The sequence below is a fragment of the Lissotriton helveticus genome, chromosome 12 (genome assembly GCF_964261635.1).
Source record: "Lissotriton helveticus chromosome 12, aLisHel1.1, whole genome shotgun sequence".
Lineage (NCBI taxonomy): Eukaryota > Metazoa > Chordata > Amphibia > Caudata > Salamandridae > Lissotriton > Lissotriton helveticus.
Window position 1 is genome coordinate 31,982,676 of NC_136073.1, and position 288,358 is coordinate 32,271,033.

Consider the following 288,358-nt stretch of genomic DNA (forward strand, 5'->3'; position numbering starts at 1 on the left):
TAAAGCCATAAAACTGTGTATAAGAGGCCAGGCCTCAGAGATGCGGTTAGAGCACCTCGAAACGATACCTCGTTGTCTGATCTGATGTGTTCTGCTCCGTCGGAAATAAACTCCTGTTTCCTGCCTTCCAGTCTCCAGCGCCTGCCTCTTTATTTGGTAACCGTGAGTTGGGTGAGAAGCGGCTAACGCCGGGCAAACCTTGAAAAGGGGTAATCATACCTGATCTGCCTGACCCCTTTTTCTACAATTGGCGTCCCAAACGTGGGGCCCATCAGCGACACGTGGATCCAGTGGGAGAGGTCCTGACGACGGAGTGAACGACTGCAACGATCGGGAAGTGCACCTGCCCGATAGACCCTCGTCTGACAGCCGATCATCCGAACTTCACTGGTTATAGCAGACCTCTCTCGAGTGATCTACGGTCCTGACTGGGAACCATCAGGAGTGCCACGACAGAAGATAGAGGACGATCGGGCGCTGGAATCGGAAGACAGGAAACTGTCCATGCGGTCCGGGTAAGGTCGTGTAACACGACAAACTGTGAAATATTTGATTGATTGATTGGAAAATACTAGTATTACCCTCCGAATTGTTGGTTCTCTTGGAGATTCTCTGTCTGCAAACGGAGAGGAATAGAAAGTATTCTCTCTTCCTTTGCAGGTAGTGAAGGGTAGGTAACGCAGGCCTTTGCCCCCGTTGTAATCCGTCGTGCCTATCTTTCTCCCCCACTGATTGATTGTTTGCCCGAACATTGTTTGTTCGAGGATTGTTTTCTCGAGAATTCTCTGTCTACAAACGGGGAAGGATAAAAGTATTCTGTCCTCCTTTGCAGATAGTGAAGAATAGGTAACGCAGGCTTTTGCCCCCGTTGTAACCCGTCGTGCCTATTTCTTTCTCGCCACTGATTGTTTGATTGAACGGACATTGATTGTTCGATATTGGTTCTTTGGAGGTATTCTCTGCTTACAAATAACGTGGAATAGAGATATTCTGTCTAGTCTTTCTAAGCAGTGAAAGGGTTGGTAGCGCAGGCTTTTGCCCCGGTTGTAACCCGTCGCGCCTATTTTATTCCTCATTTGATTGATTGATTGTTTGTCCGAACATTGACTGTTTGGAATTGGTTCTCTCTTTGGGTATTCCCTATTTGCGAATACTGTAGAATAGAAATATTCTGTCTAGTCTTCGCAAAGTAGTGAAGGATAGGTAGTGCAGACTTTTGTCCCCATTGTAACCCGTCATGCCTATCTTCTCCCCATTGTTCAGTAGTTGGTTCAGCCCGGACCGCTTATTAGAGGTGGATCATCTGGCTCCTCTGGAGGGCACCCCTAATAAGGATATGTTTTTAAAGTATGGACTAGTCGCCGTAGCTGATAGTAAGTTATGGCATAAATATACTAAAAAGGATCAGGAAAGTCAGTGGCCACTGATAGGATCCTTCGATGACGCAAAAATAAGCGTGCTGGAAACAGCCCTTTGTAACAATAAAACAACGCCCACTATGCTTGATAGTTTCGGCATGTGGCGCAAAGAAGCAGAGCAACGAAAGAAAAGAGAAGAAGCAAGAATAGGAAAAGAGTTACGAAAGGCAGCCCACCTGACCGCTAAGAAACTAGAAGAAAAAATAAAAGAAAGAGAGGAGGCCAGACAAAAGCAGGAATCTGAGTCGGCAGGCCAATGCCCTGTTAGGACCCCCTCTACGCTCTACCCTGAGCTGCCCTCCAAACAACGGGCGAACGATGAGTTGCTGCTAGGTCCTCCGATCATCTACATGCCCCCCCCATATGCCCCCTCCCAACCTCTAGTACAGCACCTGCCAGCTCCGAGTGCAAATGAGAATGACCTTGGAGCTAGTACCCCAGCCCTCACGGCCTCCGCACCGGCCGCATTAGTAACGACATCAGATGAACTCGAGACTAGCAAGCAGCCACCAGCCAGACTGAATAGATTGAGCAAAGATGAGCGGGATGGAATTGACAAGATAGTAAAGACACTGGTAGAACGGAAGGAGAGCGAAGAATACACGATAGATATGCACAATTCACATGCCGGTAGCCACAGACGGCATTTCATTTTACGGTTTAGCTACCACACCCTGAACGCATATGAGGATAGGTATCAGAATCAGGGTCCTGCTAAACTGACAGCTTTATATAGAAAAGTCAATGTTGGAGACGAGGCTGAGCACGACGTGACGGACCTCTTCCTGCAAACGCTTGAGGTCTTCCGCCACCTCACGGAACAGAAACCAGAAGTTAAGATTACAGTCCCTGAAACGACTGAGTCCTCAGTAGAAGTAGCCAACACTATGATGCCTATCAGAGAAGCCGCCCCTTACTGGGTTCCCCCGCGAGGTCAGGGAACAAGCGACGATATCAACCACGCAAATGCGAAGGGGAGGGTTGTGTACAACTGGGTTTATCAACCATGGGATCGGCAAGATATTTTAACTTTTAGGCAAACCCTGCCCGATTTAAGAAAGAACCCGACAGCATTTTATACCGAACTAGGTACAGCCTTGGGTTCAACAATAATGACTCTAGCGGACATTGACTTGTTTTTCGGTTTATGTCTGCCGGCTGACGTGTGGAAGCAAATCCGGAAAACCGACCACACAGATCTGTTCGGACATACCTGGAATCAACTCAGTGAACTAGATAGACAGCGAGAGCCCGGAAAGAAACCTGTAAAAGACATACTGGAACTCCCGGACAAAATAGTTCAGAAGCTAAAGACATTGATCCCAGAGAAGAAGGTAGACTGGTCGATAGTCACGGCTTGCCATCAGAAACCCCAGGAAGACGTATCAGAATACTTCTCCCGATTTGAGACGGTGTTCTCCGACTACAGTGGCCAAGACATGACCACTGCAACCGGACAACACCTATTCGTGAAAAACTACGTAAAGGGTCTATCGCAAGAGGTCTCCCAAAAGTTACAGACGAGCGAGAGTAGTTGGGGGGCCTCCAAACCTGCAGCTATCCTTCAGATGGCTCAGTACTACGAACACCAAAAGAACGAGAACGATAGGGCGACTGAGAAAAAGAAAAAGGACTTGAAAGAACGAGTGATGATTGCTCAATTGCAAGGAGTGACGACAGGAAGGGAACAGTATAGAGGAAACTACCAGTCGAATGCCCCTAGAAATCCACCCCCTAGAGACCGCAGACCCACACCCGGCGCTCCACGAACAGACCTCGATGAGAACCAGTGTGCGTTTTGCAAAGGATTTGGCCATTGGAAGTCTCAATGTCCGGTTCTTCTGGAAATGATTAAAAATAAAGAGACGAGGGACATGACGAATGGCCCCAGGACTAGAGGGCAGGGACGAGGGCACACCCACGACACCAACAATGACAGACCTGGCAGACCGAACACGTTTGACCGCCCCAGGCAGAATCAGTGCCAACAGTCTGACTGCGACAATGCCCACGACTTTGCATAGGACTGCCAAGGGCAAGGAAGGGATCCAGTCGAGCTCTATGTTGACCAGCAAGGTCCTTATGTCACCGCTAAGGTCCTAGGTACGAAGTCTCCATTTCTGGTAGACACTGGCGCGACACGTAGTGCGTTATCTAAACGACTGATTCCAAGGGCACCCTTGTCTGGCTCACACATAACATCAATAGGCTTTGATGGAACGCCCTCCACTAACCCCTTATCCGCACCGTTTTCCTTCGACTTGGACAGTAACCCCACTGACACGACGTTTCTGCTTTCCTCCAACTCCCCCGATGCCATTATGGGACTTGACTTACTGAAGCATTTCCGAGCTACTATCAGGTGTTCACAGGACGGAGTTCGAGTCATTCTGTACGATAACCCGACTCTGCTCAGACCTCATCCCGCACGACACATGTTCTCCATCTCTGACGCTGATGCATCCTTACTTGACTCTCTACCTCTGTATCTGTGGGCTAAAACTGACACTGACGTAGGACGAATGATGATCGACCCCGTGCGCATAACTGTTCGCCAAGATGTGATACTCCCAAAACTCCCACAGTATCGGATATCGCCCGAAGGTGAGAAGGCATTGGTAATGATAATCCAGTCCCTGGTAGAGGCAGGAGTGGTAGAGGAAGTAGTCAGCAATATTTGCAACAGCCCTATCCTACCCATTGTGAAGAAGCAGGGCGAGGGAGATGAGAAAGCGTACCGCTTCATCATCGACCTTCGAGAGGTCAACAAGGTAGTTGTACCTCAGTACCCCGTAGTCTCAGATATCGCCACCATTCTGACCCTGATTACTTCCACAGCCACCACCTTCACTGTAATAGACCTCAAGAACGCTTTCTTCTCCATCCCCATCCACCCAGACAGCCGCTACCTTTTCGGCTTCACGTTAAAATCCCGCTCATATAGATTTGGAGAGCTCCCCAAGGTTACACAGAAAGTCCCAGCATCTATAGCCAGGCCCTCAAGAGGCAGCTGGACGCCGTTCAGCTACCGGAGGGAGTGGTGTTGGTACAGTACGTCGATGACATCCTTTTGGCGGCCAACACCACTCCACTTGCAGTCACAGCCACCATCCAACTCTTGCACTTCCTTGCGGAAAATGGCCACAAGGTCTCCAAGAAGAAGTTGCAATTCTGCCAACCCCAGGTCACCTACCTAGGCCACCTCTTGTCCAAAGACGGGAGAAAACTTATACCCGATCGAATTCAGGCCATTCTAGAAACCCTGTCCCAAAGACCCAGAAACAAGTCCGCTCCCTGGTAGGCCTCGCCTCCTTCTGCCGGCAGTGGTTGCCAAATTTCAGCCTCATTGTAAAGCCACTACTTTCCCTACTAGCCAAAGATGTCCCCTTCCCACTCCCTTGGACCCCCGAATGCCAATCTTCCTTCAAAGAACTTCGAGACGCCCTTTGTTGTGCACCAGTCCTAGGAACCCCCGATTACACCAAGCCCTTCTCTCTCTACACTCACGAAAGGGAGGGGTGCGCTTTGTCTGTCCTGACTCAAACCATTGGCCCCAAGCAACGACCATGTGCCTATTTCTCTGCCACCCTTGACCACGTAGCGAGAGCCTTGCCTGCCTGCCTTCGAGCTGTAGCTGCCGCTGCTGTCTCTATCCGACAAAGTGAGGGGATCGTACTCTCGAATTCCCTCACGGTATTAGTGCCCCATGCTGTTGACACCCTCCTAAACCAGACTAAGACGCAACACCTGACTAGCGCACGACTGACCGGATACGAACTGACTCTGCTTGCACCCCACATCACGCTGAAAAGATGCACCACACTGAACCCAGCCACCTTGTTGCCTCTGCCCGAAAACGACCCAAATGTCCCCCCTATACATGACTGTGTGACCCTCACAGACGGACAGACTAGGAGTAGAGTTGACCTCCGAGACACCGCCTTCACAGACCCTGGCGGAGAGCTATGGGTAGACGGCTCTTGCATAAAACTCCCCGACGGCACCACCTCAGCTGCCTATGCAGTTACCACAGCCTGAACTGTAGTTGAAACCGCCCGCATCACGCAACGATCCGCACAGGCGGCAGAACTGATTGCCCTCACAGGAGCATGTATTATAGCGACAGGGACTACGGCAAACATTTACACGGACAGCCAGTACGCCTTCGGAGTGGTTCACCATTTTGGACTCTTGTGGAGAGAAAGGGGATTCCTGACGTCCCACGGCACGCCCATCCTCCACGGAGATCTAGTCTCCGCCCTGATTGAAGCAGTTCTCCTCCCCAAACGATTAGCTGTAATCAAATGCCAGGCACACAGGAAGGTGACAGACTTAGTCGGACAGGGAAACGAGCTGGCCGACATCACTGCCCGAACCACAGCTGAGAATAGGACGACGACACGCATGTATGTGACCAGGTCACAAGCAGAAAAATGGACTGACGCTAGGGAAACGATTAGGGACATCCAGATGGCCAGCTCACCACACGAATTGACTGAATGGACACGGGTGGGATTGAAAGACGATGAAGGCTGCTGGCGGACAAAGGACACTAACAAATGGTTGCTACCCAATTCATACCTGATCCCCATACTGACTATGGCTCACTCCCCTGCACACATAGGATCTGCCCCCATGATCGAACTCATCTCCAAGGTCTGGCACAACGACAAAATCCCCGACTCAGCCAGACGCCTGGTCCAGCAATGCCTTATCTGCCTGCAACACAACCCTGGGAAAGGAACTGTGGTACCCCGGGGAGGGTTTGGGGTCCCCGACCATCCTTTTGAGGTCCTCCAGATGGACTACATCCAACTAGAAAGATGCCAAAGCCTGAAGTATGTATTAGTCATTGTGTGTGCCTTCAGCAAATGGGTAGAAGCCTATCCAACCCGTGATAACACTGCCATGACCACTGCCAAGGTACTACTGAAAGAGGTTTTCCCTCGCTACGGTCTTTGTCGAATTCTATGGAGCGACAACGGCCCCCACTTCATAGCTGAAGTTATCCAACTAATCTTGAAAGGGTTGGGTGTAAAACAGAGGTTTCATGCAGTCTTTCACCCCCAATCTGCTGGCTTAGTTGAGCGACACAACGCCACACTGAAACTAAAACTGTCGAAGATAGTGGCCACCACAGGACTTAAATGGCCAGATGCCCTCCCACTGGCATTGCTATTGATGCGCTCCACTCCCACTAAGCACCATTTGACCCCCTACGAGGTTGTATTTGGGCGACCGATGAACCTCTGGACTGCCCCTAAACCGACCTCCATTCACGACGTCCCGGACGTCCTACTGTCTGATTACTTGTGCAAATTGACTAAAACGTTGTCTGTCATTCATCAGCAGGTGCAGCAGGCCATCCCCGATGCTTCCAGGGGTCCGGGTCACGATATCCAACCGGGGGATTAAGTGCTGATCCGAAATTTCCAACGGGCAAAGAGTCTGGAACCCCGGTGGACGGGCCCCTGGCAAGTACTGATCACCACCCGGACGGCTCTTCGAGTGGAGGGGAAACGACACTGGCTGCACGCACACCACTGTAAGAAGGTCTCCTCGACCCTGGCCACGACAGAAAACGTCAGCACCCAAGAAGAACTGCTGAACAAAGACCGGCCATCACTGAACTGTTATCCTGATACCGAGGCACTCGAACTTGCAAAATTCTCTGATCCCACTGTGCCATCCAGGGAAGGGTATTTCCTGCGTCGAAAGGAGGGAGCTTCGGCTAAGTAGACCACAGACTAAGTTGAATCTCAGAACGGTAGCCTAAACACAAACAAGGGTTACCCGGAGAGAAGCTAAACGAAGTCTGCGGTTCTGCCCACTACCGAGCACCTCGAAGATGATGGAAGCGCCAGATAAGAAGATGATGGAAGCAACCGGAAATACCCACTACCGGAACCCAAAGACTAACAGTATACACAAATCGAAGACAATTGCCCTTTTCATTGTCCTCCTCTTTTGCCTTCTCCTCATGACTTCCTTCTGGATCGTGGAAGAGAGCGCACCCGCTCATCAGATATTGCTGACCACTGCACAGCCAACCACTATGAAAGAGCATCACCTGATCTCCCTTTCGCCTCAGCTCCGAGAAAGGCGTAAGGAGTTCTGGAACAATTCCTTCGTGCAACTGTTGCACCAACACAACCTTGCCGCCAACGCCACAAACTGCTGGATCTGCGGGTTGCTCCCGCATGCCACCGGACACTCCATCCCTTTCATCCCTTCCCCTTTCTCAGTTCACGGCTCCTGCCTTGCCTGGTTGATCCTCTTGCAAGAGAGCTACAAGGACAACGCCACTTCTGGTCAAACAGTGTCACACTTCTACCATGGGTTCTGGCTGAACAAAACCGGAAGAACATCTGCTCCCTTTTGTCCTTTGACCTCTGGTTCCTCCTTCCATATGGACATCCCTGCCAAGGAACGAGTTGAAATGCAGGTGTTCCATAATCCAGCCAGACCCACCTTCTCCTACCTACGGAAACGAACTGCTGCCACTCTGACTGTGGCTCTGTCTGTTATCAATGTCACGGGCCTCGTGTGCCTCGAAGGCCTGGGAACACAGCTGGTGGGTCACAGTTCCTGCCACATCACCAGAACATTGGACTCAATTGATCCCCCCTCCTTTGTTGCTTCTCCGAATATGTACTTTGTTTGTGGCACCAAAGCTTACACTTGGCTTCCAAAAGGTTGGGGGGGTACTTGCTACATCGCCTTCATTCTCCCTCCAACGTACGTGGCCCCAGCAAACCATCACCGGCAGAAGCGCGCAAGAGACATTGAACAAGCCGACTCTACCGGAGCACAGTTCCTGGATGCAGTGAAGGGACTTGTTCCTCTGTGGGGCCCAATGGCAAACAGCCGCGCCATCCGGGGTGGAAAAAGCGGACCTTTCCTTAGCTCCCTCGTTGAGGGTGATCTGCCAGTATCCACTGGTCAGGTCGAATGTGCTAAGGAAGCGAGCAGCCCCGAGGCGATCGATAAGCTCGTCGGCTCGGGGGATGGGGTGCGCATCGGTTCTGGTGACTGCGTTGAGCCCGCGGTAGTCGACGCAGAACCTCAGCTCGGGAACAGCACCGGGGGCGGCTGCCTTCGGAACCAGGACCACGGGGCTAGCCCATGGGCTGTCAGAGGCTTCGACCACCCCGATAGCTAGCATCTTTGATACCTCGGCCTTGATGCAGGCCCAGACTCGGTCAGGGACGCGGTAGGCTCTGTGCCGTACTGGTGGACTATCCCCGGTGTCCACGTCGTGGACGCACCAGTTGGTGACGCCGGGGGTGAGGGAGAAGAGGTCCGAGAACTGTCCCAATAACTGGCGACAGTCCTCGCGCTGCTCGGGAGAGAGGGAGGAGGAGAGACTCACCCCCTCTACGGAGCCATCTTTTTCTTTCGTGGACAGGAGATCGGGGAGAGGCTCCGTTTCTTCTTCTTCCCCATCGTCCGTGGCGAGGAGTAAACTCAACTCGGACCGGGCGAAGTGGGGCTTGAGGCGGTTTACGTGAAGGACCCGCAAGGGGTTCCGGGGGGACTCAACATCGATGAGATAGGTCACCTGACTCTTGCGTTCAACCACCTTGAAGGGCCCTGTCCACTTGTCTTGCAGGGCACAGGGCTCTACGGGGGCCATCACCCAGACCCGCTGTCCGGGCTGAAACTCGACCAGAGTGGCATTCTGGTCATACCACCGTTTCATCTCTTCCTGGCTGGCCTCGAGGTTGACCTCGGCCAGTTCTCGGAACTTCCTCGTCTGGTTCCGGAGGGCCAGAATGTATCGAAACACATCGGGAGGGGGCGCTGGGGCCGCCGTCTCCCACCCTTCCTTGACCAGGGTGAGGGGTCCCCGGAAGGGGTGCCCGTAGAGCAGCTCGAAGGGGCTGAACCCCAGGGCCTTCTGGGGGACTTCGCGGTATGCGAAGAGGAGACAGGGAAGGAGGACGTCCCACTTACGCCTCAGGGGCTCTTCGAGACCCATGATCATTCCCTTGAGGGTCCGGTTGAATCGCTCCACCAGACCGTTACCCTGGGGGTGATATGGGGTGGTGAATTTGTACGTCACCCCACATTGTTGCCACAGGGACTTCATGTATTTTGAGATGAAGTTTGTCCCTCGGTCGCTGACGACTTCTCGGGGGAATCCCACCCGGGAGAAGATGGCCATGAGGGCCCGTCCCACTACGGGGGCGGTCACCGTTCGGAGGGGAATGGCTTCGGGGTATCGGGTGGCATGGTCCACCAGTACCAGGATAAAGCGGTGACCCAAGGAGGTCTGGGGGTCGAGAGGGCCCACGATGTCGATTCCCACCCTCTCAAAGGGGGTACTGACCACGGGGAAGGGTTGGAGAGGAGCCTTGCGCTTTCCTCCGCTCTTTCCGCTGGACTGACATGTGGGGCAGGACTTACAGTGGGCTTCCACATCGGAGCGCATGCCCGGCCAGTAGAAGTGGGTGACCAGGCGATGGTACGTTTTGTCTTGGCCCAAGTGTCCCGCCAGGGGCACATCATGGGCCAGGTTCAGGAGGAAGCCGCGGAAGCGTAGGGGGACCACCAGCACTCGGCCGGACCCTAGTTCGGCGGATTTTTGCTCGCTGTATAAGAGGCCGTTTTCCCAATATACCAAGTGGGAGCCGGACTGGTAACCGGCGGCCTGGGCGGCGGCCAGCTGCCGCGGTCCAACCAAGGAGGGACAGGAGGTCTGCTCTAGGCAGAATTCTTCTCGGGACGGTCCCCCTTCCTGGCGCCATTGGGCCAGCTCAGGAAGGTCGTCCAGGCTCGGGGTTGGTTCGACGCCAGGGCTGAGGGGGCCTGCGTTGGGGGGGAAGCTCTCTCCGGGGAACCGCTCAGGGGTCTCGGAGGGTTCAGCGACCTCGGGGTCCTCAGGGGTCGCCGGTGCTGCCTCTAAGGTCGCCCCTTCGGGGTGGCCCTTCGGGCGGTCATCGACCGGGTGCTCACACAGGCCCACTCGGGCAGGCCCACCATCTCCAGATGGGTCCTTTTCTCAACCCGCTGCCATGGGGAGCTCTCGAGATCGTTGCCGAGCAGGCAGTCCACAGGCATGTCTGAGCGGACTGCCACTCGTAACTCCCCAGAGACGCCCCCCCATTCGAACGGGACTTGAGCTATCCGGCAGGTGCGGACGGAGTTATCAGCTGCGATCACCCTGCAGGAGACGTGGGGAACAATCTGGGCCTCGGTGACGAGGTGCCGTTTGACGGCGGTGATGCTGGCCCCAGTGTTTCAGAGCGCCCCTATGTGATGGCCATTGACAGTCACCTGCTGTCGGTACTTCTCTGTATTGTCGGGTAGGGGAGCTCCGGGGACCATTTCCCTATCCCCCAGGGAGACTAACATCATAGCCGCGGGGTCTGCGCCCTCAAACTCCTCTTCTCCCTCCTCTTCTTCTAGGGCTACTGAGGTGATGTGGCGCGCTGGGGGGCCTGCAGCGGCAGGTTTCTTGAACAAAGGGCAGCGGGGGTCATTGGCATAGTGCCCGGGTTGCTGGCAATGGTAGCAGGCTTGGCTGACTCGGGCCCTGGCTTAGCTGGGGGAAACCCTGCGCGTGCTGTGGGAGGCGAGGTGCCGGGCTGGTTTCTGGGGGGACTACGCGGGGACCCTACCTGGGAACCCCTCTGTCTGTTCTGATTCCCCCCTCCCCTCTGGCGGGACGACCCCTGTTCATTTCGGCCAGAATCTCCCCCGGGCCCCCGGGGGACTCTGGTGCTCACCCAGCGATCGGCCTCGACGGCCAGTTTCCGGGGGTCAGCCAACTTGCTGTCCAGGAGGTGCTGTCGGAGTTCCACAAAGCAATTCAGGGACAAATGTTCATATGCAATGAGGTCGATGAGCCCCTGGAAGGTGGATACTTTGCTGCCCTTGATCCACCCTTCCAGGGCCCGGCTGTAGAAATTAACATATTCCACCCAGGTGGTGCCAGGGATCTTCTTACAGTCTCTGAAGCGTTGGCGGTACATTTCTGGGGTGAGCCCGTACCTTGTGAGGAGGGCCTCTTTCATGTGGCTGTAGGAGGTCTGTTCGGCAGATGGTAGGTCGAGTAGGGTGTCTCTCCCCTCACTCAGGAATCGACCCCACAGCCCGGCTCCCCAATCTTTCTGCGGAACTCGGTGGGAGGTCATGGCGACCTCGTAGGCCTTGAACCATTGCTGGATGTCATCGTTTTTATAATATTCCTTGACCACGTCCTTGGGGATGTGGACCTTTGGTTCCACCGGGGGGACGGCCTCTCGGGTCGCTGCTGTTTTGTTGCCTTCGTTCCGGGCCTTTAGTTCTATTTCCAATATGCTGCGCTCGTGCTCCAGCTGGAGCTTCTTTCCGTCGTGTTCTCGTTGGAGCTTCTTCTCCTCCAGTTCTCCTTGCAGCCGCAGCTGCTCGATGGCTAGCTTTTTCTCGGCCAGCTTGAGTTCTCCTTCCATTTTCAGACGGGCTAGTTCTAGTTCGTGGTTTCGGTTGCCTTCTCGAGACAGACCTCTCTCCGTGCTGGGAGTCCGCGTCGGGGACTCTGTTCTTTCTCGCTCGGGGGCGTGGGTTTCGATCAGGGGGGCTCCCCCTCCATCGGCTTCTGTCGGTGCTGGAGGTTGTGCTCCGGCCTCCACCCAGGCTGTTAGAGCTTGTTGGAAGTCCTCTTTGGTGTTTAATCCCGTTGACGGGATACGGAGATCTTTGCAGAATTGCTTGAGCTCTCGGTGCGAATAGTCTCCCAGAAGCTCCATCTGGAAGGTGGTCTTGTCGGTCGTGACGCTCATGGCTGCTTCTTCGTTCGGGTAGTGTGTCAATACTGTACGATCCCTAGACGTAGGTTCTTATCGCGACGCTGCCACCAATGTTAGAAGGGGCAATCTCAGAGGGCCAGGTTGTGCTCACCCGGACACCCCAAGACCCACCTCTCCCACGGAACTTGCCGAGTCTTGATTGTGAGGTCCTCACCGGGGAGGACTTCGGGTCTAGGATCGTACACACTGAGCTCACACCACACTACGAACAGACACCACACCGGTGGGTTTTAGTAACAAGATCTTTATATAAGCAAATAACGAAGGAAGCACTCTTATATACACAGTGGTCAAGGGACCACAAAGTCTTAGAGGATTCGGGAAGGGGGAAGCGGGACAGTCTTTTAGTCTCTGGGTCAGTACGAGGCGTACCCTACGCACAGCTCTCAATCCTCGAGCCGGGTGGCACGGGATGATGGTCGTTCTGACTGCCTCACCTCCGTCGAGTTGGCTCGGTCGTGATGGTGGTCTCGATGGTCCAGCTGGACCAGAGTACTCCTCGAGCCGCGACGGGGTCAGCTGGGCTCGGATGGCCTTAGAGGTCGAGCCGCGACAGCGTCAGCAGGGCTCCGATGGTGCAGGTTCAGCTCGAGCCGCGACAGCGTCAGCAGGGCTCCGATGGTCTTAGAGGTCGAGCCGCGACAGCGTCAGCAGGGCTCCGAGGGTTACCAGTTCAGCTTGAGCCGCGACAGCGTCAGCAGGGCTCCGATGGTTCAGTTCAGCTTGAGCCGCGACAGCGTCAGCAGGGCTCCGATGGTGCAGGTTCAGCTCGAGCCGCGACAGCGTCAGCAGGGCTCCGATGGTCTTAGAGGTCGAGCCGCGACAGCGTCAGCAGGGCTCCGATGGTTACAAGTTCAGCTTGAGCCGCGACAGCGTCAGCAGGGCTCAGAGGTTCAGGATGAGTCTTCTTAGGGTTAGCCGCGATCCGATCAGCAGGCTTCGGGTCCAAGATACAACTGCCCGCTAGTTGTCGGGCGGGGCCAGTTATAGTCCTTCTGCTCTTTGATCTCCGGACCCTCGCAGGCGGAGGTCTCAGGCCCTGGGGGCTGGTCGTTGGCGAGGTCCGGCGGTTGGCTCTTTGATCCTTTGATAAATGGGTCCGGGAATTCCCAGACGCCCAGCGGGTCTGGAGCCAGCCCTCGGGGAGGCCAGAGGGGTGATCGAAACTGGCCCACAGGGGAGGGCCAAAGGTGTGACAGACACCAGCCCCTCAGGGGAGGCCGGAGGTGCCATAGAAACTGCCTGGCTTATCACACTCGGGGAGCGCTTTACCCCCCATCCGGGACTGGCGCGCCTTTGGAGTCTGGGTTTCACTGGGGCCGGGGTCACGCTAGGCCCAGGGAGACAGGGATGTCGGGAAGGGAAGATGGCGTCCGGGCCTTGTGGGGCATGCAAGGCTAGGCGCTCGGAGCCGGGAGTGGCGCGGGGAAGGCAGGCCTGGTCGAGATTCCAGGGGGATCTAGGCTTCGCTGGGGTAGGGCGACCAGGCTCGGGGTGCAGGCTACACTAACGGGGAGGCTGCGCAGTGGACTCGGGGTACAGGCCTATGCTCACAGGGTGTGGAGGGACGGAGGCGAACCACGTCACGAGGCCGGGTCCAACACCAAGGATCAGAATGCACTCGCTCTAAGGGATTTAAATTGTCTCCGTCCGGTAATCCGAATCATATTCAAAATGGCTTGTATCTCCCCACATAACCATTGAGCGTGGCCTTGCCATTCATCTGAATGGGAAATATGCAGGTTGCAGGAGAAGAAAAAGTCACCAGGAGGAAATCACTCATATTTCTTGCAAAACTCTAAGACACTCCCCAAGCCTCCTCTTGGCAACCCCCAGGACTCTGGAACTTCTTACCTGGCGATGCCCAGCTCAACGCCAACCTTTGTCAAATTTTTAACATCTGCCTCGCCAGCTCAATCCACATGCCCTTCAAAATATCATATATGATCATTGAGAAAGATTTACTACATTTGGGCTATCAAAATATCTTAAATTATTAAATATGTACATATGTCAGTTGATGATTTAGCATTTTCCAATTGCACTCTTATTTCCAAGACGTGTGTGGTACTCTTTCAACTACTACATTTTTTGTTAGTAACAATACATCACTAAAAATAAATGTGTTATCTTCAATCTGTATAGAGTTGAAATTGTTATTAAAAGGTCAACTGGTTTCATTGAGCATTCCTTATTAAGCTTCTTGGAACAGACAGTACGTGTCCATGCAACTTTCCCAGTACCCCCACCCCCCTTCTGAGAGGGTTTCTAAGCTCCTGAACCGCAGGGGTCCGACCCTTGGGGTTTCCCACCGCGCTGTGTGTCATCCACTCTGCTTTTGAAAATGTGAATCAAAGTGTATTTCTTAATAAACACCTGTCCAGGCCCTTGTTACAGATGGCTTTTCTTGGGTTACATAGTATCTGAGCCCAAAGACGGACACATTCCCCCACAGGCGTCAGCCAGCCTTCTCCCAGAACAGAAATGTAAAATAGAGAATTGAAAACCAATTAAGGCGGATTAAACATAACACACATTTGCAGTCTCCTCTTTGAAGATGATATGTTGGCAAAAGCACAAAACGAAATTCAAGACGCACAGAAGTGGGTCACAGAGAGGGAGCCCCGTTAGAAGGAGAAAGAAGGTGGGTCTGTGTAATAACTGTAATACAAGGCCGCCTGCAGTCCCTGTCTCATTACACTTGTGCTCTAACGTAAGGGGCCGCGGCCAGAGCTGCAGACGGTGTGAACGGCCCCTCCCTTGGGCACAGCACCAACCGCCACTTAGGGAATGACAGGGGAAAGCGGCTTCGAAAATCCCTTTCGTTTTACTTGAACTGTAAATTCACAGTCATTAGCTGATAAGGAGACGTTTATGGCTGTGAGTTTATTTATTGCAGCGGCGGGGTTCAGAAGGGAAAGCGGGGCTCTGCCTGCGTGTGAGCACACACTGAGCGCTGCGAAGCCAGCTCGGAGGGCGGCTTTCACCAAAGTGCTTGAAATAAGTGGTTGCAACAAACGACATCGTGAAAACTGTTGTGATGGTTTTCAAAGCATGGGTACCACAATTCTTCTTTATGTATGTATGTATGCGTGTGTATATGTGTGTATGTATGTGTGTGTATCTGGTGACTTTGTGAACTAATGTGTCCACTGTAGGGGCCTTTGTTTGACTTCATAGTCACAGGTTCAAATCCCCGAGGGTCCACTCAGCCTTTCATCATTCCGAGGTCGATTAAATGAGTACCATTGAGTTAAATAACAATGAACATCTGTTATTCAGCGCTAAGATAGCCTTCATGTCGTTTTACAAATACACGTTATGTTATATGTGGGTATGTATGTGTGTATGCCTAGTTGCATGTGGGAGGCGTGGGGGGGGGCAGCTTTAGAGGAGGCAGGAGAGCTGATGCAGGCTGGACATGGGGGGAGGGGGCAAGTGTAGGAGGTAGGGGGAGATGTGACCTGAGAGCTCACACTGTGACCCTACATATTTACAACACCATTTTTATATCAGTAAGGCCAAGAGGCCAAGCATTTCAGAAGGAAACCGTCATCTTCAATCCATTTATTTGGAAAAGTTCCATAAAATCATACATAGAAACTGTAGCCTGACAATAATATCAGTAAGTTGTAGATAAAAAAAATAATAAAAAGAAACACTCCATGAATAAACACCACTCCCAGCCTTCCTCGGTACAATGGTTGCTTCAAAGCTGCAGTCAGACATCTGGCAGGCGGGTGAGTGGGTGTGTGTCTGACACAGGTAGCTCTCCAGCTTCCAAAGTACATTTTAACGGAACAAAAGGAGCAGCTACAGATCTTCCAACCAACAGAACAGCTCAACGTCAGGATTTCGCACAGTAGCGGGCGAGGGGAGTGCCCTAGCCGTTCCTTCAGTGGCCCTGGTAGGCCGGACAGTCTAGCAGGAAAAGAAGGGGTGTCTCAGAAGTGACACTGGAGGGGCAGCAGAGGTAGGTTCAGAGGTGCCCCTGGGGTTAGTCCCTCCAGCTGCAGACAAATCCCATAATGCAGTTTAATAAAGAGGGATTGAAGCTCACGGTCCTCACACCCCAACCCCCTGAGATACCCTTCAGCACTCCACTCATTTTTATCAGCACACAGTGTTGAGAAAGAGATGCACATTCATAACTGTGAGGCATCTGAAATCTAAGCCACCAACGATACTGCCCTTAAATTAGTGGAACGTGGCTCTTGATACATAAGGACATCTTGCCCACGGATGCAGGAGCCACAGGTTGGTGCATCCATGGGTGAACCATCACCTGCCACAGGTACTGAGGTCAGCAAGGAGTCGCTTACGCCTTGTGGATGTAGCTCCTGGGCTTGCGAGCTTCAGACTTCGATCCAGTGTATTAAAGTCTGAGCTCCTATCTTGAGATGAATAATGTTATGGCCTAGATCACTTGAAGACACAATGACGTAGTCTCCTGGGTAGTTTAATGGACATTTAAAAACAAGTGTTTCCTTGTTGGCTAATTCCATACAGTTTAAAAGGCCCCAAAGTTCAACCCCATAAATGGCCACAGTAGACGCATTACTAGTGCATACAAGCAATAATAATAATAATCCACATTTGTAAGGCGCGAACCATCACCCGTTAGGGTCTCTAGGCGCTGGGGGCCGTAGGGAAGATTAAGCAAGCTATTGCCCAGAGTCACATGTACTGGGCTAATCTGCTGCCGGTGCCAGGGATCGAAAAGTGATCCCAAGATTCCAACGTCAGTCACCTGGCCGTGGCGCCACACCTCTTCCCTGCAAGGCTGGCAATCTGGCATGTCCCCCTTATCTTGCGGAAGCTCTTCCAAGGGAACCCCCTCTGTGCACCAGCACCATCAACCTCATCTGAGAGTTTGTTAAGGAATTGTGCAGACTCCTTGGAGCTTTAGGGACGATGGCTGCACCATCAGCCAGAAGAGTGTGGTACCCTTCCCATCCTCTTCTCGAAGAACCTTTGCACGCCTGTGTAGACGACAGCAAGGAAAAGACTGTCTGTCTCTCTTTTGGCAAGAAGGGCTATAACCCTAGGGCTGTGGAGAAGAGACATGCTTCTGGGCTCTGCAGGAAGTAGACATCCTGGAGTCTTGCGCAACCAGATCCTGAGATATAGGGGCAGCACTGCTGTGAGGTGCTCATCCCTGTTGTGAGGTGCTCAGCCTTGCTGTTAGATGCTCACCCCTGCTGTGAGGTGCTCAGCCTTGCTGTGAGGTGCTCAGCACTGCTGTGAGGTGCTCAGCACTGCTGTGAGGTGGTCAGCCTTGCTGTGAGGTGCTCAGCACTGCTGTGAGGTGCTCAGCCTTGCTGTGAGGTGCTCAGCCTTGCTGTGAGGTGCTCAGTCTTGCTGTGAGGTGCTCAGTCTTGCTGTGAGGTGCTCAGCACTGCTGTGAGGTGCCCAGCCTTGCTGTGAGGTGCTCAGCGTTGCTGTGAGGTGCTCAGTCTTGCTGTGAGGTGCTCAGCCTTGCTGTGAGGGGCTCAGCCTTGCTGTGAGGTGCTCAGCCTTGCTGTGAGGTGCTCAGCCTTGCTCTGAGGTGCTCAGCACTGCTGTGAGGTGCTCAGCCTTGCTGTGAGGTGCTCAGCCTTGCTGTGAGGTGCTCATCCCTGCTGTGAGGTGCTCAGCACTGCTGTGAGGTGCTCATCCCTGCTGTGAGGTGCTCAGCACTGCTGTGAGGTGCTCAGCCCTGCCAAGCTAGTCTGAGGCGCCGCGCCGGAGCCTAACACAACTAGAATAGGCTGATAGAGTTGAGCAGCATGCTTGAGAAGCAAGCTTTGCACGTCTGAAGCAGACATGTTACTTCATCCCTGCACTCCAAAGGGCAGGCCATCAATGCTGTGGACCAAGAACAACCGAGCTGGTGACCACACACTGTCCTGAGCCCTGGACCCACAGCGGATGCTCCCGCACCCTGCATCGCTTGCCGACATGAGGCCCGTGAGACCTCACCATGGAGCTCATGGACCATAATCTCTGCAAGCCCCTCCCTCCATCCAGTGCCGCCGACCAAGAGCCGACAACAAGCCACGCCCACCACGTGGTACAGAGAAGATGTGGGGGCTGATTCACAGAACTAACAAGACAAAATCCTAAACTTACTACTTTTGGTATTCACAGAAGTTAGGATTTTGTCTTAAGTTTGTCTTAAGACAGACTTAAGACAAAATCCTAACTTAAGTCTGTCTTAAGTCTGTCTTAACACTAATTTAAGACAAAATCCTAACTTCTGTCAATACCAAAAGTAGTAAGTTTAGGATTTTGTCTTAAGTTAGTTCTGTGAATCGGGCCCATTGTGTCTCCAGGCACACCTACAGCCACCCCCATGGATAGAGCACCAGCAGAGAGGCTGCATTGCCAGTCTGCAAACTGTAGTTTCCACGGTTCAGTTCCAAACAGCTTGAACCATCTAGGCAGGGCCAGTGCTTAATTTGAGCTGGTGGTTGCCTTTGGGGGCCACCAGCAGTTTTTTGGGGGAATGGGATTTATTTTTCTACCATCAAGTATTTACAGAGAGTAAGAGAGTGAAAACACACATAGCAGGAACATGGAGGAAAAAAAGACAAAAAAGCATCACAAAGAGAGAAAGCAGGAACCTGCAAGAGTGAGGTAAAGGGGCAGGGAGTGTCTGGAAGTGGATTAAAGAGGCGTGAGGTGGATTCAAGGTTACACAGCTGGGTATTCGTAGCTCCGATGCGCCGATATTAAATAGCGCCAGCCGCCGGCTTCTGAGCAGAGCTTTGGGCTCCAGCACTCATTCATTTACAAATTAAGCACTGGGCAGGCCACTCTGACACCAACAGGCTCTTGTGTGGCCGCCGTTGGACAGTGCAATACAGATCACATTCCCCTGCCTCTACTGAACTGGTGGTCTACTTTTTGAGACCCTCAACACTTCTAATAGACCCGGAACACCCACACAAGACTCGTCGAGCGGTAAAATATACACACAGAACCAACACTCCACGAAGATACGCTAGGCTTGGCAGTTGTAGTTACCTACACGTGCGATTGTAACCCGCACTGCCACACCCCTCTCTGGCCACACCCACCACCCACTCCCGCCGGGCACATAAAGGTTGCTATGCTTTTATTGCAATAACACAAAGTAATATAAGAGCTGTAAAACTTGTTAAACTTTCTAAGCGTATTGACTAAATGGTAATAAAAGTGTTATCTTTTTATGAAGATTATCACTGCTTGTACGTTATTTTTATTGTGAGTGCTATATATCGGGCGTGAACTAACCGTTTTACACAGTATTATTGTGAGAAATTGGATTAATGTTTTGGGAGGGTGACCAACCACCTCAAGGAACAATCACAAACCTTGTCAGGGTGGACCCTCAAAGTCAATAAATGAACAATAAATTATAAATAAATACTGTCCCTGAATAAGCGATCATTCCTGTTTTTTACTCCTACTTGATGTCGATTTTGGATCTATGTCCTTCCTCCCATCCTATTGTAAAGCGCTCTGATATCCCTCGGGATCTTGTTCGCACTATATAAAACTTTATAAATAAATCAATAAAAATAAATAAACATGGGTTCACCCGCTGGTAGCTATGTCTCTGAGCAGACCAGCTTAACTGATGGCAATGTGTAAAGTATTTATGCAGTACCAAAAAAGTAATACAGTCAAAATGCCAAACAATAAACATCCTAAACTGAATTAGAAAAATAGAGTAAAATGTAACCTCATCGCTGCTGCCGACGGCCAACGGCAGTTGCGTGCACTACCTTTGGAGTGCTGCGCACGTCCGTTGGCCGTCGCTGCCCCGCCCGCGCAATAGAACGTTCCGCACTAGCGCGGAACGTTCGGCGCAGTTAAGGAGTTAATATATAAATGAAAATGGCACTAAAATGATAAAAAGCATTGGCAAAGCCAATAGTCTATTGCACGAACTGCTCTGCAACATGGTTTAAACTTATAAATAAAAAAAGCAGGATAATTGATAACATGCATGCTAAATACAAATAAAATGATAGAAAATGACCCTTAAACATGGTTCTCACAGAGTGTAAGGAGCGACCGTCTAGAAACTGGGGCGGCAGCCTAGGACTTCGCTGAACATTCTAGAGCAGTAACAAACAAAGGGGTAAAGGGAACACATGCTGGCCCCACAACAAAACAATAGAAGAAGACACGTGCTGGGAGAAACATGCGCAAAACTGAGTCCCAGAGTATTTAAAAATATACTAAACTGCAGTGAGAAACATCAGCAGCGCTGGACCAGACTTTGTTCACCAGTAGAGTACATTTTTCAGTGACGTCGAGTCACCAATATACAACACTACGGGTCAGATGTAGGAAATTCCGATTTACCTACTCTTAAATACCGAATCATACCAATTCGGTATTTAAGAGTAGGTAAATTGGAAGTAGGCAGATGTAGGTAATTTTTATTTTACAATTACTGATTCTGTAAGATTCGGTATTTACCGATTCGGTAAATACCTAATCGGTATTCCCCATTGATTCCTATGAGCCTTGAAGCCCATAGGAATCAATGGGAAATACTGAATCGGTATTTACCGAATCGGTAAATACCGAATCCTGGCAGGGGGAACGGGGTGTCACTTTGACACCCTGTAGCACCCCAATTGCAGGCTTGTGTGCCATGTGGCACACAGACATGCCCTAAGGGCATGTCTGTGTGTCACATGGCATAGGTGTACATGCACAGATGTGCATGTACACTGGAATTCGGTATTTTACCACCCAATAGGATTGGGTGGTAAATTAGGAATTCCTAAGGGCCTGTGGCACTGCAAACTGTGCCACCTACATATGGATTTACAGATTCGGTATATTTACCGATTCGGAAAAATACCGAGGCGGTAAACTTACCGAATCGGTAAATATACCGATTCTGTAAATTCCGAGCCACCTACCTGTCAAAAGCCAAATACCGGTCGGTAACGGCCGAAATCGGCCGTTACCGACCGGTATTCGGTGACCTACATCTGGCCCTTAGTCCCAGAATATTAAAAAATATACAAAGAAGCTGTGATAAACATTCAACTGTACCAGGCTTCCTTCAAAGACTGTTGCACATCAACTTAAACAAGGATGCGAGAAGGGGTGGGCGGGTTTAAGAGGGGTCGACAGAGCCTACAAAGACATGCGCTCTTAAGGAGCGTCAGATGTACAAGAATAGTACCTGTACAAGCTGCGGCCAGTGGAGGCACACTGGCTGCCGAGACCTCAGACCAGAACTGTACTTGGACAAGCTCCATGCACGACAGGAAGTCAGCAAGCAGTGACGAGAAAGTAGAAGCAGCAAGGGGCTCTGACCAATCAGAAGCAAGAAGATCAGAGTGACGTGGGAGCCAACCAATGGTAAGTAACAGTAAGCATGGGGTGTTTTTTGAGATTATTTTTTTACCAAAGTTTTCATTGACTGCGCATGTGCACTGTACAGGCAAAACCTAAAAATCGAATACGAGGAATCGGACCTTCACGTTCCAGAAACCACCAAAAGCAGAAGATTTCATCTGAAGGAACTTCCAAGCACCAGCCCTTCCATCCATAAACAGGACTTTAAATCCTCCGTCCTAGATTTGGTGCTCTACCAAAAAGCAATGTCCTGCTCTCTGGTCTGCCTGGACCAGTGCTTAATTTGACCCGGTGGTTTCCGGTGCTCAGCACGGGCACATAATTCTCAACACCAGAACTTGTGACAGTCAGCCACAGGGTGGCGCTGTTTGGCTAAGTGCAGAAGTACAATAATAAAGGTGATGGTGTTCATGCGTGTGGTTTAGAGTCAGGAGGTACGGTCAGTGTGCAGAAGTACAATACTAGAGGTGATGACACGCATGCAAGCAATCTGACCATGTAAAACTGTAGAAAGAAATAAGAGAGAGAGTAGAAGGAGAGAGAGGCTTTGAGAGAGAGAGAAAGGCAGAGAGTGAAAGAGGAGAAAGAGAGAGACAGTCTGAGAGAGAGAGACAGTACATTATGTAATGTTACTAGAAGTGCAGTGCATGCATGCATAAGTTACAAATGAGGGTGGGGTCGCACACTACTCACACACCGGCGGTGTCGCCCCTAAGAACTCTGGTCAATGTAGTAAAGTGTTCGCGATGCATCATCTTTCGATCTTCTGCTATCTCCGCTGTCTTCGCCATCCCTGGACACGTGTTTCGGGGTATTACCCCTCATCAGCAGGGATAGGCCGAAGTAATTGAGTATTTGTAGGTATGTTTGGACAGGGGATCCATGTTCAAGTATCGATATGTGAGTATGCATACATGCGCAATACATGCAAGGGTCTGTGTATCATCATGTACACTGATACACATAAGAGAACGTGAGAGAGAGTTACAAGAGAGAGAGGCCGAAGAGGAAGAAAGAGACTAGAGAGACAGAAAAAGACAGAGAAATACAATAGAAAGACAGAGTACAGAGTGAGAGAGAGAAACTGGAGAGGGAAAGACTGGAGAGGGAAAAGCTAGACAGGGACTGGATAGACTAAGACTAGAGAGAGAGAGAAGGACAGAGAGAGACTACTGAGCGAGAAAGACTAGCGAGAGAGGCTATGGAGACAGAGAAACTAACGAGGGACTAGAGAGAGACGAGAAGAGAGATGAGAGCGAGACTAAAGCGAGAATGACTAGAGGGGGAAGAGCTAGAGAGAGAGTGAAAGAGCGAGAGAGGGGAAGAGAAAGGGAGTGAGAGGGGGGAAAGAGAGAGAGAGAGAAAGAGAGAGACAGAGAGAGAGAAAGACAGAGAAATACAGAGAGAGGGGGTGAGAGAGATAGAGAGAGAGAAGAGAGAGGGAGGGAGAGAGAGGGATAGAGACAGAAAGAGAGAGAAGAGAGGGAGAGAGAGAGGGAGGGAGAGAGAGGGGGAGAAAGAGAGAGAGAAGGAGGGAGGGGGAGGGAGGGAGGGAGAAAGAGATATAGAGAAAGAGAGGGAGGGAGGGAGGGAAGGAGAGAGGGAGAGAGAAAGAGAGAGTGAGAGAGAGAGAGAGGGAGGGAAGGAGAGAGGGAGAGAGAAAGAGAGAGCGAGAGAGAGAGAGAGAGGGAGGGAGAGAGAGAGAGAGAGAGAGAGAAGAGAGATATAGGGAAAAGAGAGAGAGAGGGAGGAAGAGAGAGGGAGAGAAAAAGAGAGAGAGAAGAGAGGGAGAGAGGGAGGGAGGGGAGGGAGAGAGAAAGAGGGCATGTGAGAGAGAGATACAGTGGAGAGAGAGACAGTGGAGAGAGAGAGGAGAGGAGAGAGAGTGGAGAGAGAGAGAAAGAGAAAGAGAGAGAGAGGGAGAGCGAGAGGGAGAGAAAAAGAGAGAGAGGCGCTGGGACGGCTGCCCTGATGAGCCGTGACATGCCTTTTCCCCATCACTGGCCCTGCTGTCGCCAGTGTTTTCTCAGTCCCCAGCAGCAACAGCTGAGGGACTCTGTGAGGCGAGGTGAGGGGACCTTTCTAAAAGGAAAACAACCTCCCTGGTGACCTGCGACCCCGGGAGGGTGGAGGGGGGGACAGGCTTATTCTCAGACTCCTTCCTAAAGGATTTCACTGCTTCGTAAAGACTTACGTGAGCACGAAGGGCAGAGGTCAGAGGTCAGCAGGACTCAGAGAGGCCATGGGCACAGCCTTTCTCAAGGGACCCAAGTGAGCCTCACAATTAGACTGGCAGAGCGTCCCAGAGAGGGGGGTGGGACCCACACTCACCTCTACTCCTAACATAGTCCTTTGTCCTGTGAGCAGGTTTGGATTGGGATTAGAAATAGATCCGGGCACCCTAAAAATCAGGGGCCCACATTTGCAAATTGCCTTTCCTCAAAGCGCTGCTTCTATTTTTCTAGTTTTATAAAAAGAAAGAAAAAGTTTTATAAAAAGAAGAGAGTTGGGTTGGCATCTCTGACAGGAGCATGTTTTCTTAACTTTACTTAGATAAAAAAAAATGCATGAATTAGTTCACACACCTGAAAACAAGTGAGCCCACTTTTGCTGAAAAGCACCTGCTTAATATGCATACATTAATTGGCCGGCCTAGCCAGAAAAAATGAGTGACACCTCTGCCCCTTGATAAAAGGGAGGTAATGGGCACCCATCTGACTCCAGAAATGCCACTCAGGCACCCACAGGGCCCCTGGCGGCATCCGAACAACACTGACACGCCCAAATCGCCCCCCAGGCAGCCCAAAAAAGCAGCCCACAGCTGAAACCCGAATACTGCCCCGTCAGCCATTGCCCAAGTGCCCACCTTACCAATCGGACCCTGCCTGTGAGCCCTCTCAACATAGTTTACTGTTCAGCCCCGGGCCCTCAAAATCACCCAGTCACCCTACCACCTCCATCAGGGCCAGTTGCGACAGGTTGTGGTGTAACGGCCAGAGCTGCCGATTTTCAAACTGGGGAACCATGTTCGAATCTCGGCATCGATTGAACATCCTGTGATTCTCGGCAAATCACTCAATCTTCCCCGTGCCTCCAAATAAATTTAAATAATGTGTAATGTAACTGGTGCACATGTAAAGCTTTCTTACCCCTTCTTCTGTTGATGGATAAGCGACGGAGAGCAATGGTTTCTCGATGCTGAATCATGGGTGACAGCGGTCTCCATTATTTATTTATTTATTATATAGCTAGACCCGTGGGTATCAGAGCGCTTTGCATACATGCTGTAAAATAAAACAGACGGAAATTGCATTACATAGTAAGCAGGCAGTAAGGAAGTAAACCAGGGATAAAAAAAATAGAGCATGCAAATAAGGTGGTCGGCGTGCGGGATGAGTCACAACAGTTGACAGTGGTCGCCATGCCGGCTGCGTCACAACGGGTGACAACATGCCAGCCGTGTCACAGTGGATGACAGTGGTCTCCATGCCGGCCGTTGCACAGCTGGTGACAGTGGTCTGTGACAGTGGTCGCCATGCTTCCTGTGTCACAGGGGTGACAGTGGTCGCCATGCTTCCCGTGTCACAGCGGCGGGTGACAGTGGTCTCCATGCCGGCCGTTGCACAGCTGGTGACAGTGGTCTGTGACAGTGGTCGCCATGCTTCCTGTGTCACAGGGGTAACAGTGGTCGCCATGCTTCCCGTGTCACAGGGGTGACAGTGGTCGCCATGCTTCCCGTGTCACAGTGGCGGGTGACAGTGGTCTCCATGCCGGCCGTTGCACAGCTGGTGACAGTGGTCTGTGACAGTGGTCGCCATGCTTCCCGTGTCACAGGGGTGACAGTGGTCGCCATGCTTCCCGTGTCATAGGGGTGACAGTGGTCGCCATGCTTCCCGTGTCACAGGGGTGACAGTGGTCGCCATGCTTCCCGTGTCACAGGGGTGACAGTGGTCGCCATGCTTCCCGTGTCACCCCGTGTCACAGGGGTGACAGTGGTCGCCATGCTTCCTGTGTCACAGGGGTGACAGTGGTCGCCATGCTTCCCGTGTCACAGGGGTGACAGTGGTCACCATGCTTCCCGTGTCACAGCTGGTGACAGTGGTCGCCATGCTTCCCGTGTCACTGCTGGTGACAGTGGTCTGTGACAGTGGTCGCCATGCTTCCTGTGTCACAGGGGTGACAGTGGTCGCCATGCTTCCCGTGTCACAGGGGTGACAGTGGTCGCCATGCTTCCCGTGTCACGGGGGTGACAGTGGTCGCCATGCTTCCCGTGTCACAGGGGTGACAGTGGTCGCCATGCTTCCCGTGTCACAGGGGTGACAGTGGTCGCCATGCTTCCTGTGTCACAGGGGTGACAGTGGTCGCCATGCTTCCCGTGTCACAGGGGTGACAGTGGTCGCCATGCTTCCCGTGTCACAGGGGTGACAGTGGTCGCCATGCTTCCTGTGTCACAGGGGTGACAGTGGTCGCCATGCTTCCCGTGTCACAGGGGTGACAGTGGTCGCCATGCTTCCTGTGTCACAGGGGTGACAGTGGTCGCCATGCTTCCCGTGTCACAGGGGTGACAGTGGTCGCCATGCTTCCCGTGTCACAGCTGGTGACAGTGGTCGCCATGCTTCCCGTGTCACTGCTGGTGACAGTGGTCTGTGACAGTGGTCGCCATGCTTCCTGTGTCACAGGGGTGACAGCGGTCGCCATGCTTCCTGTGTCACAGGGGTGACAGTGGTCGCCATGCTTCCCGTGTCACAGGGGTGACAGTGGTCGCCATGCTTCCTGTGTCACAGGGGTGACAGTGGTCGCCATGCTTCCCGTGTCACAGGGGTGACAGTGGTCGCCATGCTTCCCGTGTCACAGGGGTGACAGTGGTCGCCATGCTTCCCGTGTCACAGGGGTGACAGTGGTCGCCATGCTTCCCGTGTCACAGGGGTGACAGTGGTCGCCATGCTTCCTGTGTCACAGGGGTGACAGTGGTCGCCATGCTTCCCGTGTCACAGCGGCGGGTGACATGCCGGGTGCGTCACAACGGGTGACAGTGGTCTCCATGCCGGCCGTTGCACAGCTGGTGACAGTGGTCTGTGACAGTGGTCGCCATGCCGGCCGCGTCACAGCTTGCGTACCCCCATACTATCTTCTGTTTCTGGATGAACCTTGGCTGTGGTTGTTTACTGTTTTTGGCCGAGGCTGTAAACAGATCCGACATCCGCTAAAGAAAGCTCTTTAGCGGATCAGCCTGTGTAATGAATTACCGCCCAAAAAAGCAGGTTTTGTGACATTAAAACAACAAAAAACGGAGCAGGATTTTCAAGGAATTCAGGCCCTAGACAAGGAGAAGAAGAGATAAGCTGTGCAAACAGGCAGGCATGTCTTGTAAGACGCAGGCCCCTTTAAAGTGCCCAAGAGCAAACATGCTGCGGGGATTGTGAAGACACAAAGCACACAGGGAGGCCGGCACTGCCTGAGCCCGGCGGCCATTAGTCACTGCGGGGGCCAGTGCTCGGAGCTGGGGGCCCCCCTGACAATGGCTTCTGCAGCTGAGGTCAGCCCTCGGGCCCCCTGTTTGTTCACCAGGGCAGGCCGAGCCGCGGGGAGGCTCATTTAACGCGTCCCCCCCAGGGTGAGACACAAAGCGCCTAGATTGGAGGGGAGGGGATGTGTGCAGGGCGTGGGGGCTGGGGTGGGGGCACTCACCTGGTTCTGCTGCTCTCTGACAATGTACCGGGGTCACCGTCTCAAAAGACGAGGTGAGGGCGGTGGCCCTGCCTGGGTGGCATACTTACAGTTACCCTCTAGCGCTTGTTAACACAGTATTTTTTTCCTGGCACTATAAATAGCTGATATTGTTTCTCTCCTTTTTAATGGCACTCGGGTTGCAAAAGCTTATTATATGGAAACCTGGGGTGAGAAACACGGCCCTTTTAATCGTCATTTATAGTGCCTGGAAAAAAATACTGAGGTTACAAGCGCTATAGTAACACAATTTATGTTTAGTATAGTTAGTAAAAATATTTTTTTATAACAACCTTTATTGTCATCATTAGCTGTAATCCTGGCGCACGTCTATTGGCCTGACTGGGCGGGAGCACCAGAACACACGGTTTGTGAGGGGAAAGCTCAGGAGTGGAGGGGCACGTGGGGTCTGGGGGGGCAAAGGATTCCGCTAGTAATCAAAGCACTAGGGTTTCAATAGAAGTCGATCCAGTCCAGTCCATACGATGAGAGATGGGGGCCTGGGGAGGAGAGAGAGGCAGATAAACAAAGAGGCCAAACAGTGAATGTGCATGAGATTGAACACTATTTTTACATTGAAAATGACCCCTCCACATAGGGGCAGGCAATAAAATGGGCAGGTGGGTAGTACTCTACTGCCCTCACGTCCAAGGGTAATCCTAGAAGGAAAAGGCCAAAGAAAGAAAGAGCACAGGCGACAAGCTCTCACCAAAAGGAGAGGCCAATATTTGAATGTGCATAGAGCACAACCACCCCCTGCAACTAACCATGCCCTGGGCACCTCTCTTGCTGGTCCAATGACAAAGCCTACAATTCCACACACAGTACACCTGCGCCCCTCTTTCTTAGACCTCAACACATTTGGCACAAGGGCATTGATTATGCCAGATATCTAAAGGGGGGGGGGCGACCTTTCACGGTAGACGCCTCAGCGTCCCGGTGGGGCTCGGTGCTCCGCCAGAGTCGGAGCTCCCATAAGTGCAGCAGGTGCAGTGGTACCGGTGCCGAGGTGTTTGCAGAACTCACTGCGCGGGCTTTAACTATCCTATATGGAGCAGGGGGGCAGGGGTGGGGGTGGGGGGGGGGTTGTGGCGTAACAACCAGAGCTTCCGACTAGGGAACTGGGACCGCAAAAACGGGTTTGAGTCTCGGCGTCGCTCAACTTCCAGTGATTCTCGGCAAATCCCTTAATCTCCCCGCACCTACCAAAAACAAGCATTTGCAATGCAATAGGTCTCGCAGTTGTTAGAGTTTGAGCCATTGCCATTGTAAATGGCAATGCCTTTTATTTATGTGTTGGTTTATAAAAACGTAAATAAAAGGCATTGCCAATTCCAATGCCAATGGCTCAAACACTAACAACTGCGAGACCTATTGCATTGCAAATGCTTGTTATTTTTGCAGGGATTTGCAAATCTTCATGGTTTTTGTAGCAAAAATCTGTAAAAAAGAAATGCTTTTTAACCCTGGCAGGTTGAGGGTATTCCTTCCCTGTCCCCTTCTCTTCTCTCTTTTTTTTATTTATTGGAAAGGTTCGTGAAGATTCCTCAAATGCGCCAAAGTTATGAGCAAAACTAAAAATGTTTTTTTCTATGGAAAATAGGTCCTAACTAGAACTACTTACTAGCACCCGCCAGTAGGATGGATATATATCAAATGCTCAGAGTATTTTACCACCACTGAGCGTGGCACGGGGTCATGAGAGGTGAAGCCTAAAATGAGTCATGCTGCCTCACTCCCCACAATGGCAATAAATGTAATATTAAAGCTTGTGGATCTTCTTTTTGTGCATTAGCGATTAAAACAAGCTTTTACGCAGGCCTATAGCGTAAGATCAAGGGGTTGAGAATCCGCAAGCACATTATCTGTACTGTGGTGAGAGCATGGGATCTGACTTATTTGCTGAAGCCATTTTCCCAGTCATTAAATAATTACAAACCAAAAACAAGAAACGTGGGAACAGTTTCGGCCTTGTTAGACCTCATCAGTGAGGTATAGCTTGGATCTTATGGCACAGTAAGCAAGGGAACCATGATTGGGCTTACCCCTGGCCACTTAGATTTACAGCAATCAAAACAAAAGGTGATGCAACTGTAAGGTGACATGAGGTGCTATATAAAACTTCTTAAGTAATTAAGAAATATTATTTGAACTTACAATTATTATCAAATCCATGTATACTCTAGTAAGGGACAGCAACTGCACTCTCCAATATGTAAACTAGATTTGTGCAGTTTCTCTAACGGACATCATATAATGTCAAATTCTGTAGCAATATAGTTTCGCCTACCACATATTTCTAGCCTGCAGTCGAAAAAAAAACAAAGCTGGACAAGCGGAAGAAGCAGGAGCTGACGGCAAGTAGGTCAGGGCAACTGGTACAACACCCGGAAGAGCAAAGGCAGATGAATCTGCGGGTGGCTTTCAAACTCTGCCATAGCAGACAAAAAACCAGTAGTGGCATTCCCGGCTTACCCCGCACTTCTCCCCGGAAGGCTTTGGCCCAGCTCCTCCTCTATATCCCGCTCTATGTTCAAACAACGGTGTCTTTGCCATGGAAACAGGGGATACGATACGCAGGTGACTATCACGCGTCTTCCTATCCTTGGACCAATGTGAAAAGGAGAGGAAACGAAACATGATTGAAAGAGAAGAAGGCCAAATATTGAAGAGACGTTAATGGCCGCCATCTAAGAACGGTAGACTGTCCATTTAACAAGAAATACATCGAAATGTTTCTGATTAAATGCGTCTGAAGGGAAGACTACCGTATAAATTTGAAGAAAGATACTTTGAATCATTAAACTTTCTGTCTGTGTCGCCGTCCAATGGAAAACAGTACAATGCGTGGACCCTAGTCCGGTAGACAAGGGAGCCCTGGACGAAAGTGAGGCCTGGAGCGCAAAGGGGGCGGGGCAAGAAGAAACAACGAGCACCCGCGAGAGCAGCAGCCGCAGCCGCAGCCATCTGAAGAGCCCCGGTAAGGATCGCCAAAGTCACTCTCTCTCGCTCATTGTGAGCCTGGGACTGCTGCGTGGGCCCCTGGGGGCGAGGAGAGCGAAATGCGCGTCGGGGGTGGGGGGGGGGGCTAAATAAGGAGGTAGGCCCAGCGCGCCTGTTAGAGGGAGGGGGGCGGGGGGGCGTAGAGGGCGGCGGCGTGTGTATGCGTGCGTGTCTGTGTATGTGCAGGGTGGTGGGGGCGGCAGCGTGTGTATGTGTGTGCGTGCATGCAGAGGGGTGGGGGCTGGCTGTGTCTGTCTGTGTATATGCGAGCGCATGTGCATGGTGCGGGAGGGAACGTGCGCGTTCGCGCACCCAAATCCAAGCTCGTAACACCCTTTTGTCCCTCATCCCCCCGAGTCAGGCAACTAAAAGGCTCCCAGCTGGACGCATCCTTCGGATGCAGTACCAGCGAGCCCTAATGAATGTTTCTTTATGTAGTGTAACTGGTGCTCATATAAAGTGATGAGTCAGCGCGATATAAAACTGCAAAAAAAGGCCCCATTTCCATTGCTTGCATTAGGACCCAGAAATCCATCCTAGCCAATGCGGCAGTGTGATAAACATTTTTATAAAACCGCCATTCTCCCCACAACCCGCCCTCAAATAGTCACAATCCACCAAAAATGATTTCTATCTACTGCCAAGCAAATCAGCAGGGGAGAAATACTGGAGCAGATTTACAAGCCACTTGTGATACTTTTGTGCCATTGTTGCATCACTTCTTGTGACGCAGCGACGGTGTAAACAATACGCCACGTTGCGGCCCATTTACAACGTGACGCATCTAGAGATATGTGTCACGTTGTAAAGCCGCGCGTCACATTATACCTATGTCAGGTATAATGTATGTAAGGTGGGCGTTCCCACGCAAAAAAGCATGATGCAGTGAAATCTTGTAGATTTCACTGTGTCACTTCTAGAACGCCACTGCGTCAAAACCTTACGACTGCTTGGAGCAGGCTTAAGGAGAGACGAAGTTTATGGAGTATAGGCCTCCTCCAATCGTTGCTGGAGTTGCATCGTGCTTGTGACTCCAGCAATGTGTGACTTTTGCGCTGACAGATATGTCAACATTTCTGATGCATCAGTCATTCTTTGCGCCATGGTGCGCCGTATTGTATATACGACACATCCAAGGTGGCGCAAGGTTTTCTTTGCCTGGCGCAGGGAAACTGACGCATCTCTGCTCTAACGCAGAGATGCGTCAGTTTCTTGTAAATAAGCCCCACTGTCCATAGTTGGCAGCTCCTGCCTCTCACCCCGGGGCACCGGGGCGGGGTGGTGCGGAGGGCTCTGAAGACCCCCCTCCGCTCCTCCTTTTATCCGTTCTGCAAACATTTGGGGAAGGGGCTCCAACACGGGACCCCTGACTGAGGTGCAGCTAATGGACACAGTACAGGCCTCGGGTCACCCCAAGGGGGCTGTCAACAGCCGGCAATACCTCCCGCCCATTGGTCAACAAGGCCGCAGAGATCTGAAGGGCACGGCCCACAGGAGCGTGCACAGGGGGCGTGGCCCAAAAGTTCATGTTTCTGCAGAAACAATAGGATTACCGGAGCGCGAGACTTCATTAGCCAGCCTGGGGTCAATTGACTCCGGCTGGGAGTGAGACGCTGCTCCATGGTGTAAAACTTGCACGCTACGTGCCCCGGGGAGGGTGCCCTCTTTTCAGATCAAAAAAAGCGCATGGCAGAGGTGCACACAATCTAACATTTCCTGCCAGAGTGGGGTGTTGTTGGCCTGCTGAAGAACTGGAAACATCAGCGCCATGAAGCGGCGTCTTAAATAAGCAGCGCTTTGCAGATCAAATAATTAAATACATTAGGCTGAGTTAAATCAAGTAGCTGGGATATGCTCTAGAGTAAAAGAGTTGAACAATTCTTCAGATGACAATTGCGGGTGTCAAATGTCTTCCCAGAATCTGAGGTTACCGGTTGTGAAAGGCCGCGCTCCCTTTATAGATTTAGAATAATGCAAGTTATCCCAGCAAATGTGTTGTGGTCTGAGTAACAGTGCCTGCGTGTGCTTTGTGGAATCGTGGGCTGTCTGACTAGAGCAACACGAGATGTAATGCATGAGTCACGAGATGTATTTACAGGAACCATTTTGTGCAGAGAGACCAAATAAACACGCTGAATTACTCTACTGAAAAAAGGCAACAATTGCAAAATGATTCAGTGGACGCGGCAGGCTGATGAAAATATAAAAAAAACGCACAAGAGTAAAATAACTCGCTTGTTTTTGTTTTACTCTACTGAAAAAAGCCAAAAGGAAACTGAGGTAAGTTATTTCAAATCAGGTAAGTAAAAATAAGTGAAATTATCAACTTAAACAATAATTACATATTTTGTATAGAAAATAAAACATTTTACAGTTAATGCACGCTGAGTGCAGCGTTACACTATAACTCTATGGGACAGATGTATCAAGAATTGCTTTCGCGATTCTATAATAGCGAATTTTGCTGATTCGCTGTTACAGAATCGCAAAACACAATGTATGCAGGTTTCGCTGAAAATTCTGTGAGTCCTACATATTCCTTATTTGCGACTCGCAAATTGTGAGCCGCAAATAAGGAATGGCTTCCCATTCCTATGGGCTTTGCATGCGCAATTTGCGAGTACCCAATAGGTACTCGCAAATTGCGCATACACTTTCAAGGGTGCCAAAAGGACACCCTGTTGCACCCCTGAAATATGCATGTGTGCACATGTGGCACACATACATGCCCTAAGGCACATGGCACATAGAAAAATGCAAAAATATGCATTTTTCTAGGAATTTGCAAATTACCACCAACTTTAAGTTGGTGGTAATTTGCGATTCCTAAAAAGCCAGGTCTCAATTTTTTATTGCTTCCTGCATTTCATTTAAGAAATCGCAAATTGTGATTCCTTAAATGCATTAGCAAATTAGAGAATTGCAAATTTTTGTGATTCCTTATTTTGCGAAGGTCTTTTGGGTTGATACAGCCCAAAAGGCTTTTTCCCATTCGCAAATGGGCCGATTCTGCGATTCGGTGTCTATATCTATTGACCTATATGCATCAGTACATGAATGTCTGTTGACCTGTGTGCATCGGCAGGAAAGAAGCCCTGCTCAAACCAGGGAGTCTAAACCTAAATGCGCATGTGTGTTTGGGCCGGCCGGCCAAACACATATGTGCACTTAGGGAGTGCACATAGCACTCTTCCTCCTCATGCCCCGCCCCTCCGTTCGCAAGCTGGCTCAGAGCTGGAAAATGAAAAATAAAACAATGAAATTGTTTTATTTTTCATTTACTGGTTCTGAGCCAGGCAGTAGGGCGATGCTCCTCCGCCATTGTGGAGCAGCCGCCACTGTTCGTTCTTTACATCAGTTCATTGATGCAGCTGCGGCCCGTGCAGGTAGGACCGGTGGGGCAGTGGGGCCGGCTGGGGGGTATTTCGACAGATGAGGGAAAATGAAATAAATAATTCCTTTCACCCCATCATCCGTCGAAATCCCCCCCACCCGGCCCCACTGATCTTACCTGCACGGGCGCTGCTGCATTGATGTCACTTCCTTTGCTGTCATCAATGTCAAAGGTCAAGTGACTTCACTTCCTGTGATTTCAAATATGCGAATTATTCCTAAGAATGTTCACAAGCAGATAGCTCTGCATTGATAACGCTGCGTCATGGGCGTAAGGGAGGCACCCGCGGTGTGTGGGGGTGGCAGGTTGTTTGTTTTGGCGGGGACACCGTCACCCTACGCCATGTCGTTGCATGCCTTGCAGAATGCTTGCACTGGCATGGAATAATATATAGTTGAACGCTCAGGAAAGTCACTCTGCATTACTGAGCAGGCCCATGAAATGTAGGGGGGCAACCTTTTAGGGGGACCCCATCGGACCCATCCTGCAGGGGGCCCCATCATTTTGCGTTATGCACTGTTCTGCGGATGTGTTCTCCCTAATTATACTCCTCGTGTTGTGGAGGTCAAAATAATTTGCCATCTGTGTAAAGTTGCGTCATCAGAGTGCGACGGGGGCATTCAACCACACCCTTGCAAATAAAAGAAACCCACCAGGGAAAAGCACTTTCCAGCATTGCTCGTGGAAGAGGAAACACTTCCGGAGTGAAAGGGGAGGGCAGACTCTGCCAGGAACCTAGCAGAAACCTGGAAGGGTAGGAAGGGCAAGCCGCCAAGAAGGACGAGGATGAAACGAGGCGCTCAAACCACAGCTCTGCCCACGAGACAGCTTGGAAAGTGCGCCGACCACAGTTGTTAGCTCTGCATTACTGGCTGTCCTCCGCCATGTTGTCTTTGGCACCACCTGTCTGACTGCTCTCGCCAAGAAAGTGTGCAGTGTTTACTGTCTCGCTGGGAGCCACGGGGCTGCAGGGAGAAGTCGCAAGAGAGTGCAGCTTCTGAAAGAGCAGGAGGGAGAGGAAGAGACATCCCACCTGGACCAGACACCCCCTACAGAGGCACAGCTCAGCCAAGACTGGCTCTCAGGTCCCTGCAGGACGGTCAATAGCAACTCTTGCCTCCAGGCCAGAGCGACATCTGTGCCGTGATAGGCACACGTTATGGTGGGCACAAACACTCCTTTTTAGGAACCTGGGGGCATATTATCAAGAACAGGCGATGAAATTATCGCCGCTTTTATCGGCAGGAAACTGCCGCTAAAGCGGCGATAATGGGCTTTATAATAGGCCCTTGTGAATTCCCATAGCAGCCCAGGTTAAAACCAGAACCTGGGCTGCTACGGGAATTCACAAGGACATATTATCAAGCCCATTATCGCCCCTTTAGCGGCAGTTTCCTGCTGATAAAAGCGGCGATAATTTTATCGCCTGTTCTTGATAATATGCCCCATGGATTTACTTTCCATCACCAGACCCAGAGCGAGAGAGAGAGAGAAAGAAAGACAAGTGAGAAAGGAGGAGTTCGAGGAAGAGAGGAAAACCGTGGCCTAGAGAGAAAGTAGGGATGAAAAGAACCTCGAAGGCAGAAACAGGAAGTGATGGGTGGCTGAAGAGAGAGGCAGTTGGCTGCACACATTTCGCAAATTAAACAAAAGTGACAGGTCCCGATGTTGACAACCAATAGGAGACAGATTTGGGAACTTTCTACTGATGGACGTCGATTCGCCAAAATAGCAGGCGTTACGGAAGTGGCATCATCACATGCCCTTTGACCTGTGACGACATTGTTTTATTTTTATTTTTTATTTGAAAAGTTTTATATAGCGCTAGCTTGATCCGTAGGTATCAGAGCGCTTTACATACACACTTAAAAAACAGAAGGACATTGCATTACATAGTAGGCCGGCAGTAAGGAAGCAAACCAGAGATAAAAAAAATACAGCATGACAAATAAATAATCGGAGGGGGAAAGAACAATAAAAAGAAAAAGGTGATTAACATAGTCTGGTCACCAACTATCCTTGAATGTCAAGAGAGAGAGGAGTCAACTCGGATATTGAAGTCTAAGTTAATTGACGTTGGTCAGGAAGGTATTTGTTTAGGAGATGGAGTTTTAGGTCCCTTTTGAAACAGGAGAAGGAGGGGTTGCATCTGAGGGTCCAGGGTAGTTTGTGACATCACATATGATCACACCTGGTAGCATTACAGGCAGTGATGTCATGTGACTTGTGATCCTGATGATGTCATTGCTAGCGACATCATCAAGGTAAAAAAAAAAGTTCAATAAGTGCAAAATTAAAACCAGGGATAGTAAAATAGCAAAATAGTGATACAGGACGCGCACACCTGTTTTGGTTATTATGCATATTTCAACATGGCTGCAACCAGTGTCAGGGATGAAGCCATCTCACACCCAGTGACAGCCGTCGTTTGCCAGATGGCCATCCCATACTGCCCAATTACAGTCCCAGCGTCCAATTACTGCCCACAGTGCCAGCCGCAGCGCCACATGAAACAGAACAACTGTGGCTGAGGGGCACAAAGATCAGGGGATCAGGAACTCCTCTGGCTGCAGGAGTGCAGGCTTAACTCATACTCATAGACCTCTGCTAGGAGGGCTCGGGGGCTTCTCCCCTGAGAAAATGTTGAAAACAATGGGGTCAAATTTCACAAAAATTGACTCAAAAGCCAATGGTGCGCCAAATCAACCGCAGCCTGACCCTACTCTGAAGATGTCTCCATTTCTTTTCAGATGTGCAGTGGTTGCCCCCTGAATGTCGATGGATAGACACTATATGAAATGGGGGTACCCCCTGAAGCCAAGAATCGCCTATAGTACGGCAGTGCCAGACGTTTGCCAAGAATGGCATACAATGTGCCAGTGACAGAATTGTCTTTTTTACTCACACATTTGCTCACATGCTCCCTCACACATACACACACACTCTCAAACACACACTCAAGCAGAGAACCAGAAATATGACATTTTGAAATGTTTACCTACAAACACTCCACATTTCAGCATTGCCTGCTCCATGCAGCTGTTTTGTTCCTAGTTGGTTTCAGTTCATTTGACACATTGTGTCCAGTGTCTTCCTCAATGGTTCCACTGCAGTGAAGCTTCGGTGCACCCTGGGGTTGGAAGGGGTCAATGTTCCTACTTCATAAACTGAAAGTGTAGAGAGCGGCGAAGAAGTGTGTGGAGTCCAGATAATGCAGAGGGTGAACAGAGGAGAAGGCACCAGAACATTGTTGATGTGATATCATCAGTGACGGCAGGGGGACCAGGTATCAACCAGGCTCTGGCTCCTAGACAGGGGCGTAGCTGTCATTGGTGCAGCAAGTGTAGTTGTACCAGGGCCTAGTGACCTGGTGGTCCCTAGACTGAACCCCGATTACTGCTGTATTTCACAAATCAAACGGTGGCCAGGACCAGGGGGTTCATGTCTTTCTTTGCAGTAGAGCCTATGATAGGCTAGCTAATTCATAGCCCCTACACTGACCATACAATCCCTTGTTACAGCAGTACCCCCCATCGGGACATGCAATGCACTATCCTGCAACAGAACACGTTAAAAACACTTCTTACACCCAACACAGCACATACATGGCTTTAATGGGCTTGTACGACACCCAACCGGGCCTGATATCACCAGTTATCTTACCTTTACACTCTGTCCGGCAAGGGTACACTCATCTTCCATCACCCATGCAACACCAAGAAGATTCTCCCACAAATTACTGAAGTGGACACATTCTCCTAACTTAGGAGCAGACCCAACCAACAGGGCCGGACTGGCTACCGGGCGTTTTGGCATGCTGCCGAGCTGGTGGCTGATGTCACTTGAGACCTTGATGGAGACCTGCGTGTGCTTCGAAATAAACAAATCAAAACAAATTTCATTCAGCACACGCAGGTCCCCATCAACAAAATCAGCCCCCAGCTCGGCAGCATGCCAAAACACCTGGTAGCCAGTCCGGCCCTGCCTACCAATGACAGCACACCTCCATGAGTCGAACCCGACCCTGGTTTGCGAAGGCAACCTCAGCGAATGCAGAATCACACAGTTATTTTAACCACTTAACCGCGGCGGCAATTCTGCTGCGGTGCGGTGGTTTAGCACAGTGGGCGGGGCCGTGTCGGCCAACGGACATGCGCAGCACTACGAAGGTAGTGCGCGCTACGGCCGTTGGCCGACGCCAGCAGCAAAGGGGTTAAAATAGGCCCTATTAAGTGGTTTGAACCATCAAATGTGGTTTTCCAGAATGCACTGGATGCCAACATAAGGTCTGCAGAATACCTGAGGAAATCATCTGTCCAAAGTGGTCTGCCTATCGGTAGGTTTGGTATACTTCCTACGTCCTCTTCTGTGTTGACTAATGGGTTTGGCTTACCTTGTACTCAACATGCTCCACACCTCCGCAGACCTTCACAGTTCCATGTCAACGCACCAGGCAGCATCTGACTCTGGGTTGAGTTGGTTCCAGTGCAGCATGCCTCTTACCCAGGTGGCGCGGCATCTACCGTCATCTGCCCAACTACCTGATGCCCACTGCCTACTGACCCCTGGCTGTTCTGAGCATTTTATTATTTATTTTTGTATATTTAAACATGAGCACGCAGATATATGGCATGTTGTATATATCTCTTTACAGCCCTGATGAAGTTCACCTGCGATGAACGAAACGTGGTGGCGGCCTCGTTTTCATCACCAAAGAAAATTAAAGACGTTTTGGAACACAAGCAATTTGGAACTGGACTTTTGTGGAATGGACTGAAACGTATCGGTGACACTACCATTTCTGAGATTTTATTCAAATTGGAATTGGGGTTGCAACTTTGGAGCAGCGGGTGCCTTGGCGTGGTACACATAGTCGGATCACATTGACTAGTAAGATCTTGGGACAAGCGGGAGGTGTGGTGTCTTGAGGGGCTCACAGCTCTGATCTATTGATTGACAACATTTTATTAGGCCTGGAAGAAATTGGAATTATGTCAGTGTAATTTATGTAATTTGGGGAATTTTGCCTTTTGCTTGTTGCAGTAAATTCCTAAAATTATGCCATTTCGTGTAATTACGCACCATTTACGATAAAAATGTTTTTACTGTGAATGTGCCATGCACTGCAAAAATATTCAGTGAATCCACAGGAACAACAGAAGACAAGCAGCTTTTGTGTGCAGTTTTCTTTTTTTTATGTTGCACTATTTTTTAGACCGAGATATATCCTAGTTCAGGGCCTTTAATAAGTGGTATACCCTTCAGCAGCGGGCTATAAGGCTATATTATATGGTGACTAGGCTTTGCCAGGATGGTCCCGGTTCCCCCCAGCTGTCCCGGCAGATTTCAAGAAATTTAGCTCACGTCCCGGTTTTTAAAGAGGGTCGACTGAAAACGGCGGGAGTTTTTTTTTATGTTTTACAAGGCGGGGATAGTTAGCACATGTTTCAAGAAAGCAATTTAATTATCAGGCAAGCTACTAGGTTACATTTTTTTATTTTATCTATGTTCTAACTGCCTGTTGTGTAATTCTCTGCTGAGGAGCGCTGTCATTCTGTGCGCAAACTTGAAGTAAAATTGTAGTCTTTCTTCTATTTTTGTGAAATGTCCATGTTTTTAGCTTTAAAATTCTGCTCACCCTACTATATATCATAACAATATTTATCTCACTGCTAGTTCACTTTTCAGGAAAAAATAGACTTCCATTCATAAAGGCATCTGTACAAAACCGCACATCTGCAGCTGCAGAGGAGGAAAGGCAGTGGAAGTGTGCATGCAGGTGACGCAAGCCCCCATCCTGCCAAGGCGCACACAACCTTGCCTGGATGCAGGCCCCATTTTCAGCCAGCCTCCTCGTGAGAAGAGAGGGCTGCAGGTGATGACAGGCGGATTCCTGCTTTATCTCACCCACAGAAAGTCCCCCTCAGGAAATGGAGGCTGAAGAAACACGCGCACACCAAAGAAAACAAAATGGCCGCCTGTAATTGAGGCCTGGCCTGGCTGGGCCCAGACAGGAAATGGAGTGCGTGCTGCCAGATGGGGGCCGTCCAGGAGATGAAAAGCCGAGGTGCAGGAAGTGTGTTCACTTCTGCCCATTCATCCCTCGCCTTATCTCCTGGGCCCATAAAACCCTCTTTTTTACAGTCCGAGATGAAACAGCCAGGTCTGTTGTTAAATGCTTGAGAGGGTGGCAAGGAAAATAAAATAAAAAGGGAGGCCTTTCAACAACCCAGATAGTCGAAAAAAAGGCAGAGATCTGTTTACTGATGAGGGCCCGAGGAATGCGGTTCCCCTTTGTCTCCACCTCGCAGTTGGCCTTTTAGCTCGACCTGCCTTCTCTATTCAGTGCAAATGTGTCCTCGTGTTGTTTGTTTCCCCGAAGGTTAATTAGCAACATCACAGACACAATACAAGCGCTGGAGTCACCGCCCTCCCCAATAAAACCAAATATACACCGACTCTTATCTCCACAGTTTACAATCTGGTGAGGCGGAGGAGAGGTGGGAAAGTTAGGGGTTGCATACCGGAAGTGTCCTTTGAAATGGTATCTGCGAGGCCTGGCAAGGCTCCTGGAGGCTGAAACGGAAAGATCGCAGCGCTAGTGTTTAATATATGTCACATGAGAGGAAGGAGGGACACACTGCGTGATGCAAGTGAATGAAGTGTGTGAGAATCGGCAGTGAAAGTGTGTGAGTGATACTCAATAGAAGCGTGTGATGTAAGCACGAATAAGAAGGGCTTTCAGTGGTATGAAAAAACTGGAGGGTCTCTCGAAGGGGCGTGGCCAGTGTAATTGAGGGCGTGGCTTAAAAACACGTAAGCTAAAAAATCGGTGCTTAGCATAGTGTGCCGCCCGACTTGTATTTTTCTGTTTCTGTCCTTGCATCTAGAAATATGGTACAAGTAACATCATACCTATAACAAGTCAGGACTATTGGCTTTGTCAATGGTTGTTAGTTGCTTAAGATGAATAAGCAGCAACTATGGCTTGTGTATAATATTGAAAAAGCTTTCACTTAAAGCCCTGGTGACACCACTAGGATGTGGCTTCTCCTGAATTTCAAAAACAGAAGGGAAATCCAGAGAGAATAGGACTCTCTTTAACCCCTTCGGCGCTCCTCGTCATGAGCGTAACGTGCCCTACGCTGATGACGAGCTGAGCTCGTCATGTAACGCGGGTTTTTTCAAATCGTAGCGCGCAGCGGGAAAATCGCTAGCGCACATGCGGTTAAAGGATTTCCCTCCACCACAATGCTCACTTGGCATGACGTCATGCTGTAACTTCTCCACTGGTGAGAAGTGAGCAGTGTGAGCAGCGCACATCGATGTGCCTGCTGCCACTGCAGGACCGCCTGTGCCAGGGCACAAAACAGAGCCCGATAGAGACCCGTTTCGAGGCCCCCTGAAAAAAAACTGCCGGTGCTCAGCGCCGGTGAGACCCGGCCCACTTAAAGCCCTGTCTCCTCCACACGTGTATCCCGCCAATGACGTGCGGAATCACTGAGGGAAACTGCTGCAGAGAAATGCACCCAGGGATGTGAGGGAGACATCTTCACAAGCACCACTGAGGCCGGCAACGTGAGACATGAGGGCGACTCCAAGGAAGTGACTGCGTGATACTAGTGACGTGAAGAGTGAGGGAGACCCTTAATGAGCGTGCAAATGAAGTGATGTGAGGGTTGAGGGAGCCACATAGAAGAGTGAGCGGGAGACCCCGCAGACGTCAATGACACCAGGGAAGTGGGAAGGACAGGCTGCATGACGTGTTTGAGGGAATCCATAGAAGTGTGTGACATAAGTGATGTAATTTATGGAATAAGGGAGACCCATGAGAAGCGAGTGACGTGAGAAGTGAAAGAGACCCCACTGAGATGCTACTCACCGAAAAAGCACCTCGACGCCTCGTCAGGGGTAGTAAGTGCTAAATAAATGCAATTACAATACAATATGTGATATGATGGACAAGTGATACGAGGAAGACGCCATGGAACTCATGCTCAGCGTTCCTCAAGTGAGGAATGAGGGAGACCCCTTCAGATGTGAGCGATACTAGTGATAAAATGAATGGGGGAGACACTGCAGGTATTTGGCCCCAGTGATGTGAGGTGTGAGGGAGACCCCATCAGTGGTGAGAGATACAATTGATATGAGGGAAGCCCCTTTAGAATGGTTGGTGATAGCAGGTATGATGAACGAGGGAGAACCAGTAGAAGTGTTATATGAAATAAAAAACAAACTAAGAGAGTTTCTGGGGAAGTGTCTGTTGGAGACACCACAAAGTGTGTGACACCGGTGACAAGCGAATGAGGGAGACCCTTTCAAAAGTGTGTGTGATACAAATGATGAGGGTGACTAACCGTGTGATATCAGTGAAGCGAGTAATGAGTGAGACCCTTTTAGAAGTCAGGGTTGGGAGTGATGTGAGTAATGTCAATAATACCTTGAGTTCTTTCCTAAAGCCCTTTAGACTGCACTTTTAAGGTGCTACAAAAACTAGTGCTGTATTTAACACTATATGAAAACAAGTCTAAAGCACTGTAAAATAATAGAGGCCAATTTACCAAACCCGGAAGGATGGAGGGCTGAGTCTGCCTGAGCAAGAATCAAACTTATGTCCACCAGATGTAAAGACTTGTCAGCAGCAAGGATTCACCTCACTGAGCAACTCCACCAACAGCGAATGAGGGAGACCTCTTTGAAAGTGAGCGACAAGTCCTGAGCGGAATGAGGGAGACCACTTCGAAAGTGAGTGACAAGTCCTGAGTGGAATGAGGGAGACCTCTTCGAAAGTGAGCGACAAGTCCTGAGAGGAATGAGGGAGACCACTTCGAAAGTGAGCGACAAGTCCTGAGTGGAATGAGGGAGACCACTTCGAAAGTGAGCGACAAGTCCTGAGCGGAATGAGGGAGACCTCTTCGAAAGTGAGCGACAAGTCCTGAGCGGAATGAGGGAGACCTCTTCGAAAGTGAGCGACAAGTCCTGAGCGGAATGAGGGAGACCACTTCGAAAGTGAGCGACAAGTCCTGAGAGGAATGAGGGAGACCTCTTCGAAAGTGAGCAACCAGTCCTGAGAGGAATGAGGGAGACCACTTCGAAAGTGAGCGACAAGTCCTGAGAGGAATGAGGGAGACCACTTTGAAAGTGAGCGACAAGTCCTGAGCGGAATGAGGAAGACCTCTTCAAAAGTGACCGACAAGTCCTGACCGGAATGAGGGAGACCACTTCGAAAGTGAGCGACAAGTCCTGAGCGGAATGAGGGAGACCTCTTCGAAAGTGAGCGACAAGTCCTGAGCGGAATGAGGGAGACCACTTCGAAAGTGAGCGACAAGTCCTGAGAGGAATGAGGGAGACCTCTTCGAAAGTGAGCAGCCAGTCCTGAGAGGAATGAGGGAGACCACTTCGAAAGTGAGCGACAAGTCCTGAGCGGAATGAGGGAGACCTCTTCGAAAGTGAGCGACAAGTCCTGAGCGGAATGAGGGAGACCACTTCGAAAGTGAGCGACAAGTAGACCTCTTCAAAAGTGAGTGACAAGTCTTCAGAGGAATGAGGGAGACCTCTTCGAAAGAGAGCGACAAGTCCTGAAAGGAATGAGGGAGACCTCTTCAAAAGTGAGCAACTAGTCCTGAGAGGAATGAGGGAGACCTCTTCAAAAGTGAGCGACAAGTCCTGACCGGAATGAGGGAGACCACTTCGAAAGTGAGCGACAAGTCCTGAGAGGAATGAGGGAGACCACTTCGAAAGTGAGCGACAAGTAGACCTCTTCAAAAGTGAGTGACAAGTCTTCAGAGGAATGAGGGAGACCTCTTCAAAAGTGAGCAACTAGTCCTGAGAGGAATGAGGGAGACCTCTTCAAAAGTGAGCGACAAGTCCTGACCGGAATGAGGGAGACCACTTCGAAAGTGAGCGACAAGTCCTGACCGGAATGAGGGAGACCACTTCGAAAGTGAGCGACAAGTCCTGAGAGGAATGAGGGAGACCACTTCGAAAGTGAGCGACAAGTCCTGAGAGGAATGAGGGAGACCTCTTCGAAAGAGAGCGACAAGTCCTGAAAGGAATGAGGGAGACGTCTTCAAAAGTGAGCAACTAGTCCTGAGAGGAATGAGGGAGACCTCTTCGAAAGTGAGCAGCTAGTCCTGAGAGGAATGAGGGAGACCACTTCGAAAGTGAGCGACAAGTCCTGAGCGGAATGAGGGAGACCTCTTCGAAAGTGAGCGACAAGTCCTGAGCGGAATGAGGGAGACCACTTCGAAAGTGAGCGACAAGTAGACCTCTTCAAAAGTGAGTGACAAGTCTTCAGAGGAATGAGGGAGACCTCTTCGAAAGAGAGCGACAAGTCCTGAAAGGAATGAGGGAGACCTCTTCAAAAGTGAGCAACTAGTCCTGAGAGGAATGAGGGAGACCTCTTCGAAAGTGAGCAGCTAGTCCTGAGAGGAATGAGGGAGACCTCTTCAAAAGTGAGCGACAAGTAGACCTCTTCAAAAGTGAACGACAAGTCCTGAGAGGAATGAGGGAGACCTCTTCGAAAGTGAGCAACCAGTCCTGAGAGGAATGAGGGAGACCTCTTCGAAAGTGAGCAGCTAGTCCTGAGAGGAATGAGGGAGACCTCTTCAAAAGTGAGCGACAAGTAGACCTCTTCAAAAGTGAGCGACAAGTCCTGAGAGGAATGAGGAAGACCTCTTCACAAGTCTGTAAGGAACACTAGATTGAAGCCACTAAAAACCGTGACGTAAAGACTGAGCGAGGCTGTTTCAGAAAAGAGGCGTCCCAGTGATGTAATGAAAGAGGGAGACCCCGTGAATGAAATGACTTATCCCTGAAACGTCATATGTGTCCTAAAGGATGATTATGCCTTAAAAGAACAGGGGCTTGAATGTCAATGGTGGAGAAGGTATTTGGGCCCAAGGCTTCTTACTAATCAGGGCTTCGAGAAACCCACGAATGGCTTGAAGAGGGTTAGATAGCCCACATGTGAAGTAGAATTGAGAAGGTCTCTACTCTCTACATCTTTTGTAGGGAAGCCATGGAAAGCGTTCAAGGCCGGTGTATGAACTGCTGCAGGATTGCAGACGGGTAAGACCCTGGCAAGAATTAGCAACATTTTCTGAGAACAGTGCCGCAACGGCAGCACCCTCTGAGCTGACGCAGAGGGTGGAATGCATTTTTGTATACCGTGTTAAACTGGTGGATATATTATAGCTCACTTCCAAAGAATGCTCATGTGTTGCAAATTTTTCCCACAAGGGAGGGAGGAGAGCTCAATTCTTCAGCCAAGATAAAGAGGAGGAAGAGATGAGAGAGGCCTGGAGATGAGTTTCATATGTATAAGGGTTGAAGAAAAACAGTTATTCTGCATCATGGAACCATGCGATACAGGTTATGCGTGGAGGTCGCCAAATTCACCATCAAGGTTACGGTAACACAGTGTTTCACTGGATCCATATATTAATGCATCTTATAGGAGTCCACATGGACAGGCAGGAGCAGTGCTTAATTTGAGCCGGTGCTTTCCGGTGCTCGGCACCGGCACTTAATTGTCAGCACCGGTGCTTGTGACAGACTGCCACAAGGTGGCGCTGTCAGGCCATATTAGAGATGCTCACAACAACAGTTAAGTATTTGTTTAAATATATTCAAAAAATTACTTTTACCTGCCGCCCAAGTCATTCTTATAACTTTGGGGGGCAGAGATAGTCCAAATTGTCATATTTGTAGAAGTGTGATGCTTAATAGTTGAGTTGTTACCATCAGTGGCAGTGCTAGCAGGGGCAACTAGTAGTGCAATCTGCAGTAGACTCCTGATGAGAACCCCGGCACTTAATTGTTTACAAATTAAGCACTGGGCAGGAGGCCGCACAGACCGACAGACAGCACACGTATTCAACTTCAGACATTTCTCTTTCGCTGGACTGCCTTATCTCTTTCTCCTCCTCAGGTCCCCTCTCGCCAATCTCAGCCTCCGACTCTACTCCCCCCACCTCTCTCTACCCCTTTTGATGTTTCATTTCTCCATTCACTCTGTAAATATGTAATATTTAATTGTCCAAGCCTATTCGCTGGTAAAATGTAACTATGAGTAAATTTACTATTTGTATATATATTTATGTATAAATCTAACCACTAATATATGTAGTAGGCCTTTATAGTCTCTGCCATTCCTATGAGTTTTGAGTTTATCCATTTGTATCTCTTTCTTGAGTGACTTTACAACGTGTACATTTGCAATTTTTTTCTGTGTGTATCTCTTCGTTTTGTGACTTTACAACTTGTACATTTGCAATTTTTTTCTGTTTGTATCTCTTATGTAACTCGTGTAATCCAAAATCCTTATGTAACGCAACTGGTTCTTTGGTAAAGCGCTCTGACACCTTCGGGTAATGTTTGCGCTATAGAAAATCGCATTAAATACATAAATAAATAATCTGATGCTGACTATTGTTGGAGAATGGGCCCAGTTTAACCCACTGGTACTGGTCACTGTTACCCAGTTTACGGCACTCAACTCACCCACCTCAGGCTTTGAGCCCATAACCTCCAAAACAACACATTTTGTCAGCAGAGAATGTTTTGCTCACTGAGCCATTCTCACAACAACCAATGACTACTTTCGATAGCAGTAACACTGCTCCTGGGTTGCTTCTAGTGATTGCGGGGTACCGGGGTTCCTGCTCGAGGGACCCACTCACGTCCGGACGCCTGCGGAGAATCGAGGCATGAAACATGTCGACCAATTGACCACTTTCACTTTTCCCCCCTCACTTTGAGCTGCAGCAGGTTTAATTTTCCTCGTCAGCCACGACTCTCCAAGCCAGTTTTAATCATAGCATCAGTATCCAGCGAATAAAGTATCTTCGGACACTCATAGACTCACTTTCACTCCCACTCTGCTCACCACACACCCGCTCCAACACCCCATCTTCTAGGGCCTGTCGGCAAACAACATAGAAAACCACAGGCAAATAAGACCTCTGGTAAAGAGCCCCCCCACCCCGCGGGGCCCGTTCGGCATTGCAGCGCCGGCCCAACGAGGAGCAGCCTTATGATGAAGCATGACACCTCTCGGGTGTGGGAGGGTCCTTGCTCCTTACTGGAGCTATCCCCTTCCACCTTCCTTCTCTTGTACAAGTTGAAGGGGTAACTAGGTCACCAACCCTTACTGACCAATTCAATGAGCTTCCAATCTGTTTGCGTTTCAGCCCACAGGAAGGGGTGCACCCCTTACCCCCTTGTTAACGTAGAGAGAAAAGGTTGTGCTGGGGCTTGAAGGTTTGAATATTAATTCTTAGGAATAATTCCAATAAATTTCAGTGTAAAACGTATTTATTGACACATCACAGTGAACAGCCAACACGTGTTTCACCCCTGAGCGGCCAGCAGGCCTGGGGCTTCTTCAGGGCGATATTGTTTGGTAAAATTGTTCGGCTTTTAGCATGTTCGTCAAAGGACGTTTAGTCTAGTAGTCACAGCGCAATGCTAAGTTCTTCCTGAATCGGGTCGGATAGCAAGTTGACGAACATACTTTTCGCACAACCGTTTCTCACCTTCCTTCTCTTACCTGGAACCTGCGCACCCCTTGACCTTCCAGACCCCCTCCGTAGGAACTGCATACCTCATTTTTTGACTGCTAGGTTTTGGGGCATGTATGCTGGACCTACTAAACACCCCTGTCCCTCCTTGTGTGTATACTCCTACAGTAGACATACTGACTGGGCCCTCTGATGTTGCATAGAGTGATTGCATACTCCTGTGGTAGGCGTACTGACCGGACGCTCTCATGTTTCATAGAGTGACTACAGTACTATAACACACCTAGAAACACTACATCATGCCAAACTACAGCTAACTGCAGTACACCATATCAAACCACATTACACCATACCACAGAAGCCAACATACAACATCACACCCTCCCACAGCCCACCTACCACACTTCACAGGATCCCTACAGAGCACACAACTCAAAGCAAGGCCTGAGTGAAATTTTTATTATGCAGGAGTAATCAGTGTAATTTCAGTCATTACACCACATAATAATAGAGATACTAGTGATGTAATTCAGCACCAAAGCACGGCATATGACGTTGCACCTGGGAGAGGATGAGGTCTTACGGCTAGACTGCCAACTTTGGAGCTGGGAAACCAAGGTTCGAGCCTCGGAGTCGATTCCACATCCTGTGATTCTGGGCAAATCACTTAATCTCCCCGTGCCTACCAAAAAACCCAAAAAAAAGCGCAATAAAAAAATGAATGTGTCCTTGTGTAATGTAACTGGTGCTCATGTAAAGCGCTCCAATACCTTTGTGTCGAGTTTGCGCTATATACATTTGCACACACAAAAAAAGGTAAAGACTTGCAACTTGGGTGTGCTGTTTGACAACAAACTTTCTTTCATTCCCCCCAAATAAATGCGGTCTTCATATGGGCTTCCATCATGTATGTTGGTTAAGATATATCCTGCCACCCGTCACACTCACAGAACATGTCATTAATCCTTGCAGTGGTGCCCTGCAGCCTGATTACTGCAACAGCTTCGACACTGGTGTTCCCCACAAATCCACCATCACTGATGCCAAAGTCACACTGCTTGTCACCTATTTGACCAAATCACCACGATCATGTCACACAGACGATGAAGTCCCTTAATTGGTTTCCCGTGAAGAAAAGAATTAACTTCAATCCCTCTGTGTACCTCACCTTTAGGACGAGGAACGGGGACCTCACTTGTGTCCAAGTGGGAGAGTCACTACTGTGGCCCAGACTGACTCCATATAAGGTACCCTTTTTCCCCTCATACCTCAAGTCATGATGATAACTGTGTGGAGTGGTGTGGCTCACTGGTTGGAGGCGGCAGACCCGGAGTCGGAAGCAGGAGTCGGCCCGGGACCAGGGTTCAATTCCCGACGCGGCAGGGTCGTGGACCAGGGTCAGCGGACTCAATAATTCTCGCCTCGGTGCCTACTCTAACCAGGGGTCCCACTCGGCAACTCTGGGCATTAGCTTGCCTCATCTCCACAACGGCTCCATTAAAGCCGGGGATGCCTGGCTTCACCTTGGGGACTCCCAGTAGGGACCATCCCACAGGGAAAGCCAGGACGGGTTCCCCAGCGGTATACTGCGCCAGGATACTCCGGTAGTAATTGAGCGCGTTACAAAACAGCTTATAACATAACGTAACATAACATAAAGAGTACCCCCTCCTTGATACCTCTATACCTCAAGTCATGATGATAAAGAGTACCCTTCATCCTTGACACTTCTATACCTCAAGTTGTGATGATAAAGAGTACCCTTCATCCTTGACACTTCTATACCTCAAGTCGTGATGATAAAGAGTACCCTTCATCCTTGACACTTCTATACCTCAAGTCGTGATGATAAAGAGTACCCTTCATCCTTGACACTTCTATACCTCAAGTCGTGATGGTAAAGAGTACCCTTGATCCTTTACACTCCTATACCTCAAGTCGCGATGGTAAAGAGTACCCTTCATCCTTGACACTTCTATGCCTCAAGTCGTGATGGTAAAGAGTACCCTTCATTCTTGACACTTCTATACCTCAAGTCGTGATGATAAAGAGTACCCTTCATTCTTGACACTTCTATGCCTCAAGTCGTGATGGTAAAGAGTACCCTTCATCCTTGACACTTCTATACCTCCAGTCGTGATGGTAAAGAGTACCCTTGATCCTTGACACCTCTATACCTCAAGTCGTGATGGTAAAGAGTATCCTTCATCCTTGACACTTCTATACCTCAAGGCGTGATGACAAAGAGTACCCTTCATCCGTAACACTTCTATACCTCAAGTCGTGATGGTAAAGAGTACCCTTCATCCTTGACACTTCTATACCTCAAGTCGTGATGGTAAAGAGTATCCTTCATCCTTAACACTTCTATACCTCAAGTCGTGATGATAAAGAGTACCCTTCATCCTTGACACTTCTATACCTCAAGTCGTGATGATAAAGAGTACCCTTCCTCCTTGACACTTCTATACCTCAAGTCGTGATGATAAAGAGTACCCTTCATCCTTGACACTTCTATACCTCAAGTCGTGATGATAAAGAGTACCCTTCATCCTTGACACTTCTATGCCTCAAGTCGTGATGATAAAGAGTACCCTTCATTCTTTACACTTCTATGCCTCAAGTCGTGATGATAAAGAGTACCCTTGATCCTTGACACTTCCATACCTCAAGTCGTGATGATAAAGAGTACCCTTCATCCTTGACACTTCTATGCCTCAAGTCGTGATGATAAAGAGTACCCTTCATCCTTGACACTTCTATACCTCAAGTCGTGATGATAAAGAGTACCCTTGATCCTTGACACTTCTATGCCTCAAGTCGTGATGATAAAGAGTACCCTTCATTCTTGACACTTCTATGCCTCAAGTCGTGATGATAAAGAGTACCCTTGATCCTTGACACTTCTATACCTCAAGTCGTGTTGATAAAGAGTACCCTTCATCCTTGACACTTCTATGCCTCAAGTCGTGATGATAAAGAGTACCCTTGATCCTTGACACTTCTATGCCTCAAGTCGTGATGATAAAGAGTACCCTTCATCCTTGACACTTCTATACCTCAAGTCGTGATGATAAAGAGTACCCTTCATCCTTGGCACTTCTATGCCTCAAGTCGTGATGATAAAGAGTACCCTTCATCCTTGACACTTCTATACCTCAAGTCGTGATAGTAAAGAGTACCCTACATCCTTGACACTTCTATACCTCAAGTCGTGTTGATAAAGAGTACCCTTCATCCTTGACACTTCTATACCTCAAGTCGTGATGATAAAGAGTACCCTTCATCCTTGACACTTCTATACCTCAAGTCGTGATGATAAAGAGTACCCTTCATCCTTGACACTTCTATACCTCAAGTCGTGATGATAAAGAGTACCCTTCATTCTTGACACTTCTATGCCTCAAGTCGTGATGATACAGAGTACCCTTGATCCTTGACACTTCTATACCTCAAGTCGTGATGATAAAGAGTACCCTTGATCCTTGACACTTCTATACCTCAAGTCGTGATGGTAAAGAGTACCCTTGATCCTTGACACTTCTATACCTCAAGTCGTGATGATAAAGAGTACCCTTCATCCTTGACACTTCTATACCTCAAGTCGTGATGATAAAGAGTACCCTTCATCCTTGACACTGCTATGCCTCAAGTTGTGATGATAAAGAGTACCCTTCATCCTTGACACTTCTATACCTCAAGTCGTGATGGTAAAGAGTACCCTTGATCCTTGACACCTCTATACCTCAAGTCGTGATGGTAAAGAGTATCCTTCCTCCTTGACACTTCTATACCTCAAGTCGTGATGACAAAGAGTACCCTTCATCCTTGACACTTCTATACCTCAAGTCGTGATGGTAAAGAGTACCCTTCATCCTTGACACTTCTATACCTCAAGTCGTGATGATAAAGAGTATCCTTCATCCTTGACACTTCTATATCTCAAGTCGTGATGGTAAAGAGTACCCTTCATCCTTGACACTTCTATACCTCAAGTCGTGATGGTAAAGAGTACCCTTCATCCTTGACACTTCTATACCTCAAGTCGTGATGGTAAAGAGTACCCTTCATCCTTGACACTTCTATACCTCAAGTCGTGATGATAAAGAGTATCCTTCATCCTTGACACTTCTATACCTCAAGTCGTGATGATAAAGAGTACCCTTCATCCTTGACACTTCTATACCTCAAGTCGTGATGATAAAGAGTACCCTTCATCCTTGACACTTCTATGCCTCAAGTCGTGATGATAAAGAGTACCCTTCATCCTTGACACTTCTATGCCTCAAGTCGTGATGATAAAGAGTACCCTTCCTTCTTGACACTTCTATGCCTCAAGTCGTGATGATAAAGAGTACCCTTCATCCTTGACACTTCTATACCTCAAGTCGTGTTGATAAAGAGTACCCTTGATCCTTGACACTTCTATACCTCAAGTCGTGATGATAAAGAGTACCCTTCATCCTTGACACTTCTATGCCTCAAGTCGTGATGATAAAGAGTACCCTTCATCCTTGACACTTCTATACCTCAAGTCGTGATGATAAAGAGTACCCTTCATCCTTGGCACTTCTATGCCTCAAGTCGTGATGATAAAGAGTACCCTTCATCCTTGACACTTCTATACCTCAAGTCGTGATGGTAAAGAGTACCCTTCATCCTTGACACTTCTATACCTCAAGTCGTGATGATAAAGAGTACCCTTCATCCTTGACACTTCTATACCTCAAGTCGTGATGATAAAGAGTACCCTTCATCCTTGACCCTTGACACTTCTATACCTCAAGTCGTGATGATAAAGAGTACCCTTCATCCTTGGCACTTCTATGCCTCAAGTCGTGATGATAAAGAGTACCCTTCATCCTTGACACTTCTATACCTCAAGTCGTGATGATAAAGAGTACCCTTGATCCTTGACACTTCTATACCTCAAGTCGTGATGATAAAGAGTACCCTTGATCCTTGACACTTCTATACCTCAAGTCGTGATGATAAAGAGTACCCTTCATCCTTGGCACTTCTATGCCTCAAGTGGTGATGATAAAGAGTACCCTTCATCCTTGACACTTCTATACCTCAAGTCGTGATGATAAAGAGTACCCTTCATCCTTGACACTTCTATACCTCAAGTCGTGATGATAAAGAATACCCTTCATCCTTGACACTTCTATACCTCAAGTCGTGATGATAAAGAGTACCCTTCATCCTTGACACTTCTATACCTCAAGTCGTGATGATAAAGAGTACTCTTCATCCTTGACACTTCTATGCCTCAAGTCGTGATGGTAAAGAGTACCCTTCATCCTTGACACTGCTATGCCTCAAGTCGTGATGATAAAGAGTACCCTTCATCCTTGACACTTCTATGCCTCAAGTCGTGATGATAAAGAGTACCCTTCATCCTTGACACTTCTATACCTCAAGTCGTGATGATAAAGAGTACCCTTCATCCTTGACACTTCTATGCCTCAAGTCGTGATGATAAAGAGTACCCTTCATCCTTGACACTTCTATACCTCAAGTCGTGATGATAAAGAGTACCCTTGATCCTTGACACTTCTATACCTCAAGTCGTGATGATAAAGAGTACCCTTCATTCTTGACCCTTGACACTTCTATACCTCAAGTCGTGATGATAAAGAGTACCCTTCATCCTTGGCACTTCTATGCCTCAAGTCGTGATGATAAAGAGTACCCTTCATCCTTGACACTTCTATACCTCAAGTCGTGATGATAAAGAGTACCCTTGATCCTTGACACTTCTATACCTCAAGTCGTGATGATAAAGAGTACCCTTCATCCTTGACACTTCTATGCCTCAAGTCGTGATGATAAAGAGTACCCTTCATCCTTGGCACTTCTATGCCTCAAGTCGTGATGATAAAGAGTACCCTTCATCCTTGACACTTCTATACCTCAAGTCGTGATGATAAAGAGTACCCTTCATCCTTGACACTTCTATACCTCAAGTCGTGATGATAAAGAGTACCCTTCATTCTTGACCCTTGACACTTCTATACCTCAAGTCGTGATGATAAAGAGTACCCTTCATCCTTGACACTTCTATACCTCAAGTCGTGATGATAAAGAGTACCCTTCATCCTTGACACTTCTATACCTCAAGTCGTGATGATAAAGAGTACCCTTCATCCTTGACACTTCTATGCCTCAAGTCGTGATGGTAAAGAGTACCCTTCATCCTTGACACTGCTATGCCTCAAGTCGTGATGATAAAGAGTACCCTTCATCCTTGACACTTCTATGCCTCAAGTCGTGATGATAAAGAGTACCCTTCATCCTTGGCACTTCTATGCCTCAAGTCGTGATGATAAAGAGTACCCTTCATCCTTGACACTTCTATACCTCAAGTCGTGATGGTAAAGAGTACCCTTCATCCTTGACACTTCTATACCTCAAGTCGTGATGATAAAGAGTACCCTTCATCCTTGACACTTCTATACCTCAAGTCGTGATGATAAAGAGTACCCTTCATCCTTGACCCTTGACACTTCTATACCTCAAGTCGTGATGATAAAGAGTACCCTTCATCCTTGGCACTTCTATGCCTCAAGTCGTGATGATAAAGAGTACCCTTCATCCTTGACACTTCTATACCTCAAGTCGTGATGATAAAGAGTACCCTTGATCCTTGACACTTCTATACCTCAAGTCGTGATGATAAAGAGTACCCTTGATCCTTGACACTTCTATACCTCAAGTCGTGATGATAAAGAGTACCCTTCATCCTTGGCACTTCTATGCCTCAAGTCGTGATGATAAAGAGTACCCTTCATCCTTGACACTTCTATACCTCAAGTCGTGATGATAAAGAGTACCCTTCATCCTTGACACTTCTATACCTCAAGTCGTGATGATAAAGAATACCCTTCATCCTTGACACTTCTATACCTCAAGTCGTGATGATAAAGAGTACCCTTCATCCTTGACACTTCTATACCTCAAGTCGTGATGATAAAGAGTACTCTTCATCCTTGACACTTCTATGCCTCAAGTCGTGATGGTAAAGAGTACCCTTCATCCTTGACACTGCTATGCCTCAAGTCGTGATGATAAAGAGTACCCTTCATCCTTGACACTTCTATGCCTCAAGTCGTGATGATAAAGAGTACCCTTCATCCTTGACACTTCTATACCTCAAGTCGTGATGATAAAGAGTACCCTTCATCCTTGACACTTCTATGCCTCAAGTCGTGATGATAAAGAGTACCCTTCATCCTTGACACTTCTATACCTCAAGTCGTGATGATAAAGAGTACCCTTGATCCTTGACACTTCTATACCTCAAGTCGTGATGATAAAGAGTACCCTTCATTCTTGACCCTTGACACTTCTATACCTCAAGTCGTGATGATAAAGAGTACCCTTCATCCTTGGCACTTCTATGCCTCAAGTCGTGATGATAAAGAGTACCCTTCATCCTTGACACTTCTATACCTCAAGTCGTGATGATAAAGAGTACCCTTGATCCTTGACACTTCTATACCTCAAGTCGTGATGATAAAGAGTACCCTTCATCCTTGACACTTCTATGCCTCAAGTCGTGATGATAAAGAGTACCCTTCATCCTTGGCACTTCTATGCCTCAAGTCGTGATGATAAAGAGTACCCTTCATCCTTGACACTTCTATACCTCAAGTCGTGATGATAAAGAGTACCCTTGATCCTTGACACTTCTATACCTCAAGTCGTGATGATAAAGAGTACCCTTCATTCTTGACCCTTGACACTTCTATACCTCAAGTCGTGATGATAAAGAGTACCCTTCATCCTTGACACTTCTATACCTCAAGTCGTGATGATAAAGAGTACCCTTCATCCTTGACACTTCTATACCTCAAGTCGTGATGATAAAGAGTACCCTTCATCCTTGACACTTCTATGCCTCAAGTCGTGATGGTAAAGAGTACCCTTCATCCTTGACACTGCTATGCCTCAAGTCGTGATGATAAAGAGTACCCTTCATCCTTGACACTTCTATGCCTCAAGTCGTGATGATAAAGAGTACCCTTCATCCTTGACACTTCTATACCTCAAGTCGTGATGATAAAGAGTACCCTTGATCCTTGACACTTCTATGCCTCAAGTCGTGATGATAAAGAGTACCCTTCATCCTTGACACTTCTATGCCTCAAGTCGTGATGATAAAGAGTACCCTTCATCCTTGACACTTCTATGCCTCAAGTCGTGATGATAAAGAGTACCCTTCATCCTTGACACTTCTATACCTCAAGTCGTGATGATAAAGAGTACCCTTCATCCTTGACACTTCTATACCTCAAGTCGTGATGATAAAGAGTACCCTTGATCCTTGACAGTTCTATACCTCAAGTCGTGATGATAAAGAGTACCCTTCATCCTTGACACTTCTATACCTCAAGTCGTGATGATAAAGAGTACCCTTGATCCTTGACACTTCTATACCTCAAGTCGTGTTGATAAAGAGTACCCTTGATCCTCGACACTTCTATACCTCAAGTCGTGATGATAAAGAGTACCCTTCATCCTCGACACTTCTATACCTCAAGTCGTGATGATAAAGAGTATCCTTCATCCTCGACACTTCTATACCTCAAGTCGTGATGGTAAAGAGTACCCTTGATCCTCGACACTTCAATACCTCAAGTCGTGATGATGAAGAGTATCCTTCATCCTCGACACTTCTATACCTCAAGTCATGATGATAAAGAGTACCCTTCATCCTCGACACTTCTATACCTCAAGTCGTGATGATAAAGAGTACCCTTCATCCTCGACACTTCTATACCTCAAGTCGTGTTGATAAAGAGTACCCTTGATCCTCGACACTTCTATACCTCAAGTCGTGATGATAAAGAGTACCCTTGATCCTCGACACTTCTATACCTCAAGTCGTGATGATAAAGAGTACCCTTCATCCTTGACACTTCTATACCTCAAGTCGTGATGATAAAGAGTACCCTTCATCCTCGACACTTCTATGCCTCAAGTCGTGCTGATAAAGAGTATCCTTCATCCTCGACACTTCTATACCTCAAGTCGTGATGATAAAGAGTACCCTTCATCCTTGACACTTCCATACCTCAAGTCGTGATGATAAAGAGTACCCTTCATCCTCGACACTTCTATACCTCAAGTCGTGTTGATAAAGAGTACCCTTGATCCTCGACACTACTATAACTCAAGTCGTGTTGATAAAGAGTACCCTTCATCCTTGACACTTCTATACCTCAAGTCGTGTTGATAAAGAGTACCCTTGATCCTCGACACTTCTATACCTCAAGTCGTGATGATAAAGAGTACCCTTCATCCTTGACACTTCTATACCTCAAGTCGTGATGATAAAGAGTACCCTTCATCCTTGACACTTCTATACCTCAAGTCATGGTCATAAATAAGGCTCCCAGTTTTCCATTTTTACTGATTTTTACAGATAAATACAGACAGAAAACAATAATACAGACAGAAAACAATGCATTTCTCGTCTGTTTTGATTTTTAAAAGTTTAAAAATACTGAAAATTGTGCTTCTTGTGAGAGACTCCATGCAGTCTTTGGTGAATTTCAGGGCAACAGTTGATCAGATAAACAACATGGGCAGTTAAAAAACAGGATGAAATTTCCTTAACCATGGGCATCTGTTAACATATATTTCCAGTATAATGCTAATATTTTTATTTGCCTGTTAGTATAGTGTTTTGATTTACTTTGCTGCTTAATTTGCTAGAACTCAGCAGGTATCAAAATTTGAGTGTGTTTATCAGCTAATAAATGTAGAAATATACAACTTTATGACTCCTTTTGTTTTAAAAACACAAAATATATATGGATAAATTCAGACGGAAATCAGAAGAAAAAAAAATACCATAAAACCGGAAGCCCAAATGAACCATCGCAGCTCACAAGCCAGAAGGTGTCCCAGAGACCCCAGGCCCACAGACCCTCTGAAGTGGCCTGTAAGTGCTATACTAACCCAACACAAATAAATACTGGTGATGATTACCATGGGCAAGCTGGGCCCAGGCCTGGCACGCCAACCTTTAGAGGGGCACAGGAGCAGCAGTCACCCTCCAACCTGGCTCTAAAGAAAACTGTTACTCATTGTTCTGAAGTATGTTTATGTCCTTTCTTTGGTTCCCATCACCTTCCACGTACCACTCCCATTTCCCCAACAAACTGATAATTAAAAATAACGGGCCTCATTTATGAGGCCTTGCGTCAGTTTTGCGCTTCCGATGCGTCACTCTTTGTGCCGCATCGGCAGCGTAAAACATGCCTCCTGTTGCGCACTATTTACAAAGTGACACATCTAAGCAGATGCATCACTTTGTAAACCCCTGCGCTACATTACATGATGTATGTGGGGGGCATTCCCCAGCAAAAAGCCTCGTAGAAGTTACGCAGTGGAACCTATGAGATTTCACTGCATCACTTCTAGGACGCCGTTGCGTCAAAATCTTGTGCCTTCCTCACAGCAGGCGTAAGACTGACGCAGGCCCTTTCACATGGGGCTTGCCACATGTGAAAGGACGCATTGCTGGAGTTGCGTCACTTTTGTGACACACTCCAGCAATGCGTCATTTTTGCGCTTACAGATACGTCAGAAATACTGAAACTCCTTGCGACATGATGCGTCATACAGTAAATATGATGCATCATTAGTGTCGCAAGGAGGGCGCACTGAGAAGTGACGCATCGCTGCTTTCACGCAGCGATGCGTCATTTCTCATAAATGTGGCCCAACAATTGGAAGTGGGTCGCCAAATTGCGCTTTACCCAGGGTGCTATTATCTGGGCAAAGGCAAGTTCTGCTGGTGATGGACGGAGCCAGTCTGAGGTACCTGAGCCCAGAGCTGTCCTGCATCCTGGCAGCCACTGCTATTCCCTTACTGAGCCTCTTGTCTGCCCTGTCCTGAAACAACATGGGCCTTGGCCTCCTACATTACTGATGTCTATGGCTGGTCCAGGTAGGCCAGCTCGGCTCCGGCCTCTTCCCTTCCTCTGATACTTCTGGACCGGCCAATGTGTATTGATAGATGTGGTACTTTCTTTTGGTTTATGTTTCAGTTGTTACCCCCTTTCTACATTCCCTGTCTCGCACTATGTTTATCTTTGTAAATGTTGACATTTGTTCAGGCTCACACTCAGCAATCCTTCTCCATGGCACCCAGCTACAGCAAAGTCAGTTGCGGCTTTGGTTCGTTGGAGGCAGAACATGGCGGGACGTGGGCTCCTGTATTTCAGATAATAAACTAACTCTCAACTACATTTGAAATCTCCTGTTTACCTGATTACCAATCAATCAATCAGGGAATTGTAAGCGCACTACTCACCCGCGCGGGTCTCAAGGCCCTGGGGGGTTGCGGAAACAGTTCCGTTCAGTCGAAAAGTCATGCCTTGAGGAGTTCAGGGAGGGGGCGCGTCTGATGTTGATAGGGAGCTCTTCCAGGTCTTGGTCGCGATGTAGGAGAAGGCTCTTCCCGCTGTTCTGGCTCTGCGCAATCTTTGGGTGTCAGGAGGGCAAGGTTGGTGGAGTCGAGGTTTCTTTTGGGTACGTGGAAGGTGATTCTCTTGTTGCAGTATTGGGGTCCTGTGTTGCGTAGGCATTTGTAGGCGTGGGAGAGTATCTTGTGCATGACTCTTTTCTCAACGGGGAGCCAGTGGAGGTTCCGTAGGTGTTGGCTGATGTGTTTGTGTCGGGGATGCCGTGGATGAGTCTGGCTACAGTATTCTGTATTGTGTGCAGCTTTCGGAGCAGAGACTTGTTGATAATAGAGGGCGTTTCCATAGTCCAGTCTGCTTGTTATGACTGCATAGGTGACTGTTTTCCCTGATTCGGAGGGGATCCATTTGAAGGTCTTTCGGAGTATGCGGAGGGTGTTGGAGCAACTGAAGGCGACTGCGTTGACCTGCTTATTCGTGGAGAGGGAAGAGTTGAGTATGAGGCCGAGGTTTCTGGCGTGGTCCATGGGGGTCGGAGGACTGCCGAGGGTGGTAGGCCACCAGTTGTTATTCTATGCTGACAGAGTGGTTCCGAGTACGAGGACTTCTGTCTTCTCCGCATTGAGCTTCAGGCATCTGTTGCTCACCCAGGATGCAATGTCCCTTCCTGGAAGTTGAGTCTGGTGGTGGTGGGGTCCTTGGTGAGGGAGAGGAAGAGCTGGGTGTCGTTAGCAGAGGATACTATGCTGAGACTGTGCTGTCTGACGATGGCGGCAAGGGGGGGCCATGTAGATGTTGAAGAGGGTTGGGCTGAGTGATGATCCCTGGGGTACTCTGCAGTTGATTTCCGTGTGTTCGGAGAGGAAAGGTGGCAGTCTGATTCTTTGGCTTTGGCCGGTGAGGAACTACCGGATCCAATTGAGGGCGGTTCATTGTATGCCAGCATCGTGCAGTCTGGCAGCGAGTGTGAGGTGGGAGACGGTGTTGAATGCTGCTGACAGGTCGAGTAGTTTCAGGGCTGTGGTGTGGCCTTGGTCAAGGAAGATGCGGATGTCATTTGTGGTGGCAAGTAGGAGTCGAGGATGGAGTTGTCTTCGATGAACTTTGTTAGCTGTGCGTTGACGGTCTTCTCCGTGACTTTTGTCGTGAAGGGGATGAGAGAGATGGGCCCGTAGTTCTTGAGGTCTGTGTGATCTGCTGAGGATTTCTTGAGCACGGGTCTGACTTCTGCGCATTTCCAGTCATCGGGGAAGGTGCCGGTCAAGAAGGTGGCGGTGATGGTGCGTCGCAATTCTGGTGCGATTGTGGCTTTGTGGTAGATGTACGGTGGGCAGGGGCCCGTGGGGGCCCCGAGTGGATGCCTTTCATGGTTGAGGCGGGCTCTTCGTGACTGGTGTCCAGGTGGTCATGGTGGGCTGACTGGTGTTGCCGGAGGGCGTGGCAGTTGCGGAGTCAGGTGTGTGGTCGTTGACATTTTCGTAGAGGTTCTTGATTTTCAGATGGAATTACAATCTGAGTTTGTCACAGAGGTCCTGGGGGGGTGATGTCTGTGGTTTCGATGGGGGGGCTTGGTGAATTCCTGTATGATGCTGAAAAGCTCCTTGGAGTTGCTGGTGTTGGCGAGGATTTTGTTGTGGATGAAGGTTCTTATGGTAGTTCTGATGTGTTGGTGGTATTCTGACATGGCGTTTTTGTCAGTGGTGTGGTTCACATGCATCTTGTTGTTTCTCCAGTTCTTCTCGAGGCGTCTGCAGGTGCGTCTGGCTTCTTGGAGGTCGGCGGTGAACCAGGTGGCTTTCCTGTGGCGATGTCTGTCAGCACCTGCCCATACGCATTTCTCACAAGAAATGCGCATGCGCGCACGCATATCACTGTGAAACATGAGGAAGAGGAGGACAGCAGCCCGAGAACGCATCAGTCAAGGTAAGTCTTTATTATTTTCCCTTTAATGTCTTTTTATTTAATTTGTTACTGAGGAGGGTGGAGGTGGGCGACAGAGCAGAGCAGAGTTCCACTGAGTTGGGTCCCAACTCTGTGGAACTACGCTTAGACCCGCACTGTTAACTCCGCCCAGGGTTAATCTGAACATTACTTCCAGTACTTACAATGACTAATATTCAGTCATTTGTGCGAATTCAGCCATTTATCCAGACACTTGGAAAACCTCCAATTTCATGAGAAAATTGGTTCAACTGCTTTGAAAATTTCTTGGTGGCTATTGGCGCTGAAAGAATTCCACCGAAAAGGAAAAAAGCTATTCTCTATAACACTTTAGGGTCTAATGGTAAACCGGTTTATTACAACTTACCTCCAGGGGATGGTGATGGATGAAATGAGTATTTGGAGGCGATTACAAAGCTGAAGAATACATACAGAGCACAGAGTGTACTGCTTGAAAGATTTGATTTTAACAACAGGAAGCAGACTCAGGAGGAGTCTATTGAAGGGTTTGCATCTGCTCTCAGGATTCTTGCAGCGAAATGTGACTTTGGAGCCACGTTAGACACCTTCATCAGGTATCAGTTTGTTTATGATTGTAACACCATAAGAGGGAGAGGAGTTGGCCTAACGGCTAGGGCGGTTGAAATCGAATCTGGGGAACTGGGTTCGAGTCCCGGCAATGACACTGAACATCCTGTGATTCCGGGCAAATCACTTAGGGCCATATGTAGGTGGGGTAATACTGGTTGGTAACAGTGAAATTCTGTAAATTTCATCGTTACCGACCGGTATTTAGGGATTTGAGATGTAGGAGGCTGCAAATAAGGAATTGATAATTTACCGATTCGTTATTTTAAGGAATCGGTAAAATAACGATTCCTTATATTAAGGAATCCTATGTAGGTAGCACTCAAGTGAGAGCATTTTAGCCTTAAGGATTCGTTATTTACTACCAACTATAAGTTGGTGGTAAATACCGAATACCTTTCAAAAAGCAATTTTTGCTTTTTTCGCAGTGCCATGTGGCAGACATACATGCCCTTCGGGCATGTATGTGCGCCACATGTGCACACATGCACGATTCAGGGGTGCAACATGGTGTCAATGTGACACCCTGCCACCCTTGAATATGTTCCCCCTATTACCGATTCAGTACTTACCGAATAGGTAATAGTGAATGGCTTCCCATTCATTCTTATGGAATGAATGAGAATTACTGAATCGGTAAATACCGATTCGGTAATACTGAAAATTACCGAATCGGTAACATTTACAGAATTTTTACCTACATACTATTTAACGATTCTCAGATACCGAATCGGTAAAATTCGGTATTTAAGCATCGGTAAATAGAGATTACCTACATATGGCCCTTAATCTCCCCGTGCCTAACAATAATGAACGTGTGTCCTCATGTAACGTAACTGGTGCTTTGTAAAGCACTCTGATACCCGATTTGGGTCTAGTCCACGCTATATAAAACTCTGCTAAAAAAAACACATAGAAATTCCAAGAACGTTTACTCGGTTTTTGTGATCTCACTTTAAATATAAGTATTGGATATGGCCAAAGCCATAGAAAGTTCAGCTATTTCTAGCAAATGTTGTGCAGTTGAACCTATTGTGCATGCGTTGAACTCTGTACAAACTCGTGAAAGATAAACGTATAATCTTATAGAGATAAAAACTGAAATTTAAGACATAAAAGGAGTCAATCAATCAATCAAGTCATTTATAGAGCGCACTACTCACCCGTAGGGTCTCAAGGCGCTGGGAAGGGGGGGGTGCCGTTACTGCTCGAACAGCCAGGTCTTGAGCTTCTTCCTGAAGGAGAGGTGGTCTTGGGTCAGGCGCAGGTCGGACGGGAGTGAGTTCCAGGTCTTGGCAGCCAGGTAGGAGAAGGACCTTCCTCCTGTTGTCGCTCTTCGGATGCGGGGGACGGCGGCGAGGGCGTGGCTGGTTGATCTGAGGAGGCGCGTGGGAGTGTAGAAGTTGATCCGGTTGTTGAGGTAGCTCGGGCCTTGGTCGTGTAGGGCTTTGTGCGCGTGGGTGAGGAGGCGGAAGGTGATTCTCTTGTTGACCGGGAGCCAGTGCAGGTCTCTCAGGTGTCCGGAGATGTGGCTGCGTCGGGGGATGTCGAGGATGAGTCTGGCCGCGGCGTTCTGGATCCGCTGGAGTCTCTTCTGGAGCTTGGCGGTGGTTCCGGCGTAGAGGGCGTTGCCGTAGTCCAGTCGGCTGGTGACGAGGGCCTGGGTGACTGTCTTCCTCGTCTCGGTGGGGATCCACCGGAAGATCTTCCGTAGCATGCGCAGGATGTTGAAGCATGACGAGGAGACGGCGTTGACTTGTCTGGTCATGGAGAGGGAGGAGTCCAGGATGAAGCCCAGGTTGCGTGCGTGGTCCGTCGGTTTGGGTGCGGTGCCCAGGGCGGGGGGCCACAAGGAGTCGTCCCAGGCGGAGGGCGAGGAGCCCAGGATGAGGACCTCCGTCTTGTCTGAGTTCAGTTTCAGGCGGCTGGTCGTCATCCATTCGGCTACCTCTCTCATCCCTTCGTGCAGGTTGGCTCTGGCGGCGGCGGGGTCGTTGGTCAGGGAGAGGATCAGCTGGGTGTCGTCGGCGTAGGAGATTATGTTGAGGTTGTGTTGGCGTGCGATGGCCGCGAGGGGGCTCATGTAGACGTTGAAGAGGGTGGGGCTCAGTGAGGATCCCTGGGGGACGCCGCAGATGACTTTGGTGGCCTCTGACTTGTACGGTGGTAGGCGGACTCTCTGTGTTCTTCCGTCGAGGAAGGAGGTGATCCATTCCAGTGCCTTGTCCTGGATTCCGATGTTGCCGAGGCGCTGTACTAGGGTGCGGTGGCAGACAGTGTCGAAAGCCGCGGAGAGGTCCAGGAGGATGAGGGCCGCTGTTTCTCCGTTGTCCATCAGAGTTCGTATGTCATCGGTGGCAGCGATGAGGGCGGTCTCGGTGCTGTGGTTCGCTCGGAAGCCAGACTGTGAGGGGTCGAGGGATCCATTCGTCTCGAGGAAGGCGGCCAGTTGTTTGTTGACGGTCTTCTCGATGACTTTGGCCGGGAACGGGAAGAGCGAGATGGGACGGTAGTTCTTGAGGTCGGTGGGGTCTGCTGTGGGTTTCTTGAGAAGGGCGCTGAGTTCGGCGTGCTTCCAGCTCTCAGGGAAGGTGGCGGTGTCGAAGGAGGTGTTGATGATGTCCCGCAGGTGGGGTGCGATGACAGCGTCGGCCTTGTTGAAGACGTGGTGAGGGCAGGGGTCGGTCGGAGATCCGGAGTGGATGGAGTTCATTGTGCGGATGGTGTCTTCGGTGCTGATCGGAGTCCAGGTGGGGAGGGTGGTGGTGGGTGGCGTTGTTGCGGTTGTGGCTTCCGTTGGTTGGTTGCTGAAGCTGTTGTGTATGTCCGCGATCTTGTTGTGGAAGTAGGACGCGAGGGAGTTGCAGAGGTCTTGCGACGGGGTGATGTCGTTGTTTCCGGCGTTGGGGTTGGAGAGCTCTTTCACGATGTTGAAGAGTTCCTTGCAGTTGTGTGCGTTGTTGTCCAGCCGGTCCTTGTATGTATTTTTCTTGGTGGCGCGGATCAGTTGGTGGTGTTTCCGGGTGGCGTGCTTGAGGGTGGTCATGTTGTCCGTAGTTGGTTCCCTTCTCCAGACTTTCTCGAGGGCTCGACAGTTCTTCTTGGAGCTCTTGAGTTCGTCGGTGAACCATGGTGTTTTTCTGCTGCAGGGTCCGCTGGGTGGGGTTCTCAGAGGGGCGAGTTCGTCTGCGCAGTTGTTGATCCACATCGTGAGGTTGTCGGCGGCCTGGCTGGGGTTCGCTGAGCTGGCGGGAGGGTGCTGGCTCAGGGAAGCGGTGAGCTGGTCGGCTGTGATCTTGTTCCAGCTTCTTCGGGCAACCTGTTGCTGGTGGTGGTGGATCGTCGTTCTTTTGAAGGTGAAGTGGACGCAGCTGTGGTCCGTCCAGTGGAGTCCTGTTGCGTGGCTGAAGGTGACGTCTTTGCTGGATGAGAAGACGGCGTCGAGTGTGTGCCCGGCGAGGTGGGTGGGGGAGGTCACCAGTTGCTTGAGTCCGAGGTTGGCGAGGTTGTCGAGCAGGCTGGTGGTGTTGCGGTCGCTGTTGTTCTCCAGGTGGAAGTTGAGGTCCCCCAGGAGGATGTAGTCGGCGGAGGGGAGGGCATGCGGGCTGACGAAGTCGGTGATGTCCTCGCTGAATCGTGTGCGTGGTCCCGGGGGTCGGTAGATCAGGGTGCCTCTGAGGGTGGTCTTCGGGTCGGTGTGGATCTGGAAGTGCAGGTGTTCAGCGGTGGTTAGGGTGTCGTCGGTGTTGGTCGTGATGCGGATGGTGTCCCTGTGGATGATGGCGATGCCTCCTCCCGTCTGGTTGGCGGTGCGGTCCCTCCGGATGATCTTGTAGCCCTCCGGGATGGCGATGGCGATGTCTGGGGCTGAGGAGGCGTTCATCCAGGTCTCGGTGAGGAAGGCAACGTCAGGGGCGGTGGTGTCGAGGAGGTTCCAGAGTTCTACGGCGTGTCTGTGGACGGAGCGGGTGTTGAGCAGGAAGCACTTGAGGTGGTTGCTGCTGATGTTAGGCTTGGCGAGGGCTGGTGCAGGGTGAGTGCGGATGCAGGTGAACTCGCAGGCGTGGCAGCTGAAGGGTCCGTGGGTGTGCTTCGGGGCGGCTTGATGACATCCTGGGGTGCGGCCGGTGTTGAGTGCGATGAGATCGGCGGCGTTGTAGGTTCGTCGGGTAGGTTTCCGTCGGTGGGGGCCAGGGGTCCTGGCACTGGGCGCGGTCCAGGCGCGGACGGGCGCAGACGGGCTTACCTTTGGCGCGCCTTCGGCGCACAATCGGCGCGCCCGCTGCGCGTCAACGCTGCGCGTTCGCACGGTCGCCATATAAGGCGAAGTGCGCGGGTGGGCGGAGCAGCTGGGAGGCGGGAGCGGGGAGGGAACAAAGAGAAAGGGGCGGGGCAACTGGCGGTGGCGGGAAGCGGGGAGGGAGAGCGGCGAGGACGGCGGGAAAAGGGGAAGGAGCTGAGTAGACAACAATAATAATACTACCGGCACAGATGGGGGGGGGAACAGATCGAAAACAGGAGGAGAAAGAACGTTAGCACAGAAAATAAAATGTCACAGAAAACAAGCACAAATTACGGCAAAACAAGCACAAATTACGGCAAAACAAGCACAATTTATGGCAAAACAAGCACAAATTACGGCAAAACAAGCACAAATTACGGCAAAACAGCTGGAGCAGAGCGCAAAGGGAGACGCAAGGCGGCCGCGAGGCCGGCGGCGAGGCAGTCAGGCACAGCGGGGCAGAGGGGCACACGCAGCAGCTGGTGGCCATGCGGCGCGGGGTTGTCCCACAAGTGGGTCACACTCACCTGCGTCGCACGGTCGCCATATGAGGCCAAGTGCGCGGGTGGGCGGAGCAGCTGGGAGGCGGGAGCGGGGAGGGAACAAAGAGAAAGGGGCGGGGCAACTGGCGGTGGCGGGAAGCGGGGAGGGAGAGCGGCGAGGACGGCGGGAAAAGGGGAAGGAGCTGAGTAGACAACAATAATAATACTACCGGCACAGATGGGGGGGGGAACAGATCGAAAACAGGAGGAGAAAGAACGTTAGCACAGAAAATAAAATGTCACAGAAAACAAGCACAAATTACGGCAAAACAAGCACAAATTACGGCAAAACAAGCACAATTTATGGCAAAACAAGCACAAATTACGGCAAAACAAGCACAAATTACGGCAAAACAGCTGGAGCAGAGCGCAAAGGGAGACGCAAGGCGGCTGCGAGGCCGGCGGCGAGGCAGTCAGGCACAGCGGGGCAGAGGGGCACACGCAGCAGCTGGTGGCCGTGCGGCGCGGGGGTGTCCCACAAGTGGGTCATATTGCTGTAGATGTGGTTCCGAAACATATCTTAGCAATCATGCCTCGTGTCCATCTTTGGGAAAAAGATGTAATAAAGATCATAAAATAGGACATTTCAAGTGGGTCTGCAGGAATGCTAAGGATGATTCTCAGGTGAGTTCTGAGGATGTCACCTCTGTTGTGGATGAATGTTCCCAGGATTTATCGAGAGTTGTCCTCACACTTGATGTAGATACAATGGAAGAAAAACCTGTGAAAGGACCCCGCTGTGACATGCACATTGGTTCAATCAAGCTCAACATGATGGCAGACCCAGGGGCATCCATTACGATTGTTTCAGATATATTCTATGATCAAACATTGGCTAAAACCAGACCTTTACTTTCTCTTGATGTCTCACCTAAGGCATACGGAGATCAGGATATTAACAGGACTGTTTTCTTTATGGGTGATTTAAAGTGCTTGGGCAGGCAGACATGGACAAAGATATATGTAGCTGAAAAGGGGAAACATATTGTAGGATGGAAGGTTTTAGCCACATTGGGTTTAATGCTTGTCCCTGGTATACCTAATCCCGTCATGGTGAATTATATGCTGGCAGTGTCAATTAGTGACAATAGTGATAGTGTATTGTTAGAGGTAGTTCAGACGTTTCCAGAAGTTTTTTCTACTAAAATTGGTAACATTCAAAAATTTGAACACAGATAAAACGTAAAAAGAATGCTATTCCAGTATCTCATAAGGTTATGTTGGTCCCCTTATTGGTGAGATCGGACCTCAAAATTCTACTTGACAAACTGGTTAAGGAAGGTGTTATTGCACACACAACTCCTCTGAGTGGGTAAGTCCCATTGTTGTTGTACAAAAGAAAGATGGGAACCTTAGGCTTTGTGCAGACTTGCGCACTTGAAACAAGAACGTGATTGTGGACTGTCACTCTTTACCAAATATAAATGAACTATTGGCAAACATAAGTGATGCCAAATGTTTCATACTGTTGGACTAACACTTTGCGTATCACCAGATTCTGCTTGCATCAGATGCAAAAGACTGTACCACTTTTGTCAGTCCCTCTGGAGCTTATACATTTTTAGGGTTGCCATTTGGTCTGGCATCTGCAGTGAACGTGTTCCAGAAGTTGATGGACTCCATTTTATCCAACATACCAGGGGGCATATTTACAAGGATTGATGCATGAGCATCAATGTGTCAGATTTCTTGCACCTGCCACAAATTCCCTAACAACATCATTGAACCACTATATTTACAATACAGTGCTCCATTGTGCAAGGATTCATGAATAAGTCAGAATGTCTTTCATCTTTTGGTGCTAAAGTGACGCATAGCTGGAGTTGGTCGTAAGACTGACGGAACTCCAGCAATCTACCAGAACACAGCGGCGAGTCTCATGTTAAAAGCCCTGCATCAACAGTTATGCCGGTTTGAGAAGGCATAGAGATTTTGACACAGTCAAGTTGTACAGTGACACAGTGAAAAGTTGAATATTTCCCTGTATCAGTTCTAAGTAGTTTTTAACGTGAGAAGGCCTACCCTGCATACATTATACCTGGCGTAGGTATAATGTGACGCAGGCATCTACAAACTGACGCATTGGGACCAATTGCGTCAGTTTGTAAATATGGAGCAGTGTGGAGCAATAATTGCGCTGCTGCTGCTTTAAAAAATGACAGTGCGGTGGCGCTAGTTCTACGCCCCCAGGTTGATGTATTAGTATTTTTCAACACAGTCACAAGACATAAGATCATTCTCAACAAAGTGTTTGAGTTATGTCAGGGCGTAGGTATCACCCTCATACCTGAGAAGTGTTGTGTCCTGAGCAGGAATTAGACTACTTGGAGCACTACATTTCTGACAGTGGCATAAAACCCAAATTGTCATTAGTACAAGCCATACAGGATGTAACCCATCAAAAGACAGACACCTTGTGGTCACTTCTTGGCATGAGTGGGTACTACTCATGGTTCACTCAGGGGCATGCCTTGGTTGTACAACCACTTTGAAAGTTATTGCAGAAAGGTGTACAGTTGATTTGGGATGATGAAGCCTTCTCTCGAGTCAAAACTTTGCTCATCAATGCACCAGCTTTGTCCTCTTTTTGACCAGAAAGCTAGTATGTGCTTACAGTGGATGCAAGCCAATTCAGCATAGGGGCAGTTCTCTCACAATTTTTTGACAACAGAAAACATACTGTAGCCTTTGCCTCCTGCTCATTGAAGACACCAGAGTCACACTACAGCACTATTGAGAGGGAGGCGTTGGCTTGCTCATTTGCTATCGGGAAATATAAATCTTTTCTTTGGGGCACGAGTTTTGATTTATTCACAGATCACAAACCTCTAATACATTTGCTTAAATGCAATGGCTCAAAAGAGACTTCTTTCTCGTTTGCAAGAATACCGTTTCAAAATTGATTACATCCGTTTGGGGGAGAATCCTAGAGCTGATTTCTGGTCTAGGATGCTAGCTCGGGGTGCTGAACAAACTGAAGATCTTGAGGTGGTTGAGTCTGTAGTGGTCGGCTTGGATGAAGTCTTAACCTCTTCTCGTTCGTTTTTTTTTTTTTTTTTAGTTTTATATAACACAAACTAGACAAGAGACATCGGGTATCAGAGCGCTTTACATGAGCACCAGTTTCATTACATCAGGACACATTCATTTTTGTTTGGCGCGGGGAGATTAAGTGATTTGCCCAGGATCACAGGATGTCGAGCGTCGTTGCCGAGACTCAATCCCGGTTCCCCAGCTTCAAGGTCGACAGCTCTAACCATAAGGCTACATCCTCTCCCCAATAGTTATTTTGTGATTAATGGCTGCCTGCTCTTAAAGATGACCATGGTTTATCTGCAGTAATGGACTTTGTCAAAAAAGGGTGGGCGAAGGAAAGGTCAGTTACCTGTTCCGCTAAGATCATTCTCACACCTGGAAAGTGAGCTATCCCTTGTAGATGCTATTCAGTTACGTAATGATGTCACTGTTCCTCCCTCTGCTGTTAGGACCAAACTTATTGAGACGGCTCACCAAGGCCATTTGGGGGTGGGAGCCGCCTGTAAAAATGTAAAACATTTTTGGGGTGGCCTTCTTTAGACTCACAAGGTGCAAGTTGGACCTCTTTTATTTATTTTTGTATTTTATTTTTAAAGTTTTATATAGCGCTACCTTGACCGTAAGTATCAGAGCGCTTTACATACACATAGTAAACAGCAGAAGGATAATACAATTACATAGTAGGCAAACCACAGACAAAAATACAGCATGGGAAGTAAATATACAGTGGAGCGGAGGGGAAGAAAGAGCAATAAAAGAAAAGGCGAGAGTGACATGGTCTGGTCACCCACTAATTCCTGAGAGTCCAGAGAGGGAGGAGACAACTCGGATAAAGAGGACTAGGTTGGTTGCAATGCTTGTTTACAGTCAGATAAGCACTGGGTTACTCACCAAACACTCTCACACACTGTTTTGCGTCCTGATGGAGTGTGGTCTAAAGTTGCCTCAGACTTTGCAGGAACATTTAAAGGTCTGCCCTCAGATAAAAGATTTGTACTGAAATAACCTCTGAGGTGGCCCAGACCACCACCTATCTGGAATCCGTCCGATTGCCCCGCCTCGCGGAGGAGGGTCGGGCACTTCTCGAGGGTGCAATATCCAAGGAAGAATTCACTCAGGCCATCTCGAGCTTGACCTGCCACAAAACTCCTGTTTACCTGGTTACCAGCTCAGCACCAGCCCAGCTCGGCCACTGACTCTTTCCTTACTCGCGTCTCGGGTCGGGCCAGGCCAGGCCAGCTCTGGCCCCGGCCTCTTCTCTTTCTGGGGCCCCTGCTGCGCCCGGACCAGCACTGGCCCCGGCCTCTTCTCCTCCTGGGGCCCCTGCTGCGCCCGGACAAGCTCTGGCCCCGGCCTTTTCTCTTTCTGGGGCCCCTGCTGGGCCAGGGCCAGCTCTGGCCCCGGCCTCTTCTTTTCCTGGGGCCCCTGCTGAGCCAGGGCCAGCTCTGGCCCCGGCTTCTTCTCTTCTTGGGGCCTCTGCTGAGCCAGGGCCAGCACTGGCCCCGGCCTCTTCTCTTCCCGGGGCCCCTGCTGCGCCCGGACCAGCACTGGCCCCGGCCTCTTCTCTTCCTGGGGCCCCTGCTGAGTCAGGGCCAGCTCTGGCCCCGGTCTCTTCTCTTCCTGGGGCCCTCCTGGGCCAGGCCAGCTCTGGCCCCCGGCCTCTTCTCTTCCTGGGGCCCCTGCTGCGCCCGGACCAGCACTGACCCCAGCCTCTTCTCTTCCTGGGGCCCCTGCTGGGGCAGGGCCAGCTCTGGCCCCGGCCTCTTCTCTTTCTGGGGCCCCTTCTGCGCCCGGACCAGCTCTGGCCCCGGCCTATTCTCTTTCTGGGGCCCCTGCCGGGCCAGGGCCAGCTCTGGCCCCGGCCTCTTCTCTTCCTGGGGCCCCTGCTGCGCCCGGACCAGCACTGGCCCGGCCTCTTCTCTTCCTGGGGCCCCTGCTGAGTCAGGGCCAGCTCTGGCCCCGGCCTCTTCTCTTCCTGGGGCCCCTGCTGCGCCCGGACCAGCTCTGGCCCCGGCCTCTTCTCTTCCTGGGGCCCTACTGGGCCAGGGCCAGCTCTGGCCCCGGCCTCTTCTCTTCCTGGGGCCCCTGCTGCGCCCGGACCAGCACTGGCTCCGGCCTCTTCTCTTCCTGGGGCCCCTGCTGCGCCCGGACCAGCACTGGCCCCGGCCTCTTCTCTTCCTGGGGCCCCTGCTGCGCCCGGACCAGCACTGGCCCCGGCCTCTTCTCTTCCCGGGGCCCCTGCTGAGCCAGGGCCAGCTCTGGCCCCGGCCTCTTCTCTTCCCGGGGCCCTACTGGGCCAGGGCCAGCTCTGGCCCCGGCCTCTCCTCTTCCTGGGGCCCCTCCTGGGCCAGGCCAGCTCTGGCCCCCGGCCTCTTCTCTTCCTGGGGCCCCTGCTGCGCCCGGACCAGCTCTGGCCCCGGCCTCTTCTCTTCCTGGGGCCCCTCCTGGGCCAGGCCAGCTCTGGCCCCCGGCCTCTTCTCTTCCTGGGGCCCCTGCTGCGCCCGGACCAGCTCTGGCCCCCGGCCTCTTCTCTTCCTGGGGCCCCTGCTGCGCCCGGACCAGCTCTGGCCCCGGCCTCTCCTCTTCCTGGGGCCCCTCCTGGGCCAGGCCAGCTCTGGCCCCCGGCCTCTTCTCTTCCTGGGGCCCCTGCTGCGCCCGGACCAGCTCTGGCCCTGGCCTCTTCTCTTCCTGGGGCCCCTGCTGGGCCCAGCCCGGGCCAGCTCTGGCCCCCGGCTTCTGACTCACGCGGCTCGTGCTCGCCCCCTGGCTCCGGGCCGGCGCTCTCCATCTGGAGCGCATCAAGATGCTATCGGGGCTCTGAGAGGCGTTAGGAGGGCCGGGGCCCCACGGAGAGCGGGCCCCTCTGCAGCCACGCGGCCCTGCTTAGACTCCCAGCGGGGTGCGGGGGGGGGGGGGGGGGGGGCGCCCACGGGGTCCCAGGCTCGGTGCCCCCTCAGGGCTGGGTCTGGTGCCAGGGAGCAGGGGCTGACTAGGGCGGCCAGGACAGACGAGCGCGTCCGGCTGCAGGAGGGAGTGAGGACTGAGGGAGAAGAGAGGGCGAGGGAGTGAGGGAGAAGAGGGAGCGAGGGAGAAGAGGGAGCGAGGGAGTGAGGGAGAAGAGGGAGCGAGGGAGTGAGTGACTGCCAGCGTCTGAGAGACGAGGAGAGGGCAGGAGGGCAGACTTTGGGAGACGGGCACACATCACCCTGCCAGGGCTACCCAATCCTCACCTTAGCACCGCTAATGTCCCATGACAGGACTACTGGAATCATTCGACTGTGCGGCAGCGCCGATTTTCGCAGCGATAGATTTACAGCACGTGCCACAGTTATTAGCACCATTTTAACGCACAAATATAGCAATAGGCAATAGAAACATAACCAGTCCAGCTTTGCTAAGGGCCTTCCGCTGCACAGCAACACTTGTTGCTGCGTTTTTAGTACGTTTTGAACCGTTTGAGCTAGTAGCAACGTTTTTTGGGGGTTAAAGTCCTCATAATATCCAGCAGACGGTGGGGTATGTCACATCTTCCTGTGTTCATCCCTCCCATGGAGCACAGTCTCTTTACAATCCTTTTGATTGGCTAATTTGTATGCTTCCACCGCTCAATGTCATGGACTATTTGTTTTTGGCTAAGCACTCAATAAGACTGCGTACATTTTCTCTTGCTAGTGTACTTCTGTGGAGAAGTGTGGCTCAATGGTAAGAGCGGCAGACCCTGATGCAGAGGTCTAGCCCGGGACCAAGGTTCAATTCCCGTCTCGGGCTCAATTTCCTCGGACCTTTTAATTCTCGCCTCGGTGCCTATTCTAATCATGGGTCACACTCTGCAACTCTGGGCAGTAGCTTGCTTAATCTCCACAACGGCCCCCACAACGCTAAGGATGCCTGGCTGCACCTTGGGGGTGCCCAGGAGTGGACACTTCACAGGGAAAAGCCAGGAAGGGTTCCACAGCGGTATATGTTACAGCACCAGGACACCCCAGTTGGGGTATAAGTGCACTTTACAAGGACAAATCTCAAATTCAAGTAATCTTTATTTCGATCGTAAAAGATCATAAAAGATACACAAACAATTTTCATCATTAAAACCATTATATAAAAAATATTATAAGAAAAATGGCCCCCGACTCATGATTACAATCAGATTACTAGCAAATGCATTTTAATTAGTTAAAAAAGGGGGAAATGTTCATAAAGCTTTTGAGTTCCTAAGAATTATTGCACGTAAACGCCACATTGCCGTCAGGAATTTCGCCATTGCGAACACAGTTGGAGCCGATAGGTCTGACTTTAGGACTCTGTAGGCCGGGGCATAGGTGCGAAAGCCCAAATTCCTCAAATAAGGGACCAACCAGTATCTTCTGATTCTGCTATAAGCTCTGCAGAACAGGACCACATGGAGATCGCTTTCCAGTTTGTACTTGCATGCTGGGCACTCCCCTGTTTCCAGGTTGCCAGCCCAGGATTTAGTAATAGACCTCAGGGGGAGAGAACCGTATCTCCATTGCATGAAAATCTTCCGAACAGACACAGGCATCATGGTGTCTAGTACATATTCAGGACTGTAAGAGTCTTTTATTTTAATGAATTTGTCCGTTAGGGATCCATCCCGTGTAGAGTTAATGGTTTTCTGGAGCATAGTGCTATGAAACAGATTGGAAAGTTCCTTCCTGGAGAGCCCTACAGCCGCTACTTCCGGGTTGGACCATAGCTCGGGTACTCCGAGAAACGTACACATGTCCCTAATGTACTTAATCCACGGAATTTTGGTGGCGTAAGTTGATCTCAATATTTCCTGGAGTTCATTTCTGTAATGCACCAATTCTTGGCTACTCCACAGGCGCCTCCAGTAAGTCAATGGGTTTAGACCCAATTCCTCTGTAATTGGTCGCAATGCCAGGTCCATTCTTAGGGGGAATAATGAAGTGCTCGGGGAAGTGCAGCCAATTGTCTTATGAAATTGTTTTCTGCAAACCTGTACAGTGTGCAATGGTATATGTCCCCATAGCTCGCCTCCATAAATTTCATTTCATTTCTTCTCCCCATAACCAAATAAACACCTCGTTCTCTGTGTTGCTCTCTCCCTTGTGTGTTACCGGCGCGCTCTCTCGCTCTCTTGTGCTTCCTCCCTGTGGCCCCTGGCTCTGCGTTCCTTCCTCCCTTGTGTGGTTCTCTCTTGATTCAACCTCATCCCTCTTTCATACACCACAGACTCTCCCTGCCTGTTTATTGCACTCTTTCATGCTTTTTCAACACTGCTTTCTGTCTTTGTCACGGTTTTTCCTTCTCTTCATCTCTTCATCTTTTCCTCCTTTTGTGTTTTTCTCTCTCTTGCTCTGGGTCAAAATCTGATGGGAAAAAAAGAGCTGGACCCAAAATAAATGTTGGTGTACCACACCTGCAAACTCCTGTTCAAATTAGGCACTGCTGGTGTTCTAGTTCCTGAACCAACACAGCCCTGCCAATGCACCCAAACTTGACCTGCTGCACCCCAATATTCCAGTACTAGGACCATGCAGAGTCTGATAGTGCAGCTGACCATCACCTGCAGCACACTCCATAGACCAGTACTGGGAGAATGCACAGCTCTGCCAGTGCACTCAAACTTACCTGCTGCACTCTAATATTCTAGTACTGGGCCCTGCAGAGCTCTCTCTGTGCACCTGAACCCTCACCTGCAGCACTCTCGTGTTCTAGTACTGAGGCCAGCACAGCTCTCTCTGTGCACCTGAACCCTACCTGCAGCACTCTCGTGTTCTAGTACTGAGCCCAGCACAGCTCTCTCTGTGCACCTGAACCCTACCTGCAGCACTCTCGTGTTCTAGTACTGGGGCAAGCACAGCTCTCTCTGTGCACCTGAACCCTGTCTGCAGCACTCTCGTGTTCTAGTACTGAGCCCAGCACAGCTCTCTCTGTGCACCTGAACCCTACCTGCAGCACTCTCTTGTTCTAGTACTGAGGCCAGCGCAGCTCTCTCTGTGCACCGGAACCCTACCTGCAGCACTCTCTTGTTCTAGTACTGAGGCCTGCACAGCTCTCTCTGTGTACCTGAACCCGACCTGCAGCACTCTCGTGTTCTAGTACTGGGGCAAGCACAGCTCTCTCTGTGCACCTGAACCCTGTCTGCAGCACTCTCGTGTTCTAGTACTGAGCCCAGCACAGCTCTCTCTGTGCACCTGAACCCTCCCTGCAGCACTCTCGTGTTCTAGTACTGAGCCCAGCACAGCTCTCTCTGTGCACCTGAACCCTACCTGCAGCACTCTCGTGTTCTAGTACTGGGGCAAGCACAGCTCTCTCTGTGCACCTGAACCCTCCCTGCAGCACTCTCGTGTTCTAGTACTGAGGCCAGCACAGCTCTCTCTGTGCACCTGAACCCTCCCTGCAGCACTCTCGTGTTCTAGTACTGAGGCCAGCACAGCTCTCTCTCTGCACCTGAACCCTACCTGCAGCACTCTCTTGTTCTGGTACTGGGCCCAGCACAGCGCTATCTGTGCACGTGAACCCCACCTGCAGCACTCTCTTGTTCTAGTACTGAGCCCAGCACAGCTCTCTCTGTGCACCTGAACCCTACCTGCAGCACTCTCGTGTTCTAGTACTGAGCCCAGCACAGCTCTCTCTGTGCACCTGAACCCTACCTGCAGCACTCTCGTGTTCTAGTACTGGGGCAAGCACAGCTCTCTCTGTGCACCTGAACCCTGTCTGCAGCACTCTCGTGTTCTAGTACTAAGCCCAGCACAGCTCTCTCTGTGCACCTGAACCCTACCTGCAGCACTCTCTTGTTCTAGTACTGAGGCCAGCGCAGCTCTCTCTGTGCACCGGAACCCTACCTGCAGCACTCTCTTGTTCTAGTACTGAGGCCTGCACAGCTCTCTCTGTGTACCTGAACCCGACCTGCAGCACTCTCGTGTTCTAGTACTGGGGCAAGCACAGCTCTCTCTGTGCACCTGAACCCTGTCTGCAGCACTCTCGTGTTCTAGTACTGAGCCCAGCACAGCTCTCTCTGTGCACCTGAACCCTACCTGCAGCACTCTCGTGTTCTAGTACTGGGGCAAGCACAGCTCTCTCTGTGCACCTGAACCCTCCCTGCAGCACTCTCGTGTTCTAGTACTGAGGTCAGCACAGCTCTCTCTGTGCACCTGAACCCTCCCTGCAGCACTCTCGTGTTCTAGTACTGAGGCCAGCACAGCTCTCTCTCTGCACCTGAACCCTACCTGCAGCACTCTCTTGTTCTGGTACTGGGCCCAGCACAGCGCTATCTGTGCACGTGAACCCCACCTGCAGCACTCTCTTGTTCTAGTACTGAGCCCAGCACAGCTCTCTCTGTGCACCTGAACCCTACCTGCAGCACTCTCGTGTTCTAGTACTGAGCCCAGCACAGCTCTCTCTGTGCACCTGAACCCAACCTGCAGCACTCTCGTGTTCTAGTACTGGGGCAAGCACAGCTCTCTCTGTGCACCTGAACCCTGTCTGCAGCACTCTCGTGTTCTAGTACTGAGCCCAGCACAGCTCTCTCTGTGCACCTGAACCCTACCTGCAGCACTCTCTTGTTCTAGTACTGAGGCCTGCACAGCTCTCTCTGTGTACCTGAACCCGACCTGCAGCACTCTCGTGTTCTAGTACTGGGGCAAGCACAGCTCTCTCTGTGCACCTGAACCCTGTCTGCAGCACTCTCGTGTTCTAGTACTGAGCCCAGCACAGCTCTCTCTGTGCACCTGAACCCTCCCTGCAGCACTCTCGTGTTCTAGTACTGAGGCCAGCACAGCTCTCTCTGTGCACCTGAACCCTCCCTGCAGCACTCTCGTGTTCTAGTACTAAGGCCAGCACAGCTCTCTCTCTGCACCTGAACCCTACCTGCAGCACTCTCTTGTTCTAGTACTGAGGCCTGCACAGCTCTCTCTGTGTACCTGAACCCGACCTGCAGCACTCTCGTGTTCTAGTACTGGGGCAAGCACAGCTCTCTCTGTGCACCTGAACCCTGTCTGCAGCACTCTCGTGTTCTAGTACTGAGCCCAGCACAGCTCTCTCTGTGCACCTGAACCCTCCCTGCAGCACTCTCGTGTTCTAGTACTGAGGCCAGCACAGCTCTCTCTGTGCACCTGAACCCTCCCTGCAGCACTCTCGTGTTCTAGTACTAAGGCCAGCACAGCTCTCTCTCTGCACCTGAACCCTACCTGCAGCACTCTCTTGTTCTGGTACTGGGCCCAGCACAGCGCTATCTGTGCACGTGAACCCTACCTGCAGCACTCTCGTGTTCTAGTACTGAGCCCAGCACAGCTCTCTCTGTGCACCTGAACCCTACCTGCAGCACTCTCGTGTTCTAGTACTGGGGCAAGCACAGCTCTCTCTGTGCACCTGAACCCTGTCTGCAGCACTCTCGTGTTCTAGTACTGAGCCCAGCACAGCTCTCTCTGTGCACCTGAACCCTACCTGCAGCACTCTCTTGTTCTAGTACTGAGGCCAGCGCAGCTCTCTCTGTGCACCGGAACCCTACCTGCAGCACTCTCTTGTTCTAGTACTGAGGCCGGCACAGCTCTCTCTGTGTACCTGAACCCGACCTGCAGCACTCTCGTGTTCTAGTACTGGGGCAAGCACAGCTCTCTCTGTGCACCTGAACCCTGTCTGCAGCACTCTCGTGTTCTAGTACTGAGCCCAGCACAGCTCTCTCTGTGCACCTGAACCCTACCTGCAGCACTCTCGTGTTCTAGTACTGGGGCAAGCACAGCTCTCTCTGTGCACCTGAACCCTCCCTGCAGCACTCTCGTGTTCTAGTACTGAGGTCAGCACAGCTCTCTCTGTGCACCTGAACCCTCCCTGCAGCACTCTCGTGTTCTAGTACTGAGGCCAGCACAGCTCTCTCTCTGCACCTGAACCCTACCTGCAGCACTCTCTTGTTCTGGTACTGGGCCCAGCACAGCGCTATCTGTGCACGTGAACCCCACCTGCAGCACTCTCTTGTTCTAGTACTGAGCCCAGCACAGCTCTCTCTGTGCACCTGAACCCTACCTGCAGCACTCTCGTGTTCTAGTACTGAGCCCAGCACAGCTCTCTCTGTGCACCTGAACCCAACCTGCAGCACTCTCGTGTTCTAGTACTGGGGCAAGCACAGCTCTCTCTGTGCACCTGAACCCTGTCTGCAGCACTCTCGTGTTCTAGTACTGAGCCCAGCACAGCTCTCTCTGTGCACCTGAACCCTACCTGCAGCACTCTCTTGTTCTAGTACTGAGGCCTGCACAGCTCTCTCTGTGTACCTGAACCCGACCTGCAGCACTCTCGTGTTCTAGTACTGGGGCAAGCACAGCTGTCTATGTGCACCTGAACCCTGTCTGCAGCACTCTCGTGTTCTAGTACTGAGCCCAGCACAGCTCTCTCTGTGCACCTGAACCCTCCCTGCAGCACTCTCGTGTTCTAGTACTGAGGCCAGCACAGCTCTCTCTGTGCACCTGAACCCTCCCTGCAGCACTGTCGTGTTCTAGTACTAAGGCCAGCACAGCTCTCTCTCTGCACCTGAACCCTACCTGCAGCACTCTCTTGTTCTAGTACTGAGGCCTGCACAGCTCTCTCTGTGTACCTGAACCCGACCTGCAGCACTCTCGTGTTCTAGTACTGGGGCAAGCACAGCTCTCTCTGTGCACCTGAACCCTGTCTGCAGCACTCTCGTGTTCTAGTACTGAGCCCAGCACAGCTCTCTCTGTGCACCTGAACCCTCCCTGCAGCACTCTCGTGTTCTAGTACTGAGGCCAGCACAGCTCTCTCTGTGCACCTGAACCCTCCCTGCAGCACTCTCGTGTTCTAGTACTAAGGCCAGCACAGCTCTCTCTCTGCACCTGAACCCTACCTGCAGCACTCTCTTGTTCTGGTACTGGGCCCAGCACAGCGCTATCTGTGCACGTGAACCCCACCTGCAGCACTCTCTTGTTCTAGTACTGGGGTCAGCACAGCTCTCTCTCTGTGCACCTGAATCCTACCTGCAGCACTCTCGTGTTCTAGTACTGAGGCCAGCACAGCTCTCTCTGTGCACCTGAACCCTACCTGCAGCACTCTCGTGTTCTAGTACTGGGGCCAGCTCAGCTCTCTCTGTGCACCTGAACCCTCCCTGCAGCACTCTCGTGTTCTAGTACTGAGGCCAGCACAGCTCCCTCTGTGCACCTTAACCCTCCCTGCAGCACTCTCGTGTTCTAGTACTGGGGCCAGCACAGCTCTCTCTGTGCACCTGAATCCTACCTGCAGCACTCTCGTGTTCTAGTACTGAGGCCAGCACAGCTCTCTCTGTGCACCTGAACCCTCCTGCAGCACTCTCGTGCTCTAGTACTGAGGTCAGCACAGCTCTCTCTGTGCACCTGAACCCTCCCTGCAGCACTCTCGTGTTCTAGTACTGAGGCCAGCACAGCTCCCTCTGTGCACCTTAACCCTCCCTGCAGCACTCTCGTGTTCTAGTACTGGGGCCAGCACAGCTCTCTCTGTGCACCTGAATCCTACCTGCAGCACTCTCGTGTTCTAGTACTGAGGTCAGCACAGCTCTCTCTGTGCACCTGAACCCTCCTGCAGCACTCTCGTGCTCTAGTACTGAGGTCAGCACAGCTCTCTCTGTGCACCTGAACCCTCCTGCAGCACTCTCGTGCTCTAGTACTGAGGTCAGCACAGCTCTCTCTGTGCACCTGAATCCTACCTGCAGCACTCTCGTGTTCTAGTACTGAGGCCAGCACAGCTCTCTCTGTGCACCTGAACCCTACCTGCAGCACTCTCGTGTTCTAGTACTGGGGCCAGCTCAGCTCTCTCTGTGCACCTGAACCCTCCCTGCAGCACTCTCGTGTTCTAGTACTGAGGCCAGCACAGCTCCCTCTGTGCACCTTAACCCTCCCTGCAGCACTCTCGTGTTCTAGTACTGGGGCCAGCACAGCTCTCTCTGTGCACCTGAACCCTCCTGCAGCACTCTCGTGCTCTAGTACTGAGGTCAGCACAGCTCTCTCTGTGCACCTGAACCCTACCTGCAGCACTCTCTTGTTCTGGTACTGGGCCCTGCACAGCTCTCTCTGTGCACGTGAACCCTACCTGCAGCACTCTCTTGTTCTAGTACTGAGCCCTGCACAGCTCTCTCTGTGCACGTGAACCCTACCTGCAGCGCTCTAATGTTCTAGTACTGGGCCCAGCACAGCTCTCTCTGTGCACCTGAACCCTCCCTGCAGCGCTCTGATGTTCTAGTACTGAGGCCAGCACAGCTCTCTCTGTGCACTCGGATGTTGTAGTACTGGGGCCAGCAGAGCTCTCTCTGTGCACGTGAACCCTACCTGCAGCACTCTGATGCTCTAGTACTGAGCCCAGCACAGCTCTCTCTGTGCACCTGGACCCTCACCTGCAGCACTCTCGTGTTCTAGTACTGAGCCCAGCACAGCTCTCTGTGCACTCTGATGCTCTAGTACTGAGCCCAGCACAGCTCTCTCTGTGCACTCTCTTGTTCTAGTACTGGGCCCTGCACAGCTCTCTCTGTGCACCTGAGCCCTCACCTTTGCAACCCTAGCACCGGCTGGAATCCCACACTGTCCGGGGCCGCCCCGGCCCCCGGCGCCTGAAGAAAGCCTTCTTTGTGCCCGTGTGCACTGGCGTACATCTGCCAGGACCTGAAACTCAAGCTGCAGGTACAGCCGGCCTGCCGAGCCGCCCGGGGGCTCTCCCAGGCGTGCTCCGTGAAACCGAGCCGGCCGCCAGGGGGTAGCGTTACTGCGAACACGCACCGGGCCGGCAGCTTCCATTACGGCCCTCGGGTGGGCGCCGAGGAGGAGGGGGGGCCTCGCCTCTGTGAGCACCGGGCACAATGCGGCCCCGGCCGGGGAGCGAGAGCGCCAGGCGGATCCCGTTTCAAGGAGGGACCGCCGGGGCCTGGTGGCGGAGAGGCCTTTAAAGGAATGGGCGCCGCCACCAGGAGACGCCAGGCCTCTGATCTCACCGCACCGGGTCTTGGGGGACCCCGGAAGCACAAGCATGAATGACTTCAAATGTTCTCCCGTTCGGCGTGCAGACAGACCTGCCCGGGCCGGGGGGAGGGAGGGGTGGGGGGTGGGGGTTGAATCAGGTGTTGGGATATCAAAGTGACTCACCTCAAAGGGACCTCTTTTCACAGGATAATAGCTCTGTCATGGTCGCACCTCCAAGTAAACCGCCTTAGGCACTTGATCGCACTTCACCTGTGGTTTACAGGTTGGTGAGAGGTGGCTAATTGGTAGCAGTGAAACCGGAAGTCGTCGAAGTGGGACCAATTTGTCACCAGGGGTCTGCAATCTTCTTTTTTTTGCAATTTACTCAAACTTCTATGGGAGGAATCATCACATTTTGCATAGATGTGTAAAATGTTTGACTTTGACACAATTGTGTTAAACATGGATTTTTTTAATTTGCAAACTATTATGTGGAATACAGTGTCTAAGTAGCTTGTTGCTGCCTTTGTGGGAACCCCATGCTAAGGGACACTTCTTAGCGGTTTAGTGGACTAGTGCACAGTTTTAAAGCAAGACACATGCACACGTTTCTTGAATTGTAGCTTTAGTTGTCTAATATTTGTAATCTCAAGTATATCCCCCGTTCCTACCGGCATTCTTGCTGCAGCCGTGAAAATCAAAGCGTGCTCTGAGGATTTCCACCATTCCATTGGAAACAATCCAAGAACTTTCTCCTATTTTACCTTCCCCTGCCTTGACCCTCTTTTCTTTTTAGTGTGTGCACTTCTTTGGCTAGACAGTTACCTTTGACCCTGGTGGGTCAGAGCACTGTGAAGGACAGGATATGGAAGATGGACAGAGACATGGATAGAGCAGTAAAGCATCAGGTGTGAGGAAGAAGGGGTGGAGACAGAGATGAGGCAGAAAGAAATGTGGGTTAGGGAGAGAAGTAAAATAATAGAAAGACAAGGTAGTCAGAAGGAAAGATAAGGAGATGTAGAAAGAGGACGATGTACGTTGAGAAATTGGTAAGAGTGCGGAACAGAAGTGTGCTAGGGAGAGATACAGAGAGGAAGATTTTAAAAGCCATTGTTAAAAGCCAAACTAACTGCACTCCCTCTCAAGAAATTGAAGCCACCAATGAGCGATGTGAAAAAATTCCCACCTTCTTCACCAATAAAGTCTCTAAAATTGATCAATCCTTCTTACAAATGCTAACCCCCCTTCCCCCTTAACCTGCCCCCTTCAACCTCCCTGGACCACTCAGAAAGAGCTCTTAACAAGGACAATCAGACTTACCTCCAGCTAAAAAACAATACACATTGGTCTGACTTTGAGCTAATGTCGGCAAACGAGGTCTTCAAGATAATTTCCAATCTAAAACCTTCCTCCCACACCATGGACCCCCTCCCTTCCACAATCATAAAAGAACTCAACCACACCATCTCTCCTTTCAGGACAAAAATCATCAACGCCTCTCTCACCTCAGGCTGTGTCCCCGACTCCCTCCAACTAGGACAAATCACACCCATTCTCAAGAAACCAGGGGCTGACCCTAATGATCTTAACAACCTCAGACGTATCTCTAACCTCCCATTCCTTGCAAAAACATTGGAGAAAAGTGTTCTCCTACAACCCAATAAGCACATTGATGAGTTCAACCTCTTTGATGCCTTTCAATCTGGTTTCAGAAAAGGCTGTATCACGGAAACAGCTATGCTCAACGTCACCGACGACATTCACAAGGCCCTAGACGAAGGTGATGCCTGCCTACTCATCCTTATTGACCTATCTGCGGCATTCGACACAGTAAACCATCCAGCCCTTTTGGAGACCCTGTCGAAATGGTCCAGCATTAATGGCACAGTACTAAAATGGTTCACCTCCTTCCTTCAACACCGCTCGCAACAAATTAAAATTAACTCCTGTCTCTCAAAGCCAACTAAAGTCACACTTGGGGTCCCACAAGGCTCGAACCTCTCCCCGTCCCTCTTCAATCTCTTCATGGAGCCCCTCACAATCATATTGAAACAAGCTGAAGTGAATTACCACCTTTATGCGGACGACACCCAAATCTATTTCAGGATCAAGTCTCCCAGCGACATCCAACTCCTCAACACCACCCTAACCGAGATCCAAACTTGGTTCTACGTTAACCACTTAAAGCTCAACCCAGACAAAACGGAACTAATCCTATTCTCTCCAAAAAGTAACCATCGTCCAATCCAAGAGTGGCTCAAAAATCTGGTAGCCCCAAACTGCCTCCTTATCCTCTTTGACTCAGTTAAGTCTCTAGGCATTACCCTTGACAAGAACTTATCAATGGAGGCTCACATCAAAAACTCTGCAAAAAGTGCTCTTGTCTCTCTAAAACACCTCAAGAAACAGAAACCTTTCCTATCCCATGATGACCTCAAGACAGTAGTCCAATCCCAAGTTCTCTCTAAAATCGACTACGGGAACGTCATCCTTACAGGGACTCCAAAAGCTCACCTAGCCCCTCTCAGAGCAGTGCTGAACATGTCCGCTCGACTCGTATCTGGAGTTAAAAGTTTTGAACACATCACTCCAGCTCTCAAGTGCCTCAATTGGCTTCCCCTGGAAGGGAGATGTATCTATAAATTGGCCTGCATCACACACAAAACCCTTCACTCTCCTGACCCCAACTACTGAAATAATAAACTGATTAGAGCAGATCAATCCAGAACACTAATAAGCTCCGACTCACTCCTTCTCATTCCTCCGAAATTGAAAAAGAAAACCACCCAATACCGATCGTTCTCAGGCAACGCTCCCAGGATATGGAACGCTCTCCCGGGAGTCCTCAGATGCAACCCCTCCTTCTCCTGTTTCAAAAGGGACCTAAAACTCCATCTGCTTAACAAATAACTTCATGACCAACGTCAACTAACCTAGACTTCAATATCCGAGTTGTCTCCTCTCTCTCTGGACATTCATGGATAGTGGGTGACCGGACTATGTCACTCTCGCCTTTTCTTTTATTGCTCTCTCCTCCTCCCCTGCACTGCATATTTTTTGCCCATGCTGTATTATTTTTTGGCAAGTTAGGCAGTGAGAGGAAGCGGTGGGTAGAGAGACGCAGGTAGTGAAGGAGATGTATCGTAGAGAGAGAAATAAGCTAGAAAGGTGAGGCGAGTTGTGAGGTAGAGAAAGGACTGATAGAAAGGTCAGGTAGTAGAGACATGGAGAGAGACAGAGAGAGAGAGAAAGAGAGAGAGGGAAGTGAGAGACAGTGGTAGGGAGAGGGAGAGAGACACAGAGAGACCAAGAAGGAGGGAGAGAGAGAGAGAGAGAGAGAGATGAGGTAAAGACAGAGAGGATGTGTGAGAAGTTAAGTAGATGGACAAGGAGGTCAGCTGGAAAAAGTGCAGTGAGGTCAGAGAAAGGGATGACAGAGATTTGAGGTAGAAAGACGGGACTGAGCGTGAGAGTTATAGATGCAGGTGTAGAGTGATAGAGAGATGTAGGCGCAGAGAGTGATAGCGGGGGGGCGAGGTCATGAGAGAGGGGTAGAGTGTGATGAATTTGAGTGAAGGAACTTGGAGGTGAGGAAGACAAAGTTGAGGTAGAGAATGAGGAAGGATGAGTGTACATAGAGCTACAGAGAGAGGTTACGAGAGTGGGTTAAGGTAGAATATGTGAGGTGAAGTAAGGAAAGAGAAATGACAAAGATTATTTTTGTTATGTTATGTTATGTTATGTTAATTTGGTCTTTTATAGTGTCCCGGCGCTTTTATTGAAAACCTGTAGCAGAAACACACAACACAGCAAAATAAAACAGACCAAGCAAAGGAATAAAAGCATACTAGAGGGCAAAAAGCCAAGTCTTAAGGCCCTTCCTAAAAGACAACAAATTGGAGGTGCTGCGTAATGCCAAAGGCAGAGTGTTCCAAAGCTGTGGCGCCAGCAGCCTAAAAGAGCGACCTCCAATGCGGGCCCTTTTTACTCGAGGGACCACTGCTAGAAACATTGATTCAGATTTCAGAGACCGGGCCGGATGGTAGAAGGCCAGCCTCCTTTGAAGATACTTTGCTCCAGAGGCATGAAGAGCCTTGTGGGCCAAGGTCAAGGCCTTAAAAACTATCCGCTTCCGGATAGGCAGCCAGTGGAGCGACTGCAAAAGGCCGGAAACTCTGGCGCGCCTGTAAAGGCCAAAAATGGCCCGCGCGGCCGAGTTCTGGACCACCTGCAACCGTTGCAGGAGATACTCCGGCAAGCCCAGATATAGGGCGTTGGAGTAGTCCAATCTTGAACCAATTAAGGCCTGCACCGTAGTCTTCCTATGATCTTCTGAGAGCAAGGGAAGGAACTTACGGAGCATCCTGAGAAGGCCAAAGCATGTTCCCGTTAGACCGAGGATCTGAGATCGTAGCGTCAGAACATTATCAATCTTGATCCCCAAATTCTTTGCTAGCTGGGACGAACGCGCTGGAGGGAACATATTAGCAGGCCACCATTCCTGCCAGTCCGGGTCGGATAGGCATCCGAAGAAGAGTACCTCAGATTTATCTGAGTTGCACTTGAGGCTGCTAAGCTGGAACCATTTAAAAACAGCCCCAAGGCACTCACGGATACTCTCTTTTTCAGTTTCATTGGACTCAACAGCCTGAATGTAAGCGCTGAGGCTGGCCAGCTCGAGTACACACACCCAGGGACAGAGTTATGATTTTTTTATTTTTTATTTGAGCAGGTTCAAACTTGTACAACAGTAGGGAGAAAAGAAACTCTTATGTAGCAGATAACATAGACGATTAACAACATAAAGATACATCACAACTTGGTTCAAAGTCGTGATCTCCAATTATATAGAGAGAAGATAATCAAATATACAATCACCCGTAGGGTATAAAGTTCATGATTCTATCATACAAAAATTTCAAGAACCCCTTTTATTCTCATACCAGAGGGTAATAGAAGCCCAAATATGTGCCCCAAGCATTCTAGATTTTTTTCCTCTTGTTTCATATATAGCTGTCTCTTGTTTATCAGTCCCCAAAAACCGGCTTAGCTACATTTGGAAGGTGGGTGCCTCTAGATATTTCCAGCGGGCAGAAAGTATAATTCGAAACACAGCCATGCCTAGGAATATAGACATTACTTCCTCTTTGCTATACCCTAAAGAGTCGTAATGGCCAAATACATACAGTGTCAATGATGTTCTTAATTTATGCCCAAAGATTTCTGTCCAGTAGTCAGAGATCATTCTTTTAATTAGATCTAATTTAGGGCAATCAGCAAACATGTGTATAAGGTTCGCTGGGGCTAAACCGCACCTTGGACATAGATCATTAGGCCTTTGGCCCCAGGTAAATAATTTTGCAGGTGTGTAGTAAAGGTCATATATTGTTTTATAATGTTGGGCTTTTAAGTTAGAAGCTAGGAACAATTTGGAAGATAACATCAGTGACATATCAACATCTACATTAGGATTATCTAATTGTGTTGCCCATCCTTTCTCAACACGCTCCATGTCATCACGATGACTCTTTGTTAGTAATTCATATATAGCCCCTATCCTGGTGGTTCGTCTAGCTATAATTTCAAAGAAGGGCATAGAGTCTGACTGGATTTTTGGTGAGAGTTGTCCAATGGTAGTATAAACTTGTATGTATTTTAAATAGTGAGAAGAAGGGATCGAAACATTTTGCTGTAGTTCCCCAAATGACATTATTGGGCCTCGGCCAAAAAGGTCACCTACAATAACAATCCCTAAGTTCTCCCATTTTTTAGAAATAGTATCATTAAGCCAAGATGATAAGATCGAGCTATGCCAGAGTGGGGTATACTTGGTGTATCTCGGGATTGCTAGATGTTTTGATGTACGTTTCCAGATCTTCCATGCGTCGATAATAACCTTAAATTAATTTTTTTTACAGTATGAGGGTTCTACTTGTCTTAGTAATAGCCCTCTGGCTTTATCCCCTAGTAGCAATTCATATATCGAGGGTATATTATGGTATGGTGCAGCATCTGTTATTGGCTTGATGTTAAACAGAGGGAGGGGCCATTTGTTGGAGGAGAGTCGCCCATAAATATAGAGTTAGATTTGGAACGGCTAACCCTCCCCTATGCTGTGGTGGTGTCAAATATGGCATTGCCCTACTAATTTTCCCATAATTCCATACGAATTTAGACATACAAGAGTCCATAACTTTAATGATATTATCCTCGACCATCAATGGAATTGCTCAAAAAAATATAATATTTTCGGAAAAATATTCATTTTAATGTAGTTTCCCCTACCTAAAATTGATAAATGGAGATTATTAACTCTTATGAGATCCTTTTTAATTTTCTCAATCAATGGGTCATAGTTAAGTTGATTGATTTCTTTTACCTTAGGAGATATACAAACTCCAAGATATATAGCTTGGTTCACTCTGTACGGGCTTTCAAATGAAATATTTTCTGTACATAGAACCATTGTCTTATCCCTATTCAGGGAATACCCTGAGTAGGAGCCAAAGGTCTGAGTAATCCGCTCGATCTCCTGGATTGCCTCAGTAGGGTTAGGTGTCAATACCGCCACATCATCGGCATAAGCTAGAATTTTGGTATGAAAAATACCAACTGTCACAGGCTCTATAAAGTTGGATATAAGCAGTTTTGAAATTAATGGATTGATATAAAGGGCAAATAAAATTGGGGAGCAAGGACACCCCTGTCTCGTGCCCCTTTGAATATTAATGACTTCCGATTCAGTGCTCCTTATGGTAGAGTGTTTTGATGGATTTAGCAAAGCCTGGTCCACAGTTGCTTAATTCCAAAACTCCCCATAGAAATTGCCAAGAGACTCGGTCGAAAGCTTTCTGGGCATCGAGCAGGATCATCGACAGAATATGTGAGGTGAAGTAAGGAAAGAGAAATGACATAAAGATTATTTTTCAGTTTCATTGGACTCAACAGCCTGAATGTAAGAGCTAAGGCTGGCCAGCCCGGGTATGCACACCCAGGGACAGAGTTATGATTTTTCTAATGCAACGCAGCACAGCTAGCAAACGTGCTGTGCTGTGCAAGGGGAAAGCAGCACAGAGACAGATTAAACATGTCCTGCAGCTACCTAGTACCCCTCAGCTGATGTATAAACTGTCAGTCCACTACCAAGCACGAGTTTTGCACCATGGTGCAGAGGTGTGTGTGTGCTGTCTAGAATAAGTTTTGAGAAGGAAGTATATCCTTCCAGTACAAAATCCTATGCCCAGACAAGTTCCGAAACTGTTCCACACATTCTGTGTGTGCTGTATAGGCCTGTGTGGAGTTTTACTCAGTGGAACTCCGCGAAGTGCTGGAAAAACTCTGCCATGCTCCGCTGAGTTACGCCAGAGGTGGAGTCTGGTAAGTCGCGCTGCTCGCACAGATTTTTAGCACCAGGAGTTTATCCCATGCTTGTAAAATCAGCGCAAACTGCACTACACGTCACACCTGAGGGCGCTGTTGCTTTCTGCTGCTTGAGTAGACAGCCTGAAAGCGAGCAGCAAATTTCTCAATGCGAGTGGTCGCGACCTGCCACAACTACCCATGTTAAGAAATCTCGCTGGGAGGCGGTCTAGTGTGTTTTTTTCTCGCAAGCACTCGCCAACACAAAGTTGGTGAGCTGTTCGAGAGAAAAACTCCACTCCGCATCACTTCGCGTAGTTTTTCAGAACTTGACGAAGCTTCGCGAACTCCGCCACCATAGCAGAATTCTTCGTCCACCGCTCATGCAGTACAGTGCAGCACACCTGCAATGTGTGAAATGTTTGGAGAAATTAAAGCATTTATTTTTGGTGCAAAGTTTGGTCAAGCTGTGGGTCAAAAATTATGGTGCTTGCGCTAATCCACCTACGTTACACTCTGTAACAATAATGTTTCACAATCAAATTACTATAACAAGTATTGGCAATGCCAATAGGTCTGGCTTTATAAGATGTTGTATGGATATGTATTTGGGTGGAAGTAAAGAACTGTAGAATAATATTGGTGTTGGTTAGAAGGTCAGGTGACAGTTGCACTATGAAGCCAGAACTAAACATCCATTTATATTAATGACTGGCCTCCTCCCATCTGTGCTGCTGCCAGAGAAAGCACCATATATTGCTTGGTTATGTAAGACACTTTATTAGCATTTCTATGACACGGGTGCGCCCCTGTGAAAGTTCAAGCTCGAGCAGCTGGAAAAAAAAATTAAATTATCACATATGTGTGGAGGGAAGCACTTTATTTGTGGAAACACAAACCTTTTGTGCCCCATCAAAACATGTACTTATGGCTGTCAACGTGTGGGCCAAGGTAAAGCCCCTCTATAGTGATGATCACATAATTTTTTGGCGACAACTGCGATGTCGAGACAGACCATATACATTGGTGTTTATCATTTTGTGAATAGTAGTACACTGACCAGTGGTGTGACCACACGCTACTACAGTGAAGAGAGACAACCATAAAAACATTATTAGCACACTCCCACCTATCTGTAAATGTAAGCATTTTTTCAGCGGTATTAATACTATTATAGATATAAACACCTCAAAAAGATAATGTTAAAAAAAATAATAATTTGGGAGTTTTATATAGCGCAAACTAGACTTGAAGATATCAGGTATCAGAGAGCTTTACATGAGCACCAGGTTTGTTACAGATGGACACATTCATTTTTTTTTTGTTAGGCACGGGGAGACTTGGTGATTTGCCTAGAATCACAGGATGTAGTGTGTCGTTGCTGAGACTCGAGCCCGGTTCCCCCGCTTCGAAGTCGATCACTCTAGCCGTAAAGCTACATCCTCTCCCCTATGTTAATTCTTTATGTTAATTTTCGAATTAATATTTTTGTAGACCTTCAAACAATTTCTGCAGAACTGTACTTTTTTCAGAATCAAACAATTGTTTACTTGGATTACCAGAGGCAAAAATATATATTTTTCCCCTGAGTATGTTTAAAATTATTTATTTCCACGTCAATTATAACATGTGTAAGGTACTTCTGATGGAAGCTTGATAGTAAAGGGGGCAAATTGTATATTATATTTAGAGTGATGTCAAAGTTGGAAAAGGTGCTAGACACTAAAAATGAGAGATTTACTATTCCCAGCTCCAGCCAGGAAAAACCAGATGAAGGTGCTAGGGATACTGAAAGATGGTGGGAAAGGGAGGGGGGGGGGGGGGTGGATTTACTATTCCCACCTCCACAAGGGCAAACTCACCCAGGGCGAAGGCAGGGAAGTTGCTGGACACTGGAATGAGGGACAGATATACTACTCCCAACTCCAGCAACGGCAAATCGGGGAAGGTGCTGGACACCGGAACAGGGCAGATTTACCAGTTTCAACTCCATACAGGGCAAAATCGGGGAAAGTGCTGAACACACCCAATAAAATATGCAACACTTTATGTTTTCCATCAATACCAGATCAAAAAAACATTCTTTTCAGAGGTTAAAGCATCAGATGTAAAATATCTAGAAAACATAAAAACAATACACCCACCATACATCCTTTCTTAGAGAGGCAATACATTCCTTAAATATAGCAGGTACCTTTTTTGTAAGGAAAGACTTACTGAGCCCAATAGTCGTTGGAGGTGTGTGCAGTACTCCTAAACCTGTTACAAAGGTCGAGATGTTTCACTTGGTGATAATGCTGAAAAAACTACTGAGCATACCCACTCTGCCTCTGCAATGGAGTTTGAAGTGAGAGAAATTGTCCAACACATTAAAACACTTGCCACCACCTCCAATGAACCCTGTGGGTCAATATTAAGAGACGTAGCACAGAACATCCCCAAGCATGCTGCTGCCCACAATCCCAAATTTAAGACGAAAGGTGCAATGTCAAAAACAAGTGAGTAATCTCCAACTAACAACCCCTTACCTATTCTGATATTAACATTCCCCCAGAACTAACTGAAACTTTCATCCATTAACCTTTCCTTCCGGAGGAGAAACAATCACCTTCAAAATTGTGTACTTTTCTTTGCTAGCCTTAATAACACTGTAACCCTTCAAAATAGTGAAATCTATGTGGTGGACAGCATCTTTAAATCTACGCCCCAGCCATTCACCCAAATTTACCGAATGCATGCTAACATTAATCACACTACTGTCCTGCTAATCTATCGTTTACTCCCTGACAAGCAATCTTTAATTTATACTGAGTTTATATAGGTTGTCAAATCAAAAACTATGAACAAAAGTCCTAGAAAATAATAATTGACTTTGAATTACAAATGCTAAACACTATTGTTAAACTTTCTCCAAATACTCCAATTCAAGAAATATTCTTCATTTTTCTCTGAGATATTGGGAAAAAACCTTCCTTAGCTAAAGATTACATGTACAATAGTAAACTACAATGAAAACAGCATCGTGTTTTGTACCTCTTGATTGAGTCAATGACTTCTACACATAAATTATACAATCAGATTTTTTTAAATACGCGAATAAAGAAAAATTGGCACTCCTTTGAAATTGTCTTGAAGATACATGGATTGGCCATCTAAGCAGGTTTTGTCATAGTAGGAAATAACTATTTACAATAAAATGGTGGGACTGATGCTCGACCTGCATGGCGGAAAGTGAAAGGACAAACAATGCCATTGAGGGTCAGCATAAATCTTATAAAAGTTCCATTGGTAAAAATCCCCCAAACTGTATCATTTCCTGGAAATTTTGAAAGAGGAACAAAGTATTCAGGAAATGAGAAAGGCACAATCTATTTTTTTTTTGTAACTTTTTATTATATAAAACATAAAGAAACAACACATCAAACATACAATCAAGGCAATACAGCAATAACACATCCATTAGGTCTGCGCTCAAGGAGGACGGGAGATACATGACAACAGGAGAGAAGATTCTTCGAATACAGATGAGGGGAGGGGGCCAAAGGCAAAATAGCATATTAACCGTACAATATATCACAGCTAGAAGGAAGGTGGGTCAGGGCGATAGGGAAGGACTAGGAGTCTCAGTGAGCGGGGGCGTACAGATATCTCCACGGTATGAGTTCCACTGGTCCCAAATTTTCCCCCATTTTTTGGGTCTGCCTCTTGCAATATACACAGTCTTCTCTCTGAACATGCACCAGTCCATACTCTCTTTCCAAGAAGTCACTGTAGGCGGCCTCGGAGACCCCCACAATTGTGCAATATCCCTTTTAGCAACCATATTGGCAAGAGTCACCCATCGAAGCTGCGACACGTCATAATCATTCGGCCCCCATACATTCAATAAACATTGCCGGGCTTCTGGTATCATCACCACACCCGTTACTTCATTCATCACCTCATGTATACGTTTCCAAAATCGCACCACCTCAGGGCATTCCCATATGATATGGAGATAGGTGCCAAGGAGACCACACCCACGCCTACACATGCCATCCGTGGAAAAGCCCATATGGATCAGACGGGGACCGGTGACATAGATTCTGTGGAGGATCTTGAGTTGGACCAGACGGAGGTGGGCCGGAATCGCCCCTCCCTGGGAGAGGAGATCGCGGACTGCCAATCCTCATCATCTAGTTCAATACCATCAGCAATCCAGGCTTCACAAAGGCGATCAAGCAAACTCGACCAGTCATTAATCATTTTTTCATAAAACAATGAGATAGTACTGTCCGGCACATGACCGTCTAATATACGATCTTCGAGGGGGGAGGATTCCGGAATATCACTACCCACCGGCAACACAGAATGCAGAGCATGGCGCACCTGGACATAACGAAATCTTTCCCTATTACTCAGCTTATACTCCGCTTGCAGATCCGTAAAGGTCTTCACCCCTCCTTTAACCCAAAGATCACGCACTTTTCTAATACCGATCGTGTCCCATTTATCAAATCCCTTCGTCTTCCATAAGCAACCCAATTTTGCAGAGGCATAAAGCGGCGTTGAGCCAGTTAGCTTATCACTCCAGCCCATAGCCGCCGTTGCGCTATGCCATACCCGCACGGCTATAGCGGTAGGTCCCGAGAGTTGTGAACGGGAGGATCCCGAGCAAAGCGCCCTGTAATAGTCACCACCCGGGAGCAGCCACTTATCCATTTCAAAAGCCGGATTCAACCCCGGACCATACATCCCGTGGTTGATGGCAGCAAGGTGGGAGGCCCAATAATACCTAAGAATATCCGGGAGCGCTATGCCGCCATCATACCAGGGAAGTGTCAGTTTTGGAAGAGCGATGCGTGAACATCCGTCCCATAGTAATTGCCTCTGCAACGATTCTACCTCCCAAAAACATTTCGACGGGATGACATCGAAACTATTCTGAAGTGCGTATAGGAACCGCGGTAAGGACATCATTTTAAAAAGGGCCGCACGCCCTAGGGGCGACAACGGTAATTTACGCCAACGCGCTACATCGGAGCGCAACCTTTGGAGTGGGGGGAGTAAGTTGCGTTCATAGCGAACCGCCGGATCCAGCGAGATAAACACACCCAAGTGTTTAAAACCAGACTGCGACAACTGGATGGGACAGCCCCGCGGTAAACGAGGGACATCACCCGCAAGTACATAAATGTAGGATTTCGACCAATTAATAATAAGGCCAGAGTTCTTCCCGAAGGAGTTAAGTACGTCAAAAAATACGTTAAGAGATTTTTGGGGAGATGTAAGGTACAATAAAATATCATCCGCGTATAAGGAGATACGATCTTCAAATTCCGGCGTCCAGCGTATGCCCTTCATCGAAGGTTCCCACCGTAGCCAAGCGGCGAGTGGCTCCAATGCCAGAGCAAAGAGAAGCGGGGATAACGGACAACCCTGCCGCGTGCCCCTTCCAAGAATAAAAGGCATGGAGACACGGCTATTAACCACCACCTGCGCCAGTGGCGTTTCATACAGGAGTTTGACCCAACCAATAAAGCCAGCGCCGAATCCAAACTTTGCGAGTACTGCCCAGAGATAAGACCATTCGATTGTGTCAAAGGCCATCGTGGCGTCTAAGGACGCCAAGATGGCCGGTTCACGCAACGTCGAGGCCCTCGCGAGAACACCATGCAAACGTCGCAAATTTAATGCCGTGTTACAGTGCGGGATAAAACCCGATTGATCCGGATGAATCAGGTCGCTAATTACCGTAATCAGACGATTAGCAAGTAGTTTGGCGAGGATCTTAGGCTCCGCATTCAAGAGCGAAATGGGTCTATAAGACGAGCAGCGATCCCGTGGCTTGCCCTCCTTGTGGATCACCACAATGGTCGCAAGACGCTGATCTCTGGGGAGGGAGCCACTGTCTCGCGCAGCCAAAAACATATCTCGGAGATAGGGAGCTAGAGTATCAGGGCGTAATTTATACAATTCTACGGGAAGGCCGTTGGGACCCAGAGCCTTGCCAGAACGAATGGAGCGCAGCGCAAGAGCCACCTCATCCACCGAGGGCGCGGCATCCAAACAGTCCCGATCTGATTCTGACAAACACGGCAGTGCTATATCTCGAAGCAACAACTGCGAATCCTCCTCGGGCCTGTCGGACACCGAGGTATAGACCTCCCAAAAATAGTCAGTAAAGCATTCAACAATTTCAACGGGGTCTGTTACACACACACCATCCAATGTCTCAATCACCGGAACCACACGACTCACTCTCTCCCTTCTGTCCAGCCAGGCAATCAATTTTCCCGCTTTATCACCCACATCATATAGCCGTCCCTGCTGTTCCCTACTCATCATCTTTGCAGCATCAGTAACCAAAGTTTTGTATTCTAACTGTTTAAGGCGGAGAACATGCAATGCTTCTCGAGACACCTCTTGTTCCAATGCAGTCTCTAAGTCTGTGATTTCAGTCTCGAGCTGAACAATTGCCTCATTCTTACATTTCTTGGCACACCCAATCAAAGACAATGCCTGTCCCCTGATAACAGTCTTGAAGGCTTCCCACAGCGAAACAGGCGAGGATACAGAACCAACATTTTCAGCAAAATACAGATCAAATGATTTAATCAATTCAGTGCGAGTCTTAGGGTTAAGAAGGTACCAGGGGTTAATCGGGGCCACCCTCCCTTCAGCGCCTATGTTAAGATTAAAATGAAACCAAATAGGGGAATGGTCCGATATACCCCGGGCCAAGTGTCTAATCTCTCCAATCGAAGGGGACAGGGCAGCCGGTATCAGGATATAATCCAATGTAGAAAGACTACCATGAAGACTACCATGGGCTCCCGAATGGAAAGTAAACTGAGTCTGCTCTGGATGCATTAGTCTCCAACAATCTATAAGCCCCAATGTTTCCAGGAAGTCACCCAACCAGGATTGCGCAGCAGGAAGGTCTCGGGGCGGATAGCGATCTGCTCTGCCAGAAATGACGGAGTTAAAATCACCACCCAATATCAAAACACCCTCCGGGAGACCCAAAACCATCCGCCCCAGGTCAGTGAATGTCGTGGATTGTAAGCCCGGAGGGACATATACCGACACCAACGAAATTGTTTTCCCCTCCCACCGCCCAACAAGTGCAACATATCGACCCCTGGCATCAAGGATCACATCATCAACCTCGAGGGGGGGGGAAGCCCTAAGCAAAATACCCACTCCTCTAGAACTAGATGTAAACCCAGAATGGGCAGCAAGATGATAACCCCGTCTATTAAGAGCGTGACAAGTATTCCCTATCAAGTGTGTCTCTTGTAGCAGAACGACGTCAGGCGAGAGGCGCCGTAAAAGCTGCATAACCACCCCTCTCTTTATCCGATCACCCAACCCATTCACATTCCAGCATAATACCCTCAACCCTCTACCCCATCCAGATCAACAATGAACTCCCATCGCAAAACGAGCGTCACACCAATGTCTATAATAGTGAAAGTACTTTGCCTTGAAAAAGAAAAAACAAACAATCCCAAAACATGTCCCTCCCTCCCCCCAAGGTTCCCAACACAACTCCCCCCCACCCTGCACCCCTGCACAGACTCGGAAGCCACCCCAATTTGCAGTGTGCCTGTCGCCCTAACATTTACAAACAAGGAACTAATCTACACAAAGAAAACCCCAGGGGAGGAAAGGGTCCCGCCATCCCGCTACTTCCCAGGATACGAAGGGAATGATCAAAGAAGTCAGTGAACCTCAGCTGTTCACTTTGAATAGTGTTCCGGACACAGGCGCCATAGTCATTCTTGGTCCATTAGTCCCCCCTCAGCACCACCAGCATGTTCCTGGCCAGCACGGCGAGCCGGCAAAGTGTCCAACCAATCACTCGCCTCCTCAGGCCTGACAAAGAAGAATGTTCGATTGTTGTATTCAACACGCAGTCGGGCCGGGAATAACATCGGGTATTTCAATTCCATGTCTCTTAGTCGCCGTTTCACCCCTTGAAATCCCATTCGTTGTTTCTGGACCGATTGGGAAAAGTCCAGATAAAAATTCACGGCAGCGTTCTCGAACTGCGTAGGGCCGCTTGTCCGTGCCACCTGCAGAATGGCGTCGCGATCTCTGAAGTTGAAGATCCGTGCAATAATCGGACGGGGGGTAAAACCGGGCTTTGCCTGTCCCTCTGGCACTCTGTGTGCACGTTCGATGGCAAAGAATTTGCTCAGGCCCTTGGGTGCAAGATGATTGAGAATGAGGTCCTCCACTCAAAGATCAGTGGAGAGTGAACTAGAATCTTCCGGGACCCCAATAATGCGCACGTTGTTGCGCCGCGCACGGCCTTAAAAATCCTCCAGGCGACGAGCAAAAAAGTCATTGGCAGTTCTAAGGTTGCGCACTTCAGTTTGCAAGTCTTATCTTATCTTATCTTATCTTATGCTGTATTTATAAAGCGCGCTGACACCGAAGTCGGACACATCCGTTGTAAGGCTGGATGTCTTTAGGTCCAGTGACTTCACCTTCTCGTTCGTCTTGGCCAAATCAGTTTGAATGAGGTTGACATCAATGGCCACCGTGTCCAGCTTCAGAGCCAGGGCTTCATATTGTTGGCCAGTGGAAGACTGAATGCCAGCAATGGCGCCCATCACGTCCTGTAGCGTTAAGTCCGCCGATACAGCAAGATCGTCGGCAGCCACCTCCCGGGCCTTAGGTGTACTACCAGGGGATCCTTTAGAAAGTGTGTAGCGATCCATGACATTCGTCTGGGTTGAGCCTCCGCGGATAGTGGTCTTGACTTTCCGTTTTTCACCCTCGGGCTTGCCTGTCATGGCGAGCCGGGTGCCCCGAAGGGAGGCTTGGGATGTAGTCCAAATGGCTGCTTAAAATTCACACACAAGAATACCGGAGGCAAAATTGGGTCAATTTGAGTCCACAGCCAAACTGTCGCTAGCTCAAAGCTCAATGAGCTAGCCTCGGAGCCAGCCGGATCAACAGTCACCTCGCAGATAGAGACAGTGCGCAGGAGAAACGAAACCGAAAGTGAAGTGAGGCTGTGAACTGATCTCCTCAAGCCGTTGTTGTTGAATTAAAGGCACAATCTTTAACAGGTAGTCTGAATCTTCGAGGTTCCAAAAAACAGTAAAGAAATGTCTGAAATATTATTGGCCTACAAAACAGTTTTCTATGTAGAGATGTTAAGACGACCTGGAAAACATTGCATACATTTTACACTATTAATCATTACTCTCCTCTTTGAACAAAATATTTTAAATAAATTGGCATTTTTTAAATTATCATTGAAAAGTATGAATATTTTTTCTTCTTTCCTTAACTTTTGATATTTTTTTTAATTAAACATTCATCAAAAGTCTCAAGTAATCCAATAGTCCATTATATGTAACTGCTATCCAAAACCAGAAATAAATAAAAAAGAATAAAAACAGAATACAAAATACTAAAGACCTTCTTCAATGGACCAAAAATATCTCCAAAGCCCAAAAATACCCCCAAAAAATGTCCTACTATTTTTAAAAAACAACATCCATGAGCCAAGAGAATAAAATTACTTCGTAAAATAAAGTCTTTTCTCTTTTTAATCATTGTCTTCTTCATACATAGAAAAGCACTGTTTAAAAAAGCGATCAGAACATTTTTACTTTTTATCTAGGTTTAGAAAAGAAGTATTGAAATTTGATTACATGTTTTTTAAAACCTGCAATTAAAATAAATACTAACCATCACGATGTGCGTATGTGAACACAAACTTTATGGGGAAGGAGAACTGGTTGAAAGAAACATTACATCCATGTACACATCATTTAATATCTAAATGCCTCCCTTCATCTCTCTCCTTACAATAAAAAAATGCCTAACATATATGATGTTTTAAAAAAATAAACTCAATCTTACCTAACCGCATATTCTCCCTGCTTCTTATCTTCATCCCCATGCTCCTCTGATTGTAGAAACAGGTGAACATTGAAGCACATCAACCTAAAAATTGAAAACTAAAAAAGGGCTATTTATCCTATTGAAATGAATGGAAAAACATGGTGAAAAGTTTTTTAATGCACTTTAGTTGTCCTGTAAAATAGTCAAAATGTATTATTACAACTAAATACAAATATTTGTTATCCATTAAGAAATTTTTTATACTTGTATTTTTCAAAATACATGTAATAAAATTATTTGAAATATTTACATATTGTTTTGGTTTGGTACTATTGTGTAATGTTGATTTTTGAAATAATGTTTGCAATAAATGTATTTTTTTTATTTAAATGTAGGTAAATACATTTTAACTTTTGAAAAAAGTAGATGTATATGTTTAAAACTTTTTTTATATTTTCTATTACAATCAACAATTAATACTCAAGTATTATAATTAATATGGGAGTATTTATAGACCTCCCCACCCCATATCCCTTACATCACAGCCCTAAAATGCATACTTTTTTTTTGGTGGTGGATGTGGTGGTGATGGTGGATGTGGTGGTGGATGTGGTGATGGTGGATGCGGTGGATGTGGTGATGGTGGATGCGGTGGTGGTGGTGGATGGAGTGGTGGTGGTGGTGGATGCAGTGGTGGTGGGTGTGGTTGATGTGGTGGTGGTGGGTGTGGTGGATGTGGCGGTGGATGTGGTGGTGGATGTGGTGGTGAATGTGGTGGTGGATGTGGTAGTGGATGTGGTGGTGGATGGAGTGGTGTGGCGGTGAATGTCATGGTGGATGTGGAGGTGATGGTGGATGTGGTGGTGGATGTGGTGGTGGATGCGGTGGATGGTGGATGCGGTGGATGTGGTGGATGCAGTGGTGGTTGAAGTGGTGGATGTGGTGGTGGATGTGGCGGTGGATGTCATGGTGGATGTGGAGGTGATGGTGGATGTGGTGGTGGATGTGGTGGTGGAGGTGGTGGATGTGGTGGTGGTGGATGCGGTGGATGTGGTGGATGTAGTGGTGGTGGTGGTGGTGGATGCGGTGGTGGTGGAAGTGGTGGTGGATGTGTTGGATGTGGTGGTGGATGTGGTGGTGGATGTGGTGGATGTGGTGGTGGTGGATGCGGTGGATGTGGTGGTGGATGTGGTGGTGGATGTGGTGGTGGATGTGGTGGTGGATGCGGCGGTGGTGCATGTGGTGGATGTAGTGGTGGTGCATGTGGTGGATGTGGTGGTGGTGGATGTGGCGGCAGTGGATGTCATGGTGGATGTGGAGGTGATGATGGATGTGGTGGTGGTGGATGTAGTGGTGGTGGGTGTGGTGGATGTGGTGGTGGTGGGTGTGGTGGATGTGGCGGTGGATGTGGTGGTGGATGTGGTGGTGGATGTGGTGGTGGATGTGGTGGTGGATGTGGTAGTGGATGTGGTGGTGGATGTGGTGGTGGATGCGATGGTGGTGGATGTGGTGGATGTGGTGGTGGATGTGGCGGTGAATGTCATGGTGGATGTGGAGGTGATGGTGGATCTGGTGGTGGATGTGGTGGTGGATGCGGTGGATGTGGTGGTGGTGGATGCGGTGGATGTGGTGGATGCGGTGGTGGTTTTAAGTGGTGGATGTGGTGGTGGATGTGGCGGTGGATGTCATGGTGGATGTGGAGGTGATGGTGGATGTGGTGGTGGATGTGGTGGTGGAGGCAGTGGATGTGGTGGTGGTGGATGCGATGGATGTGGTGGTGGTGGATGCAGTGGTGGTGGTGGTGGATGCGGTGGTGGGGGAAGTGGTGGTGGATGTGTTGGATGTGGTGGTGGATGTGGTGGATGTGGAGGTGGATGTGGTGGATGTGGTGGTGGTGGATGCGGTGGATGTGGTGGTGGTGGATGCGGTGCTGGTGGAATTGGTGGTGGATGTGTTGGATGTGGTGGTGGATGTGGTGGTGGATGTGGTGGATGTGGTGGATGTGGTGGTGGTGGATGTGGTGGTGGATGTGGTGGTGGATGTGGTGGTGGATGCGGTGGTGGTGCATGTGGTGGATGCGGTGGTGGTGCATGTGGTGGATGTGGTGGTGGTGGATGTGGCGGTGGATGTCATGGTGGATGTGGAGGTGATGGTGGATGTGGTGGTGGATGTGGTGGTGGATGTGGTGGTGATGGTGGATGCGGTGGTGGATGTGGTGGTGGATGCGGTGGATGTGGTGGTGGTGGATGCGGTGGATGTGGTGATGCTGGATGCGGTGGTGGTGGATGGGGTGGGGGTGGTGGATGGGGTGGTGGATGTAGTAGTGGTGGATGTGGTGGATGTAGTGGTGGTGGGTGTGGTGGATGTGGTGGTGGTGGTGGTGGTGGATGCGGTGGATGTGGTGGTGGTGGTGGTGGATGTGGTGGTGGAAGTGGTGGTGGATGTGGATGTGGTGTTGGATGTGGATGTGGATATAGCGCATACTTATGGCATGACTAAAAAAAAGCAAGCTGGTTCTGAGACGCTGCGGGCTCTTAACGACTGAGATGAAATCAGCAGCATTCCTGGATTTCTTAAAGTTTGTCGGAGGGGAATGGGGCCGTGGGCTTTGCAGCACTCATGAGGAGGTTTTATACATGTTGGTTATCCATTCGTTGTGGGCAAGAGATGGGGAGATTACCAGTGACGGAGGGCGCAGACCTTTGCAGCTGTGTGCGCATTCAATTAATGAAAAAATAAAAGGAGACACGGCCGGCTGGCCGTGAAACTGAAAGCACGGCCGGCCGGCCGTGAAAAAGCCTTAGATGCAGCAGGGGGTAATTAGGGGAGGAGAATGGCTGGGCTGAGGCAGAGCACAAAGCCTTTGATGCAGCAGGGGGCGGAGCGGGAAGAGCTGCTGGCGGCACCAAGCTGACGATTTGATGCTGTGCACGCACATTTTAACTAATTGCGCTTGCGCATTGAGTTAAAAGTGCACATGCACTGCATCAAATCGCCAGTCTAGGTAAGCTCTGTTTAAGCCCCTATAGTCTCGCTCTGCTCAATGCGCATTCGCATTGACAGGCGAGACCTAAAAAAGTATGGGAGTTTTATATAGCGCAAACTAGACCCGAAGATATCAGGTATCAGAGAGTTTTACATGAGCACCAGTTTCGTTACAGATGGACGCATTCATTTTTTTTTTTGTTAGGCACGAGGAGACTTGGTGATTTGCCTAGAATCACAGGATGTTGAGCGTCATTGCTGAGACTCGAACCCGGTTCCGCCGCTTCGAAGTCGATCGCTCTAGCCGTTAGGCTACATCCTCTCCCCATGTTAATTTTTTATGTTAATTTTCAAATTAATAATTTTGTAGACCTTCAAACAATTCCTGAAGAACTGTACTTTTTTCAGACACAAGCAATTGATTCCTTGGATTACAAGGGGCAAAAATATATATTTTTTCCTGAAGTATGTTTAAAATAATTTATTTCCACATTAATTATAAGATGTATAAGGTACTTCTGAGGGAAGCTTGATAGTGAAGGGGGCAGATTGGATATTATGACTAGAGTGATGTCAAAGTTGGGAAAGGTGCTGGACACTGAAAATGAGAGAAGATTTACTATTCCCAGCTCCAGCCAGGAAAAACACAATTAAGGTGCTGGGGATACTGAATGATGGGGGGAGGGAGGGTGGGGTGGATTTACCATTCCCAGCTCCAGCCAGGAAAAACACAATTAAGGTGCTGGGGATACTGAATGATGGGGGGAGGGAGGGTGGGGTGGATTTACCATTCCCAGCTCCAGCCAGGAAAAACACAATTAAGGCGCTGGGGATACTGAATGATGGGGGGAGGGAGGGTGGGGTGGATTTACCATTCCCAGCTCCAGCCAGGAAAAGCACAATTAAGGTGTTGGGGATACTGAATGATGGGGGGAGGGAGGGTGGGGTGGATTTACCATTCCCAGCTCCAGCCAGGAAAAACACAATTAAGGTGCTGGGGATACTGAATGATGGGGGGAGTGAGGGTGGGGTGGATTTACCATTCCCAGCTCCAGCCAGGAAAAACACAATTAAGGTGCTGGGGATACTGAATGATGGGGGGAGTGAGGGTGGGGTGGATTTACCATTCCCAGCTCCAGCCAGGAAAAACACAATTAAGGTGCTGGGGATACTGAATGATGGGGGGAGGGAGGGTGGGGTGGATATACCATTCCCAGCTCCAGCCAGGAAAAACACAATTAAGGTGCTTTGGATACTGAATGATGGGGGGAGGGAGGGTGGGGTGGATTTACCATTCCCAGCTCCAGCCAGGAAAAACACAATTAAGGCGCTGGGGATACTGAATGATGGGGGGAGGGTGGGGTGGGGTGGATTTACCATTCCCAGCTCCAGCCAGCAAAAGCACGATGAAGCTGCTGGACACTGAACCGGGAGGTGCAGATTTACTATTCTACACTCCAGCCAGGGCAAACTCCGGAAAGGTGCTGGACACTGGAAGGGAGCAGATTAATGCTACCCAACTCCAGCCACGGCAAACTCGGGGAAGGTGCTGGGCACTGAAGGGGGACAGATTACCATTCCCACCAACACCAGGGCGAACGCGGAGCAGTTGCTAGAATCTAGAAGGGGTGCAGATATACTATTCACAATTCCAGACAGAGCAAACTTGGGGAAGGTACGGAACTTTGAAGGGGGCAGATTTACTATTTCCACCTCCACCAAGGACAAATTTGGGTAATGGTCTGGACACTGACGGGGGCAGGTTTACTATTCCCACCTCCACGAGGGCGAACTCGGGGTATGTGCTGGACACTGGACGGGGGGCAAACATACTATTCCCAACTCCAGCCACGGCAAACTCTGGGAAGGTGCTGGACACTGGAACAAGACAGACTTACTATTCCCAACTCCATACAGGGCAAAATCAAGGAAGGTGCTGAACACAGCCAAGAAAATATGCAATACTTTATGTTTTCCATCCATACCAGATAAAAAATCATCTTTTCACAGGTTAACAGCATGCACGCTAGCGGTTTTCCCGCTGCGCGCTGCGTTTTTTCAAAAGCCGCATTACATGACGAGCTCGTCATGAGCGCGGAAGGGGTTAAAGCACCGGATGTAAAATATTTAGGAAACATAAAAACAATGTAGTTTTTTTCTTTCAGATCAGCAAACCAAGGAAACTGAAAGACAAGCACCATATATCCTTTCTAAGAGAGGCAATAAACTCCTTAAATATGGCAGGTGCCATTTTTGTAAGGAGAGACTTACTGACCCCAATAGTCGTTGAAGGTGTGTGCAGTACTTCTAAACCCGTTACAAAGGTCGGATGTTTCACTTGGTGATTTTGCTGAAAATAAATTCCTTAAAGATATAATGGCACTCCCCCAGAGCACCCCTACGATCCCATTGTTACTTGAATTGGGGTGTCATTCGATTAATGACCTGGCAAAAGTCCGACCGCTCTTACTATGGGCTCGGCTGTGGCGAGTGCCGGAGCTAGCAAAGTATGCGGAGGGCCTGTCGGAAGTAATGTCTATGATGGGTTGGCATAAAATCAAGTGGCTTAAAGATGTTAAATCCTTGCTTTGTGATTTGGGCCTCAATGATGCATGGGAAAATAGATCTGCCCCGCCAAAAGCAGTATTGAAGAAACTTTATTGGAGTTGGGTATCTAGTAAACACAACTCTGATCCCAAATTAGGCAGAATAACCGATGACTTCTTGAGGACCAAGGATGTTACTTTTTGTGAACCCTACCTTGACATTATTCAGAAGCCCTTCCATAGGGCTTTGTACTTCAAATTTAGGGTTGGCATATTACCAATACGTGAATTGACTGCCCGCTGGAAAGTCCCTTTTCAAACATCCCCTTTTTGCCCATACTGCAAGTCTAGAATAGAATCATTGGCACACATCCTGTTCGCATGTCTGGCATATAAATCACAGAGGAACTGTTGGCTCAAACCGTTATGTAGAGAAATGGGTACTAGACACCGTTCTGTAGCGCTGCGCATTTTTAAATCAGATTCTCGATTGTTGTATGTATGTGGTTTGTCAAAGTTTTTGAGGTGGGCCTGGTCCATCAGATCGAAAAGGCTAGCAGAAAATATTTAATCTGTGATTTTACTTTTATGTGAGAGCAGTTGTATTTTTCTACTCTGCGTTTTATCTGTGATGTAATATGTACTTTTAAGAAAAATTGTAAGAAGTTGGCACCTCGGTGTTCATGTTGACGAAAAATGGATTTCTTTTATGATGTTAAAGTATTGTTCTATGCTCATGCTTTTAAGATATGTTTTTATCGAAATAAAGCATTTTTCTAAATTCGACTGAGCATAACCGCTCTGCCTCTGCAATGGAGTTTGAAGCTAGAGAAATTGTCCAGCACATTAAAACACTTGCCAACACATCCACCACTTCCACCACCACATCCACCACCACCACATCCACCGCATCCACCACCATCACAACCACCACATCCACCATCACATCCACTATGAACCCTGTGGGTCAATATTAAGAGAGGCAGCCCGAGCATCCCCATGCATGCTGCTAGGAGTAGGCCCACTATCCCAGATTTAAAAAAGATGCTGCAACATCAAAACCAGGCGAGTAATATCCAACTAACAACCCACCTACCTACTCTATTAACAACCCCAGAACTAACTGAAACTTTCAACTATGAACCTTTCCTTCTCGATGACAGCAAAAAGCTTCAAAATTGTGCACTTTTCTTTGCTACCCTTCATAAAACTGTAACCCTTCAAAAGATTAAAATCTAGATGATGGACGGCAATCCTTAAATCCACACCCAAATTTACCTAATGCATGCTAACATTAATCACACTACAGTCCTGCTAATCTACAGTTTACTCCCTAACAAGCAATCCTAAACTTGCACTGAATTTTTGTAAGTTGTCAAATTGAAAACTATTAACAAACGTCCTAGAAAAATAATAATTGACTTTCAATTTTAAATGACACTGTTGTTAAACTTTATCCAAAAACCCCAATTCAAGGAATTTTCCTCATTTCTCTCAGGGATGTTGGAAAAACCAAAAAAACATCCTTAGCTAAAAACTGAATGTCAAATAGTAAATTACAATTCAAACAGCTTTGTGTTTTGTACCTCTTGATTGCGTGGATGACTTCTACACATAAATTATACAATCTGATTTTTTTTTATACACAAAATGACGGAAAATTGGCACCCCTTTGAAATTATCTTGAAGATACATGGATTGCTATCTAAGCAGGTTTTGTCACAGGAGGAAATAATTATTTGCGATAAAATGATGGGACAACTCCTCGACCTGCTTGGAAGAAGGTGCAAAGACAAGCAATGTCATCGAGGGTCAGCATAAATCTTTTAACAGTTCTATTGGTAAACATTCCCCTAAACTATATAATTTCCTGGAAATTTTGAAAAAGGAACTTGGGGTCTCATGATGGCGGGAGGACCACCACAGCCGAGCCAGTGATCCTCCTGCCATCACAATGAGATTTACCCACCTGTTGAATATTAGATTACGGAGCGAACATTACCAGCGCCATCTTGTCCCATGCGTATTCGCTCGGCATTCGTCAGGACCTAAAAGTAAAAAGAGAGGCCACCTGTGGTGTGTGCTCACTAAGGCGCACCCTCCCGTGAGGCTCTATATGTGAAAAATTAGAAAAGAATTCTTTGTTAACTCACGGTTCTTGTCCGTGCCAGGCGGGGAGTCGCGTTTGTCCGAATCTGACATCGCGTGAAGGTTTTCCCGCGCCGTCAGTTTCCAAGGAGTATTTATCTCCCGGTCATTACGATTTTTTCGCTCCTGTGATACTCAGTGAGCTGCCACGGACAAGAACCGTGAGTTAACAAATCATTTTTTTCTAATTTTTCACATATAGAGCCTCACGGGAGGGTGCGCCTTAGTGAGCACACACCACCGGTGGCCTCTCTTTCTACTTTTAGGTCCTGACGAATGCTGAGCGAATACGCATATAGAACAGCAGAAACATGTTGACCACTGATCAAAGGACACAGGTTTTCCTAAATTAGAACCTAGTCGGTCCGCCTTCACTGTTTTTAATAATACGGGTTGACCTATATTAAAATATTTTTGGGTTTCAACCTTGTATTTTTTAACTTACACTCACAGTTAATTCCACAATTCATTTAGAGCACTGTTGCACTCAACACATCCAGCTCCGCTGTAACACAGGTGTTGTAGCACGCTGGGGAGGCATTCGGCCACCCCAGCGGGGACCCAATGATGAAGCATGTCACCAACTAGTGGTGAGTGAGGGTCCTTTTACAAAGAAAGAATCTTTTCTTCCAATAGGCATCTTTGGTTCACGGGGGGTGTTATAATTTGTATTTTTTATGAAACTAGAGACTAGCTCAGTCACTCTAGTGTTTTCAAAGTCACTCCTTAGTTGTTTAGTAAATAAGTTGTGGGGTATAGGAGTGTCTACTCTAACCCTTCCTCTCTTGGTGTTTCTTGAACGAATGACATTAACCATCAGGACGCAAAGGGAAGGGTGGTTTATAACTGTGTATACCAACCCTGGGATCGACAGGACATCCTGACATTCCGAAAAACCTTACCGGACTTACGGAAGAACCCCACAGCCTTTTATACAGAACTAGGTACGGTCCTAGGTTCAGCAATCATGACCTTAGCAGACATCGACTTGTTTTTCGGGTTATGTCTACCAGCTGATGTGTGGAAGCAAATCCGGAAAGTCGACCACCTTGAGCTGTTCGGACATACCTGGATACAACTCGATGGCATAGATAAACAACGAGATCCTGGACAGAAACCCTTAAAAGCTATTTTAGAACTTCCAGACAAAATCGTTCAAAAACTAAAGACACGAATCCCTGGGAAAAAGGTAGACTGGTCGATCGTAACGGCTTGCCGTCAGAAACCCCAAGAAGATGTCTCCGAATACTTTTCTCGATTCAAGACGGTGTTTTCTGACTATAGTGGTTAGGACATGACCACTGCAACCGGACATCATCTGTTTGTCCAAAATTATGTTAAAGGTCTGTTACGGGAAGTCTCACAGAAACTGCAGACTAGCGAGAGTAGTTGGGCGGCCTCCAAACCCGCGGCTATCCTTCAGATGGCCCAGTACTATGAGCATCAAAAGAACGAAAATGATAGGGCATCAGAGAAAAAGAAGAAAGACCTCAAAGAGAGAGTTATGATTGCACAGTTGCAGGGAGTGACTATAGGAAAGGAACCCTACAAAGGAAATTACCAACCGAATGCCCCTAGAAACCCGCCTCCTAGAGATAATGCACCCACATCCTACGCTGGACGTAGAGATTTGAGTGAAAACCAGTGTGCGTTCTGTAAAGGACTCGGACATTGGAAATTCCAGTGCCCAATTCTGCTAGAAATGATCAGAAATAAGGAGACGAGGGACTCCACGAACGAACCAAGAAATAGAGGACGTGGGCGAGGGTACACGAATGACAATAGCGACGAAAGGCCCGGTAAAACGAACACATTTGACCGCCCCCAACAGAACCAGTGCCAACAGTCTGATTATGACAACAGGTACGACTTTGCATAGGACTGCCAAAGGCAAGGGAGGGATCCAGTTGAGCTCTATGTTGACCAGCAAGGCCCTTATGTCACCGCTAAGGTCCTAGGCACGAAGTCTCCATTTTTGGTAGACACCGGAGCAACACGTAGTGCTTTATCTAAACGACTGATTCCAAGGGCACCCTTGTCTGGCTCACACGTAACATCGATAGGTTTTGATGGAACGCCCTCCGCTTATCCCTTGTCCACACCAATCCCTTTTGCTTTGGAAAACAAGTTAACGCCACTGACATGACATTCCTACTCTGCTCCAACACCCCCGATGCCATTATGGGTCTTGACTTGTTGAAACATTTCCGAATGTCATTTTATACGACAACCCAAATCTGCTCAGACCTTGTCCAACACGACACATGTTCTTTGTGACTGACGCCGACATATCATTACTCAACACCTTACCCCCGTACTTATGGGCAAAGACCGACTCAGACGTAGGACGAATGATGACTGATCCTGTGCATATAACTGTACGACAGGACGCAACACTCCCAACACTCCCACAATATAGGATATCACCCGAAGGCGAGAAGGCATTGGTAGAGATTATTCAATCCTTAGTGGATGCAGGAGTGGTAGAAGAGGTGGTCAGCAACGTTTGTAACAGCCCTATCTTACCGATTATCAAGAAGCAAGGAGAGGGAGATGAGAAAGCGTACCGCTTCATCATCGACCTGCGGGAGGTTAATAAAGTAGTTGTGCCACAATACCCCGTGGTCTCCGACATCACCACCATTCTGACCTTGATCCCGTCCACTGCCACCATTTTCACTGTCATTGATCTCAAGAACGCCTTCTTCTCTATCCCTATCCACCCAGACAGCCGTTACCTTTTCGGATTTACCCTAAAATCCCGCTCGTACAGATTTTGTCGAGCACCCCAAGGCTACACTGAAAGTCCCAGCATTTATAGTCAGGCCCTCAAGAGACAGCTAGAACGCAGTCCAGTTGCCGGATGGAGTGGTGTTTATACAATATGTAGATGACATCCTCCTAGCAGCTTACACCGCTCCACTTGCAGTCACAGCCACCATCCAGCCACCATCCAGCTCCTACATTTCCTTCCAGAGAATGGTCACAAGGTTTCCAAGGAGAAATTACAGTTCTGCCAGCCCCAAGTAACATACCTAGGCCACCTCTTGTCTAAAGAAGGGAGGAAACTTACGCCCGACAGAATTCAGACCATTTTGGAAACTCCCGTCCCTAAGACCCAGAAGCAAGTCCGCTCTCTGGTAGGCCTCACCTCCTTCTGTCGACAGTGGTTGCCAAACTTCAGCCTCATTGTTAAGCCATTACTTTCCCTCCTGGCCAAAGATGTCCCCTTCCCACTCCCTTGGACCCCGGACTGCCAATCTTCCTTCAAAGAATTACGAGATTCCCTCTGTTCAGCTCCCGTTCTAGGAACCCCAGACTATTCCAAGCCTTTTTCCCTTTTTACTCACGAAAGGGAGGGATGCACTTTATCTGTCCTAACACAATCCATTGGCTTCAAACAATGCCCTTGTGCCTACTTCTCTGCCACTCTTGACCCTGTAGCCAGAGGTTTGCCTGCCTGCCTTCGAGCCGTAGCTGCCGCTGCGGTCTCCATACGACAGAGTGAAGGAATTGTACTCTCTAATTCCCTCACCGTGCTAGTACCTCACTCCGTTGACACCCTTCTGAACCAAACCAGAACACAACATCTGACTAGCGCACGACTGACTGGGTACGAACTGACTTTACTGGCACCCCACATAACTTTGAAAAGGTGCACCACTCTGAATCCAGCAACCTTGCTACCCTTACCCGAGAATGACCCCAATGTCACTCCCCTCCATGACTGTGTGAGGATGCCATGAATATGATCTATGAACTGAACTCGCCGGACAAATGTTTTTTTATTGCAACGCTTTTATGTAAGTCTATTCAACTCAGGAAGAGTATGATTTTTTAAATTCTTCATGTAATTTTTTAACTTATGTGTTTCTCTACTGTTAACATTTTGCTTGTTTGCTTTTATGGTCATTACTTGTGAATGCACCGAATAAAGCTTCATGAAATTGAAATTGAAATTGACTGTGTGACCCTCACTGACGAACAGACTAGGAGCAGAGTAGACCTTCGAGATACTGCTTTCCCAGAACCTGACGGTGAACTGTGGGTGGATGGTTCATGCATTAAACTCCCCGACGGTACCACTTCCGCTGCATACGCTGTTACCACGGCCCGAACTGTTGTTGAGACAGCTCGCATCACGCAGCGATCCGCACAAGCAGCAGAACTGATTGCCCTCACACGAGCATGCGTCCTAGCAGCAGGGACGACACGCTAACATATACACGGACAGCCAGTATGCCTTCGGGGTGGTTCATCACTTTGGGCTCCTTTGGAAGGAGAGGGGATTCCTGACCTCACATGACATACCGATCCTACATGGAGACCTAGTCTCTGCCCTGACCGAAGCAGTTCTCCTCCCCAAACAACTAGCGGTAATCAAGTGCCAGGCACACAAGAAAGTCACAGACATTGTAGGACAAGGAAATGCACTAGCTGACATCACTGCTCGACCTACAGCTGAGAATAGGACGACAACCAGCATATACGTAACTCGGTCTCAAGCAGAAAAATGGAAAGACGCTAGAGAGACCATAAAAGACATTCAAACGACTAGCACACCACAGGAACTGACTGAATGGGCACAGGTGGGACTAAAAGACGATGAAGGCTGCTGTCGGACGAAAGACACAAACAAATGGCTATTACCCAATTCCTATCTGATCCCTGTACTGACCATGGCACACTCCCCTGCACACATAGGATCTGCCCCCATGACTGAGCTTGTTTCTAAAATTTGGCATAATGACAAAATAGCTGACGCAGCGAAACGCCTGGTTCAACAATGCCTGATATGCCTACAACACAACCCGGGGAAAGGGACTGTAGTACCCCGGGGAGGGCTTGTGGTCCCTGACCATCCCTTCGAAGTCCTTCAAATGGACTACATTCAGCTAGAAAGGTGCCATGGTTTGAAATACGTGCTTGTCATCGTGTGTGCGTTCAGCAAATGGGTGGAAGCCTATCCCACTCGAGACAACACTGCCATCACTACTGCTAAAGTGTTGTTGAAGGAATTCTTCCCAAGCTACGGCCTTTGTCGGATTTTGTGGAGTGACAATGGCCCCCACTTTGTAGCCGAAGTTATCCAACTCATATTGAAAGGGTTGGGTGTAAAACAGAAATTCCACTCGGTCTTCCACCCCCAAGCTGTAGGCCTAGTGGAACGACATAACGCCACACTGAAACTCAAACTAGCAAAAATAGTTGCCACCACAGGGCTGAAATGGCCGGACACCCTCCCACTGGCATTACTGTCCATGCGCTCCACTCCTACCAAGCACCACCTAACCCCTTATGAAGTCATATTTGGCCGACCCATGAATATCTGGGCAGCGCCGAAACCAGCATCAATCCATGATGTCCCAGACATCCTAATGTCTGATTACCTACATAACTTGACAAAAACACTAACTGTTATTCACCAACAGGTGCAGCAAGCCACCCCAGACGCATCCATGGGCCCCGGACACGACATCCAGCCCTGCGAGTTTGTCCTAATCCGCAACTTTCAGAGGACGAAGAGTCTGGAACCCAGGTGGACGGGCCCCTGGCAAGTCTTGATCACCACCCGAACTGCACTCCGAGTGGAAGGAAAACGAAACTGGCTGCATGCACATCACTGCAAGAAAATATCACCGACTCTGACGACAAATGAAGATGTGGACACCCAAGAAGAGCTCCTGAGCAAAGACAGACCAGCCTTGAGTTGCTACCCTGACACAGAGACACTCGAATTGGCAAAGTTTCCCGATCCCACTGTGCCATCCAGGGAAGGGTACAACTTACGACGAAAGGAGAGGGCTCCGGCAAAGCAGGCCACTAACTGAGTCAACAGTCTCAGAGCGGTAGCTAACACTACAAAGGTTACCAGGAGAGACGTCAGACAAAGTGTGTGGTTCTGCCCGCTACCGGGCTCTCTTGAAGGTGATGGAAGCTCCCGGCATGAAGATGATGGAAGCAACCGAACGTCCGAAGATCCACTGTAAAAGTCCCAAGACTGAAACGCTGCATAAAACAATGACAATTGCCCTCTTCATTTCTTTTCTCTTATGCCTCCTCCTCATGGCCACCTTCTGGATCGTGGAAGAAAGTGTACCTGCCCATAAGACTTTGATACCCACTGTGCAACCCACCACCAAAAGAGAACACTATCTCATTTCACTTCCACCCCAGCTCCAAGAAAGACGCAAGGAGTTCTGGAACAATTCCTTTGTACAATTACTACACCAGCACAACCTCGCTGCCAACGCCACCAACTGCTGGATCTGTGGGCTGCTGCCACTTGCAACTGAACATTCTATCCCCTTCATCCTTTCGCCTTTCTCCGTTCATGGGTCCTGCCTTGCCTGGCTGATACTGTTGCAAGAGAGTTACAAGGACAATGCAACTTCTGGCGAACCATTTCACACTTCTAAGATGGGTTCTGGCTGGGCAAAATCGAAAAAACCTCCACTCCATTTTGCCCCCAGACCTCAATCACAACGCTCCAAATGGACATTCCGGAGAAAGAACGGCTCGAGATACAGGTATTCAACAATCCAGCCAGACCCACTTTTTCATACCTACGCAAACGGACTGCTGCAACTCTGACTGTGGCCCTGTCTGTGGTAAATGTCTCCGGCCTTGTTTGCATCGAGGGCCATGGGACAAAAATCGTGGGCCACAGCTCCTGCTCCATAAAAAGGAAGTTGAATACTGCTGACCCCCCTTCATTTGTGGCATCCCCAACATGTATTTCGTCTGCGGAACTAAAGCCTACACCTGGCTCCCTAAAGGATGGGGAGGCACTTGCTACATCTCCTTTGTCCTTCCCCCACCTATGTGGCACCGGCAGCATACCACAGGCAGAGGCGCTCATTGGACACAGAACAAGCGGATTCCACCTCTTCGCAGTTCCTCGATGCTGCGAAGGGACTCATTCCTTTCTGGGGCCCGATGTCAAACAGCCGAGCCATCCGTCATCTAACCCAAGCAGTCGAAACAGCATTGAACATCACGGCCGGCATCCTAACAATACAGCTGAGCTGCAGGCGGTCCGCCTCGTGGCTTTGCAGAACCGCCTTGTGCTCGACGTGGTACTGGCGGACCGCGGAGGAGCATGCCGCATCATCGGTGCCAGCTGTTGCACCTTTGTCCCGGACTATTCACCTTCTGTCTACAAAGCAATAGAACACCTCCACAGACTATCTTCGGAAATCCACAAGGAACAAGACGGCTGGACACTCGGAGGCTGGTTCTGGACTACTTTGAAAGACTGGGGCTGGAAATTATTGATAATAATATTGGTGCCAGTTTTTGTATTATGTGGGTGTTGCCTGGGGATACAATGCATACCGCCCTTGTGCTCTCTTTTTGCGAATACGATATGCCCTAAGACTTTGGACAATAAGTTTGAACATATGAAAGCATTGCACGAGACAGAGATCCACCACATAATGAACATTGACATAAACTAGCAAGATGTCGGGGAATGTTCAAAGGGCACACTGTTGAATATTAGATTGCGAAGTGAACATTACCGGCGCCATCTTGTCCCACTTAGGCCCTTTTGCAAGCGTGTAAACGGCAGCCATTTTGAGACTGTGGCCACTCTCGTAACATTGCCGCTTGCCTGCCCGTCTCCCCGACCTTGCGATCATCCCCCGCGCGCTGACAACCCCCAAGCACATGTTAGAGTCATGAAACATCCTCAGCGCGACCCAGCCCCGGAGCCACATCCCGTGCTGAACCCACATACCCTTTCATCCCTTTCACACAAACGGGCCCCTTTGATAACCCCCTTCCTCCATGCCCGATTGTCCGAGCTGATCCCAGGCCATCACCTAGCCCTGCGGATGCAGTTTATTGCCCCCTACAGTAGAAACTCACCTCTCTTCAAAGGGGGCTGAGATTAATCAATGTCTTCACACCACAAGATCCGACCGATCGCACATATTTCTGTTCCCAGCGGAATGTCCAGCTGCGCGATAGCCATCACCTGCTGAGATTGGGGTGGGGACTTCTACTGTAGATACTTGTGGGAACGGGTCTGAAGCGGGGATTCCGAGGATGTCTTTCCGAACATCAAAGTATTGCCAAGAATGTGTTGTATACAATAAAGCAATAAACCTGTGTATAAGAGGCCAGGCCACAGAGATGCGGTTAGAGCACCTCGAGACGATACCCTGTTTTGTCCGATCTGACGTGTTCTGCTCCGGAGAGAATTAAAACCTGTTTCCTGCTTTCCAATTTCCAGCGCCTGCCTCTTTATTTGATAATCATTGAATGGTTTAGAGGCGATTAACACCGTGCAGTGTTAGAAAAGGTCATCCAAAGAAACTGCTTATCAACAAGCTGATGTACACACTGTCGGTCCACTACCAAGCACAAGTTTTGCACCATGGTGCAGAGGTGTGTGTGTGCTATCTAGAATACGATTTGAGATGAATTATATCCTTCCAGTACAAAATCCTACACCTAGACATGTTCCGAAACAATTCCACACATTCTGTGTGTGCTGTATATGCCTGTGTGGAGTTCGTGGAGTTTTACTCAGTGGAACTCCGCGAGATGCTGGAAAAACTCTGCCATGCTCCGTTGAGGGACGCCAGAGGCGGAGTCTGGTAAGTCACGCAGCTCGCACAGATTTTTAGCACCAGGAGTTTATCCCATGCTGTAAAATCAGCACAAATGGCACTACACACCACGCCTGAGGGCGCTGTTGCTTTCTGCCGCTTGAGTAGACATCCTGAACGCAAGCAGCAGATTTCTCAATGCGAGTGGTTGCGACCTGCCGCAACTCCCCATGTTAACCCCTTCGGGGCTAATGACGAGCTGGGCTCGTCATCGCGCTTACCTGTCCTGCGCGGATGACAAGGCCAGCTCGTCATCAGCCCCACCCTCGGGGGAAGCGCTGGCGCTCCCCCGAGGCTCTCAGATCGTCATTGTTTTGCTGGGGGCGGCAGTGGAAGAGCTTCCGCTGCCGCCCCCGCCCCCCCCCATGGTAATCCCTGATGACGTCAGCGCGCACAGCGCGCGCTGACATCATCAGGGATTCCCAGCGCTCGGGAAGCCATTTGCTTCCTGCGCGCTTCAGAAGAAGGTAGGTTTTGGGACTCCGGCGGGGGTTTGGGGCAGCGAAGAGGCATCAGGGGAGAGGAAAGAGATTTTCCTTTCCCCTGATGTCTCTTTGCAGGGCATTTCTGCCTCACGATCGCGCACAGCGTCGCGATTGTGCGGCGGAAATGCCCCCACTAGACACCAGGGATATACTTTTAGTTTTTAGGAAGTGACCCCTTGGGCAAGGGTCACTTCCAGGCTGGCTGGCAATATGTTTTCGTTTTTCTGCCCCCCCTGGGGGGAAATCGGCCCGTTTTTTCGGCCGTTTTGCCCCCAGGGGGGGCAGAAATTCCCCACTAGCACCAGGGATATAGATTTGTACAAAGATGGCGGCCATTTATTTTGTTTACGTTTTTCTGTCCCCCCTGGGGGCAAATCGGCCCGTTTTTTTTTGCCGTTTTGCCCCCAGGGGGGACAGAAAATGCCCACTAGACACCAGGGATGTAATTTTAGTTTTTAGGAAGCGACCCCTTGGGCAAGGGTCGCTTCCAGGTGGGGTCTGAGTATGTTTTCGTTTTTCTGCCCCCCCTGGGGGGAAATCGGCCCGTTTTTCGGCCGTTTTGCCCCCAGGGGGGGCAGAAATTACCCACTAGAACCAGGGATTTTTGTTGGGGCAATGTGTTTGTTTTGGGAAGCGACCCCTTGGGTAAGGGTCGCTTCCAGGTGGACATGATTGTGTTTTTGTTTTTCTGTCCACCCTGGGGGCAAATCGGCCTGTTTTTTTTGCCGTTTTGCCCCCAGGGGGGGCGGAAAATGCCCACTAACACAAAGTTTTTAGGAAGCGACCCCTTGGGCATGTTTGCTGGTGGTGTGTGTGGGGAGTGGTACTTGGCTGGATGGTGTGCGTGGAGCGGTGCTTGGCTGGCGGTGTGTGTGGAGTGGTACTTGGCTGTCGGTGTGCGCTGAGTGGTGTTTGGCTGGCGGTGTGCGTGGAGGGGTACTTGGCTATCTATGCACAGAGTGGTGCTTGGCTGGCGGTGTGTGTGGAGTGGCGCTTGGCTGGTGGTGTGTGTAGAGTGGTACTTGGCTGTCTGTGCACGGAGTGGTGCTTGGCTGGCGGTGTGTGTGGAGTGGCGCTTGGCTGGTGGTGTGCGTGGAGTGCTACTTTGCTGTCTGTGCACGGAGTGCTGCTTGGCTGGTGGTGTGTGTGGAGTGGCGCTTGGCTGGTGGTGTGCGTGGAGTGCTACTTTGCTGTCTGTGCACGGAGTGCTGCTTGGCTGGTGGTGTGTGTGGAGTGGCGCTTGGCTGGTGTTGTGCGTGGAGTGCTACTTTGCTGTCTGTGCACGGAGTGCTGCTTGGCTGGCGGTGTGTGTGGAGTGGCGCTTGGCTGGTGGTGTGCGTGGAGTGCTACTTTGCTGTCTGTGCACGGAGTGCTGCTTGGCTGGCGGTGTGTGTGGAGTGGCGCTTGGCTGGTGGTGTGCGTGGAGTGCTACTTTGCTGTCTGTGCACGGAGTGCTGCTTGGCTGGCGGTGTGTGTGGAGTGGCGCTTGGCTGGCGGTGTGTGTGGAGTGGCGCTTGGCTGGATGGTGCTTGGCTGGCGGTGAGTGGTGCTTGGCTGGTGGTGCTTGTGGAGTGGCGCTTGGCAGGTGGTGTGCGTGGAGTGCTACTTTGCTGTCTGTGCACGGAGTGGTGCTTTGCTGGCGGTGTGTGTGGAGTGGCGCTTGGCTGTTAGTGTGCGTGGAGTGCTACTTTGCTGTCTGTGCACGGAGTGCTGCTTGGCTGGCGGTGTGTGTGGAGTGGCACTTGGCTGGTGGTGTGCGTGGAGTGCTACTTTGCTGTCTGTGCACGGAGTGCTGCTTGGCTGGCGGTGTGTGTGGAGTGGCGCTTGGCTGGTGGTGTGCGTGGAGTGCTACTTTGCTGTCTGTGCACGGAGTGCTGCTTGGCTGGCGGTGTGTGTGGAGTGGCGCTTGGCTGGATGGTGCTTGGCTGGCGGTGAGTGGTGCTTGGCTGGTGGTGCTTGTGGAGTGGCGCCTGGCAGGTGGTGTGCGTGGAGTGCTACTTTGCTGTCTGTGCACGGAGTGGTGCTTGGCTGGCGGTGTGTGTGGAGTGGCGCTTGGCTGTTAGTGTGCGTGGAGTGCTACTTTGCTGTCTGTGCACGGAGTGCTGCTTGGCTGGCGGTGTGTGTGGAGTGGCGCTTGGCTGGTGGTGTGCGTGGAGTGCTACTTTGCTGTCTGTGCACGGAGTGCTGCTTGGCTGGCGGTGTGTGTGGAGTGGCGCTTGGCTGGTGGTGTGCGTGGAGTGCTACTTTGCTGTCTGTGCACGGAGTGCTGCTTGGCTGGCGGTGTGTGTGGAGTGGCGCTTGGCTGGTGGTGTGCGTGGAGTGCTACTTTGCTGTCTGCACGGAGTGCTGCTTGGCTGGCGGTGTGTGTGGAGTGCTGCTTGGCTGGCGGTGTGTGTGGAGTGGCGCTTGGCTGGTGGTGTGCGTGGAGTGCTACTTTGCTGTCTGTGCACGGAGTGCTGCTTGGCTGGCGGTGTGTGTGGAGTGGCGCTTGGCTGGTGGTGTGCGTGGAGTGCTACTTTGCTGTCTGTGCACGGAGTGCTGCTTGGCTGGAGGTGTGTGTTGAGTGGCGCTTGGCTGGTGGTGTGCGTGGAGTGCTGCTTGGCTGGAGGTGTGTGTTGAGTGGCGCTTGGCTGGTGGCGTGCGTGGAGTGCTACTTTGCTGTCTGTGCACGGAGTGCTGCTTGGCTGGCGGTGTGTGTGGAGTGGCGCTTGGCTGGTGGTGTGCGTGGAGTGCTACTTTGCTGTCTGTGCACGGAGTGCTGCTTGGCTGGCGGTGTGTGTGGAGTGGCGCTTGGCTGGTGGTGTGCTGGAGTGCTACTTTGCTGTCTGTGCACGGAGTGCTGCTTGGCTGGCGGTGTGTGTGGAGTGGTGTTTGGCTGGCGGTGTGTGGGGAGTGGTGTTTGGCTGGCGGTGTGTGGGGAGTGGTACTTGGCTGGATGGTGTGCGTGGAGTGGTACTTGGCTGTCGGTGTGCGCTGAGTGGGGTTTGGCTGGCGGTGTGCATGGTCTGGTGCTTGGATGGTGGTGTGGGTGGACTGGAACTCTGCTGGCGGTGTGTGAGTAGTTACTTTCTGTTGGTCACTACACACACTGCTAGTTGAGTGACACTCTACGCAGTCCATCATTTTCTGTAGTTGCTATGTCAGATATGTGGGCGTGTGAAAGTGATGGGCGGCTGGCGGTGTGAATGTTTTGTATGTGTCACACGTACAAAAGGTGTATGAATGTCCTTACTGCCCCTGTGTGATATGGGTACTGGTAGTAGCAAAAGACTGACTGGCACCAAAGTGGTCAGGCACTTTACAAAAATTCAAAAAATTATCCAGTGTCTTGATGTTAAAACTCATCTAATCTCATTTGGTCTAAGCCCTAATTGATGGCCCATCTGGCCGAATTTTAATTTGGGGGGCAAATTTGTGTGTTGTTTTTTTAATTGTTATATTGTTTGTGAAATGTGGTAGTAATTTTTTTTTCTTCTCTATTTTTGTCTTGTTCCAGGCTTTTGCTGTTTGGATTGTTGTAGGTTGCGTGTCTGTTTGCAGCTTGTGTAGTTGCTTGTGCTTGGTAAGTGAATGTATTTTGTACTACTTCTCCTTGATGTTTGTCTTTTTGAAAAAGGTTGTACCTCTAGCAGTTTGTGTGGCTCTGTGTTTTTTTTTTCAGGATTAGTGTTTGATGTGCACTTTGTTTTCTAATGTCATTTCTTTTTTTCTTTCTAGTGGGATTTCATTTCTTTTCGCTGTGTCTCAACAGAGTAGGTGCTGGTGAGTGTAGCTATATTTTGTAAGAGTGAAATTGTTTTGGATTGTATTTATCTTTTAGTGAAAGCCTTACCTTGTTTACTTCTTACTTTGCACAGTGTAGGTTGTTGTTCACTTGTGTGTGCAGTCTTCTTGCTTTGTAAGGATAATGGCTAGTCGCAGGATTACTGCTCAGCAGGTTCTTGGTTTGCTTTTTGAGTCTTCCTCGGACCATGGTTCAGAGTCTGAGTCCGATTCGGACTCCCAGGAAGTGGCAGAAGATTCAGGCAGTGAGTTTTCTCTTCGCATGGAATCATCATCATCGGATGATGACTCTTCTTCTAGTGCTGATGAAGGGCCTATGGTACAGGAGGACATTGTGTTGCCGGTAGTGGGCCAAGAGGCACCTGTGCTGCTGCCTAGGGCCGCAAGGTTTCCTTTCTTTTTACGTCGGCAAGAGGCATGTGGGCTGGAGCCTGCACCCAAAAGGCTTCACATTGCTGTGGTGCGCAAAGGGGCATCTGGTGCTTTTCGTCTTCCTGCTCGTGTAGTGCAGCAAGAGGCATCTGGGGCTGTTAGGCTTCCCATTGGTGTAGAGCGGCAAGAGGCATCTGGGCCTGCTGGGTTTCCCGGTGGTGTAGTGCAGCAAGAAGCATCTCAGGCTGCTGGGCTTCCCGTTGGTGTAGTGCAGGAAGAGCCCTCTGGGGATGCTACGTCTTCTGTTGGTGTTGTGCAGCCAGAAGTATCTGTGGCTGTTAGGCTTCCCGTTGGAGAACAGCAGCAAGATGTTTCGGTGCTGCAGGCTGGGGTGGCTGCTCCCCCCGTTGATAGGGATGGCCTCTGGGTTCCCCCTGGCTTGGTGCAGCCGGCATTGCCAGAGTTCACTGGTGTTCCTGGGTGTAGAGTGAATACAGAGAATTTTCTGCCAATTAATTTTTTTCAGTTGTTTTTTGACGATGTGTTTTTGCAAAAGATTGTTGAGCAAACCAATTTATATGCAGAACAATATTTGAGGGCCAACAGTGCCAGCCTTAAGCCCTATTGTAGAGCAATCCGGTGGACTCCCACCAATGTTGAAGAGATGAAGAAGTTTCTGGGATTAACTTTTTTGATGGGCTTGATAAGGAAGTCATCAATTACTTCATATTGGTCCACTAGTCCCTTGATGGTAACAGCTGTATTTCCAGCAGTCATAAGTCGTGATCGGTATACGCTTCTTCTTCGGATGATGCATTTTGCTGATAATAGTTTAGCGTTGTCACGCGATCACCCTGATTGTGACCGTTTGTTTAAAATTCGGCCTGTCCTTGATCACTTTGTTGATCGTTTTTCTGAGATTTTTGTCCCTGGTAAAGAAATTGCAGTGGATGAGTCTTTGGTGTTGTTCAAGGGCCGCTTGGTTTTTAGGCAATACATTCCTAGTAAGAGGTCACGCTATGGAATCAAACTGTATATGCTGTGTGACAGTGAGACTGGATATGTCTACAATTTCAGGGTGTACACTGGTAAGGAGTCCCGCATTAACCCTCCCGGTTGTCCTTCTACTTTTGGAGTAACTGAGAAAATTGTGTGGGAACTAGGTAGAGGATTATTTAACAAAGGCCATCATTTATATGTAGATAACTTCTACACTGGTGTGCAGTTGTTCAAGGAGTTGGCCAAAGTGGGCACTGTTGCTTGTGGCACAATGCGCAGTAACCGTAAAGGTTTCCCAAAGGAACTTGTTTGCAAAAGGCTTGTGCGGGGACAGTCTACGGCATTGCGATGTGGGGAGCTTTTAGCTGTGAAGTATTCAGACAAGAGAGATGTGTACATGCTGACTACTATCCACGATGAAAGTACTGTACCTGTGCCTGTTTGGGGTCAGGGTGCTGAAGTGCGCAAACCTGTGTGCATTGTAGCTTACAATAAGTTCATGGGTGGTGTTGACAGAGTAGATCAGAGGTTGGAACCTTATGCTGCTCTTCGAAAGGCTTACGTTTGGTACAAGAAGTTGGCTATCCATCTGTTCCACTTGGCATCATTTAATGCTTTCGTTGTGTACCAGAAGTCTTGTCCTGGGACGAAGATGACTTTTCTTAAGTTTCAGGAGTCTATAATAGGCAGCCTTGTACTTGTGCAGCAGGCAAGTGTTCCTAGATTTGGAGTGGTGGAGGAAGTGGCTAGATTGCAAGATCGCCACTTTCCTGAATCTATTCCTTCCACTACTGCTAGAGACTTTCCGACTAGAAGATGCAGAGTCTGTTGGCGAAGAGGCGTGCGGAAGGAGTCTCGTATATACTGTCCTGACTGTCCTTCTAAGCCTGCATTGTGTATGTCAGCTTGTTTTAAATCGTACCACACGCAAAAGAACTATTGGGAGTTTGATTGAGCTGTAAAGTGAATTGCTTGGTCTGCATTCTGTAAAACATTTTTAGTTTGTTTCAAGGATTGGCATTAGTGCAAAGTTTTTATTTTAAGAATTTGTGTTACCTGATTTGTAGGTATTTCCATTTGTTTAGTGTCATTTTCAAAAAAAGAATTCTAAATGTGTTTGTGGTGTGTGCCGGCTGGTGCTTGGCTGGCGGTGTGTGTGGAGTTGCGCTTGGCTGTCTGTGCACGGAGTGGTGCTTTGCTGGCGGCGTGTGTGGAGTGGCGCTTGGCTGGTGGTGTTCGTGGAGTGGTACTTGGCGTGGTGTTCGTGGAGTGGTACTTGGCTGTCTGTGCATGGAGTGGTGTTTGGCTGATGGTGTGTGTGGAGTGGTGCTTGGCTGGCGGTGTGTGTGGACTGGTGCTTGGCTGGCGGTGTGTGTGGAATGGTGCTTGGCTGGCAGTGTGTGTGGAGTGGCGCTTGGCTGGTGGTGTTTGCGGAGTGGTACTTGGCTGGAGGGTGTGCGTGGAGCGGTGTTTAGCTGTCTGTGCACGGAGTGGTGCTTGGCTGGCGGTGTGCGTGGAGAGGCGCTTGGCTGGTGGTGTGCGCTGAGTGTTTGGCTGGCGGTGTGCATGGTCTGGTGCTTGGCTGGTGGTGTGGGTGGACTGGCGCTCGGCTGGCGGTGTGTGAGTAGTTACTTTCTGTTGGTCACTGCACACACTGCTTGTTGAGTGACACTCCACGCAGTCCATCAATTTGTGTAGTTCCAGTGTCAGAAATGTGGGCGTGTGAAAGTGATGGGCCCTTGAATGGCGCTGTTTGCTGGTGTGAGTGTTGAAATGTGATGGGTCCGCGGCTGGCGGTGTGAATGTTTTGAATGTGTCACACGTACGAAAGGTGTATGAATGGCCTGTAAAGAGGTTGGTGCCTTGACGTGGCTTTACAGCTCACGAGCTGTGAGTCAGTGGTTCAGTTTATCATACTTGCAATTATACACAGTGTATTTCATTTTTGTGAAATTACTTGCGTATACAATTGTATGTACTGAATCATCACTCACCCTCGTGCCAAATCCAACCAGTATGTGTGTGTGCTTGCGGATTAGATGGGTGTGCAGTAATAATTGTTTTTTTTCTCTTTCTGCATTAGGGTGTACCTTGTCCCTTATTGTGATTGTTGTAATGTGTTGCTTTTATTCCAGATGGTGTCAGTGGTCTTGTTTGTATCAGGTATGAAAGGTGCGTGAATGGCCTGTAAAACGGTTGGTGCCTTGTCGTGGCTTTACAGCTCACGAGTTGCGAGTCACTAGTTCGGTTTTTATGCATTTATTTATTGACAGAGCATTTCATTTTTTTGAAATATCTTGTTAATAAAATTTTATATACTGAACCATCACTCGCCCTCGTGCCAAATCCAACCTGTATGTGTGTGTCTTTGAGGAATAGATAGCCGTGCTTGAATGTTTGTCTTTTGAGTAACTCTGTTAAGGTGAGGTACCCTTTTACTCGGGAGAACAAGGGGAACGCTGGGTGGTAGGACATTTTTGCCGGCACGGCGATCCCACGGCAACATTTTTGTAAAAGTGCTATTTTTACCTAATTAAGGTTTGCAAGGAGTTCTGGGTAGGAAAACATTGGGGGACCCACGCATGCCATACCTCCCTGGACTCCCCCGGGTGTCTACTTTTCAGAAATGTGTGGGTTTGGTAGGTTTCCCTAGATGGCTGTCTCGCACGGGGCCAGAAACCCAGGTAACCCCTCTTGCAAAAGCTGGAGAATTCATGTCCACCAGCTTTTGCAAGAGGGGTTACCCGGGTTTTTGGCCCCGTGCGAGACAGCCATCTAGGGAAACCTACCAAACCCACACATTTCTGAAAAGTAGACACCCGGGGGCTTCCAAGGAGGTATGGCTTGCGTGGATCCTCCAACGTTCCTTTACCCAGAATCCCTTGCAAACCTCATTTTTTGCTTGGAAATAATCATTTTTTTTCACACGTTTTAGTGTGGGAAAGCGTGGCATCACTGGGCTCACACAAATTACCTCCCACCCAGCGTTCCCCAAGGTCTCCCGATAAAAATGGTACCTCACTTGCGTGGGTAGGCATAGCGGCTGCTTTAGGAAAAGGCCCAATTCATACTGTGGAGACAAAAACATTACCTTTAGCCAAATAATCTTATTTTTGAGGGGGTCACCTGAGCTTTTGGCCCGGGGCTTGGCAGGCATCTTTGGAAACTACCAAACCCAAACAGTTCTGAGAACTAGACACCCGGGGGAGTCCAGGGTGGTATGGCATGCGTGGGTCCCCCAATGTTTTCCTACCCAGAAACCCCTGCAAACCTGAAATTTTGGTCCAAAAACCAACTTTTCCATACTTTTTTGGGTGGGATCTCGCTGCCGGAACAAATGTCCTACCACCCAGCGTTTCCCTTGTTCTCCCGAGTAAAATGATACCTCACTTGTGTGGGTGGGCCAAAGGCAAGTGACTTAGGCTGGGGTGCTTAATTTGTAAAACGTAAATATGAGTAAAAACTACCTTTTTCAAAATTCATTTTTGGGGTGTTCTACTTTGGGGCACCCACACAAGTGAGGTATCCTTTTACTCGGGAGAACAAGGGGAACGCAGGGTGGTACGACTTTTTTGCCGGCACGGCGATCCCACGCCAAAAAGTTTGGAAAAGTGCAATTTTTACCTAATTTTAAGGTTTGCAGAGAGTTCTGGGTACGAAAACATTGGGGGACCCATGCATGCCATACCTCCCTGGACTCCCCCGGGTGTCTAGTTTTCAGAACTGTTTGTGTTTGCTACTTTGCAAAGAATACCACCGAGCCCCGGGCCACAAATTCAGATCCCCCCCCCCCCAAAATCAAGGTAGTTTTGCAAGGTGGTAATGTAAATTCACCACCGTACGATTTGAACCGTTTCCTGTTGCAGCCACTATGTCTACCCACGCAAGTGAGGTACCGTTTTTTTCGGGAGACCTGGGGGCACGCTGGGTGGGTGGAAATTTGTTGATCCACGCAGATTCCAGAACTTTCCACCACAGAAATGTGAGGAAAATGTGTTTTTTTGGTCACATTTTTATGTTTTCAAGGAGTTCTGGGTAGGAAAACATTGGGGGACCCACGCATGCCATACCTCCCTGGACTCCCCCGGGTGTCTACTTTTCAGAAATGTGTGGGTTTGGTAGGTTTCCCTAGATGGCTGTCTCGCACGGGGCCAGAAACCCAGGTAACCCCTCTTGCAAAAGCTGGAGAATTCATGTCCACCAGCTTTTGCAAGAGGGGTTACCCGGGTTTTTGGCCCCGTGCGAGACAGCCATCTAGGGAAACCTACCAAACCCACACATTTCTGAAAAGTAGACACCCGGGGGCTTCCAAGGAGGTATGGCTTGCGTGGATCCTCCAACGTTCCTTTACCCAGAATCCCTTGCAAACCTCATTTTTTGCTTGGAAAAAATCTTTTTTTTTCACACGTTTTAGTGTGGGAAAGCGTGGCATCACTGGGCTCACACAAATTACCTCCCACCCAGCGTTCCCCAAGGTCTCCCGATAAAAATGGTACCTCACTTGCGTGGGTAGGCATAGCGGCTGCTTTAGGAAAAGGCCCAATTCATACTGTGGAGACGAAAACATTACCTTTAGCCAAATAATCTTATTTTTTGAGAGGGTCACCTGAGCTTTTGGCCCGGGGCTTGGCAGGCATCTTTGGAAACTACCAAACCCAAACAGTTCTGAGAACTAGACACCCGGGGGAGTCCAGGGTGGTATGGCATGCGTGGGTCCCCCAATGTTTTCCTACCCAGAAACCCCTGCAAACCTGAAATTTTGGTCCAAAAACCAACTTTTCCATACTTTTTTGGGTGGGATCTCGCTGCCGGAACAAATGTCCTACCACCCAGCGTTTCCCTTGTTCTCCCGAGTAAAATGATACCTCACTTGTGTGGGTGGGCCAAAGGCAAGTGACTTAGGCTGGGGTGCTTAATTTGTAAAACGTAAATATGAGTAAAAACTACTTTTTTCAAAATTCATTTTTGGGGTGTTCTGCTTTGGGGCACCCACACAAGTGAGGTATCCTTTTACTCGGGAGAACAAGGGGAACGCAGGGTGGTACGACTTTTTTGCCGGCACGGCGATCCCACGCCAAAAAGTTTGGAAAAGTGCAATTTTTACCTAATTTTAAGGTTTGCAGAGAGTTCTGGGTAGGAAAACATTGGGGGACCCATGCATGCCATACCTCCCTGGACTCCCCCGGGTGTCTAGTTTTCAGAACTGTTTAGGTTTGCTACTTTGCAAAGAATACCACCGAGCCCCGGGCCACAAATTCAGATCCCCCCCCCCAAAATCAAGGTAGTTTTGCAATAAGGTAATGTAAATTCACCACCGTACAATTTGAACCGTTTCCTGTTTCAGCCACTATGTCTACCCACGCAAGTGAGGTACCGTTTTTTTCGGGAGACCTGGGGGCACGCTGGGTGAGTGGAAATTTGTTGATCCACGCAGATTCCAGAACTTTCCACCACAGAAATGTGAGGAAAATGTGTTTTTTTGGTCAAATATTTATGTTTTCAAGGGATTCTGGGTAACAAAACCTGGGGGTAGGCAGACGAGTCACCCCATCCTGAATTCCCCTGGGTGTCTAGTTTTCAAAAATGTATAGGTTTGCTAGGTTTCCTTAGGTGCTGGCAGAGCTACGGCGCAAAAACAAAAGGTAGTCTTTTTGTCCGAATCGTGCAAAATTTCACTGGGAAATTGAGGTGCGACCATGCTGCGTTTTGCGCTGTTTCATGTCGCAGCCACTATGCCTACCCACGCAAGTGAGGTACCATTTTTTTCGGGAGACCTGGGGGCACGCTGGGTGGGTGGAAATTTGTTGATCCACGCAGATTCCAGAACTTTCCACCACAGAAATGTGAGGAAAATGTGTTTTTTTGGTCACATTTTTATGTTTGTAAGGGATTCTGGGTAACAAAACCTGGGGGTAGGCAGACGAGTCACCCCATCCTGAATTGCCCTGGGTGTCTAGTTTTCAGAAATGTATAGGTTTGCTAGTTTTCCCTAGGTGCTGGCAGAGCTACGGCGCAAAAACAAAAGGTAGTCTTTTTGTCCGAATCGTGCTAAATTTCACTGGGAAATTGAGGTGCGACCATGCTGCGTTTTGCGCTGTTTTATGTCGCAGCCACTATGCCTACCCACGCAAGTGAGGTACCATTTTTTTCGGGAGACCTGGGGGCACGCTGGGTGAGTGGAAATTTGTTGATACACGCAGATTCCAGAACTTTCCACCACAGAAATGTGAGGAAAATGTGGTTTTTTTGGACAAATATTTATGTTTTCAAGGGATTCTGGGTAACAAAACCTGGGGGTAGGCAGACGAGTCACCCCATCCTGAATTGCCCTGGGTGTCTAGTTTTCAAAAATGTATAGGTTTGCTAGGTTTCCTTAGGTGCTGGCAGAGCTACGGCGCAAAAACAAAAGGTAGTCTTTTTGTCCGAATAGTGCAAAATTTCACTGGGAAATTGAGGTGCGACCATGCTGCGTTTTGCGCTGTTTCATGTCGCAGCCACTATGCCTACCCACGCAAGTGAGGTACCATTTTTTTCAGGAGACCTGGGGGCACGCTGGGTGGGTGGAAATTTGTTGATCCACGCAGATTCCAGAACTTTCCACCACAGAAATGTGAGGAAAATGTGTTTTTTTGGTCACATTTTTATGTTTGTAAGGGATTCTGGGTAACAAAACCTGGGGGTAGGCAGACGAGTCACCCCATCCTGAATTGCCCTGGGTGTCTAGTTTTCAGAAATGTATAGGTTTGCTAGTTTTCCCTAGGTGCTGGCAGAGCTACGGCGCAAAAACAAAAGGTAGTCTTTTTGTCAGAATCGTGCAAAATTTCACTGGGAAATTGAGGTGCGACCATGCTGCGTTTTGCGCTGTTTCATGTCGCAGCCACTATGCCTACCCACGCAAGTGAGGTACCATTTTTTTCGGGAGACCTGGGGGCACGCTGGGTGGGTGGAAATTTGTTGATCCACGCAGATTCCAGAACTTTCCACCACAGAAATGTGAGGAAAATGTGTTTTTTTGGTCAAATATTTATGTTTTCAAGGGATTCTGGGTAACAAAACCTGGGGGTAGGCAGACGAGTCACCCCATCCTGAATTGCCCTGGGTGTCTAGTTTTCAAAAATGTATAGGTTTGCTAGGTTTCCTTAGGTGCTGGCAGAGCTACGGCGCAAAAACAAAAGGTAGTCTTTTTGTCCGAATAGTGCAAAATTTCACTGGGAAATTGAGGTGCGACCATGCTGCGTTTTGCGCTGTTTCATGTCGCAGCCACTATGCCTACCCACGCAAGTGAGGTACCATTTTTTTCGGGAGACCTGGGGGCACGCTGGGTGGGTGGAAATTTGTTGATCCACGCAGATTCCAGAACTTTCCACCACAGAAATGTGAGGAAAATGTGTTTTTTTGGTCACATTTTTATGTTTGTAAGGGATTCTGGGTAACAAAACCTGGGGGTAGGCAGACGAGTCACCCCATCCTGAATTGCCCTGGGTGTCTAGTTTTCAGAAATGTATAGGTTTGCTAGTTTTCCCTAGGTGCTGGCAGAGCTACGGCGCAAAAACAAAAGGTAGTCTTTTTGTCAGAATTGTGCAAAATTTCACTGGGAAATTGAGGTGCGACCATGCTGCGTTTTGCGCTGTTTCATGTCGCAGCCACTATGCCTACCCACGCAAGTGAGGTATCATTTTTTTCGGGAGACCTGGGGGCACGCTGGGTGGGTGGAAATTTGTTGATCCACGCAGATTCCAGAACTTTCCACCACAGAAATGTGAGGAAAATGTGTTTTTTTGGTCAAATTTTTATGTTTGTAAGGGATTCTGGGTAACAAAACCTGGGGGTAGGCAGACGAGTCACCCCATCCTGAATTGCCCTGGGTGTCTAGTTTTCAGAAATTTATAGGTTTGCTAGTTTTCCCTAGGTGCTGGCAGAGCTATGGCGTAAAAACAAAAGGTAGTCTTTTTGTCCGAATCGTGCTAAATTTCACTGGGAAATTGAGGTGCGACCATGCTGCGTTTTGCGCGGTTTCATGTCGCAGCCACTATGCCTACCCACGCAAGTGAGGTACCATTTTTTTCGGGAGACCTGGGGGCACACTGGGTGGATGGAAATTTGTTGATCCACGCAGATTCCAGAACTTTCCACCACAGAAATGTGAGGAAAATGTGTTTTTTTGGTCAAATTTTTTTGTTTGAAAGGGATTCTGGGTAACAAAACCTGGGGGTAGGCAGACGAGTCACCCCATCCTGAATTGCCCTGGGTGTCTAGTTTTCAGAAATGTATAGGTTTGCTAGGTTTCCCTAGGTGCTGGCAGAGCTACGGCGTAAAAACAAAAGGTAGTCTTTTTGTCCGAATCGTGCTAAATTTCACTGGGAAATTGAGGTGCGACCATGCTGCGTTTTGCGCTGTTTCATGTCGCAGCCACTATGCCTACCCACGCAAGTGAGGTACCATTTTTTTCGGGAGACCTGGGGGCACACTGGGTGCATGGAAATTTGATGATCCACGCAGATTCCAGAACTTTCCACCACAGAAATGTGAGGAAAATGTGTTTTTTTGGTCAAGTTTTTTTGTTTGAAAGGGATTCTGGGTAACAAAACCTGGGGGTAGGCAGACGAGTCACCCCATCCTGAATTGCCCTGGGTGTCTAGTTTTCAGAAATGTATAGGTTTGCTAGGTTTCCCTAGGTGCTGGCAGAGCTACGGCGCAAAAACAAAAGGTAGTCTTTTTGTCCGAATCGTGCAAAATTTCACTGGGAAATTGAGGTGCGACCATGCTGCGTTTTGCGCTGTTTCATGTCGCAGCCACTATGCCTACCCACGCAAGTGAGGTACCATTTTTTTCGGGAGACCTGGGGGCACACTGGGTGGATGGAAATTTGTTGATCCACGCAGATTCCAGAACTTTCCCCCACAGAAATGTGAGGAAAATGTGTTTTTTTGGTCAAATTTTTTTGTTTGAAAGGGATTCTGGGTAACAAAACCTGGGGGTAGGCAGACGAGTCACCCCATCCTGAATTGCCCTGGGTGTCTAGTTTTCAGAAATGTATAGGTTTGCTAGGTTTCCCTAGGTGCTGGCAGAGCTACGGCGCAAAAACAAAAGGTAGTCTTTTTGTCCGAATCGTGCAAAATTTCACTGGGAAATTGAGGTGCGACCATGCTGCGTTTTGCGCTGTTTCATGTCGCAGCCACTATGCCTACCCACGCAAGTGAGGTACCATTTTTTTCGGGAGACCTGGGGGCACACTGGGTGGATGGAAATTTGTTGATCCACGCAGATTCCAGGACTTTCCACCACAGAAATGTGAGGAAAATGTGTTTTTTTGGTTAAATTGTTTTGTTTGAAAGGGATTCTGGGTAACAAAACCTGGGGGTAGGCAGACGAGTCACCCCATCCTGAATTGCCCTGGGTGTCTAGTTTTCAGAAATGTATAGGTTTGCTAGGTTTCCCTAGGTGCTGGCAGAGCTACGGCGCAAAAACAAAAGGTAGTCTTTTTGTCTGAATCGTGCTAAATTTCACTGGGAAATTGAGGTGCGACCATGCTGCGTTTTGCGCTGTTTCATGTCGCAGCCACTATGCCTACCCACGCAAGTGGGGTACCATTTTTTTCGGGAGACCTGGGGGCACGCTGGGTGGGTAGAAATTTGTTGATCCACGCAGATTCCAGAACTTTCCCCCACAGAAATGTGAGGAAAATGTGTTTTTTTGGTCAAATTTTTTTGTTTGAAAGGGATTCTGGGTAACAAAACCTGGGGGTAGGCAGACGAGTCACCCCATCCTGAATTGCCCAGGTTGTCTAGTTTTCAAAAATGTATAGGGTTGCTAGGTTTCCCTAGGTGCTGGCAGAGCTACGGCGCAAAAACAAAAGGTAGTCTTTTTGTCCGAATCGTGCTAAATTTCACTGGGAAATTGAGATGCGACCATGCTGCGTTTTGCGCGGTTTCATGTCGCAGCCACTATGCCTACCCACGCAAGTGAGGTACCATTTTTTTCGGGAGACCTAGGGGCACGCTGGGTGGGTGCAAATTCGTTGATCCACGCAGATTCCAGAACTTTCAACCACAGAAATGTGAGGAAAATGTGTTTTTTGGTCAAATATTTATGTTTGCAAGGGATTCTGGGTAACAAAACCTGGGGGTAGGCAGACGAGTCACCCCATCCTGAATTGCCCTGGGTGTCTAGTTTTCAAAAATGTATAGGTTTGCTAGGTTTCCCTAGGTGCTGGTTGAGCTACGGCTCAAAAACAAAAGGTAGTCTCTTTGTCCAAAGAGCTTAAGATTTCACTGGGAAATTGAGGAGCGACCACGTTGCATTTTGTGCCGTTTCCCGTGGTAGGCACAAGGCCGACCCACACAAGTGAGGTACCATTTTTTTCGGGAGACCTGGGGGCACGCTGGGTGGGTGGAAATTTGTTGATCCACGCAGATTCCAGAACTTTCCACCACAGAAATGTGAGGAAAATGTGTTTTTTTTTTCAAAATCTGAGCTTTGCAAGGGATTCTGGGTAACAAAACCTGGTGGTAGGCAGTCGAGTCATCCCATCCTGAATTCCCCTGGGTGTCTACTTTTCAAAAATGTATAGGTTTGCTAGGTTTCCCTAGGTGCCGGAAGAACTAGGGTGCAAAAACTACAGGTAGGCACTTTGCCAAAAAAGGGTCAATTTGTAACTGCAAAATTTAGGTGTGACCACGTTGCATTTTGCGCCGTTTCCTGTCGCAGGCACAAGGCCGACCCACACAAGTGAGGTACCGTTTTTATCGGGACACTTGGGGTAATTCAGATTTGTAAATCAACTGTTATTACCAATTGAGCTTTCTTGCATTTCTCCCTTTGAATGAAAGATATTGTGTAGAAAAAAAAACTTTATGAAAAATGACCAATAATTCTCATGCTAGTATGAGTATTCCCAACTTTGAAAATGTGCAATTATATACTGTTTCTGAACTCTATAATTTGTACCCAATTCATACATACATAGGTGTCTTTCATGCAGATTATTCCATGTGTACATTTTCCAAGACAAAGTGCACTATACCCAGTAAATGAAAAAATACCATTGCAAGTTGCTGCTCAGTTTTTGGATCTGGGTTCGTCGGGTTCTTGGTGAAACTACAAGTCCCATATATCCCCACAACCAGGAAGGTCTAACGGATGTAACGGTATATTGCTTTCCAAGAGCTGTCAAAATTAGAGAAAGTTATAGGTGAAAACGTTGAGACAAAAGGCCGTTGTTTTCAACAAATTTTCAAATATTCCAATATCTAACTGTTAGTTTCTATAACGAACCCTTCATGGATTTAGACAAATGACCCCTTTCTGAATTCAGAATTTTGTCTATTTTTCGGAAATGTAAAGCTTTCCAGGATCCATTATTGCTTTCAAACTCATTTCTACCATTAACTGGAAGGAGGTGGAAAGCTCTAAAAATAGCAAAAATAGGCTATGTCCCAGAAAAATGCCAAAACTGAGTGAAAAATTTCGGTTCTCTGACAAAACACTGTCATTCCCTAAAAGCTGAGAAAATGGAGAATTCAGCCCCACAAACCCTTTTTTGATACCATATTCAGGGAAAAAGCCAGAGGCTTTCATTTGCAGCCCGTTTTTCCCATTTTTCTGAAAAAACCAAAAAAAACACTATATTTTGGTTAATTTCTGGGACCCCTCCAAGGGAATCCACAAACCCTGGGCGCCTTTAGAATCCCCATGATGTTGGAAGAAAAGGACGCAAATTTGGCGCGGATCCCTTATGTGGTCAAAAAGTTACAAGGGCCTAAGCGCGCACTACCCCAAAACACCAAAAAAAGCCTTAGCACAGGAGGGGGAAAAGGCCTAGCAGCGAAGGGGTTAAGAAATCTCGCTGGGAGGCGGTCTAGTGTGTTTTCTTCTCGCAAGCACTCGCCAACTCAAAGTTGGGGAGCTGTTCGAGAGAAAAACTCTGCTCCGCATCACTTTGTGTAGTTTTTTAGAACTTGGCGAAGCTCCGCGAACTCCGCCGCCATAGCAGAATTCTTCGTCCACCGCTCATGCAGTACAGTGCAGCACACCTGCAATGTGTGAAATGTTTGGAGAAATTAAAGCATTTATTTTTGGTGCAAGGTTTGGTCAAGCTGTGGGTCAAAAACGATGGTGCTTGCGCTAATCCAACTAAGTTACACTCAATTAACAACTGAGAAAAGGGCAGTGTTCCAGAAGGATGTACAACACTACAACACATGCCTTTACCATGCGCATTTTTACCATGCTTGCCTTCACCACACATTTTCATTCAAAATAATTAAAACTACCTTTACTTCGCATACCTTAATAACTCACACCTTTACGACGGACGACTTTCCAATGTATTTTTTTAAATTAAAGGGACATTTTTAAATACTAATTTAATAACAGGAGTACATTAAATCACTTATGCAAATGACAATTTTACATAATGCACAATAATAACACTTTTTTTTAAACAATATTGAAAAATGCCTCTAGCAAGATGGTAGATCACTGTATCTGAGAACGTCACAAGAAAATCGTAGAAAATCAATCTGCACTTAAATTATAGGTTCAGTCATGTTTTAAATGTGAAATTTTTAAAAATCACAACACGCTTTGTTTAAAAATAATGTTTCACAATCAAACTACTTTAACAAGTATTGGCAATGCCAATAGGCCTGGCTTTATGAGATGTTGTATGGATATGTATTTGGGTGGAAGTAAAGAACTGTAGAATAATATTGGTGTAGGTTAGAAGGTCAGGTGACAGTTGCACTATGAAGCCAGAACTAAACATCCATTTATATTAATGACTGGCCTCCTCCCATCTGTGCTGATGCCAGAGAAAGCACTATATATTGCTTGTTTATGTAGGAAACTTTATTAGCATTGAAATGACACGGGTGTGCCCATGTGAAAGTTCAAGCTCAAGCAGCTGGATAAAAAAATAATATGATCACATATGTGTGGAGGGAACCACTTTATTTGTGGAAACACACCTTTTTTGCCCCATCAAAACATGTACTTATGGCTGTCAACGTGTGGGCCAAGGTAAAGCCCCTCTATAGTGATGATCACATAATTGTCTGGCGACAACTGCGATGTCGAGACAGACCATATACATTGGTGTTTATCATTTTGTGAATAGTGGTACACTGACCAGTGATGTGACCACACGCTACTACAGTGAAGAGAGACAACCATAAAAACATTATTAGCACACTCCCACCTATCTGTAAATGTAAGCATTTTTTCAGCTGTATTAATAATATTATAGATATAAACTCCTCAAAAAGATAATGTTTGGGAGTTTTATATAGCGAAAACTAGACCCGAAGATATCAGAACGCTTTACATGAGCACCAGTTTCGTTACAGATGAACACATTCGGTTTTTTTTCTTGTTAGGCAATGGGAGATTTTGTGATTTGTTAAACACAACAAGAGCTGCTCCTAGTGTAGTGACCACTGTGGAGTTATGGTTATATTTTGAGTGAGGGCATCTCAAAAAATGTAACGGACTGGTCTCACACACCGCCTGGTGTCATGCTTCATCGTCGGCCAGTCCTCGCCCTCTAAAACCTTGGTTTGATAGAGGGCGGGCATACCATAGGCATACCATAGGCAAAAAGACTACCTGCCCCAAATCTTCAAACTAGGCCCCAGAACGGGGTCCTAGGATAGGAACACTATCACCGGAGCAGATCAAGTGCAAAGATAGTCAATCACATCGGGTTTTACAACATTTATAATGATTTTATTAATTTTTTAACAAACATTTCAGCTATAAATAAATACTCTGAATTGTATTAACTAACATATCAGAATTCAATAGCACAAAACTCCAATGCATCAAGTCCCACACTCATGTTTCATACATCGCATTCATAACTTCAGATATTCCCAAAATTCATCGAGCAAACCCATACCTCAATCACACAATTCCCAACACACTCAATATGAAAAACTGTACAAAAACGCCACAAGATGGTCAGGTGACAGAATGGAACAAATCGTCATGTAGTGGGGGTAGGGGTTGATACAATCCAGCTGCTCCCTTACGAACAACGCCAACGCGCGTTTCGGTGTGTTGCCCCAGCCGGGGCTACACCTTCATCAGGGCGGAAATGAACAATAAGGGGTGGGACAAGACACGTGCAGGTATAAAAAGAGAAAGGGAATACACATTTCAGGATAATAGCTCGAGTTTTGTCAAATGATTTCTTTAATACCCAATAAAAAAATGCAGACTTGATAGGCTGCGGGGACACAATGAATAATTAATGCATAAACAGTCACAACTGGAATAGCATGCTAAGGCTGACCCCATTAGCAGTAACACAAAGCACCACATTCCAGTTTTTATCCAGATTACTCGTAGAGCGAGTCATTTCAAACAATTCCACTCAATGCGATACAAGAAAAGAGGGGAAAAATAATGGAAAGGAGAAGTTTTTAGAAAAGTACAGCACATGTGTCAGTGTCAGAAAACAGGGTTTAAGGACTAGGGACCAGTGACAAGCGATAGATCATATACCAGCACCAATCCCATTTGTGCTCAATAAGATTGAATGTATGATCTCAGATCGCCTACCCATAAAGGGAAGAGCGAAAGACGCCACAGCTAGGTGACAACAGGGATGCACTTCTAAACTAAGTGGGGGCCCGTGAAAAAGTGAGTGAGAGTAAAAATTATTATAGTTATCAAATTGTGTTTTTAATGTGATTGGTAACTATATAATATTAAAATCAATGGACGGTGTATGGGTAAATTACTGTCCCCTAATCGTAGTGTAAGCAGTCGACATGTTTCTGCTATGTTGGCCCAGGTGGGTCCAGGGCATTCATCAGGACCTTAGTGTAAAGAATAGGAGGCTCCGTTCTTACCAACTGGTGACAAGAAGCTGCCACTGTGAGGAGGTGACCTGTGTCATTCTCCACTATAGGAATGGCTTCCAAGTTCAAGCCCTAAATACCCAAGCTACTTCCCCATGGGAGGAGGAGAGGGGACACCCCTGTTGTCAAACCTGCCTCAAGGAAAGTTTGCCGCTTTGCTCCTAGGTGACAGCTTCTGATCGGTGTGTCTGGGGGTAAATTAATTTCCAGAGATGAGTTGGGTGCTATTTTGTTCCATTTCTGGGACAATCGACGTTTGGATCCCAACAGCTTTTTGTCGATGATACTGGGGTGCAATACGTCAAACCTACTGTGGTGGCTGTTCCCCCCCCCAATATGAAAGATGCTATGTTCAGGGTTGGAAGGAGCTGGATCAGTTTCAAATTCCGACAAAAATCCTATGTTTCCGAGGAGGTGGATGTTCTCTCTCCATCCATTGAAGTGGACTCATTCTTGGCTCCTGTGATTGACAGGTCATCCTTGAACCCTGATGATTTTTCTCCTGCAGATCCTGTGGATATAAAAAGTGGACTCTGGCTTGATGCAATATTTTGGGGCTACAAATCTGGTGTTGAGGGCAGTGTCCCACACGGCTCTTGCCTCTCTGGAGCGGACTGATGCGTAGGAAGTTTTGGCTCAGATGGAGCAGCAAACAAAACTACTGACTGAAGTTTCTTTGGGTTTCATCAAAGCTGCATATGTAACCTCCAGCTCTGGGGTGACTTCCTGAAGCTTCCATTTGAGGGTCACAAACACTTTGGGGATTGGTGGATGAGATGATGAAGAAATCGTTCAAGGATAAGAAGCATTTCTGGTCCTATCGATCGTCATCTGGTATGAATTGCAGATCCTGGACTCTGAAGACCAGGGACTATCCCTAGAAGGACTCTCTCATTCTACATGCCGTTGCAGGTGCCAGATGGGTCGAGCACGAAAGGACCATCCAACCATCGTACTTCAGCCCTCCGGCTTTGGACAAAGTGGGAGGAAGGCTCATGGATTTTGTCCACATTTGGGAATCCTTGGTCACAGATCAATGGTTTCTGGACATTGTTCAAAACGCGTACTCTATAGACTTAGGGGTCCATTAGGATGGCGGGCGGACTACAGTCCGCCTGCCATCCTAGCGGTGCTGGAACCAGCCGCCAGTGGTGCAGCGGTCCCGCACTGGCAATTCATCCCGCATATATTACATTGTGGTGGGCGGTGCTGTAAGCAGCACCCACCACAATGCAATATATGCATGTTGTGCATTGGCATGCACAACGTGACAGGCACCGTGCGGTGCCTCCCACCTTGTGCATGCCAATGTTGGGGGGTACCATGAGAACCCCCCCAAGTGCAGCCCCCCCATCCCCCTGTGTGTAATGTGTTTGTATTTATATAGCGCACTTCTACCCAGAGGTCTCGTAGCGCTGTATTCATACCGCTGTGGAACCCATCCTGGCTTTCCTGTGAAATGTCCACTCCTGGGTACCCCCAAGGTGAAGCCAGGCATGGGCATCCGAGCGCTGCTGGGGCCGTTGTGGAGATTAAGCAAGCTATTGCCCAGAGTCACAGAGTGGGACCCATGATTAGACTAGACACCGAGGTGATGTTGAAATCTAGATTGCGGCGTAAACATAATCGGCGCCATCTTGTCCCTTTTCAGGCTCATATGTGCACGTAAGTAGCAGCCATTTTGAATGCCATGGCCTCTCTGCCCACTGCCGATAGCCAGCGCGTCTCTCGCTCTCCCTCTCTGACCTCGCAAGCATCCCCCGCGCACTGACAGCCCCCGCTCTCACATGCTTGGGCCATAAACCACCCCTTCAGCGCGGCCCTGCCTCGGAGCCAGATCCCGTACCCGGCTAACACCTCCCTCCGTCCCTTTCATGATCACACATCCTTTGATGAACCCCCTTCCTCTGTGCCCGATTGTTCGGCCCGATCCCAGGCCATCACCTGGCCCTGCGGATGCAGTTTATTGCCCCTACAGTAGGAAGCTGTCCCTCTTCAAAGGATCTACGACTGATCAAAGCCCCCACCCCATGAGATCCGATCAGCCGCACACATTCCGGGAATCGGCGGAATGTCCAGCTGCGCGACAGTCATCACCTACTGAGATCGGGGTGGGGATTTCTACTGTAAATGTGTGTGGGAACGGGCTTGAAGCGGGGATTCCAAGGATATCTTTCCGTACATCAAAGTGTTGACAAGAATGTGTTTCATGCAATAAAGCTATAAACCAGTGTATAAGAGGCCAGGCCTCAGAGATGTTGTTAGAGCACCTCGAGAAGATACCCTGTTGTCTGATTTGACGTGTTCTGCTCCGTCTGAATAAACTTCTGTTTCCTGCCTTCCAGTCTCCAGCGCCTGCCTCTTTGTTTGATAATTGTGAGTGGTATAAGAGGCGACTAGCGCCGGGCAATATTTAAAGGTTATCGATCGAAATCTGCCTACCCTTTTACAATTGGCGCCCAGCGTGGGGCCCATCAGCGACACGTGGATCCGGTGGGAGAGGTCCTGACGATAGAGTGAACGACTGCAACGATCGGGAGTGCACCTGCCCGATAGACCCTCGTCTGGCAGCCGATCATCCGAACGTCACCGATTCCGAACAGACCTCTCTCGAGTGATCTACGGTCCTGACTGGGAACCATCAGGAGTGCCGCAGCAAATTACGGAGAATAGAGGACGATCAGGCGCTGGAAGCGGAAGACGAGAAACTGTCCATGCGGTCCGGGTAAGGTGGTGTAACACGACAAATTGCGAAGTGATCGTTTGATTGTTTGAGAAATACTAGTATTGCTCATTGATTGTTTTTGAGATATTCTCTGTCTGCAAACGGGGAAGAATAGGAATATTCCCTCTCCCTTTGCAGATAGTGAAGAGTAGGTAACGCGAACCTTTGTCCCCCTTTGTAATCTGTTGTGCCTATTTTTCTCCCCACTGATTGATTGATTGTCCGAACATTGATTGTTCGAAGTTGGTTTTTTTGAGATATTCTCTGTTTGCAAATAACGTAGAATAGAAATATTCTGTCTAGTCTTTGCAAGTAGTGAAAGGATAGGTAGTGCGGACCTTTGTCCCCCGTTGTAATCTGTCATGCCTATCTTCTCCCCACTGATTGGTAGTTGGTTCAGCCCGGACCGCTTATTAGAGATGAACCATCCAGCTCCACTGGAAGGCACCCCTAATAAGGACATGTTCACTAAATATGGATTAGTCGCCGTGGCTTATAGTAAGCTATGGCACAAATACACAAGAAAGGATCGGGAAAGTCAGTGGCCACTGATAGGATCCTTTGATGACGATAAAATAAATGTGCTGGAAACAGCCCTTCGTAACAATAAGACAACGCCCACTATGCTTGATAGTCTCGGCATGTGGCGCAGAGCAACGGAAAAAGAGAAACGAAGTTAGGTTAGAAAAAGAACTACGAAAAGCAGCTCACCTAGCCGCTAAAAGGTTAGAGGAAGAGATAAAGGAGAGAGAGGAAGTCAAGCAGAAGCAGGAGTCTGAAACATCGGGCCAGTGTCCCGTTAGAACACCCTCTATGATCTACCCTGAGTTACCCTCGAAACAACGAGTGAACGATGATTTATTACTAGGTCCCCCAATTATCTACATGCCCCCTCCATATGCCCCTTCCCAACCCTTAGTACAGCACCCACGGCCCCCAAGTACAGGTGAGACTAGTGCCAGAACCTCGGTCCTCACGGCCTCAGCGCCGGCCGACCCCCTTGTACTCAGCACAGCGCAAACAGTAACATTAGACGATTCTGAAGCTAGAAAGACAGACTCCACTAGAATGAACCGATTAAGCAAAGATGAACGAGCAGGGATCGATAAGATTGTAAAGACACTGGTGGAGCGAAAAGAGAGTGAAGAATACATAACGGACATGTGCAATTCATACGCCAACAGCCACAGACGGCACTTTGTCGTGCGATTTTGTTATCATACCCTCAATGCCTATGAGGACCGATACCAAGACAAAGGCCCTGAGGGCCTAACGACTCTGTATAGGAAAGTTGATATTGGAGATGAAGGCGAGTGTGATGTGATGGACCTCTTCACGCGTACGCTTGAAGTTTTCCGCCACCACACGGAACAAAGACTAGGAACTAACACTACGACTCCTGTGGAGACCGAACCCCGAACAGAGAAAACTGACACGATGATGCCTATAAAGGAGGCCGCTCCCTATTGGGTTCCCCCACGAGGACAGGGAACACATGATGACATTAACCACCAAGATGCAAGAGGGAGGGTAGTTTATAACTGGGTCTACCAACTATGGGATCGGCAAGACATCCTGACTTTCCGAAAGTCCTTGCCTGATTTACGAAAGAACCCCACTGCCTTTTACACGGAGTTAGGCACAGCCTTAGGTTCGACGATTATGACCCTAGCGGACATCGATTTGTTTTTCGGGCTATGTCTGCCTGCTGATGTGTGGAAGCAAATCCGGAAAGTCGACCACCTTGAGCTGTTCGGACATACCTGGTCACAACTCGATGGCATAGATAAACAACGAGAGCCTGGACAGAAACCTTTGGAATCCATTTTAGACCTCCCAGACAAGATCGTGCAGACATTGAAAACCCTGATCCCAGAGAAGAAGGTGGATTGGTCGATAGTAACGGCCTGCCGTCAGAAACCCCAGGAAGACGTATTGGAATACTTCTCCCGGTTTGAGACGGTGTTTTCCGATTACAGTGGCCAGGACATGACCACTGCGACCGGACATCACCTGTTTGTCCAAAATTATGTCAAAGGTCTGTCACAAGAAGTCTCACAGAAGCTGCAGACTAGCGAGAGTAGCTGGGCGGCCTCCAAACCTGCGGCTATCCTTCAGATGGCCCAGTACTATGAGCATCAAAAGAATGAGAACGATAGGGCGACTGAGAAAAAGAAAAAGGACCTGAAAGAAAGGGTGATGATTGCTCAGTTACAAGGGGTGACTATAGGAAGGGAACAGTACAAGGGAAGCTACCAATCGAATGCTCCTAGAAATCCACCCCCTAGAGACCGTACATCCACACCCTATGCTGGACGTAAGGACATCGACGAGAACCAGTGTGCGTTTTGCAAAGGATTTGGTCATTGGAAATCCCAGTGTCCGGTTCTGCAAGAAGCAAACAATAATAGGGACGTAGCGGGTGGGCAAAGAAATAGAGGACAGGGACGAGGGTACACAAACGACACTAACAATGATAGGTCAGGCAGACCGAACACGTTTGACCGTCCCCGACATAACCAGTGCCAACAGTCTGACTACGACAATGCCCACGACTTTGCATAGGACTGCCAAGGGCAAGGGAGGGATCTAGTCGAGCTCTATGTTGACCAGCAAGGTCCTTATGTCACCGCTAAGGTCCTGGGTACGAAGTCTCCATTTTTGGTAGACACTGGCGCAACACGTAGTGCGTTATCTAAACGACTGATTCCAGGGGCACCCTTGTCTGGCTCGCACGTAACATCAATAGGTTTTGATGGAACACCCTCCACTAATCCCTTGTCCACATCGATCTCCTTTGACTTGGATAATAACATCACTGACACGACGTTTTTACTTTTATCCAACACCCCCGATGCCATTATGGGACTCGACTTACTAAAACATTTCCGAGCTACTATTAGATGTTCACAAGACGGAGTTCGAGTCATTCTGTATGACAACCCGACTCTGCTCAGACCTTGTCCCACACGACGCATGTTCTCCATCACTGATGCTGACTCGTCCCTCCTCGACACTCTCCCTCTGTATCTATGGGCCAAAACTGACTCGGACGTAGGACGCATGATGATCGACCCAGTGCACATAACTGTTCGCCAGGACGCAATACTCCCAAAACTTCCACAATATCGGATATCGCCCGAGGGCGAAAAGGCATTGGTAAAGATCATCCAATCTCTGATAGATGCAGGAGTGGTAGAAGAAGTAGTTAGCAATGTTTGCAACAGCCCTATCCTGCCCATTGTAAAGAAGCAGGGTGAGGGAGATGAGAAAGCGTACCGCTTCATCATCGACCTACGAGAAGTCAACAAAGTAGTGGTACCTCAGTACCCCGTAGTCTCAGACATCACCACCATTCTGACTCTGATCCCTTCCACTGCCACCACCTTCCCTGTAATTGACCTCAAGAATGCATTCTTCTCCATACCCATCCACCCAGACAGCCGCTACCTTTTCGGTTTCACCTTAAAAGCCCGCTCATATAGATTTTGTAGAGCACCCCAAGGCTACACTGAAAGCCCCAGCATCTATAGCCAGGCCCTCAAGAGGCAACTGGACGCAGTCCAGTTACCAGATGGGGTGGTGTTGATACAGTACGTCGATGATATCCTTTTGGCGCCGACACCACTCCACTTGCAGTCACAGCTACCATCCAACTCCTGCACTTCCTCGCGGAAAATGGCCACAAGGTCTCCAAGAAGAAGTTGCAATTCTGCCAACCCCAGGTCACTTACCTAGGCCATCTCTTGTCCAAAGATGGAAGAAAGCTTACACCCGATCGAATTCAGGCCATTCTAGAAACCCCTGTCCCTAAAACCCAGAAGCAAGTCCGCTCCCTGGTAGGCCTCACCTCCTTCTGTCGACAATGGTTGCCAAATTTCAGCCTCATTGTAAAACCACTACTTTCCCTGCTGGCTAAAGATGTCCCCTTCACGCTCCCTTGGACCCCTGAATGCCAATCCTCCTTCAAAGAACTACGAGACGCCCTTTGTTCCGCACCAGTCCTAGGAACCCCCGATTACACGAAGCCCTTCTCCCTCTACACACACGAAAGGGGGGGTTGCGCTTTGTCTGTCCTGACTCAATCCATCGGCCCCAAGCAACGCCCATGTGCCTACTTCTCTGCCACTCTTGACCCCGTAGCCAGAGCTTTGCCTGCTTGCCTTCGAGCTGTAGCTGCCGCTGCTGTCTCTATCCGACAAAGTGAGGGGATTGTGCTCTCGAACCCCCTTACGGTGTCAGTGCCCCATGCGGTTGACACCCTCCTGAACCAGACTAAGACGCAGCATCTGACTAGTGCACGACTGACTGGGTACGAACTGACTCTGCGTGCACCCCACATCACACTGAAAAGAGGCACCACGCTGAATCCAGCCACTTTGTTACCCCTACCTGAGAACGACCCCAATGTGCCCCCCATACATGACTGTGTGACCCTCACGGACGAACAGACTAGGAGTAGGGTTGACCTTCGAGACACAGCTTTTCCAGATCCCGACGGAGAGCTATGGGTGGATGGCTCCTGTATTAAACTCCCCGATGGCACCACCTCAGCCGCTTATGCAGTTACCACAGCCCGAACTGTAGTTGAAACCGCCCGCATCACACAACGATCTGCACAGGCAGCAGAGCTGATTGCCCTCACACGAGCATGTATCCTAGCAACAGGGACGACAGCAAATGTTTACACAGACAGCCAGTATGCCTTCGTGGTGGTTCATCATTTCGGACTCCTGTGGAAGGAGAGGGGATTCCTGACCTCACACGGCACACCCATCCTGCACGGAGATCTAGTCTCCGCTCTGACTGAAGCGGTCCTCCTTCCCAAACAACTTGCTGTAATCAAATGCCAGGCACACAAAAAGGTGACGGACATCATTGGGCAGGGGAATGCACTGGCCGACATCACTGCCCGGACGACAGCCGAGAATAGGACAACGACACGCATATACGTGACCAGGTCACAAGCAGAAAAATGGAAAGACGCTAGGGAGACTATTAGGGACATCCAGATGTCCAGCTCACCACACGAATTGACTGAATGGGCACGGGTGGGATTGAAAGATGATGAAGGCTGCTGGCGGACAAAAGACACGAACAAATGGTTGCTACCCAACTCATACTTGATCCCTATACTGACCATGGCTCACTCCCCTGCACACATAGGAGCAGCCCCTATGACCGAACTTGTCTCCAAAGTTTGGCACAATGACAAAATCACAGACTCAGATAAACGTCTGGTCCAACAATGTCTAATATGCCTGCAACACAACCCGGGGAAAGGAACTGTCGTACCCCGGGGAGGGTTTGGGGTCCCCAATCTTCCATTTGAAGTCCTACAGATGGACTACATCCAACTAGAAAGATGCCAAGGTCTGAAGTATGTACTTGTTGTCGTGTGCGCATTTAGCAAGTGGGTGGAAGCCTATCCAACTCGCGACAACACTGCCATTGCTACTGCAAAGGTATTACTGAAGGAATTCTTCCCTCGCTACGGCCTTTGTCGAATTTTGTGGAGCGACAATGGCCCCCACTTCGTAGCCGAAGTTATCCAACTAATCTTGAAGGGGTTGGGTGTAAAACAAAAATTTCCCACAGTCTTCCACCCCCAATCTGCTGGACTGGTTGAACGACATAATGCCACACTGAAGCTCAAACTAGCAAAGATAGTGGCTACCACAGGACTGAAATGGCCAGACGCCCTCCCACTGGCATTGCTGTCAATGCGTTCCACCCCCACCAAACACCACTTGACCCCTTACAAGGTCGTTTTTGGCCGGCCCATGAGCATCTGGTCTGCACCAAAACCGACATCCATTCACGACGTCCCGGACGTCCTTATGTCTGACTATTTGTACAATTTGACCAAAACACTGTCTATTATCCATCAACAGGTGCTGCAGGCCATCCCCGATGCTTCCAGGGGCCCCGGGCACGACATCCAACCCAGTGACTACATATTAGTCCGGAACTTCCAGCGTGCAAAGAGTCTGGAACCCCGGTGGACGGGCCCCTGGCAAGTCTTGATCACCACCCGAACAGCTCTTCGAGTGGAAGGCAAGCGGAATTGGCTGCATGCACATCACTGTAAGAAAATCTCCTCAACCCTGACGACGACCGAAGACGTGGCCACCCAAGAAGAGCTCCTGAACAAAGACCGACCATCCCTGAGCTGTTACCCTGATACAGAGACACTTGAACTGGCAGAATTCCCCGATCCCACTGTGCCATCCAGAGAAGGGTATAACCTGCGACGAAAGGAGGGAGCTTCGGCTAAGTAGACCACTGACTAAGTTACAATTCTCAGAGCGGCGGCCTAACACTACTAAGGCTGCTAGGAGAGAAGCCAAACGGAGTTTGTGGTTCTGCCCGCTACCGAGCCCCTTGAAAATGATGGAAGCGCCCGATACGAAGATGATGGAAGCACCCGACCCGAAGATGATGGAAGCAACCGGACATCCGAAGACCCACTACAGAAACCCAAAGACCGACAAGATACACAGCTCAAAGACTATTGCCCTCTTTATCGCCCTTCTCTTTTGCCTCCTCCTCATGACCACCCTCTGGATCACGGAAGAGAGTGCACCAGCTCATAAGACATTTCTAACTACTGCACAGCCTACCACCATGAAAGAACACTACCTGATCTCTCTTTCTCCTCAACTCCGAGAAAGACGTAAGGAGTTCTGGAACAACTCCTTCGTGCAGTTGCTATACCAACACAACCTTGCCAACAATGCCACGAATTGCTGGATCTGTGGGTTGTTACCACATGCCACTGGACATTCCATCCCCTTCATCCCTTCACCTTTCTCCGTTCATGGTTCCTGCCTTGCTTGGCTGATCCTCCTGCAAGAGAGTTACAGGGATAATGCCACTTCCAGCGAAACTATGTCGCACTTTTATCATGGGGTCTGGCTGAACAAAACAAGAGGAACTGCTGCTCCCTTTTGCCCTCTGACATCCAACGCCTCTATTCACATGGGCATCCCCGCCAAAGAACGGGTTGAAATGCAGGTGTTCAACAACCCAGCCAGACCCACCTTCTCCTACCTCCGGAAACAAACAGCTGCCACCCTGACTGTAGCCCTATCTGTCGTCAATGTCTCGGGCCTTGTATGCATCAAAGGCCTTGGAACACAGTTGGTTGGCCACAGCGCTTGCCACATCACCAGAACATTGGACTCAACTGATCCACCCTCTTTTGTCACCTCTCCGAACATGTATTTTATCTGTGGTACGAAAGCCTACACCTGGCTCCCAAAGGGCTGGGGAGGTACCTGCTACATTGCCTTCATCCTTCCACCAACCTATGTGGCTCCAGCAAACCATCACCGACAAAAGCGAGCAAGAGACATGAGCAAGCCGACTCTGCCGGAGCACAATTCATGGACGCAATGAAGGGACTTGTCCCGCTCTGGGGTCCGATGGCGAACAGCCGTGCCATCCGACATTTGACCCAGGCAGTTGAAACGACAATGAACATTACAGCTGGCATCCTCACAAACAATACAGCCGAGCTTCAGGCGGTCCGCCTGGTGGCCCTTCAGAACCGCCTTGTTCTAGATGTGGTTCTGGCAGATCGTGGAGGAGCATGCCGTATCATTGGGTCCAGCTGCTGCACCTACATACCGGACAATTCGCCCTCAGTTTACAAAGCCATTGAACACCTCCACAGACTTTCCTCAGAGGTTCATCAGGAATAAGAAGAATGGTCGCTTGGGAGTTGGTTCTGGAGTGCTGTAAAGGACTGGGGGCGGAGGTTGTTTATGATCATATTGATACCGATTGTCGTAATATGTGGATTCTGCCTGGGTATTCAATGCTTGCCACCCCTGTGCTCACTTTTTGCTAACTGTATCTGCCCTAAGACTCTGGACTTCGAGGCCGAACGCATGAAAGCTTTGTATGAAGTGGAAATCCGTAATATGATGGGGATAGACAGAGATTGACAAGCTGGCTAGATATGTTGAAAAGGGAGGACTGTTGAAATCTAGATTGCGGCGTAAACATAATCGGCGCCATCTTGTCCCTTTTCAGGCTCATATGTGCGCGTAAGTAGCAGCCATTTTGAATGCCATGGCCTCTCTGCCCACTGCCGATAGCCAGCGCGTCTCTCTCTCCCTCTCTGACCTCGCAAGCATCCCCCGCGCACTGACAGCCCCTGCTCTCACATGCTTGGGCCATAAACCACCCCTTCAGCGCGGCCCTGCCTCGGAGCCACATCCCGTACCCGGCTAACACCTCCCTCCGTCCCTTTCATGATCACACATCCTTTGATGAACCCCCTTCCTCTGTGCCCGATTGTCCGGCCCGATCCCAGGCCATCACCTGGCCCTGCGGATGCAGTTTATTGCCCCCTACAGTAGGAAGCTGTCCCTCTTCAAAGGATCTATGACTCATCAAAGCCCCCACCCCATGAGATCCGATCAGCCGCACACATTCCGGGAATCGGCGGAATGTCCAGCTGCGCGACAGTCATCACCTACTGAGATCGGGGTGGGGATTTCTACTGTAAATGTGTGTGGGAACGGGCTTGAAGCGGGGATTCCGAGGATATCTTTCCATACATCAAAGTGTTGACAAGAATGTGTTTCATGCAATAAAGCTATAAACCAGTATATAAGAGGCCAGGCCTCAGAGATGTTGTTAGAGCACCTCGAGAAGATACCCTGTTTTCTGATTTGACGTGTTCTGCTCCGTCGGAATAAACTTCTGTTTCCTGCCTTCCAGTCTCCAGCGCCTGCCTCTTTGTTTGATAATCGTGAGTGGTATAAGAGGCGACTAGCGCCGGGCAATATTTAAAGGTTATCGATCGAAATCTGCCTACCCTTTTACAGTGAGAATTATCAGGTCCGGGGAAATTGAATCCAAGAGGCGCCGAGGCGGGAATTGAACCCTGGTCCCAGGCCAGACCTCGGGATCAGGGTCTGCCGCACTAACCATTGAGCCACGCTTCTCCACTGGGGGCCCGCAATGAGCCGCCAAAGGAAACACTGCATGCCTTTCCATGGCGGAGTCTCCGCCATGGAAAGGCATTACATAGCCACCATCGTAATATGGATGGCAGTGCTTGCAAGGCACCGCCACCATATTGCAGGCCTTTACTGCCCGGTAGGCAATCGTGTGGATTGCCTACCGGCGTAAAAGCAGCGGACGGTCTTTCCATCAATGTGGTGGGGGTAAAAGGCTGTCCGGAGGGGTGTTTTGGTGGATGGACTGCCACCGCCGGTAGGGCAGTGGCGATCCCCCTGCCATCATAATAGACCCCTTAGTCTCTCTGCCTTCACACTTGGGTGCATCCCTACTCCCGTCCCCAATTACCCCTTGCAGAGGAAGTCCTTGTGTGATGAGGTCATGGCCTCACTGTTCAAAACTACAATTATTCCCGTCCCTCCAGATGAAAGGGGGCTAGGGTTTACTTCATCCTCTTTTTGGTCCACAAGTTGTCTGGAGTCTATCAGCCAGTGCTCGTTCTCAAGAAGCTCAATCAATGGATCAGAACAATTAAATTTCGGACACTTACACTGCAAAGCATCATTCCCCTAGCCTCTGTCCAGGACTTTCTGATAACCATCGATTTGCAGGATGTATACTTGCACGTGCCTATCCAGCAAGACCATCAGCGCTTTCTTCGATTCGAGGTGGGAGGTTCCCACTGCCAGTTCTGTGTCCTTCCATTCGGGTGAAATCCGTTGCACAGGTTGTCTGTCACAAAGGTTGTAGTTTCATTGATGGCACTTCCACGTCAGCAGGCTATATGTGTTCAGCCCTATCTCAACAACTGTCTTGTGGTTGCAAACTCTGCCCCTCAAGCGACAGCACATGTTAATCAGGTGGTCCACACATTGGCATCTCATGATTCCTCATAAACTCTGCAAAATCTTTTTTGCTGCAAACACAGGATTGGGTCGTTATTGGGGCCAGATTCCACACAGACCTGGGAGTGGTAGGCCTTCTAGACAGAACATTTATGGGGGTCATTAGGATGGCGGCGGCGGGAAACGGGAACGCTTGCCATAAGGGCGGGGGTCCCATGTGGGCAATTAGGATGCACCCGCCACAGTGGCGGGCACATCCTGCATTCCTGTCATTGTGGCGGGTGGTGCACTCAGCACCGCCTGCCACAATGCCAGGAAGGCATGTTGTGCAGTTCAATGCACAACATGGCAGGCACAGCGCGGTGCCTGCCATGTTGTGCATGGAACTGCTGGGGGGTACCATAGGTACCCCCCATGTGCACCCCCTATCCCCCAGAGTCCCTGGGGGCCCACAACGGCCCCCCAATGTCAACCACTGCATGCCTTTCCGTGGCAGCAACACATGTCTACGCCTGCATAGTAATATGGATGGCGGTGTCTAACAGACACCACCACCAAATAAAACCCTTTTCCGCCCGGTCAACTCGTTGACCGGGCGGAAAAGCGTCAGACGGTCTTTCCGTCCGCCGTAGTCCCCCTCGCCATAGTAATTTGGCGGGGGGAATTGGGTGCGGGCGGGGTCGGATCACGGGCGGATCGCCACCGCCATACGGGCGGTAGCGATCCGCCCGTGATCCTAATGGGCCCCTGTAGGAAGTTCCAAGAATGATGACAAGACTCCAGTATAGACAAGACTTGTTTATTGACCATAATCTCACGTCCTGCTTCACCCAATGACTTCCTCTCCCAGAGTTTCAGATTCGATGAGAATTCAAGGGGACTTGGCCACCACTGTGTTTTTGATTCCATGAGCTTGGCGCCACTTAAACAGGTGGTTTGCTTCCTCGTTTAGCACCAGGATCCTGCCTCACAGGATATGACTCTCCCTCAGCTGGTGTCAGAGACCATGAGACAGGAACTGGCTTGGTGGTTGGACAGCTTCTGTAGTAAATGTCCTCTCCACTGTTCTTCTCTGGATAGACTGTACTATGATATCTGTGACATCATAGAATGCCTGGGCGTCCCTCTGGCTCACAGTGCCTCTCTCTAACTTACTGTGGCAGTTGGTCATCTCAGGCTGAGCTGCTAATAGCTGGCTCCTGGTGTGGTTTACTTCTAATCTTGACTTGTCTACCTGTCATGGATGGAACTTGCAATAAAGGATCTTAACTTACACAGTGGACTGTGCATCATTCATTTACCACAGCTTCCATCTCTTGAAGGGGGTCTCTTAGTGTCCTTCCAGATTCAAGTGAGAAGCGGTGCCGTGCCTCAATGTCTTCCCATCAGGTCCAGGGTCTTTGGACATCTGCTCAGAGCATTCGGACAACCAACTGGAGGGATCTTCAGGCCTTGAATATGGCTATTTTGGCCTTTTCTCCTTTGATTCTGCACCAGGGAGCCTTCATTTGGACTGATAATACCACAACGAAATCGCATATACTCCGTCAGGAGAGGGGTAAAGAGGGCCTTGTTCCTGTCAGCCATTTCGGATCAGATCTTTTCTCTGTGCCAGACCTGTATCCTTTCTCTGATGGCGATTTATATTTCGGGTCTCCGGAGCACTTGTGCGGACATGTTGAGCAGGGTGATCCCCTCCTCCCACAACTTTTATCTCTTTCCCCTGTTGTTCAATCAGATCTTTTATAAGGAGGGGTGTCCGGTGGTGGACATTTTTGCATCTTCCCTCAATTCTCTTCTACCCCGCTTTTGCTCCAGGATGAGAGAGGCTACAGCTTCGGGGATAAATGCTCTGTCCTGTCCTTGGCCGGAGAGGCTTCTTTTTTCTTTCCCTCTTTTTCCTTTAATCCAGAGGTTTCTGATCAGGGTGAGGATGGAGGATGATTCTGGTCGCTCTTGCATGGTTCCCCTCCTCCTGGTTTCCACTTCTAGTGACAATGAAGAGGTCCCGGGAGTGGCTGTTACCCAGTAACGTCTCCTCTGGTGTTCCCCATTCTCCAGGAGGAGTCCCTTGTTCATCTCAAATTGATGGTTTGCAGACTGAGCGAGCAGGCTTGATGTCTCAGGGTTGCTTGGTCACTGCCTCCTCATCCATTCAGGCTTCTGGGAGGCATCCACTAGGGCTTCCTATGCCCGTCATTGGGTGTCCTTTGGGAAATGGTGTGAAAAATATCAGTTGTTGCCTCTTTCGGCTTCTCTTCCTCAGGTGTTGCAATTTCTGCAAGATGGCTTTTCTTTGAACCTTCGACCTTGTAGTTGAAACGGGATAGCTATTTGGGCATTTCCATCTCCCTGGGGCACTTGGAAAGAACCTCAGGGTGCCTGAGCTATTCAAGGGATTTTCTAATCTTTGCCCTAGAGTGTCTTTGCTTTGTCCGGTGTGGGATCTTCCTATGGTTCTGCAGGCCTTGCGTTATCCCCCTTTTGAGCCTCTCTATTCCATTACTGTACGGATTCTCGTATTGGAGGTGTTCTTTCTGGTGGTCATTACCTGGGCAAGGAGGCTGGGGGAACTGGGTTCACTGTCTTGTAGGACTCTGCTCCTGAGGGTCTTTGAGGATCAGGTGGTTTTGCGCCTAGGGCCTGGTCTTCCCAATGTGAACACTTCCTTTCATGCTCGACGGGAGGTTATTTTGCCTATTTTCAGTCCAGATCCATAGTCTCCTGAGGAAGTTGCATTTCCTGAACGCTGCTCTGGTTGATTTGGATTCATGCAGGGCTCCTCTTTATTTGTTAATTGCCCAAAAAACGAAAACCTGACACCCAAATTTTGAGCAGATGGATTCGATCTCTGATTTCCTTGGCCTATCCCTAGTTTGGTGTTCCATTCCTTTGGGGTTTCAGGGTTGGTCAACACAGGTTTATCGACTTCCCTTGATGAGTGTCAGGGGTGTCTTTTTCTGAAATTTCCAGGTCGGCCATTTGGGTGCTTCCCGCGACCTTTATCAAAGATTACCGGATCATTCAGGGTCTTGCTGTTTGGGTCCAGGGTTCTATCCGCGGTGCACTAACTAGTTAGTTTTTTGTAATAAAGTGTGTTGTTTCTGCAATCTGCTCAGTTGTCCTGGCTTTTCCTTAGCTTGGATACGAATAGCATGCGTTACTTAGCATGCTTTTAGTACGCATGCCATTACAACGCGGTTGTTAGTACGACCACATTGTTAGTTTGCATACCTTTACCACGCAATTCGGAACAACGAATTGCATTAGGGGGCGCTGGATGTTGGAACAGTATAATTTACTATTTCAACTCCAGTCTGTGTGGACACTAGGGAAAGTGTTGAATTTTAAATCCAACACCTTCTCCCCCCTAACGCAATTTGTTGTTCTGACTTGCGTAGTAAAGGTATGCAAACTAACAACGCAGTCGTTATAACGACAGTGTTGTAATGGCATGTGAAGTATCGCATGCGAAGTAAACGCTGTTCACCTTGGATACATCTCATATGGTGAGGAATTTAAGCAAGAGGGACGAAGAGGTAATGCTTCCATTACTCACCATTATTCCAAGGTCTTCTCTTGCCTAGATTCCTACCTCCCTCCCCTCCTGCTCCCAGCCCTGTGAGTTCAGGCCAACTGTGTTTTCAGGGGCTTGTTGAAGAAACAGGAAATAAGGCGGGGGCTTTGTGCTTTGGGAAAGGGTCAGGAGAGGCACGGAGGCCTCATATGGTGAGGAATCTACACGAGAGAAGGACTTGGAGTAATGTAGTTACCGGTAAGTAATCGAAGGACTACTGGCGTTGGTAAACGATGTAAATACAAGGTGCACTATTATTTAATAATCCTCAATTAAGGGCACTCAGACGGACAAAAAGCTGAGCTGGCATTGCAAGGATTCGACCAGCAACCTGTATATCACAGCAGATGTCAACCGGGAGCATTTAAATCAGCGAGCCATAGTTTAACACTCAGAGGGGCATATTATCAATGCTGGCATTATGCTATTTTCGCCGCTGCTAAGCAGCGATAATACAATCGCCATATTAGCAAGCTGTCGCTAACTGATGTTAGCGACAGCTTTGAAGCGATAGCGAGCAGTTTGGGGCCCGCTTTGCATGTTAGCGATAATTATCGCTAATGACATGAAAGTGGGCATTCCCAACCCGTTAGCGACTGAAAGCAGTCGCTAACGTCGCTAACGCCTATTAGCAAGGCAGGCTTAGCGATGGCAATATTCGCGCTAAGCGTGAATATCACCAAAAACTAACACCTGCCCAGACCAGTTCTTAGCCATGTTATCCAATGGGAGGTGGATAACATGGCTAAGAGCATTTAGTCGCTAATGCGTGAAATCGCTTTATTCTCAGCAATATTCACGCTATCGCCGGAAAAATTATCGCTTTGGAGATAAACGTAGCTAAAAGCACGTTATCTCAGCGATAATTTTCGGCGGTGCTTAGCGATAAAAAAATCGTTGCTAAACCTAGTTAGCGATAAATATCGCTAATCGTTGGTAATATGCCCCAGAGTGTCCCCCACCTCACCCGTCAGTCGCTCCTAGGACTCCTGCTGCACCCCACCTGCTCCAATAACAAGCTCTACCCCCGAGGGGGAGGGGGGCTGCTCCCACCCTGGCTAAGAGGGGCACCGCTCTTGATGTGCACTTCATGCCTGCTCTTAGACACACGTCAAGACAGACAGGTCACCGCTGAGGCCTGGAGGGACAGACGTCTCCCGCATGACTCTCTCCCGTCTCCGGCGGGGCAGAGGCTTGAATTACGAATACATTTTTCTTGGTACATTCTAGAACAGGAATGGGCCCCGACTCTGAGTTGTGACACGTTCCTGGGCCCTCAGCTAAATCCAGTTTACATTCCCTTTGCTGCCCAGCTGGAAGGAATGGCATGGGGTTTCTGCTTTTTTTAGGGCAAATTAAAGATTGATTGTTTAACATAATTAAAAAGACCATTAGTCAGCAAGCTGATAAGGTTACTTTCAAAACTTGGTGGAATGCTGTTTGTTTTCATCATAGATTAGATACCAACAATGTTACTCCTATTTCTTTAGCTATTAAAAGAGATTTTTTATGGCTCCCCTTATCCTCCTATTTAACACACATTGCTTCCCCTTTGACCAGGTTATCTCCTAACTCGGATGAATTTTGGAAACCTCCATGAATTCTTTGTTGCCTTCACATCTTTCATTTATTTATTTATTTCAAATGTACTCCTTGTTCCTACTCCTTTTATCTTTCTCATTATTGTACATTTTTGAACTTTTTGTCTTATAGTTTTACTTATAATTGTTTCTTGTTGAGGTATTAAGATTTATGATTCAGGTATGTTTTCTTATTTGAACTGTTTTATTTAGATACCCCCCCTTTTCCCCCTTTAGCAGTTATCAGACTGCTGTATAATGTTATTTTTCTATGTATATTATACCATTTCTCTCAATAAACTTTAAACTTTAAAAAAAAGACCGTTATTCGGGCCTTTTCTTGCACTTTCATGCACCTCGCGTTGACCTCACAGGGCTGATGCTTTGCCTCTGAAGGACAATCCAGCCTCTCAACTGACCTACCCCGGCCCCTCCGTCCCTGGTGGGGGTCGCGCCGTGCTACAGCTGTTTCAGGACAATGACCGAGGGTGCGCCGTCATTTGCGGTTGGGAGACAGGTTTGCTGTCAAGCGCCTCAGCTCCCCCCTTCCTCCCCCAAAAAAGCTGACGTCATTTGAAATGGAGGGAGGCGCCATGTTGGGGTTTGCAAATGAATGTTTTCCAAAGGCAGGACCAGCAGCCTGCGAGGCGAACAGGATTGTGTCAAAGACGGGCCAGCCTCTGAACGGCCAGTGTGGGTCACAGTGACGTTTTAAGACATGGGCAAAGTGGACTCTCTGGCCCAGGGCCCCAGCCTTTTTAGGGGGCCCCTTTCAGTGCCAGTTTTGTTCCGTGTTACCCTGATGACCTCGAGTAATTCTTAAACACATTTTTAAATACCGTTTTAACCTTTAATTTATTTTGAATGTGGTCGATTACAGACATTTTGCAGAGAAATGCTCTGTGTATGTTTCATGCAACATCCCGAAAAAAAGTTTCTTTTAGATCTAAACAGGACCTCACGTATGAGAAATGGGAGGGTGTCACAGAGATTATTTGCAGTAATATTAATGAGCAGCTGCTGTTTTAAATATTGAAAACACAAGTCACTATCCCTGAATAAATACATATAAACACATTTAAAATGTGTAAGAGTTTGCCTGTGCATTGTCAGTGATTTGGCCAAAGAGGTCATAATAAGCCTGGAATTGGATCTTTTAAATTGAAAGATGTCCTGAACAGGGGTTCCAACATACATTTAGACCAGGGCCCCCAAAATCCTTAAGATGTCTGTCATGTCCTACCACCCAGGAACTCACACAGGACACAATGGGCATCTTGCAGGTATTCCTTTATTTGTTGATTCACATCATGCTTGCCTCATGACCTCCTGCCTCGAGGTCCAGTATCAGAGTGCCGTTCCTCTCCACCCCCTGACCGGATGTGGTGTCCGGTGTCCCCTCGCCCTCGCGCTGTCCCAGGGTCCTAGTGCCCATGTCCTGGACACGATATCTCCCCCCTTGTTGCAAAACAAACGAAGAAAGAAAGAAAGAAAGAGAGAAAACGAGAGAGGGAGAGAGAGAGAGAGTACTTGTCATTCTACATTTCTTCATGAATCTAGTGTCTCTATCTCTTCCTTATCCTCTATCTTCCACCGTCCATGTGGCTGCCGTTGTCGCTGCCATTTCTTCTTCCTCCGCCTTCTTTGTCCTTGAAATTATATCTTTTTCTTGTTATTCGTTGTTGTTCGTGGGCAGGCATTATCATCGATCCTTTCACTTTCGTCACCGCCAGTGACTCTTTGGAAAACTTGTTGTCTTATCATCTATATTCAACCTTTCGTCCTGGCCCTATGCTCAACACCTTTGGTCCTGCCCTGAGGTGCCTCTTGCCTTTATTTCCTTTGTGTCGCTTGTCCGCTCTGCTCATTGCATGTCTTTTGTCCTTTCTCTTTTTTCTTTTTTCTTTTTTGCTGCTCTTTCTCCTGCGGTATGTCTTTTCGTGTTGCTCCTTTTTACCCCTTTTTCTAGGCTCTCCTTGTCCTTTTAGCCTTTCTAGGCTCTCCGTGTCCTTTTCTCTTGTGTCCCTTTTGTGTCCTTTTTTCCTTCTTCTTCTTCTGTTATTCTCCTTTTCTTTTAGCCTTTTCTAGGCTCTCCGTGTCCTTTTCTCTTGTGTCCCTTTTGTGTCCTTTTTCTTCTTCTTCTTCTGTTATTCTCCTTGTCCTTTTAGCCTTTTCTAGGCTCTCCTTGCCCTTTTAGCCTTTTCTGGGCTCTCCTTGTCCTTTTCTCTTGTGTCCCTTTTGTGTCCTTTTTTTTCTTTCTTCTGTTATTCTCCTTGTCCTTTTAGCCTTTTCTAGGCTCTCCTTGTCCTTTTAGCCTTTTCTAGGCTCTCCTTGTCCTTTTCCTTTGTGTCCCTTTGTGTCCTTTTTTTTTTTTCTTCTTTTTCTGTTATTCTCCTTGTCCTTTTAGCCTTTTCTAGGCTCTCCTTGCCCTTTTAGCCTTTTCTAGGCTCTCCTTGTCCTTTTTTCTTTTGTCCCTTCTTTCCTCGTTATTTTACTCCTCTTCGTTATTTTACTCCTCTTTCTTCTTTCTTCTTTTCTCTACTTCCTTGTACCTTCTCCTTTGCTCTTTCTTTGTCCTTGTGCAATCTTTGTCCTTTTCTTTCTCGTTGTTGTTCTGCTCTCTTTCCTTTACTTTTCTTTTTCTTTTCCTTGTTGTGTCTCTTTTTCTGTCTTTTATTTAGCCTTGTCTGTCTTCTTCCACTCTCTTGTTCTTCTTTCTTATATGTGTATATATTCTTTCCTTCTTTCTCTTTCTCTATTTGTCCTTTTGTTGTCCTCTGGTAATCTCTTTTCTTATTGCATCATCATCTTCCTTTGCCTTATTGCTCTTTGCCTTTTTATTTATCCTTCTTTTTCCTTGTATTCACTTGCATTATTTCTTTGTCTCTTTCTTTTATTTCTTTGTCTTCTCCTTTTCTCTTTATTTCTCTCCGACCTCCTTCTCCGAGGTCCTAATCCTTATTTTCTTCCTTTTTTTTTTTTCTTATCCTTTAAGGTCACTTCTGTCACTTATTTCCCTTTAACATCACTTTAAATTACCCTTTTTGACACTCCTTTTTGCACTCTTCTTTTATCACTACTTGTTGTTCTTGTGTTCTTTCTTTTCCACTTCTTTTGTCCCTTTAAGTTACTACTCCTTCTTGTTTTCCTTTAATTTTCTTTAAGTCACCCTTTTTGTCACTTATTTTCACTTTTCGTCCTTTCTCGCGCTTTGCCTGGCCACAAAATGGCCGCCGCGCTGTTCCTCGCTTCCTATTGGCTCCCGCGCCTGACTTACAAATGGCCGCCGTTGCTCTCGCGTTCTTTCCCATCCAATCGGGACTCTGCCTGGCTTTAAAATGGCCCCCCGTCTGTTCTCTGTTCCTATTGGCTCTCCTGCCTGTTTCTAAGATGGCCGCCGAGACTCTCGCGAGAGCTCGCGCCAATTCTTTCAAGTCTTCGCGCTTTGCCTCGGCGCTTACCGCTTCACTTGGTCTTGTTTCTGCAGCGCTTGGGGTGGGCTCCCACGTCGCTGCACGTCTTCTTCCAGCACTTCCTTCTTCTTCTTCTTCGCTGTACTGTGATCCAGGGTGGGCTCCTTCTTTAGATTACGATCTTTTCCACGTCGCTGCTGGCCTCCTGATGATGCCTCGCCTCTACACGTCTTCTTCCAGCACTTCCTTCTTCTTCTTTTTCGCTGTACTGTGATCCTGGGTGGGCTCCTTCTTTAGATTACGATCTTTTCCACGTCGCTGCTGGCCTCCTGATGATGCCTCGCCTCTACCTCTTCTTGCGCTGGATACCGCATCCCACTCCTCGTCGCCAGTTGTCATGTCCTACCACCCAGGAACTCACACAGGACACAATGGGCATCTTGCAGGTATTCCTTTATTTGTTGATTCACATCATGCTTGCCTCATGACCTCCTGCCTCGAGGTCCAGTATCAGAGTGCCGTTCCTCTCCACCCCCTGACCGGATGTGGTGTCCGGTGTCCCCTCGCCCTCGCGCTGTCCCAGGGTCCTAGTGCCCATGTCCTGGACACGATAATGTCCCTAAGTGGGGACCCACCGGGAGGGCGGCCTGGGTGTTACTGACTTGGCCCCAGCCCTCCCCGCCTGTCGGATGGTGGTCCCTCCTTGTTCGGGCTGTCTGTCTGCTCAGAATCCCACCACGGCGGGGCCCTTCCTGCTGCTCGCGTCTGCTGGCTGCGCAGAGACCCTCTGAGCACATCACCGACCGCCCCAAGCCGACAGGGTCAGCAGGAGGTGGGGGGCTGTCAGCAGCCATGTCTGGGACACCCCGTTACAGCCGCCTGGAGCTGACAGGCGCAGCGTGGGGCGTCCACAGCCAAGGTCATAGGATCGGGGACCCGCCTCCCGCTTCACACCTGACAGGAATTAGCCACCCACCCGCTGGGTTGTAGCTAGGAAAGGGATTTATACATACGTGCTCGGCCGGAAGGAGGGGTTACGAGGGGGCTTAAGAGGATGCTGGAACATTTCAGAGTGAAATGCTTCAGCCAGCTCAAAAAACAAATTCAAACACATACAGGCCCACAAAAAAAAAATGGCTGCCCCCGTGGATGTACTTTCCCTAGTTCAACAATATGGCTGCCACAGTGACCAGACACCTTCACCCACACCAACACCATCATTATGGCTGCCACTGTGGCCGCGCATTTCTCCAGATCAACAACATGGCTGCCACGGTGGCCGCACATTTCTCCAGATCAACAACATGGCTGTCACTGTGGCCGCACATTTCTCCAGAACAACAACATGGCTGCCACTGTGGCCCACATTGCTCCAGATCAACAACATGGCTGCCACTGTGGCCGCACATTTATCCAGATCAACAATATGGCTGCCACTGTGGCTGCACATTTCTCAGATCAACAACATGGCTGCCACTGTAGCCGCACATTTCTCCAGATCAACAACATGGCTGCCACGGTGGCCGCACATTTCTCAAGATCAACAACATGGCTGCCACTGTGGCCAGACACCTTACCCCCACAATCATTAATATGGCTGCCACTGTGGCCCACATTGCTCCAGATCAACAACATGGCTGCCACTGTGGCCGCACATTTATCCAGATCAACAATATGGCTGCCACTGTGGCTGCACATTTCTCAGATCAACAACATGGCTTCCACTGTGGCCGCACATTTCTCCAGATCAACAACATGGCTGTCACTGTGGCCGCACATTTCTCCAGAACAACAACATGGCTGCCACTGTGGCCACACATTTATCCAGATCAACAATATGGCTGCCACTGTGGCCGCACATTTCTCCAGATCAACAACATGTCTGCCACTGTGGCCGCACATTTATCCAGATCAACAACATGGCTGCCACTGTGGCCCACATTGCTCCAGATCAACAACATGGCTGCCACTGTGGCCGCACATTTATCCAGATCAACAATATGGCTGCCACTGTGGCTGCACATTTCTCAGATCAACAACATGGCTGCCACTGTAGCCGCACATTTCTCCAGATCAACAACATGGCTGCCACGGTGGCCGCACATTTCTCCAGATCAACAACATGGCTGCCACTGTGGCCAGACACCTTACCCCCACAATCATTAATATGGCTGCCACTGTTGCTGCACATTTCCCAGATCAACAACATGGCTGCCACTGTGGCCGCACATTTCTCCAGATCAACAACATGGCTGCCACTGTGGCCGCACATTTATCCAGAGCAACAATATGGCTGGAACTGTGGCCGCACATTTCTCCAGATCAACAACATGTCTGCCACTGTGGCTGCACATTTATCCAAATCAGCAACATGTCTGCCACTGTGGCCCACATTTCTCCAGATCAACAACATGGCTGTCACTGTGGCCGCACATTTATCCAGATCAACAATATGGCTGCCACTGTGGCCGCGCATTTCCCAGATCAACAATATGGCTGCCACTGTGGCCCACATTTCTCCAGATCAACAACATGGCTGCCACTGTGGCCGCACATTTATCCAGATCAACAATATGGCTGCCACTGTGGCCGCACATTTCCCAGATCAACAACATGGCTGCCACTGTGGCCGCACATTTCTCCAGATCAACAACATGGCTGCCACTGTGGCCCCACATTTATCCAGATCAACAATATGGCTGCCACTGTGGCTGCACATTTCTCCAGCTCAACAACATGGCTGCCACTGTGGCCGCATATTTCTCCAGATCAACAACATGGGTGCCACTGTGGCCGCACATTTATCCAGATCAACAATAAGGCTGCCAAGGGCGTGGCTAGCGACCTGGCAAGATGGCTGCAGCTTAAGTGAGCTCCGCGCCAGGTGAGGCTTTCCCTCATTAATCCGGTCATTTCTCCTGACTGCAGAAGGTGCTGCTTCTTGATTATCGAAGCGGAGGAACTTCCGACGACCTTTGAGCCATTCCAGTTTGCTGACGGCGCAGGTATCGCCGAATTCTGCCGCGGGAGAAGCTGCGGCCTAAGGAGCTTCCGGGAGCCGGGTACTCCAGTAGATCCTGACCCCGGTGGTGGACGGATCGACGTCACGCTGCGGCTGCCGCGGGGGGTGCCGACGAAGACCGACCGCTGAGGCCTCAGCGCGAGCACTGCTGCCCTGCAGCGGAGTCCGAGGGCCCTGCCCTACGGAGGGAGGAGATAAACGTCAGCCTGCGCTGGGTAGAAAGATCTCAGCCCGCGCAGAGATATCGGGCGTGTTGGAGGAGAAGCAAGCGGAGGTGCGGATCCTGGCAGGAGTACCTGATAAAGGTGGACTGCTCCATAATTGAAGATCACCCTGGCGCTGAAGGGGGAACGGAACGCACGCACATACCGCCCCATGTATGCTGAGCTGGGGTGGCAGCAGGGGAACGGCTCCAGACACGAGGAACACGCGCTAATTCTGGCGCACTAGCCGCCCATCTACCCGGCGGTCTCAGAACAGTGGTCCCATCTCTAATCACGAATGGTAGACCCAGCTGGGACATTTGGGCTCACGATAGCAGGGGCTGCCGGCCCTGGAACGCTGGTGTCCAAGGAGAAAGAAAGGAACTGCTCGGGGGTACTCAGGGAGAAAGCCAATAGTACCGCTGGCCATAACAAACAGTACATGGCAACAAACACTTCCTGTGGTGCACAATGAGTGGCAGGGGAGGTAGGGCACATCAGCCCCCCAGACTGGACAAGTTTGCCTATAGTAAAGACCCCTAAATGCCCCCAAGGGAAATGGAGTGCAAACAGTGGCTCAGCCGAGCACCACGCCTGAGGGTGCGGAGGAAGTGACCCTCCTAGATGTGATGGCGGCCCTCCGCGCACTACAGTCATCCATGGGCACCATCTCCACAGATATCTAGCTTCTGCGAGCGGACTTTTCTAAAATGGGCGATCGCCTGGTGGAGGTTGAAAAAACGGCTGAGGGCCTGTCCGCAGACATCGCGGTACTGCAGCAACAGATGAAGAAGTTGGAGGAGGATAATAAGTTGATGAAGGCCAAGTTAGATAATCAGGAAGGGCGCTCCCGGCGCAACAATGTACGCCTGGTGGGGGTACCGGAAAATACAAGCGAGCGAGCACTAGATCTTTTCGTGGAGGACCTCATTCAGAAACAACTGCAGCCGCGGGGACTCTCCAATTACTTTTCAGTGGAGAGGGTCCATCGGGTGCCCGGTGGTAAGCCGCTTCCGGGGATCGCCACCGCGGCCAATCCTGGCGCGAATTTTCAACTTCAGAGATCGCGACGCCATTTTGCAAGTAGCTCGTGTCGCCTCGCCGCTTAAGGTCAACAACGCTGAAATTGCCTTCTATCCTGATTACACGACAGCAGTTTAACAACAGAGGCGTATCTTTCTGGAAGTTAAGTAGGAACTGCGTGCTAGAGAAGTGAAATATTCTATGCTTTTTCCAGCGCGACTTCGAATTGAATCAGAAGTAAAAACATGGTTCTTCGACACACCGGGTGAGGCGCGAGACTGGATGGAAGGATGGAGGCCGGCCAGAGGACCTAGGAACCGAGCTGCTATGCAGAATGGTCATTGATGAGCGCTAAGGATGCACGAACTGATGAAACTTCAGAGACCACGAATTGTTAGACTCTCCCGGGGACCGAAATGAGAGAATAAGGTGTCGGCGACCATGCACTCGTGATGTTGCTCCTGTGTTGATAACCCTGATGTACACTTCTGCACAGCAGCACCAAAGAACTGGAACATTATGTCCATGAGGTCTGGGGCCCAGATCTTTGAGGTAAAACTGTCTGATTTTGGGAAAATGTCCCGCACAAGTAGTGAACTATTGCACTTTTAGCAGCGGCACAAAGCAGAGACTATCAGGTAGGGGGACCATGCACTGGTAACGGAAGACTCACCACCCCCCACTTTCTCCACGAGTGATGTGGACTGTTTGGGACTTTAAGCACTCTGCTCAGTTGGGGTGGCGGGTAGGTCTGGATCCGCCGGGCAGGGAGGCAGGGAGGGGGGTACGGGGTTTGGGGAACGGGGTTTTGGTACAGTTCCATTTTGTTACATATTGACAGTTTTTAAGGGCACGATTATTGCAGTACATGGCTATGATGCACAGAGGTTGTATGACTAGATATGGCTTTGCCACGTTACCACTTAACTTTCGCACATATGTATCCACACAACCAGCAGGGCACTAATCCACAACTGACCCGCCTGGCCCCGGGGGCACCACTGACTGTCCTGGCCTGGAATGTGAGAGGGCTTGGGGATAAGGTGTAGAGAAGCCTGGTACTCCAATACTTAAAACGATGTGCACCGGCGGTAGCCCTCCTCCAGGAGACGCACCTAGTGGGATCCACCTGTAAGGCCATGGATAGATGGGGGTATAAAATGGTGGCTCATGCCGAGTTCTCCTCCGGGTCTAGGGGTGTTGGGGTGCTGATTAGAAAAAACTTCCCGCTCATAGTGCAGCACACGCGGGTGGACGACCAGGGTAACTTTGCAGCAGTTACATGCCAATGGGAGAGACAACTATTTAAGTTAGTTTCGTTGTACATTCCACCATCCCTACATGCGCAGGCACACACCGCCCTCACTACATTCTTACTTGCATTGCCGGATGCGGCACTGTTGATAGGGGGTGACTTCAACGACATAGTAGACGGTGTGTTAGACAGGCACCCGATAAAACTGATACCTCCTCTTGGTCACCGACTGCCTGGTCTTATAGAGGCCCTAGGACTCACAGACGCCTGGAGATACAAACACCCCAGTACCAGGCAGTACACTTTCCGTTCCGGGGTACATAACTGTCTCACTCGCATTGACTACTTCCTGGTCTCAGCGGGAGCTTTGGAGGGGATAGCCAAGGTAGATATACGCCCTAGGGGAATCTCTGATCATTCACCGGTCCTACTGCAGTACACGCGCCACCAGGCCCTTCGACGTCGAATATTCCCCGTGCATCCTAAATATTTTCACATTCCTGCAGTTATGAAGGGTCTTATGGACACTACGAAACACTTCTTTCAAGAAAATACAGGTTCGGCTGACTCAGGTAGGATACTATGGGAGGCATACAAAGTAGTTATACGAGGGCAAGCAATAGTGTCGATCACAGGACATAACCGGGAAAAAAGGGCTGAAATGGATAGACTTGAGGCTGAATTGGATGAAGTAACGGCACAACATGCAGCTCACCCGACGCCCCACCTTGCACAAGACGTACGTCTTAAACAAAGTACATTCGTAGCTTACCAGAGGGAGATGGCCATAGACAGCCTCCAAGCCACGCGTCACAGGGTATATGAGCTTGGGGATAAGGCCGGAAAAATGTTAGCCTTGCTAGACAGAAAAGAAAAAGCTACTAGAGTGATTGCACAACTATGCACGCCTGCAGGGTCCGTGGTAACGTCCCCCGCCGATATAGTACACACCCTGGCAGATCATTTTGAACAGATATATGCCCCTCGCACCGCGTTCTCGGTTGAGGAGGCGCACACTTATATAAAGGACATAGCCATGCCGTGCCTCACGTCTGAGGAGGCCCTCCTTCTGGAGGCTGATGTAACGGTCGACGAACTTCAGATGGCCATTTGCTCCCTCGCGTCAGGTAAGGCGGTGGGACCTAACGGACTCCCAATTGAATGGTATAAGAAGTCTGCGCAGACGCTGGCCCCTTACCCCTTAGACATATTCCAAGACAGTCTTCAGGCTGGTGAGTTGCCGCGCGATCAGCGGCTGGCCACAATCATAGCAATACACAAACCGAGCAAGCCCCCAGAGGACTGTAGTAATAATGCGGAACCAAAGATACTGGCCTAATTATTGGCAATGCGGCTGACTCCACACCTCTCATCCCTGATAGGCCCGGACCAGTCCAGCGTAGCACGGCACTTAATCTGCGACGTTTGCACGCAGTGTTGGCCAGGAAATCCTATGTACAGGAGCCCGCAGTCATCCTCTCCCTGGACGCCAGTATGGCGTTTGATACAGTGGAATGGCCATACCTGTTTGCGGTACTGTAGCATTTGGGCTTCGGCCCCAAATTCTGTGCCTGGATCCAGCTGCTCTACAATAAGCCGCTAGCACATGTGGCAACAAATGGGCACATCTCTAGGGACTTCCCACTTGCTCGGGAACGTGGCAGGGATGCCCGCTGTCCCCTCTGTTATTCACGTTAATTTTAGAGCCTCTCGCGGCATGGATCAGGTGGGAGCCCTCCATTCGAGGACTCCAGTGGACAGACATCTGGGAGGACCGGATATCACTGTACGCTGATGACGTATTGTTGTACCTTACCTCACCTAAGAAATCGATTATGGAATTATTGAATATCTTTGAGAAGTTTGGTAGAGTGTCTGGATATCGGATAAATTGGGCTAAATCCGTTCTGTATGTGCTGACCGGTCCCCCTCCTCCCCCCACCCCCAACCCCGCTGCTGCCAGCGGATTGTCCACTGCGGATCACTGATGAAGCCTTTAAATATTTGGGCATCTACGTTACACCAGAACCGGGTGACTTCTATACGAGAAATTTTAAACCTCAACTAGACCACTTTAAGCGTGATGTACGGGTGTGGCAGAACATCCCCCTCATGATGCTGGGAAAGGCAGCCTTATACAAAATGATGGCGCTCCCGCGATTTTTGTATAAGCTTGAGAACACGCCATTCCTGGTTCCACCAGGTGACTTCAAGGCTATAGCAGCGGAGGTGTCTGGTCTTATGTGGGGAGGCAAATCGGCACGGATTGCCCAGCATAAACTAACGCGCAGCTGGTATGACGGAGGGATAGCGCTCCCAAATGTGGAGCTTAATTACTGTGTGGCACAGATTAAAGTCATACATTTTTGGTTGCACACCCCGCAGACTGAGCCGGCATATCGCGCATACATGCAAAATTTAAAAGATAGGGGACTGACGGGAAATCTATACAGTCGCCGCAGACCCATAGACTTGCTGGCCCAACTGAGCATACAATACGTATTTGGTACCAAGCGCAGGCCCGCCTTAAGTGTGTAGGAACTATTACGCAAATGACACCGTTATGGGACTCACAGCGGTTGGGCTGCCTTGGCAAGAGCAAAGGGTTCCAAAACTGGGATAATATAAGTCTCTCTGTGGTGGGTGATCCTTGGCGGAAGGGGGAAGTGGTCGAGTTTACACAGCTGCAAACACAGTATGGTATGGCACAGACTGAACACTTTAGCTACATGCAGGTTAGGCATGCGCTTCGGGCGGTCATTCCTCCGGGTACCTCCTTGCCGGAGTCCACCCCACTGGAGGATAGACTTCTGACTGAACACATGACGTGAAGGGCGACGTCCTTGACATACCGAAAACTAATCAATAATTTACCAGACCCAACGTCCAAATTAAAACAGACCTGGTCTCAAGATGTGGGTGACCTCGATGAATCTGAATGGCAAGAAGCTCTGTCATCCCCCCACTAGACGGCGATACCCTCCAGGCTTCGATTGGTCCAACTCAAGATACTCCATCGCACTTATTACACCAGATCAACGCTTTTTGCGAAGGGGGAGGCCCCACATAAATCTTGTTTACGTAAGTGCGGGGAGGAAGGCACGTTTTACCACACTATTTGGGACTGTACATACATCGCGGCATACTGGATTAAAATAATGCGCACAATCTCACAAGCAATAGAAATCTCGGTACTGCCAGAACCGCGACGCTGTCTACTGAATATATGGGAACCAAATGACTTAAATCATCAGCAACAAGACTGGGTTATGATGGGAATGGCACTGGCGAAACGTAATATTGCTATGTTATGGGGGGCTGAAGCTTTACCAACACTCCAGAAGTGGTGCAAAGACATGGATGAGGCAATGGTGGCGGAGAGAGCAGTCTTTGTTCACCGTGGGTGCCCTCGGAAGTGGGAAAGGGTGTGGGGGGCCTGGAACAGGTTTAGAGGAAACATCTGTGAGCCACCGGACATTGCTGTGGAAGATGTCTCTATGTAGTAGAAGGGTGTTGATGGGGGTGGGACGAATATGGGATGTTGTGGGTACAATTGTTTTAATACTGTTATACAATGTCACTGTAAGGTGTTATTCTGCAGCCTTTGACGTAATCATGGCCAATAAGGATTTCAGCTGTCTGTATATTTGCCCTGCTTTGCAATTTAATAATAAAAATAATTTAAACAATATGGCTGCCACTGTGGCCGCATATTTCTCCAGCTCAACAACATGGCTGCTACTGTGGCCGCACATTTCTCCAGTTCAACAACATGGCTGCCACTGTGGCCGCACATTTCTCCTGATCAACAACATGGCTGTCACTGTGGCCGCACATTTCTTCAGATCAACAACATGGCTGCCACTGTGGCCGCACATTTCTTCAGATCAACAATATGGCTGCCATGGTGGCCAGACACCCTCCCCTGACAATCATCAATATAGGTGCCACTCTGGCTGTGCACTCCCCCTTCAACAAACATGGCTGCACATTCACTCATCAAAAACAATGCACTTTTCAGCCACTGGCTCAAGAGGTTTTTCAGAGGCTAGGTCATGAGAAATAGCAGGCATTGGCGGCCAACGTCTGATGTTTGTGCCAGTGCAATTTCCATAAGCCACCAGCTGAGGTTGAAAATGGCCGTGTCCTGATGCAGCGCATGGTGGTGTCCTTAATGCAATGTGACATCACATAACCCAGGCCTGCGACGGCTTTGTACTACTGCATATATACAATTACAAGCCATATGGTTCCTTCCACAGTGTATATATATATATATATATATATTCACTGAAAAAACCATAGGTTTCAGGAGTTATATAGTTAGGAATTCGTTTTTAAAAAACCTTTGAAATTCACTCAAAAAACGATGTTTTAGTGGTGTTATAGTTAGCTGGACATTTTACTCATACAAAACCAATGAAATTGCTCCTATATAGTTAGTTGTACTAACTATATTTCGCACACCCGCAATCCACTGCTGAAGATGTCACATATTAGATCTTTCATGACATGGTCAGTGACATCACTGATGACATCACTGATGACATCATCCACGTGACAATCACATACACCTTTTCATACACTATTACAATTTTTCATCACTCTTTGTAAAATACAGAATATCATATTTAAATCCATTGTCACAGCAATACAAGTATCTAAAAAACTGAAAAAACCTATGGTTTTTTCAGTGAATTTCAAAGGTTTTTTTAAATGCTAATTCCTAACTATATATGGCCTGAAACCTATGGTTTCTTCAATGAATTTCAAAGGTTTTTTAAATGCTGATTCCTAACTATATAAGGCCTGAAACCTATGGTTTTTTCAGTGAATTTCAAAGGTTTTTTTAAATGCTAATTCCTAACTATATAAGGCCTGAAACCTATGGTTTTTTCAGTGAATTTCAAAGGTTTTTTAAATGCTAATTCTATTAGCGGATAACGTTTTTACATATTCAAACGTTTTTTAATGCTAATTCCTAACTATATAAGGCCTGAAACCTATGATTTTTTTTTGTGAATTTCAAAGGTTTTTTAAATGCTAATTCCTAACTATATAAGGCCTGAAACCTATGGTTTTTAAGTGAATTTGCAAGGTTTTTTAAATGCTAATTCCTAACTATATAAGGCTTGAAACCTATGGTTTTTTCAGTTAATTTGCAAGGTTTTTTAAATGCTAATTCCTAACTATATAAGGCCTGAAACCTATGGGTTTTTTCAGTGAATTTGCAAGGTTTTTTAAATGCTAATTCCTAACTATATAAGGCCTGAAACCTATGGTTTTTTTCAGTGAATTCACAAGGTTTTTTAAATGCTAATTCCTAACTATATAAGGCCTGAAACCTATGGTTTTTTCAGTGAATTTCAAAGGTTTTTTAAATGCTAATTCCTAACTATATAAGGCCTGAAACCTATGGTTGTTTTCATTGAATTTCAAAGGTTTTTTAAATTCTATTAGCGGATAACGTTTAAATATATTAATATCCTAGTGGGACCACCTGAGCAGCCCTAAGGGGTCAGGGTGTTTCTACCCTGCCCCCTTTTTGTGTTCTACACGTTTGTTTTTCTGCTTTCTTGTGCCTCAGTCTACTGAGACCCAAGATGGATGCCAACACTTCCTGGTTAGAAGTGTTGACAGCCAATGAGCATGCAGCTTTCTCGGGAAGGCATGCTGATTGGCTGTCACTGTCTGTCAATACTAGCACAAGATGGATGCCAACACCTCCTGGTTAGAAGTGTTGACAGCCAATGACCATGCAGCTTTCTCGGGAAGGCATGCTGATTGGCTACCACTGTCTGTCAACACTCAAAACCAGGAAGTGTTGGCAGCCATCTTGTGCCTTGTTAGAACCAAGGCACAAGAAAGCAGTGAAACAAAGGTGTGAAACTCGCAAAGGGGCCAGAGTAGAAACACCCTGACCCCCTAGGCCTGCACGCTCACTCGGGCAGGACTTTTAAAGAGAAAATGGTGCGGACATTTCTTGTTTGTTGTAGCAGCGAGTGTGCCACTGAGGAAGGGATTCATCATCCTGAAACGCGTATGGCAAGAATAAATTGATGTTTTGAATTCACCCTGCCTTCTGCAGCCTTCTTCGAAAATTGCGGGGTTAATCGCTTACTAGGCAGCTCTTCCAGGGTAACTCTGCTTTTGAAATTATATAGCGGCCGACCCGGCTGCAAAAGAGCTGCCACCTCAGGTGAGGGCCCGGGGAGCCATTCACCGATGCCTCCAACCTTTCCGGGAGTAAGCCCCAGGCGATGTGAGGCGTGAAATATGCAACTGGCAAGTATTGTGAACCGAACATCATCCCACTGGGGGCTTCAATAACAATTTCACTACAGGGCTGCAACATATGGACTTACTCTGCACTTCGAGTCCCAGAAGGCCCTTTGGTGGGCCACGCCCACTCGGGCAGGACTTTTAAAGAGAAAATGGTGCGGACATTTCTTGTTTGTTGTAGCAGCGAGTGTGCCACTGAGGAAGGGATTCATCATCCTGAAACGCGTATGGCAAGAATAAATTGATGTTTTGAATTCACCCTGCCTTCTGCAGCCTTCTTCGAAAATTGCGGGGTTAATCACTTACTAGGCAGCTCTTCCAGGGTAACTCTGCTTTTGAAATTATATAGCGGCCGACCCGGCTGCAAAAGAGCTGCCACCTCAGGTGAGGGCCCGGGGAGCCATTCACCGATGCCTCCAACCTTTCCGGGAGTAAGCCCCAGGCGATGTGAGGCGTGAAATATGCAACTGGCAAGTATTGTGAACCGAACATCATCCCACTGGGGGCTTCAATAACAATTTCACTACAGGGCTGCAACGTATGGACTTACTCTGCACTTCGAGTCCCAGAAGGCCCTTTGGTGGGCCACGCCCACCCGGGCAGGACTTTTAAAGAGAAAATGGTGCGGACATTTCTTGTTTGTTGTAGCAGCGAGTGTGCCACTGAGGAAGGGATTCATCATCCTGAAACGCGTATGGCAAGAATAAATTGATGTTTTGAATTCACCCTGCCTTCTGCAGCCTTCTTCGAAAATTGCGGGGTTAATCGCTTACTAGGCAGCTCTTCCAGGGTAACTCTGCTTTTGAAATTATATAGCGGCCGACCCGGCTGCAAAAGAGCTGCCACCTCAGGTGAGGGCCCGGGGAGCCATTCACCGATGCCTCCAACCTTTCCGGGAGTAAGCCCCAGGCGATGTGAGGCGTGAAATATGCAACTGGCAAGTATTGTGAACCAAACATCATCCCACTGGGGGCTTCAATAACAATTTCACTACAGGGCTGCAACGTATGGACTTACTCTGCACTTCGAGTCCCAGAAGGCCCTTTGGTGGGCCACGCCCACTCGGGCAGGACTTTTAAAGAGAAAATGGTGCGGACATTTCTTGTTTGTTGTAGCAGCGAGTGTGCCACTGAGGAAGGGATTCATCATCCTGAAACGCGTATGGCAAGAATAAATTGATGTTTTGAATTCACCCTGCCTTCTGCAGCCTTCTTCGAAAATTGCGGGGTTAATCGCTTACTAGGCAGCTCTTCCAGGGTAACTCTGCTTTTGAAATTATATAGCGGCCGACCCGGCTGCAAAAGAGCTGCCACCTCAGGTGAGGGCCCGGGGAGCCATTCACCGATGCCTCCAACCTTTCCGGGAGTAAGCCCCAGGCGATGTGAGGCGTGAAATATGCAACTGGCAAGTATTGTGAACCGAACATCATCCCACTGGGGGCTTCAATAACAATTTCACTACAGGGCTGCAACGTATGGACTTACTCTGCACTTCGAGTCCCAGAAGGCCCTTTGGTGGGCCACGCCCACTCGGGCAGGACTTTTAAAGAGAAAATGGTGCGGACATTTCTTGTTTGTTGTAGCAGCGAGTGTGCCACTGAGGAAGGGATTCATCATCCTGAAACGCGTATGGCAAGAATAAATTGATGTTTTGAATTCACCCTGCCTTCTGCAGCCTTCTTCGAAAATTGCGGGGTTAATCGCTTACTAGGCAGCTCTTCCAGGGTAACTCTGCTTTTGAAATTATATAGCGGCCGACCCGGCTGCAAAAGAGCTGCCACCTCAGGTGAGGGCCCGGGGAGCCATTCACTGATGCCTCCAACCTTTCCGGGAGTAAGCCCCAGGCGATGTGAGGCGTGAAATATGCAACTGGCAAGTATTGTGAACCGAACATCATCCCACTGGGGGCTTCAATAACAATTTCACTACAGGGCTGCAACGTATGGACTTACTCTGCACTTCGAGTCCCAGAAGGCCCTTTGGTGGGCCACGCCCACTCGGGCAGGACTTTTAAAGAGAAAATGGTGCGGACATTTCTTGTTTGTTGTAGCAGCGAGTGTGCCACTGAGGAAGGGATTCATCATCCTGAAACGCGTATGGCAAGAATAAATTGATGTTTTGAATTCACCCTGCCTTCTGCAGCCTTCTTTGAAAATTGCGGGGTTAATCGCTTACTAGGCAGCTCTTCCAGGGTAACTCTGCTTTTTAAATTATATAGCGGCCGACCCGGCTGCAAAAGAGCTGCCACCTCAGGTGAGGGCCCGGGGAGCCATTCACCGATGCCTCCAACCTTTCCGGGAGTACGCCCCAGGCGATGTGAGGCGTGAAATATGCAACTGGCAAGTATTGTGAACCGAACATCATCCCACTGGGGGCTTCAATAACAATTTCACTACAGGGCTGCAACGTATGGACTTACTCTGCACTTCGAGTCCCAGAAGGCCCTTTGGTGAGCCACGCCCACTCGGGCAGGACTTTTAAAGAGAAAATGGTGCGGACATTTCTTGTTTGTTGTAGCAGCGAGTGTGCCACTGAGGAAGGGATTCATCATCCTGAAACGCGTATGGCAAGAATAAATTGATGTTTTGAATTCACCCTGCCTTCTGCAGCCTTCTTCGAAAATTGCGGGGTTAATCGCTTACTAGGCAGCTCTTCCAGGGTAACTCTGCTTTTGAAATTATATAGCGGCCGACCCGGCTGCAAAAGAGCTGCCACCTCAGGTGAGGGCCCGGGGAGCCATTCACCGATGCCTCCAACCTTTCCGGGAGTAAGCCCCAGGCGATGTGAGGCGTGAAATATGCAACTGGCAAGTATTGTGCACCGAACATCATCCCACTGGGGGCTTCAATAACAATTTCACTACAGGGCTGCAACGTATGGACTTACTCTGCACTTCGAGTCCCAGAAGGCCCTTTGGTGGGCCACGCCCACTCGGGCAGGACTTTTAAAGAGAAAATGGTGCGGACATTTCTTGTTTGTTGTAGCAGCGAGTGTGCCACTGAGGAAGGGATTCATCATCCTGAAACGCGTATGGCAAGAATAAATTGATGTTTTGAATTCACCCTGCCTTCTGCAGCCTTCTTCGAAAATTGCGGGGTTAATCGCTTACTAGGCAGCTCTTCCAGGGTAACTCTGCTTTTGAAATTATATAGCGGCCGACCCGGCTGCAAAAGAGCTGCCACCTCAGGTGAGGGCCCGGGGAGCCATTCACCGATGCCTCCAACCTTTCCAGGAGTAAGCCCCAGGCGATGTGAGGCGTGAAATATGCAACTGGCAAGTATTGTGAACCGAACATCATCCCACTGGGGGCTTCAATAACAATTTCACTACAGGGCTGCAACGTATGGACTTACTCTGCACTTCGAGTCCCAGAAGGCCCTTTGGTGGGCCACGCCCACTCGGGCAGGACTTTTAAAGAGAAAATGGTGCGGACATTTCTTGTTTGTTGTAGCAGCGAGTGTGCCACTGAGGAAGGGATTCATCATCCTGAAACGCGTATGGCAAGAATAAATTGATGTTTTGAATTCACCCTGCCTTCTGCAGCCTTCTTTGAAAATTGCGGGGTTAATCGCTTACTAGGCAGCTCTTCCAGGGTAACTCTGCTTTTGAAATTATATAGCGGCCGACCCGGCTGCAAAAGAGCTGCCACCTCAGGTGAGGGCCCGGGGAGCCATTCACCGATGCCTCCAACCTTTCCGGGAGTAAGCCCCAGGCGATGTGAGGCGTGAAATATGCAACTGGCAAGTATTGTGAACCGAACATCATCCCACTGGGGGCTTCAATAACAATTTCACTACAGGGCTGCAACGTATGGACTTACTCTGCACTTCGAGTCCCAGAAGGCCCTTTGGTGGGCCACGCCCACTCGGGCAGGACTTTTAAAGAGAAAATGGTGCGGACATTTCTTGTTTGTTGTAGCAGCGAGTGTGCCACTGAGGAAGGGATTCATCATCCTGAAACGCGTATGGCAAGAATAAATTGATGTTTTGAATTCACCCTGCCTTCTGCAGCCTTCTTCGAAAATTGCGGGGTTAATCGCTTACTAGGCAGCTCTTCCAGGGTAACTCTGCTTTTGAAATTATATAGCGGCCGACCCGGCTGCAAAAGAGCTGCCACCTCAGGTGAGGGCCCGGGGAGCCATTCACCGATGCCTCCAACCTTTCCGGGAGTAAGCCCCAGGCGATGTGAGGCGTGAAATATGCAACTGGCAAGTATTGTGCACCGAACATCATCCCACTGGGGGCTTCAATAACAATTTCACTACAGGGCTGCAACGTATGGACTTACTCTGCACTTCGAGTCCCAGAAGGCCCTTTGGTGGGCCACGCCCACTCGGGCAGGACTTTTAAAGAGAAAATGGTGCGGACATTTCTTGTTTGTTGTAGCAGCGAGTGTGCCACTGAGGAAGGGATTCATCATCCTGAAACGCGTATGGCAAGAATAAATTGATGTTTTGAATTCACCCTGCCTTCTGCAGCCTTCTTCGAAAATTGCGGGGTTAATCGTTTACTAGGCAGCTCTTCCAGGGTAACTCTGCTTTTGAAATTATATAGCGGCCGACCCGGCTGCAAAAGAGCTGCCACCTCAGGTGAGGGCCCGGGGAGCCATTCACCGATGCCTCCAACCTTTCCGGGAGAAAGCCCCAGGCGATGTGAGGCGTGAAATATGCAACTGGCAAGTATTGTGAACCGAACATCATCCCACTGGGGGCTTCAATAACAATTTCACTACAGGGCTGCAACGTATGGACTTACTCTGCACTTCGAGTCCCAGAAGGCCCTTTGGTGGGCTACGCCCACTCGGGCAGGACTTTTAAAGAGAAAATGGTGCAGACATTTCTTGTTTGTTGTAGCAGCGAGTGTGCCACTGAGGAAGGGATTCATCATCCTGAAACGCGTATGGCAAGAATAAATTGATGTTTTGAATTCACCCTGCCTTCTGCAGCCTTCTTCGAAAATTGCGGGGTTAATCGCTTACTAGGCAGCTCTTCCAGGGTAACTCTGCTTTTGAAATTATATAGCGGCCGACCCGGCTGCAAAAGAGCTGCCACCTCAGGTGAGGGCCCGGGGAGCCATTCACCGATGCCTCCAACCTTTCCGGGAGTAAGCCCCAGGCGATGTGAGGCGTGAAATATGCAACTGGCAAGTATTGTGAACCGAACATCATCCCACTGGGGGCTTCAATAACAATTTCACTACAGGGCTGCAACGTATGGACTTACTCTGCACTTCGAGTCCCAGAAGGCCCTTTGGTGGGCCACGCCCACTCGGGCAGGACTTTTAAAGAGAAAATGGTGCGGACATTTCTTGTTTGTTGTAGCAGCGAGTGTGCCACTGAGGAAGGGATTCATCATCCTGAAACGCGTATGGCAAGAATAAATTGATGTTTTGAATTCACCCTGCCTTCTGCAGCCTTCTTCGAAAATTGCGGGGTTAATCGCTTACTAGGCAGCTCTTCCAGGGTAACTCTGCTTTTGAAAAAAAAAATATATATATATAAAACCTCCCTTTCTGCCGGCCTAGGTCCTGCGTCTTCACTGCTCCTTCTCTTCTGCCTCCGACAGGGACAGGGACAGGAAGCAAGCAGCCTCCCTCCCCTAAGCCAGTCACAACGCTCCAGTGGAGTGTTGTGATTGGTCGGGACACCGCCCAGCCAGGGACTGCAGGGGATGGCATGCTTTTCATGTAGGCTGAAATGCAGCCTGCATGGAGAAGTGCAGAGTGCGCATGACCAAACAGTCTCTACGCCCTCAGGAATGGGCAATTCACTCCTGCCCTGCCTGGGCAGCTCTGCCCACTGCCCGCCCGCAATGTGGAAAGAAACAAAAAATGGTTATTACCATTTTGTTTTGGCTTTCTCGAAGTGCCATAAAGCAGAGGGGCAACGCTTCTCCGCCCATGCCTACAAACAACACAATTTCTTCCACAGCCGAGATCTTGAGTGGGGTGTCCTACAAACCACACAATATCTTCCATAGTTGAGACCTCGAGTGGTTGTATCCCACAAACAACACAATATCTTCTACAGCCAAGGCATTCAGTGGTTGTGTCTTACAAACAACAATTTCTTCTACAGCCGAGGTCTCGAGTGATGTGTCGCATCAGGGATGACCTGGCTTGGCAGTTCGGCCTGGACTGTTCCCATGAGGCACAGGGTCAAGACTGATTTGCATATAGCTGGGTCTGGACTGGGGTGACAAAGTGAGCTATAGAATGATGATGGATTCATCCCAGGTGAGTGTCTGAAAAGTTTCAGTGCTCCGTCCATCATCTCCTTGTGTCTGCTTTGTTTGCCCTACATTGGCAGGGTATGCCCAGACGTGGGTACCTTTCTCACTTTGCCACTGGATTCAAGCTAGCCTGGCTGATGAGGGGTGTTACCCCGAAACCAGTCCAAAAATACTTGTTTCTGGTCCAGGGAAGACATGGCTTGGCAGTTCGGGCTGGACTGTTCCCATAAGGCACATGGTCAAGACTGATTTGCATATAGCTAGGTCGGAACAGGGGTGGCATGGTGAGTTAAAGAATGATTTTTAAAAAAGCATTTTTATTGGCATTTTGTAATATTCAACATACATGATACAGAAAGTAAAACATCATGATTCGAGACAGTTTGCCAATTGGCAGTCATATCACATCTCAAAGTAACATATCTCAATGTTCAAAGGCGAAATCGAAAACCGGTTCCGGCTATTCATCTCATAGTCTGATACGCAATAGAGTACATTCAAACAGTAGTCCATCATATTACTACCAAGTGCAAGCGATGACTAAATTTCCTAGTACATGTTCCACTAAAGCTTGTTTACAATAACTTATAAGTGGGAGTTTTTTCCACCGATCCTGAGTACAAGCATAACATTCGTAGTTATCAAAATGTTACTTCATTTATTAAGAACAAACCTCATAACAAAAGGAGTAACAAAACTGAAAAAAAAGAAGTAAATAAACCTTGTGCAGAGGGGTGAAGTAGATCATATCTGACATAGTACACTTAGGGGGAAATTACAATATAACTGTGAGCTAAAGAATGATGATGGATTCATCTCAGGTGAGTGTCTGAAAAGTTTCAGCGCTCTGTCCATCATCTCCTTGTGTTTGCTTTGTTCGCCCTAAGTTGGCAGGGATGCCCAGACGTGCGTCCCTTGCTCACTTTGCCACTGGATGCAAGCTAGCCTGGCTGATGAGGGGTGTTACCCTGAAACTGGTCCACAAATGCTTGTTTCCAGTACCCATGAGTCACAGGGTCAAGACTGATTTGCATATAGCTGGGTCTGATCTGAGGTGGAAAAGTGAGCTAAAGAATGAAGATGGCTTCAACCCAGATCTGTGATTGGGGGAGAATGTCTGAAAAGTTTCAGCCCCCGTCCATCACAAGCAACACAACATCTTCTACAGACAGGGCCCTGAGTGATAGTGTCCTACAAACAAAACGAAGCCCTGAGTGATTGTGTCCTACAAACAACACAATATCTTCTACAGCCGAGTCCATGAGTGGTCGTGTCCTACAAAACACACAATGGGTATATGTACAAGCCCCTGTTGCCACCACAACGTCACTATTACCGACGTTGTGGTGGCGATAGGGGCTGCGCCTTATTTACAAGGCAGCATTAAGCCACTTAACGTAGCTTAATGCTGCCTTATAAATAAGGTCCCCTTTCACGCTATGTTAGTGTGAAAGGGGTGGTCAGTGGGTGTTGCGGTGGGTATTCTACTGCAACACCCATTCATTTGGATGTTGCCCCCTATGTACAAGGGTGGTGTACATAGGAGGTAGCGCCAAAATTAAGACCAGGTAAATCCTGGTCTTAGGTTGGCAAAACGAGGAGAAATGCATTATTTCTCCAAGTTTTTGCTTATTACGTGTGTGCTGCCTTGTGCAGCACACAGTGAAAAAGCAAATTGCCATGCTTTGTTTATGTACAGGAAGGTGTTCCTTCCTGTACATAAACAATCTTTTAAAAATATGCCATTTTGTCACTTTCATGTGTGCTGCATGAAGCAGCACATTATGAAAGTGAAAGAATGGCATTTAAAGATTGTTTATGTGCGGGAAGGGGCACCTTCCTACACATAAACAATCCTCCTCTGGACGCAGACACTCTTGCACTCTGGTGCACGTGTGCCTGCATTGGGACGTTTCTAAACTTAGTGCCATCGCAGGGGGAAACGCAAGGCTGCACCACATACTTGTAAATATGGTGCAGCCTTGCGTTTCAGAAGTGGCGGAGAGAAGCCTTAAGCCAGGAAGGCTAACGCCGCTCTCCTCCACTTCATTTTACATATGGCCCAATATGCTGTGGTCTACAGCAGAGGCCACGAGTGGTTGTGTCCTACAAACAACACAAGATCTTCGACAGCTGAGGCCTCGAGCAGTTGTGTGTGTGGCCCACAAATGACACAATATCTCCTACATCAGAGGCCTCAAGTTGTTGTGTCCTAGAAACAATACAATATATTTTACAGCAAAGGCCACAAAATGTTGTTCCTTCAAACAACACAAGATCTTCTATAGTTGAGACCTCAAGTGGTTGTATAAGTGATGTGCTTCCTTTGACAGTTGAGGCTGTCAGTGCTTACGACCGACATGCCATTAGGTTCCTCTGAAAATTGAGGACTGCGGTACTCATGTCCGAAACCTTCTACAGCAGAGAACTCATCTGGCCATCCCTTGCAAGACATGTGGTTCCCACTACAGTCTCGGAAGGAATTGGTAGACTCCTAAAGCAAAACCAAAGGGGATGATGGACGGAGTGTTGAACATTGCAAGCACTCACCCCCAGTCAACTGATCTGGGTTTGATCCATCACCGTTCTTTAGCTCACTCCGCCACCCCAGTTCAGACATGGCCATATGCAAATCAGTCTGACCCTGTGCCTCATGGGAACAGTCCAGCCCAAACTGCCAAGCCATGTCTTCCCTGGACCGGAATCAAGCTTCCTAGGACCGGTTTCTGGCTATCAGCCGTCTTCAGCCAGGATAGCTTGAACCCAGTGGTAAAGTGAGCAAGGACCCACGTCTGGGCATATCCTGCCAACTTAGGGCGAACAAAGCAAAACCAAAGGGGTTGATGGACGGAGTGTTCAACATTACAAGCACTCACTCCCAGTCAACAGATCTGGGTTTAATCCATCATCATGGATATTCTGGATCTCTTGGTTTTCGAAGTAAAGTGGCTTTTGTATTTATATAAGTGTACTGTTCTAGACACTTGTATATATATCTTTCTCCCGCAGAGCGGGGCCTCCTTCCAGAGCAGCCAGCCAGGTAGAGGTGAGGCAGGGCTATCCTACAGTTGAGGGTAAGTCCCTATCACCAGTTATAAATGTTATGACACTTGTGATATAATGACAGTTGTGCTTAATACACAAGTTCTTCATGTGATAATTTAGCATATTATTGGTTTTGTGTCTCTCTCTTTCTGCTACTTTTGTTTCATTTATAGATACCTGGGTATGACCTGACAGACAAAGACAAGCAGGAATACCGGTGTTGTATAAAACCTTTATTATTATTACGATTTTTTCACAATATTGCAGCAGCATTATCACGTAGTTAATCTGGTCCTGAAGAAAGCCGCTGATACACGGGTAGTGATCAACAGGCTGAAACATGTTGACCATATAGTGACAGTGGTTCTATATCCATACCACTGTGCTGTTCTTCTTTTAACCCTGTCAGGTAGAACACATTAATAAAAGTTCTATCTCGTGATTCTACCTAGATAGTTTTAACCTCACTAATTTTTCTTCACACAGCGCTGCACACCTCACTACATCCATTAGCTCTCATATGGGATTATCATCCTATTCCTTACCTATGAAAACATCTCTGAGCTCCTTCTTTAAATTCTCGAAGTAGTAGCTCCCAGTGCTGACTAGGTTTTCTACACTGGTAAGGAGGACCCATATGATGAAACATGTCACCCTCGGGTGAGTGAGGGTTCTTATCCTTAAGGGATGTCTCCCCCAGTTTTGTTTCACTTGTAGTCATTATTTGAGAGAGACACTACGTATGCTTACTTACACATTTCTAAGACTATAGGTGTACTTTTTGGTATTTCATTTTGTAACCTCCCATGGCGACACCACCTGTTACTTGTGTTGTAACTCCGTAGGCTTTAATTACAGCCTCCAAACACTATTTTCTCAAATAGCTTTGTCCTGTCTGCTGTTGCAGGCAGGAGACACTCTCTCCTAACGCTTAATTAAATCTTTTATAGCACCAACGGCAAACGCATTTGCAATATAATAGGTCTTGCATTTGCGAGAGTTTAAGCTATTGGCATTGTAAATAACAATGCCTTTTATTTATATGTTGTAAAAACCAAACATAAATGAACAAGAATTGTCATTTACAATGCCAATAGCTCAAACTCTCATAAACACAAAACCTATTGAGTTGCAAATGCTTGTTTCCCTTTGTTGTAGTTCTTAGTGCAGAAGAAGTATATCTTTTAAGAGAGGATTTTTTAGAAGGCATTTATAAAATCAGTTTTAAAATGTGCAGCTGATAAAAATTCACTAGACAGTAAGAATAGGCACTAAAAATAAAAACAAGAACAGAAAGTCAAGCAAAGAAACTCAATGACGAGGAAAAAATTACTCATTGAACAAATGCTGGACAGATATGACTGGCAACGTGGATGCTCTTGCAAAAAACAGTTACTAAATTAAAAAGATTTTGTCTGGAGAAGATGGAGGCAGTAATATTTTCTCTAAACTTTCTAATATGTTAAGGATTTGGGTTTTCAGTTTCCATGACACCCAGAGCCCCTCTTCCAACAGCTAAACAGAATTTCACTCGCCTTTCAGAGGATTTGGAGTTTCAGTTTCCATGACGCCAAGACACAACAAGCATTTACAATGCAAAGGTTTCGCCTTTGGAAAAGTTTGAGCTATTGGCATTGTAAATGACAAAATTTGTATTTATGTGTTGGTTTTGAAAACAGATAAATAAATGGCATTGTCTTTTACATTGCTAATAGCTCTAACTTTTCCAAAGGCGAAACCGTTGCATTGTAAATGCTCAACCCACGTGGAAGTGGTCAGATGTTGCACCGCCCTCCTCTCGCAGAGTATAGCAACTTCCGGTCTTAAACTGCATCACTGCTAACTAACAAGACCTAGTCTGCTCTACCTGTCTATTCACCCCACCAACCATCTGCACGTACTCACAGCTGCCACTAATGTTCACACACAACTTCTATGAACTCCATCAACTACAAGCACTGCAGTAAATGCAAAGAGCGGGTCTCTTGGCAGCATAACACCAAGACCAATAATGCACAGTAGTCAATGACCACTGGATGAAACAATAACGTTGGTTTCCGGAGTTGTCTGCTACTCGCCAGAAAGCGCTTGAATGTCCCATCAGGGGTACTAAGCGCTATATAAGCGCAATTACACTGCAATACAGTTCTGCCAGTGTGTTCTGTCCGTGCTCAGACTTCAAATGCACAGATGCTGGGGCCCGAACAGCATAAACGTGCCACATACTTTATCCGCAAAGAGTGGCACTGTCATTCATTATGCTGCATGCATATATAATATTGTTGTAACTTTGAAGAGTCCTCCCATCCTCAAAGGGCTAGGGGTAGCAATGCTATGACCAATGGAGTTGCCACTAATGTTGGCTTCCGGAGTGGTCTGCTACTCGCCAGAAAGCGCTTAAATGCCCCATGAGGGGTACTAAGCACTATATATGAGCAATTGCACTACAATGCAGTTCTGTCAGTGGGTTATGTTCGTGCTCAGACTTCAAATGAAGATGCTTGGGCTCCAACAGCACCCGCTGTGTTTTGGTTAGACAAAAGGAGATCAAAAGAAATGAAAGAAGGACAAAGTTGTGTCGCACAGGTGCTACTTACAGAGTTGACCCCGGTGGTGGCAGCGGTCTGTCCCTCGGTCGGTCCTGCCGGCCTCCCGAGCTCCGCTGCCTGAGAGGCGCGAGCTCCCAGCCTGATCCGAGGCGGGCTGGTATGTGGAGAGGTCTGTTCAGCCTCCTCCATCACAGCTGAAGGGAGGGAGGGCCCCTCCTCTGCCAGCCTCCTCACCCAGTCTCAGGCACAGTCATCCGGGGCCTGGCTGGGAGGAGAAGGGCGGCAGCCTGCACCAAGAGCTGGGAAGTGAGGGGTTTCCTCGAGCCGCACAGATGTGCCTCCTCCCGTGTAATCCACCCTCTGACAGCCGCACATCTGGCGGACAATCCCCGGGGAAGTGAGCTCATCCTTGGAGCAGCCTGACTAACGACAGATCAAAGCTGGGATCCCGAAGAGCCCGGGGCCCCTCCTGCCTCCCCCCCCCCAGCCCAGACCGCGGCAAACTGAGCACCCCCGCCCCCACACATCTAACACAACCTGCAACCCACAGCAGACGGCAGCTGCACACCTGCTTTTTGTACACACAGACGCGGTTTCCCGTTAATTTACACATAACACGAGCCCTCTCCGAGTGGCGTCACACACACTATAACAAGCACCTACGAGGACACAGGGGTCGGGAGACGACACGGAGGGCGGGAGATGACACGGAGATGACACGGAGGGCGGCGGGAGACGGTCTGCTACTCGCCAGAAAGCGCTTAAATGCCCCATGAGGGGTACTAAGCACTATATATGAGCAATTGCACTACAATGCAGTTCTGTCAGTGGGTTATGTTCGTGCTCAGACTTCAAATGAAGATGCTTGGGCTCCAACAGCACCCGCTGTGTTTTGGTTAGACAAAAGGAGATCAAAAGAAATGAAAGAAGGACAAAGTTGTGTCGCACAGGTGCTACTTACAGAGTTGACCCCGGTGGTGGCAGCGGTCTGTCCCTCGGTCGGTCCTGCCGGCCTCCCGAGCTCCGCTGCCTGAGAGGCGCGAGCTCCCAGCCTGATCCGAGGCGGGCTGGTATGTGGAGAGGTCTGTTCAGCCTCCCCCATCACAGCTGAAGGGAGGGAGGGCCCCTCCTCTGCCAGCCTCCTCACCCAGTCTCAGGCACAGTCATCCGGGGCCTGGCTGGGAGGAGAAGGGCGGCAGCCTGCACCAAGAGCTGGGAAGTGAGGGGTTTCCTCGAGCCGCACAGATGTGCCTCCTCCCGTGTAATCCACCCTCTGACAGCCGCACATCTGGCGGACAATCCCCGGGGAAGTGAGCTCATCCTTGGAGCAGCCTGACTAACGACGGATCAAAGCTGGGATCCCGAAGAGCCCGGGGCCCCTCCTGCCTCCCCCCCCCCAGCCCAGACCGCGGCAAACTGAGCACCCCCGCCCCCACACATCTAACACAACCTGCAACCCACAGCAGACGGCAGCTGCACACCTGCTTTTTGTACACACAGACGCGGTTTCCCGTTAATTTACACATAACACGAGCCTCAAGCACCTACGAGGACACAGGGGTCGGGAGACGACACGGAGGGCGGGAGATGACACGGAGATGACACGGAGGGCGGGAGGGGGGCGGGAGACGACACGGAGGGCGGGAGATGACACGGAGGGCGGGAGGGGGGCGGGAGACGACACGGAGGGCGGGAGGGGGGCGGGAGACGACACGGAGGGCGGGAGATGACACGGAGATGACACGGAGGGCGGGAGGGGGGCGGGAGACGACACGGAGGGCGGGAGACGACACGGAGGGCGGGAGGGGGGCGGGAGACGACACGGAGGGCGGGAGGGGGGCGGGAGACGACACGGAGGGCGGGAGGGGGGCGGGAGACGACACGGAGGGCGGGAGGGGACACGGACTGCAGGAAACGTGCACAGGACAGCGAGGGTGGGGCGGGGAGGCACACGGAGGGGGCGGGAATGGACAGCGCATCTCCGCCCAGGGAAAAAATCTCGGGAACGCCCCCGAATCTGGTCCGGCCTTGACGGACAGATCCGGCACTCAATGGCTAGCCTCCATTTATGGAGCTAGCCAATGAGAGCCGGGGGACGTTCCCGAAGTGCTTAGTGTAGACATAGGATTTCACCTGCGCTGAAAAGCTGCGCAGAGCGCAGCCTTTCGGCAGGCGAAACCCAAAAACTCAAACTTTTTTCAGGCATGGGTGTTCCCAGAGCCTAGAACGGAGCCTCTGTGGCTCATAGCGCTATACCCTACCACTTTACTGCTTTAGAAGTCCCTGGAACCGTAGGTTAGGGCATCATATCTCTTCTCCTGCACCTGAATTTATTGTTTTTGGTACAACATCTGGAGAGAGTTCTTCCCAAACACGGAATCTGGGGCATATATTTCCTAATGCAACATCTGGGGAGAGTGATACTCTAAAATTAAATTTTGAACATAATGTTTGTGGCATTAAATTAGAAGACAATGCTTTGCGTCTGTGACATATTTTCCATGGTGTGCCACAGTGCTGTTACCCTGGCACTAAACCTGGAACCTATTTTCCTGACACTTTATCTAGGGACACACAGAGACTACATGAGCCAATATGAGGCTTTCTCCTGGCGTTGGCGGTGACCCAACCACCAAATCGAATTAAGGAAAAAAGAACATTCTGAACATACATTTATAGCACTGTACGTGAGGACGCGCGTATCCTGGCACTAAATATGGGGATGTTTTCCATCCCAAGAAAGCGATGTGTAGTTATTTTAGCTCAATATATCTGCCCATGTATAGATTACAGAGGACTCTGGTCATTGTATAGACTCGGTTTTATAAAAGTAAAATTATATTTCATTAAAACTCATCAAATTTGAAACTCGTATAATAATTCATAATGGGGCATTATGTAGGTAATTTCCATTTTACGATTCCCAAATAGCGATTTTTAAGGAATCGCTATTTGAGAATAGCAAAATGGAATGTAGGTAAAAATTCGCAATTTTTTTGAAAATCTCTTGCATTCCTTAATTGTGATTAGCAAATTGCGAATCGCAATTAAGGAATGAGTGTCCCATTCATTCCTATGGGCTAAGAGGCCCATAGGAATGAATCGGGATACATTCTCAAATTGCGATTTTCTATGAGAATATCGCAATTTGAGAATCGCAATTCCAAGGGTACCAGGGTGCCCAAAGGACACCTGTTGCACCCCTGGAATGTGCCTCTAGGTACATGTGGCGCACATACATGCCCTAAGGGCATGTCTGTGCGCCACATGGCACTTTGAGTTTTTTCAAAAAATGCATTTTGAAAGGAAATCGCAAAATACCATCTACTTGGAGTAGGTGGTATTTTGCGATTCCTTAAGCCAAAATCGCATTTTAAAATTCACTCCTACATAGCATTTAAGGAATCGCAAAATTGCGATTCCTTAAATGCTTGAGCAAAATAAGGAATCGCAATTTTTGCGATTCCTTATTTTGCTAATGTGCACCTACATACCAAAGTACCGTTTGCGATTCGCAAATGCCAAAATTCGACGAATTTCGGCGTTTGTAAATCGCAAACGCCTACCTACATATGCCCCAATGTTCCTAACAAATTTATCTACAATATACAATATTTCTAATACTTGCTGAAGAAAATGATACACCAACTAGTATTGGGCATTGGTCGTATGTTGGGGTCGCGCATGTCTGTACAACCCGTTCCGAACCGTTAATGCGTCTTTACAACACGTTCCTTTACCACGCAAGTCGTTACAACGACTTGCCTTAGGGAAAGCATTTTTAGACTGATGTTGGATTTGTGACGCGGTTTCTTATTTCTTGCTGATTAAATATTAATAATTTAGACACGTATGTTGGTACTAATATGACACATTAAAGGACCCTTTGATTTTAAACGAGAGAAGGTTTCATAAAATTTCTATCGTTAAAGCACAGCTGTGCAGTCATTCAGTCTATTGGGAAACTTAAAATGGAAACAAGCATTGGCAAACCAATAGCCTGGCTTGCAGTTTGATTCCTGACCAAACCATTAGAAAGCCAGCTCTGATGAATAAACAAAACAATAACTTGATAGCTACGATATTAAAAAGTAATGCAGGATTACTCAGTGCAGGTCAGAGATGTAAACTATTCCCCCTGCCGTGCAATGGAAGCACTGCGGAGAGGGTGGAACGATTCACCAATCAGGAAGAGCATGAGGTGAAGCAGTAATGCTCTCTGGATGGACCTAAAGCTTACTCCATGTAAGACTAGGAAACATTAGGTGTGCAGACAGCCAGGATGTGAAGCCAGACCTAAAACCCACCCTGGATATGAAGATGTAAGGCACTGCTGAACAGGGGTCCAGCATTAAAACTTATAAAGCACGGGCCGGGCCGGTTTACACTCTGCAAACAGTTTACAAAATTAATGATACAGGTTTGTGGTTGGAAATATGTCTGGTTTGGGATTGAGGTAGAAGCCGGTGAAGATGGGGACATTAGGAGCAATGTCATTGGTCAGGCAGATGCTTCATGGTTTCTGTCTTTCCTCCCTTGGTGGATGTTGGTGAACGCACTGGATTAGGAGGACACGGGCAGCATCAGATGTCGTCAACGGATCATGCAACTATCTGCATGGATAACTCACATGTCAATTACACTGGTAGTCAGGACCATTACCTATCCGACCTAGGACTTTATTTGTGCCACTCCCTTCCCTCCCTACCTGATGACAAAGTTGGGTCTGAGCTCATCCAGTCAGTACTCTCCCTAGGACAAGACTAACTCCTCTATTTGATATCTTTCCAGTAAAGGTGAAGATCTATTCAATATGATAAACTTTCTTCCTTCTTCTCGATAACTTTAACACCCTTTTCCATCTGAATGGTGTCTCTTCATCTCTTCCTGACACCAGCCACAGTTGGACACAAACTGTCCTGAGGAGGAACTTGGACTGTTTTTCTAAGAACGAGCTCTTATCTCACCGAGAAAACATACCTGATATCTAGAAGACTATCACTCCGAGGTACCTCAACTCTGATCTACAACCTCTCGATCTCCTTCCCCCTATCTCAGTTGTTTCTCGACATCAACCACTATCGTTTACACATCTTTAGAAGAAAGATGATCACAATACTCATATTCCACAGGAGGCTGTCTCTAGAAAACTGGAAATTCATCACTTCGGTGCTACAAATCTGTAGATCGGCTGCAAAACACAGAGTGGAGACCTTCGATACTCTCTTTAACTTTAACCCAATCACGATCTTGTAGCCCCAACCAAAGCTGGGCACAACGATGCATCTCAAAATATCTTCTACCACATGATGACTCAATAAATGATTGTGATCGAGGTGGTGGAGGAGGCGTGGGGTTGAAGTAATCCCTAAGAAGGCAATTCACTGCAAACCGCTGCCCGGTAACACCTACTCTGCCTTCCAATGTTTGCTCCTGGAAGTCAATAAATGCGTCAACTATCACGTTAGGTGTTATCTAGCAACCTCTGGTAGCTACACAACATTTATTTGAGCAATATGTGGAACTTCACATGAATTAACTAATCTCGTATTAGTATAACATTTGCTTAAAAGTCTTTAAACCTCCTTTAAGGTGACGCAGCAGTCAATGTGTTAACCTTTTTCTTTAAATGATCATCATCATATACGTCATAGCTGTAAACCTACTTGTACCAAAGTTGATAACATCGCTTTAGGACACTAAAATACGAACATTAACACTTTGCCTCCTAAAGCCGTGAATAACCTTCTTCCCATCTGTTGCATTCTTCCACCTAGAAGTTGATTCCACCACTACCCAATGCAAGCAGTGCATAAAAGAATACCTTGAGGATTTTGAACCAAAAGGAAAAGAAAAAGACCTATGCACTGTGGTCCGCAGGAACCTTCTGCAACTGGAAAAGGGGACCTCTACTACTGCGGGAGAAATCTTGGCCACACTAATCCTAAGGTGGATCTTCTGGCAAAAGGCATCCATTGCATAGCCGGTTTAAGTGTGGTTGCGAAGCGTAAGATGCAGAGGCTGTCTTGCCGCTTCATTTATAATTAAGGGTTCCTGTTTTCCATTTTTACAGATTTATACAGACAGAAAACATTTCTTTTCTTGTCTGTATTTATTTTTAAATGTGGATAAAAACGGTAATTGATCACTTTTTGAGTGATTCTAAATACACTTTGGCATGAGTGCCAGGCCAATAACTGTGTGAATTGATAGGTAAGGGGTTTCAAGAAGAAATTAATTATAGTAAAGAGGCTTAAACAGCAGTAGATATGCACAAGGCTGATATTGAAATTTGCATATTTTCATATAAGTGCATTGATTTATCTTCCGCTGGTGTTCCTATCACTGAATACTATCATTTAAGCATGACTACATATTTTCTGGTTAAATAAATGTGTAAATATACCAGTTTTAGCTTTATTTTATTCCCAAAACCCATGATAAATATGGATAAATACAGATAAAGTTGACAAAAAATAAATATGGATAAATACAGGCAGAAATGTTAAAAAAAATTAATTCCATAAAACCGGGAGCCCTATTTATAACTCCTAGGGTCGTCTCATGGTTTTTAACATTGAAACTCAATGGTGTCATCATGGAACTCCTCCGGTACTAGAAAAGGGGAGAATTAAGAGGCGAGTTTGAGCAATCCAATTAATTTTACAAAAATGTAGATGCTGTCCTAAGCATTTTAGGTAATCCAGGATGTTTTTAGCCAATGTATGACCATTTTAAGTACATTAACTCATTTGTAAAATTGATATATATATATTAATTAATTTCAGTTAGTGCATTTCATTCCACTTACCCTGGTTATTCTATCCCTTCTCTGAAGCTTTAGGTAAGATGCACCCATTATAAAGTGCATTAGAATAGCTATACATCCCTTTCCTGAATTGCTGAGGTCATCACAGTTAGTTTCACAATGACTTTGGCTGTTGTTTTATCCTGGGAATCATTTCCTTCCAGGTTTGTGAGTGTGCCCAAGGCACTCTGATGTCACTTCCTTTGTTACCACTAGAGCAGTCAGCTGCGGATGATGTCACTTCCAGTGATGGCTTTAAATATGCCAATCAGTACTAACATCTGAACATTTTTAACAAGCATTTACAATGCAACGGTTTCGCCTTTGCCAAAGTTAGAGCTATTGGCATTGTAAATGACAATATTTTTATTTATGTGTTGGTTTTGAAAACAGATAAATAAATGGCATTGTCATTTACATTGCCAACAGCTTAATCTCTTGCAAATGTAAGACCTATTGTACCCTACTGGATTTCACTGAAGAAATTCAGGGTCTGGTCTGCAGGTGTCACGTGACAGATGCCCAATTGACAGCTGAGGGGGTTAAATCGTGCTGGGGTGGCACATTAAGGCAACGCTTGCTGAAAGCACTACACTACCCTACTGGAGTGTCAGTCTTTTTGGACATGGTTCACTCACTCATCTTGAAACAGGAAGCTCGCCACCAGTTCCACAAAAAATACCGTCATTAAATCTTTCCTTTTTAAGGGTTGGACATTTCAGTTGGCGTCTGCTCTCAGTCACACTATCTGGGGTACTAATGAATAAAGGTATTTTCTTCAGGTTTACCCCATGAAATTCTTAGAAATCCTTGATGTATCCAGTTGAAAGCGTTATTAATAACTGCCTTATTCGAGACTAACGTAGGCTCAGTAGACAGCTTTCAGACAATATGGGAGGCGTTTAAGGTCTATATTAGAGGTATCGCAATGTCTAAGCACTCAGGGGTCCTCAGGTCCATTAGGCGTAGACTGGCTGCACTGGAGAAGAGGCTGGGGCAACTGGAGGAGCTGCAGAGGGTCGACAGCAACGCAGCAATTGCGGAAGAGATTAAGACTCTTCTCGGAGAGTACCATGAAGAAGCGGATAGAGAGGTTAAGCACTTGGGGAAGTACGCACAAGCCCGCACATACGGGGAGGGCAATAGACCGGGCTCAGTTCTCGCTAGAATACTGAAAGGATGGAGGGGCAGATCAGAAGTCGTAGAAGTAAAGTCGAATGAAGGAGAAGTCCTCACAGAGGAGACGGATATCGCACAAAGATTTAGACAATACTATGAAGATTTGTATTCATCCAAAGGTGGTGAACTGGAGGAAGAGATGTTAGACTATCTGGGGCACATTGAGCTCACCACGCTCACGAGCCCACACACAGGGAATTCCTAATGCTGCCTATTGAGAAAGATGAAATTGTGGAGGCACTATCGAGCATGAAGGCGGCTCTAAAAGAGTAATACAATCTCCAAAAGCTTTAATGATTATATTTGTGAATAGCAATTTGGATGGATGGTGAACAGCAAGCCGATTTCTAATGGTTGTGAAGTTATTGATAGTAGGGCTTGGATTCTATTCAATTAAGTGTTTAACTGTATTAGGTTTTAAATGTATATGCAGTTGTAATTTTCCTTTCACCTAATTATCTTTGAGGAAGTTGATCATTAAGTCTTAACCTTTTTTGGCCATATACCTTTGGTTATATGCGTTGGTTACATGAATATTTAGTCTAAAGTTTGATTAACCATGGGAAGCGGAGGGATGTTGTAGTGTACAGTACGTTAAATTATCAGGCATACATTCTAGGGATTGAGATGCGTTGGTGTGGACAATGTTTATGGGCAGTTTGAGGGGGGTGGGGGGAATTCGGGTGCGCAAGACGCTTTCAATAACCTGTTACTTACCTGATTTTGGTATAAAACATCCCTTCACTTCATATATACCCCAACAGAAACATTCTGAAGTGAATTCTTCCTTGAATTTGCTTTTTTTGTTTAGGTTTCCTAAGTTTTTGCTGACTTTTTAACCGGCCAGGATATACTAATTTTCAACAGTAATCCTTTATGGCGTGCTACTCGCCAGAAAAGCGCTTCAAAACCCATCAGGGGTAACAAGTGCTATATGAATGCAAAACTTTCTTCCCCTTTTATCCCTCCGCTATCCTTCTCACTCCAAGTAACTGACTAATATCCACCACTGAAATTACTTCATATTTCACCATATTAATTCACCACTAATCCTTTGTAGGCTTCCTGAATATTGTGCGTCAACAAGCGCTATATAAAAACAAACCTTTGTCCTCCTCTATCCTTCTGCTATCATTCCAAATCCAAATAACTGACTATTCTATCCACAACTTAAAATGCACTTGCATTGTAGCAGGGTTTCTGTACTCACACAGAACTGTGCACAGAGGAGTGGAACCTCGGCAAATTAGGGTGTCCCAAAACTTACCTTAGCAACCAACTCACCCCTTACCGAGCTAGCTACAGTGTCTCATTGGACATATCAAACTCCCAATGTTTAGACAAACCAGAACATGAACTTACAGTACCTCAGGGTACGTGGGACTCATGAACACTCTTTCGTTATATTATCATTACAAACCAGAACATGGAGTAAAGAAGACACATGTGCATTTGAAATGTTTATTTACTAATGCCGTCTTCTCAGGCGCAGTATCTTAGATAATACAAGTATACTTATTATAAGTATCAAAATTACCAGCATAGTTACTAAGACATAAAAAGCGAATGGTGACAGCATGTTAACATGCTGTAATGAATAAGAGTTAACAACACTTATATCTCACCCTCCCTAACACATATATTATATTATTAGCTAAGAAGGTCTCTTTGGGTTGTTTTAGGGCGGGCCCATACCTTAGTGTCCTAGCATGAAGGAATCACATCAGCATACACCAGCTCTCTCTGCATGTGCACCGCATCAAGTGTGTTAACAATTCTCGTGCAAAGCAATATCAATCCCGCCTCAAGCCCAAGTTGGCAAAGGCTGCACTTGTGTTATGACTATGAAGGCGTGGAGATCAGACCTCATAACAATTCCATATCGTGTTGCTCCTGAAACTTCAGCACTCTCCGTGCAGACATGGTTTAACAAACAAAACTGATATCAGAGCAATAACATATTATTCTCACATACACCACGGCAAACCACTAGGTTGAAAGCTAAGTCAACAATTAAGGGTCGTGTGCAGAAGTTGCAAGAAAGGAAAAATGGCGTTTAAATCTCAAATGTACCTATGCTAACTTAACACGATATAAGGATATATAGGAGCTATACAACACCCCCCCATGATCCGAGAACGGACTAAATAAGATAACAGAAGTGCCATCACATGAGAGCAGAATCCAATTATAAACGAGCATGAATAAAAATCCAATTATAAAAACTAATGCTAAAAAATAGCCCACAAGTATAATGTGGCTCAAGCCAATAGGCAAGAAAAAAAATGTCTTGACTAAAAGTCAATAAAATCAAGGAAATGCTATCAATCAGCATGTCAATTTGAGGCATTGTCTATGATAAGACTGTATATGAAAAGTAAGCTGCAACAGCCTCCAGGAGGAAGTCACTGTCCTCATCCGAAAACAGTTCAGCCATCCAATTTAAAAGATGAAAGGAACATACGTGATCTTCCAGCACCGGATCCTCTATAACCATCAGAGGACAGCTCTGTGGGTTTTCAAGAAAACTTTGTTCCAAGAAATTTTGCGCTGCCGACAACACATCCCAGGGACCCATTAGTCCATGTGCCACCGCCAAGGCCATAATCCTTTCGTCAGAACAAACCAACTCGTGAGCAATGATAGGACTCATCAGTTGATCAAAATCGACGTCAGAAGATATTGGTCCGCAGAGACACAAATCAATGGCCCAAAGGAAATCACAGGTCAGGCAGCGAAATACAGGCTGGACACAGGTGAAATAGGAGAACCGAAAAGATAATCCAAACGCCGTGCTTAGAGTCGCCAACGGCAGTGTGCCATAATAATCAAGCATGCGGTTGCGAAACCGCGTCAGTAGCAGCTGTGCGTGGTCTTGCACAGGAAGGGCATCCATATTTAAAAAGGCAGAAAACCACCAATGCGCCAGCCGCTAATGCAAGTAAAAACGGGAACCCTCCAAATAAGGACGAAAAAATAGAATGGAAGAAGGCAGGGATGACTCCAAAAATCTTCTCAAAGGAAGTCACGAGACCACCGCTAACAACTTTAAAAAAATGCGCTAGGCCCGTTGTGGAGGATGCGTTAAAGATAGAACGGACCATGGCTCCGAAATGCAAAGGCAAATCAGTGTTTAAAAGAGCCTGAACCTCCGTACGGGTGTTAGCAATGTGAAGCACGAAAGTTTCACGGGCCGAGCTCAAGGCCACCTCTTTCTGGGACAATAGAGCTCTTATTCTAGCCATGCCGCTGAATTCTGCTCCCAAGGTCGGTATCTGTGGCCAAATGGAAGACTCCCTATGTTCACGTGTGGGAGGATAAAGAACATTTCTGCAGCAAATAACTCGCTCACTAACTGTTACTATGAAAGCTATACCTTTAATTAAACCACAACAGTTTTCATTATTGAGCATTAAATAACTACCATTCTCTAACAATTTAAACGTGGGGATGATAGCAGGAACTGGCGTGCCCTGTAAAACGCAAGCCATATTCGGTCGGTCCTTGTTACATGAACCGTGTAACTGTATGTGTCTGCACATTAAAGAATGATCTGGCGTCTCAGTACACTCATCCCCTGTTAGATAAACTTCTTGTTCATCCTTGAAACATCTGTATGTGTATGGGAGTGACCAGACCTCATGAAGAAAACCGCTACCTAAGGGTTCAAAACGACCTATTGGCACATATTTCATACAATCTGAAAACCTATATAAAGCAAAAGGCAGTGTTATTAAACCGTGGATAAGCCACGTAGCAGTAGTGGCTTCTGCCACAGAAAAAGGTAAAGATTCCAACCTTTCAATATGGAGCATAGAAAAGGAAGCATCACGCATTGAAAGCAAGCGTTGTTTATCTGTCAAATTAAACGGTGAAAATAAAGAGGAAACGTTCATGTATCCCCAGGGAACTTTACCCATTTTCAGAGTCTGAAGTGTCCATGCAAACTGCATGATTGACCGTAATTGATTTTGACCATGGTATAATACTGACACTTCATCATGCACAATATCAACAACAGACGACACAATATTATCTAATGTGTAAATTCTAGAGGAAAGCACGTTAATGCTATTGTCAACAACTGCAAGCACTTTCTCAAGATTCGCCTGATCAATAGCCCTAAGGCGTGAAGCAGCCTCAATCTGTGAGAGTTTCCAAATTTCATTGTAAACCCCATATAACCACCGTTTCGACCTGCCACTAGCTGGGCCCTTAATGAAATCATTCAAATCCACTTCTGCATTCAGTTTGGAAAGGTGATACTTAACCGCAGGTAAAGTTGAATGTTTCAGCCAAGCTTGACACAACTTGCCCACAGAGTAAGAGGTGACAGTATGACTCAAATCAAACCGGGGATCAGATCTAACAGTCTTAAAACCGTCAGTTATATTTAAAAATCTTTTTTGGCAAGAATCAGCACTACGGTGCCAAAGCAGCCAACCCTTGGGATTCATACTGGAAATGTTAAAGGAGGAATTAAGAAGCAGAGCCTGTATATCTTTAATGGACAATCGAGTAAAATTACTCCAATCCTCATATTCCTCCAACTCCGGGAAAGACGGGGTGTTTAACCTTTTAGATGTAGCCAATCCAAAGCATGTGGTCCGGGAAATGGTTTCATTTAAAAACAACATATGATTCGGGATGAGACATGCACGGTGCAAAGCCTCAGTGCCTCGTACCTGCCAGGCCCTTGAACCCCAAACCGATTTAAGGTCTATTGTTTCCTTCCATAACTCATAGCCCCCAGTAACTAATTGATCTAGGAAGGCCTTCGAGTACAACAATTTTGTATCGGTAAGTCTAACCTTGGACAGTGGCTGTTTGTGAAATTTAAAATAAAAGGACTCGGGATTGGACTGGTTAAAGTCAGTGAAATAAGTATACTTTTTAAGAAACGTTTCTGAACTCCCTTGTGTAGGAGCTGGGCAATGTTCCCACTGAGTAAAATTAACAGCATCCCTTCGGGAAGATGTTTTGTGTAAGAAGTGATTGCCATAATGTTGGTAACAGAACAATTCACCATAATTAGCAGATTCTAAATATAAATCCTCAGCATCAAAAGCAGCATAGTACTTCAAATCAGAAAACAAACTTTCCACAGCATTAACATCCCAATCATCAGAACGAATGTTTTGTTTCACCACATCCCCCATATTAACTCTTAGTACATTAGGAACATCAACGAATTCCGTTGGGCCATGAATCTGAAAACGAACTGCATCCCACGCGATTCCATCCAGAACAGGCCATGCTGTGATGTTAACCAAAGTCAAGTCTCTTTTTAATCTGTGTGTAGAATGTGAAGAGGAAAGTGGGGCCAATGTTCCATTTAAATGAGTAATGCAAGTTCTCTCCTCGACATAGTGTCCATTCATAATCCGAAAAAAATAAAACACAAAACCAATTGACATAAAAAGGTAAACCGAAAAAAGGACCAGCCAAATGTATATCCAAGGAGGAATCAAAAAATGTTTTTTAAACAGGCTAGCATATACCGCAATGTGAGAGGGTTTTTTCGAGGCAAGGGAAGCAGAGTCAAATGAAAATCTGGATTCCGTGGCTAAACGAGCTTGCAGGTCAGGCATGGACAAATCAGTGGGGTATGTATAGTCTGTCTCATCAAGGTTAGTTCCTGGTAAATTATTCAATAATGGACTGGAAACAGCAGGTAATTCGATGGCCACCTCAGGTTCATTATTAGAAGCAGTGGGCATAATTGAATTTCTCACAATGGAAGGACAGGAAACAGCTGGTGTCATGCTAAGAAGAATCGGCCACTCTGTGTATCTTGACATTGTCAATAGAAATAAACCTGTTTTCCTTACGACCTGGAAGTGGTGGTAAAATGACTGTTCTTGTGCCCTTCACTCCAAGCACTGGGACTGGAGCTCGATAGGAGGGACCAAACTCTTTCTTGTTGTCGATCTTCTCCCGAACCAGTTCTCCAACTTGGGGTAGCCAGCCAACTACCGGGATCTGCAACGCATCATCCGATGTGGAGGGCAAATGTTCCTTTGCAAGACTGTCTCTGGTCTTTTGTAGATTCTGTAAAACATTGCAATGTTCATCTGCGTCAAAGGAAGTGGCGCGAACCACAGAGTCTAGACCGTCAAGGTCAGGGACGTACATCTTGATGCCAAAGAGCATTTCGTATGGGGTCCGCCCACCCAGAGACCTTCTAGGGAGATTATTAAGAGCACGCTGCACGCCATAGAGGTGAGCCAGCCAGTTTCTGCCAGTGCCTATAACTCGGGCTGTCAAAGATTGCTTTAAATCACGGTTCATTCGTTCAACTACACTATTACCCTCAGGTCTGTAGGGTGACGAAAACTTGACTTGGACCCCCATCGAAGTCATGGCATCCTTATACGCCTTAGAGGCGAAAGCCGGACCCTGATCCGAATGGAAGGTACCACAGGCAAAAATCCCTATAAAGATACGCAAATCTCTAATGACAGTCCGTGAATCAGCGCTGCGATGTGGCCATACCCACACAAAGCGTGTGCATGAGTCAACTGCTACTAAGATGTACTTATACGCAGTATCAGATGAAAAAGGACCGCAGTGATCTAAATAAACACAGCCTAGTGGTTTATTAGAAATGTACAACTGAGTCTGTGGCGGACGCGTAGCAGTTGAAGGTTTAATCTGCTGGCATATGTCACAAAGAAGGACATAATCACGCGTCTGTTTGTACAGTCCCCGCCACCAGAAACGTTGTTGTAGTTGCGTTACAGTGGCTGAGACGCCCGCATGCGCAGACGCCACACCTTCATGAGCCGCTGTAATCAAGTCTGTTCTGCGATCCGAGTTGGGAATCAGCCGTTCCCCAACATCAGGAATTGTCACAAAAGGAACCTTTTCGGGACTTAAGTGGTATTTATACTTCGAAGGGAATCCCGCAGGATGTTTACTTCCCTTCTCAGAGGCAGCAATCGCTGCCAAGATGTCGCTATCAATCTTGGTTTTAGACCTAGTAACTGCTGCAACTAAGTATGTAGATACTGCTGATTTCGCTGCTTCATCAGCAAGCGAGTTGCCAACAGCGTGAACTCCTACGCGCTGATGACCGAGAGTATGAATCACATAAACGAGTGGCAACATAGCCTTAAGCTCTGCCACTCGAACCCAGATCATTTTATGTTTTATTGTGCTACCCTTGGAATCATGAAAATCATTTTGAATCCAAAAGAACAAGTTTTCATTGTAAGACTGGACACAGTAGTAAGAATCACTTACAATTAGAGTAGTAACACTTGGATCTGCGTACTCCAAAGCTAGTAAGAGAGCACGAAGCTCTGCCAATTGTGCGGTGCAATCGCCCAGGGGCAACGTGTGCACTTCCCTGGAATCGAACTCATCATTCAACATAGCACCGACTACAATGGCGCATGCGGAAACGTAGGCATGTTTAGAGCCATGCGCAACCTGCGCCGACCCATCAGTGTAAACGATGCAATGGAAGTCCTCCAAAGGTCGCATAGCCAGAGGAGCGGGATGAACGAATTCATACTGCAAGTACTCCTGCGACCGTAAGGAAGCGTCAAAAATAAACATGACATCCGTGGATGACAATGACGCTGCCCACTGAATCCACCGAGGGTGCAAAGCCTTTGAATTCGGTACACTGGCTTTCGTGACTGCCTCCAAGTGAGGACAGGGTGTTACCACTAGCATGCGTTTCCCCTGAGACAGTGCTCGTTCCTTTAGAATAGCCATCTGTACAGCAGTTAAAACCTTTTCTACTGTGGGAAACCGCATCTCAGCCGAAGTGTACAAGTGTGACTTGTAAGCAATAGGTACTGTGTCACCTTCATTAAAAGTGAGGTATGTGAAACCCACCGTCCCAGGAATTATTCTTATTACCAGGTTGGTGTGGTTATCACGAGTCAGTAAATATTTAGAAGCGAGCAGATCAGCCTGCAAGGATTGCAAAATGGCTGAATGCTCAGGCAGCCAGCATGATTTTGAGAAAGTTGGTTGTATCAAAGCATACAGAGGCTTGATACGCTGGGCATAATCCGGAATGTAAGTTCTGCCGAAATTCAAAAAGCCCAGTAAAGACTGTAATTTTTTCAGAGTTGTTGGAGCGCGTAATTGTGCGCACTTCTCTAAGAAGTGAGGAGCCAAACCTCTACCTTCATTGTTGAGCTCATAGCCCAAAAACAACACTGTGTGTTCTGCAATGTGCGATTTTGCAAAATTAAATTTGTATCCCATGTCTGCAAAGGTACAAATTATGGAATTCACTCGACACAGATGCATCCAAATTTCGTCGTCTGTGAGATAAATATCATCCACATAAGAACATGCATCCGGATCGATTCCCTCCAATAGTGTGACTATTCTGGAGGTGAAGACCCCAGGACTATTTTTGTAGCCCATTGGGAGTCGCCTGAAGCATTTTTGCACCCCAGCGGACGTAAAACTTGTCCATTGGGAGCTAAAGCCATCCAGTCTGTGGGCATAAAAACCATTGGAAATGTCAAGCGTTGTCTTGAAACGCTTACGCACTAGACTATCCACTAGGGCAGAGCCGTGAGTATTCTGTACTGCACAGTTACGGCAATGCGAGTTCAAATGCCGGTAATCCAATACCAAACGATATGATCCGTCAGGTTTGGTCACAGTAAAAAGGGGATTATTCATTGGTGACACACACGTTTCAATAACTCCCTGATATTCCAATTGTTCAAGGATTTCTGCGACGGCCGCTTTAGCTTCACGCCGTATGGGATATTGAGGCTGAGGCTGCGGCTCAGACCGCAAAGGAATTTCGTGGCATGGGGACAACTTGTCCCAACCACATTGGTTGCGGTAGAGAGCCGGTGCAAGAGCCCGAGCCCACTCTTCTGCAAAATGCTGCGCATGCTCAGTCGAGACAGTGTGCGCGAAACTGGGAAGGATTACCTCCTCCCCTCGCGGCGCTGCGAGCACAAAAGGTGGGGGCCAGTCAGCCTTGGAAAGCAAAATGTCGTACGTAGACGAAAGGTTCTCCCAAAACACCCCTCTGACAGTACGCTGTATGTCACCTTCAATTAACAGGACAATTTCAAAAAGTCTTTCAGGGGGAGCTAATCTCGTATCAGCTGTTTCTATTACAACAAACACTTCAGTCGCTGTCACCCTCAGTAGTGGACGGAGCGCCTCTCTGACTATGGTAATCTCCGCCGCGCTGTCCAGCAAGGTCAGAGCCCACGTCAGATTCCGAAGCCGCGTTCTCACTATCTGTGGCATATCTATGCGCTGTTAAGGCCGCGACTTTCTTCTTCGCAAACTGCGGACGCTTAGGCGTAGAATCCTCCTGCTTCACTGCGCCGTCCGTCTGGCGGGACTGACCACGTCCTTGCTGGCCACCACGTCCACGTCCACCCCCTCCTCCACCACCGGTCTTCTGGGCCGATGTTTCCTGAAAGGAACGAGGAGAGCGTTGATCAGAACCCTGAAAACGATCAGGTGATTTAATCATCGCGCGATCGCGCAAATCATAAACTCTGTCTGCCGGCGCAGGAGCTTGTATAGCAGGAACAGAATCCTGAGTTTGCCTAGTCTGCTTCCCCTGTATCTGTTTTTTAGGCCAATTCTGTTTTTTGGACTTGGGCTGGACATCTGTCACTGCAGATTGTCCCTGAGGTTGTTTTTTATCCTTCACTGGAAAATATTTCAGACCTCTACTTGTGCGGCCAATTGTCTTATATGCGGCCACCACAATCTTTGCTAACTGGCGGGGTTTGTCGGCATCGGGCAGAGCAGCCAAAGCATTCGACACCTGAAAGTTAACTGCATCTCCTTTAACATTGGAGAGAATGAGATCACTTACAATCTCAAATGAACCACACAGGCGCATACCCAATTCAACCGCTGCCTCCGGACCGTGATCATTCTGAACACGTCTAATGATTTCAGGCAGGGCATTCATAGACGGGGTGCCGAAGCACCTCGTATAAACTGCCGCAAAAGTTTTTCCCCAGCTTTCACAGTCAACAAGTTCAGGAGTTATATCCTTCGGTAGAGTAATCGTTAACATTCGATGTTTATCAGCAGGAGTAGAATTCGGAAAAACCGCCTCCAGTTGATCAAACTTCTCTGCTAGCCAGAATGGGAAGTCATCGTTGTCAACTGGACGCGCACCAAAAACCGAATTAACCATCACTGGATTGAGACGCATTCCGCCTCGTTCCATGGGAGCGGCCGCACCCCCCTGGGGACCACCAGGAAGATGGCGACCGATGTATTGCACTAAAGCACGAATCACGGAAATGGAAACAACATGTAGCCTGCGAATTTCTGCTAGGGTACAAGCCCCGTGATTCGGGTGCGGGGTAAAGCCACCCAACGCAGGCCAATTTGTACCTGGAATTGAGAGTGGACCTAACCTCGCAGCGGACAAAGAGTGGGGGAGGGCGCCATCAAACCAAACTCGATGCTGCCAATGATCAATAGGTATTTCCAATGCCCTGTACGGCGTATATTCAGCCGGGACATCCGAGGCGGTGTAGGAGTGGAACAAACCAGAATTAGCGTCCACAGCCGGAAACGTAACCCAAGAGTAAAACAACTCGTAAGGAAACGCCGGATCTGCACATACCACGAAAATCACAGCCATCCCATCTACTGGGACTTGGTACGTCTGAAGATGGTTGCGTACCGCTACGCGACTATGCTGCGCAATAGCCACCGCCGCCATGACAACACTGGAAACAAGAAAACACAAAGAATACTTTGTAGCACAACTGGGTAGTAATTCAAAGAAACCGTTTAAGAAAGAATCAAGCTTGAATAAAGACCTATTTCAAAAAATAGGTAGGTTTCACCGACACCCCGTTTTCCGGAAACGGATGTGAAGGGGTTAAGGCATGAACGATAAACTACTCGAGTGTCATGATATAAGACCACCGAAACCGTTGGGCGCCATGTAGCAGGGTTTCTGTACTCACACAGAACTGTGCACAGAGGAGTGGAACCTCGGCAAATTAGGGTGTCCCAAAACTTACCTTAGCAACCAACTCACCCCTTACCGAGCTAGCTACAGTGTCTCATTGGACATATCAAACTCCCAATGTTTAGACAAACCAGAACATGAACTTACAGTACCTCAGGGTACGTGGGACTCATGAACACTCTTTCGTTATATTATCATTACAAACCAGAACATGGAGTAAAGAAGACACATGTGCATTTGAAATGTTTATTTACTAATGCCGTCTTCTCAGGCGCAGTATCTTAGATAATACAAGTATACTTATTATCAGTATCAAAATTACCAGCATAGTTACTAAGACATAAAAAGCGAATGGTGACAGCATGTTAACATGCTGTAATGAATAAGAGTTAACAACACTTATATCTCACCCTCCCTAACACATATATTATATTATTAGCTAAGAAGGTCTCTTTGGGTTGTTTTAGGGCGGGCCCATACCTTAGTGTCCTAGCATGAAGGAATCACATCAGCATACACCAGCTCTCTCTGCATGTGCACCGCATCAAGTGTGTTAACAATTCTCGTGCAAAGCAATATCAATCCCGCCTCAAGCCCAAGTTGGCAAAGGCTGCACTTGTGTTATGACTATGAAGGCGTGGAGATCAGACCTCATAACAATTCCATATCGTGTTGCTCCTGAAACTTCAGCACTCTCCGTGCAGACATGGTTTAACAAACAAAACTGATATCAGAGCAATAACATATTATTCTCACATACACCACGGCAAACCACTAGGTTGAAAGCTAAGTCAACAATTAAGGGTCGTGTGCAGAAGTTGCAAGAAAGGAAAAATGGCGTTTAAATCTCAAATGTACCTATGCTAACTTAACACGATATAAGGATATATAGGAGCTATACAACAGCATGTTTCACTATACTAATTCAACACTAAACCTCTATGGGTCCCGGAGTAGCGTGCTACTCGCTGAAACAGCGCTTTGACACCTCGTCAGGGTAAGAGCTATATAAATGCAATTACAAAACAATACAATACAATGAAAATCCAGGTCCGGCTAGTAAACTACTAGGTAGGTGGGCACCCTAAACATTCCATGTAAGTACGAAAACAACATGACAGCTCCCCCAATGTATGTATCTTCCTTTATACATTTGTATCCTGCATATTTTCCCAACATTAAATGGATTTTTAAACAACCGTGAAAATGCAGTTCCGATAATCGTTAACACAAACGTAAACACTGAAAATGCATGGGAAAGTACGCAGCTTGGTCGATAAGCCTAATACGTAGATCGGCTGCTTCTGTCTGTTTCGCCAGGGAACTTTACTTCATTTACAATGCACTGGATGCGAAACGCTGCAAGGGACGGGGAGGGGCGAGACCCCCAACAGACGCTATCATAGAGGAAAATTACATAGATGAGGAGCACAGCCTCTGATCGTGCCGAGAAGCAAAAAGTGAAGCCGAGGGAGAAAGAGCGAAGTGCAGCAGAAAAGTACATAAATTACTACTCACGATGACAGTAAAAGATCAAATGGTTCTCGGGCAGCTGGTGCTGCTTGGATGAATCAAAGTACAGTTAGCCTGAGCCTACCTTTGTATCGTATACACACCAGAATACAGTTCCTTCACGTGCTTTCCTACCACCCCAAGGCTCGCACGCTGTCTCTTTCTGACTGAAGGGCTTGACTCGGGTCTAATCGCAGGTTTCTCGCTAGACTGTCAGCCAGTATGTAGCGTTAATATCCCATTCCCAGCACATGTTTTGTTGATGGCCGCCTACTGGCGGAAGGAAGGCGTGGAGTGCACACAGCCAATGAACATCTGACAACAACTGAAGCAGCCAATACCACACACCCTTACTTGCCGCCTTCTCGCAATGTTTGCACCCACTACAGCACACCTATAATCACTCCAGTACGAGATCTCACTTCCCGGGCAGACGGTGTTCTCAATGTGTTTGATCGGAACATGAAGAGGAAACAGAACCAGAAAGAACAAGCACCTACGAGGACACAGGGGGCGGGAGAGGACACGGACGGCGGGAGGGGGCGGGAGTGGACACGGACGGCGGGAGGGGGCGGAGTGGACACGGACGGCGGGAGGGGGCGGGAGAGGACACGGACGGCGGGAGGGGGCGGGAGAGGACACGGACGGCGGGAAACGTGCACAGGACAGCGAGGGGGGGGGGCGGAAAGGCACACGGAGGGGGCGGGAATGGACAGACTTTCAGTGAAAGGGGAGGGAACGGGAAAAAACGTAACTCCGCCCTGGGAAAAAATCTCGGGAACGCCCCCGAATCTGGTCCGGCCTTGACGGACAGATCTCTGTTCCAATGGCTAGCCTCCATTTATGGAGCTAGCCAATGGGACAGGGGGGCGTATTCCATTCTCCTTACTGGAAATCAAGAGATTTCTCTGGAGGCGGAGCTAAGAGCTCCGCCCTCCAGCGAAACCTAAAAATGAGATTTTTTTACTCTAATGCGTCCAAGGCAAGCCCGGGTTGTGTGTACGAATTGTATATAGTTTCGCACCTGGAAATCAATGAGCATTGTGGCTGGTTCCCGGTTCTGTAAAAAAGGAACAAGGTTTTACAAGCACGCAGCCAGGTATACAAAGGGATTTTAGGTCGCAAAGCCTCCAATTTGCAAAATGGGATCCCTTAGAACCGAAAAATTGCATTTTGTTATGTACAAAACACATTACCAAATTGCAATTGATGTTTAAGGGGACATACCGATTTGCAATTTGGAATCAGCCTTCCCCTTATAAATAGCGATTCGCAATGGGATGCATTAATGCTTTGCTACTGCAATCAGGTTGCAAAACATTAAAATGTTACCAACTACATAAAGGTACTGGTAACCCATTCGCAAACGTCAAGGTGTTCCCTCAGGGACCCTTCCCATTTTTAAATGCCGACCAAATCATTTAGGAGTAAGCAGTGGTCTAACTGCTGCATAGTTTTACAAAATTGCAAAACTTGTCATTATTTTCTTTTTTAAACAAACTCTGAGTTACTCAAGGAAAACAGGTTGCATTTGCGAAAAAAAACATTATTTAAAAGCAATCCCAGACATGGTTGTCCGCCTACCTCATGGGGTCATCATTCTTGTGACGGCAGCAAATCTTAACGTCGAGTTGTGACCTACTGCGATTCAGTATTTTGTGACCCAACATTTTAGTAAATCAGGCAGCTCGCAAAATGCCATTGGATTCTCTAAAAGTCAGTTCACGATTTGCGACCACTTTCAGCTAATCCAGCGCACGGACATCTGGCCCGTGATCTCACATTCTTCCACACTTGAAGTGTCACACCGACAATAGTGCGATCAATTCAGCAAGCCCAGTCTGCTCTAGTGGGTGTGCACCGGTTAAAACCATTGCACCAGGGCCGGCGCTAGGCATGGGCAGTGTGCCTAGCACTCAGCCCACCAGCATGGGGCCCCGCACTAGTGGTGTGTCCTGTTGTTTCCCTGGCAATCCATTTTAAATAAATGTGTGCCTTGCAATTAGGGTCCATGGAGGACCCCACCCTCCCCAGACCTCTCAGGGATGGTGTCTGGGGGCCTAGGGGAGGGAGACGCTTCCTCTGGTTCCAATTGCAAGGAGACCCATTCACAGACACTGCGGGAGGCCCATTGTACAGGAGTTTGGCCCCCACTGTTTTAGCTTTTAATCCCCAAACAATTCTCACACCTAGCGGACTGAAGGTGTGAGAATTGCTTGAGGGCTAAAAGTTAAAACTGTGGGGGGCGCAAAAATGCTGGACAAGGGGCCTCCTGCAGTGTCTGTGAATGGGTCTCCTTGCAAGGGGCCACTTATCTAAATTAGAGGGGGCCTCGCACCTTCACTTGTAGCCCAGGGCCTCGCAAATCCTAGGACCGGCCCTGCATTGCACAATATCCCTCCCAGGTGTTCTATGACCCTGACCCGGTAAAGATGACGTCATCTTTTCGGTGTTTCATGACCTTACCGGTGTCCCTCTGACCCAGGAAGGAGCACGGGCAAGCGTCCAGTGCAGATGACGTCATCCTTTCAAACACCCTTTCAGTGTTTTTAGGCCAGGCCCTACTCCCAGACACCAGGCCTCATTAACGTGCTCCCAGCATGCCCTGAGCACAACAAGGAGGGCTTTCTACCTGCAGAGCCAGGAAGGAGCACGTGCATGGCGTTCAGTACAGATGACGTCACATTGTCGGTGTTTCATGACCTCACCCGGTGTCCCTCTGATCCAGGAAGGAGCACGTGCATGGCGTCCAGTACAGATGACGTCACATTGTCGGTGTTTCATGACCTCACCCGGTGTCCCTCTGATCCAGGAAGGAGCACGTGCATGGCGTCCAGTACAGATGACGTCACATTGTCGGTGTTTCATGACCTCACCCGGTGTCCCTCTGATCCAGGAAGGAGCGCGTGCATGGCGTTCAGTACAGATGACGTCACATTGTCGGTGTTTCATGACCTCACCCGGTGTCCCTCTGATCCAGGAAGGAGCACGTGCATGGCGTTCAGTACAGATGACGTCACATTGTCGGTGTTTCATGACCTCACCCGGTGTCCCTCTGATCCAGGAAGGAGCACGTGCATGGCGTTCAGTACAGATGACGTCACATTGTCGGTGTTTCATGACCTCACCCGGTGTCCCTCTGATCCAGGAAGGAGCGCGTGCATGGCGTCCAGTACAGATGACGTCACATTGTCGGTGTTTCATGACCTCACCCGGTGTCTCTCTGATCTAACATGACGTCCAGTGCAGATGACGTCATCCTTTCAAACACCTTTTCAGTGTTTTTAGACCTGACCCTACTCCCAGACTCCAGGCCTCATTAACGTGCTCCCAGCATGCCCTGGGCACAACAAGGAGGCCTTTCTACCTGCAGAGCCAGGAAGGGGCACACACTGATTGGGTCTCCGGAGCCTCCTCTGCCAGCCCCCGGGGGCTCCAGGCCGGGGCTGCCAACTCTCTGCAGCGAGGGGTGACCGGCCGGGGTTGTCCTGGTGACGGGGGGACACCTAAAGAGAGTAAATCCCCCAACTTCCGTCACCCCAGCATATAACGAGCCTTTCTTCCCACACGAGCAGGCCGCCCCCCTCCACCCACCCCAGCCTCGGGCCCCGGCGTTGCCTCATTAGCCATAATTTGCCCTGCCTCGGTCACAATTTCCTTTTCAGGGTAAACTACAGATTGGCCTGTCTGCACTAATTGCTGGTCAAAGGGCCCGCGGATTGACAGCCATGGAAATTCAAACAAGCCCTGGCGACTTATCCGGCGAGGAGGCCGGAAACAGCCGGTGCAAGCCTCACTTACACGCTTAGAGGAGGGGGCGCGCGGCCGGGAGCGCGTGCACGCGCACAGAGCTCACCATGCACGGCTCCCTCGCACCAACACACGCTCAGGGCAGGTATGGCACAGCGGCAGGGCCAGCTTCCATCACCTCCCTCAGACACACAAGAAGTGGTGGAGCAAGCTTCCCTCACATATGTGATGCATGCACATAGAAACAGTGTGTGTGTGTTACAGTCATGTCAGAACAAGCAGCACACACCAGCGGCTACAACAGCATCAGCAGTGCAAGACTCCCTCACACAAACACACGCTCAGAGCAGGTATGGCATAGCGGCAGGGCCAGCTTCCATCACTTCCCTTTTTAGCCCCCCCCAGGGGGGGGGGCTAAAAAAAGGGCACGGATTACGTTACACTGGTGAAACACACCTGAAAACAAATGAGGCCACTTATGCTCAAGCCCCCTGCCCCCCTCAATATGCATACAATAATGGGCCGGCCCAGCGAGAGAAAGGGAGTGACACCTCTGCCCGTTGATAAAAGGGAGGCAATGGACGCCCATCTGCCTCCAGAGAGGCCCCTCAAACACCCACTGGGCCGCTGGCAGCATCTGAACAACACAGACACCGCCCAAATCGGGCTCCCAGACTGCCCAAAAAAGCGTCCCACAGCTGAAACTCAGACACCGGCCCCTCGGGCATTGCCCGAGGGCCCGCCTTACCAATCTGACCCTGTGTGTTACAGTCATACGCAGTACTAGCAACACCCCACACCCCCCCCCCCGGCAACAACAGCAGCGTCAGCAGTGCCAGACTCTCTCGTACCAACACACGCTCAGACTAGGTAAGGCAGTGCCTGCTTCCATCGCTTCCCTCGGAGACACAAGAACTGGTACTGCGTGCTTCCCTCACACACATGCGATGCTTGCACATAGAAAGTATGGGGCCGATTAGGATGGCGGACGGACTTGCGTCCGTCCGCCACCCTTGAGGAGGAGGGAACGTCCGCAGGGGCTGCGGCGTTCCCTCCGTGCTGATTAGGATGTGACCGCCAGGGTGGCGGTCACATCCTCTATATTTAACATTGCGGCGGGTGCAGCTACAAGCTGCACCCGCCGCAATGTTAAAAAAGCATGTGTTACATTTACATGCACAAAGCGGCAGGCACCGCACGGTGCCTGCTGCTTTGTGCACGCAAATGCAGGGGGGTACCATAGGTACCCCCCATGTGCACCCCCCACCCCCCATTCACCCAGGGGACCCGCAACGGGCCCCCAAAGTGAATGTCCGTATGCTTTTCCATGGCGGAAAAGCCGCCGTGGAAAAGCAGTTTAACACAACCATCATAATATGGCGGACGGTGTCTCATAGACACCGCCTGCCATGTTATAGCTTTTCCGCCGCGGTCGGAAGCCGACCGCGGCGGAAAAGCGGCGGACGGAATTCCAGACCCACCAGCCATCCTAATTTGGCGGTGGGTCTTTGGAGCCTCCGCAGAGGATTTTCCGCCTCCTCCGGGCCGGAGGTGGCTTCCGCCGGCCCGGAGGAGGCGGAAAATCCTCCATCCTAATCGGCCCCTAAGTGTGTGTTACAGTTGTCTGCAGTACAAGCAACACACACTCCCGGCGACAACAGCAGTGCAAGGTTCCCTCACACAGAAATAGTCAGAGCAGGTACAGCACGGGCCGCAGCAGTACAAGCTTTCACCAGGCACACAGGACATGACGCAAGCTTCAGTACGGTGCAAGCTCCCCTCACACACATCTACCAATCCTAGATTCCCTCACACAAACACAGCCAGAGCAGGTACAGCATGGGCCGCAGCAGCACAAGCTTTCACCAGGCACACACCACCAGCCGTCAGTGCACGCTTCCACCTGGCACACACACCACCAGTCGTCAGTGCACGCTTCCACCTGGCACACACACCACCAGCCGTCAGTGCAGCAGGCAGGCTCTTCTTAGAGTTTCTCGGTAAGTATGCGTTCGATGCCTGGGAGGGAATGGGTCGAGTTTCCTTAAACCATGCAGAGTATGCAGGTGCAGTGCGTGAACTCCTGTGTGAGTGAGTCACGCGGCCTGGGGCTCACTCACTCCACACTTGCTAATTGCGCCTGCACCAGGCATTTTCTAATTTGCAACGTTGGGGCGCATGCACACAGCCGGGCTGCCCCTACCCCCCGGTAATGACTGCTTCCTACAACCAGAATGGAAACAACATTCAGAGCAATGAAAACAAGTTCATCTGATGCAAAGAACTGTTAACAAAAACCATGTCCAGCTATTGTAGCTCTGGCAACTTGAACAAAACAGCAACAAAAAAAGAAAACAAAACAAAATCATGTGAGTAGAGGGCGGGGCTTCATGCTGAGAACTGCTTGAAAAGCACTTCTGCCCCATTCTCCCCACCAAATCTTCCCAATGCCAAAAACAAAAAAAATAACCATTGGCAAAGCCAATAGTTAGGTGCTATGACATGGTAGACATGTGCACGACACTGGCGTGCGCCTACAAAATGGCATATATAAATAGGGCAAAAGAGCTTCTTTTGAAGTGGTGTTGGGGAAGTAACACAGAGGTGCAGGTAGGGTGAAGCAATGCAGGGGGAAGCAACAAAGGGTGGAAGAAGGGAGGAGAAACAACGAGTGAGAGAGCAAGAGGGTGGGAATGGGGGAAAGCGCATGGAGGGTGCGTGTGGGGCCAGAGAAGAAGCAGATGAGAGAGGAGGGCACGGTGGGGGCTATCAATATGAAGATCGAAGGGGGCGAGGAGCAGCAACAGGTGAAAGAGCAACGTGGAGTGTGAGGAGGAGAAGGACACAGGCAAGAAAGCAATGGGGTGAGAACAGAGGACGAGTGCAACATGGAGAGGGTGGGGAGAAGTATAAGGGCAACAGAGAGCAACACAGAGTATAGGAGTGGAGATGTATATGAAGGAGCCAGCTGAAAAACACATGCACTTCCATGGAGTGATTAACCCAAAGGGAGAAAAGAAGTGCTTGAAAAGCAAGCATTGAAAGCAGGGCATGGGTGAGCTGAGCCCAGGTTCGGGGCACCAATATTCTAAGGGGCGCAGGAGGGGGCTGCCTGGCTTAATGTCATGCAAACACCAGCTTGTCCATCCCACTTGGTCTCAAAAGGGTCCAATTAAAGACTTTGTAATCAGCCCTTACTGTACCTCAGTTTAATTTTTAGTACCCCATCAACTCCCCGCGTTCCTCCCACCTCCTGCCATCACACCACAACGACCCCTCCGCAACCACAATAAAACAACAAGTTTTCTTTCCACCCAGAGCACTTTCATGGTCAATCAAATTTAGGGCCAGCCCTGAAAGGAAGCATAGATCTCAGCAATCAAAAGAGATGGTAAATATGCATTGCTCCATGGGAGGGACAAACACAATGTTGACAAGCTGGGACACAAATGAGAAGCAGGTAAATTAAAGTCACAGCAAAGCCAACCAATGGAAAGCAATGGGTGGGCTCCGAGCCCCTCTATGTTCTTGGGAAGCCAACAGTATGTCTCACAACAGACAGTGCATGCACGGTCTCGTTGGCTCGACCTAAAAACAAAAACCTGCTGAGGCTCTTGTGATGACCTGGGGTGTATTCAGTCACATTAAGGGACACAGCTGCTCAGAGACCCCATGAGACGGATACTCACTGGTTTCGAGCTCCCCATCCGTAATATAATATTGGTGCTTCACCGGGTGACCATGTGAAGGGAGCCAATGTCATGTGACACACAGTGGCACCATGTGATTTGGCTGTTCTGTCATTGTCAGGGAAAAGAGAGCTATGGGTCACAAGAAACAGTAACCAATCAGAACATTACATCTGCCCCAGGTGCCTGCTGTAACCCGTTGCGTGCTCATGACGGCGTGGTTCCGTCATGAGCACCGAAGCTCCGCTGTGCCTCATGACTAGCCAAGCTCGTCAACAGCACAGCGGCGCCGCGCGCGCCCCCCCTACCCCCGCACTGCGGGGGGGGGGGGGAAACACCCCGCAGCCAAGGTGTTAAAAAGTACATTAATGAGCAAAGACAGAGTGAGCTTTGGGTCAGTTTCCTGTGTTTAGGATTAGGATAAGTCACATCAGAGATTTCATTGAGAAAGTTTAGGAACGCCAAGGACGTGTCCCTTTTACTGAGCCTTCATTTGTTGGCCTTCATGTGTTTTTAATGATTTGCCATTGTTTGAATGGGTTGTTTATTAAGGCAGAAGCATTTTAAGGATGGTTATGTAAGCCCATTTGTGTTCCCGTTAGGTTTCGGGGATAAAGCCGTTAAGAAGTCATCACACAGATATTATGTGTCGCAGTAGGCCCAGGGTGAGTTATTTGATGTATTTACTCTACTGACACAACAACATTTATATATCTTACTTATGTCTTGCAGGAAGCACTTGTAGCTTTAGTATCGCTTGACCTGCCATTATGGCTGTTGGACAGGCCGCATGGTCGGGCTGTCCCCCCTCCCCGCAACAGGACCCGGACCCTGGCTCTCCCTGAATCCCCAACCAGAGTCCCCGGCGACCACCCGAAGTACCCTGCAATCCCTCCACCACAAGACACCAGCTCCGGACCCAGCTGGCCCGGGTCACCATCCACACCCCGGCCTCGGCCCAGCCGCCATTTTGGGTACTACAGCACGAGTCCGCGTGGCCTCAACTCGACCCTAACCCTGGGCCCGGCCGGCCCCGACATCGAGGCACCAACCTCCGCCCAGGAGGCAGAGTGACCACTTGGCGAGTCAATGGGAGAAGGAATCGTCAACGGCTCTCCTCCGCCAGGTGTCGATCACCCCGGGCCGCCCTGGGCGCTGGCTCCACCCCCCTGCTGGGTGTCTGGACTCCCTCATCCCGGACCTCCCGGCCCCCAGGCGCGAGGGTCCGGACATCAAAGGGGACCAGACCTATAACTGGGGCAGGGCCAGACCAGGAAGGCAGTTGTATCCTGGAGTCGAGAGACCCGAGAAGAACTCATCCGTGACTGGCCTGCTGGCGCTGCCGCGGCCCTCTGCCTCGTGAAACCATCGTCTTGGCCTGCTGGCGCTGCCGCGGCCCTCTGCCTCGTGAAACCATCGTCTTGGCCTGCTGGCGCTGCCGCGGCCCTCTGCCTCGTGAAACCATCGTCTTGGCCTGCTGGCGCTGCCGCGGCCCTCTGCCTCGTGAAACCATCGTCTTGGCCTGCTGGCGCTGCCGCGGCCCGACTCACAGACTCTCCAGCTCAAGGATTGTGAGCTCGCCTCTTGCCACCCCCTGTACCGACCCGTTACCAAGACTGTCCCGCTACCCCCTTTTCCCCTACAGAGACTAGAAGTGAGAGGACCCTCGGGTCCGAGATATCCTGTATCGCTAATATCCTTGCCTTACGAACCTTATATAAAGTATTGAACTCGACCGGGTGTGGTGCCTATTTGTGGGGAGGGAGGTGACTTGTCTGTACGATCGCCGGAGACGGTCCTTCTCGGGGACCTCTCCCTCAGTATTCGGCCGACCCTCAGAGTCCCCGTCTAACATTGGTGGCCAGCGACGGGATCCGAACCTACGCATAATCGTACAGAAAGTCACTCGCCCCACGACACACAACCACCATGACAACAGAGAGCGGAACAACGGAAAAATTCCAGATGGAAAAATTGGAAGACTACAACCACCGAGAACTGAAGCAGTATTGCATAGAACTTGGCCTTCCAACCACCGGTCTGAGCACAAAGGAAGACTTCAAACGGGCCCTAGAAGCTTGGGCAGAAACGGGTACGGCCGTACCCCGAACACGAACAACCGAGACGAGCCCCGCACCAACTGAAGAAAGAAGAGCGGGTCTCTCCCTGGAAGAGATCCGAGAAAGAGAAAAAAGCAGACTCCACGAATTAGAACTAGCCCGACTTCGCTTGGATGGAGAACTCAAGCTGGCAGAACAAAAAATAACGCTGGAACACTTACGGCTCCGAGAGGAGCGAGAAGAGAAGCAAAAACAGAGAGAGCTAGAGGAAAAGAAACTAGCGTACGAACATGAGCGCAATCTCAAGGAACTGGAAATCCAGAAACAGAATAAAGAACTCGGGTTCCCCGAACGACCGACCCTGCCTGCCTCTACCGAGCCCAAGGTTCACATCCCCAAAGATGTCATCCGGGAATACCACAAGAACGATGATATACAGCAGTGGTTTAAAGCCTATGAGGTGGCCATGACCTCCCACCGGATTCCACGGAGCGACTGGGGAGCCGGATTATGGGGGAGGTTTGTCAATGAAGGGCGGGATGCCCTGCTGCAACTCCCGGACCATCTGATGACATCCTACGACCACATGAAGGCCGCCCTCCTCACTCGATACGGGCTCACACCCGAGATGTACCGCCAGCGGTTCCGCGACTGCAAACGGATTCCGGGTACGACCTGGGTGGAGTACGTGAACTTCTTTAGTCGAGCCTTCGAAGGGTGGATCAAGGGCAACAAAGTGACCACCTACGAACAACTTTTTGACCTTATCGTATGGGAGCACCTGTCGAACAACTGCTTCGTGGAACTCCGGCAACACCTCTTGGACAGTAAACTAACCGAACCTCGACAACTCGCCGCCGAAGCCGACCGGTGGGAAAGCACCCGAGTTGGCCGGAACGGACCCAGCGAATCATCCAGACCGTACCCAGGGCCCCATCGCCCCCGGGGAGGAGGAGGAGGAGGCCCGGGTCGGGGGAGAGACCCCGGCCCCTTGTCACCCACAAGCAGCCCCTCGACCCCGGTCGGCCGAGGGAGCCCAGCCATCCGGGCCGGTTTCCGAGCCAACGTTATGTGCCACAGATGCCAGCGACCCGGCCACTACGCCAGTGATCCCAACTGCCCAAAGAATCCGAACACTACCCCCCGCCAGGTCACAGCGGCCGCCCTAGGGGAAGAACTAATCCCGGAAGACCAAGAAGAGTACGAGACCGACCCCTCTGAGTGGGCACCAGCCGCCATGGCACTGGTCTGCTTGGGGGAGAGAGAGATGATTCCGCGGGCCCCCCTTCCCGCCAACACGCAGAAGTACAGTCAGTGGGTCAACATTAATGGCCGCCGGGCGGAAGCCCTCCGCAACACCGGGGCCAGTGTAACGGCGGTCCGACGCCACCTTGTCACTCCCGACCAAATCCTGCCGAACATTCTTTGCCCTGTCCGATCAGCAGACAATTCCGAAAGTCTATGCCACATGGCCTGCGTCCCCTTCGAGTGGGGAGGAGTAACAAGGATGTTAAAGGTAACGGTCCGCGATGATGCCCCCGTGGATTGCCTCCTAGGAAACGACCTCGAAAGCTCTCCCTGGGCAGCTGTCGAACGGAGGGAACACCTGGGGATGCTCGGCCTCCCCGAATGGGTCTGCGCCACGACCCGGTCCATGACCGCCCGCGCGGTCCCCAGTCTAGAAGAGCCCGAGTGGCCGGAACCTCCTCCCGCGCTCATCCCAGAGGAGGCCGCCCCAGAAGCCAGTCCCTCGACCCAAACAGAAGAAGGATCCGACCAGCTTCGGGACGTCCCTGCCCTGGCACAATGGCGTCAGGAGGGAGGCCCCACTCAGGAACAATTCCGGGCCGAACAGAAAACATGTCCCTCTCTCGAAGGACTCCGGCAGCAAGCCCTGGCCCAGAGCACAGGGGATACCTCGGGGGCCCACTGGATCTACTGGGACCAAGACCTGCTCTACAGCGAGCAGAAAATTGCAGAACTAGGAGCCAGTCGGGTACTGGTGGTGCCCCTTCGCTTCCGAGACTTTCTCCTGAACTTAGCCCACGATGTCCCCCTTGCCGGACACCTGGGACAGGATAAAACCTACGACCGCCTGGTGACCCATTTTTTCTGGCCCCAAATGCGAAAGGATGTCACCAACCACTGCAGGGCCTGCCCCACCTGCCAGGCCAGCGGAAAAAGTGGCCGAAAAATCAAAGCACCTTTACAACCCTTTCCTGTCGTCACCACCCCGTTCGAACGAGTGGGAATAGACATTGTGGGGCCCCTCGACCCCCGAACAGCCCAAGGACACCGGTTCATCCTGGTCCTAGTAGACCACGCCACCCGCTATCCCGAGGCCATCCCTCTTCGGACTGTGACGGCCCCCGTGGTGGGCCGAGCCCTGATGGGGATCTTCTCCCGGGTGGGATTCCCCCGGGAGGTCGTCAGCGACAGGGGCACGAACTTTATCTCCCGATATATGAAGTCTCTCTGGCAACAATGCGGGGTCACCTACAAATTCACGACCCCCTATCACCCGCAAGGAAACGGACTGGTCGAGAGGTTCAACCGCACCCTCAAGGGAATGATTATGGGCCTAGAAGAACCCCTTCGACGCCAGTGGGACGTGCTACTTCCATGCCTCCTGTTTGCCTATCGGGAGGTCCCGCAGAAATCCCTCGGCTTCAGCCATTTGAACTCCTATACGGGCACCCCGTCCGGGGCCCCCTCAGCCTCGTCAAGGAAGGTTGGGAGCAGCCTCCCCAGAAAACTCACCCGGACATCTACAGGTATCTCCTGGCTCTCCGCAACCAGACCCGGCGGTTCCGAGAAACCGCCAAAGCCAATCTCGAGGCCAGTCAGGAGGACATGAAGAGATGGTACGATCAGCACGCATCCTCCATTGAGTTCGAACCGGGACAACGGGTCTGGGTGATGTCCCCGGTTGAACTCTGTGCACTCCAAGACAAATGGTCCGGACCCTTCAAGGTGATCGAGCGCAAGGGGCCCGTCACCTATTTAATCGACATGGAGACTGCCCGGAACCCTCTACGGGTCCTCCATGCCAACAGGCTCAAACCCCACTTTGTGCGATCCGAACTCAGCCTCCTGATGGCTACCGATAACGGGACGGAAGAAGACTCCGAACCCCTTCCGGACTTACTGAGGACCCTCGAGCGGGATGGCTCAGTGGAAGGGGTCCAGCTCTCCGAGGCCCTGTCCCCGGAGCAACGCCAAGACTGCCAAACCCTCCTGAAGCGGTTCGCCTCCCTGTTCTCCCTCACACCCGGAGTGACCCCCTGGTGCCTTCATGATGTGGACACCGGGGACAGCCCTCCTATTCGACACCGGGCGTACCGCGTACCAGACCGGGTGCGCGCCTGCATCCAGACCGAGGTGTCCAAAATGCTGACCCTAGGAGTGATCGAACCCTCAGACAGCCCCTGGGCAAGCCCAGTCGTCCTGGTTCCCAAGGCGGCCGCCCCGGGCGTTGCCCCTGAGCTCCGGTTCTGCGTGGACTATCGGGGGCTGAATGCAGTTACCAGGACCGACGCTCACCCCATCCCCCGGGCAGATGAGCTAATTGACCGGATGGGGGCCGCCCGCTACCTGAGCATCTTCGACCTAACAGCGGGCTACTGGCAGATCGCCCTCACCCCTAGGGCCCAAGAACGTTCCGCCTTCTCTACCCCGGACGGGCACTACCACTTTAAAGTAATGCCCTTCGGCATGAAAAACGCTCCGGCAACGTTCCAACGGCTGGTGAACCAGGTACTGGCGGGCCTGGAAGACTTCAGCGCCGCCTACCTGGACGACATTGCTGTGTACAGCCACCAGTGGACCGACCACCTCCGCCACCTGCGGGAGGTTCTACACGCCCTCCAGCAAGCCGGGCTCACCATCAAGGCCAGCAAGTGCCAGGTTGGCCAAGGGTCCGTGACCTACCTGGGACACCAAGTGGGAAGCGGGCTGGTGGCCCCTCTCCAGCTCAAGATTGCTGCCATCCAGGCCTGGCAACCCCCTACGACCCAAACGGAGGTCCGGGCCTTCCTGGGGCTCACCGGATACTACCGGCGGTTCGTGAAGGACTATGGCAGCATCGTGGGGCCCCTCACAGAGCTCACCTCCAAGAAGAGCCCCAAAACAGTCAACTGGACCCCGGACTGCCAATCGGCCTTCGACAAATTAAAGACCGCCATGTGCACGGCCCCCGTGCTCCAGGCTCCCGACTACAGCCGGGAATTCATTGTGCAGACGGACGCCTCCGATCATGGTGTGGGGGCCGTCCTCTCCCAACTCAACCCCGAAGGGGTCGACCAACCCGTGGCCTTCATCAGCCGACGCCTACTGCCCCGAGAACAGCGCTGGAGCACCATTGAGAGGGAGGCCTTCGCCGTAGTCTGGGCACTCAAGAAGCTCCGGCCCTACCTCTTCGGCACCCACTTCCGGGTGCAAACAGATCACCGACCCCTGCAATGGCTGATGCAAATGCGGGGAGAGAACCCGAAGCTGTTGCGCTGGTCCATCTCCCTGCAGGGGATGGACTTCACGGTGGAGCATCGTCCAGGCCAGGACCACGCTAACGCCGACGGCCTGTCACGCTTTTTCCGCCTCAGCGAGGAGAGTCCCCAGGAAGATGGCTGACTCTCCCCGCCTTCAGCTGGGGGGGACGCATGTTGGACAGGCCGCATGGTCGGGCTGTCCCCCCTCCCCGCAACAGGACCCGGACCCTGGCTCTCCCTGAATCCCCAACCAGAGTCCCCGGCGACCACCCGAAGTACCCTGCAATCCCTCCACCACAAGACACCAGCTCCGGACCCAGCTGGCCCGGGTCACCATCCACACCCCGGCCTCGGCCCAGCCGCCATTTTGGGTACTACAGCACGAGTCCGCGTGGCCTCAACTCGACCCTAACCCTGGGCCCGGCCGGCCCCGACATCGAGGCACCAACCTCCGCCCAGGAGGCAGAGTGACCACTTGGCGAGTCAATGGGAGAAGGAATCGTCAACGGCTCTCCTCCGCCAGGTGTCGATCACCCCGGGCCGCCCTGGGCGCTGGCTCCACCCCCCTGCTGGGTGTCTGGACTCCCTCATCCCGGACCTCCCGGCCCCCAGGCGTGAGGGTCCGGACATCAAAGGGGACCAGACCTATAACTGGGGCAGGGCCAGACCAGGAAGGCAGTTGTATCCTGGAGTCGAGAGACCCGAGAAGAACTCATCCGTGACTGGCCTGCTGGCGCTGCCGCGGCCCTCTGCCTCGTGAAACCATCGTCTTGGCCTGCTGGCGCTGCCGCGGCCCTCTGCCTCGTGAAACCATCGTCTTGGCCTGCTGGCGCTGCCGCGGCCCTCTGCCTCGTGAAACCATCGTCTTGGCCTGCTGGCGCTGCCGCGGCCCTCTGCCTCGTGAAACCATTGTCTTGGCCTGCTGGCGCTGCCGCGGCCCTCTGCCTCGTGAAACCATCGTCTTGGCCTGCTGGCGCTGCCGCGGCCCTCTGCCTCGTGAAACCATTGTCTTGGCCTGCTGGCGCTGCCGCGGCCCTCTGCCTCGTGAAACCATCGTCTTGGCCTGCTGGCGCTGCCGCGGCCCTCTGCCTCGTGAAACCATCGTCTTGGCCTGCTGGCGCTGCCGCGGCCCGACTCACAGACTCTCCAGCTCAAGGATTGTGAGCTCGCCTCTTGCCACCCCCTGTACCGACCCGGTACCAAGACTGTCCCGCTACCCCCTTTTCCCCTACAGAGACTAGAAGTGAGAGGACCCTCGGGTCCGAGATATCCTGTATCGCTAATATCCTTGCCTTACGAACCTTATATAAAGTATTGAACTCGACCGGGTGTGGTGCCTATTTGTGGGGAGGGAGGTGACTTGTCTGTACGATCGCCGGAGACGGTCCTTTTCGGGGACCTCTCCCTCAGTATTCGGCCGACCCTCAGAGTCCCCGTCTAACAATGGCAGTGCTATTTACTTATTTTCTCTTCCCTCCTCTGCTCCTCCTCGTATCATCTAATTCCTCTTTTACTATTCAGATCTCCCAAACAAGCCTTTCTAGACCCTCCCCTCTGACTCTCCCCCCTCCACCTCCCCTTTATTCATCCCAAACCTCCTCCTGATGCTATGATCTACAAAAAACACTTTCTAGACGCTTCCCTCTTCTATCCCTCCACCATCGTTTTCGATACAACTAACAGATTAACAGGCTCAGCGCTCAAGTTAATATTATACTTCACTATACTAATGCCCCACTGATCCTGTTTGGGTTCTGGAGTAGCGTGCTACCCACCAAAAATGACTTCAACACCTCATATGGGGTAGGAAGCGCTATATAAATGGAAACCGTTCCCTCTTCTATCCCTCCACTCTCCTTTTTCCCTCCAAACGGGGAGAGGAGTTGGGCTAACGGCTAGGGCGTTCGACCTCGAATCTGAGGAACTGGGTTCGAGTCTCAGCAATGATGCTGAACATCCTGTGATTCTGGGCAAATCACGTATTCTCCCCATGCCTCACAAAAAAATTAATGTGTCCTCATGTAATGTAAATAGTGCTATGTAACTCCGATACACGATTCGGGTCAAGTTCGCGCCATATAAAACTGTAAAAAAAATAAATAAATAACAAACTCACATGTCCAACTCTCAATTAATTTAATTTCTCCCTATATACTTATTCACCACTAACCTCTGGTTTTCAGAGTAGTGTGCCACTCACACTTCGATGACTCGTCAGGGGAAGTACGCTCTATATAAATGGAATTACAATTTCAAATTTGTAGTCACACATGTGTGCTGCGCCTACAAAATGATGCGGTGGACGCAGAGCAGCCACTATGCACAGCATGGCTAAAAACCATTGCCAAGCCAATAAGTGCGGTAGCTGAGACCAATTGGCTTTGCCAGTGTTTGTTTTTTTGGTAACTGTAACACAAACTGCCCCCTAATCACTATCCTGATACACAGCCTCCTGCTCCAGTCCCTGTCCTGTAGTAAGATCATCTGCTCTAAGCCCCTGATGTAAGCACTCTTGTGCAAAGGACTGTTCTGCTGTAAGAGCTCCTTGAGTAGACACTGTCCTGATATAAGAGCGCTATCAAGATTCACAGTAACATTCCTGACTAATGTTCAAGTGAAGGCTTTTTTTTGCATTCTGGGATTTGTAGTCCTGCGTATCCAACTAGAAAATCAGAAATTCAATTCCCAGAACCGGAAAAAACAGCTCCTGACTCACGACCTGGAAAACTTCAGAGCTCGGCTGTAAGAACTCATGTTGAAAGTATCGTAGATGCAGTTGTTACAAGTGCTGCCCTGCTACAGGGGGTCTCCAAGAACCTCTGTCCTGCTGTAGGAATCTATGTAGTATAATCCTGCTACAAGCAAAGTCCTGCTGTAAGAACTCCTGTAGTATAATCCTGCTACAAGCACAGTCCTGCTGTAAGAACTCCTGTAGTATAATCCTGCTACAAGCAAAGTCCTGCTGTAAGAACTCCTGTAGTATAATCCTGCTACAAGCACTGTCCTGCTGTAAGAACTCCAGTACTATAATACTGCTTTAAACACTGTCCTGCTGTAAGAACTCCAGTACTATAATACTGCTACAAGCACTGTCCTGCTGTAAGAACTCCAGTACTATAATACTGCTTTAAACACTGTCCTACTGTAAGAAGTCCTGTAGTATAATCCTGCTACAAGCACTGTCCTGCTGTAAGAACTCCAGTACTATAATACTGCTTTAAACACTGTCCTGCTGTAAGAACTCCAGTACTATAATACTGCTACAAGCACTGTCCTGCTGTAAGAACTCCAGTACTATAACACTGCTTTAAACACTGTCCTGCTGTAAGAACTCCTGTAGTATAATCCTGCTACAAGCACTGTCCTGCTGTAAGAACTCCAGTACTATAATACTGCTTTAAACACTGTCCTGCTGTAAGAACTCCTGAAGTATAATCCTGCTACAAGCCCTGTCCTGCTGTAAGAACTCCAGTACTATAATACTGCTTTAAACACTGTCCTGCTGTAACAATTCCAGTACTAAAATACTGCTTTAAACACTGTCCTTCTGTAAGAACTCCTCTAGTATAATCCTGCTACAAGCACTGTCCTGCTGTAAGAACTCCAGTACTATAATACTGCTTTAAACACTGTCCTGCTGTAAGAACTCCTCTAGTATAATCCTGCTACAAGCACTGTCCTGCTGTAAGAACTCCAGTACTATAATACTGCTTTAAACACTGTCCTGCTGTAAGAACTCCTGTAGTATAGTCCCGCTACAAGCACGGTCCTGCTGTAAGAACTCCAGTACTATAATTCTGCTTTAAGCACTATCCTGCTGTAAGAACTCCAGTACTATAATACTGCTTTAAAAACTGTCCTGCTGTAAGAACTCCAGTACTATAATACTGCTTTAAACACTGTCCTGCTGTAAGATGTAAGAACTCCAGTACTATAATTCTGCTTTAAACACTGTCCTGCTGTAAAAACTCCTGTAGTAATTTTGAAATGAAATTTGAACTTTATTGTTTAGTTAATTAAAACCATAACAATTTGATGTACATCACACAACCAATATTAAAACTTTTAAGATGCTCATTAAAAAGAAGGAAGAAAAGGGAACAATCACATAAAAAATTTAGTAAGAACAAGAATAAAAACTAGATTATTTTCCTCCTATTGTTCAAATCATGATAAAAGGAAATGAGGCAAGAAGATCAACCATTAGCAATTATAGACTTCCTGTGGTTTTAAGGCGTTTCTCAAATGCCTACAGGAACTTTACCAGCTTGCAGTGTATTCGAGGGGCTGTTGAGTCCAGCCTCCAATAATGGCAGATCTACATGTCCGTAGTCTCTCAATCCGAAAAATATGCATTAAAAAGTATGTCCGTTCCTTGGTCAACTTCTTGCAATGACAAATTATATGAATTAGATCTTCTTTGGGACTACCACAAAGTCGACATGTGACAGCTTCATGCTGTTTCCAAGCGGGCTCATCAGCTAAGGTCGGAAATTTGCCAAATCTCAATGCCATCAGCTTTTTCTTGATAAGGATAAAATAAGTTGTTTCCAAGTAAGGTGCTGGGGTTAGTGACTTATAACCGTTGATCACAGACCAAGAGTGGGAACGATGGGAAATCATTTCTGTATCCGTAACCAAGGAATGAAGTTTGGCCACTTTATTTAGTGCCTGTTTTAATGCGGCAAATGGCATATTTTTGTCCCAAAGATTTGCCGAGCATGTGACCTCCAACGCATGCGTAAGGAATTGATTTGCTTTTGATTTTTTGTGTGTTTTCAACTCTTGCCATAGGAAGGTATTAAGATTTTTGTCAATTGCTTTTTGCTTAATCTGGTACCACACCTTAATATATGAATATAGTCTGCCCAGTGTTTCGTTTTTTAAGCCAAATTCGAGGCGCATTTGCGCTGGTGAAGACATGATGGGTAGTCGAAGTACCTTTTTATAAATTTTAGTTATTAAGCTGTTTAATAGGTCTGCATCCTTTCCGTACATTGCCACACTTGCATATGTCAGGGTTGGAAGAACCTTATTCGCCATCAAGATTAATAGTGGTTTTAATGATGGACCTTCCAATTTCTTCGACAGAGTGCTTAGCCCGAATATTAAGGCTCCTGCTCTTTGCGTCAGATATTTCTTCTGGTCAATTAAGTCAAACTTATCATCTATATAGAAGCCCGGATATTTATAATTTGAGACTTTCTCCAACGGTTTTCCTTCTAGCCAAATATAATGTTGTGATACACGGCGGTTGGTTATTAACATTGTTTTAGTTTTAGTAACATTTAAAGCCAACTTGTTTGCCAACAGGAAAAGTGAGAGTTCTGTTACTAATCTAGTTAGTCCCACCTTCGTTAGACTCATGAGAACAATATCGTCAGCATATGCCAGATGTGTGAGCTATAAGTCGCCTAGTTTCGGAGGATGTGCATCACAAGTATTCAATTTCCCGGAAAGATCTGAGATAAAAAGATTGAAGAGATGAGGCGCAAGGACACACCCTTGTTTAAGGCCAATCGATGTAAAGACTTTTCGCGATAGCCGGGAACCTGTCCTGCTGTAAGAACTCCAGTACTATAATACTGCTTTAAACACTGTCCTGCTGTAGGAATCTATGTAGTATAATCCTGCTACAAGCACTGTCCTGCTGTAAGAACTACAGTACTATATTACTGCTTTAAACACTGTCCTGCTGTAAGAACTCCTGTAGTATAATACTGCTTTAAACACTGTCCTGCTGTAAGAATTCCAGTACTATAATACTGCTTTAAACACTGTCCTGCTGTAGGAATCTATGTAGTATAATCCTGCTACAAGCACTGTCCTGCTGTAAGAACTCCAGTACTATATTACTGCTTTAAACACTGTCCTGCTGTAAGAACTCCTGTAGTATAATCCTGTATAAGCACTGTCCTGCTGTAAGAACTCCAGTACTATAATACTGCTTTAAACACCGTCCTGCTGTAGGAATCTATGTAGTACAATCCTGCTACAAGCACTGTCCTGCTGTAAGAACTCCAGTACTATATTACTGCTTTAAACACTGTCCTTCTGTAAGAACTCCTGTAGTATAATCCTGCTACAAGCACTGTCCTGCTGTAAGAACTCCAGTACTATAATACTGCTTTAAACACCGTCCTGCTGTAAGAGCTCCTGTAGTACAATCCTGCTACGAGCACTGTCCTGCTGTAAGAACTCCAGTACTATAATACTGCTTTAAACACTGTCCTGATGTAAGAACTCCTAAAGTATAATCCTGCTACAAGCACTGTCCTGCTGTAAGAACTCCAGTACTATAATACTGCTTTAAACACTGTCCTGCTGTAGGAATCTATGTAGTATAATCCTGCTACAAGCACTGTCCTGCTGTAAGAACTACAGTACTATATTACTGCTTTAAACACTGTCCTGCTGTAAGAACTCCTGTAGTATAATACTGCTTTAAACACTGTCCTGCTGTAAGAATTCCAGTACTATAATACTGCTTTAAACACTGTCCTGCTGTAGGAATCTATGTAGTATAATCCTGCTACAAGCACTGTCCTGCTGTAAGAACTCCAGTACTATATTACTGCTTTAAACACTGTCCTGCTGTAAGAACTCCTGTAGTATAATCCTGTATAAGCACTGTCCTGCTGTAAGAACTCCAGTACTATAATACTGCTTTAAACACCGTCCTGCTGTAGGAATCTATGTAGTACAATCCTGCTACAAGCACTGTCCTGCTGTAAGAACTCCAGTACTATATTACTGCTTTAAACACTGTCCTTCTGTAAGAACTCCTGTAGTATAATCCTGCTACAAGCACTGTCCTGCTGTAAGAACTCCAGTACTATAATACTGCTTTAAACACCGTCCTGCTGTAAGAGCTCCTGTAGTACAATCCTGCTACGAGCACTGTCCTGCTGTAAGAACTCCAGTACTATAATACTGCTTTAAACACTGTCCTGATGTAAGAACTCCTAAAGTATAATCCTGCTACAAGCACTGTCCTGCTGTAAGAATTCCAGTACTATAATACTGCTTTAAATTCTGTCCTGCTGTATGAATCTATGTAGTATAATCCTGCTACAAGCACTGTCCTGCTGTAAAAACTCCCGTACTATATTACTGCTTTAAACACTGTCCTGCTGTAAGAACTCCTGTAGTATAATCCTGCTACAAGCACTGTCCTGCTGTAAGAACTCCAGTACTATAATACTGCTTTAAACACCGTCCTGCTGTAGGAATCTATGTAGTACAATCCTGCTACAAGCACTGTCCTGCTGTAAGAACTCCAGTACTATATTACTGCTTTAAACACTGTCCTTCTGTAAGAACTCCTGTAGTATAATCCTGCTACAAGCACTGTCCTGCTGTAAGAACTCCAGTACTATAATACTGCTTTAAACACCGTCCTGCTGTAAGAGCTCCTGTAGTACAATCCTGCTACGAGCACTGTCCTGCTGTAAGAACTCCAGTACTATAATACTGCTTTAAACACTGTCCTGATGTAAGAACTCCTAAAGTATAATCCTGCTACAAGCACTGTCCTGCTGTAAGAATTCCAGTACTATAATACTGCTTTAAATTCTGTCCTGCTGTATGAATCTATGTAGTATAATCCTGCTACAAGCACTGTCCTGCTGTAAAAACTCCCGTACTATATTACTGCTTTAAACACTGTCCTGCTGTAAGAACTCCTGTAGTATAATCCTGCTACAAGCACTGTCCTGCTGTAAGAACTCCAGTACTATAATACTGCTTTAAACACTGTCCGGATGTAAGAACTCCTGAAGTATAATCCTGCTACAAGCACTGTCCTGCTGTAAGAATTCCAGTACTATAATACTGCTTTAAATTCTGTCCTGCTGTAGGAATCTATGTAGTATAATCCTGCTACAAGCACTGTCCTGCTGTAAAAACTCCCGTACTATATTACTGCTTTAAACACTGTCCTGCTGTAAGAACTCCTGTAGTATAATCCTGCTACAAGCACTGTCCTGCTGTAAGAACTCCAGTACTATAATACTGCTTTAAACACTGTCCGGATGTAAGAACTCCTGAAGTATAATCCTGCTACAAGCACTGTCCTGCTGTAAGAACTCCAGTACTATATTACTGCTTTAAACACTGTCCTGCTGTAGGAATCTATGTAGTATAATCCTGCTACAAGCACTGTCCTTCTGTAAGAACTCCAGTACTATATTACTGCTTTAAACACCGTCCTGCTGTAAGAGCTCCTGTAGTACAATCCTGCTACGAGCACTGTCCTGCTGTAAGAACTCCAGTACTATAATACTGCTTTAAACACAGTCCTGCTGTAAGAGCTCCTGTAGTACAATCCTGCTACGAGCACTGTCCTTCAGCTCCTGCTGTAAGGCCTCTTGTAGTATAATCCTGTTGTAGGCATTGCCCTGTTATAACAACTTCGGATGTACGCACCGTCCTTCTAAAACAAACTCCAGCTGTAAGCACAGCCGCCTTAACCCGTTCTAACCACATTCCTGTCTCACCTGTGCCATTTACACAGCCGCTGCAGAGCACTGACCCGCCCAGCTGCCTGCACCTCCACCCTGCTTCCCTCCTCCCCCCAGGGCCCACAGCTGTCCTCCTGGACGCGTCACCTGTGCTCGCGTGCCCTGGGATTTATTTATTTATGCGTTTTTATATAGCGCGGACTTTACCCGAAGGTGTCAGAGCGCTTCACAATAATGATAATTACGCACTTGTATAGCACACGACTACCCGGAGGCATCTCGGCGCTTGTACGAATACCGCTGAGGAACCCTTCCTGGCCTTTCCCTGTGATGTGCCAACTCCTGGGCACCCCCTAGGTGAAGCCAGGCATCCTAGCGTTGGTGGGGCTGTTGTGGAGATTAAGCAAGCTATTGCCCAGAGTTGCAGAGTGGGACCCATGGTTAGAGTAGGCACCGAGGCGAGAATTATCAGGTCCGAGGAAATTGAACCCGAGACCCGCCGAGGCGGGAATTGAACCCTGGTCCCGGGCCAGACCTCTGCATCAGGGTCTGCCGCTCTAACCATTGAGCCACAATTCTCCACTATACACAATAGGAACAGTAACCTTGCATGAGAAGAAAATTACAAGTGTGCATAGAATAAGAGCAAACGTTACAATTGTGCCTGTATCAAAAGCAAACAAGATACAAGATGAGGTAGCAAACGGTACGTTACAAGAGGAAAGAGTGACAAGTGTGCATGTTACATAAGCGTACCGGATACAAATAGAGGTACAAAACTGCACTAAGTGGCAGTCACCCCAAACACAAGCACAAACTGGGAAGGCACTTCTATAGGTATGGAGTACAGGATTCCCTATATTGAAAGAACTTCCTTGAAGGAATAGATATGGCGTGACTTAGGTTTGGAAGTGTCTTTGAAGGAGGAGAAGTTTGAGGTCAGTTTTGAAGGCCCGGGAAGAGGTGGTGGTCCGGAGCTGAGGCGGAAGCGCCTTCTTCTTTCAAGCGCCGGTCCAAGCGCCTTGTTGCTCCCACGCCTGGTTGGAGGGGTCGCTTTGCTGGGGTGTGAGAGTCACTCACTTCCACGGTAACTCAAGCTCGCAAACCTTATGCATTTTGCACACATCCCCACAAGGAAGCCTCTTAAGGGTGGCCTCCGCTGGTTGTATTTTATCAGCTAACACAACTTAGCATGCTGGGATTTGTAGTTTCAGTCTTCCAGTTACCAGTGCTTTAAAGGGGCAGGTGCTGTCCTGCAGCGTCGGATTGGGGGGGGTGTCCAGTTCCAGCTGTGGGCTGCTTTTTTTAGCAGTCTGGGTGATTTGGGCGGTTTCTGCGTGATTCGGATGCAGCCAGCGGCCCAGTGGGTGCCCGAGTGGCCTTTCTGGAGGTAGATGGGCATCCATTATCTCCCTTTAACCAAGGGGGCAGAGGGGTCACTCCCTTTCTCTCGCTGGGCTGGTCCATTAATATATGCATATTGAGCGGGGCTGGGGACCTGAGCAAAAGTGTCCATACTTGTTTTCAGGTGTGTTTCACCAGTGTAAACTAATCAGTGCATTTTTTTAAAAAACCCCGCCCCCTTTTTTTAAATAAAATATTACCAAAGCAGTGTTTTGCGGAAAGGCAATTTGCAAATGCGGGCCAGAATTCTTTTTTGCGTGCCCGGGCCTATTTTTAATCCCAATCCAACCCTGCTGTCCTGTACTGAGTACCTGCACTTCTTTGATTTGAAACGGAGAGTACCTGCACTGTTACAATTCATTTAGTGGGAGAGTACCGAAAGCAAACAGGTACTCTAAAGAGTGAGTACCTGCACTTCTGTATTTCCATTTAAAGCACTTCTGGGTCTCCTTCACCTTCCAGAATATTTCAGCAACCACCCTCTTTCAGTCCCCGTGCTTTGATATCGCGGCATAATGCATTCTGGGTGCTGTAGTATTGCTTTGCTTCCATTGAACTAATTGGATAAACACAATTGATAGCAAGGATTTGTAGGTTAAAAGCCCATGGCTGGAGGTAGTGTTGTGAAGATGAAACTTTAGGGGCTCAGTCGCCACCTTCCATACACAGGAGCTCTCAGGCCAGGGTCCTCTGCTTGTGCACAGTCCTGGAGGGGGCCCCCTGGAGCTCTGTATTTTCCCGCACTGCGGAAGCTTTGGGGGCTATTGTTACCCCACTGGTTATGGCGTCAGGTGGGGGCTCGCTGTATGTTTTGGTGCAGTTCTCAGACTTCCCCGTGTGACTCTACATGTGAAACTGCTTTCAGACTGACTGCCCTTGACATCCTCTTTGGAGCTACTGAGTGACTGCAATGCGTACAGGCTGCTCTTAGAGTGCCTGTTTGTAATGGTTTGTGACTGCTTGTTTGTGTTACGTGCACGGGACCCACGTCTGGGCATACATAGCTGCCAAGTTTCCCAGGTCCATGCATGATGTGCTGTTCCAGTTCAGGTTTTTTCTTTGAATTGTGGGACCTGTAGTCCTGTTTTATAACGCAATGAACAAGACTACAAGTCCCAGAATTCAAAGAAAAAGCACAGATTGGTGCACCACATCTCACCTGGACCGGGGAAACTTGGCCAGGCTGCTCTTATCCATCCCATTTGCATATGGCTGGGTGTACACTAAGGTGGCATGGGTACAAAACAACCACGGACTGGAAAGCAGCCCGCGGAATTACCAGTGGCTGACATTAATTCAAGCATTCCATCCATCACTTTGTTGTATACTTTAATGCACTAGTAACTTAACTGCAAATTTGGGCTCCAAAGCTTAAAAACACAATCTAACCATGTGCAAAAAGGAGTGGGCGTTTGACCATCAGAGTGCGTCCCTTCTTTTTAGGTCTTGCCTACAGAAGGGTTAGCTGTTCCGCGAGAGCTATTGCCATCACACAACACCCACCACAACAGGCAACAGAATGTACACAAACACATCAATGCATTAACAGGAAGGGCCCTTCAGTCATTGGCTGCTCTGGTTCAATTGACTTTAGGTATTGGTCAAGAGGGTTGTCTGTCAGCCTTGGTATTAACCAACTGCATTTCAGGGATGTAAGCCCTTGAAAAATAGTACCTCTCTTGATTCTGAAAACTGCATACAGGGGTTCCACGTGTAACCATAAGCCCCGCCCCCTCCTTAAGCTCTTCTATTGCTTTTTGCTGCTCCCCTGCATTCCACTGTCTTGTTTGGAGCTCCTCTGCCTGGCCCTGGTCCACTCCAATTTTTTTTTCTTTTTTGCTTCCTGTTTATTTTTGGGAGGGATACTCAGCAGCAAAATGCTCCTGGGCCAGTCGCTTGTGTTTTTGCCATGTTGATTAATGGTAAAGTGAACCTACCGTTGGCAATGCAAATAGGGCTGCTTACATCAGAATGTGCCTCTTCCTTTGTTGGTGAGGCTAGGTACTCAACACCTCAGCATACATACGCTAACTTACTCATCCTTTCACCCATGCGTCCATTCATCTTTCCATTGACTCATTCTTTTATCCATCCACTCACCCACCCTCAATAAAACACACTCACAAACCCAGGAAGCATATGTAAGATAAATGAAAAGAATAAAAGTTGAAAAAAAGAAAAATGTTCATGCATAAACATGGTAGGCATGTTCAAGGAATCAAGAATAAGTAAACAAACATTGGTAAAGCCAATAGATCTTGAGTTTGTGAAATCTATTGACTTTGTCAAATTTTTTTACCTACATGTTATAACAGCGCAGCTGCTGTTCAGCATGGCTGAAAGTGAAAAAAAGTCATGTGATGCTGTCAACGGTGGCCGCGTCATAGCGCATTCTGTTTTTTACTTTCAGCCATGCCGTGCAGCTCCTGAACTGCTGTTCAACATTAAACGCATTGATAAAGGCAAATAGTTGTTGGGTATGCGAGAACTATTTGACTTTGTCAATGTTTGTTTTGTGGTGAGAAGTGTGCGAGTGGGATGGGGCAAGCAACAAAGGGCATGCAAAAACAACAGGCAAGCACTGACGCAGGTGGAGGGGAGGCAGAAAGCCCAGGCAAGTAACAACGCGGGTAAGAGATGGGGGAAGCAACAATGAGTGAGCAAAAATGCAGCAGGGGTAAGGTGGAAGAACAAAAAAGTACCGCAATCCCAGCGGAAGGACACTAATCAAAAAAATTAAAAAGCAATTAGGGGCGGCCTGTCATTATGGGTGGAAGGGCACTGTCCCCATCAATTTTGCAAAGCTTGATGAGTATCTGTGAGGCTGAGCAAATGTTAGCCTGACTGACACTCGCCATGTCAGGGTCAGGCAGGCAGGCAGGCAGGTTAAATGGGCTAAAGGCACAAGCAGCTGGCAGTCTGAGCCAAGCTTTGCTGGGCTGAAGATTTCACAGCACTGATGATATGACTGCATCAACCCGGTAAAATCTTCTGAGAGCCCCCCCAACATGACGAGGGGAGCGTCACTGATGGACCCAGACCTGGGCACTTTAGGTTTCAGCCCTGAAAAGCCCAGGACTGGCTGTCTATCACTGATGCCTTGCTACAGAGTGAGGTGGTGTCAGCAGCTATCTCTGACCCCATCCCACTTTGTCCTCATCTCATTGGCTGACCCTTGACAAGGTCAGCAATGAGAGGTGACAGCGGGATCTTCTAGGTGTCCCTTACCTCCCCGAAGCGTCTTGGTTCTTCTAGCGCCTTCTACTCCCCCTCCAGTCACCCATTCGACCTGCCATCACCACTTCGGTCGAGCAAGTACTTTTTTTAATGCTTGTGTGCATCCGTGCATGTATGAATGTATGTGTATTTGGATTCATGTGGATGGGTGTAAGTGCTTGTTAATGGTGTGTGCGAGTATGTGTGTGCTTGTGATAGTATGGGTGTAAGCGTGTGTTCCCGCCTTTGCCCGACACACTATTGTTAATAACTACGAGCCACAAAGTGCACACAATCAGTACTTGGTCCATGCTCCGCAGAAGGGAGAAGCAAATGAAGAGAAAAGTAAACCGGCACACGCTGATAAATCAGGAGCCAATAAATAAGAGTGAAAACAACTGTTCAGCAATGGGCAGGCTCTAAGCCCTTTTTATCTTAACAAAATTCTCATGAGTGACAGTGCATGTGGTGTCTTAGGCAGCACCTACAAATTAAACTCAGCCGTGGATAGTCAGTTTGGATGGTGTTTTATATAGTGATTAATTGCTATTCCAATCCAGTATGGCTGCCACGTTCCTTCTACATATGGCGGTCATCTTGGAATGGTAAAACGATTATACACTATGGACACCAGCCATGAAGATTATTACCCAAGTTAAAAGTAGTTGTCACATGGGACGTGGTGCACTGCAACTAAAATGAGCAGCATTGTCTGTGTAGCTGTCAGGTGAGCCAAACAATAGCTCAAATGGGCTGACCTATTGCCACATGCTATTTTTTATTTATTTTTATTTATTTGAAGAGTTTTATATAGCGCTGGCTAGACCCAGAGGTATCAGAGCTCGTTACATGAGAACAGATTGTACATAGTTACATCAGTTAAATAGCATACATTAGAAACAGATACGAGTCAATAGGATTTGGTGTCATTGGTGGAAAGAGTGTGCAAGAGACTCAAAAAGATCAGTGGCTGATGAGGGCTGACCCTACTTCTGTTAGTATACACGATGACAAGAGCCAGGCAGGCAGGTAAAGCTGTCATGCCAGACCTCAAAAGTACTTTAAGTCACACACCCCTTAACACCACTCATAAAAATACAAACATGTATAAAATTACAAGTGGCAAAGCAATAAACGACCCCTCTTAAGAGGTCTAATACGGATTCTCAATTTTACATCGCTAACCCTTAGGGCAGGTCAGGAGTAACAAACACCAAGGGGCATATTACCAACAAGTAGCGATTTTTTTTATCGCTGCCTATCGCTGGATATGTTAGCGGAGAAAACATGCTATTAGCAATGTTTTTCTCCATTGTGCTAAAATATCCAGCGATATCGGCGAAATACGTGAATATCGCTGAGAATGCAGCGATATTCACGCATTAGCGACGAAATGCTCTTAGCCATGTTATCCACCTCCCATTGGATAACATGGCTAAGAACTGGTCTGAGCAGGCGTTGGCTTTTGGCGATAGCGGGAATATTTTCATCGCTACGCCTGCCTTGCTAATAGGCGATAGCGACGTTAGCGACTGCTTTCAGTCGCTAACAGGTTGGGTACGCCCACTTTGCTCGTCATTAGCGATAAATATCGCTGACATGCAAAGCGAGCCCCAAACCGGTCGCTATCGCCTAAAAGCTGTCGCTAACATCAGTTAGCGACAGCTTGCTAATAGAGCGATAGAATTATCGCCGCTTAGCGGCCGAAAACGGCCGCCAAACCGGCGAAAATTGCCTATCGCCACCCTTGGTAATATGCCCCCAAATCCCTTGCCTACTACAATAATCAGTCAGATTCAGCTAACAAAATTCATGTCTACAGGCTTTAGCACAGTGTAATGACTCACAATTAAAGGCCTGTTGTCTTTACCATCAGCTTTTCACAGTAAATATGTCAGCCCTACAGCCTTTGTCGTAACTTTTTGTAATAAACAGAACAGACATTTGGCATCAGACAGAACTTTTACAAATGACCTAATCAGTCTCAAGCTATTGTCATTAGCTTGTCACACACTCGATGACTGTATTCAGCATAAGTTTTGGCACAAGCTAAGCATAAAATTACAAATATGTATGTAATTACAGGTGGCGAAACAATATACGACCCATCCTACGGGCGTATGTAAGATTATCACAGAGCACGTCTTCTGCCATGGTTGTTTGTCAGAAGGGGTAATCCACACCAAAACCTTGCCTTCCCATGGAAATTCATCTGTGAGATTACATGTAACAAAACACCTGTGTACAGGTTTCACAACACTATAACAACAATCCACCCTAAAAAGCCTTGTGGCTTTACTTATGTTTTACCATAAAGGGGTACGGTCGGCTGCCTTTGTCGTAACTTATAATAATGAATGCATCAGAACTATGGCATCTGACCAATGGTATCACTGGCTTGTCACCATAACTAATTCAGACCTACTCTCCTAAGCATAAGCTTTCCAATAAAGCATAGTCTAATGCAAGAACCGGGGCGCATGCACACAGAGGGGCACGCGTTGTGCCGCCCGGCATGCCTCCACAGGCCGAGGGGGCACAGATGGCCCTTGTTGGGCCCCCTTTGTTTCAGCACCGCCAGCCTTTTCATGGAGGAAAGACCTCCATGATAACGCTGGCGGTCCTGAAACTTATAATATGCATAGCACTGCCGCATCGCCATAACCTGCATCTTACAATGGCCCTGACCGCCGCGTCACCGCCAGGGAACAGCGGGGTTTGGTGGTGGAGCCAGCAGTCCAATTATGGTCTGACCACCCAACTTGTAATTGGGCGGCCGAACCACCAGTGAGGCAGTGGCAGGACCGCCACCACCGCACTACCACAAGTCTGGCAATCCTCGGACCTCCAGACTCGTAATATGGCCCAAAATGGCTATTGCTGCATCACAACACATGCGTGCTCATGCTGTATAATGCATGTGCACGTCTGCATACCTACCCCAGTCAACTTGGAATGGGTTTTCTTACTATTCCAAGTCGGCAGCCATGTGTATGCATGTATGTGCATGCTTCACAGCGCATGCCGGCACACGTGTTGAAAAGTATTTTTCATGACACATTTTGCACATATGCAAAGGAAGCAGAAGCACCAAGGCAAACAAACATTACCAAAGCCAATAGGTCAGCATTTGCATTTGATAGGCCTATTGAATTTGCTTATGCTTGTTTAAGTTGTCAGAAGAGCAGCTGGCTCTCTTTTACAGAGCAACCAGTCAGGCAGGATAGGCTCCTTGCTCAGTGGGTTTTCTACTTTCTTTCATTCCCACAGGTCCACCCACCTCATTTTCTCTAGTAAACAAAGATGAAATGACAACTGCCAAGGTATACATTACACACAGAAGAACATTGATACGGGGATGACACATGAGCATGATATTACATTATAATGCTGTTCAACAAGTGATGCATGTTTTAGAACGCACTGAGAAGACAAAGAGTAAACCCTATCCCAGGGTATTTTCAGAAACTCCAGATTGTCTAAGGCGAGTGGAATGTTGAAGCATATTGAAGAAATGAGCCATCCCTGCAGCACATAAAGTGAGGCCTGTCCCCCATGCCCTGATGAAGCAGATCAAGCTGGAGCTGAAACATCTATGTATTTCAAGCTTTTTGAACCCACTGCCTTTCTCCTGTAGAGATCGCTAAAATAGTAATTACGCAGTGGTAATCAGAGTAATTTCTGTAATTTGGCATTACTCTTGTGACACAAAATTACTGAAAATTACGCAATTGCGCCAACTCGCATAATTCAGACAAATTTTGGGTATAATTGACTATCACTGCTGCTCTTCGTGTTCTGTTCAACTAAGCACTTTTTTTTTACCTTAGGTCCATTTTGGGTGCAATTGTGCATTTTTTACTAAGAAAATAGCGCTAAAATCTGGATTATGCTCCTTGAGTAAGACTGTGAACTCTTGCATCATTATGTGGTAATTTCAAGTAATTACGCTACAGCATATTACGAGACCTGCATACCTCTATAAAATAGGGAATGGAGACAAATGTGTATGCGGTAGCTAACACAACCTAAGCAAACAAATATGGAACGAATAACACTCGTGACAACATATTCGCAAAATGCTGTAAACTTTGACCAAACTGAGTTTACAATGTAATTCTACTTTTGGCATCTGAAGATTTGGTCTTACACGAAGAATCGTGCCATATTTAATCTTTTACCACTACCAAAGGAGGTTTCCTATTTTAAAAGAATTCCCTTTGAGATTGCACCAAGATCTTTTACAAATTCATAATTAAGATACTTAAAGGGCTCAATGGAGTCTCAGTGTATTTCAAGACAATACGAATTAGAGTGGAGTGAGCTTCAAGATATTATTTGATAATAATATTGTGGTCAAAATATTGTGACCCAAAAAAGATTGTGAAAAAAATATCAAAAGTAAGTATATCATTTTTTCTACAATAACATTGGAGTTAAAAATATCTTTTACTATCACTTCATTTATTATTATGTTGTTGTGTGATATATGTTTTTATTTATTATGTGTGTTGTTGTGAAATATATTTTAAATATTGTTTTCGTGTTGTTGGGTTTACTGGGGGTTGGGTGAGTAGCACTTTTTAACAGTACAATAATTAATGTAAATTGATTGATATGTTAATTATGGAATATTGTAAATGTTATTAATGCTAATTGATTCATCTATTTCTTATATGAGTATATATTTGAAAATGTTTTATTGGTGTAACTTTGCTTAATTTATTGATTTATGAAATTAAGTTGTCGTGAATATTGGGGTAATGGGTGGGTGGAGCATTAAAAAAAAAATTATAATTACTCAAAAAGTAAAATCTGTAAAATTTCAAAGCTGTGAGAAACAATTATTATCATAAAAGATTTTATTACAGTTTTTTTAAATGTGTTTGTTTTTTCAGGGGGCTGATGTTTACTGTTGATTTAAGAAATTATGTATTTAATAATTTGATTTTTTTTCTACAATTCTGTATATTTGTCAATATTTTAGAATGATTTTAATGAGCCTTTCTGAATTCATGATATTTAATTGCAATGTAGTTTTTTGTATCTGTTAAATAATTGTAATATGTTGTTATATTATTTGGTTGTATTGTAAAACTGTACTACCAATAACACAGCCAGTTTGGGTGCCATCCTGTAACGACAAAGCGCTGATGATTATATGTTGTAAAAAACAATAAAAATGATGTTGAAATATAAAATACTAAGTCTGCCTCCCCCCCAAACCCCAAATGTATGTATTGTCCCCAACGGTGGATAAACTTGAGTTTGAATAGTAAATAGTTTAATGCAGTTAAAATAGGTTTAATCATTAATACATTATTGTTTAATATCAAGTAATAATTTTGTAACTTTTATTTGTTATTTATTTTATTTTTTAATAGCTTTTTTGAAATGTATATTTAAATGCAACTATTTTTGTAATAACTGATACCATTATTTAAATCATGTTTATGTGTATTTTATGTGTGTGTACATATATATAAATATATCACATTTATAAAAGATAACACCACTTCACTTTTACTTGTATTTACAATGATATTACTTACAATACTTACCAGAATTTGGACCACATTACTTTGGTAGTCAACATTTCTATGCTTGACATTATTTTTATATAAAGTTAAAAGAAATGTTACAATATTTTTGTACCACAATTTTTTCTTGGCTGATATTATGTAATTGTATTCATAAACCGTCTAAGAGGAATTGTAATTCCTTTTGACATTGCCCATCGTGCCAACAGGACTCAGAACATGTAACAGGAGAAGAGAGTTTAAAGGAATTGATGGAATTTAAGGTGATTAGATGCTCCCCTTTGGTCTGTATAAGATAATCCTCCTCCCTGTATGTCATTCATCCTGAAGAGCATCTATCTGGGTACCACAAACAAAAGTTCCAAAAGTGATTGTTAATGCTTGGGTTCTGATGTCCTGTGCTCAAAACTATTTAGTAAAAAAAATTATGCTTTTCTTCTAATGCATAAGTATCTGTATGTTTGATAGTTTCATGTTCCCAGGAAATGTCTTCTTCTTCAGAGCGAAAACCAGCAAGGAGTCTTCCTCAGTGGCTGATGAAATGTGACTTTCCATGAAAAAGAGAGTACATAGCTTCTTGCTAAGCACTTTCATCCCCCAGGACTCTTTCTCTTTTATTTGGAACGTGATGCACAGAACACTGAGAACTCTTGTAATATGTAGGAGTTGGGGCTAGGACCTAAGTGCTAACTCACCAATCCGTCATACTCCGGGATCGCCACTGACCTGGAAATGGCTAGTCCAATGCTTAATTTGAGCAGGTTGTTTCTGGTGCTCAGCACCAGCACTTGTCAACTCCAGCACTTGTAACATTCTGCCACAAGGTGGCACTGTCTGGCTAATTTAGAAATAACCACAACAACAGTTCATTATTAATTCAATGCACATTAAAAATTACTTTTACCTGCCGTCCAAGCCATTCATATAGCTTTGGAGTCCGGAAATAGTCTGAATTGTCACACTTGTGGGAGTGTGATGGTGAGTAGTTGTGTTGTTACAATCATTGGCAGCCTGGCAGGGGCAATGTGTGGTACTAGCTGCAGTGGCCTCCTGACGAGGGCCCTGGCACTTATTGTTTTACAAATTACGCATTGAATCAGCTACATTACTCCAAAGGAAAACGAGGAAGAAGATGCCAGAGAAGGACAAACACAAGAGCCGACTCGGCCCTCAGGGTCTTCATACAGGTAATGTCTCAGGAGCGGTCTTAGGTGGTGCGACACAATGTTCAGATGGCCTAGGCTTAGTGCCAGGTGTGATAGAGCTGCAGAGCTGTCACGGGCACAGGTGTTGTTGATAGTAAGTGCAGTTTGCAAGATGTTACACTGAGGACCCTTTCTGTCTGCGCGTTGGAAGATCTGCTCTGCCTAACGCTTCCAGCCGCCATAGACCGGACCTCGCTGTCTGCAACCTACTCATCTGTTTCCCTATTTTACTAATCCCTGCCCAGATCCTGCCAAGCACTGCCATCTATAATCTTCATGGACATGCTATCAAGGCCAGAACTAATATTCAGCTGTCAGATGCATCTTGTTAAATTTCTCTCAAATTGTATCTCATATTGACAGTGGCGGCTCCTCGGCTAAGGCGGAGAAGCGTCGCCCCACTGCTTTTAAGCAGAGTTACTAAAGGAAAAATAAAATGATAATAACTCTAAGTTATCATTTTTTTATTTTTTCCTTGTTGGGGCAGCTTTGTGGGCGGGACTGCTCTGTTGACAAATCAGGGGAGGGGGGAGTGGTTTCTACTCCTTAAAGTGTGCATGAATGTTTGGCCAGCCAAACATTCATGCGCACTTTGCATGTTCTCCACCCAGGTTGCATTACAGCCTTGATGGAGAACATGCCCAGGACCCCAGTCCCCGTCAGATCGCTGAACCACTGTGCTCAGCACAATCACAATGCTGCATTGCAGCGTTGTGATTGGGTCAGGTGGGCCTGGGTGCTCTGCTCCTGTTCTGGAGACGACGGTGGCGAGAGCAGTGAGGAGATATGTTTTTTTCCTTTACCCCCTCTCCTGGGGCACTTAAAAGTAACGCAAATCAGCCCATAGCGCTGCTTTGCATTACTTAGCACCATGGGTGCGTACCATGGGTGGTGCATGAGCATTCCCATGCAACCACCCGAGCTTTCTGAAGCTAAGCATATTTACTTTAAAAAGTAGACAGGGTTTAGCGTCAGAAAATAGCGTCCATTTCTAGTACTCACTATGAAGGAGAAATGGTTTCATTTCTCTTTCCTTTTCCAACTTTGAATGTGTGGTGTGTTGTACAGCACACATACAAAGTGGGAAAGGGTTTAAAGGTAGTCGGAGTGTTGTATTTTGTACTGGAAGACTATCCTTACAAATCCACTACAAATCCTATGCTAGACACACGCAGACACCCTTGCACTATGGCGCTAAGGGGTGTGCCTGGTGCATGGCAGCTGATTTCAGCGCTAGGGAGAGGGAAGAAGGGTGCCATGTTTCTGTAAATATGCCGCTCTCCTGCTCTCTTCTTCTTGAGCAAGGCAGCGCCACCTTTTTGCTTGCTGCGCTGCGTGAGATTTTAGTAAATCCGCCCCACAGTTATCAATCTCTTTTGGGCTCTGCAAAGCCTGTACCCACTGATTTAAAGACAGACAGCATTTCCAATCCTGTGCTGCCTCCTTTCCAACCAAGCATGTACCATGTGAATGACTAATAATCAGCAGCTGCTGCATTAGCTAGACCAGTGGTTCCCAAACTTTTGACTCCTGAGGACCCCCATTGAGTCACCACTGGAAGCAATTTGTATGAGTTAAATTTCAAACATTAAAACAGTAATTCGAAAAAAATACACACGTGTGCACACAAAACAAATACTCAAAGTACTAAGGATTTTGGGGCCAGATGTACGACCATTTCATTTAGCGCCTCGCAATTGGCGACACAGTGCGAGTGGCAAATTGCGAGTCGCTAAATGAAATGTACAACAGTGTGTTTAACACTGTTTGGGATTCTCAATGGGGTCGCAAATTGCGAGGTTCATTAATATTAATGAGCCTCTCGTAATTTGCGAGCCCATTGGGAATGCCAGCTCTCCCAGCGATGGTGGCCTGCTGGGCTCTGCAGGCCACCATGTCTCGAACTGCTTTTAAATAAAGCAGTTTAAAAAAAAAATGCAGCCTGTTTACCATGCATTAAAAGAAAATAAAACTTTTTTGTTTCATTTTCTAAGGGCAGGCAGAGGTCCCTGGGACCACTGCCTGACCTTAAAAAATAATTTTGCATGCATTTGCAAAGGGGAAGGGGTCCCCTGGGGACCCCTTCCCATTTGTGAATGCATTACCATCTACTTGAAGTAGGTGGTAATTGTGACTGTTTTGCGACCGCAAAACATTTGTACATGGTTTTGAGACTCACTATTTGGAAGGGAATGCCCCTTCCAAATAGCAAGTTGCAAAACCTATTTAGAGAGTCGCAAACAAATTGCGACTCGCGAAATAGGCTATGTACATGGCCCAATAGGTTTTTGCATGCGTAAACGGGTTCGCAAACCCGCTCGCGCATATAAAAACAGATCGTACATCTGGGCCTTAGTATGTTATATTGAAGTAATAGCCCCTCTGCCACATGTTTTACATTTGTTTTATAGCATCTCTCATACCATTGTAGGATGCCAGAGCACTTTACATCACACACATTGAATCATACATGTAAATCAGTGTGTATATAAAATGTTTAAGGAGTGCTTGGTCTGGAAAAGCACAAACTCAGGATTCAGAAATAGTGGCTAGCATTGACTTTAACATTAAAAATGTATTTCCACCCAAATATATCTTTTTAGCAGCATCAGGATAATGAATAACTGGGACAAAATATAAGTTACTAACTGGTACCATGCAGTTTGCAAGCAGCTCTTTGATGACAGTTTATAGGACCCTCTGCTAGATTACGATTGTCACTTAAGAAGTGCACAGTAACGAAAGAATCTCAGTGACAAAAGCAGTAACCACGAACCTAGGCACATAAAATGCTGCTTTTTAAGATGCATGTTACACGTTCTTTGCAGTAGGCACATTAACTTTCTGTGCTACATTAGTTAAATCAAAGTTGCCACTGAACAAAACTCTACTGCTCTCTAGCAGGTACATTAATCACTGGCATTCTCTTGACACTTTTATTGTTCCTGGAAAGCTGCTAATTATACAAGAAACATTTCTGTGCTTTTAAAACTGTTGCCTACGGACCCCCTGGGATTGGGTCATGGACCCCTGGGAGTCCGCGGACCACAGTTTGGGAAACACTGAGCTAGACCAACCATCATGAGGACACCAGCCAAGTGTCCCTTCCATGAGGGAGGGCCAGGGACATCCAGTATGTTTACACTTTATGTCCGGGTGAGCATCTGAGATAAGCATCATAAGGGTATGTTGTATGCATATCAAATTTAGACCCGCTTTCAATAGAACATTGATGAATCCTACGTAGGTTCCAATTGTGATCTAAGCTTTCAAATATGTTCCACTCATCCACCTAAGTCACTTTTTGTGAAACCGAATAATGGTGTTTACATATGTCATTTGTTTAAATGCCTATAGGTCTCTATTTATTTTATACTAGTTATCATAATGTGTAATTATGATCATACAGACTGTACCTAAAAGTACTTCACTAGCGAAATATTAGGGCACATTTTAAAATTAAAATAAATAAATACAAATGCATAAATACATTTAAAAAATACAAAAAGAACATAACATTACCAAAAAATTTGAATACAAATAAATAAATAAACTAGCTTTATGTACAGCAACACCTTAAAGCCTAAGTTTCTAAATATTTGTCCATGCATGTACATCTGGGACGTTGTATAATATAACTTTATAGCTCTTTATTATTTTCAATATACATGTATTCCTTTTTTCATCTGCTTATGTATCTATATATTTATTACTTTACTCCCACAGTATTGTATTGTAATTGCATTTATATAGCGCTTACTACCCCTGACAAGGCGTCGAAGCGCTTTTTCGGTGAGTAGCACGCTACTCCGGGACCCTTAGAGGATTAGTGTTGAATTAGTATAGTGAAACATGCAAGTACATTTTAAGTGGAGGACAGGTTAGCCAGTTATTTGGATTTGGAATGATAGCAGAAGGATAGAGGAGGAAAAAAGTTTTGTATTTCTATTGCGCTTGTTACCACTGATGGGGTGTTGAAGTACGCTACTCCGGAAGCCCATAAAGGATTAGTGGTGAATTAGGATGGTGAAATCAATCAATCAATCAATCATTAGATTTATTAAGCGCGCTACATACCCGTGAGGGTCTCAAGGCGCGGGGGGGGGGGTTTACTGGTCGAAGAGCCAGGTTTTGAGGAGTCTTCTGAAGGCCAGTAGGTCCTGAGTCTGTAGTAGGTTGGTTGGGAGAGTGTTCCAGGTCTTGGCGTCGAGGTAGGAGAAGGATCTTCCGCCGGCTGTGGTTTTCCGGATCCGAGGGACTGTGGCGAGGGCGAGGTTGGCTGAGCGGAGGCTTCGGGTGAGGGTGTGGAAGCTGAGTAAGTGGTGGATATTAGAGGTATCCTCTACCTCCGCTGTCTGACTCATCCTAACCTCATTTTACTACTATCATCTCCCAAATAACACTTTCTAGACACTTCCCTCCTCTATTCTATTGTATTCAACTAACTGAATCGTACATCCACTGCTCCGATTAACAATTTATATTTCCCTATACTAATCCAACACGAATCCACCCTGGGTTCCGGTGTAGTGTGCTACTTGGCAAAAAGTGCTTCAACACCTCATCAAGGTTAGTAATTGCAATATAATTACAATTGCAATTGCCATAGTCAACGTTATACAACCTCGAGGATACACTCTCTCTCCCTATTAAGCAAACATCTTCTAAGTGAGAACACACACTCTCATCTGCTCTGTTGCATTCATGATAGCCTTTTGTAAACCGTAATGCAATTCATACTAATCAGTATTATATAGCAGACTTTTAATACTAATTAGTTCCCTCACTAACCATCACCACTAGCCTTAATGATAATTAATTCATAATCACCACTCAGTTGTACTAGTGTGCTATCTTCTAATTTTGTTCCTGAAAGCCTTTGCCATTGTCTGGGACCAGCCGCCTAACGTGCCACCTTAGGCTCTACAGGCACACATGGGCCTTATGAAGGCCACTCCTTGCGTGATGTGGTCGGGGAGTCTTTGGGTCCCCAGTTTGGGTTTTGTGATCGAGGTGAGACTTCTAGGGGGGCTATGTTTGGTTCTCTGGTGGAAAGGGTCCATCTGGAAGTGTCACACTTGAGTACTAATCTGTATCTTTCTTTAGGTTTGCGATCTTGTAGGAGCAAGATGTAATCCAAGAAGCGAGTTCACACCGCCACCCAAAAAGCAGTCACCGCCTCCATCCTGTCAAAAGATTCAAGCTGTGCCAACCCTCAGGGGAAAGGGGAAATGGAGACTGAGAAAAGAAGAATAACGTCATCTCTTCAGCCTTGTCCCCTCCGAGCATGGGTACTTCACAATGGTTCCCTCTCAGGTCGCTAGTGGCAATGTGTGCACAATTATTTTTCAAAACAAAAGAAATTGTGTAAGCAGTATGGTATTTCTAACTTTAAGCCTTTTTAGGTCTCGACCTAAAGCATTGCTTTAGCAATGCTTGTTTGTCGAGATTCTAGTAAGCGGTCCGAAAAGTCTGCCAAAACGGCGGATTAGACACAGTTCATGTGAACTATGCGCGTGCACAAACCAGCCATGTCACAAACCACCATTTTTCTGTGCCTCGCATCAGACTTCAAAGGCTGCCGCTTCCCCACTCCCCCCCTCCCTTTCCCCCCATCAGACTTCAAAGGAATGCGCTCCCGCCCGGCCCCCGCCACAGCAATGCCGAGAGTTTGTTATTTAAGGCACCTCTAGTCTGGAAATTCAAGGGGTTTTCTCTCCTCTTCGCCTTCAACTTTTGTTTGTCCCATCAACTTTTGTTTGTCCGGCTGCAATTGACTCTTGACAGCTTCTCACATTTACTGTTTTTCTCCAAAAACAGATTTCTTTTGAACTGGCTTCAGTAACTGCAGACTTCTGTGTCACTCCTACTGTGCAACCCGGTCTAGGCCTGCATCTGCTGCTTTTTATTGCCATTGACAGTACATTACTTACGTTTTCCTTGTCACGTTACAGCTCCTCTCACGCTATTGTGTACTCTCATTGGTGTTTCTTACTCTTCTTAAGCCAGTCTTTAGGCCCTTCGGTCAGTATCACAATGCAGCCCTTCTTTACAACTTGTACACCACTCTTTTATCACATTCAGCTTCATCATCCGGCTCACCTCCTCCTTACAATTAACAATTTCACGCAGGGCTTAACATGGCCTTCCAGCCCTTGGTGCTACACACAGTGCATTTTCTTCAAAGGTGCCATGCACTTTCAGGCCAAGTTAGAGGAGATCTCAGGTGGCCTCAACTAGATTTTCCACCTTTCTGTCCTCCGCCGTGCATTGCTATCACTCTCCTTCATATCCACATACCTCCTTTCTTTCCTTTGCTTCACAAGTTTCTCACCTCCACTCATCAAGAGGACCGACTAATCCACCCTCTCTGTAAATCTCGCTCTGGAGCACACTTGGCAACACTTAGCCTCACTATGCAGTGCAAGCAGACACAGAGCATCTTGCACAATGGTATGAGGTTTTTGTGGCGGCACTTTCTATTCATACCTCACAGTCAGTCCACCTTGTGTATTATTGCTAATCGTAGCAGTGGAGGTAAGTGGGGGTTCAGGTTTCATTTGCTACCGACCTCCCTGAGTATGAACAGCTTTGTTTTCCACATCTATTCTTCCTTAGTGTTGTTTTCAGCACTGCATTTTGAACCAGTATGAGGACACTCGAGGTGAAGGAAAGGATGTCTGTTTGGAAGTCTTTTTACTTCACGCCCCAATCTGAACCCACTTTATGGTAAATAAATGTATCTGTTGCTGCTTGTCCTAAAACAGTTGCTCAGAAACTGAAAGCTCCAGACCTCCCACATCCTCTTATTAGACATGTTGAGACAGTTTATTTATTTTTTAAACAAACTTTATTGAATTTGACTTAAAGTTCAAGTTGGCATCAATACACCGTGCGTTACTTTGATCAAGACCATAATTTTCCAATTCGCTATAAACCTTATACAGTAGTAGGGAGGGACGCACACTGCTGCACGACACACTGCTGCATGTCTGACACTGCTGCACGCCTCACACTGCTGCACACTGCTGCACGACACACTGCTGCACGTCTCACACTGCTGCACGCCTCACACTGCTGCACGCCTCACACTGCTGCACGCCACACACTGCTGCACACCACACACTGCTACACGCCACACACTGCTGCACGCCTCACAATGCTGCATGCTGCACACTGCTGCATTACTCACACTGCTGCATGCTGCACACTGGTGCATGCTGCACACTGCTGCATGGCACACGGCTGCACACCTCACACTGCTGCACGCCACACACTGCTGCACGCCTCACACTGCTGCACACCACACACTGCTGCATGCCACACACTGCTGCACGCCACACACTGCTGCATGCCTCACACTGCTGCATGCTGCACACTGCTGCATTACTCACACTGCTGCATTACTCACACTGCAGCATGCTGCACACTGCTGCATGCTGCACACTGCTGCATGGCACACTGCTGCACACCTCACACTGCTGCACGCCACACACTGCTGCATGCCTCACACGGCTGCACGCTGCACACTGCTGCGCGCTGCACACTGCTGCATTACTCACACTGCTGCACGACTCACACTGCTGCACGCCTCACACTGCTGCACACCTCACACTGCTGCACACCTCACAGTGCTGCACACTTCACTGCTGCACGCATCACACTGCTGCACGCATCACACTGCTGCACGCTGCACACTGCTGCATTACTCACACTGATGCATGCTGCACACTACCACACGACTGAAACTGCTGCACGCCTCACACTGCTGCATGCCTCACACTGCTGCATGCATCACACTGCAGCACACCACCCACTGCTGCACCCCTCACACTGCTGCACGCCTCACACTGCTGCACACCACACACTGCTGCACGCCACACACTGCTGCATGCCACACACTGCTGCATGCCACACACTGCTGCACGCCACACACTGCTGCACGCCACACACTGCTGCATGCCAGACACTGCTGCACGCCACACACTGCTGCACGCCACACACTGCTGCACGCCTCACACTGCTGCATGCCTCACACTGCTGCACGCTGCACACTGCTGCATTACTCATACTACTGCATTACTCACACTGCAGCATGCTGCACACTGCTGCATTACTCATACTACTGCATTACTCACACTGCAGCATGCTGCACACTGCTGCATTACTCATACTACTGCATTACTCACACTGCTATTTACAACAAGGGGTGGTGATGGACAGAGTCTCTGAATTAAGCAGAGTACTCTCACCCAGTCAAGAGATCAGGGCTAGATCCAACACCGTTTTTTAGCTCATTGCACCATCCCAGTTTCAGAACCTGGCTGTATGCAAATTAGTCTGTCCCTGGCCCAGTGCATCATGGGAACAGGGCAGACCAGACTACAAAAGCCAATTCTTACACTGGGAAGGAAACAAGCTTCCGGTGACCGGTTTCTGCCATTTCAGGCGTCTTCGGCCCGGCTTGCTTGAATCCTGATGGTGCAATGAGCAAGGGACTCACATCTGAGTATACCCTTCCACGCTTAGGGTGGACAAAATTATTTACAACAAGGGGTGGTGATGGACAGAGTCTCTGAATTAAGCAGAGTACTCTCACCCAGTCAAGAGATCAGGGCTAGATCCAACACCGTTTTTTAGCTCATTGCACCATCCCAGTTTCAGAACCTGGCTGTATGCAAATTAGTCTGTCCCTGGCCCAGTGCATCATGGGAACAGGGCAGACCAGACTACAAAAGCCAATTCTTACACTGGGAAGGAAACAAGCTTCCGGGGACCGGTTTCTGCCATTTCAGGCGTCTTCGGCCCGGCTTGCTTGAATCCTGATGGTGCAATTAGCAAGGGACTCACATCTGAGTATACCCTTCCACGCTTAGGGTGGACAAAATTATTTACAACAAGGGGTGGTGATGGACAGAGTCTCTGAATTAAGCAGAGTACTCTCACCCAGTCAAGAGATCAGGGCTAGATCCAACACCGTTTTTTAGCTCATTGCACCATCCCAGTTTCAGAACCTGGCTGTATGCAAATTAGTCTGTCCCTGGCCCAGTGCATCATGGGAACAGGGCAGACCAGACTACAAAAGCCAATTCTTACACTGGGAAGGAAACAAGCTTCCGGGGACCGGTTTCTGCCATTTCAGGCGTCTTCGGCCCGGCTTGCTTGAATCCTGATGGTGCAATGAGCAAGGGACTCACATCTGAGTATACCCTTCCACGCTTAGGGTGGACAAAATTATTTACAACAAGGGGTGGTGATGGACAGAGTCTCTGAATTAAGCAGAGTACTCTCACCCAGTCAAGAGATCAGGGCTAGATCCAACACCGTTTTTTAGCTCATTGCACCATCCCAGTTTCAGAACCTGGCTGTATGCAAATTAGTCTGTCCCTGGCCCAGTGCATCATGGGAACAGGGCAGACCAGACTACAAAAGCCAATTCTTACACTGGGAAGGAAACAAGCTTCCGGGGACCGGTTTCTGCCATTTCAGGCGTCTTCGGCCCGGCTTGCTTGAATCCTGATGGTGCAATGAGCAAGGGACTCACATCTGAGTATACCCTTCCACGCTTAGGGTGGACAAAATTATTTACAACAAGGGGTGGTGATGGACAGAGTCTCTGAATTAAGCAGAGTACTCTCACCCAGTCAAGAGATCAGGACTAGATCCAACACCGTTTTTTAGCTCATTGCACCATCTCAGTTTCAGAACCTGGCTGTATGCAAATTAGTCTGTCCCTGGCCCAGTGCATCATGGGAACAGGGCAGACCAGACTACAAAAGCCAATTCTTACACTGGGAAGGAAACAAGCTTCCGGGGACCGGTTTCTGCCATTTCAGGCGTCTTCGGCCCGGCTTGCTTGAATCCTGATGGTGCAATGAGCAAGGGACTCACATCTGAGTATACCCTTCCACGCTTAGGGTGGACAAAATTATTTACAACAAGGGGTGGTGATGGACAGAGTCTCTGAATTAAGCAGAGTACTCTCACCCAGTCAAGAGATCAGGGCTAGATCCAACACCGTTTTTTAGCTCATTGCACCATCTCAGTTTCAGAACCTGGCTGTATGCAAATTAGTCTGTCCCTGGCCCAGTGCATCATGGGAACAGGGCAGACCAGACTACAAAAGCCAATTCTTACACTGGGAAGGAAACAAGCTTCCGGGGACCGGTTTCTGCCATTTCAGGCGTCTTCGGCCCGGCTTGCTTGAATCCTGATGGTGCAATGAGCAAGGGACTCACATCTGAGTATACCCTTCCACGCTTAGGGTGGACAAAATTATTTACAACAAGGGGTGGTGATGGACAGAGTCTCTGAAGTAAGCAGAGTACTCTCACCCAGTCAAGAGATCAGGGCTAGATCCAACACCGTTTTTTAGCTCATTGCACCATCCCAGTTTCAGAACCTGGCTGTATGCAAATTAGTCTGTCCCTGGCCCAGTGCATCATGGGAACAGGGCAGACCAGACTACAAAAGCCAATTCTTACACTGGGAAGGAAACAAGCTTCCGGGGACCGGTTTCTGCCATTTCAGGCGTCTTCGGCCCGGCTTGCTTGAATCCTGATGGTGCAATGAGCAAGGGACTCACATCTGAGTATACCCTTCCACGCTTATGGTGGACAAAATTATTTACAACAAGGGGTGGTGATGGACAGAGTCTCTGAATTAAGCAGAGTACTCTCACCCAGTCAAGAGATCAGGGCTAGATCCAACACCGTTTTTTAGCTCATTGCACCATCCCAGTTTCAGAACCTGGCTGTATGCAAATTAGTCTGTCCCTGGCCCAGTGCATCATGGGAACAGGGCAGACCAGACTACAAAAGCCAATTCTTACACTGGGAAGGAAACAAGCTTCCGGGGACCGGTTTCTGCCATTTCAGGCGTCTTCGGCCTGGCTTGCTTGAATCCTGATGGTGCAATGAGCAAGGGACTCACATCTGAGTATACCCTTCCACGCTTAGGGTGGACAAAATTATTTACAACAAGGGGTGGTGATGGACAGAGTCTCTGAATTAAGCAGAGTACTCTCACCCAGTCAAGAGATCAGGGCTAGATCCAACACCGTTTTTTAGCTCATTGCACCATCCCAGTTTCAGAACCTGGCTGTATGCAAATTAGTCTGTCCCTGGGCCAGTGCATCATGGGAACAGGGCAGACCAGACTACAAAAGCCAATTCTTACACTGGGAAGGAAACAAGCTTCCGGGGACCGGTTTCTGCCATTTCAGGCGTCTTCGGCCCGGCTTGCTTGAATCCTGATGGTGCAATGAGCAAGGGACTCACATCTGAGTATACCCTTCCACGCTTAGGGTGGACAAAATTATTTACAACAAGGGGTGGTGATGGACAGAGTCTCTGAATTAAGCAGAGTACTCTCACCCAGTCAAGAGATCAGGGCTAGATCCAACACCGTTTTTTAGCTCATTGCACCATCCCAGTTTCAGAACCTGGCTGTATGCAAATTAGTCTGTCCCTGGCCCAGTGCATCATGGGAGCAGGGCAGACCAGACTACAAAAGCCAATTCTTACACTGGGAAGGAAACAAGCTTCCGGGGACCGGTTTCTGCCATTTCAGGCGTCATCGGCCCTGCTTGCTTGAATCCTGATGGTGCAATGAGCAAGGGACTCACATCTGAGTATACCCTTCCACGCTTAGGGTGGACAAAATTATTTACAACAAGGGGTGGTGATGGACAGAGTCTCTGAATTAAGCAGAGTACTCTCACCCAGTCAAGAGATCAGAGCTAAAAAACGGTGATGGATCAAGCCCTGATCTGTTGACTGGGTAGGAGTGTTCTGATTAACTCAGATACTCTGTCCATCACCACCCCCTTTTTGTAATTATTTTGGCCACCATGAGTGTGGAAGGGTATGCTCAGACATGAGTCCCTTGCTCATTGCACCATCAGGATTCAAGCAAGCCGGGCCGAAGACGGCTGTAATGCCAGAAACCGGTCCCCGGAAGCTTGTTTCCTTTCCAGTGAAGAATTGGCTTGGTAGTTTGGTCTGCCCTGTTCCCATGATGCACTGGGCCAGGGACAGACTAATTTGCATATAGCCAGGTTCTGAACTGGGATGGTGCAGTGAGCTAAAAAACGGTGATGGATCAAGCCCTGATCTGTTGACTGGGTAGGAGTGTTCTGATTAACTCAGATACTCTGTCCATCACCACCCCCTTTTTGTAATTATTTTGGCCACCATGAGTGTGGAAGGGTATGCTCAGACATGAGTCCCTTGCTCATTGCACCATCAGGATTCAAGCAAGCCGGGCCGAAGACGGCTGTAATGCCAGAAACCGGTCCCCGGAAGCTTGTTTCCTTTCCAGTGAAGAATTGGCTTGGTAGTTTGGTCTGCCCTGTTCCCATGATGCACTGGGCCAGGGACAGACTAATTTGCATATAGCCAGGTTCTGAACTGGGATGGTGCAGTGAGCTAAAAAACGGTGATGGATCAAGCCCTGATCTGTTGACTGGGTAGGAGTGTTCTGATTAACTCAGATACTCTGTCCATCACCACCCCCTTTTTGTAATTATTTTGGCCACCATGAGTGTGGAAGGGTATGCTCAGACATGAGTCCCTTGCTCATTGCACCATCAGGATTCAAGCAAGCCGGGCCGAAGACGGCTGTAATGCCAGAAACCGGTCCCCGGAAGCTTGTTTCCTTTCCAGTGAAGAATTGGCTTGGTAGTTTGGTCTGCCCTGTTCCCATGATGCACTGGGCCAGGGACAGACTAATTTGCATATAGCCAGGTTCTGAACTGGGATGGTGCAGTGAGCTAAAAAACGGTGATGGATCAAGCCCTGATCTGTTGACTGGGTAGGAGTGTTCTGATTAACTCAGATACTCTGTCCATCACCACCCCCTTTTTGTAATTACTCACACTGCAGCATGCTGCACACTGCTGCATTACTCACACTACCGCATGCCTCACACTGCTGCACGCCTCACTCATTCACAATTATCTAAGTTTGGGGAAGTCTAGATTCATTCCCAGAAACACTTCTTTTGCTTTGAGGCCAACAAGGGATGCAGACTAGATCAGAGGAAAGAATAATTAGTCTTGAAAATTCCAGGAAGATGTATTTATTTATTTTGAAAGTTTTGTATAGCGCGAACAAGATCTTTGCAGATATCAGAGCGCTTCACATAGAAAGGGGGAGCATGAGGGAACATAGAAAGGGGGAGCATGAGGGAACATAGTCAAACAGGTAAGTAAAAATGCTAGTAGTACAAGCATGTGGTAGCCTAGAAAATCACATAAATCATTAATACATATAAAACAAATAATCCACAGGGTCAAACAAGGAGTACAGATCAGTGCGGAGTCTTAACAAAGTTCAGAATAGCACTTCAAGTGTATTTAGCCATGAGGATAGCTTTTACTTCTTTCTTAAACAGTGTAGTGGAAGAGATAAGCCTCGTTTCAGGGGGGAGTGAGTTCCAGATCCTGGGTGCCATTCCTGAGAAGGAGCGTTTATACGTTTTTTCCTTCCGGAATCTTCGAGGCTTCAGCAGAAGATTGTTTGTGCCTCTGGTGTTTCTAGAGCCACCAGAGATTGTCAACTTCTGAGTGAGATAGCTTGGTGAGCTCATGTGGACAGCTTTGTGCGTCATGCAGGCGATTTTCAGATGCATTCTGGCTTCGAAAGGCAGCCAGTTCAGGTGTTTAAAGTCAGGGGAGATATGTGAGTGTTTTTTTGAACCAGTGATGAGTCTCGCTGCAGCGTTTAGAGAAGCTCTTAGTGGAGCAGTAGTAGTTAGGGGGAGTCCGCAGAGGGCGATGCTGCCATATTCTATTCGAGGGATGACTAGTGCTTGTACTGCAGTTTGGAAGTCATTGGCAGGGAGGAAGGGTTTAAGTTTCCTCAGGGTATTGATGTGGTAGTTCGCTCCCTTGGTTGCCTTGCTGATATGTTGCTGCATGTTGAGATTGGTGTCAAGTGTAATGCCTAAGGATTTTGCTGAGTCTACGATGGTGGGTTGGACATTGAGTGCAGTTAGGTCTTTAAGCCAGAGTTGTGTGGTAGAGATCTTGGCGGGAGGTGAGATAAGAAGGAACTCTGTTTTCAGAGCATTGAGTTTGAGATGATTATCGGCAAGCCAGGATTGGGTGCTTCTGATCGTTGAGTTCAGGAGCAAAATGTCTTTGGGGGATTGTAATTTGAGATATAGTTGGGTATCATCAGCGTACATGTGAAAGTGTATATTGGACTCTTGTAACAAGGTGGTGAGGGGTTCCATGACTAGGTTGACCAAAGTTGGGGATAGGGAGGAGCCTTGTGGGACGCCTAACGAAACAGGTATAGGCGAGGACATCAGGTTGTTACTCTTGAATTTCTGCGACCTGTTGTGTAGAAAGGACGTGAACCATTTGAGGACTGTCCCGGATAGACCCATTCTTGTGTTTAATAGTTGGAGTAAATTCTCATGCTTAACGGTGTCGAATGCTGAAGAGAGATCAAGAAGGATGAGGAGACAGGTATCGTTTTTATCTAGCATTTGAAGGGCGTCGTCAATTATGTGAGTCATAGCCGTTTCAGTGCTGTGCCCCGCTCGGAAGCCTGATTGATGAGGGTTGAGGAGGCCAAACTGGTCAATGTGTTTAGTCAATTGCAGTTGTGCGCATTTTTCCAACAATTTGGCGAGATTGGGGATATTGGTAATGGGACGGTAGTTGTTTAAATCAGAGGGGTCCGCTGTAGGTTTCTTTAGTAAAGGTGTGACTTGTCCTACTTTGAGGGAGTCAGGGATGGTTTCTTGTTGAAGTGAGCTGTTGATAATTTTAGTCCAGTGTGGGAGGAGCAAAGGGATAAAGTCCTTTACAGCGTTAGCAGGGAGGGGGTCCGTGAGGTGATTGGATGGTTTAATGGTTCTGAGCAGTTTCCCTATTTCTTCTTCAGAGTAGGTGACAAAGGATGACCATGTGGCATTGTTTTTTCGTTCAGTGGGTGCTATGCAATGTGGCTTGGAGTAGAGGCTTGCGTCAATGATGAGATCGCTCTTTATGTTGTCAGTTTTTTGGATAAAGAAAGTGGAGAAGGGGGGAGGAGCCTAGCCCGCGACCGAGATGGCCGCGTTTTAGCTCGGCTCCGTTCAACCGCCTGTTTTCTTCGTTTATCCTGTATTTCTCCTGCCCCGGGAAGCCCTCCTTGCTGTGTTTCGGTATTAAGGACACTTTGCAGACACTTACCCGTTGCTCCGGTGATCCTGGGTGCTGTCAATCCTGTGCAGCGATCCCGCTCGCTTCGGAGCCTCCGGGGCGGACTGGCTTGGACCTCCTTGCGACGCCGGGACGAGACGGAGCACGATGGTCGGCCCTTGCTGGCGCTGTGGATTTGGTTGCGGAGGCTGATGTACGTGTAGGCCGGCTGTGCCCGCTGGCGGACCCGATTGGCTTGGCCTTGGGGTGCGGACGCTGCCTCTCGCAGGAGAGCCTACTCATTTATCCGGCTTGGTCCCCCCCTTTGTTCCCCGGCCCGGCCATTTTGAATTTTCCGCCCGGGCTCGGAGAACGGGGCCGGCGGCACGAGGGGGCCGACGAAAATCCTTCTTCTGGTGGGTCTCCTTCCTGCCTTGGGGCGCCCTGCCGCAGATCGGCTGACCTCCTTTTGCTTTGGTGTTGCCCCGGCCGGGGCTCCCGACGGCCGAGGGCTTGCTGGGCTCCTAAGATGGCGGCCGACCCTGGATGTCTCTGCCGGGCCTGGGCGAGCACTGGGGGCCCGCCACATGGCCCGGATGCCGGATCTTGTAAAGAGCTTCCTGCACTTCAAGTTGTCCTGGATGCACTATACTCCTGGCGGACTTCCGTGGCTGCGCCTGTCTCCGCTGTGGAGGCGGACCCTCTTTTCGAACTGTACGGGCCCCCGACGTCGGATTTGGCCTCCTCGTTGCAGGGTGCGGCTGGTGTGCTCCTGGACTCTGTGCCCCCGGCGGCGACCGCATCCATGGGTCGGAGAATCTCCGACGCCCTTCGTCGTCCTGCTTTGTTGCCTCGGCCACTGGTCTGCGGTCCGCTTGCATCCTGGCCTGGCCTCGATGATCCTTCCTGTTTTTCATCGCGTCGGCTCCCCGGCCGAGGCGCCTGTGCCGACCCAGCTGGGCTTGCCTCGTTGGAACTGTCCTTGGAACTGTGCCTGCGGTGCGAACGTTGTACCATGACTTTCCTGGATCCTCCGTATTTTCTTTCACGTTTCTTCTCAGGACTGCCGCTGGATCTTCTCCTGTGCCCTGTGTCCCTCGCCGTTTGGTCTTTGTTTGTTCGGATGCTTACAACTTTGGACAAAAGCGGACAGGGCTGAAACGACTTTTTATATGCGGTAGTCTCGTTTTTGATCTATAACCGACATGTGCTGGTATGATATTGTGTAACTTCATGGGGCTCCTGAAACTTATCCTAATATCGTTAACTTCCCGTGGGCTCTACCCCCCCCTTTTTACAGGTGGCGGGATGGATGCAGATAATATTGTTCTTTCGCCCTCTCCCATGTGTGATATTCTTCCCCTTCCCTGGCCCTTTCCCCTTTTGTCTTTGTTTCTATCTTGTTCCTCTTCTTCTATATTTCGGGTTCTACTTAGGGCGACAGGCACGCTGCTGGGGGGTTGGCCGTAGCCTTCTGCAGGGGTGTAGGGTGGGCTTGTGGGGTGGGTGGGGGGGTCTGTTGTTGTTTTTGGGGGGTCTTTTTCCTCCACTTTTTTCTCCCTTTTTGGTTCTATGGCCCTTGTGTATCCCCTCTTTCGGGGCTCTGTCTCGTCTTCTGTCCCCCTGGTGTCTTTCTGGGGTATTTTTCCGGTATTACGATGATTGTGATTTGTTAGGTATGTCTTCTTTATTTTTATTGTCTATTTTGTACCGGATTTTTGTTTTCCTGTTTTGTCGCCCGGGGGCGAGTGTTTGGGTAAGAGTCCCTTCTTTTTCCTTCTTCCTCATTTCCCCCCCCCCCCCCCCCCCCTTTTGTGGGGTTTTCTTCCTTTATTGGGGGTGCGTTTCGTATTGTTTCTGTACTTGGGTCCTTATCTTTGCTGATCGGTGGGACGGGTGGTGGCTGCGGTGGGCGGGCATTGGACAGTGCGCGCAATGGCCTTTCCTCATGTCCGTTGTTTTGACCGGTGCTTATTGGTATATCTATTTCGTATTTGTTTCTCCTGTATTTTTACGATCGCTGTGTTGCTGCCCGCCGCGGCCCCACCCCTCTGGTTTGTCTCGCGGCCCGTCATGCTCCTGAACTCCCTGACCCGTCTTTTAAAAAGAAAACTACCTTTCTAATTGTTTGCTCCTGAGACTGCTCTAAGGTGTTTGTTGTTTCTCCTGTTTCATTGCCTTTGTATCCTCTGACACTCTGTGCATTGCTCTTGATATTTTTGCTATGTGGTGGCCAGCCCGGTGGGTTGTAGGCCCGTATTTGTGAGCTCTCTCTGTACAATAAAGGTTTAAAAAAAAAAAAAAAAAAAAAAAGAAAGTGGAGAAGTCTTCACAGGAGGGAGCCTCGTGTATATTGCTGTGTGGCTGGGGTTGTTCCTTGCATTGAGTTCTGATTAGTTCAAACAGTTTCCTCGGCCTGTTCCTTGCTTGGTCGAGCTGGTGGCTGAAGAAAACTGTTTTTGAACGTTTAATTTTCCTGAAGTAGGCGTTTCTCTTTTTCTTCAGTGTTTTTAGATGCAGTGCAGAGGGAGCTGATCTCCAGGTGCGCTCTGCCATTCGCATGGCTCGTCGATCCTCGTTGAGACTCCCGTCGTACCATGGGTTGGAGATTTGGGTAGATACTCTTTTTAGTTGCAAAGGTGCAGCCTCATCAATTATTGTGGTCATTGCGTTGAGATAGTGGTCAGTCAAGGATTGAACGTCCGAGATGCCGGCAGGGGGAGCTAGGAGATTGCAGCTGTTAGGGGGTAGAGAGTTTGGTTTGAGTTTTTTCAGGTCTCTTTTCCAAATTTTGGGCTTGGAGGTTTGAGCCGGGTTAACTTTGACTTTTTCATTGATGTAGAATGTGACAATATGATGATCTGACCAGTCGCAGGGTTGGATCGATTCGAGTTGGATAGAGTCTTCTTTGGAGATGATAAGGTCGAGGATAGAACCTTTGTCGTGGGTCGGGCTGTTGCATATTTGGGTTAGGTCAAGGGCCTTGAGGAAATTTTTAAGACTATTTACCACCGCGTCATTGTGATCGTTCCAATGGAGGTTGAAGTCACCGAGGTATATTTGGGTGAGCTGCCGTCCGGAATTGGTTGAGATCATATCCATGATTTGTTGGGAGAAGATAGCGTTGTCCCCGGGTGGATGGTAAATGCCGTGAAGAAAGCATATCGGTTTGCCCTCACTGATAATATCGAGGCAGATGTATTCACAAGAAGTTGGGGAGGGTAGGGAGGAGGAGGTGACTTTCAGAAAAGAGAGGTTGCTCCTGTGTATGCATGCGATTCCACCACCTATTTTGCCGGGCCTGTCAAGTCTGATGATGTGATAGTTTGGAGGAACCAGGATGTCCATTATAGGTGTAGAAGATTCCGTTAGCCATGTTTCAGTCAGGATGATTAGGTCAAGGTCCAGTGATAAAATGAGATCAGCGATGGCGGAGGAGTGTCTAGAGGCCGATCTGCAGTTGAGGAGAGTGCATTTGAGACGTGGTGTGTCGAGGGAGGTAGAGGGTACCAGAGAGAGGGGGACTTTTCTAAGGTTATTAGGTATGGAGCTTCTGTTCTTTAGTGTAGGGGGTCTGAGGGGATTGGCGTGTATCGTGGGAATGGTGAGGTGTGTGGCGGATGAGTGGTGTAGGGGAGCTGGGTCATAGGAGCTGAGGAGGGTGAGGGTTTCGAGTTCCGAAAGAGGGTTGCGTGGGCGATAAGGGCGGTTGTTGCGATTGCGAACAGGGATTGAAGTCCAGTGAGGGGAGTGCAGAGTGAGAGAATCAACAGGAAGGGTGGGGGACCTGTTGGGGCGGTTGCTGCGATTGCGAATAGGAATCGAAGAACGGTGTGTGGAGTGTTGAGTATGGGAATCGTCCGGAAGTTAGGGAGACCTGTTGGGAGGGGAGGTGGTGGTAGGTGAAGGGTGTTTGGGGTGTGTGGCGAGTAGTTCTTTGATGATGTGAATGTCTTCTTTGATCTGGGTGAGGGTGGCCATAATCAGGTCCAGCGTGGGATAGGTGTTGGTGGTGGGGGGTGGGTGCATCAGGGGTGAGTTCATAACCTGGGAGTTGACATGCGGGTCGGGGGGAGGGCTGGTGTCCGTGCTAGGCTCCGTGGAGTGGGCCCCGAGGAGAGATTTTTTGGGAGGGGGGGTGTCATTGAGGTAGGGAGTGGTGTTGTTGGAGCAGGGAGGAGGTTGGCAGTATAGGTGAGGACCTTGGTGGTAGGCGGAGAGAGCCGGTTGGAGGATGATTGCATATTAATGGTGGCGGGGTGCAAGTAGGGTAATGGGGGCTGAGAATGGGGGGGGAGATGACGTTCGAGCTGGTCCTGTTGTGGGGAGAAGGTGTTGAATTTAAGACGGTGGCGTGTTCTGCGTGTTTGGTTAGAAGGTGGTAGTGGGGGCTGAGAAGAAGTTAAATCAACAGTCTTTGAAAAGAGTGCATCTTTCCAATCCATTTACATAAGTCCTTTATTTTCAGGAACTTCAGAGTCCAAAGGACTGATGCGCAGATAAAGAGTATAAAGAGTATCCAGCAATGTAAGTATTACTCCAAATAGGGGGTGCTGACCTCAGGGGGTCGCTGTGTTTAGCAGTAACTTATGATTGGAGAGATGAGTGGGATTTTTTGCCCAGTGTTAGTGAGAGTATCCGAGGAATAGGTCATAGTGTGCAGGGGCTCCAAAAATGATTGTCGCACCAGGCGCCACCAGTGCAAAAGCCACAACAGCAGGGACAGAAAGTACCATGTTGGGGTGAGCCTTACAGGAGCCATTTAGTACAATACGCAAAATGTTGGCAGCCCTCTGAGGACCCAACTTGAGCTCTGCTGTGGAGAAGGACCTCATGGACACCATATGAAGGAATGGAGTGGGGAACTTCATTGTGGATGGTCCATCTTCGGTTTCGTTATGGAGAACCTGTGCAGAGGTCATATTGGGTTCTGCAGCGGAGATGAAATTGTATTTTATTTTTTGGGGGTGAAGAACAGTCTTGGTGTACCAAATTAGGTTCAGTGATGGGGAACTTTGTAGAAGGTCCATCCGTGTTTCTGTGGTGACGAGCCTTCTGAAGGGGTCATTTGGAGATTCTGCAGTTCAGAAGAATCTTGAAGTATTGAGTTCTAGTGGGGCAAGTACCCAAACTTCGTGGGGCACCATGTATGGGATGGAAACAAGCACTGTACAGGGGTTAAGGTGGAGAGGACTCTTATGCAACTACCAGTATGGATTCTTTAAGTTCAGAAAAAAGTTTATTAGGATAAAGGATTACAATAATGTGTATAATATAAAAAACAGTGAAAACAATAAGATTGCACACAATGTACCAGTTGGATTAGAAGAATGTCCTGGGTATAAAACAAAACAATCAAAGATTACAAATACAGCCAAAGTAATCATATCATATGCTATAGTATATATAAGGAATTACAAATAGAACTATAGATTAACATAAAGGAAGTCATGGAGGTTTAGTGACTTCTTGCTGCCGTGGAGAAAGGGTAACAGAGTGTTTAGCACTAGCATCAATGAATAATATAACTGGTGCCCACAAGTCTAAACGTTTAGATGCCAAATGGGAGGGGTACACAAATGTGGTGTCCAGCATATGATTGTAGCAGACAGCATACCACCATGCTTGATATGAGAGTTTGGTAAAATCTTTCCAGTTCTTCGTTATTTGTTGGAAGGCTAATGCTAGTAAAAGGTCAATTATTTTTACATTAGTGTCAGAACGGTCCCAAATAGAAGATACATACACTGCCTAAAAAGATATGTATAATGGAGAAAGAATGGCTGGAGCGAAAAATCAAATAAAGTTGTGTCCACACCCTTTCCCCAAAAATTCGGACAAACTTGCATGTAAAAAGCAAATGGAATAAATCAGCGTGTGGTAGGGAAACCAGTATGGATTCTGAGACCATGTTGAGATACTCGGGCGGGTCTGTTATGGACAGGAGCTTTGTGGAGGATTCATATTGGACTCAGTTGTAGAAACAAGCCTTGAGGAGCCACCATCTTGGGTGTTGATGTGTGGAGGAGGATCCATCTTTTAGTTCTCTGGTGGAAAAAGAATAGTTTGTAGTCATCTTTACCTACTCATCAGTACTCAGAGTCCCAATCTAGGAGCTGAAAGGAGTAATCAGAAGGTTCTACCATGATTGGGTCCGCGACCCGCTGATTGCATGTAGATTTCTGCTACTTTCCAATTGCCCTGTTTCAGTGGGTAAACATCCATCACAACGCGGTCAAAACACCGCGGTGCTATTACGACGCATCTTTTACAACACAAGTCGTTACAACAACTTACACTGGAGGAAGCTCTAGACTAAGGAATAGTAGATTTACTATTCCAACACCTTCCCTACTGTACGTAGACTGGAGTTGGAATAGTAAATCTTACAATTCCTAAATCCAGCACCCCACAGCGCAAGTCGTGGTAACGACTTGCGTTGTAAAAGATGCGTTGCGATGTACCGCGATCATTTTGATCGCGTTGTAACATCTTACAACCGTTTCAGTGCATTGGTGTAGAATTGAGCTTGGGCCAGCCTTTTCACCTCAAAGTGCTCAGTCATTTCAAAATTAATAACGCAATTTTTTGGGCCAGGAATTCATACACCTTTGCAAACATGTTCTGGGGCTTTCAAAATAAATAGTGATCTTTTTTGAAAAGGAAATAGGAGTACATGTAATACTAAGCACCCCAAAAGCGACCAGCTTAAGAGCAATGTAAGCTAAAGTTTTGTTTTTTTCTTTTTAAATAGGGTTGATGAATCGAGTATCCTGTGACGCAATTTAAAATGCAGTAATGAGCAACTGAGTAATGTCTCACTCTGTTTAATATAAATCATATTTTTTTGTAGCGCTTTCTGTCTGTCACAGGTGTGCGGCGTCGTAGCAATGGAAATCAGCCGCAGCCGGTAGTGGGAGTACCGGCCGGGCGGTGATGTGGGGAGGGGCAGGGTGGGGGGTAGTAATGTATGGATTACGGAGTTTAACAGGTAAGTAGACATATACATAAATAAAACGAATTTTGTTGCATGCACTGTATCATCAAATATATCATCCTCGTTGTGTCACCAGGGCTTTGAGTGGAAGCTTTTTCAATATTATATACAAACCATAGTTGCTGTGTCTTAAGCCACGCCCTTAGTTACATTGGCTACGCCCGTTTGAAAGGACACCACCCCGTCCCCCAGTTTTTTTCATCCCACTTAAAGACCTGACCAGAGGTGCTCTTGTCCTGGAACGCAGCGCCTAGAAGTGCGATGGAGGAGGAAGTGTGACAGGTACAGACGTCAGTCAGGATTGTGGGAAGCAGGCGGTTATGATTTAATCTGCGGTCCATAAATTATGTTTACGCCTTTCGTTATAGTTAACAGTCCATTTCCCAAGCTGGCTGCCTCTCTGTGACTTTACACATGATGTTGACTTTGGTAAGATGAACGCCTGAGTCAGCACCATTACGAGTCTCACGCTTCTGTGCCCAGATCTCTGTAACAGAAGCATAAAAACACGAATCTGATTTACAGGCATGAGTATGCCATTTTTCATCACGTATTATGATAAAATCATGAGCCGGCCGGCCCGGGGAAGCTGAGATGGGTTGGCGTGCCCCCACAATGCAGCCAGCATCCCGCGCCGCTGGTCACAGGATACGGGCACGACTCTCGAAACCGCCCGGGCAGTCTGGTAATTGGTAGCTATCGGATGTTGGCAAGGCCTCAAACCCTTCCTTAGCAGTGTTAAATTGGTGGCTCTGGGGTACTGGCAGCAAGCCCTCAGAGCCTGGCCCGAGCCCTGGCATTCCTGCGCAGGGGGTCTTAGGATGTGGGCACACGCATACATGCCAAGAGACCCGGTTCAGGCGGGAGGCTCCGGATTTTTTAAGCCAAAAATGGCTTTATTTGGCTGTCTCACGCCTGAAATCGCCTCTCCTCAAAGTCAATGGAGAAATATATCACCTCGATTACGTTTTTTTTAAATGTTCCACTTTCTTCTTCTAAAATGTTGGCATGTATGCAAACTCTCTGCAACAAGTCCCAGCGCTTCCCAAAATGGCGGCTGCATTGGCAGCCAGCAAGGTGTTTCCCACAACATTCCACAGCACACAGTTTTTAATTATTTTGCAGACCAGGAAACACATTTTTATGCTGCAGTATGTCTGGTGGCTGAGTGGGCTACTGTATCAACTCCCAAAAACTGTGATTGACTCCATGGCCGCTGTTCAGATCCCCTCAGCTTTTCATTCTAACAAGGTCGAATAAAATTTCACCATTGAGCTGAATAACAATAAACGTGGTATTCGGCGCAAAGATTCCTGAAGCGCTCAACGTGCAACATGGGTGTTACTTTTTCACTCCCTTTTCTGGGGAGCGTAGAAGGCCAGCAGTCGTCTGTGTGTGATGTTTGGTGGTGTTTGTGTACCTTAAGCGCATGCTCCTTGCTTAGAAGTGTGTTGTGTAGATTGGGGTGTTGTGTGTTTCCTGCAGGGCCCATTGTAGTTTTCCCTCTGTTAGCCTAACTGTGCATGTTATAGGTCTAATTTTTCCTTTGCACATGTTACTAGATAAACACGCTTGCTTTTGTGCCACATTGTACTTTCACATGGAACCTGCATAGTTTTTGGCAGAGTTTTCACAACAATATAGTTTTGGAGCGGTGTTGTGCGTATGAGGGTGTTTAGCATTGGCTGTGTGATTGGCCACTTGTGGGTGTGCCTGGAATGTTGCTGTGTGTGATGCCTGTGAACAGAGAGTGATAGCCAATGAGCACAGACTGTGGGATGTTGAAGCATGTTAGGTGCATGTTGTCAGTGATGCTTACAATCGGCTGACGGGGAGGGAGCGTGGTGAGTACACAGTCTGGGTGACATGTACAACCTCAAACCCTTCCCCTGGGTGCCGAGAGGATCTCTGTTCTTTAGTTTTTGAGTACTGAACCCTGAGATCTTAACCTGGATTTGTCACTTTATTAAACTACGTGCTACCTACCAATTTTTCCTCACTGCAGCGCGTTCTATATTTGCCCAAATATAGAAACAAGTTTAGAGCAGCATCTCAGAACCTCACCCATAACATCAATACCACCCACAGAAACCAAACCATAGGGGTGTGCACTACCGATCGGGCTCTCAAACCCTTGCATGTCCCAAACAGGACAAGGCAATCACAGACAAGCTAAAGCTTGCCCCTGCTTTGGCCGAGGCCAACTGAGCTCTATATAAACTCCAGTACCAAAGGTATGCAGAGAAAGGCCCAAGACATGTAGCATCCCATCAACCCCAATGATGTTTTTTTTTCATTTAGTTCATTAATTTCTCTGCATTCTGTTTTTAGTTCTTCTGTTAGGCCTCTTATTTCCTAAATAGTATTGACCTTAAACAGCAATGGTCATTGACCCAGAGTATTGAGGGAAGCACATGGTTGGTCCAATCATGACTAGGCCTGGGCCGCAAATTCCGTTCCGCTCGCGGAATTGCGGAATTTGGGTAATTTCGCATTCCGCGGAGACGCAAATTGCCCAAAATTCTGCGTTCCGTGACTTCGCGAAATTTTTTGCTTGTTCTGGTTCTCAAATGCGTGTTTGCGAGAAATTTCCCCTCCGAGCATGCAAACAGCGATTGCGAACAGTAAAAAATCATCGCGAACAAGCAATTCCGCGTGTTCGCGGAATTTCTGCGTGTTTGCTGAGATTTTTTACCGTTTCGTGGAGATTTGCGTAATGCGCTTACGCAAATTCCGCCCACCCCTAATCATGACGAGGCAGCCCTCATGTTACACCAGCTGAGGCATCTGAAAATATCCACCTTGAGTCTAAAACTCAGGCTCCCGGCTGTCTCCAAGTAAGTATGTGCAAGGTTTTTCATTATAACCTTCCTGTATCACTCGCAAACACAATCCTATGTAGCAAAGAAAGATTGCTGACAGCCCTCCAGTTTCAAAGTCACAGGAAAAAAGGTTTTAAGTTATTTTACAAGAAAACGGTGCCGTCGTTTTCAGTAGCAGCTAGCACTCACAGGGGAATATTGCCAGTTTGCACCGGAAAGTACATCAGGAAGCAGATCTGGAGAAAGTAAGAAACTCTGTACACTACAGGTAGACAACTATTGGCATTTACAACCCCTGGTTTTCAAAATGAAAGGTCTACTCACCCCTTCCTGCAAGCAATGGAGAGCAAGGGGGTGGGGGGGTGGAGGGAGCTCAGCATGGTTTCCACAGACTCCTTTGTGAGTCCATGTCTGTCTCCCCCAATCAAAGGCTAGACTCACCTATATTAATAAATGCATTATTTATTCATTTTGCTGTAGGTGTTTTATGTAGAGCAGGCCTCCCTCTAAGGAACTGCAGAGCTCTTTACAGGGAGTATTTTAACGCTGAGCATTCCAGACAGTGCAGCTGCTTTCAAAACAGATGTTGTGGGTTTATCAAGAACATAAAGGGGCTTGGAGCTCAGTTATTGCTTACCATTGGTTGACTTTACTGTCACTCTAATTTGCCTGCTTCTTATTCGTGTCCTAGCTTGTCAAGCTTGTGTTTGTCCCTCCCATGGAGCTTTGCTTCTTTACCGTCTCTTTTGTTTTCTCTTCCGGTGCATTCCGTGTAGCTCTGTCGTCCGTGCGCTTCTCTCTGCTCTCCTCCATGTTCTGCTGCTCTCTTGCCCTCCCGCTGTTGCTTTCTCACCCTTGTGCTTCTCCCTGCCCCTTCCACGTTGCCCTCTCACCCATTGTTTCTCCTCCCCACCCACACTGTCCATATTCCTTCTTCCATCTTCCGCCCTCCATGTTGCTTCCCTCACCCTCTTCTCTGTTGCTCGTTGCTTCTCCTTCCTGCTCCCTACCTGTTGCTTTTGCCCTCCGTGTTGCTTCATCCCGCCTGCACCCTCCTTCTCTGTTATCCTTTGCTTTTCCTCCCCACCTACCATGCTGCTTTTTCGGATGTATGACATTACAACGCATGCTTTTACCACGCATGCCTTTACAATGCGGTTTTTACAACGCATGCCTTTACAACGCATAGTGCTTTGGGGCACTGGATAGTTTAAGTTACTATTCCAACTCCAGTCCCCGTGGATAGTAGGGAAGGTGTTGGATAGTAAATTAAACCTATTCCCTATCCTAGAGCGCCCCCAGCGCAATGCGTTGTAATGGTTTGCGTTGTAAAAGTTGCGTCGTAAAGGCACTGCGTGGTAAAAGTTGCGTTGTAAAGGATGTTTCCCTGCTTTTTCACACCCACACTTCCAAAACGTACTTTGTTATGTTATGTTAATTAGGTATTTATAAAGCCGCGGCTACTCCCAGGAGTGTCCTGGCGCGAATCAAAAACCACATAACAGCCGCAGATCAAGAGAGCGTCAAAAGCAGAGACCAAGAAAAAGGATTAAAGTTGGAAAAGCCATGTCTTGAGCTTTTTCCTAAAGGTGAGCAGGTCCTTTCTTGAATATTGTTTTTATTTCAGAATCCAACTCAAATTGACAAATAAAAAAGAAAAGTGGCTGTGTCATTTTGTATGTTCATGCGCGTATGGTGCACGCACCTACTAAATGACGCAGTCAGCCGCATCATAGGGCTTTTTTCTTATTTAGCCGTGCTGCACAGCATTGGGGATGCTGTACGGCATGGCTAAAACCATCAACAATACCAATAGTTCTCAAAGGCGAGACCTATTGTCTTTCTCCATGCTTATTTACTATAATAAAGTCATTTTCAATCATGAGGTTCTACGCATGAAAAAAACAGCGAGAGACAACACTACAGGAACCAAGATGTACATTACAAGTAGGGGTAGAATGTAATGGAGACAGTACTGGACTGTGTGCACTGCAGTAGTCTTGTACATAACATGTTTTACATTAAATAACCACAGAACACATCACTACATTCCAAACAATTACAGTCTGAGGCGCAGGACAAAGTGATTTTCCAGGAATCTCAGAAAGGTCACATGAGGCAAGTGGCTCTCTAAGTAAAGAGTGAACCAGTAGCGGCTGTTCCGCTAAGGCGGAGGAGCGTCGCCCCACTGCTTTACAACAGAGAAGGGAAGGAAACATAAAATGATGCTAACTTGCTTTATTATCATTTTATATTATCTTCTGCTGCTGCAGCTTTTGGGGGGGGGGAGCTGCTCCGACTACAATGGAGCAGGGGAGGAGTGGTTTGCCCACTCCTAGGTGCACATGACTGTTTTCCACGCAGGCTGCATAACAGCCTGGTGGAGAACATGCCCAGACCCCCATTCCTTGGCTGAGCGCCGATCCACAGCACTCAGTCCGATCACAACCCTGCAATGAAGCATTGTGATTGGCTATTGGGAGGCTGGGAAGGTGCTTTCTGCTGCTTCCTGCATCTTGCAGCAGACCGGAGCCAAGAAAAAGAGGGGTATGAGAGGCGGCGGCCAGACGGCTGTCACAGGTAAGTGTTTTTAAAAAAAAAACTTTTGGGGCCCCTCAGGCCTCCCTGCACCCGCCTCACTACCTGGGTCTGGTAGCAGCCACTACTGAAATGAACAAGGGGGAAGATTCACCAAACCTCAATAAAGCTGCATACTTGCATCCTAGGGTTCTGCACGCTTACAGTCCTAGGGATTCGCACACTTACACTCCTAGGGTTCTGCACACTTACACTCCTAGGGTTCTGCACACTTACACTCCTAGGGTTCCGCACACTTACACTCCTAGGGTTCCACACAATTACACTCCTCAGGTTCTGCATACTTACACTCCTAGGGTTCCGCACACTTACACTCCTCAGGTTCTGCATACTTACACTCCTAGGGTTCACCATTCAGGACACTTACACTCCTAGGGTTCTGCATACTTTCACTCCTAGGGTTCCACACACTTACACTCCTCAGGTTCTGCATACTTAAACTCCTAGGGTTCACCATTCAGGACACTTACACTCCTAGGGTTCTGCATACTTACACTCCTAGGGTTCACCATTCAGGACACTTACACTCCTAGGGTTCTGCACACTTACACTCCTAGGGTTCCACACACTTACATTCCTCAGGTTCTGCATACTTACACTCCTAGGGTTCACCATTCAGGACACTTACACTCCTAGGGTTCACCATTCAGGACACTTACACTCCTAGGGTTCTGCACACTTACACTCCTAGGGCTCCACACACTTATACTCCTAGGGTTCCACACAATTACACTCCTCAGGTTCTGCATACTTACACTCCTAGGGTTCCACACACTTACACTCCTCAGGTTCTGCACAGTTACACTCCTAGGGATCTACACACTTACACTCCTCAGGTTCTGCATACTTACACTCCTAGGGTTCACCATTCAGGACACTTACACTCCTAGGGTTCCGCACACTTACACTCCTAGGGTTCTGCATACTTTCACTCCTAGGGTTCCACACACTTACACTCCTCAGGTTCTGCATACTTACACTCCTAGGGTTCACCATTCAGGACACTTACACTCCTAGGGTTCTGCATACTTACACTCCTAAGGTTCACCATTCAGGACACTTACACTCCTAGGGTTCTGCACACTTACACTCCTAGGACTCCGCACACTTACACTCCTAGCGTTCCACACACTTACACTCCTCAGGTTCTGCATACTTACACTCCTAGGGTTCACCATTCAGGACACTTACACTCCTAGGGTTCCTCACACTTACACTCCTCGGGTTCCACACACTTACACTCCTAGGGATCTACATACTTACACTCCCAGGGTTCACCATTCAGGACACTTACACTCCTTGGGTTCCTCACACTTACACTCCTATGGTTCTGCACACTCACACTCCTCGGGTTCCACACACTTACACTCCTTAGGTTCCGAACACTTACACTCCTTGGGTTCACCATTCAGGGCACTTACACTCCTCAGGTTCCGCACACTTACACTCCTAGGGCTCCGCACACTTACACTCCTAGGGTTCCACACACTTACATTCCTCAGGTTCTGCATACTTACACTCCTAGGGTTCACCATTCAGGACACTTACACTCCTAGGGTTCCGCACACTTACACTCCTAGGGTTCTGCATACTTTCACTCCTAGGGTTCCACACACTTACACTCCTCAGGTTCTGCATACTTACACTCCTAGGGTTCACCATTCAGGACACTTACACTCCTAGGGTTCTGCATACTTACACTCCTAGGGTTCACCATTCAGGACACTTACACTCCTAGGGTTCTGCACACTTACACTCCTAGGGCTCCGCACACTTACACTCCTAGGGTTCCACACACTTACACTCCTCAGGTTCTGCATACTTACACTCCTAGGGTTCACCATTCAGGACACTTACACTCCTAGGGTTCCTCACACTTACACTCCTCGGGTTCCACACACTTACACTCCTAGGGATCTACATACTTACACTCCTAGGGTTCACCATTCAGGACATTTACACTCCTAGGGTTCCTCACACTTACACTCCTATGGTTCTGCACACTCACACTCCTCGGGTTCCACACACTTACACTCCTTAGGTTCCGAACACTTACACTCCTTGGGTTCACCATTCAGGGCACTTACACTCCTCAGGTTCCGCACACTTACACTCCTAGGGCTCCGCACACTTACACTCCTAGGGTTCCACACACTTACACTCCTCAGGTTCTGCATACTTACACTCCTAGGGTTCACCATTAAGGACACTTACACTCCTAGGGTTCCTCACACTTACACTCCTAGAGTTCCTCACACTTACACTCCTCGGGTTCCACACACTTACACTCCTAGGGATCTACATACTTACACTCCTAGGGTTCACCATTTAGGACACTTACACTCCTAGGGTTCCTCACACTTACACTCCTATGGTTCTGCACACTCACACTCCTCGGGTTCGTCACACTTACACTCCTAGGGTTTTACACACTCACACTCCTCGGGTTCCACACACTTTCACTCCTAGGGTTTCATACACTTACACTCCTAGGGATCCGCGCACTTACACTCCTTGGGTTCCGCACACTTACACTCCTAGGGATCAGCACACTTATACTCCTCGTGTTCCTTCTACCAACATTTGGGACTTTTTCTGAATTTTCAAAGAATTTCAGGAGTGTTCCTGGATAAGGACACAAGCCCTGACTAGCTTTGGAAACTCAAATACATAGGAATTTGCATACATGTATAACCAGTGGTGCTGGAATTATGCGCTCGTGTGCCAGTGGCAATTTCTGCATAATTGTGACTTTAGTGCACTTGTACTATAATCTACTGTCTGCGGCACAAAGTGCAGACTTCAACAAAAAAACTTTGTTTCTAGCTCAAAAGGAGCAAAGGTTAATAAAAAAGAGGTGCAGCGCACGCTGCCGCACCGTGGCAGGCCTCTTGCAAAGATGAACCTCTCAGCTGGTTGTTGTGGTGTTCAGGAGTAACTGGTGCTACTGAGGTGAAGGGTTTGCTGCAACAGAACTCATTTATGAATGTGTTCACATTTACAAAACAGTGAAACGATGTTGCATCAGAATGTAAGATAATAGACTGCATAATCTGGCTTATTTTGGGGAAACTTCGTTTACAACGCGGTCGTTACATCGCGATGCCATTACATCGCGGTTTTTAGAACGCAAGTCGTTACAACAAAAATGTACTATCCAACACCTTCCCTACTGTACGTAGACTGGAGTTGGAATAGTAAATTATACTACTCCTAAATCCAGAGCCCTCCAACGCAAGTCGTTGTAACGACTGGCGTTGTAAAAAACGCGATGTAATGGCATGCGATGTATTAGCATCGTTGTAATGTCATACAACCCTTATTTTGCCACATCATTTAGTCAATCCTGTCAGTAGTTTGGTCTTCTATCGCCGCATAATTCCACGGCCCTGCATGTGGAAAAGGGACACAAAAGTGCGTTAAGAACCCCCTTCTTTTACTTGCCTGTTACATTAAGCGGGGCTCTTTTACCACTGTCACCATGGAAATGTGCTGACTTTTCCCTTTGCTAGGAGTTAATATTTGTGCAATTTACAAGTTAATGTTCAACAACCTTTGGCCGTGGGCCCGTGCAGGAATACGAAAAGTACAGCACCGGTTAACCAGATTTAAGAACATATAAATTACACCCCACTGGCTGCATTTCCATCTGTGCAAATCCACGAGTAAGCCAAGGTTACAATTGAATATTGCCAGATTCTGTGGTTGAGAAGTGAGACATTTCTACCACAACTGAGGCTTTTCTTTCTCCCCAACTTTTTCTTAGCACGTCCCAGAGATTTTTTACCTGTCCATCCACAGGTTTGTGAAGTTTATTTGTCTTTTAATTTGAAAGTATTGGGAGAGTTACAAAGTTGAACAAGCACTGGCAAAGAATAGAGGTCTGGCTTTTTGTTCGAGAAGTGTTTGGTAGTAGTTGAAAAACTCTGTGGGGCAGATTTACAAGCCCCCTTGCGCCACGTTTGTGTCACTTTTAACATGGGAAAAGTGACGCAAAAGTGGCGCAAGAGGCTTGTAAATCTGCCCCTGTGTGTGTTGCCCCTGCCCAGTTTTATAGAAACAAGTTGACAGAATGAAGCGACATTTTTGGTGACAACAATTTGGAAACAGAGTAGGTCACCCTTCATAAAGGCGTTGAGTTAGCAGCGTGAACCACATCCTCACATAAGAGGGTTAGTAAATGAGTCAAAACTCAAAAGTGGTGATCCTAAAAGGCCCAAAGTGAAAAATGTTGTGTAGTGTATAGCTTTGACAAGGGGTCAGTATTTTTGCTGCATTTTAAGAGAGCCTGTGTGTGGCCATGTCTTTACTTTGTGACACACCCAGGAACTCCAACTTCATTTCATCAGGACAGCAAGAGAAGTGAACAAGGAAAGGTAATTGACAAACAGGGCTGTATCAGTAACACAAATAGCAGGACTTCCTAAACAAAGCCGCCATAAATCACAATTAAGATAACACAATCTCAACAAAGTAAATACATCAAGGAAGGAACACAGGCTCTCAATTGCAAGCTACATCACATATCTGCCGTCCCAAAAAAGGACTGCTCTATACTCCTCAACAAAACCTAATGGGCGCATTTATGGAAGACTGCACAGCCCCCAGAGTGCCGTGGCCTTGACACACAGCCCATCCAAGATGCGGCAAACCATGAAAATAGAAGAAGGGCCGGACCCCAAACCCCCTCTCTGTTTATATTTCTTGTCGTACTTTTGAGGTCTAGGGGGCATATTATCAAGGGATTTAGATCCGCTTTTTTGGCTTTAAAAGCCAAGAAGGCGGAGATAAAATTATCTCCCTATCAGCAACAGGGTCCGAACACGCAAATTCGCATGTTAGCACCCTTTTTCTCTATGCTTCCCCTTGCATCTCTAATGAGATGCAAAGGGGGCGTTCCAGAGAAAAATAATAGGAAAAATGTTGTTAAGCGACATTTCTCCTATTATCAAGGATTTCGCTAACCCTGTTAGTGATAAAAAAAAAGCAGCGCTAACCGCGGTTAGCACTGCTTTTTTTACACCTGGTATTTTCCTGACTTAGCCATGATATCCTATGGGAGGTGGATATCATGGCTATGTTTGTGAGCCCCTATCATCAAGCTAACGCCAAACTTCGAGAGATTATCGTTGGTTTTCCAGCGATAATCTCTCATTTGGCAGTTAGCGCAAGGATTTTTATCACTTCTGAGATGAACCTTGCTAATAGCAAGTTATCTCTGCGATAATTTCCGGCGATGCTTAGCGTTAAAAAATTTGTTGCTAAAAATCGTTAGCGATAAATATCACTAATCGTTGGTAATATGCCCCTGGGTTTCGACAGCGCAGCAGTCGCTAACTACAGACACAGAGTTGGCTTTATGTCTTAAAACTACTGGCTTGTTTCAACCCGCCTCTTTTAGTTATTGGCTTCAGACCCTGTCAGTCATGTCTTGACTCAGCTGAAGATGGTGTATACACCTCTCACCTAATTCTATTGGTTGTTAGAGTGTATCCTGCCTCCACTCCAGTGCTTCCATTTAGCTCGATGAGGGACTACTTTACAACCATAGCAACCTCTCTCCACTCCTTCTGGCTCCATCCTCTCTGACTTGCTCTAAACTGCTGAAGTTGCATTCATTAGTACATAAAACCCAGACTTATTGGCTTTGCCAATGCTTGCTTGGAAAATTAATTAAATAAGTGAAGAGGCCTGTAGCCAGACCTAAAATGTGGGGGGGGTCATGTGCACAAAGTAGATTTGGAAGGGAAAAATTTCTGTTCAATTGATACTTTTTGCTTATGAATGTTCTTGCAGCGCAGACGTGCACAACACTGGGGACTCGTCCAACTCGGAAACGGTGCCAAGTGTGAGGGGTGCCAGCACTGGGGCGATGCTGAACCCTCGCCCCCCCTCCCCGCCCCCCCCCCCTGCATTGTACTTTCTGATACAATTTTCCATCGTGCACACGGAGGCAGGAGCGGCGCCTCGCGAGCGGTGACGTGGCCTGGATGATAATGCAATATCACTAAACGCCCCCCCCCCACTCCAACGCATGTGGTCCAGGCCGGGCCCGGGGCTCACACGGCTGCATGCACACGGTGAGGGCTGCATGCACACGGTGAAGGTCGCCCACCGGCGCTCGGGGCACGCCGCCTGATTTATTTTAGTCTCGATAGTTTTGCAAACCCGTTTTTACGAAGCCAAGCAGGCGGAGTTGGCTTTTGAAGGGGATTTTTTTGGCTTCCCGCCCCGTGTCCTCGGCTGATAAAACTGTCACACTCTATGCCTCCCCCTGGCCTTGAGCGAACCCACCCGGCGCGTGCATGCTTCTCTAGCTCTGGAGGCTTTCTGGGGAGTTCCAATGAGCTATAGCGCCAAGCGATTGTTTTATTTATTTATTTATGCATTTTTATACAGCGCGGACTTTACCCGAAGGTGTCAGAGCGCTTTACAATAGAAACAGAACTGATACATGAGAAAATTCCATGTGAACAAAATACAAAAGCAATTGTTACATTAAATGAAGCAACATTGACAATTGTGAGCCAACAAAATACAAGAGGTAAATGACAATCGTGTGCCAACAAAATACAAGAGGTAGCAAACGGTGCATTACAAAAGTGACAATCGTGAGCCAATTGTGCTGAACGCTTGATATATAGGCGCCGCTGAAAGGTGAGCACAGACTGTGGCTCAGGAGAGCTGAGATGCGAGGGTGCAGGAGGGTGGAGATTTTGGGGGTGAGAGGCAGCAAACAAGAGAAAGAGCTAGAAAACGTGCATTCTCACGGATTCCCCCCTTCTCAGACCTCGCCAGGAAGTTCTTTAGTCATTGTAAATGTGTCACATATATTTATATTTTTATTTGTACATCCTGTGCTTGCTGCGTTTGATTTTGTGTTCCGTTTGCCTGATTTGTTTTGATTCTATGGCCTGCTATTTTTCGCCAGGAATGTTCTTTAGTCATTGTAAAATTTGCCATTTATATTCATATTTTTGCTTGTACAGTCTGTGCTTGCTGTGCCTGAGATTGTGTGCCTTATGCTTACGTCGCTTTGATTCTATGGCATGCTATTTTTATTAGTTCCATTCCTGTAACAGTTCTCTCATGTAACGTAACTGGTTCTATTGTACAGTGCTCTGACACCTTCGGGTAAAGTCCGCGCTTTATAAGAATGCATTCAATAAATAAATAAATAAATAAATTGCGGAAAAAAAGAAAGTAGTTCTCTAAATGTGAGCAGTGGAAGGATACGAGTCAGGCATTTTAAAGGGTGGTAAAAAGGCTGTGCTTCAGGGGAGGGACAAACCCAAGAAGGGGAAGGTAAGCCATCGAATAGGAAACATGCAAATAAGAGCGACCCTAACGCCGACCAATGATAAGCAATGGGCTGGGCCTAAGCTAGGGTGATCAGATTTTGAGAAGCAACAACCGGGACAGGCCAGACATAAAAGTAGGACTAAAGCCTTATTCTTACTTCAATATCTGTCCTGTCCTCTTTTTTGCATAGTCTTGTAAATATGTGTATGTATATATATATATATATATATATATCCAACAAACGTTGCCTGCATTGAAGAAAGCCGCCAAACAGGTACGTGATAGCCACATTTAATATTTGTTGCAGGGAGCATTCAGGAACACACGCAGATTTTCACAAAAATAAAAGCCCAGCAAAGTCCGCCGCGTTTCGTGTTGATAAACACTTCTTCAAAGACACTGGATGCCGAGTACAATCACGACGGTTTCACAGCACCGCTTAAATAATCACAAACCACCCCCCATGTGGGCTTGCCCTCAGCAAGGCCCGATAGTCCTTGTAGTGCTGTCTCCTACTCCAGTGAGAGCCGTGGCTGTACCCCGCAATATTAAAACCTTAAACCCCAGTAGGTGGTGAAATTCATGCTAATGCCCCCGCTACTGCTCTTGTCCTGCAGCAAGTGGAACCTGTTACCATCATGACGTCGTCATGTGGCGTCGCCGCAGGAGTGCTGACAGCACCGGGGCTTTCGACGCAGCTCAGGCAAGCGGCAAAACTATCCAACAAACGTTGCCTGCGTTGAAGAAAGCCGCCAAACAGGTACGTGATAGCCACATTTAATATTTGTTGCAAGGACCATTCACGAACACACGCAGGTTCTCACAAAATTAAAGTCCAGCAATGTCCGACGCGTTTCGTGTTGATAAACACTTCTTCAAAGACACTGGATGCCGAGTACTATCACGGCGGTTTCACAGCACCACTTAAATATTCACAAACCACCTCCCATGTGGGCGTGGCCTCAGCAAGGACCGATGGTCCTTGTAGTGCTGTCTCCTACTCCAGTGAGAGCCGTGGCTGTACCCCGCAATATTAAAACCTTAAACCCCAGTGGGTGGTGAAATTCATGCTAATGCCCCCACTGCTGCTCTTGTCCTGCAGCAAGTGGAACCTGTTACTATCATGACGGCGTCATGTGGCGTCGCCGCAGGAGTGCTGACAGCACCGGGGCTTTCGACGCGGCTCAGGCAAGCCACAAAACTATCCAACAAACGTTGCCTGCGTTGAAGAAAGCCGCCACACAGGCATGTGATAGCCACATTTAATATTTGTTGCAGGGAGCATTCAGGAACACTTATATATATATATATATATATACACACATGCACACATACACACACATTTACAAACCTAGCATATGTGAGTATGTAATAAATATATGAATGTATATATACATATTTACAGCGTACTGAACCGCAAATCCAGCCTACTATAGGCATGAACAATGGCATTAATTCTCAAGGAATCCCCAATGTGACTCTCATGCACCTAACGGACTACATATCCCAGAAAACTTGGTATGACGATGCACTTAGCATACGCCTACCATGGGTGTGGTTGTAAATAAATGTCTGCGAATAATGATGCGTGAACAGTATTCCTTGATGTCAGCCCCTGATGAAGGGAAAAGGTTCCCAGAAACGCGTCGGGCACATTTTAAATCATGGAGCGGGGAAGTGCGCTGAGCGAGAATCCCGGAGGGCGGAGAAATGTCGTGTGCCTCCCCGAAAGCTCAGGCACTTTGGACAAAAAAAAATAAAAAAATAAAAATATATATATATATTTATATATATATATATATATATATATAATATATATTTATATATATATATATATAATATATATTTATATATATATATATATATATATATGCTAGGCTTGTAAATGTGTGTGTGCTTGTGTGTATGTATGTGTGTGTACATATATATATATATATATATATATATATATATATATATACACACATATATAGGCTGACATTTACGCGGCTACATTTACATAACATTATCTGTGGCAGGGCCTCCACCCTGAGCCCTCCTCCCCACCCTGTCTCCCTCTGCCGGGAGCATGCAGCTAACCTCCAACTGACAGAAACAGGAGATCATACCTTTCAATTCTGCTTTGCAGAATGACCTGACCTCTGTCCCCAACACCGGTACATGTATTTAAAATTAAGAAAAGTGTCGGGACAGCGGGACAGCCCACTAAAAACCGGGACTGTCCAGGGAAACCCTGGAAGTCTGGTCACCCTACTCTAAGCCCTCTGTAGATTTTTGGGGACGGCCTTAAAAGGCTTTCACCAACAGACTGATGCTGTCTGGTGGGCAAAACCTAAAGAGGTGGGTGAGTTAATGGCTAAGAGGGACAGAAAATGTAAATAAGATGGAGAAATGGCTGCCGACGCAAACCCGTGCATTGAATGCATCGATGTCTGTCCTGCTGCAAAATGTCTGCAAATCGTGAATTCACACAGTAGTGAGTGCGGTGTTAGAAAAGTACTGGAAAGTTGCTGCAGTGGTATTGGAATTTGAAGGAATATTATAGCAACAGCTTGTGATGTAAACAGCCTATAACATTGTGCATGTTGCTGTTGAATAGCAGTAGGGGTCTGTCTTGAAGTTGGAGTTGCAGGTGTTTTTACTTGAAATGTAGGAAGTAATGTGGGTGAAAGGGAGATTCCCGGGGGTCAGAGACGTGAACCATGGAGTAATGGGTGGAAAGCGCGGCTAAGGCTGTAGGGAGTAGTAATGCACGTCTTCCTATCAGGGGCGGCTGTTATATCCTGCTCTTCCTCTCTCTTTGTCCCTCCTTAGTGTTAGTGTCTGCTTGTCTTTGTGATGTCTCTGTGATGTCATCCAGGATTCTACCTGTTGCTGTTCAAGGCATTAATCAGTTACCTGGAGGCTTAGCAGGAAGTTATCTGCTCCCGGTGGGGTTTCTTACCATATTACATTCCTACTTGAATGCTGTACCTTCTAACTAATCTCAAGAATGAATATACTACATGAACATTATAACAAGGACCCATCATCTTTATTTCATTGAATTTAACAGTGGCTCTAGGCTCATGGCGGCCCTGGGCAGGGAGCGTAGGTAGGGGGCCCCGGAAGAGGGGGTCCGGGCGGGGCTGAGCCCACCAGAGCTCAGGAAGGTGTTTGTGGTGGCCCTTGGGGTTTGGCGGCCCTGTACAGGTGCACAGCTTGCACATGCCTAAGTCCTCCCCTGTTCCTATCCATCAGAAGTCTGGTGTCTTCCTTCCAGTAATGCTGCCTTGGAGCCCACATGAGAGGGCAGGAAGTCCTTGATTGACACCCGCCCGTAAACATAACCTTGGACTGGTTGGATACTATGAGGTTTGATTCTATCAGCATTTCTGTATAGAAAGACCACGCCTTCGGAAACAGTGACTTTTGAGGTTTAAGCATGTTGAGCACCTCCTGAGGATGAGATGTGACCCTAAGCGGTTGTATAGTGCTTATGCATTTGGCATTAGAGTTTATATATCTTTGGGCTGTGATCAATGTTCTCCTATGGGAACTACACTCAAAGTAACCCTCAGGACTCTTGGGTTTTACCACAGTGCAGTCATTATTTTGTTAAAGAGCTGAAGCCTGGGGTTTTTGTAGATATTTGTAGATATTTGGCACCCGACTGATTCCCAGACAACGCAAAGCTTGACTCATTGCTCCATTCCGTTGATAGGCAGTCGCCAGAGCAACTACAAAAGTACAATTCCAAGGCCATTTCCTCATAAATAATAGTTTGGTGGGCCTGCTATTTGACCCAGAGTCTGCTGCTTAGTTTGCAGATTTTAACAAACACAAATTGTTTCTATCTTAAACAATCAACAGTTAGGTAACTTGCTCCCAATGGTGTGCAAAGTCCTGCTGGACACTTGTCAAAAGATGACATCATTTTTCAGCTGCTGATTGCTGTATTCAGGAATTTAAAGAGGTGATAAATGTGCCAAAATAACGTTAGCACCTTCAACTGTCGAGGGAAGGGGTGCGCAGGAAATGAAACCCTAAACTACTTAAATATAAGTGAGAGCGAAAAAAAAGTAAGATTCCATCTTTATCATGAGAACGGTTTGAGTCACAATCCTAAATATATGTTTGTTTCACATCACTGTTCTCAAAGCAGCTCATAAGAGGGCACTCAGACTGCAGAGAATCCCAGACATGTTTCATCTCCACCACATACACACGCAGACCCAACAAACAGCCAGATTCATCAAGGGAAATTGCGCTTGCAAAGGGCCAGATTCTGAGAATCTGGCCCTTTGCGAGCGCAATTTTTGCATTTGGGATTCATCATCCCAAATGCAAAATTCGCTATTACAGAATTCGCATTTTAGCGAGGAATAGCATTTAAGGAATCTCTATTTGAGATTCCTTAAATGCAATTCATGATACTTTTAAAATATGCGAATTCGCAATTTCCGGCCGCTATTTACCGTGAAGTCTTTTGGACCTGTGTGTGCGCAACATCAGGCTACATTTTCATTTCAGGGGTACTACAGGGTGTCCTTTGGACGCCCCTGGCGCCCAAGAAATCTCATTCTTATTTGCGATTAGCATCGCAAATCAGGAATGACTCCCCATTCATTCCTATGGTCTTTAGGCCCATAGGAATGAATGGGGAGTTATTTCTTATTTGCGATTAGCAATTTGCTAATCGCGAATAAGGAGGCTGTAGGAATCGCAATTTATTTTGCAATTTCTACATGAATCCCGATTTGAGAGTCCTTAATAGCGATTCCTTAATAATCGCTTTTAAGGAGTCGCAAATCGGGACCATGATGAATCTGGGGGAAAGTGCCTTCTAAGCCTGCTGGACGAGAAATACAATACAAAAAGCAACACACTTGCTATCCACATACAGCTAATACCACCATTAATGACACAACTACTGCAAGTAAAAAAAATTATTGCTCACTCTTCTAGCCAACAAAGTCACACTGCCACCAAAACACAATGTCTAAACTGCATACTAATAAATGCTCGATCACTCTCTAAAAACAAACATCACATCGACGACCTATTCACTTACACACAACCTAACTTACTCTTCATAACTGAATCATGGTTGGGAGATGATATGGCTCCAGTGTTGCATGAAGCTGTTCCTCCAGGCTATCAAGCTATCACACAAAATCTTATAGGCAAAAGAGACGGTTGACTAGCTGTTATATTCAAGCAAAAAATCACCTCATCACCAGATGCAACCCTACACCAACTTCCTCCTGTAACTTCCTCCTCCTCTACAGACGTCCACCTAGCAATGCAGCATCCAAAACTAGTTACCTTCCAAACAATTTCTCCAGTCACATGGTCAGACCACCATTTGGTAGCTTTCCAACATAAAACACCACAAATCAACAAACCCAAGACCGCCTTACATGCATCCAGCTATCAACAATGGAACAAACTCAATTTAGAATATTTAGAAAAACAACTAACATGCAGTACAGATCTAGACACAATAAATTCAGTTTAAAAGAATGAGTGGCTACAGGAAGCTTTTGATATCATAATACCAATAAGAGCAACAAAACAGGACAAAAGAAAACAAGCATCTTGGAGAAATACAGAACAAAAAATGATAAAACAACAAATTAGAAAGCTGAAACGCACCTGGCTCAAAACAAACAGCAATCAAGACAAACTTCACCTATGCAAACTTCACAGAATATACAAGTCAATAATCGAAAATGCTAATAAGTGACTAACCAGACAGAATTCAGATAGCTAAATATGCAAATAAAGAATTTAATAAAATTCTTACCGAATGTCATAAACCGAAATGCACAGAAGGAACTCATCTCATTACTCAAGAAATCACTGACAAACTGGCAAATCATTACACAACCCAAGCAGGCATGTTAGACTACTGTTTAAAACAAAGGAAAACCACCAGCACTAACCACTTTTCCAAAAAAACCCTCCAAGAGTAGGCTAACCCAGCCTCTACATTCCTTCAAACAAATATATAGTGAATTTAAGGATCTGGTCAAGGCAAGTCGGGCTGCCGGCTGCACTTCTGACCCTTGTCCACTGCAAATCTTCAAGAACATTCTTCTAACTACCTCTGCTGCTACACCAGTAAGAAGAACCATCAATATTTCTTTAACTACAGGAATCTTCCCAGAAGACCTAAAAAAGGCCCATTATTTAAGAAAACTAACCTGACCCGCCTGATTCCGACAACCACAGACCGATTACCAATGGACCTTTCCTGGACAAACTGATAGAAAGAGCAGCACTTGTCCAAATGTCACAATTTATTGAAGATAACTCAATTTTTCTGACTACCAAAAAGATTACCTTCAGAAAGAGGCACAGAATCTGCCCTCGTCGCCATCTGGTCTGACCTTAAAAATACAACAGACTGGAACGGGGTTGCTGCACTACTTCTCTTGGACCTTTCAGCTGCCTTTGACACGGTTGACCATAACACTCTAATACGAAGACTCTACGAAGCCGGCATAGAGGGGACTGCTCTAGATTGGATCACATCCTACTCTCAAAACAGAACCAATGACATCCATTCCCCCCTTTCTCTTCTAACTGTACTTCACAAAAGCAGGCGTCCCTCAGGGCTCTATCATCTCACCCAAGCTGTTCAACATCTACATGAAGTCATTACCAGCAATGATCAATTTTCTTCTATTTCAGCATATCCAAAGCACTACTCGATTTTTACCCTATACCGCTCTCAATATATCCTCTAGCTCAACTCTCTGACTCATCTCAAACCTCTATCTTCTACTCTTTCCAATGCACTAGCCCATTTCTCACCCTGCACCTCTATCAATATATTCATTACCTCTACTTTCTCATTCATCCCAAACCCATACCACTACTATGATCCCCCAAATAACCCTTTCGAGACTCTCCCCTACTCCACCCCACCTTGCATCATTCATACCTCTTTTTACTATTCTGATCCCCCAAAACAAGCCTTTCTAAACCCTCCCTCTGACTCTTCCCCCTCCACCTCCATTTTACTCACCCCCTCCGCCTCCTTTTACTCACCCCAAGCCTCCTCCTACTGCTATGAGCTCCAAAACAAACAAACACAAACAATCTAAATCCTTTCCTTCTATCCCTCCACTATCCTTTTCAATCCAAACAACCAACAGACTATAATGTCCATCCCTCAAATTAATTTCATATTTCAATATACTTATTCACCACTGATCCTTTATGGGTTCCGGAATAGCATGCTACTCCCTGAAAAAGCACTTCAACACCGCATCAAGGGTAGCAAAGCGCAATACAAATGCAAACCTTTTTACCTCTTCTACCCTTTCCCTATCGTTCTCAATACAAATAACTGACTACTGTATCCACCACTTATATTACTTTCATATTTCACTATACTAATTCACTATTAACACTGTATGGGTTCCAGAGTAGCATGCTACTCGTTAAAAAAAGCACTTCAACCCCCCATCAGGGGTAGCAAGCGCTATATAAATCCAGACCTTTTTCCGTTCTCTATTCCTCCACTATCCTTCTCAATCCAAATAACTGACTAACATATCCACCACTCAAATTACTTTCATATTTTCACTATACTAATTCACCACTAATCCTTTATGGGTTCCGGAGTGGTGTGCCGAAAAAGCTCTCCGACGCCTCGTCAGGGTTAGTAAGCCCTGTGTAAATGCAATTACAATACAATACAATTAATTTCACCTCACACACTATAACTATGGAGATGACACACAAATACTCCATAAACTGGAATGCCCCAAATACATTGGAATCTCATAAATCTACAGTTGCCTCAGAGCCGTGGATCAGTGGATGACATGGAGCCATCTCAAATTGAATGCTTCCAAAACAGAAATACTCACATGTGGAGATTGGAAAAATTATGACCCACTCGACTCCTGGCCTAACGATATGGGAACACCTCCTAAAGTATATACTGAAGTAAGAAACCTTGCAATTACCATGGACTCCAAGCTACCAATGAATGTCCAAGTAGAAAAATTTGCATGATCAAGCTTCATTACCAAAAAAACTCTGCAACACATCTTCCCCCACCTGGGATTTCCACACAAGGTCCAGGCTACTATCTCTCTTGCACTCTCTAAGCTTGATTAGGCCAATGGCCTCACCACGGTTCATCTTTATTAACTATGAAAAGACTGCAACAGATTCAGAACTCTGCTGCCAGACTACTCCTACATGTAAAGCCACAAACCCACATCTCCCCTGCCTTGAGGGCCCTACATTGATTACCAGTTGATATAAGATCCACATTCAAGCTGCTTTGTATCGTCCACAAAGCAATACATGGAACAGGACCGCTGTTTATCAGGAATAAATGCAACAAATACATTCAACAAAAAAAAACTCTGCTCAAGACTGGCCCCTCGCCTCATGAATGAAAGGTTCTATGGGGCTGGGAGTGAGTGCACTGGTGATTTTGTGGATGATGTCATCAGTGATGTCATTTAAGATGTCATCAGTTATGTCATCAGTGATGTTACTGAACTGGTCATGAGTGATGTAATATGTGAGGTTATACGCAGTGCATTGCGGGGGGGTGAGTTATAGTTAGCTCGGCTAACTATAACTGCTGAATGTCACTGATTTTGTATGAGTGAAATCTCAACCTAACTATAATGTCCCTGAAACCTTAGTTTTTTCAGTGAATTATAAGGTTCTTTACATTCTATTTCCCAACTATAGCAGCCCTGTGACGTTTTCATTTTTTCAGTAAATCTCTAAGGTTTGTTTTAACGTGAAGTTAGATTTTCATCGCAATGCACAGTGGGAGTGGGGTTGAACGGAGGGTCTGGCATAGCATTGTGCTGCCCCCACCCAAGCTTGCTGCTCCTGCCCCCCTCCTCCTTGCTATCCATTGTCCATGTCCATGACCCTGCTCATATATTACATCTGTGTGTGGGCGTTGTTCTGGCACTGCCCTTCCTACCTGCCCTAAACAGTTCTCTTGCTGCCCCATCCACCTCCTCCCTACCCTCTGTTGTTCGAGTCCATGTACCAGCCCCTCTCTCCTGCCTTCCATGGTCCGATGTGCTGCCAGTGACTTCCATTTAGCTCGATGTCCCTGCCCACTCCTCCTGCCCTCTGTTCCCCAATTCTATGCAGCATCATTGCCCTCCTGCTTAGCCTCTGTGCTTTGCTTGCTGACCCTACTCTCCTTCCCCCTTCCCTCTGATATGTGTGTGCATGCCCCTGCTCCCTCCTTTCTGCCCACCATAGTCCATGGACCTTCCACCCTCCTATCTACTCTCAGTGTTCTGTTGAGCTGCCACTGCCCCTTCCACCAGCCTAGCATGGTCAGTGGCTACCATCTCTCCCTGCCACCTCCACCCTGCCTGCCCAAGTTCCATGCCCCTATCCCCTCCCACCTGTCCTCCACGCTCCATTTTGCTGCCACTCCCTTCTGCCCTACATGCTCTGCTGTGCTGAAACTGATCCTCCTGTCTGCCCTGCACGGACTGTTGTGAAGTCTCTTCCCCTGCACTCTTTTTTTCTGTGTCCAGCCCCTACCCCTCCTGTAGGACTTGGCCCTTTTCCCAGAAATTTTTCGTTTTTACTCCCTTGATTTAGGATGCCACCCATTGTAACAAAAGGGTATAGGCCTTGTGTAGTGAAGAAAGCCCTGTGTATGTCAAACTAATGTTAAGGTACAGGTGCTTTCTTCCCCTAACATGGCTGCCACTGACCCCTGCTACTGCAGCGTGGTCCTTTCAGGCGCATTCTAGTGGCCAGGAGCTGGCTGGAACCCTCCAAACAATGTATCAATGCTAGCCTGCCAGCCGGCCCATAGCCAGAATGGTGGAACCTCCTAGAACCTCCTGGAACCTTCTGGAACAGGTGAGGTGACACCAACTGCCACTGCCAACTGTCAACTGGCACTAAATAAGGAAAGGGAGAGAAACTTTCCTGTCAGACTGAGGGAGCACAGACCTGGGGGAGAACCTACGCAGGAGTTCTAGGCAGTGGGGCCTAGACAGGGACCTATGACACTGGGAGTGACAGGGCCTAGGTGCTGCCTACCAAGTGTTGAGGAATCCAGAACTTACCCCCTGATCTGGCCCGGCGCGAGGGGAACCCAGAGTCCACCTGAGGAGACCGGCTGAGGAGATTTGATACCAGCCATCAACTCCAACCCCCCCCCCCTTCAAGGAATCCAGAGACTGCTATTTACAAGGGCGCAAGAAACATAAAGCGCCGAGAAGAAACCAAATCACCACAGGACTATTGAGAAGACAACCAGGTATTGGCTCCCCGCGCTCCCTGACGCCACCTGGGACCCCCTTTTGCTGGTTTGCCACTGTCGTGTGGCCTGTCCTGTCTGATCTGCTGGTTTGCTTCCAACTAAAATAAACTGCCTGCTGGCTAAGCGCTCCTATTCCCTAGCGCTAGCACCCTGGACTACCTGTCCTGCTGGCGCTACCTGAACTGCCTTATTTATGGGAATGGCCCAAGAGAAGCGCTGTGCCTGCGAAGCGCTGGGGCTGTAACTAACCCTGAGTGCCCAGCGCTGTCATTTGAGGATCTGTGGCTGCCAGGAGCGCTATTGTGGAAACTGCCCAAGCGCTACTGCTGTCTGAGCGCTAGCTCCCAGAACTGCTGTGTCCCCTGCGAAGCGCTGTACCAGAGAAGCGCTATCTCCAGGACTGCCATATTCCCTTCCCCTACAACTGACACCATAAAGCCATTACCAGCGCTGTTACTGCGAAGCGTTGTGAACCTGAGAGCTCGGCTGCTGCCTGGGGACCCTTGAGGTACTGTGAAGCGCTGTACATCCAGCATCTGTCATTAACTTCAAGCGCTGCATCAGCGAGGCGCTGTGTGCCCAGGACCTTTATTTGCTGCCTGGCGCTGTGTCAGAAGGCTCCCTGAACTAGGGAATAGCCCCATTGGCCCTTCAAGTACTGGAACTGGGCCAGGGACCTCCCAAAAGACACCGTGGGGGCCTCAGCTAATAAAAGTTAACCCCTGCCTGGGGTACAGTTGCATGCCAGTAGTGTAGCCCTATGCATGTTTATGGCTGAGTAATGTAGCGTTTATTCTCTCATGAAATGTTGAGCCTTTTTATGGGGTACTTACCTAATGGAATGTTTTATACTCCTGCCCCAGTGTTCTAACTTCTACCTACCAACAGGGATACTCTTGAATACTGAAATGTTTTATCCCTGCGTCAAGAACTGCAGAGCAAGGAATTGGTTAATTGTGCCTGTCTAATGAAAGGTTTTGTTCCAACCTGAGAATTCCTGCTCATGTGCCATTGTCTTACTGGTTCTTAGGCACAGGGTTTAGATATTATTAATGGAAGGTTGATCCCTGCTTAAGGAGAATGTTATTCTGGGTAAATGAAATGTTTAGTCCTACATAAGGGGCTGTTATTTTTAAGCTGCAGGAGCTAGGAAAACCTTATTACAGGCCCTGCCGATTCGAGGAGCTTGCTGCGCAAAATTGCTAATGGGGCCTGGGTTCTAATGACCTGTTTATTCCTGATTAAGGAAATGGTTACTTCTGCTAATTGAATGTTTTAACCTTTATTGAAATAAGTTATTGCTATTGAGAATATGAATGGCTCTACATGAAATGTTGTTCTTACCTGCGAACAGGATAATTCCTAATGAAAGGTCCCTACTAGATTAAGGGGGTGTTTACCCTGGTATTGGACTGTTTTAGAAGTCCCAAGGCCCACAGTTTATAGGCCTCAATTCATAAAAGGATAACCCCTGATTAGAGGATGTAATAGAATGCCTACAGTACCAGGATGAAGAGTATTAGCGAGGGCTAGGCCCAAACCTTGGGATTATCCATATTTCGCCTAGTGTTCTGTTCAGCCTAGGCCTTATGTATGGTTTACCTGTTAGTAAATGTTTACTCCTGATCGGAAAATTGGTTACTAGCATAATGAGATGCTCACCCTTGCTGGGTGCCTTGTTTTAGAATGCTTAAGGAGATGGTTAATCCTGCACAAGGGGTTGTTTATTCCTAATGAATGTTCTTCTCCCACTTAGTGCTGTATTTACGGGAAGCCTACAGTTATTTATTTACATGCTTTCTGCTGTAAAACGCTCACCCTTGCTTGGTGAGAAGTGGGTAACATGCCTACAGAACTAATATGATGCAATGTCATTTGGTAGTCTTCTAAATGTATTTCTTACAGGTGCTGACAAGAAGCAAGGCTGAGGTCAGGCCTGTGGTTATCTATTTCTTGATATTATCTAATATTCAGTATTTATCTTATATTTAATATTTATTCACCTAGTATTTATTGCCAAGTGTTGAAATACATGTATTTGAAAGGAAAGCTAATAAGGTAATAATACTGTGAATTCTTGATTACCCTGACTCTGCTCTTTATAAAAGTTATCTCATTTTTATACAAACTAACTGGAGTGGTGTCACTCATTGCGTGCCCATTTTTACTGTCTCAGTGGTTGCGTGTGCTGTATGGTCGCTTAACACATAAGCTTTCGGATGCCTACCCACTCGTGCCATGCTACCCACGGGGAGCTGGTGACCCCAGTTCCAACATCCCTCCCTTCTGTCCTCCATGGTCTTGTTTGCATGCACCTGCCCCCTCCCTCTTGCCCTCCAATTCTAGTTATGCTGTCTCTAACCCCCTGCTTTCCATGCATGGTCTTCTATGCTGCCAAAGCCCCTCCCAACTGCCCTGTGTGTTCAGTTTCCTGTCCCTGACCCCTCTAACCTGCCCTCTGTTGTCTCTGTAAATGGCATTATAGCCTGACTGCTGCTCTCAATAGTGTGTTGTGCTTCCAGTGCCTACCCCACCTGCCCTCCATGGTCAGCTTGCTGCTCCTGCCCTGCCCCGTCGCCCCATGACCTCTGTTTTCAATGAGCAGACTCAGATCCCCTCTCTCCTTCCCTGCTTGGTCCGCTGTTGTTCCCCTGCCCCTTCCTCCTGCTCTTTACGGTCCATTATACTGCAACCTTCCCTCCTGTCTGTTCGTAATGGTCAGCTCCGTCCTCATCGCTCTGGGGGCAGGTTTGGGGTCAGTCCTCGTGGCTCCGGGAGCAGATTTGGGGTCAGTCCTCATGGCTCAGGGGAGCAGGTTTGGGGGTCAGTCTTCGTGGCTCCGGGAGCAGGTTTGGGGTCAGTCCTCGTGGCTCTGGGAACAGGTTTGGGGTCAGTCCTTGTGGCTCCGGGAGCAGGTTTGGGGCAGTCCTGGTGGCTCTGGGGAGCAGGTTTGGGGTCAGTACTCGTGGCTCCGGGAGCAGGTTTGGGGCTGTCCTCCTGCTCTGGGGAGTAGGTCTGGGGTTGTCCTCGTGTCTCTGGGAGCAGGTTTGGGGCAGTCCTCGTGGCTCTGGGGAGCAGGTTTGGGGTCAGTCCTCGTGGCTCCGGGAGCAGGATTGGAGTCAGTCCTCGTGGCTCCGGGAGCAGGTTTGGGGCAGTCCTCATGCTCTGGGGAGTAGGTCTGGGGCCGTCCTTGTGTCTCTGGGAGCAGGTTTGGGGCAGTCCTCGTGGCTCCGGGAGCAGGTTTGGGGTCAGTACTCGTGGCTCCGGGTGCAGGTTTGGGGCTGTCCTCATGCTCTGGGGAGTAGGTCTGGGGCCGTCCTTGTGTCTCTGGGAGCAGGTTTGGGGCAGTCCTCGTGGCTCCGGGAGCAGATTTGGGGTCAGTCCTCATGCCTCTGGGGAGCAGGTTTGGGGTCAGTCCCCGTGGCTCTGGGAGCAGGTTTGGGGTCAGTCCTCATGGCTCCGGGAACAGGTTTGGGGCTGTCCTCCTGCTCTGGGGAGTAGGTCTGGGGCCGTCCTTGTGTCTCTGGGAGCAGGTTTGGGGCAGTCCTCGTGGCTCCGGGAGCAGGTTTGGGGTCAGTCCTCATGGCTCTGGGGAGCAGGTTTGGGGTCAGTGCCCGTGGCTCTGGGAGCAGGTTTGGGGTCAGTCCTCGTGGCTCCGGGAGCAGGTTTGGGGTCAGTCCTCGTGGCTCCGGGAGCAGGTTTGGGGCTGTCCTCCTGCTCTGGGGAGTAGGTCTGGGGCCGTCCTTGTGTCTCTGGGAGCAGATTTGGGGCAGTCCTCATGGCTCCGGGAGCAGGTTTGGGGTCAGTCCTTGTGGCTCCGGGAGCAGGTTTGGGGTCAGTCCTCGTGGCTCTGGGAGCAGGTTTGAGGTCATCCTCGTGGCTCCGGGAGCAGGTTTGGGGCAGTCCTCGTGGCTCAGGGGAGCAGGTTTGGGGTCAGTCCTCGGGCGCCGGGAGCAGGTTTGGGGTCAGTCCTCGTGGCTCTGGGAGCAGGTTTGGGGTCAGTCCTCGTGGCTCTGGAGAACAGGTTTGGGGTCAGTCCTCGTGGCTCCGGGAGCAGGTTTGGGGTCACTCCTCGTGTCTCCGGGAGCAGGTTTGGGGCAGTCCTCGTGGCTCTGGGATGCAGGTTTGGGGTCAGTCCTCGTGGCTCCGGGAGCAGGTTTGGGGCTGTCCTCCTGCTCTTGGGAGTATGTCTGTGGCCGTCCTTGTGTCTCCGGGAGCAGGTTTGAGGCAGTCCTCCCTGCTCTGGGGAGCAGGTTTGTGGCCGTCCTCATGGCTCCGGGGAGCAGGTTTGGGGTCAGTCCTCGTGGCTCCGGGGATCAGGTTTGGGGCGGTCCTCATGGCTCTGGGGAGCAGGTTTGGGGGCAGTCCTCGTGGCTCCGGGAGCAGGTTTGGGGCAGTCCTTGTGGCTCTGGGGTAGCAGGTTTGGGGTCAGTCCTCGTGGCTCCGGGAGCAGGTTTGGGGTCAGTCCTCGTGGCTCTGGGGAGCAGGTTTGGGGTCAGTCCTCGTGGCTCTGGGGAGCAGGTTTGTGGCCGTCCTCATGGCTCCGGGGAGCAGGTTTGGGGTCAGTCCTCGTGGCTCCGGGGATCAGGTTTGGGGCGGTCCTCATGGCTCTGGGGAGCAGGTTTGGGGGCAGTCCTCGTGGCTCCGGGAGCAGGTTTGGGGCAGTCCTTGTGGCTCTGGGGTAGCAGGTTTGGGGTCAGTCCTCGTGGCTCCGGGAGCAGGTTTGGGGTCAGTCCTCGTGGCTCTGGGGAGCAGGTTTGGGGTCAGTCCTCGTGGCTTCGGTAGCAGGTTTGGGGTCAGTCCTTGTGGTTCCGGGAGCACGTTTGGGGCAGTCCTTGTGGTTCCGGGAGCAGGTTTGGGGCCATGGGCGTAGGCAGTGTGGGGGACACGGGGGACATATCCCCCCAGATTTTGGAGTGGGGGGACACGGAAGACAAGGGTTTGGGGGGACGAGGGGACAAAGGAATTTCCCCTCTCCCTTCTGTGACTCACATGCAGGGCCATTAGCACGCGAAAGCGCATAATGGCCCTGCACTTGACTTGTGTCCTGCGTCAAGTTACCTGTGATCAGCTGCATGCCTGATAGGGCTAAAAAGCATTAACACCTCCCCCCTTCCGCCCCCTCTCCCTCGTCGTGTGTCTCAGGCTGGGGCTGCTCCAGCTTGAGTTGCTGTGCACTCGGCTGGACAGTGTCTGGTGTCTGCCTCTGTCTCTGCTACACACACGTTTTTCACAGGTCTTTAAAAGACCATTTACATTCATTTGGAACTGGCTAAGAAGGCTTTGTTGTTTTGTTAACTTAGTCCCGAACCCCCTGTGTCCCCACTCTGCCTATTCTCTATTCCTTACTTTTGTATTTTATTTTTACTGTCACAGTAGGAGATTGCATTTAATGAAAAGGCATCTCACAAGTAGGTAGGGATGCCACCTTTCCAAAAGAAAAATACCTACCATGTGTTGTTTGCAGAGTCCGCAAGAGAACTTTTTGTTGAGAATATATTGTTGCTTAATGTTATTCTTCATTGTAATTTAGTGTTTAATGTTGGTTTTTTAGAGCTACGACACTGCTTTGTTGGAATCTTTCAAACCTGAATAATTATTTTCCTATGGGGGAATTCATTTTTAAACGTTGAGTGCAGTTTTACAAATGTACAAGCTTTTGTTGCACGTGTTTACTGTGATCATTACTGCTTAGCCACAAAATCAGTGTTCAGCTGTTGAAGTGCTTGCTCTTCCACATGCAAAGCGCTGTCACATTTTATGCTGGTTTTTAGTGCCTTATAAATAATCCAGTTTAAGGACGTGCGGGCATTCTCTCTGGGATTTGCAGCTTGGAGTTCATACCCTGACCAATGAACTTCTGGCAGCACCCCAATAATTTGACCTTACAGTCTCAAAGTTTGGAAAGCAGGGGTGGGGGGGGGGCTTGACAACTTCTGCAACAATACGAGCTAGAGACAGGATAATTTCTCTCATTGTTGACCTCTGTTATGGTTAGATTTTTCTGACTTCAGTCACACTTTGCTGTTGATAATTGTTCAGAAGTGACCACAAGCATGTGTGAGCACTGTTAAAAGATTCTACAAAACCAGAACATATTTTGTGGAGCACATATAAACATGTAGTACAGTTTTCATTGAAACGAGTTTGACTACTTTCAGTTATGGGCAACATATGTTCTGAAGCGGATATCTGTTGTTAGCAAGGCTTGCATTTTGTAAATTCAAAGGGGAAAACTTTATTGACCAACGATTTTCTTAGGATGCAGCCAGGCAAATGTGAACCTGAAACCATGTTTTGTAGTTTACCACAGTGGTGACCAGCTTGCAATTGATGCTTCAACTCCCGGTCGGCTTTGCATTTTTCTAGTGCAGGGGCTACAGCGTCTGGAGCTAGCAGGAGTGCCTGTAACATGTGGGAGACCAGAAGACTATTTCTATGGCACTCAGCATAACAGAGTAAAGGATTTTGCTGATTCAATGCAGGCAAAGTACGGAGGGAGATTGCTGGTGAAAGGGTGCAAGGTCAACAGTCTATGTGTGAAGTTGTATGGAGGCTCCTCTACTGTGGCACAGAACGGAGAGAAGGTCCCATCCTCCGCCTGATACAGCAAAGAGAAAAGGATGGCACCCCAAACTGAACATTGGTGAGCAGGGTATGGTCCCGAGAGAGAGCAGAGGAAACTGGCAAAAGGAGGACTCTGTTGGGACTGGACAGTAGAATAGATGTTGTAAATGAACCCTTTGATTTCCCCTTTTGGCATCCACTGCCATGTTGAGAGAACTCCTGACAAATGGATTGGAGGTCACGCCTGAAGCTGTTTTTATAAGATATACAAGTTTAGTAATTTCCTTAGGGCAATAAGGCAGTGCTCCACATTCCTATCTACTGGTACATAAAGCACTGTACACATTAGGTTTGCAGTCAAATGTGATTGTTACTCTGTTTAAAGCCTTCTAACATTTAATAAAATAAGACCCATCATTTTGGTGTCTCTAGAGTGGAGACCTTTTTTGGGTTGTACTCTCGTTGATGACTGTTACAAAACACATTGTCCATGAAGATGATGTACAGGCACCCCAAACTCTGCAGAGCGATTACAAATCCATAGTAAATGTAGAGTTTCAGCAGTAAGCAAGGAGCACCCACTAGGACGATTCATACTGTGATCTCCAATTGAAATTCAGGAATTGTGTTCTGAAGCGCCTCCAGACAACCAATGGTGCAACAGGTATGCTAGAGGATGCTTGAAGCCATTAAACAATAAAGGCAGAATGGCACTCAGCATGACAACATCAGAGTCAAGGGTTATTTAGATCTGATGCCGTTTTGCTGACGTTGTGCTGAAATGAAGGAGGAAATCAAGTGATGGAAATCCAGGGGGTCTCCCTTTTAGAGGTGCGTGTTCCCCCCTGTGAATGTAATCCTCAAAATTGTCTTGGGATGCTGGGACCCTGGACATGGATGACTTATGAGTGTGTAGCTCATGTATGTCAAGTAGGATGTGTGTGGAGTTTGAATGCTACATGAGCCTGTGGTTCTCAGGGATCCATTTTGATTTCCTGTTCTGGCGAAGTGCATAAGGTAGTGGTTGGAGAGAGCCTCAACTTCATTATGAATTAAGGGTTTCTTCAATGCATTACTGAAGTCCTCTGAGGCGGACCAGACTCTAAGCATTGGAATGAAGGAGACAAAGGCCCTATTGTAGTGTTGAGAAACCCTTTCTCCCTCCATCTCCATACTTCCCTAACAGTGTTACCAACAGCAAGTTGAGGGAAATTGAATGGAGAAGCCTCTCCATCTTTTGAGCCTTAGTTTTGGGTCTCCTCTGACAGGCAACCTCCCAGATAAGAAACCTCCCTGATATGAAACACCCATAGCCCTGCCCTCCTGCTGGCACTGAAGCAAAGGCTATGGCTGTAAGGAATACACCAAAGACGGGGACTGTCTGAAACAGCTCACAGAGCTCAGTTTGTCTTCTGACTTGCTAAAAGTGTGGGGCGAAACCACTAGCCAATGTGCCAGGCTTTCTCTGGAACCAGAATCTGAGGTCCCTTACCAGTGGAGAACGAGAAACTCTTCTGTGCTCCACGGTATGGAGTCTCTGACTGACAACTCCACTTTGCTAGGTGCTGGGAACAGAGACTGGAAAGTTCTGCAACCTGCACTCTCAGGCTGTGTTGTGAGGTTTTGATACACTGGTGCCCCTGCAACGTGCCCAGAAGCAGAATTGTTTGTGACGGCTAAGTACTCACAAAATCATTTCATCCTGAGATTCCGCCCCCTACCCCCTCCAATAAAATCCAATGTACCAGTAGCTGTAATTGGATTTATGTAGCGCTTGCTCCCCCTGGCAAGGCTTGGAGTGCTTTAAGACAAGTAGAATGCTACTCTGGAAAACAAGGTTAGTGGTTAGTCCAGTGGTTATTGTTAGTAATTGTGATTAGTACTGTGCTCTCAAGGAAAAGTGCATGCAATTACTCCATTTATTTTGTGATGTATTAATACCAGGTGGTGTGCTCATTTGAGGAGGCTCTGTGCTTTCAGGTGAATGGTTGGTGAGATAGATAAGCTGGTAGAGATTAGTTAATGTTGCATTACCGGGATAGGGTCTTAAGGAGGAGAGGTTGTAATTGATGACATGAGATATCAGCCAATTGCTGAATTACAATAAGAAGGATTGAGACAGACGGGCATTAGACAGAGGAGGCTATTCTCAAGAAAAGAAGGTATGCAGAGGATGCAAGGCTAGAAGAGGGTCACTCAGGAGAAAGAATGGAGAGGAATCAAGCAAGAGTAATTTAATGTCAATTTTTCATGCAGGGTTGGGGAACATAGTGGGAGAAGGCTTTCTGAGTAAGCAATTAGTCAGAGAATGTAGGCTGTAGCAAGAAACAACATTATACATAGCGCTCCATATCTGAGGAAGATAGCTTAAATATGTGATTCTGAGTGCATACATCATTTAAATATTAAGAGTCCAATCCTGCTGTATGCCAAGCCCCGTGCAGCCTTTTTAAGCATCATCTGGAGTATCCCAACCTTGGTACATGGTCTGTACACTGCACAGGGGAGCTGGCACAGACAAAAGCGAAGTTCTCATGTAAAGGTCTTTCTTCACTCTTCTGTAAATAGATTTTTTCACTTACTCAATAAAAATAATTTTTTGGTCACTGGTTGAGATTGTCTCTCCAGTGTGCAAACGGATTTATACCCTGTTTAATCACCTAATCCCGTCCAAGTGTATGTTGTGTGTAACTATTGTAGTACATACAGTATACGTGTATGCAAAGCAGT